This window comes from Apteryx rowi, unplaced genomic scaffold (assembly GCF_003343035.1).
Source record: "Apteryx rowi isolate R43461 unplaced genomic scaffold, aptRow1 scaffold_8, whole genome shotgun sequence".
In the NCBI taxonomy this organism is placed as follows: Eukaryota; Metazoa; Chordata; class Aves; order Apterygiformes; family Apterygidae; genus Apteryx; species Apteryx rowi.
Window position 1 is genome coordinate 7,479,818 of NW_020451093.1, and position 252,498 is coordinate 7,732,315.

The window sequence follows — 252,498 nt, forward strand, 5'->3', positions numbered from 1 at the left end:
TAGTTTCACCAGAATAAAAGCTCTGGTGTATCTGAGGACACTTGTTCAATGAGCTACTACTTGCAGCATTAATGGGTTAACGTTGGGATTTTTCAGTCATGAGCATTTTAAGCATTTGTTAAGTGAGTGGTAGGTATTCATTTGTCACCATTAGTATTGTATTTCTGAGGTGTGGTGTGGTTTGGGGTATGTTGCCTTTGGAAATACTGGTGTGCTTTCTCTACATCAGTGTGCCAGCACCTTAGGTAGAAACTGGATAAGGGAACTGATTTGGTTAAAAAACCAAAACATGGTGTATGAAGATGTGCATTACGTGCCCCTTTGTCATAACTGATGAGATGAATTAAAAGCTCATTGCTGCCAAAGGAGACTTTTATTTTTCCCCTGCTCTCCAATTCCTTCTGCCCCTTTCCTCCCCCTGCAGGCTCCCTGCCTGCTCCCTACCTCTTTGTTTTCTGCTGGAAAACACACGTTCAGGGGACGCGGCAGGAGACAGTTTCCCAGTTGTACACGGAGATCCCCATTAATACTGAAGCTCCGTGCACACAGGTTGTCCCTGTATTTCGTTAAGTAACACACGTAGGAGAGGCGATGCAGATGCTTTCTGCAACTGCTTGTACTTTCCAGTAAATTATTTGAGCAATGGCAGCTCTGCGGTGGTAGGGATTTCTGTGGCAAGCAGTTACTCCGAGTGCAGCAAATAGTGGCCAAGATGTCCCTTGCGCCCTTGCTGATTCAGTGGCCTGGTTTAACCCTTCCTCTGCCTGATGTCCCCAGCCACGGCAGCTGCTTGACAAGCGCATTGAGCCGGCACTGCTACAAAAAGGCAGCGCTGCTGCTGCTGCTGCAGTGTTGGCACAGGTGTTTGGGAGGCCGCGTGCAGAGCCAGAGCAGGGAACTGACCTGGGTTAAAACCTGCCTGGCCAAAAAACAAAAAAAAAAAAAAAGAAAAAGGTTCATTTGGAACAAGGCAGCTGAGGACTGAGGAAGGCCTCCATCTGCTTTCAGCACAGACCCTGCCTTGAAGCTCGTCAGGCTGTGGTGTTCGAGCTTTGTTATAATGCTTTGTAAAAATGGCGATTCCTACCGCTGCCTCTTCCCCTTCTGCCGGACTGCCGTGGCTGTGTGCTCATCTTAGAGGATATTTCATCAGCTTGAAAATACAACTCTCCCAGACAGTGTCACAACAACTGCAGTTGCAAGTAATTTCTAAGACTGGAAATGAATTAGGCCTGTCTTATTTTCAGTTGGCTTCACTGTTGTTTTAGAACATAGTGGATAATAAGTTCAGTATGTGTTCTATGCCTAACATTTTTGTTTTTGCAATTATAAATCAGAGCACACAGGACTATCGAGTTCTGAAGTCCTAACACTTTTTAAAAACCTATCTTAAAAACTATTAATTGACAGTATCCTGTAAGAAGTGTCCCATTAGAAGTCCTAGAAGATGCTGTGTTTTGCTGTAAAACTTTACAAGTCTTTTTTTTTTTATAAGTAGACAGGAGGGGTTTACAGAAGATAAGATGCTACCAAGCAGACTTTTTACTCATTTAGCAAAATATTTTGAACTACTACTTCCTTTCAGGGAAACCATGGCTAGTGAGCACTGAGTAAAGAAAATGATTTTAAATGATAAAAAGCTTCACTGGTGATGCCACCTGTCTTCAATGCCTTTTACTAAAACAGTACTGCCATTCGATGCACCAACTGAGGGAAGATTCTTGAGATGAGAACCAGGCTCTGATGGATAATTTAAGTTCAAATAGACTTGCAGCATGTTTCACTGGCAACTATTTATTTGCTCAGCATGTGTTTTTACTGAGTCCTATAATAGCTTCATCAGTCCTAATCTGTGCCCAGTGCCCTGATTCCCGCTCCGGTCACCTGGCTTAGCTGTTTGGATGGCGCAGCAGTTACATCTACATCCCCAGAACTGATCTGTGTTGCCTGTGAGCGCTCTCTTCAAATTCACTGGCAGGACTGTATCTGATGTGTCACGTTCCCCTAACAACTGCATACCTACGAGAGACCCGCAAGCAGCTGCTGGGCGAGGAGGGCCAGAAGTGAAAACACTGATTTCTGTGATGACACCCTGAAAAAGGAATCTCAGCTGTATTTCCATGCCCAGATGTTCATCTGTGCCATGGGGAACAGTTTCTGTTTTGTTGTTTCCTTGCTTGTTTCCCACTTTAATATCTTTGCAATATACTAGGCTGGTTAAATTCTTGAATTCTTGAAGTTCTTTAACAAGAGATGCAAACACTGTTGGAGGTCATAACCTAATCTTCAAGCTGGGCATTTAGGCCAGGAAATATATTCTGTTTCTTTACTACAAATTTATGGCCCATCCAGGAGATGGGAATTATTCAGTCAGTCTTGCTGCAATTCCGTGGCAGCCTAAGCCCAATTTAACTACTGACTTCTGTGGAGCTGTCGTCTTCCCTCCATCTTATGCCCTGCGTTCCCAACTCCCTCTCTTGCTTCAGGTCTGCAACTTACTGGATCCTGCGCTGAGCCATTTTGGTGTGCTTAACCTGGCAGAAAGCTGGTCTGCCAAAAAGTTCACTCAGTGTGCGGAACGTGGGGTTGGGTGGGTGCAGAGCCGGTGCCAAGGAGGGAATGAGGCTTCTCCCGTCCTTCTGTATTTTGTTCTGTCACCAGCTTAACCCAGGAAATTTATTACTTCATTTAACGCCAGAACTTGTCTACCTAATCCCTTCAGGTGAAGGTGATGGCTGTGGAAGGGGGGTCATAGCCCAGCACTAACACTGGTTTAGCTGTGAAACCAGCAAATCTTTGGGTCACTTTTATGTACTCCACTTATGAGTATACAACTGTTGCTTTATTTCTGGCTAATACACCTAGAAATGGACAAAATGAGCATGATGCTAGGTTAAATATTAAAATGCTTGCTCTCCCTGGTCAGTGACCTGATGGTATTTGGTAGCCAGGTAGGCATCAGTCAGGTTGCGAATGTCAGCCTCCCTCACTTACCCCTTGCAAGGGACTGGTCCTTGGTCTTACTGAATTACCTTCTGACTCACCGCTTCATCTCTCAAGGTTTTATGTCTTTTCATGTTGGTGTTTTTCCTCTGAATCTTTGAGTTACTAAATTGTTATTAAACTGGCAGCTGCATTTCTCCATTGTGTCCTTTCCTTGTGTTTACTTTCTTGTCTTACCTGGCTTAGTAACCTGTGTACCATCTTGCACATGGACTAATGGCAATAACCACCCTCAACAACGAATTCTACAGTATAATCAGGTCAAAATCACAAGACTGGGCCTCAAAAAACTGTTTATTTGGCCTAGTCACATAGCCTTCCATAAATCCGCAGCCATAACCTGTAGGCTTTTGTACAGTGCAGTTTGCATTCATCTGTGTCTTGTATTTATATCACCTGGGTGTCTAAATGCAGACATACCTGCTGAGTATTTATTGATCTATTACCAAAGCATGCGAGGAATGCAATCCAGCTACCCGAGAACCAGCTCCGAACAGCAGTGAAAGAACATAGTTTATTTTAAGACAGATTGCTTGGGGGGTGAAGTTCATAGGTAGCTTTTTGACAGCATGAAACAGTAACCACGTTGTCTGTTCCTGCTCGTTCCTGTGCTGTGTTTGCACAGGCCTTTGTAGAGCTGCAGAAGAGACTGAGCCAGGAAAAGTAATGTGACTGAAAAGCGATCTTCTCTGGGTTTGTTTTAACCTGGAGCAATTTCTGAGTTTGGTTTGTGGTGCGGCCGCACAAGGTCTTGCGGGAAGCAGCTGGGAGGTGGGCGCGAGCAGCTGGGGGTTGGCAGAGGGCAGCTGCTTTGCCTGGTGGAAGAAGTGGTGCTGCTGAGTATCTAACCTGCCCTCTCAAGACGGGGTTTCACACTGCTGCCGTGCTGAGCTAACCGCTGGCTGCAGTCGTCACCCGAAGGGCGGCTGGGTTTTCCCGCTTCCCTTCCTTTGCCTTCCAGCTGCCGTCAGGCTGTGAGCTCTGGCACGCGTCTGACATCAGGAGGAGCTACTTCAGGCAGAAAAAGGGGCTACAGTTTTGCTTAAATTCTTCAAGTGTGGTTAGTGCTAAATAAAATGTAATCCCCAATCCAGACACTTTTTAGTTTCAAGTTCATTTCATGATATTAACCTTTAGAGAGGTATATGCAGTTTGGTTCTCGCATTTTCTAGGAGGAAGACTTTTTCCTCTCCATTGTACAAATAGTGTTAAGAACATGGTGAAAGAATAGAGAATATAATTTTGAAATGTTTTGTTTCCTTTTTTTCTTCTGGCTTTATCTTTTACTGTGTTGAATTATGTAAAATTAGCTCCTTTTGATATTTATTAAAGCATACATTTGAAAAAACAGTAACAAAGTGTTGAATATATTTATGGGCTGGTTATAAGTGGAGGACCTATAAGAAATTTATATTGGAGACTGAAAAAAAGAAAAAACTGTCAGCAACATAATGGGAGATGTCACAGTTGTACAAGGTACGCAGCATAGAATATTAGTTTCTTAGCAGCTGTGACATTTATCATGATAGCTAAACCCTTGAAACTTCTGTTCAGCATTTTACAAGCCAGACAGCACACTTACAGTGGATAGCCCTGCCAACAGTCATACTCCTGTAAGTAAAGGGATTAGGAAACATGAGCATTTGCACACTGGTTTTATATTGCCTGTCAAACCTGAATAAGCTGAGACTGATCAGCTATACCAGTTTTTATACTTTTATATACAAGATTAAGTTTAGGATGACTTTCAGAATAGAAGATATGTGGGATATATTTCTAAAAAGAAAGTTTTAACAAACCCTCACAACAATGTGGTATTCAACAGCAGCTGCTAAGCAGAAATTTCTAGCTGCTGAAACTGGTCAGATGTTAGAGGAATTAGTTCCACAATGTCTCAGAAAAGTGAGAATACTATTTCCATGGTTTGTATAATATCATGATGATATAACATAACATAAAAGATTTCGCCTTAAAACGTGTAATTTGTGTGTTTTATCAGTGCAGAACACAAGTTCAGCACAGGCAAGGGTGGTATGGTATCTCCTGACCTTTCTGGAGATGCGGTTCAACTGTAAAATGCAGTTATTTCTGGTTTAGGAGCAAATATTTATTACTGTGTGATCTGCTGCAGCTTTGTAGGCTGAATGCAGAGTGCAAGTGGGTGCTCTGGTAGAGGTGAGCACCCCCACAGCGTTAGGGAGCATGGACGTGGTGACTGTGCAAAAGCCGGCACTTCCTGCTGGCCCCAGAGCTGTTCCCTCCGTGGTGTTTGTGCCCTGGAAGTAGGGAGAGAAGCACTGGGGGCCTAATGGTACCAGGATTATGAAAAATTCAAATGCTACCACCCATCACTACCTAATGTGCCTGTTTCATTTTTCAGCTTTTAGTGGGGTTGCATGTCATATTTGCTGTGTCTTTACAGAAGTTATAAAGATAACACAAAAAAGTTCATATGAAAAGTCATGTAATTTTTCAGTTTGCTCATGTTAATGCTCTGCAAATAATAAACTATTCTGAAACCCTAAGAACTTCTAGATCCGTTGTGGGTGGCACAGAGTTATTTCAGACATTTTTGCTATCCCTTATCACTTAAGTAGATGTGTTGTTTGATGTTGGTAGCAAGCCTCTATGGTGACAAGTGTTGAAAGGAAGGTGAAGAAGCAGAGTAAATAGTTTCCAAGACTTGTGATCTTTTTCTCATCCAATTTGTGAATTAGGCAGATCTCCAGTTGTCACACCCTCTATCTGTGATTCAGAAGCATCCAAATGCTTCCTGGAAGCTACCTTGTCTTGGCTCTCAAACAGCAGTTGCTTTTGATTCAAGATATTTTTTTTTCTAATAAAGCTTTCTCTTGGGTTCATTTGCTGTTAAATCATAGTTAATCTTTGGCTTTGTACTTGCAGAACTGTTCTTAGTGTAGTTTATAACAATTCTCGGTGTGAAATAAACCATAATGACAAAAACTGTTTGTTTTTTTTTCTGGTATATCAATGTCTGTACTGAGTCTATATTAACTATACTGATACTTAAGGAAATCATAATTTATACGTAATATAAATCTAAAACCTAGAGCTAAATGATTCTCAAAGCATAAAGCCTAGCCTATGTAGTTAGGTCTGTATAATAAATCACTTTTATTCATAGTGAAAGTCCACTGGCTGGTCTTTTGTTGGAAACAGCATTTTTGTCTGAAGAATGAGAAGCTTCAACTAATCTCCGATTTTGAGATATATATATATTTTTAAGATGAATGGAATAATACATTTTAAAAAATATTTTCTGTTTAATAAGTGGAGTGAGCTCTCAGAGTATGCACAGAGTCGTTCCAGCTGGATGAAACTTCTAAGGCTGCTGTGATTTGTACTTTCTGGAGCATCATCTCAAGTCTTCTTTCTCTTCCAGCTCTGACTGCTGCTTCTTCCTCTCACCCGTTCCCTAGAGTGGTTAAGAGGGCTGAACCTGAAAATAATAGCACCTGACTGTGAGAGAGGGTAAGGAGAACATGGGAAAGAGAGGAATGACACCAAGAAGCACAGGTGGCTTGATTTCAGAGTCGCATAAGAAGGGGAAAGCTTTTGGACATTGGGACAGCACAGTAGCAAAGTGCTTTATGTGTCATTTACTCCTCGTTTGCTAAGATTGCCAGTGGGATAGACCAGTATGTCAGTATGGACTGCAGCCCTCTGACGTGGAGCAAAATAACTAATGATTCTGCCTGTCTGGTGAAGGAGCACTTCCTAGGAAGCATTCCCTTGTCCTCTTCGCATGTACAGCCACTTAAGTGCCACTCACAAGAGAATTATTCTGAGTGTTTTCTGTTCAAGGCAACTTTCTGAGCCCTGGAGGTATTCATGGTATAAAGCAGGAGAGCTTTCACGTGGATGAGATTCTTGAGCTATATTTATAATTAAGTTGGGATTACTTTTTCTCTCTCCACCCCTCTTTTCCCCACCCCACACTTTCAAGCCTTTGAAGAGAGGCCAGCCTTCTGGCATGTCTGTCATAGCTCTCCTATTTCTGGAGAGCTTCCAGGGGCAGAGATTTCTGGAGGGTTATCGAACACATCAGGCGGGGACCACGAGATGCTCCTGTCAGCGGCATTGCCTGCGTCCCTGCTCTTCTCTGTGTGTCACCAGGGTAAAGCGCAGGTGAGAGACTAACTCGCCTAGTTTCTGAGCTGCGAGATGGAAGCCAGATTGCTAGTATGAGCAGTCTACCTTAAATCTATGTGTGAACATGGGTATATGTTTGAATGTGCATGAAAGTGTACAGTGAGCATTTCGGCCTCCTCTGACTCCGTTTGCTGAGGTTGTAGGATGCCCTCAGCATGTTACAGCTGAGGCAAGCCTGTGGAGGCCCCACTTAGGTTTTAAAGCCTTTTATATATTAGAGCAGCTCAGAAGGCGAATGGAGAAAGAGACTGATACCAGCTTTGATTCAGTTTTCTACCAGCACTGAACTCTGGCTATTAAAGGCAAGCAGCCATCACTAGATTGAAGGGCATATCTGCTTGTAAATCTGGGTCCCTGCGATCACCAGCTGGATACTTTTGCTTCTGTTCTGTAGGAAGACACCTTAGTACGTAATTTTTCTGTATGTAAACTGTGGACAGCTTAATCCTTTTTCCTTTTCTGCAGTATGCATCAGAGCTGGTCAGTTCTGTCCTTTAAGGAATAGAAATGATCGCACTAAGCTGTGTAGTAGATCTTGAAATAGGGCCTGATGTTTACTGTTTGGCTGTGGGTTTCAACAACCTTGCTTCCTTTGTGATTATTCAGAGTAAAATTGAAGTCGTGTCTATAAGTATGCAACAAGTCTGTCTGTAAAGGATTAGTATAAGATCAAATATTTTTAAGGTATGCAGTTATCATCCTTTTTTTAGGATGGAAAAAGGAAAAGGCTAGTAACTTGCCTTAGATGCTAGAAGTTTGTAGTGGACGGGAAATTAGGCCTGCATCTTCCAAGTCTTTGGCTAGTAATAATATGGTCATTCTTCCTTGCTTCATATACTGCTATAAGTCCAGTTAATTGATTTTTGAGGGTTCTTAGCTCTTATTATAAATAACTTTTAATAATAATTCCGGATCCAGATAATTTCAGATCTCTGTTTTTGGAATCAATTCTGGAGAGGATGGTACAGCAGTTCATTAATTTTCTTGTCTCTAGTTATTGATTACCCAGCTTTGAGTAAGCTTTTCTTGGTTCAGCTTAACCGGCCCTTTACATTACCTTGTCTCTTGACTTTGATCGATTGACTCTTACGTGCACAACATTTTTTTTTCTCCAAACGAATAGTAATATGGCTTCATTCTTAAGGGGCTTAAGCTATAAAAACCTCATGCATAAACTGGGTGAGTTAACTTTTGACCCCATTTTGGCTAACAGTAACAACCATCAGCTGATGGAGAACTTTATCTTTCCATGGCAGTTTATAGTGTTTACGCAGTGTCAGATAAGAGCTGGAGGAATTTTGCCCCTGTTATAGCATCGCTCCACTGTGTTCAATGAGAAATCCTTTTGTAGGAATAAAAGGATACTTAGAATGCTGTATAGGGCAGAATATGCATTACAAAATTTTTTTTTTCCTCACACTTTACCCCATGTGGAAAATTTAGAATCTTTTGTATTCTCTTTTAGACTAAAGAGTTTCTTTTTTGACTGAAAATGTTACCCACTATGGTTTATGACAGCTGTTTGGTGTCATGCAACTGGCTGACTGGGTTTTGAGTTCTTTGGAAAACTCAGTGGACTAATGAGTGTTCAAATTAGGATTTTTTTTTTTTTTTAAGGACTTTATTCTAGGTCTGATAGATGAGCAAAAAACCTTGAATAGGTTTCAAGTTTTACCTTTGCCTTTGACCTGGAAGACTGGGGGATGCATGTGGAGTTGTTACTTTGCTTACTAGGGGGAAATTATTGCTGCTTTCTTGTTTTTAAGGGAGTAGTTTATTTTGTGACTTGCTATTACACTTCTGCGTAAGACATGGTAGAAGCATGTAATTTCCATGATAAATAGGCAGTGTGAAGGTATTGCCACATCCTTGTACCTGTGATGAGAACAGCAGCTACCAGATGTCCCTTATAGCAGGAGTCAGAGACCTGTCTAGTGGAGGAAACGTGTTTAGTTCTGTCCCCAGGCAGGTGCGCTGAGGTGTGTATGTGTGTGTGTGGTTAGATCTGTTGCAAGTGTTTTCCTACCTACATGCTTGATGTCATCGAACTGTATTTCAAACCTTCAATCCACTCTTCAAGGCTGTAAAGAAATAGTACAAATTAAAGGTCAGGCACAGACATACACATTTCTTGTGGTAGAATTACAGGATGAAGGGCGTGGGGTGGTGCATTGCTAGAATTAAAACTATGAAACATCAAGGAGGTAATTCACAGTGGTGTGGCAAGTGCAGGAAGTGACATATAGATAATAGTTGCAAATTAGCATAATGCTCTTAGGCATTTGAGTTAGAGCCTCTTCTGCAGCCTTTTGTGTATCAGAAGATCGGGGTGGATCAGCAGTCTTCCCTGGGACTGGGAGGATTTGAAGGTCATTCATCATTTAAGTGTTTTCTGAATGAAAAGTTTTCTTTGCATTTAACCTTTAATCTTGTTTTGCATTTCAAATTTCAGTATACTTCTTGATATTTTGGTGGCGGGGGGGGTTGGAAAAAAAGTCACTGTAGAAATCCGGCTACAGGTATCCCCAAAGCTTAATACAACTGCTTGTTGTTTCTGGGTTGTAGGAATTGGATGATAGAGGAACTAGATCTCTCTTTTTCTGTACTATATTATCCTGCCGCAGACGAGGGAAGTGCTTGAGCTCTGCTGGGCAGCTTTGTGTGCTGGCAGGCTGATGATCCCACGAGCTGCATGCTGTGGCTGCTCTGTCCCCTTGAAAATAACCTTGGGGAGTCAAGCCCTCCGAACTTCAACAGACGTACACTTGTGATAAATATCTATTGACAGAAGGAATAGGTGGGGAGATCTCGTAACTAGATAGCATAATTATCCAAATGATTGCCCTGCTTGTTTCTTTGATTGGGTGGCCAGTGCTTAAGAAACCAAGGGTTTGGGGGAGAAAATGGAGGGAGGGAGACAAGGGAAGAGGAAAGTAGTATCTCCTTTTGTGGTGTGCTTTATCTTGGTCCATGTTCAAAGCTTTTACTCTTTCTTTCTCTCTTCTGCTAACCTGCGTTGTCTTTTATACAGTTTTTTTGCCTCTCAGCATCTTTCTGCTCAACAGTTTGTCAGCTGCTGATTTATTTTAACAAACACCTTTTATAGACTCTAATCAGTTGGTATGACCATATGGCCTATTTAAATTTTATTAAGATCATATTAGTTAAGTTACAGATTTATATCTGTTGTACAGGCATATCACGTGTGCTGTTGTGTATTAAGTTGCCTTCTGATACTTGTATAGGATGTATGACTGCATCTACCAATATAACATTAACTACTTTAAAAGAAGAAATTCTGTTCCGTCAGTCGTAGTGACCAGGTGCATGTTGTGACGTTTCCGTCCTTCAGGCAGTGACGGTTGTTAGAGACACGTCCCTGTGTTCCCTTCTCTTGGTGCAGCCAGTACTTTGCCTATGTTGTTAGGTTTCTCTGGTAACGTATAAAGATACTTCCCGAAAACAGTCATACGTCTGAGAACCTTTTGATGATGTGGCATCCCTTTTTGCTAATAATACACGGTTAAAGCGTCAGCTAAGAACCGATCAGGAATTAGAACATGTGGAAAGAAGAGAAATGAGATTGCGGGACCTGAATCTCTCTGCCAGCGTGGAAAACATATGCAAGCGTTGCTGTTTGTCTTCAGTCAGCATGCTTAAACTGCGCGATCTGGAGATTTATGCCAGCTCCCAGGTATAGGTGGCCAGTTTGGCCACCACCGGATCTCAGGCCCGGATGGCATCTGGCTGGAAAGCAGTTGGTGCGAGCGCTGTCGGGCAGAGAGAAGCCCGGGAGGTGCCACGGAGGCCTCCGCGGGGCAGCGGGCTGCACGGCACACCGCCCAGGTGGCTCCCTGGCACCGCTCCGAGAGCTGCTCTTAGGGGTGCTGCTCAGGCTGTCTCTCTCTTCCTTTCCCCTGCTGCGGCATTTCAGTCACTCAAGCCCATTCATGGCAGATAAGTGAGAACGGAAAATTGCAGCAGGAAAGTTCTCTTATTTCAAAAGACTGTTGAACTTCTTTTTTTCCTGTAATAAAGTTAATTGCTTCCTATGCATTTGCATGGTGGCATGGAAGGGATAGCTTGCCACTTGCTGTGTAATTTGGTTCCATACAATTCTTCAGCTTACATTTAAAGCTAAAATTTGCTGATTCAGCTCACTTAATATTTTCTCAGTAACTTAACTTGTCCTGGCTCTTCTGTCCATATTTTTCATTGTCTAATAACGTTTATTGCTTCAGCCCATCCTGCTTTTCCTATCTTTCTTTTCCCTCTTTCTGTCTGCATGTGTAAACATTTTCTGCTAACCTGTATTTTTCAGTGTAGTAATAGGATGTGAAAGGATATTCTTTTTGAACCTTTCTGTGCTTTGGGGATTTAGTGTTGTAGCTCAGCCATAAAACTTTTTGCTCCAGGCTGACACTTGGAATAGAAGATCTGAGTTTGAAAATGTTTCAATTATGTTCTTATTTTGTTTACAGACACCTGTAAAACCTTGAAGTAGGTAATTGATTTTCTGTTTGCATCAACTTCTACATAATCCATGCAAGCATCATGTTAGAAGTATCAGAAAAGAGTGAAAATCATAAACTGAGTTTCACTCTGAAACTCTTTATTCCCCTGCTGATGTTCAGAGGACACATTCTGAGGAATTGCTGGTTGAGCAAGTAGGACTTAATCAAGTACTGAGCAACTTGGGCAAGTCTCTCAAAGTCATTTAACCTCTAGAAGATATGTTTCTAAACTATGGATAACTGATGTGTTGTGTGGCCTATGTTATATAACACCGCAGGTGAAAATGCATGTAGAAAAAATGGAAATTTAGTATAAGCAGTAAAGAAAAAAAAAATTTTCAATTTAGATAAGTGTGATCTGGTTGGAGTGTAGAGCACAAAACGTGTGCATACTCATATATATCCCTATAATGTACCCAGGCTTTGTTTAGGGCAGATCTTGCTTCTCCCTTGATTTCAGAATATATACTATGAACCAAAAACTGCAGAGGATAATAAAGATAAACAGAGATCTTCAACTTCCTATGAAATAGGCTTATGCTTTTCAGCTAGGAGAAGGAGACAACTGAATCAGGGAATATGGCAGAGGTCCATGAAATCATGAAAAAGGTGGTTAAAGGAAGTAGGGAAAGTTATTCATGTTTCTCACAGTGCAAGGACTAGATGCCATAAAATGAAAGACAGACAGCTGGTCTAAAACAAACAAAAGGAAGTACTTTTTCAAAAGGTACAGAGATGTATTTTGCAATTTATTACCACAGGATGTTGTGGTGACCAAATTCTAGATGGGTTCATAAAGTAACTAGATTAATCCGTGGACAGTCCGTCAAGGCAATTGAACATCAAGAAATCTGTTACTGTCTCTGCCCTAGGAGGTCCCCGAGTTGCAGATTGTCTGAAAGGAGGAGTACGTACAGGAGGAATTACCACTGTAAGCTGATACGTTCTTTTGTTCTTTCCTAAAACATCTCATTATGGGGAAGTTCTGGAGAAAAGAGGAGAGCGTCATAACTCCTGCTTCAAAAAAAAAAGTTCACAACCGTTTCACAGTGGATATAGCTTTGTAAACATTTCCTTGTTTACAAAGAAGCCTGACAGGAAAAATGTTAAAAAACGTCTTATCTAGCAGGAGAAAATGAAGTGAAAAATCTCTTGCACTCATCCATTAGGAGAAAGTACTGAAAGACAAGTTGAAATACTTTTGCATTGTCAATCCAAAGAGACAATAATTAAACCAACCAAAATCCTATAAAATCCTACAAAATGAAATGGCCTAGTATCTATGTTTCTTTATGCTCCTTCTTTTTGTACTTTCCATATAATGATTGCAAGTGCTGAGGAAAATTTGTATAGCCTGGTGAAAGAGTGTAAAACTGAGGAGTTTAATAAAAGTATGGAATACTTTTTGTCACGACGGATTGCATTATTTTTCTTACTAGTGGGGTTTTTTCCTTACTAGTAATATTTTATCTTGTGTCTTTATGTCTAGTTTATTCTCTCACTAATTTGATGATGACATATGTGCCTGAAATACACCCAAGGTTATACAAATAATTTCTGCAAGACTCTGAGTATCCTTATAAAAAAGCACATGGTACTTTTGATTGTGAGTTAGAAAGCAAGCTTCCAGACACAAAAGGAATAAGATTTCTTCTTTCCCCTAGTGAATTGCCTTCTGTTTGGAGGGGAATAGTAGCGAGGTAAGTTTTCATCTGTGTTCATTTATAGGGATAGCTTACTCAAATGGCATCTGATAGTTTTTGGAACTGGTCTATAGTTTGTAAGAAGCATAATAAAGAGAAACGGCTACAATAAATTATTTATTTGCCCTTTATGTTGAATCGTGCGCCTGTTTTGAAACCCAGTGTGCATATGTTGCATGGTTTGCACATAGTATTTTATATGTGTTCTAGCTGGTAAACTTTATCTCTAGTCAAAGAAGTTAGTTTTCTCCAATGGATGCAGTGTTGGGTGTCTGCCCCTATCTGAAAGGGAGAGTTACCAGGTTGTGTGGGAATGCAGGGGAGGATCTGAAACAGGAAAAGGCAGACAGAGCATCTGGCTCTTGACTTTGTGATTAGTCCACCCCTATCGGTTCATAAATATCTGAAGGAATTGCGCTGCAAAGCCACAGGTGGGATTTGAGAACCAGAAACCTCGTTCACTTCTAAAATACAATACTTTTACATTTTTATTCAGGGTTGCCTTAGCTGTCAGGGATTTATTGTTTTTAGTAATCTAGGAATTTTTTTTTCTACTGGTAGTGCTTTCCTGTTTCATATTGCTCTTGGTTTGTAAACAGGAGATGAATGAAACGGTAAAAATTGCTGGTTTCAATTTGCTGAATTTAGTCCTGTGTGTTACAGGCAGTATATATAGTAAATAATTCTCACCACACAGAGGCATTGTTAATGTGCTTGTTACTGTACTTTCAGTTTATTAAATTCAAGAATATTTTGTCGTCTTTAGGGCAGATAGATGCAGAGCTAGAATGTGTACTCTATCTCTTCCTATTGCTCTTTTAATTGGATGAAAACTATCTTTTAGGTCAGATTATAAATTACTTCCCGTTTTTTGTTTTTATTGCATTGACTTGAAATAAAGGAATAAGCAGTGAGACTTTATCAAGCATTGGACTTTCAGAAGTACAAGCCTGTCCTTGCTCCATAGGAACATTCAGAAGCTAAAGATAATTTATTCTCAGCGAGCAGGACTTCAGAGATGTGAGGGTGGAAGCACAGCCGTACTGTGCTTGGAGAATACCAGGGAGAGCTGGCATGGTACTGCATAACTGTTCAGTCCCTTAAATTAATTATAAAACTTACCAAGGCTGGGGCTGCATTTTTTGGCAAGAATTTTGGTTGGTTTCATTTAAAAGTAAATGGCAGAAAGGATAATAAGTAATTGATGGATCATTCAGGCTGTTTTATTTGCCAAAACTCAAGGTGACTGGAATAGCAATTTATAAAACTCTATCTGTTAAGGTGATAAGTAATACATTCTGCCTTTCTGCACTTATTTATATTGTTTTCCTGTAGGCAGCTGTATTATACAATTTTGACTTAGGTGTTCACAAAAAAATGAAGTTCAGCTCAAAGCTAGGTCCAGAGTAAGTCCAAAGCCCATGTTATGAGGAGTAAAAATAGCATGATCTACAGTTTTGAATCTTTATTTGGAAAATAATTCATAAGGGAATTCAGTGAACTTGTAAATTATACCTGAAGAAAGGTCCTCACAATTTGAAGCTGCCAAGTTTTCAGAATATATAACCTGACTAAGGCTTAAATAGTCATAATGACTCTAAAAAAAAAAAACAAAACTTTAAACTTTTTTTCCTCTTAATGACTTGTAGTAGCTGCATTTGTTGTTGAGAAACTTGGAGATGGGAGACATGATCCTGCTTTTTTATGCCTCAGTTATGGGAGTCTCAATACCCTCCAAGAATCCAAAGTTAAGTGAAGTTGTAGATTTCTCAATTTTCTCTTCCTCTATGGCAGAGTTCTCATGACGCCTCAATCTTCAAAGAAGGAAAAGCTTTTTCCTCAAAGGTGGACAGTGAAAGCGAGTTATTAACATTCAAACAAATATTGCAAACGAAACAGTAATCTTACTCTGAGCACCCCTAGTAGGAAGGCTTTTCCATTAATACCAGAGCCACTTTTTGTAGGTCTCTAGACGAGGAACTGTCTAGTTTGGCTCAGTTGTTTCTAGTTTATGAGGGGGAAGCAGAGCAAGCTTGAATCCTTAGGTGCTTCCTCTAGGAAGTGAGAAAATTTCGCTGCCTTGAGAGCATCACGGTAAAGACAGAGGGAAAAAATGAAGCAGCTGAGAAATGGGGGATGTGTGTTGGGGAAAAGGAGAACTTGTCCTAGACAAAGCCAAGACGTCTGGTTAAATTCTTCAGAGCAAAGACCATGAATCACACGCACAGTTGCAGTGTCGTCTGCTGTGTGCACGGATCGTGCCCTTTTGGTAATAAAACAGGTGTTGATGTTGGATTTCTACAGGCAATAGACTTGTCACCTCTTTCCTTCCAGTAGTAATATGCTACCAAGCTAAGGATGCGACCGTTCCAAATGGTTCGTTTATATTTAGTGCTGTTATTGAATTCAGAAAGTGACAGGGAGCTAAGCAGGAGCTAAAGCTGCGAGGAGTGGAGGGACTAGCCTGACGCTCTCCCGACACGTGAGCCTGCCCGTGGAAGCACAGGGCTCCCTGTCCTCTGCACTGCTTCACTGCGAACTTTAAAAAGGGGTAGTGACTCTGTACTGAAAAATATTATGGAAAAATGTTATGAAAAAAAAGTCTATCCCTGACAATGATGAATAGGCCAGAGGTGGTGGCAAATAATAAGAGTGAATATTTGGGTAGAAGGAGTTGCAGAAACAAGAGTACTGCAAACAGAAAACCCCTTCTTGGAAATGGGATCATCATTATCTTTTCTGCATTCGTTCCTCAAACAGAAAAATCTTCATCTGTAATTTAAAAAGTGATATTTGAAGTATCCATTGCTTCAGGCCTGCAGTAATCTGAAACTTCAAAGAGAAAACCAGGGGGAAATGTATGATTTGAGCTGAGAACTACATCTGCAAGACTGTTTGCTTGAGATGCTTATAACCTTTGTAGGGCAAGGCAGAGTACTGGGAGTTATTCAGATACTTGGTCAGTTTTCAGTGACTGAAAGTATCTGCCTTAGAAATGTGGAAGAGTAATGTGGAAGAGGTTTTTGTGCAAAAAGAAAAAAAAAAAGAGAGAAGTGTAATCAGTGACACTATGATTAATGTTCCTTTACACTGCTAATCAGTAAACTGGGGTCCCGATAGTGCGTGTACAGAGCGGTGGGTTTGTTTGCCATCTATCTCACCATAGGTACTGAGGACTGACTAGTTAATAATGTTTGTGATACACTGAGGTATTTAACAAAATATTCTGTAAAGTTAGTATTTTAAACTGATTTTTACAGAAGTACTTTGAGGTAAGAAGTCATCAAAAAGCCTAAAATGTTAAGTCAGCTTTAGTATTTATTAATACTTTGGACTCCTGTAGTGCCAGTCTTATTAAAATGGATAAATGAGATAACTGAGAAAAGCATAATCTTGTTAATATTTTAAGTTTTGTCAATTTTAAGTTTGTCAAGTTATGGGAATGACATGCAGAAGTATATTGTTGTAGGTAGGAAATTATATATATATATAAAAAAGGTGGAAGCAGTTTTAAAAGAAGTGCAGATAAATCCTTTCATCTGATTTTTCAGCAAGGAAAGAAAAAAGGCTGCTTATTCCTATGCTCTCTTTTCTCATGAGTTCCTATTTCCAGTCTTGCAGAGATAGGGGGAGAGATTTAAACCATTACATATGTGATATATAGAAGTTGTTACAAACTTAAGTGTAAATCTTTTGTTCATCCATAGCTTTGACAGAGTGCAATTCTTGGAGGAAATTCTATACTTGCAGAAGGGAATAGGAAACTTATCTCTCATTAATAAATGACTCTTTCAGAATAAATTTTCAAAGATGATCAGGGATTTTGAAGGTAAAAATAAATTACAGTGCTCGAGACTGGTCTTTGTGATGCAGTTTTGACTATAAAAGGGATGAGATGTATCATCGTGTAATGCAATTTTCATTCCATGGATCTTCTTTTGTGCGAGCTTAAACAAATACATGCTTTATCCTTGCAAATAATTCACTTTAATGGGACTTTTCAGATTTATCACATTACTCATACATTAATTCTTTCAAAAATTGTTGCGGTTGTATGTATTGGATAGTCAGTATTCAGACACCTACGTGTCTCTTGCAGTCGGTTTGCTTCATGACTTCCCATGCCAGCATAATACCCCAAGCTAAATGGTGGTGTCATTACCAGATGTCTACGTGTTTTATTTTTATAAGACTTTCTTAGATAAAGAACCCTATAATTTCTTGCAATTACCACCAAATTTAATTCCAGGCATGGTTAAGTGTAACATGGGTGAAGATTAAGAAATCTGTTTAAAAATAATATTGATAGTTTAAATTTTATTAGTCAGTTTTACTACTTGCAGATGTGTCAGTGTAATGTAAAAACTGTTTTCCTATGTTACACTGTACTAATGCTAACCTGTCATTGGGGAAAAAATCAGAACAGAAACCAGAAATTGTAATTTAGTAGGTAAAAGATAGAGCTTGTATAAGAAATAGTTTTATTTTTTGGACAGATCTGTAATAGTGCTTGTTATTTTTAATCCTTCAAAACATTTCCTCTTCAATTATAAGTGTACTTTACCTATTTCCCAAGAAAAAGGAAGAGAAAAGGTTTTCTCTTACTCCTTTCTGTCCATTTATTCACTCTCTGAGTTTTGAAGTGGGATGAATTGTGACTTGCAGATCAAATTAAACAGTCTCTAGAGAAAAACATGAGAATGGCAACGTTTGTCTAGAAATGGGGAAATGGGGAAGCCAAAGGGCTGCTTCCCTTGTGTTAGGTATGTCAAAGCGCCTTTCTGATTTGTTGTAGGCAATACCTGAGGAGTGTCAGGTATTGGTTATAGCTTTTTCTGCCCTTAACATACATACTTTTCCCCTATGAATTTCTGACTCTTATGACCTGAAGAGGTATTTAATAAGCTTAATGTAAGCATTTGCAATTATCTAATAGCACCTGAAAATTGCTTACTAAATGACAGGAGGAAGTTTCATTTGCATTCCTTATCTGATGTTAAATCTGCTAATCCTCCACGGAATCTGTCAGGAAAAACAACGCAGACAGACTTGAATTTTATTAAAATCAGAAATCGAGCACACTGCTTCCCTCTCTCCACTTACACACTGCAAAAGAAACTTTAAAGCCTTCTGGAATATATTGTTTCAGTCGTTATCTTCCTCAAGACTTTCTCGCAACGTGTCTTTGCTCCGAGTTACTTACACAGCGTACCTAACAGTCCTTCCCTCTTGCGTCTTCCTCCCTCGCCCCGTGAAAGCTCTGACCCCAGGTTTTCTCTTGTTTGCGGGAAGGCAATCTACCGTATCGTGACAGGTTTTTCTTTCACTAATGAGAGTTCCTAATTGTTCGTAATTAGATGGTTTTTTCATGCTACTGGATAACTTTTTTATGAAAACACAACTGAGGTAAGAAACTATGAAGAAAATATGCATTTTAAAGATTTTGGGTAAGATATGAAAGCCAGTTTTTTGCTGTTTCAGCATTTTGCCATTCTATTTGAAAATGACTTCTGGTGCAGCTGTGCAAGTGAGACTGTGTCAAACAGCATTCATTATTTATCAGCCTTGTTAATAAACAAGGCCGCCTTTGACGACAGCAAACTGTGAGGTCGATTGACTGCTACACACCAGCTGAGGACTACCTTTCTGTATTTATATTCTCTAAAATTTTCCATTTGGCCTGAGCTGCTCTGGGGAGAGCAATAGGAACTTGGGGGAGGGGAGCAGGAGAGAGCTGGAGTTGGCAGAAAGCTGGCGCAAGTGTAACTGTGCTTTTATTTGCGCTCCAGGTGCATCAGATCAAGTTACAGACCAATCTCCCCATAAAGGCAAATTTTTCTCAACCTCTTGTACAAATTACAGCAAATATGTGTTAAGGAAATAAACTTTGCAACTATTGTGCATTGAAATGATTCAATATCGCATCTTCCTACAGAGTAAATATAAAAGAACTAACTGCCATTGACCTGCCTCAGATGCACTGAAATTTGCAACCATTTGATTGAAACTGGCTTGACAGGTTAAAAGTAACTTTCTTGTGGTATTCAAAGAACATAAATAGAGCTATTTTGCAAGGGAACCGTAAAGAAGGATGTTGGCATTAGAAGTACAAAAAAGACTTTTCTCATAGTGTGGCCAAAAGGCTCATAGCAGCCTGCGGGCATTAAGGGCCTAATACTCCTATTGGAGTGAATGGAAACTTTTATCCCTGATTTTCAAGAGAGACAAGAGCAAGCAAATTAGCAGCAAGAACGTGTGCCTCTGAAAACTGGTCCCACCTTCCATCAGAGGAATTACTTTTATTGTATAGGAGTTGCTATATTTTTAACTCCACATGGCATCAGCATCTGCAGATCCCTTTTTGTCTTGTTTTGTTTATAATAAGATCAAATATGTAGCTATTCTTATTTTTGAGCAAAATACTAATTCTGTATATACAGACATTTATTGCTGTCCTCGCAAAGGATGCAGAGAGTGAGATGGTAGCAGAAACTTTGTCACTCTCTCCCGGGGCTTGGTGGCCGGTTTATCCTGGCACAGGTAGCATTAGCTTTGGAGCAGGCTTATTTTAGTGCTGCGCTAATGGCTATGCCGGGCTCTGTCGGCTGTCTCCCTCTCAGTGAAATGGTTGGGCGGAGGGAGGTGGGAAAACAGGACTCTGTACAGTACAGTTCTTTATTAAATATAGCCTTAATCCCCTTCTGCAAACTAGTGGGAAAAATGGGCCGACTATAGGAATGGCTGTGCTGAGTCAGACCAAACATCTCGCTGTCCCATGTTTCGAGTCCAACAGAGGATGACGGGAGATACCTATGGGAAAGAATAGGAAAGGACAGCGTTTAAATAGAATGACAGGGAGGTTGCATCTTCTGCATATGAAAAAAGGGGGGATTATAAAGCGACTAAAGAGTTTTGGTGCCGTGTGGTGGTTCCTTTCCTTGAGCAGAGCATTGAAACCTGATCCAAAATGTCTTAAAGTAGAACTGTGAGCTGGGGTAATATGCAGGATTATAGTCCACAAAGAAAAGAAGAAACTTGTCACTTGGAAGTTCTCTCACCTCTTGACACTGGGATAAAAGGTTATTCTGTGAGCAAAAATTGATCTGAAGAATCTTAGATACAGAGGATAAAGGGTATAGCTTTAAGGCACTAGTTTAAAATAAACTTTGTGTAAATTAAACTTTGTGTAAAATAGAAGGAGCTTGAGGGAAGAGATGTTGTCTCTAACATAAACTGTTAAGCTAAGAAGGCTAAAGGAAGGAGAAATTCAGTTGAATAGTACTGGATCATTCATCATCTGCCTCTTCTTCCACTGCGTCTTCCTTTCTTTCCCTTCCTTTTTTCTATTGTGGATAGTGCCATATTCTGCTAATCCATCTCGGAAAATGTTAAAGGATCATGAGTAGACTTTGGGGGCCGTGCAACAGCTCTGTGATAGAGGATGGCATTGATCAGCTTGTCAGCAGCAAAGCATCCGGTCATGATACATGGGTTTGTGCGTCTCAACAAATTTAAAAAAAACACTAAAACTGAGAGCGCGTTTGAAATGCATCTTAGGTGTATGTGTTAGGCTGAGACAAGTCAAGTGATTTATAAACAGTCTGTATTTGATGCTGCAGAATATTACCATGTAAACACTCATGCTTAATTAGAACTGTAAGTACATTTTAGATTTACTATGGATTTTGTAAGGGTGTTAGGGACTAGACCAACATTTTTGTTTTCCAGTTTCAGTAAGGAATGAACTATGGGGAATCTGTTTAGCTCATACCTTGTATTAACCTCTAATCTGGAGGCTGATAATAGTCTTCACTCTTTTAGAATACCTTGCTGCTGATGAGTGCTTCTGTTTTCATCATAGCATGTGTTAATAGTTTTGATAAACATGTCCAGAGAGAGAAATACATGTTCATCTGGTATAATCTGGTCCCACCCAGGTCATTTCCTGAATAATGTTTTTGCCCTTACAAAAGAAGTAAATTTGTCCTTATGGGAGGACTGAGTAGTCTCACTGCTTTTGTTTTCATCTGTTATTTGTCTTTTATGAAATTGGGGTGTCACAGGAAGGGGGAAATCAGCACATCGATATTAGGACAGCACTCAAAAGGGCAGAGCCACACCGTATAGCTCTGGTACTTTTTTTGATCCTTTGTTAGAAAGCTAGAAGTGTGGTTGGTTTTATATCTTTATTTTCAATATAAATAAGAACATACATTGTTTGAGCTAATTATTTTCTTCAGGACAGAATTATAACGATTGGTTGCTGTTTGTTTTCCCCTTACTCTTTTTCTTAATCCTTCTTTAGATCCTGGACTATAGTCAGAAGAAATCTGGGACATCTATAGAAAATAGTCTTGCAGGTATGCTGTAAGTAGAGGTATGCTGTGGCATTCTCAATAGCTACTGAAATACATTCAAAAAAGCATGATTTAGAAAAGAAATCCCGATTAGGATTGCTGACCTTCCAATGCATGAAGTTAAATTTTCTGTTGACTGGTTTGTTGGCAAAAAAGTTTTTCAAATAATTTTTTTCTATCTTTATTGAAAAAGAGGAAAAAGAAGGAAATCCTCTGATTTCTCTACCCTTGTTTTGCGAAAACCATTTTCAGTTCAGTGTTTGGATGTATTCAGAACTTTCCAAGCACACACAGCGTTCATCTGCGTAGCCCTGTGCAGGTGGCTGCAGAGAGACTTCTGAATGCCAAGTGAATTCACGTGGCACCTCAAAGTAACGTGTCTGCTTGAACGTGGCTCTCCACTGGAGCTTGTTTCTGCTGCTGGGAATTTGCATGGGCGGAGTGTCATTTAATGAGATCCTACTTTTAAAATATCAGAGTTAGGTCCTGTATCACTGCATTTTTACTGCATATACATGTGTGTATGTGTGCACATCTAAATATCAGAACTGACCAGAAAGTTCATGGATTAGTTCTTCCCTATAAAGCTTTACTTCAAAGGGCACAGAGGGCCCCAAAGAAATGCAAAAAGTATGCCCCTAATATCTCTCTCAGCTCTCTGAATGTTTTATTTTGGAGTACTCCACAGTGTGTGCATCGTCACCAGGCATCTTCTCTGGCATTTCCTTAGTATGCACCTTTTTAAAAAAAGATCTAACTTATGATCTTTAAAGCCAAGCCACTGAAAAGTGCACTTATGGTTTAGATGACATAGTAGCTTATCTGAAGTCCATGACATACATTGTTCTATATCAGTTAAGGAATTGGTTTCAAGTTTCTTTAGGTTGTCAGTGTTAAAAATGACATTTGTCTGCATTTTTACTTAATGGTATTGTAATCCTGACTGTCTGTGTGTCAGGTAGGAAATAAAGGAGCTGTGTTTCAGTGTTGATTATCAGGAATGCTTATAAGAAATCTGTAAGATTGGCATTGCTTAGAAGGACAGATAGATTAAATAAATTATGTTAATTTTAGTATTTGTGGAAATTTAGCTACTTTGTACAGGATCTTGGCCAGCAGAAGGCAGTAACTGCTCAGCTTTGAATGGTTCTTCATCGTTAATGAGATAGGCTTGCTTGCAGTAGATCAGTGTAGATCTAGGGACTGAATTTTCCAGGTTTCAGAAGTTCATAGGAACTTTATTGTTCCACATGCTCAGTTCTCTGTGGTTCCCACTTAATAATGTATTCCCTTTCCTTCCTAGGCCGAAGAGTTTTGTTTCTGTACAGTAATATTCAGCATGCTGTTACTCTATCGCATGGTGGTTGGAGCCTTTCTTCAGTTCTTCATCCTTTCTGGGAATTGGGTTTCGTCTGAGAACATCAACTTTTATAACGTGAGACCTCCATTAGACCGTAAGTAGACAGTTAAGTTTTTCTTGTGTAAGCAATTGTAGCTTAACATTTTACTCAGTTGCCCTGTTGTTTCAATCCTTTGGTTTTAGGGGTTTGTAGTAGAGCTTTTTCAAACATAAAGGATACAAAATTTAAAACTTTTGCTTTTCAACCCTTGGAGGTTCATTTTATTTCTAAGATTTTATAAGTTGACTAAATGAAAACAAACAATTGCATGCATCGCTAAATTAAAGAGTGCATCAGTGCATTAGTTTTCACATTTTGAATGCTTTTATTGTACTTTTCTGTCTCTGAAATGACTTCCTACAGAGCAAATTATGCAGTGGATTTCTTATGAATAATACAGAACAGATGTTTTTGTCTTTTATCTTCCTGGGGTTTTTGTAGGGGAAAGAATAGGTGTGCTGTATGCAATTAATTCAAACTGAATGTAATTAAAAACCCTGTGAGACCTGTGAAGTCAGTTGTCACTAATAGCATCATATTTTTGCCTCTTATCTAGCATCTGAAGTATTTTCTTTCTTCATCGAAGTGGAGAAGGTTTTCTTGCTATATGATTAAAACAGTCAGGACAGCTCGGTATAATAGATATATAAGTGCATCTAGGGGACTGTGCATCTTAAAACCGTTTATATATGCATATAAAGTAAATAAGCTTTCACAATAGGCTTCTTGATCCCTTTGTCAGTAACTTCTTTTTTAAAGTTGGCAATCAAGATCTGAAGCTGTTTTTGAAGATGTAGTGGTTTCATCAAAGGAATCAAAAGCCATTTGAATGTAGATTGTGTTTGTGTACGGTACAGACATACATGCGGATGTATTATCATGTACATATGTATAAGATGTTCTCTCTTTCTTTTCTTTCCCACCACTACTTAAATAAATGTTTTGGGTTGTGAGAGAATGAAAAGAAGAGGAGATGTTTTGAAGTTCAGGTATAGCAAAAATAGTTTAAAATGTAAAAGCTTTCTACAAAACTTATGTCATAGCTTTTATTTATCTAACGGTGATGTATCATTGAAAATACGTACATGTATGTAATATGTTTTTGTAAGTATGTGTGTGTGTGCAAGCACTACAATATTATTTTGAATATTTGAACTTTTTATATTTGCAAACTTACTATATTTTAATACTTTTAAAGCCACTCCATTTCCAAACAGTTTTAAGTGCTTTACCTGTGATAATGCAGCGGACAATTACAACTGTAACAGATGGGCTGAAGATAGATGGTGTCCTGAAAGTAAGTATGTCTGTACTAAGGAGATTCTTTATGGTAGTTAATACTTGTTTGTCCCTGACTCAGTCATCTTGTACAACTCTAACTGAATAGGATTAACATACCAACACATTGATGCCCTTAGTTATATAATTAGCAATAGTGAGTCATATGATTTCTGCTGAGGGTGAATATTCTGATCATTTCAGTGTGCAAAGCAACAGTGCAATTTTTTTATGTTCATATAAATATATGCACAGATATAGGTATATATTTGTACGTATAAAACTTTAAAAGCCCTCTAGTGACATCCACACACTAACTAGAAAGTATAGAAGCTGAACTTAGGCACCGATCGAAACACAACTCCTTCTCACATTTAACTTCTACTCTTGTTGTCTCTTTATGTATCTGTAAGTGAAGTTATTCTAACAAGTATCATTACAGCTGTGTAAATATATACATTTTCCCTATCTTCTAGACATTTTACTTGCTTTTGTGAAGAAACATAATCTGTTTTTATGAGATTGTCTTCAGTTTCTAGTGTTCTTATGCTCACATTCCAGTGTTACACTGGTTTGTATTTCCCCTCAATGCCATAAATAACTTGTTTTGAGACTAGGACAGGACTGAAAATTTGCACTCTTGAGGAAGGGTTCCATGACTGAAATCTTTTGCTGATCTTGTGCTCTTTTGGAATATTTGATTCTTCAGTTTTGCATCAGATCATCATAAAGTTCAACTTAATGAAGTTTAATCTACCAAAAAGCCTGGTATCTCTTTCAGAGTTAACATAGGAACTGAGATAATTGTTGTTGATAGAGGTTTGCTTTGTGCTTTCTGGCAAGTAATTTTAAGGGAGATGTTAACAAACTGAAGAACCACCTTCTTGCCCTTATTCCCCTCCTCCTCCTGGATGCCATCCCAAGGGATCCATCCACAGTCCATCTAGGTTATAGTCTTGCTTATGAGCAGCAAGACTTAAAGTGACTATGGACCATACTTCTATGAGAGAAGGATGGGAACATAGAAAGCGGTAGAAATATGTTTGCTCATTTTTCTTTGCAGTGATATTCAAAGTAAGAACAGTGGGAAAGGGGAAGAAATGAACTAGAGGAATGAGGAAATATGTCTGAAATGAAGAAAATAAGAAGGTGGTGCCAAAAAGAAAGAAGGAGAGAGTGAAAGATGTGTAGATTATAGTGCTAATAAGTAGTTTAAATGTCAGCAGTCTTTCTGGTGGTTTGAAGGGGCAATTAAGCCTAAGATTTCACCCCTGCTTAATTACTTAATGAATGGGATTTTGATCAAGTTGGAAAATAGCATTATACAGCCTGGACAAATCATATTTTTATGAGAATATTTTGCTAAATTGTGTTAAATTTTTGAACTCAGTAAAAGAACTCATATTTTATGAAAATAAACCTTTTTTGATTTATTTCATAGGTACTCGGTACTGTTTGACCATTCATCTCTTCACAGACCATGGGAAGAGTATATCAGTCACCAAAAAATGTGCTACTGGAGATGAATGCCATTTTGTAGGCTGTCACCATCACAGGGAAAGTAGTCACAGAGTAAGCATTATTATTTTGCATTATTTGTATAAGAGAAACACATTAGTGTTGAGGTTTTCCATTTCAGTATTTGTTTTTCATATGGTTGGAACGCCTGCTGAGCTGAAGAGGATGTGCCAAGAGATACTGTCCAGTATTACCTACAGAAATCAAATTTCTCCAATGGAAGCATGGCTACCCCCTTCTTCCTGCTTTCCTATTTGTATTGCTGTGGTACAGTCAACGATATAATGGCAGCTTGCAAAGAAACATCTGAACGTTCAGGGACATTGCTAGTGTGTATCTATCTGATGCATGAGCTTTGGCTTCCGAGTGCTGCTGGCGCTTGTGGTGCTACAGCTGCATCAGTCAGCGCTTGGGCACGCAGTCGGGGAGTGAAGTACTCCAGTCATGTCTGGATAACACAGCTTGGATAACATTACCCGGTACATGAAGCAAGCCTGTAATTGTCCATGAAGGTCACACCGTTGAGCGACATTCAGTTGAGTGAGTTTGTTCCAAGACAGAAAGCTAGGACTCTTGCCCACTCAGGTGGGATTTGCACATACAGCCTTGGGTTGCCATGTAAAAGTTCTGGTTAATGAGCAAACATATCCCATCAAAGTATTGTCCACTGCAGTAAAGCTAATTCCTTAACAGTTGGGAAGATTAGTTAGTGCTCAAAACTTTAAAATAAATGTGCCCACTGTCTGATGGCCTACCTGCTGAAGTACTGGAATTCACACTGCAGATTGGTTGCCTCCATAATCAGGTAGCCTGCTTGTAGGAACAGTGGAGTTTCCTTTTGTGTGTCTGGCTCCAAAAAGGATTTGGTGGCTGTAGGCAGCCGTCCTTGGCTATCTTAATCGGAGAATTGATTTCCATAGTGGTAAGTCATGAAAAAAGAGTAAGACTGGCAAGAGGCTTGGAACATACTCAGTTTCATTCTGTAGCAGTGCCAAAAAAGAAGTGTTGTGCTAAAAGGAAAGTATACGATACAAAGAGCCATGCCAAATAAACTGTAAAAGATGGAAGCCAAATTCGTTGTGCCATTTATCAGAGGAGAATAATTTCCAAACAGAAAATCATAAAATACTAAAAGAAAACTATAGTTCACAAGAACTAGTTGACAAAAATCTAGAGCTAGGTAAAAAGTGGTTTTCTGGAGCATAAAACTTTCTGAAATTTTTTTTTTAAAGTCTCAATTTACAGACCTATGAAACCAATGTAATTGGAAAGTTTCTTGAAAAAAACAACAAGGCAGTGCTGCTAGCAGGCAGGCAGCACCCTGGTGCCATTTCTCTGGTCTGTGAGGAAGTCATGTAAATGTTGATCTCAATGAGTCTTTTTGGAGTGGTTCTGTATTGTTTGTCTGATGAACTCTGTGAGTAAGGACTGTAACCTGGCACTCTCATTTTGTAAGGGAGGTTCTGATCGCCAGTCTCCCAGGTACTACTGTCTTCCCATTCACTTTGCAAAACTCTTGAGCTTTTTCTAGAAGTTCTGTCCTTACCTTGAGAGAATTTCTGTGAAACTAATACGTTATGCAAAAAATTCTATTTTGATAAATGGATATATTTTGATCTTTCTCCTACAATTCTTCACAACTGTGGAAATACACATAAGTCACTTTTTCTATCCTAAGCCACTTAAGACTTTTTGTAGTTTTAAAATATACTGCTAAAATATTTTGGGGATTAATACAGTCTAAATTTGTTATGTTTTTGCAAAGAGATTGTATAGAGTGGTTCTGCAATGTTACATAGTACTGAGAGAGTTTTTAAATACCAATGTTTTCCTAAAATCTTTGGGTTGGAATTATTTTTAACATGAAAAATTTCAGATACCCAAGAAGAAGCAGACAACACACATGTTAAATATAAAAGGATCTGTATGTTATCTGAGCAGACTTTCATTGATTTCAACAGGTTTTGATAGATTAAGGGTAGGAAATGATGATGCAACATTTTTCTTCTGCTGCATTTTATCTTATAAGAACTTTTCTTCCATTGTTTAAGGTGAAAATTCGAATTTTCCTGGCTTTTCTAGTAAGGAATATTAAGTAAGGAAAACCACTTCTAGAGTCCCTCCAGAAAATCAGCTTTGTCGGTGGTTCTGTGGCACTAGAAAGCTGGAAAAAAAGGAGGTCTGAAGTTAAGCAGGCAAGGCTACACTGAATACAAAAGCTTGAGGGGAAAAATAAATGGGAATAGAGGTTTTACAGTCAGAATATTTTAGTTTAAAAAGCTGAAACTCAAAACATTAAAACATGTGTTTGTAGTTAATGTGTTAGAAGGGGAAAGTCATGGAAAGCTTTCTCTATTTTCTATTATGTGCTGCATCATGTCCCAGTTTTGAAGCCCAGTGACCACACTGGGTGATGAGCTACTGTCAGAACGCCGTGGTGCATGATTTTGGAAGAGGTGTTGTAACCGATACGCCCCATCTGCTGACTTGGGTCAGGGGCTGCCAGGTGGAAGTGATTAGTCTGTTTAGTTGTAACCTTTGCAATCAGTTGAAATAACATATAGCTCGAAAAGCCACTGCTGAATTAGTCTGTGTCCAATGATCTGTTTTTTCTCAACAGGAATGCGTTTCTTGCTGTGAAGGTATGATTTGCAATGTAGAAATACCGACCAATCACACAAATGCAGTGTTTGCCGTTTTGCACGCACGGAAAACGTCAGATGGCAGCAGGCGGACAGTCAGCACTGCATTGCTTGCGTCCGTCATGATGGTTATGTTGTCCTGATGCAGCATCCTCCCATTACGTCTGCTCGAGAGGGTTCGCCCTTCTGTGGGCCCATAAGAAGCTGCAAGAAGATTGCTTCAGGATGTGCAAGGTGAAATCACTGCTACTTCTCAAATTACATAAGAATTTAAGAAAACAGTGGGAAGACAAGTGTACATCATGAAGTCCCTGGATATGTTAGTGAAAATACTTCAAATGGCCTGCAGTATTTAAAAGAAACTACTAGTGACTAGGCAGCACAGTGAACTTTAAGTTACTATAGTTCACTGTTTTATGGTGAAAATTCACATATGCTTGGCATGTTTCTTGAACAGAGAAAAGAAGTATCTGTAGACAATCACTTTACCACATGAGATGAAAGGGGACTTTTGATGGACCATGTGCCAACAGGTTTCTTAATAAAAACTGGTTTTAAACTATTTTTCACTGTGCATGAATAACATGGAGTGTCTTGTCTTGATCAACAGGTATATTTGAGCTTATCTTTAGGTATGGTTTTCATAGAGTACATATATGAGAGGTGTTTTTTCTGTTTTGTTCAGAGCTGTCATATCTGTTGAAAATAATAGAAAATAATTTTTAAACTGTATCTTTCTTTTTTGTAAAACATTGTCTCACCCTCAGATTATAAAATAATGTAAAATTATGCAAAATTTCTGTCTAAAGATCATTACCTGTTTGGGTTCCTAGGTCAGAATTCTTATTTCCCCCTCCCTCAAGAGGATAGTTTGCTTGTAATAGGGTCCCACCTCAGCTGCTCATCTCTTCAGCTCCTGAATCTTCGTCCTTGTGATATTATTTAAGGTGTTGGTAATACCATGATGTTTAAATTGCAGCTACGGTCAAGCAACTACTGTATCATAAAAATTGTAAATGGGCATTTGGTGTAAATAAGGACAGGTCTACTCTTGGTTAGCAGAAGACTCTACCAGAAATGTTATTGTCCTTGAGGGATCTTTAAATTGTAAGCACTTAGCGCTTTTGGATATTCCAGAACTCTGGATATTGCTTTTGTCTAGTTTGAATACCCACATCTGAAAAGTTTGGGCCAAGATTCTGCTTTTCATAACAGTAGTGGGGGTTTAGTGTGGTTTATTTGCCTAGTTTGACTTTGGCTCTTCATCATTTAGATGACTGTTTGTCAACTAGATGAACAGCTGCAAATTTGACAAGTAGAGTTTAGTTACTGTAAGATGTACTAAAAACTCTTTTCTTTCCTTTGTCCATCCTGGCTGCAGACCAGCGTACGTAAGCTGCTCGTCTGAACTCTCACCCCTTGCAGTGCAGTGCAGTACATTTCAGGACTTTTCACAGATCGACCTAAATGCAGTTTGTAACAGGTCACATTTACGCTGTGTATGTTGGCTACTTTGTTAATAGTTTAGCTTATGTTGTTTGGAGTGCAAACCCCCTAATTCTGGAGGCCAGCAGGCACTGGTGTTATTTGATGTTTCTCAAGATGGTTTTAATATGGCTTTAAATCCTAACAAATTTCAGATGTTCCTATTTGCCTGACTGTGTTTTCTTCCGTCTCCCCACCTTTTTCACAGACTTGCTCTGGCAACCCTAATATATTGCAGCATAGCTAAAGATCTGACCTAGTAAGGTTGAAGAATTGCATTTCATTTTGTTTCTTTTTTTAAACAAAATGATGGCTTTTTCTCTTCTTAAATGAGTTGGTTAAAAATTATCATACATTGTCAACATATTTTTCAGAGAGGAGGGATCATTAGAACTTGCTCTTAAAAAGAGATTCAAAACTGATCTCTGAAAAATTCAAATAGCCCTAGAAATTGGGAAATTTTTTTTGTTGCATAAATACTGGCTTAAATATTAGCTATTTTAAGTCACTAAATATGTTTAAACTAGTGGTTGAAAATACTGATTTTGAAATGTTTGTAGTTTTGATCGCATTCTAAAATGGCAACATATTATTTTTAGAATATTTAACTATGCCTAAAAATCAGCCTGTGATTTGATGACAGGCAATTGCACAGTTCTAAAAGTTGGATGGAAATGCTTTTTTCTTGCCAATGCAAGACAGTTCTTGCTGTCTAAATCAAGATTTTTCAGGCTGTGGGTTCTGATGGCCACTGCTGCGCAGTCCTGCAGGCCAACTGCTTGAAGAGGTTCTGAAGAAATTTTTTCCTTTATTCAAAGATCATCCCTAGGTAACATCTGTAGCATTAATCTTGGTGTCATACATAGTAACAAACATAATTAAGATTGTTCAATAGTTTTCATCACTAAACATCATCTTTTTGTTATGTGATCTGTAGGATTTTGGGGTGTTTTTCCCTGTGCCAGGTTTGTCCTCTGCTCAAAGGGGAATTCCATAGCAAAGTGAAAGCAAGTAGTCTTCCATGTTTTGGACCAGGATATTTTTCCTATTTTTGCCTCCAGCACTAGGTGCTCCAGTAATTGTTTCTGGGAATAATTATTGCAGTCTTAACAAGGCCTTAAGATTGCTTATGGTCTTAAATGAGTTTACTGTAAATACTTGATAATAATTGAAGTGCTGATATGTGTTTACAGTACAAATGCCATTCCAAAGCATTCAGGAGTGCCAGGGAGACCCTGGAGTGCTGCCCAGGAAATGGGCTGAGGTTCTCTGCGACTTCCAGAAGAGCTGGGCTCTGTGGGTGTGCTGTTCTTGGCTGGACTGAAACAATTTTTTTGAGTTTGACACACTGAAAAGTTAAGAAACCTGTTCATAATTTAAATTTGGTGAAATTTCCAAGAATCGTTTTGAGGGTTAAAAAAAAAAAAAAAAAGCATTCTGCTGAAGTGCCAAAATAGTTTGTTTGATTTTAATTTTCTCCTTTTTAAAATAAACAATAAAGCAAGCAAGATGGGCTTATGAAAGGACTGGGTGTTGCCGAAGGTTTATTTTTTAACATAATAAAAAAAAAAAATCCAGTAGTGCAGGATGCTAAGGATCAATTCTGGTCAGCCTTGATGGATCGGTATCTTTGTTGATACAGAATTTAGGACTATTGTTTCTAAAATAAAATAAAAAATAATAATAAATAAAAATAAATAAATAAATACAAAAAGCTGTTGATGAATTGTAAATGCTTCACAAGTTGGCACTTGGATGAGGAAATAAGAATTTAAGAGTGACTGTGCCCTTTGCTGCTTTTTCTGTATGTAAAACCTTTATGTTTCTGATCACATTTTACTTTAGGCCAATGTTAAATAGTAACTTTGTAGGGAAAGTAAGATGTGCTGATATTAGAGAAAATAGTGCTAAAAATCAGCACACTGCATATTTTTGGATTTATAAATGACTGTCTGCATAGGCAATCATAATGTTAATTTATAGTAGAAATTTGTATGTTATTAAATAGATTCAAGTATCGACTATATTTTCTCTTCAGATAGCTGTCTGAAATACTCATTGGGGAACTTGTAAGAGAATTGTTTGACTTGAGAAATAATCTTCAGGAGCTCCATAATGTATGTATTTCATGCACATCAATTTGCTTCACATGTATGTTATAACTTAAAAATACATATTGCTAGTTAATACCTGCATTAGCTGTGTAACTGTGCAAATGAAAGTTGTATAAATGCACTTCTATCGTTTTATATGCAGAACAGGAACATGTTTGCTAATGCTTCTATGTCCATCCAGCTTCCAACAATAAGGCATTAAATATTGCATTCTCATTCAGTGTTGGGACCAGTTTTATCTCCAGAGACAGCAGGCACTGGATAACATCAGTGGGTGCCACACTCGAGTGCATTCACGGGCAGAATGATCCCTTTATATTGCTATTTCAACAAAAAAAACTGAAAAGAATTTTATTCTTGTGCTTGAGTAATGGAAAGTAAATTACTTTGTGCAATTGATGAAAGATGTATGTTGTTTTATGATCTGTGTGTATAATGATGCATTTTTTTTACATTGCACTGCACAGTCTATGGAAGATTTATTTTTAAAAGCTTTAATACAGAATACCTTTTTCTCTATTCACTGTTGGTTTGTATGATACTTTCTTACATCTGCATCACTGTTTTAAATCTTCTTCAGAAATGGCAATTTTAATTAAAGGTATTAAAATATTTACTGGTGGAAAATATTTGTGGTGAAAAAGCAAAAATGATAAAAATCCTTTTGCTCTTTAAATCAACAAAACCAATTATGGAGAAGCTTAGTCTATCTTTTATTGATTCTGGCCATTTAAGGAAAATCCATTTGTGAAATTTATTCAGTTTGATAAAGAAAGCTGGCAAATTAGGGAATATGTTGAACTGAAATTGCACTGAAGCCAGATTCTGCTACTCCCTCTCTTCTGACATGTGCTGGAAATTCACTGAGAAGGAGGTAAGGAGGTGTCCTGAGCACAGCAAGACAGGAGGGATAGGCAGCCCGGCAAAGCCACAGGGGTAGCAAGCCTAGGCAGGAGAACACTGCAGCCCTGGGGGGAAGAAGGGAATGGGATTTTGACTTTCCCAGCTCGTGATGTAATTGTTTCCAGGGACATAACATTTTTCATGGGGTGGAGATTCCTTTTTCCCCAGGCAGTGTAAGTGAGAACCCTTTTAAGGATGTGAAAGAGCTCTGCCACTTCAGAAAACTCAAGTAATGAGAAACTGTCTATGTGTACGTGAACCAGCTATTGAGAGGTGTGCAACGTGCCATAGGTCTCTCATGCATGTGCTAGACAGCACGAGTATGCTGAAAATCAGCACTTAAGGGTTTAATTTCAGTTTCTGGATGACAGTGTTGTCTTCTTCCTGGCCTCTAAGTTGCATGGTGTATGTGTGCCCCCGTGGAAGCAAAGATCACAGATATGCCTGTGTCCTTTCAAGTACCATTATGGATAAGGTATATGTGCATATATGTATATTGCGGAGTGTAATTGTTAAACACCTGCAAAACCTGAGAAAACATGGGCAAAATCTTAGTTTAGGTGATGTTAGTTGTGTCATGCATTCAGTATTGTTACGATTTCATCTGCTTTGGCTGTTACAGTTAATGGCTTCAGGAAACTTCATCGGTGCCTGTCCTTGCTTCTCGGAGGGCAACTTACCCTGAAAGACATGCTCTACCCCAAGGCATTTAAAGGCATGGAGAAAACTAGATGTTTTGTTTGTATTTCTGAAATCTTAATTGCTGCAATCATTAGTAAAGTAATTCCACAGTATAGTTTTACAGTGAAAATGTATTTTCACTATTGCATTTAATCAGAAAAGCATCAAAGCAAGAAATATGCTTCTATGGTGGCCTTTGATTTATCAGAAAAATTGAAGCCCTGGTACAGATTAAAATTCCAAGTTAAGAAAACTATCAGCGTACAGTCATCTACTAGTATTTCAAACAAAACTTGAACTTTTCTTATTTAAACAGGATAAAATGCTGTAGGGATTCTTTCTGATTTCTGATTTTTTTAAAGCAAATAACATCAAAAGAAAATTAAGATGCGGGGAAAAAATTGTAGCTCTTTCAGAGCACAGAGCCATTTCTGCAGAAGGTGTTTGTATGTTTGACACAGTATAACTCTGAAAGAAGCCCATCCCTGTAAGAAGTGGATGGATTTACAGGGCATGCTATTTGCAGGTGTGTTAAATTAAGAAAACAAGGACAGCAGGCCTCATCTTAAAGGAGAAGAGGGAGCATATTTCCTCCTCTGCACCTGAGTAACACTGTGCCTGTACTCTACCTGATGAATTAGGGCAGGTTAATCTGAAGTGGGAGCAGTTTATTGAGTGCTTGAGGATCTTTCTGGTCTTTATGTCTGTTTTTCATGGATACTGTTTTTACTTTTTCAGCTAAGGGAGAAATATTGTCAGCTGTGGAGCCAACTCTAAATTTAGATTAATGAAGAACAGCCTTGTTAATCTTTAGCGTAGGAGGACAGAAGAAGGAATAATCCTATAATCTCCCCGGGTAGGATATTGCACTTTCTTCCTGGAAAACTGTAAAAATAATGTTTTGATTTGAAATTCTTAACCTCTTTTTTTGAAACAAGTAGGAGGAGCCCCAATTTTGACTGATCCACAATTTTATTCATTTTGTTCATGGCCTGAATTTTTTCTACAGGCTGTCATGAAGTGATGTGTTACTATATTACCAAAGATTGCTAGGAATGTCCAGTCAAATCCAGTCCATCCCTTTTTGTTCTCCTTTCTGAATCTTGGGGAACTGCAAATTGTAATGTTTATTTCCTGGGATAATTGGGACACATGGGATTCCTCAAGCTTGTGGTCAATAAGATGATACATTCAATTAAGTAGGCAAGCTCAGAGGAAAATTTAGGGACAGTGATGCCCACTGAAGACTTATGAGTGATAAATACCTGTTTGGATTAAGGGAACAAACTGTATAAGCAGTGATAAAGATCAGTGCAACCTTAATGGGGAAACACTGTGTCAAATTTTCAGCTGGGGCAAATAACAGCCTGATTTAAAGGTCAGGACAGTTTAGCCTGGAGGAGTAAGGCAGGCACCAGGTAACTAATTAGTCCATATTATCTCTCTGCAGAAAGTACGTATCTGATGTTTTGTATGAACTTTTAATATCATCTGTTCTACTTCAGCTATTACCTTCAAGAAAGCAAGAAGATGCAGAAAACAGCTGTAAGTTTGGGGGAGAGGGTTGGAGAATATAAGAGAATGAATATATCTGGTATTCATAATTGATTATTTTAGACTGCTTAAATTTCATGGTGATTTGGCAAGGTCATTTTTAATGTCGCTGTCAGTACTGTATTAAGCTGGAGTTTTTAAAGGAAAGAAAACTAAAGATGTTCAGTGTTTGAATGATGGAATGTATTTATACAAGAATAAAGCCAGTGTTATTATAGAGAGGTTTAAAGGTCTCATTGCATAGTTCATTTGTGTTAATTCATTCCAGCCTTAGGATTTATTATGGGTCTTCTAATCTCTGCCCTTTGTGTTGTGCCACTATGAGCAGGGTGATACGGTGCTGTTCTGGAGTGGGAACGCTGTGGCAAAGTAGAATGAATTTACTTAGAAAATGTGGGCGAGTATGGAGTGGGATAAACAGAATACAGATTAATGTGAAAATTAAGTGAATGACAATTTAGATTAAATTCCCAGTTTCTTTTGTTGAATTTAATCAAAATGTTGGATGCCACTGGAAGAACGTATGCATCTGTTAGCTCTTAGAAATTGTCCTAGTGCTTTCTCATGGTTTCTAGTTTCATGCCTTCCATTGCCTGTTCCCCATCTCTGTTTGAAAAAGGAAAAACAAAAAAATGTCTTGCACACAGGTGCATCCCACAGACTTTTAAAAAAATTTACTTTCTCCTTCCTCTTAGGCTTTTCCATGCTTTTTCTGGGTTAGCGTTTAAAGAATTTGTTCAGAATGGTGTCCCCACAACACGTGCACACTAAATGAAAGATGGAGACAGTAGGCCCAAAACTATTCAATTCTAATTTGTGACCAGTCTGCAAAGGAATATTGAATCTGAAGGTTCAGGGACAGAGGGAAGAATAAGAACAAACTCCAGTTTGTGATACAACTCCATATTGTGATCATCATTAAGTATTTTCAAATCAATTAAACAAATTTACTTGTCTTTTATTCTAAAGGTACATCTTAAAAGCTGGTAATCTGTCTCTTGAGCTATAGCCAGAGTCTTAAGTAGCAGACTATCCATCTGTTTATTTGCAGTTTTGAGTTATGGTGCAGTTGTCAAATACTGTTCTAATATTTTGCAATATTTTGGCTTTTCTTTCTGTCTATATGTTAACGTTGTTATGTATAATGTCATTTGTGCACATCTAAATGGCTATGACACATCATAGCTGTTTTATTTTCATAAGGGGCAGAATAGATATTTCTGTGCGAATAGTGATCCTTTTGTTTTTTTCTCCCCCCTTGCTGAATGCAGACGCCATTCAGATCACTGGTAAATCTGTCGTCAAATGTATTTTTTTGGGCTCGCTTTGTTCTTTGAGGGACTAGTATTTCCAGTCCGATATGCTATTTGTTCTTTTCTGTTTAACTATAGAAAAAAGAAAATACTGCCAGAGAACCCAGTAATACATAAATGTTGTCATGAGATGTGTTTGGAAAAGCCTTGTTTTTCATGACCTGGGAAAGTCTTAAATACTGGGAATGAATGCCCATTGTATTAACCATGATGGGAATTTTATCACTGTTTCTAGTAGGATTGGCGTTTTAACCTTGTATGTCTGGTTATTGGTCATGTGTGGGTGTTGCTGTGCAATTAGTTAATTTATATTATCGCTTTGATTAAATAGTAGGGGTATATATGTATATATGTATATAAAAAACGTAATATAAATTATTTTGGCCTGAAACAACTTACTATGGAGATGAGTCATGGCAATGTGGTTATTAGGATGGACTTCTAAGAAGACTCAATGATTTTAAACAAAACTGCTATAGAGAAGTGTGCTCATTTAATTTTTCCTTGCAGCTGATAACATTTGTTTGAAAGATGGCCTAAGAGTTGACAGCCAAAATGGCAAAACAAAGTATTTTAAAGAAATAAAAGCCTAATTGTCGTTGCTGTTGAAGTGCTGCAGTCCTTCATGTGGATCTGACTAGACATAGATCTGAGAAATATTAAGAATAGATTACACTTAAAAAGATTAATGCTTTAGGAAATGCTTAGGAGTTTAAAAACTGGCTGAAATTCAGGAAACAAAATGAAGTAATCTGAAAGCAAAAAAAATTCTAGAAAGCGTGACCAGAATTACTTTATTCTTGGTGGTTAATTTCAAGGTGTTCCTCAACTCTTCTAGCTCGTAGTGGTCACGTTACAGGTTGTGATTCTTGCTTCAGAAAAAAGCTGTTCTCTCTTATGTATTGGTGGATCCTTCTTGGTTGTTTCTTGAATTCTTTTAATCTTGGACTCTGACACTGTGTAGGTCTTTCTCCAAACTGTGCTGTCTCGGTGTGTTCTGAGATTCCTTGGGCTGGTAAACTTTTCAGTGTAACGAGCGTTGAAATTTCTGTGGATTTTGGGGGGGGGGGGAATATGCACTTATCACCTCTCATTTTTTCCCCAAACCTGTCGGACACCTCCTCCACACCGCTTATGGGATTTCATTTATACGCTGGGAAAAGTGCTGCCCCCATCCCTTCCCTTCAGCGTGGTGCTCGCAGAGGAAAATCTAGTAGAGGAGTGCTCTGGGGCGGGGCTGGGCTTTTTGCCCCTTTTTTTTCCTGTTTTGACTTACTTTGCGGTAACAGCGGCCGTGAAAGCCAGTGGGGGGCTCCCCTTGTGTAGGTAGCGTAGGGAGATAGAGTATCAGCAGGAAACAGCTGGGGCGGTGGGGAGACCCGACAACCACCCTCTCCCTTGGGAAGGGCAGAGGCTGCCCCGTGGTCTGGGCTTGCACAGGTTTTCGTTAAGGTTTGAGCTGCAGCTGCGGGCTGCCGGACGCATCAGGTGAACTTACCGCATGGAGTGGCTAAGCTAATTTATTGGAAACTCATGAGCTCTCAAATAAAGAGCTGAAAGAGCAAATACTCGCAATTTTCTTTTGAAGATTATACTGAGATGCAAGATAAAGTGTAAAAGGCAAGTAGAAAGACCTTAAAAAAACAAACTCAAACTCTAAAAATGCTGATTTTTTTTTTGTGATTGTCTTGGTATTATCCTTCTTGTCTTGGAAAAACAGACTAAGACCTGGGCTTTCCATGGTGTTCCAAAATTTCCAAAAATGCTTTATTGCCATTCTCAGGGTCTCAGATTTTGGGAATTCATATATCTAACCATTTTGCAAGGAAGAGTTGTAATTTTGTACCAAGATCTGTCTAAAATGTGTACATTTTTTTTTCTTGGTCAGTATTTCTGACAGACTGTCTTATGGAGATAGCTGTACTCATGGATCTGTTGGAAAATAACTCTTTTCTGTAGTAGTGCCTTGTTACTGTTTAAAATGTTTTGAGAGAGGTTAAACTGAACAGAAGCAAGTTATTGTTTGGGAAGTTTTTACACATGTGAAATTACACTTGGGTGAGTTCTTTTTGAGTGGTCTATTGGCAAAGCATTTAAAATGTGCTGCTGAATCTTCCTGCCTTGGAGTTTGTATTGTGGCAGAATTAATTCAGACTCTCTAAGATGGTACTGAAAAAGTGAATTAGATCTTTTAAATGAAACTAAATGATCTCTGCTGCTCTCAAATAGATGTTCCATCCCTTGTTTAGCAAGGGTATGTCTTCATGTTAGCTGCCAAAGAGCCGTTACTCTTGCTCTTGCTATCAAATGAAGTTTTGCTTACCTTGGAACGATAGGACCTGATTTTGAACATTACAATGGAGAGACTTGTGTCAAATCACTTCTTAAAATTAGCTGTTGAGTGTGTTGATCTAGCTAAAAAAAAAATCATTACATGTGTAGTATCATCATTTTTACAGGATGTCCTGGACCTTTTAAACCACTTCTGTGTGTGTCACTCTTTAAACAAGGTGACAGGTCTCTATAAGAGAACTCAGTGCATCCTGCATGCTGTTAGACCTCGGTGATACCAACTGTTCTGAAGGACTCATTATAGCAAAGCTTCGCAAAATCAAGCCCATAGTTTTCTCTGCTTCTGCTTTTGTAATTCAAAAGAAGGCATTTGACCTTCCTATGTTTATTCCTTTCTTGACAATCTCCCTTCTTACTGTGCTTGGAAAAAAGGAGTTATTTCAACATTTGTAGGCGAGAATCTTATAATGACATTGTAAATAAATTAGGAGGCTTCAAGTAATTATAATAGTTTCCTGTAACTGCACCTATGTATAGAAGAGAAATACAGTACATTCCTCTAAATTTTATTTCAATTCATTTACTGTCTGGTTGCCTGGCCAGGCACTCATGCTGTACTTCCTGTGGGGACTCATCTCCATTTGAAAATTAATGCTCATAAAGGTAGGCTGTCAGGTTAAAGCACAGTCACACTACCTGAATAACCCCATTTTTGGACACATCTTGTCCTGGAATAAGCATTCGGTAATCTTGTTTAGTGTAGTTTCTTTTGCTAGATATATGTAAATTATATGGGAATAATGCAGTGTATCCACAGCTCATCTTAATCAGCAATGGCTGATCACACGCTCTGGTGTCGGCAAGTTGGCAGCCTCACTGGAAGTGATTCCCAGTTACTCAGTGAGGAATGTATTCTCCCATTGATGCATTTCTTAAAAGTACTTGTGAAAATGGGCCCATATACCCCATATACACATTGTGCTGTGAATAGGAGCTTTGCTATTCTTAGCACCATAAGTAAATGACTCTCTTTTTTTAAAGACATAGAATAGTTTTACATAAATGATTAGGAGAATATGGTTACTTTATCCTTTTGCTTTTTCTAATCTCCCCATAAACTGTACTTAAGCACTTTGTAAATGCTGTTCCTGGCAGAGTAGCATGTTCTGAAGGCCATGTGTATCCACTTCGGATGGTATGTACTATCCACATGCAGCACTGACTGTGGATCTATAACTTCTCAAAGTATCTCTGCTGTTTTCAAACTTCTTTACCGCTTCAGTTGTGTAAAATAAATTTTCAGTATAACACTTTGTGGTGCCTAGGTAATGGTGAGATGATTTGAAACCCAAGGATCCAAAGATGCACAGATGTTTAAAATCCAGAAATGAAAGCGGTAGTGTTATTTTCTCTATAAAGGGCAAGTATAAAATATTGGATCCAAGAATTTTTAAGCATCTGCTTCATTGCTTATATTGTTGAATCCACTTCAAGTCTCATATATTCAGCACTGAAACAACTAGAATAATGCCTATTCACTCGCTTTGCCTATTATCTCCCCTAATGAAGGGAGATCATATCCATAGTTACATTTTGCTTTGCTGAACTCGGCAGTGGTGATGCTGTGGAACTAGTCTCGCAATTGTGCATGTTTTCTTTGTTTCCTGAATGCCACTAAACAGGGAATGGGCCTTTCACGGAAGCTGGGAAGGTGTCGTCTGGTCAGCAGTAGAGTGCAGTCCTGGGTACTTGAAAATGGAAAATTTCTCACAGTAATTGGTTAAGAACTGTGCTGAGTGCAAATGCTTTAATTTGGTTTGAGAGGGCAGCGGTCACGGATAGTTAGTCTGCTCGTATTGGCACTAAATCAAGCTTTTTAGAAGTACGTCTCATGGACAACATTTTATTAATGAGTTTTCCCTGCAGAACCCCCCAAACTTGGACATTATTCCTCTGCTCTGGAAAGTGGCCCATGAAACTCGTAAATGAAAAGGAATTCTTGGAATTTATCTTTTTGTTCTTGGGTCAGAACAAGATTGATCCATTCTGTGGGTGGGTTTTTTGGAAAGAAAATCATTTTGCTTTACTGGAAAATGTGGAACCTGAATTGGGGGACATCAGAGAAATTGCTGCAATGCCTACTCCTGTCCTTAGTTCGCTTGTGCCTTGTTAAACGGTGTTGGGATTTGTCAGGGAGAACAAGTAGTGGGCAGAAGAAAACTGCTTTTTTGCCAAACGAATTATACATATGCAAAAGAATCTAAAATGTTTTTTACATAACATGCTAAAGTAAGAAATTAAAGTTATGCTGTTTTCTTCATAATTAATGTTATCGTCTTCATAAAGAAAGCCAGCTCTAGGCCTGTGAATCACTTTATTCCTTTTGAAGTTGTCAAGTAGGGATTTAGGGACAGCTTAATTGGTGCCTTAGGACTTGTACTGCCTGAATTACTGGGATAATACATATGCAAATACATAAAACCCAGTCATTTGAGGATCATCTTTTGGTTCAAGAGGGCAGTTGCTATGCCTAGTTAGGGTGTACATATTGGTGCTTACTCGAGTTTGTAAAAACAACACAAATAAAAAAAACGCACAAAAAAACTTCTCATGGAAACCGTATTTTACTAATGAGCTTTTTCTATTGTGTCATTGTTCACTGTTGTTTACCAACTTTTCATTGGTCTATGGAAAATAAATCACCTCTTGCTCACTAGTGCTTTGCACTAGAATAAATAAAAGAGTAGATTGAATTGGAAAAAAAAAACCCTGAAATTTCAGAAAACCACATCAGGATGTCAAGAGTTTTGATGACTGCCTGGTACTTTTTGAAAACCTGAGTATCCTTCTCTACTCACTGCATTTCAGCCCCTTCCAGGAATTCCGTATTATATTGCTTAGAACTACAAGCAATAATTGTTCAAAGGAAAGATGTTTGATATTTTATTCTTAGTCCCTTGGCTAAACTAATTTGTACATTTGCAAGGAAGTTTTGGATGGTAGACTTCAACTTAATTTTTATTTTCCTTCAGTGAACAGTAAGTTGACTGTAAGATAGTTTTCTTCAAACTGCCACCTCTGAAACTGTAAATGGATGTATTCATGCTGTTTAAAAAACAAACAAACAAAACCCCACCCACCAATAAAGCTTGTATAAATGAAATGCTGCTCCCTATTTTTCTTTTCCATTTGATTCAGAAGTTCTGTGATATGTTTGTCTTGGCTTTTGGTTAAATACAGTCTGCCAAAGTTAACATATCAGATCTGTAAGGTGAGTAGGGTATGGCTGCAGATCCTGATATTGGAGATCCTCTGAACTTGAAGCCATTGCCTGTCCACCTGTTTCACTTTCCATAACTGGTCATGCAGTCTGCTGATCTCATATACTGGGTTTGAACCACATCGAGAAACTGTCTTTGCAGGAAGAAAGGTTTGAGGAACATACCCTCCTCTTACACTCTGGAGCTGCTTTGAGCAGAAGGTAGGACTGGATGACTTCTGGAGGTCCCTTCCAACCTATGCGATTCTCTGAGTCTTAATGAAAGATTATTGGCTTTAGGAACATCTTGTCATTCTTGAATTGAAATCTTAAAGGAAGAAAATCTGGATGAATACTTATCTTGCTAGGGCAATTGAGAAGGACTATAGTGACTTATAATTACTTCTGCCAGGAAATTCATTGCTTAGCTACATCAGCCACAGTAAGATTTAGCTTTAAATCATTCCTGTCATAACATGTTAATTATAGGTGGAACTCTTAATATATATTATGACCTCGTATCTTTGTTTTTCACACATTGATGTTTCTGGCCCTTAAAGGTCTGTAGAACAACTCCTTAGACAATGGTCTTTCCAGGCACCTAGAGCCTGCTGTGCTGTTCTCTATAGGAAGTCCTGCCTATTCCCTCATAAAACAAGAGCTCATTGAATGTTTTTATTAATTTGATTCTCTATTTGAAAATGAGTTTCATCAAGTCTAGGTGATCAGGTAGAATATGTTAGTGCAGACAAAATTTTAATAGAAAAAACTCAAAACATTTGATTTTTTTCTTTATTCCACTTTGGATGTACAAATATTATGGTTAGGCTATGTTTTCTTTTTATACCACTTTACCTTTTCTATTTTACTACAGTATTCTATACCACACTCGTACTTATGTGTGTTAGATAAACATGCTTTGCTCTTTTATGCTATGTTGCAACGGCTAGATGTTACTTAAATGGAATTTAAGAATTTAAGGGGACTAACATTACTTTAACTCCATATTTGAAAGTTAGTATAATTACAAGTGACATAAGTAAAGATGCTACAGGATAACTGATCTTCAGACTTTCAGGGAGGTTCTGCAGCTGAAACTTAACATGAGTCCCAGCTGAAAATCTTTTTTACAATAACTACAACAGAATGCAAGTCTCGTTTTTGATTGTTTGCTTTTGTTGGTGATTGGGTTATATTTGTTTAATTTGTACATATACATGCATATAACCAGTCAGGGGATTATAGTGTCAAAACAGCGTTTGTGGCTGATACCTGTCTACAGCTGGGATTGCTGTTGGCATTGGCTTCTAAGATCCCTGAGTATCTTGTTTTCAGTGACACTGCCCTATAAGTGAACTCTGTCTATCACTGAGAGGATTCTCCATCCCTCTGAAATTTCTTTCTATTCAGTCAGAAAATGTTTTGACTAATCTACAATTATGATAAGTTTCTCTCTTAAACTAATATAAATCTAATATAGCTCTTACCCTAACTGTCAAAAATCATCGGTGCTAGGGGGTTTATTGAATGACATTTGACTCATAATTTATACTTTTCTGATTGTGAATTTCCAGAACCAGCTTTTTCTGTCATTGCAGCTATAAGTAAGTATTGCATTTACACACATAAGACATCTCAAAAATCCCAGACTTGGTCTTGACATGCAGTTGTTATTCTTTTCTTCACCTGTACTCTTAATAGTTTACTAATGAATGAGAGCTCTAAATCACGTTTGTACACCTCTGAAGCTGAAATTTCATACATACCCACACCCGTAGTTAAATTTATAAGAACATAAAGGCACTTCAGGAGTGGCCAAAGCTCTGTGTTGTTGCTCATTTCTTTCCTGGCATTCTTTACAAATACGTATGTACATATGCGCACCTTTAAACATTTGGCAACTTTATACCATTAATTAAGATTTACATTGTCTTAACATATGTTATATGGAACATGTTATTAACATGTTATAAGTATCCTTTATCTCTCTCTTAATTTTAATCCAATGCATGACATCAAGGGATTTTAAAGTTTTTTTTGTTTTGTTTTTGGGGTTTTTTACTAGTGTGGCTAGAGTAAAAGTCAGACCATCAGGTTTCTATCCCTGTGTCTGCCAGCAGCTGTGTATTTCAAGTTTTGTTATTTGAATTTATGAAGAATACTGAAGGCTCCTGGAATCACCGGTTAGAAAAGTTTCTTTTAAGCTTTATGAACATTTATGGAAAGTTTGAGTTCATCCGAAGTATCATGATCAGCAACCTTTCTAACTTCATTTCTTCTGCTTTATTTTTTAATTTAAAAGATGTCTTTTCCTGTAAGTTTTTCTAATTTCCTTCTATTAAACTGCTTTGAGGCTAGATAGGAAATGAAAATGATCTCCAGAAAGACCAGTGCTTTGGATCAGCAGTTGGTCTCAGCCTGTGGCTGTGCACTTTGAGAGGTCTGTGGATTCTTTCTAAAGGATCAACTGAAAGATAACTATGTTTTAAGGGGGGGGGGACAGGACTGGACTGGGCTATTTTTCATAGGCTCAGATTAGATCTAGAAGTGTTTATCTTTTTGGAAAATTTAAAATATACAAAGGTCAGAAGAGTTTAAAAAATGCACCTTCCCCTTCAGTAACCACCTTTTTCATGTGGTTTTGTGTTGTGTTTTGTGAGAGAGGAACTGCTGGTTGCAAGGTCCTGCCCTTGGGATGAGCTGCTAAACAAGGTCTGATCACTGGAGTTCATTAAAGATTCTTTGGCTATTTCACTTTTTGAAGGAGATCATTATATTATTCTTTTTTTGGCAAGTGAGAGATTCTTTGCCGAAGAAGTGGTCACTTCATTTATTTATCATCTTTATCTTTCTCATGTCCCCATTCTAGGGAGCTCCCCATTAATTCCAGGTGGAAATCTCCCCTTCTTTTTTCCCCTCCTTTTCATTGCCTTGTGAACATACTGTGCCTTTTTCATATCATCCTGTAGCGTTTCATGCTGTCATCTATTTTCAGAATGTTTAGCATGTTAATTTTTAAGTAACTGCTAGACTTGGGGGAAGTTGCTAAGAATGTTGTTGACTGTGAGCAAAGGAGAGCTGTTGAGAAACTGTTCTATTGAAAAGATTAATCTTTTTGCTCACGGAAGCCAAAGGCAAACTAAAGAAGATGCAATAATTTGTTGTGTTAGCCTTTTTATAGTAGATGCTTCCAAAAAGGCTCAATATAACCTTTGTAAGCTTGTAGCAAGCTGTTTTAAGTGATTTGGCTCCTTTGTGTGCAGATTGTAAATATAAGGAGGTTATGGGGTTCTATGGAAAATGTACTACTGAATAAAAAAAAAAAAAATCAACATTAAGCCCTTTCTGTCTGTCCTCCCCCTCTGTATGTATTGATACAAAATGGCAAAGGTCACTGCGAGGAGGCAGAGCAGGGTGATGGTGAATGTGATGTTTGGTGCAGTAGGTAGAGAATGTTGCAGCACAGAATAAGCAACAGATATCACCACCAGCCTAATCAGATCTTCGGATTATCACGAGAGCTGGCGAGATCTTTTGCTAGGGAGTTTATTTTTCTGTGTGTGTGTGTGGGGGGAAGCATAGAGAAAGAGGGGACTCCTGCTGAAGTATGTGGCAGAATTGGGAAAAATCTAGCAAGTGGTGAGAATGCAGTTGCTGAGATACTATTGCACAGCCAGTAATAGGGAGGGAGGATGGGACAGCCAGCTGTTCTTGAAAAGCAGATTAAAAAGAAATGAGAGAGCTAATGTGGGGAAGGAAAGGCAAGAAACCATAGCAGCATGAGGAAACTTGACTTATGGAAATCAGCTGTGTAGAGAAGGATGAAAGAGATATGATAGTGAACGATAGTGAAACTGTGGTAGCTCAGCAATTCATAACTGCAGGGTGTAAATTTGATCTGAAACCTAAAACCGTTTGGGCTAAGGCAGAGAGATAACACTTGTGTTAGAGTATGTATGTCACAGTTGCAGCAATGGTTACGCTGAAGCTGCCTGTTTAACTCACAGGAGTGGAAATTGCAGATGTTATAGTGATGCTTCCCGAGACCCCTTGATTCAAGATGGAAGGTTATCAAGAGGAAGATTATACCATATATAAGGACACTGGCATTGTGCATGTAACAGAACTTTTTTCCATCTGTCATCAGCACATTCAAAGTAGTTATTATGCCTGTGCTCTAGTGCAGCTTTGGAATTTGCTATCCTAAGGCAAGTAATTTCAGAGCCTTCTTAACTGACCTCCAACCCTTGCTGCCATTAAGTCCTGTAAATCTCTTTGGTATGAATCCAGCACAGGTAGATAATTTTGGTGATAGTAAAGGTGACTGAATTAGAAGCTTTCTGAAGAGGGTTGAAGGATTGGACCTTTGGAGAAAGATAACCATTACTGATACGGATTGAAGAATTATCTGATAGATTAAAGTGCTTGGTGGGTTCAGAAGCTAATATCCTATGTAAAATGATGAAGACAATAATTATTTCTTTCAGGCCTTAGTATAACTGAGATGAAAAGATTCTGGTAGGTTTAGACTAACTAAACTAATCACAAATCAGACCTAGAAAACAAACATTTATGTGGTCCCTATAGATTTGTGTGCTCTTGTGCTTTTTTGATGAGGTTATGAGAATGTGAAAGGCTTATGATCAGGTGCAGTACTGGGATGTAAGAAAAACCTGCGCCTATTCCTTATATGACTTCAGCTTCCTTTGTCTCTGCAAAATGGGGACAAAAGGTTCCTCTTCTCACCCCTGCTTCACTCTGCCTAGGTTTTGGGGGCAAAACCTGTTTAGTCTTAGTGATCGTACAGGACATTCTCCCTTTGGGTTTCAATCTTAGAGAAGCCATGTAGGTCCTACTTTAATGTAAATACTAATAATTTGAACAACACTTTGGGGCTTCTTAATCTTTATAAAATGATTATATTCTCAGACAGAAGACTCTGTGTGTGTTGAAAGTATTCATATAGCATTTTCCCCCAAATGTCCTGCTTTACATGAGCTCAGAACAGTCGTTTTACTTTATCACAAATTGCCTGAGGTGTTTTCAAGACACTCTGAGACATCAGTTTTCTTTCCTCAGAGAAGAAGCCTCTATTAATAGCAAGACTGCTGCTGACTGAAATGGGGACTAAATTCCCTTCACAATATCCCTTTTGTTCGTTTGGTTTGTCCGTACTGTCCTTTGCTTTATTCCAAAGTATATGGGTGCCCTTCTTCCCCGTATGCTGCTGGTTGGCCTGGGGCAGCAAAGGGTCTGCTGGTATCGAGTTGTGGTAACCTTTTGGGCAGCACCCTCTGCTTGGCTTGGTAACGTGGTTATAGGCACCCGGAGCTGGAAAAGGGAGCAAGAATCATTGCTCTTCATTTCTATACCTTGTTTATGTTTATTGGGTGGTTTTTCTTCTGATGAACCTTGAGGGAACCTGTGGACCCTGTCCATTTAATTTTTAATTGAGAGCTAACAAATCTTTGTAGGGTGTCATATTTAGGCTCTGTGGGCTTTATTTCCAAAGCCCGTATATCATGGCCCATATATGACAACAGGGAGCATGGGATACATGGACTTCACTCCTATTTCTTTTTTTTTTTTTTTTTCTTTTCTGTCCAAAAGCTGGAGGTAAATTCTGCCTTACATGATAGATGTTTATGTGGAGCCTTAGGCTAGAAATACTCAGGTTTCCCTGTCGATTGCAAAGTGAAGCAAAAGGATCCATCTGACAAAACCAAACCTTCTCCCTGAAAATAAACCATAGATAAGTGTTGTGCAGGAAAGTCCCTTTGCAGAAAAATGTCCTTTTTTTAGTTTTTTTCCCCACATAATTTGCTTTCATTTTTGACAAGCAAGTATCCCTACAGAAAGTAATAATGCGTCCCACTTGTTTCCCCAAACTGTAAGTCGCAGTATCATTTTCGTATCCCTGAATTTTATGAGACCTCATTAGTTATTTATTAGTCAGTTTGAGCCAGATTATACAATGTATGTGCACCAGAGCTGATTGCGTATGGCTGTATCTTGCATTGATATCTTCCAGAACCGTGCAGCTGTTTAAACCCCTTGATACTCCCTAGGATTAAGTAGTAATTAGACCTCTAGCCACTGCTAATAAAGTAGCACTGAAAAAAGGTTGCCGGTCATAAAGGATTGGAGAAAAAAAACAAACACAGAACTGAGTGTTTTGAATGCTTGGGTAATTCTAATTCTTTGTCTTACCCAATTGCACTGTATGATTTTTCCCTGTCTTTGCTCTTCTGTAAAGCACACAATTCATGTATGTCAGAGGTATTATGCCAGTATATTGGAAGAAACCTAGCGTGCTGAAGATTTTAATACTTAGTTGTATAAATATTTCTGACCCAAAGCAGTGTGGAGAGAATTGATTCCAGAGCATACGGTAAGGTGGAACGTCCCTGTCATCTCAGTCAGCTTTGTGTGAACGTGCAAGCAAGTATAGTCGTGGTGTAAAAGCTTTTGAAGTTCTGGGAGTACCAACGCGTCCTTTCTGAAAAAAACGGAAGGAAGATGATGGCTAAAGTTCTTTTAACTTTTCAGAGCCAGATTTTTAAAATTGCTACTTAGTAGCATTTTAAAAGATATCTGTATTCCAAAGGAATTTTACAATATCTTTAAAAACCTGGCCAAAAATACCTAGGCCAAATTTTTAGAGCAGGCAGAAGTCAGAAAGCACACTTCAAAATATTATCCATGGTCAATAATAGCAATAATTATTTCTGTTGTTTTGTGGTTGTATTGCTTTGCTAAAGCTGCTTAGAAATCTATTAAGGGAAAGATTTTTGGGTGTTTTAATGAGATGAGTAATTCTGAATGAATTCAAATGGGTAAACTAGCATGAACATGAATTTTTCGGTGTGAATAAAGACGGTGTAATTTTTCTCAAGTGAAATGTAGCTTCACTAGTTTTTGTACACCTCCCTCTACTGAGCTGGCTATCACCAGCTGTAATACATAACATCAGTTTTGTCTAAAGATCCATTAAAATGTGCTGGTAAGATTCTTTGTGGACTGTTTGGGTTTTTTTCTGGATATTATAACTGAAGATCAAATAATGCTGCATGATTAATATGGATGTATTGAAATTGTCCTGACTGCTAGATAAGATGACTGCAGGTGACTGTTAGCACACTATACATTTGTTTCATGCCTTGTAAAGTAACTAAACTTGAAATACAGTCTCCTCTGAAGCTCTTAAGTGCACAGCAATTACATAAAATTTGCTCAATTCATTCATGTATCCTTTGAAATCTAAGCGAAGAAGAATGTGGCATTAGACATTAAGATTGATAGAATCTGTGATAGGCCATAGCAGCTCAATAGCTCTGTGTTTCCTCTCTGGATTTCTTCAGTATTCCCATTGTTAGTTTGAACTTGATAAATGCAAGGAGATAATGCAAATGGAAGGCTGGGATGTTTTGTTTTATCTGGTGTTTTACCTTCTTGCTAGCTAATCAAAATTCATATTTTTGATTCTTGAATAAAAGCTAGAGTGCGATGCAACATTCATTCTGTAGTGTTTGTTTGATATGCTGTCATGTTTTTTAGAAAATTAAACATGATGCTTGGTAGGAGGAGCAATCCAAAGGCTACTGATTTCCAGAAGTAATGTAACTCTAGCAGAGGGCACTGATATGTATGTAACAATGGTGTTATTCATGCTGGTCTTCAAAGATTGAAAATGAGCAACTAAATAGTCTGCCCTTCAGGGTTTGAGAAAATCATGACTATTTCCCCCATTATATAGGAAAAGATATTGGAAAAAATACTATTTTTCATCCTCAGAACAGAGAAGCCAGGTCCATTGCTGGCTATTAAACAATTTCATATGCACTGGGAAACCTGAAAATTGGGTACAGAAACTGGAATTTGCAAATGCTACGTATCTAATAATATACTGGACCAAAATATTGGCTTTGCTAAACTGATCTAAGCAATCTACTGGTTTGAAGTCCTTTGTTCCTCTAAACAGTGGGGTTTTGTTGTTGTTGTTGGTGGTGGTGGTGGTTTTTTTTTTTTTTGCCTTACCATTTGAAATCTTATTTTCTGGGATGTCATAGGTAAAACTACTGACTTCACTTAGTATCAAGTCTGAGTGCTAAGATACCTTGTCTGACTTTCCTCACACTATGGGTATTTGAGATTCAGGCTGACCCCTGAATTTATGAAACAACCCATTTCTGTTTTCCAGAAATCAACAAATGATGATAACCTAATGAACCCAAGATATCTGAATTGTACTTCCTCAAAAAAAACCCCAAAACGTGTGTGTGTGTGAGAGACAGAGAGAAGAGAGAGAGAGAGAGATGGCCAAAGTGAGCTTACACAGCCTTCGGGTAGACTGTGGAGTAGCATTTCAGAAGCACCAACTGATATTGTAGAATGGATCTCATTGAAAATAATGAGATTTAGATTCCCATTTTATCACTTGCATCTGTGTTTCTGGGGCTAAAATCGAAATCTCTGATTCAGTGTGGCTTTGAGCCATCTCCAGCAGCATTCGGCATGTTCTGTTTAGTTTGGTCCTGTCCTATGTTGTGCTCATAATGCCTTCAGAGTCTGCTTTTTGTGCATAGTTTTCACATGTTCTTCATATAGTATATACCTGCCCAGGCCTATGTCTACACACCTGATGGTTTTAACCTTGCTTCCTTTGATTTTTCTCCTTTTCACATGTAAGTCCTCTGCTAATGCTACATCTTTGCATACAAGAAAGAGAAAAGTTGCCTTTCTGATGATCTGAGTCTTATAAGCGTTCCTCTTCAAAATACTTCACTGGGCTAAGAATGATTCCTTGTTTCACAGCAAGGATAGTGCAGGGCATTGCGCAGCCTCTCCATGGATCAGGACCTAAGTTTGGGACAGAAAGCAGTTTTTCCTCCCATGTTATGCCTCTTTTTTTTCCCCTCTTGTTCAAAAATATACTTTGGTTTTAAGAGATATGTTGTGCATTTTGTTGTATTTGTCATTGCTTAAGATGCCTTTAAAGAAAAACTTTGGCAATGGCCCAGGTAGGCTCTTTGGGTACTATAGCCAACAGCTTAGTCCAAGTGAGAGAAGCTTGCCAACACAAGAACACTCTCAAGAACGCTGAGAAACGTCAGAAGGGCAAAGGCGCTGGGGTGTTTTGAGTATATACGGCTTAGTGTGAATTAAACACATTAAGAGCAGTAAAACAAGCACTGCAGGAAAAAAACAAGAGAAATATAGGCTTGTGTTTTCAGGAGAGTGTTGAAAAAAGGATGCTATGAACAGCTGTGGAAATAATTACACTGAGTAGGGATATGAAGTCTGAAGGTTTTGGAAAAGATAGGTCTAATGTCTTCATGGCAAGTAACTAACTATTGAAAAAGACTTCCTCTAGGCACAGATTTTCTCTTCAGTTAAAGATTGGCAGGGTTTGAGTCAACAGAAATGTCAAAACACCAGCGGAAAGCACAGGGTTGTTACAAGGTTCTCAAAACTAGAGGAGCCAGCACAGCTGAAAACTGTGGCTTTTGCAGGCCTTGGGCCTCGAGGAGCAAAAGATCTGGTGATGTGGGGAGATGGGGTAGAAGACCAACTCTGAAAGGAGCTGAGATCCTAAATTAATGCTGTGATTTAAGTGTGGGGTGAAGCCCTGATGTCTTTCTTGCTGCTGCTGAGAAATCTTGCTGAACCTTCTCTTTTTTTTACCCCACTACATAAAAAACAGTATGTACATAGAGCCCACAGGATAGGACACTGCTCTGAACCTGTTAAAATGCCTTGGTTATTTTGCATTTGCACATATGGTTCACTGGCCTGTCTATAAGATCAGCACTGGGGAACTTCTACGTGTAAAGAGTTTGCTGATGATTTTGCATGTGACAGAGCAGAAGCTGCCCGAAAGCATTTCTGCTGCAGTCTAACGCACTGAAGAGAATAACGTCAGGAGAGCAGGTATGGACCTGAGGGGAGCAAGAGAAGGGAGTGCGGTTGGGGAAGGCTACAGGCTTTCTCAGCCACTGGAAATTCATGCTCCTGGCCAGTTCCTGGGCATGGAAAAGCACCCCCTCCTCTGCAGGCAGTGGGGGTATCTGGGCACGGGTGGGTGGATGGCAGGAGGTCAGTCTAGACTGAGTTCGGACACTGGAGGACTTATGTGCAAAAGCAGCCATCAGCACTGTGTATTCCATGACCGGGCCACTTTCTCGTGGCCAGCCTGCCGGCTGCCTTGCCCCAGGGTGCTGGGTAATGCACTAAGCAGCCAGCCGTGCTTGGACATGAGAAGTCTCGTGCTTTGCCTCGGGCTGTTTTCACAGACTTTATCTCTGTGTGATGAATGAGTCTGGGTTTCAGTGTGGCCTGGGATAGCTGTCAATGTGCAAGGTAGGGACCAGACATGATGGCCTGTGATGCGAGTTCACAGCTGTCTGTAGAGAAAACAAGAGCTTTTGCACAGAGACCATGATCCATAAAGAGGTGAGGGAGCAAAAAGAACCTGCTGATGGGATGAGATGAAATCATTTTTTCCAGGGAACAATGATTTCCCTCTATACATAGGTTTTGGGCTCAGACATTGGCAGAAAGGAAAGTCAACGGGGAAAAAAGGGAAGGATCTGAACATCTTCCCCATATAATACCTTGCCACATGAACCAATACATTTGTATTTTATTAAGACCAGATCTGCATGGGCTGTTGCTTTATAGAAATGTTTTTTTGGTTGTAACATAATTCATGTTAAAAAGAAGAACCACCTCTTTGATGCTTACAGTTCATTGGCAATAATCTTTCTCAGACAGATTTTTGGAACTTAGTCTTTCCAGTACTCATCAAAATCTTCAGCTATGAATCAGTACATGCAGGTTCAGACACCAGCAGACTGATGCAAAGATTTTTGTGATCTGCATATACAAATACATATACATTTATACAGTTGGCCTGTAAACTTGGGGTCAACACGACATTTCAGCAGCTTCAGTGGTGTATTTGATTATGGGACAGTCTTCCCTTGTCTTGTGGGATTTATACTCTGTTCTTGTTGAAGTCTGCAAAAATGTCCTGTAATTTGTATTCCAGGAAGATTGGCTTAATTGTGAAATCTTGAAAGTATACTTAAATAAATTTCTCTATTAATATAATTTCATCCTTGTCACTAATCATATTGCATTAGCAAAATATGCTCTTGACATGAAGGAATTTTGGGGGGGGAGGGTTTGTTTTTACGATTTCTGCTATTAATCTTAAAGACAGCCTTTTCCAGTTTTTCAGATTAACAAGATAAAGTATTCTTTCATGAGTTGGAAAAACAAGTTAGAGCTCTCAAATGTTATTTGGAGTGTCTTACACCTCTGAAAAGTGGCTGGAAAGACTGTCTTAAAGCTTAGTGCTGCCTGAGTGCCAAGAGGAGCAGAAGTTTCTCCTGACAGGCAGAGGCATGCTATTTGCAGGGGATTACTCCAGTGGTATCCCAGTATCCTCACGGCAGGGCACAGTTACAGTCATCTAGCTAGTAGGTGTCATGCTAACATAAGAAAACGGAATCATTTTTTGCAGCTTTTGTTCTGCATGAGCTTGATGAAAGGCATACCTGAAAGCGTTCAAATACCTGTCTGCCTAGGGGTACCCAGTGATGATTAGGGAGACAGGTGATTATTTCAGTCTTTTTTTCTTTAGATTATGCATTTTATGGATGTTTCCTATTGCTGCATACAGCTGATGAGTGTATTAGGGACCTCAAGAAGTCTCAACTAGGTAAGTATGAAGGGAACTATGCTTACCTCCTCAGAGGTACTTGTCTAACCTGGACTTAAGGACCTCCACTGATGGCAACCCCAAGGAGAGTTGTTCCTATGCTTCACTACCCTTATTGTTAGGTTTTCCTTCCTGTCTGGGCTGAGTAGTTTTTTTCTATAATGGAAGTGTTTTACTTCTCACCCTAGCTATCATGGACAGGCTGAATAGATTGTCCCTTGGCAGTCCTTAATGAACTTACTATTTAATTCTGTCGGAAAACTTCCACAGGTTGAATAGCTCCTTTTCATTAAATCTTTTTCTCTAGGTCGTGGTTTTTAGACCTCTCTTCTTTCTTGTTGCTCTCTTTTTGACACTTTTTGTCCTCTGCTGGCTAAGCAGAGGAGGAGAGTTGTTGCAGCCTGTTCTGTTTGTCTCCTGTGGTGCTGGTCTCTTCTGCAACACTACAACGTTGATTCACGTTTGCTCATCCTTAGGAGCTTTTGTGGAATGCAAGGCTCGAGACAGGCCGCAGGTTTCCCATGTGGTTCCCTGTGTGGTCAGGAACACTTGAGTGAAGCAGCCAGCTGTGCAGCCTGTCCCCTCTTCCTGTTCCCTTTCCTATCTCAGCTGTTGTGGGGCTTCCCACGAGCTCTCTGCAGGCTGCCAATGCCAGAGCAGCAGCAGCTCGGCAAGGTGCAAACTGGTTTGGTTTTGGAGTTCCTCGCCTCTAGGGGAACCAAGAGAGCCTGGAGCAAACCCTACCTTTCAAAATGTTATTGTAGTTTTTCTTACCTGGTTACCTTTGTTTTTACTAGAAATGGGGATACAAATGGTGTTATAGATGCTTGCTTTTACGAACACTTGTACTGCAACTTTACTAAGCCACCTTCTACATATGCTGCTGCTGCTGCTCCCATTATGTATTGATTCTTTAACAGTATATGGCTTTGCAGCATTTCTAGTGTTTTGCCCTTAGCTCAGTTCTCATCTATCTTTTATTAGCAGTGAAGGACTTCGTAGTTAACCTCCTAATGTCGAAGTGTTAACGGTGAGTGTTCTTTCTTTGTTCTTGCCTGGGGTGTGATGCTTGCCAGCCCTGTTTGTTATAGTTATAGATACTCAGCACCTTGTGGCCTTTCAGGATGAGTACACTAAGTCCTCAATGTCTTGTATAACCCACATCACCACAATGAGAATCTTTATCCCCCTCTAGCTGCTGATCCAGATAACCTACTAATGAGTCTGTTACAGTTGCCAGCTGGATTAGATCCCAATCTAAAACTATTTTAAGCACACATGTAACTTTAAGCATGTGAATAGCCCCAATGAATTTGATCGACTTTTTGAGACTTGATCTTGGAAGAAGAGATGGAGATCTTTGTGAATGTGAATGAGGCATTCACTTCTTCTTTAAGATACGTTCTGGATCAGTGTGCTCGGCTTTCCCAGCAGCATGAGTTAACTCTGAGCTATAGCTGCCACTGTTTGTTAGAGCATTAATTATTCTTGAGTGGAGGGTTTGTATTGGTTATTTTGTGTGAAACTAAGCAGTAGTCTCAGTGATGAAGATTTCTATGATGAAAATAGGCCAAAAATGATCATTGTCATTACGCTGTTTTGTGAACAGAGTGGTTCAAGTGATAGCCAAGGAACTTGAAGAATACACAGGAAGCAGAAAGAATGTAAAAAGGAGTATAACTTCCACTGGTTTCTCTTCCACTGAAGCAATATATCTTATTTAATATTTGATGTTCATAACAAAGACCTGGAGAGAAAACCTGAATTTTCTCTGGGAAGAAATACACAAGAACATTTCATATTTTAAAAAATATCTGTGTATTCCAATGATTTGGAAGTATTTGGAAAACAGCATTTAGCAACCTGTTTACAAACACTTTGCACAGCTGTAGGAAAAGGACTAGATTTAGTTGGCAGTTTTCTGATTTTTACAGTTTGGGGGAGTGTTCACGTGTTGCCCAGTTACTGTCATTGTGGCACTTTGAGGCAGATCTCATCTTGTGTTCTTTTCTGTTCTCTGTGGATCACTGTCTCTCTCAGGTGAGGGCATTTATCTTTACACCGATGCAGTTTTACAGCTCCTGATTTCTGGTGAGAACCAGACTGCTTGGCTCCATCACTGTTAGTGTAAACTGGTTACAGAAAAGTAAACAGATAGGAGAAGCTGTTTATTTTTCAGGTTCATTATAAATCCTTCAAAATATTGATTATTCATAGATAAGAAGATTCCAAAGTCTAGCTCTAATCCCACTAACTAATTTAAAGGATCCCTGGAAATTGTTGTTATTAAGCTAGTAAAAAAGGAAAAGCAAAGGTGTTTAATGACTGACAGGTGACATCTGGTAGTGTTTCTGGATGGTCTTACGTTTCCTGTGCTTGTGTTTATAAGCTAATGTATTGATAGTGTGTAGTGTTTTTCTCCTGTTGAAGTGAAAAAATAAATCATTGCAGACCTATTTGAGCTGTTTTTCATGGACTTTTGTGCATACTGGAAGCCAAAACTTGTGTGTTCAAGTAATTGATGTTAGGTTCTTCATTCTGTGTGAAAAATCTTTAAATCCAAATGTTTGCTTAGTAAAAGGAGTTCTGCAGTGAGTATTCATAAATGCTTTCAGACTATTATTCTCCAAAGGAAGTAGGTTGAGTTCTACCACTTTTAATTTTACCAATGAATTAATAGCTGAACTTTTGCCTCTAACTTACTTTTAGTGTTAGTTCCAGAAATGGAAGGAACTTGTAAAGAACAATCATGACTCTAACCAGAATTAAATTTTGAGCAGCAAAAAGAGGTATGTGGGGGGAAGAGACGTACTTACAGTAAGGCATGTGCTTCTCTGGGGCATGCTGCTGGGGAGTCCCTGGGAGCTGAGTGAAGAGATATGAATGAATAACGGGTTCAGGATGTAACAGCGCTGGTGAGGTTCACTGCAGTAATTCAGCTCCACTCCATCCTTGACTGCTTCCTGGCTCCCCCACCCCACTTCCAGGACCCCTTCCCTCACTGGTACGTGTCCTCCTGCTGTGTGAGCAGTCCTGAAACGGAGGGAGGAGACGAGCATAGACCAAGTCCCACGGGTTGGGAGCGCTCAGGGGAAGTAAGAGCTGCTCTGTTCAAGGACAATGTTGGCACAAGAACGAATGGGACCTATTGGAGTCATGCATAGACAAAGAAGTGCTGCCTTAGGCCTTCAAAAGAGGCACGGGAAATAACCTCAAGATGTTTTTTCTTGATCGCTTCCCTTTGCGCATGAGCTGAGCTAAAAAGAGGAGGCCTGGTTTGAAAAGCCTGCATTACTGACCTGCTTTTCTGTGAATCTTCGCAGCAGGGAGCAATCTAAACTGATGCAATACAGAATATGATCCAGCCATGGATACGCTGAATGTGGGAGAGTTTCTGATGGTGAGCAGGTCAGTGAGATTCTGGAAGAGCCATCCAGTTGGAGGAGCTGCATTTTTAACATGCAGGTCAATACCTTTGTGAAACATCTGGTGACCAAATTGTTTGCAATGGCTGAGGACTAGGTTGGCTGGCTAAGGAGGTTCTATCTAGTCCCAAACTTCTGCTTTTTGTTCTTTCCCAGGACTGTTTTCAAAGGAAGAAAATTTTATGAAAACATCACTTTGAGCCAAAATCTAGCACTACTGTGGGGCCAGGTATGGCCTCACACAGAGGGAGTCTTTGCTACCACACCATGTGCTGTGGAGCTACCGTGCAGTAAGGGGAGGTACAGCTTTCCTTCCATTCACCTCCTTGGTGAACGTGCCACCCACTAGAGTAGCTACTACTCTTTTTGTCTGCTTGAACAAAATCCCGGCATTCAACAAACAGTGCTATGGTTGAAGGAAACCAACAGTCCAGAGTCCAGACTGCTGTAATGCCCCTAAGAAGTGTGGGTTATAAGAGTAGGAGGCAGTACTCCTACGAAGCCACCGGAAGAACTGCTCCATAAATACCCAAAGTTATAGGCATTGGTAAATAGACACTTAGCACAAAGGTCTTAGAGCTAATGAATAACCACGGCAGTTGCTTCCTACTGTGTACCCCAACTCTTCATTTTGAGCATCTTCTTGATTTTCGTGTGGCTAGGTTTTCACTGTCATTTAGGAAATGGCTACTCTTCAAAGGATTTTACTTAATCAGATGAGAAAATTAATGAGCAGAAATAAACTGTTATTGGTGATGAAGTAGTTTTCAAACCATGTTAGCTCATTTCAGCCATCTGTTTAGAAAGAAGCAGCCTCACTCTGCGGGGCAGCTGTCCAAACAAACACCAGCCTTGACTAGCAGAGTCGGTGGGCACAAACTTGCAGCTACCCCACAGAACTACAATTGTTGCTCAGGATTGCCTAGTAAATAGTTTGGAAAAATTATTACAATTCTGGAAAAAAGAGAGCGCTCCTCAAACAGGCGAGAGGGCTAAATTTATAACAAATAATGTTCACAATATTTGTAGTAACGAGGCACTCTGTGCTCACCCCAAAAGGATGCCAACAGAGCGGGAGAAAGATGTAGCTGGGATTTTATAGCTCTGTCTACAGTTTCTTTTCTACAGTGACTGGCAGGCTTATTTCACTCCAGCTCACCACAACAGCAAAATAACTGGATCCGATCTGAACTGGCCATCTTTACGTTCAAATTGTTGAAGTTTATCTCATCCTCTCTTATAAAGATTCTTTTTAGCCAGCTTGGGAGGAGTTTAAAAGAAAATTAAGAAAACAAAGATGCAATCTTGGAGTGACATGCCATAATGAGACCTTTCAGTCTCTCCAAACTTTCTCATTAACTTGCACCAAATGCAGACTTCAAAATTACAAAAGGATTTTTCTCTCATAGCCCATAAATAGTCTGTGCTTAGAATATACCACATTGTCTCAATCTTTTTGGCTTATTCCCAAAGCAGCTTCTTTTGGCATGCTACAGTAGATGGGAATGATATTGTAGGAAGAACAAAGTACAATTTTTCCAAAGGAAATAATAAATCTGCTGTGGGCTTTCAAAGAATGTAAGAAGAACACAGATGTTATTTTGGACCATTTAGCATCTAAACTGTAAAAACCTTGCAAAGTATTTCCCAATGTTTTCCCTGTTTATTTTGTTTGTTTTATTATTTTATTAAACTTGGAGCTTTTTTCATCTATATTACATCACATCACAGTTTGGCCAAACTGCCAGTGTATTAGTATGAACAATTACTGTTTCTCTCTGCAGAATTATTTTCATCAACTTGCTGTTCCATTATTTCATGTTTTATCTGCATAAGGTACAAGCCCAAAGAAGACATCCAGCTGAAAAGCACCTTCATCTGCAAAACAAGGGAAACGGACAATATAATTAGGTTGCTGACGTTATATATCCAAGACCCATTACAGTAAGTTTGACCTAAAAGCAAGAGAGGTAAAAACCAAGATGTCTTAAACAAATCAAAGCAAACTATTAATCCATTGGCCAAGTTTATCTATGCAGTAAAAAGAAAAATTTGTGTTTGTTTTATAGCTTAATCAACCAACCACTGAAGTTGGTGGGAGACTTGCATTAATTCAGCTTCAGGGGGCACTAGATCAGGTGCTTAATAAAGTTAGGTATCTAACTTCAAACCAAACAAGGACTCTTTGCTTTGGGGCACTGAACAGATCAAATGGTCCTAATAAAGGCTGGAACTGTCTCAAAACTGAAAGAATGTACATGTGATGCTGGCAAAGGGTGGAGGTTTGGGGATATTTCTCCTGTTCCCAGAATCATGCAAAATCCTTTAGGGAAAAATTGCATATTAGTTTCTTCTTGGAATTTGAAAGGAAAAGTCAAGGCAAATGTGTGTACACGTACTCGTTTAACAGCTTTCTGAACTGGAATCAGTGAAATAATTTAACGATGTTCTTTGGTAACACAAAAGTGCAAAAGAAGATGGTAAAAGGGATGTAGCCCATGGCTGCGTGGCTCGCTGGGGAGAGGTGAAGCAGATCTGAGGCTAGAGCTAGGTTTCTACGTTCAACTTGAGTTTCATTTATGAAGTTACAGAACCGCTTTCTCTGCGCAGCTCATTTACGCAGTCTGAAACCACTTCCGCAAGAAGGAGATGTGATTGTATTTGAATATGATTTTTGCTATTTCTTCCTCTTTAATTTACCTGCAGAAGGGTGAAAAGAGAGTCTTAGGACACCAGTGCAGACTACTTACAATTAGCTCCTGAGTATGCTTCAACAGACAACTTGACTGCTGAACAACCGTGCGCAGCAACCCTCAGATACCCCTTGCTGCCAGACTTACCTCAGCCCTGCCCTCTGCGTGACAGACCACATCGCGTTTGCACCCTCTGCCTCCTGCTGCTTATCTCTGCACCTCCTTCAGACTTTTTTTCCTCGGTAAGAATATAAACCATGTTATTTTAGCACACTCTGGTATTTTTAAATCCATCTTTTTTGTTCTATGTTAAGCTCTCTGCCTTGTTATGTGAACACTTGAGGACTCGCATATGGGCATTTCTATTGTACTTAGCTAAGGATCCCACTGTTAGTCACTAGGGGTATCAGAAATTATTGGGAATCTTCTTTAAACCATTTTTCTCCTCCTAAGAAGCCAATAAGGCCATGTCCAGAAAGCCCAGTTGTTTTGCATCTGAATATTCTGGTGCACTGGCAAATGGACAGATACTCATCAGGTAATTTTTACCCAAAGAGATTGCACTAACATCGTTAGTGGGGATTACCTGTTTTTTGCTTGCTCCTCTAGAAGAAAGGGTGCAACTTTTATATACCTGTATTTTATTTATTTTTAAAAGTGCTAGGTTATTTATCACACAAATGCTCCATAGTGCATGGCGTATGTGTGTACATATACATTTACACATACATGTATATATGTGTATTTATGTCTCTTTTTATACACAAACATATATACACATTCATATGAATAGGATCTGTAATGAGCAAATATAGGCCCCCTCCCTTCTTGTTTTAGATTCAAGGGGGGAACACAAATGCATGGATTTGGGGGGTGGGACTGCTGGTTTTAACAATGATTTAAATAGGTGTTAATTCCTAAAACGGAAAGGTGTGCTTCTGTTATTTACCAAAACCCACCAGAAATGAAAATACCAAGCAGTCAGGAAAGCTGGCAGCAATAGCAGAGATAATATATGCATAGAGACATTGTATGCACATGGGCACATGGAAGAAGATAGATGACATGGCCATCTTTTGTAAATTTGTAGCTACTTGAGAAGCAAATCGCTTTAGAATATCTAACTGGCAAAACCACTTGTATTGTCACCCTAATCTCTGGAAAAGGTTCAGTACTTGACGGTTTGCTTCCTGTTTTTCTAATGTATCCAGAAAAAGTTTTCAAAAGTTGTTAATTTCTTTGTGGGGTGCTATTTTTGTATTCATCCAACTGGCGTTTCTAGGATATTCATGAAGCAAAAGCAATACGTTTGGTTTTCTTTCCCAGTTCCAACACATATTGCATTTTGCTATGTTCTCCTAGATGGTGTTTATCTGTACTGAACAGGTTACTGGAGGAATTGAAGTTTCCGTGCATGGTGAAACAGCCCAGCAGATTTGGCTGCCCACATGCTGGGGAGGTGAAGGGATTCCGCTATATCCCACTACCGACCTGAAGAGTAGCGGGAGGCTTAATTATTGTTAATTTTGTGACACGCTTTGACAGACCCTGATCAAAGGCAAAACAGGAATGTAAATTATTATGTTGATGGTAAACTAATTTTAATGTTGTAATACTACTATGTTAGACATAAAGAGGAAAAATAGCAAGAAACCTTCTGTTGTGAGGATTAAAGTTGTCAAAAAAATCATTAGGAGCTCTCCTGGTAAGTAGGACGGAGTACGGGCAAGTGTGTTTGCATTTTCACGCAGGTCCTTGAGAAAAAGAGTTAATCAAGTACAGAGCTATCGGGTTCATTTCCAATTTTCCACCAGACTGTAATGAAATGCCACAATGCCTCAAACCAAACCTCTCATTAGTCTCCTTATTAGTTCTCACTCTAGTAAATAAACTAATGGTGCTACCAGCAGTTAATAATAGGCAATCAAGGTCTCTTTCATGGCTGTCACTTTTCTCCCTGCTCTTTGCAAAAATAAATAAATAAATAAAAATTAACCCTCTTCTTATTCCACTAACTTTTTTTTCTTTTTAATCCTTTATTTCATGGTTCCAAGCTTTTTACGGCTGCCGTTGATCCAGAAGTGCACTTTCTCTGAGGCCTACTCCATCTGGCAGAAAGTCTCCTGAGTGTTGTTTTTATGGTTGATAGGTGCCTCTAGAATTTTCTTACTGAAGCAGAGGTGTCTAGTGACAAAGCTTGGCAGCGAAGAAAAACACGCTGTAAGTAGTTTGCGAAAATATTGTTCTTGGTGGGTATAACAAGCATGCCTAACCGTAGTTCATAAAATGTGCAGCATGTTGTTAAAACATGCCACACACCTTTAATAACTTCTGCTAGGAAATATAAAGTTACATAGTTGAGTATGAGTATTTTGGTGGTTAGAGTTTGGCTAGAACTTGTGTGTTGTATTCCTGAGTGACTTAGGCATTTTTTTTTTCTTTCTTTTTTTTTTTTTTTTTTTTTTTTTTTTTTTTTTTTTTTTTTTTTTTTTTTTTTTTACTCTAACACAGTTAATTTGCTCATGGTCCAAAACCTTAAAGACATTTTTTGGGTGTATATCTATGCTTTTGCATAGATATACATAGACCAGAACCATGCACTGGCTAATTAATCTAGTTTCTTGGCAAGTAGAGGACTGCAGTCCTTCGGGGATGTAGGGATTTTCCCAGTCACCTAACTGTGTCTTTTCTTAAGTCTTCTGTTCCCTTTCCCCACACACTTATTTCTCCGTGTTTCACTTCCCCCTTGTCCTTGAAGTGGTCCTGATTTCTTCTCTCCGATTTTTGTTTACACCCTCTTCTTTCTGAAAACCTTATCTCATTCTTTCTTATAATATTTTCTTGTTTAATTGAAGTGCTGTTTTGTTTTACATCAGACAGGTTAGTTATGTTTGGTTTCTATTAAGCCATGATGTCCCCAAGCAATGTGTGAAAGAAATCATATTTGCGAGTTACCATTGAAAATGAAGGGATGCTGAGTTGATATAAAATCCTTTTCTGAGATTCCTCTGCAGATTGGGGGGTGAGACTGGATGCACTTAAATAATTTACCCGTTTATCTCTCTTCAAGTGATATCTAAACCAAGAAAAGTATGAAGTCTAACGAATGACACAAGAATGCCTGCCCAGTGTGTCCTCTGTTCTTCATAAAATGCTGTGATCTCACAGTGTTTCTAGTTTTACGACTGGGAAAGTCATTTCAAAATGCTAGAGACCAGAATGCCGTAGATATTTACCTTAATTTCCTTCCTAGGACTGGAAAATTCAGTCTTTCTGAAGTCACAGAAAGGCACCGTTTAGACTACTCATTGAGTTTTCTGGCTCTGAAGATCTTTTAAACATTATTAAATGTTGTTAGTTATGTCACTAATTCCGTGTGAAATCAAGGACTGTTTGGGCATGCAAGAACCTAAGCCTTACATCTGTAATATGATTATAAAGTAGCGATAGCTTAGCATATGTCTCCAAGCTATTGTCCTTGAATCTTCTATCAAATAAGATAAATGCAATTAAGCTTGCATAAAGTTTTGAAATGTAATACTTTCAGTCTTGATTCTGTGGCATAAGGTTTAATATCCTTGTCGCTGATCTTTAATTTCCTCTTGCTGTGACTGCCCTTTTTAAGAGCAGGGCTTTCTGGGATCAGCACACACACTTGGGTTCTCTCAGGTTTGCAGGAAACGGGTAATAGCTGGAGATTATCTCCCTGTGTCCAAACCTGTTTTGTGATGCCAGGGTATCAACTTCTGCTACTCTTTTTGGAAATAGAGTAATGGAAAAAATGAACCTGTGTTACTCCATCAAGCATGTTATATATACACACCTTTCTCTACCGTATCTAAAACACGTGAGTTTGCTAAAGCAGAAAATTCAAGGTGAGAGCCTGACCTGGATGAGGTTAGTGGGACCAGGCATTCTTGTTTTCGGACTGAGAGTCTCGGACAGTGGTAGACCTATTTCTAACAGCATGAAAACTCCTTACACTGTCCAGACAGCGTCCGGCTTCCTCCTGTGCCCGCGCACGGGGCTAGGCGCTGCTCTCGCTGCAGATGGATGCTTTCTGGTCAAAGTGTGTTCAGGAACCTGTCATGCAGAATTTCATTCTCCTGCATCTCAGAGGATGTTGGGATTTGGTTCCCGTTAACAAGCAACATGATTATAGCATATACAGACTTGGAATACCTTGAAGCAGTGCATGTATTTCACCATCTTTTTATTGTCTTTTTGCCCCAAATCATGAACAGCCAGGAGAAGGACTGGAAGGGCTGCTCAGAGAGCAGTAGTGCAATTTGTGAAGTATGTTAGCATCTCTATCATGCCCTGGCTTTTTCATGAAAATCCAGCCCTATAACTCTATCAAGCCCAAAGATTAATGACAAAGATTAATGACTAATGATTAAAGACTTTGTCTTCTAAAATCTTGATCTCAATGCAGGCAGTTATAGAAAATATGCAGTGTACCTTCTGGAGGCTATCTGATATTGCAATAATCAAACTGTTCTTTCAGAAACACAAAATGCTTGGATGCTCTTGGCAAGGCTTCAGTAAAGATATAAAGCTGATTAAAACTGGCAGGAGAAGGCTTTTAAAAAGGATATAGCATAATTTTAGACAGACGTGTTGCATCTGATGCTGGTAGAAGAGAACTATAAATAGTAATAAACACACTTTATAGGGGAGTTAATGTTCTCTGAGACAAAGATGCAAAGTTCAGCCTTTTGCCTAAATTAGATTAGTTTATGATGGACACAGAAAATTACAAGATAATAATCCCAGTTTAGCTATTTTCCCAGTGTTTACAGGAAATTTGAGGAATCTGATCCAGCAGTGTTGAGAGCCACAGATGCATACTGCTGTTTGTATGAACTATTGCAGCTAAAGAAATGGCTTTCCTGTTCCCCAGCTATGAAATGAACATTCATAACCATTGCAAGCGAGTGGATGAACAAAACGCATTGAAAGTTAGCACCGAGTGAAGGGCTGCACTGATGATGCTGTTATGTGGTAATGTGTTTTCACGCCTAGCTGATTAGAACGGGTCTGAAGATGCATGAAAACTGTAATCTGTTTTTATATAGTGTGCCCAGGCAGTGTCACAGCATTTGCTAAGGCCCCCCCCCCCCAAAAAAAAACCCCACCAAACAAAAAAAAGAAAAGATAACCCATTTCTGAGGGAACAGATGTTACAGGTTCGTGCACCTTTAAGACAAAAGCAGGATTTAATATCAACAAAACTAATATTGCGAGCCAGTTTTGTCCGATTTGTTAATTCTTTCATTTAACCTTTTAAATTAATGAACTAAAGATAATAACTACAAATTGCTGGCCTACAATGCTTTAGGATTATCGAATTTAACTTGGAGTTAGCTGATGTAGCACTTAGTTGGAACAGCCTGGCTCATTGTTGGTAGGGAGCTTGCGTTAAAGTATCGTGTGTCAACATTCAAGCTCTCGACAACAGGCTACATTTGATGCCCTGGCTGTAGTGAGCAATTCTCCTCAGGAAAAGAAATACAGGCCCTTCATAATGAGTTACCTGGATTTTTTATTTTGTGTTGTTAGTCAGTTATTTGTTTAATCCTCTTTAATTGCTTTACAATTTATTTCATAACTTACATAACTTTACAAGTTATTTCAACAACAGTTTTATACATGAACTTGCCAGACTGTTTGAAATAACTCTGTATTTTATACATATGCCTACAGTCACGTAGGTATACCTTTTACTGATACTGATGGAGGAGTGAGTTGAAATACACTGATTCATACAAAACCCTTTTCGATTGCATGTTCTGACCTCATTATCTCACTTCAGAAACCCAAGGCTTTTATAACCTCCATGAGACGTATGGCCTTATTATCCCAGTACTGCTGTCGGATTTCTTGCCTGTCCTTTTAGACTTCTTTCATCTTCACCATGCTGCCTCCTAGCCTTGCTGCTTCTTCTGTCTTCTAGTCATTAAACTCTTTAGAATAGACAGTCTTTATTGCAATTGATTCACTGGGATGATTCATAAATACTAAAAGCTCCAGCCAGATGAGTCTATTTCTATTAATAGTGTTCATGGGAATAAACATGGGAATAACTACCTGTGTATTATTAAATCCTATGTACCAGGCTAGCGCTTTTTTTTGATCTCAAGAATGATCTTTGAGGTGAGTCAGGGACTCAGTCCTGGGGTGTAGGCCCTCTGTTAGTGATACTCAAGGTCTGTTCCACTCTTTTAACCTTGTTTTCTTGTTAACTCATCAGAAGAGAAGATTTCTCTCTTCACCCACTTATTTACAGTGGTAATGCTGGCTACCATCTGTGACTATTTAGATAGGACTACGTTTGGCATTGAATACTTTGTGTGCCACAGCTAGTGAGTTTTAGAACAACCATCTGATGAAATCTGTAAGTAGTAAAACCCAGTGGGTAAATCTAGTCCTATTTACTATCTTGATCAAAGTAATAGCCTGTATGTAACTGGGGATTCCACAGATTTCCGTCTCAGCTGGGCTTTCCTGCTTCTGTCCCACTCGATCAAAACGCCTGCCTGCTCAGTGCTCGCATCTGCCTGTTAGATCCCTTGCCACATCATCTGATCAGCTAAATCCTTTCCAGGTGAGTCTAGAAACTCACTGTCTCTGGGCCAGCTGCAAGACAAGGAAGGTGATTTTGCCCTGCCCATGCAAAGCTTTGGTCTTGGGTCCCTGAAGAGGTTTCCTAGACTGGTATTTATTACTGGTTCCACTAGCCTGTTTCTCTCTTTCCGGTCACCTCTTCAAGATCTTTTTTTAGCCTTTACCTGATTTCTGGGATACAATGATCTAAAGAGACCATTTGCATGATGCCATGCAGGTAAATAATAAGCAATTAATTCAAAGACTTGGTCTGACTTTGCAGCCTTTCCAGTGAATAAACAACGCTCAGAATCTAGAGATCAAAAAACCTTTCACTATGTCACAGAACTGTTTAAGGAGCTTATATTTGGTTGATTATATTCACATAAACCTTCAAACAGGAAATGGGAGCATCAAACAGGAAATACCAGTGTTGCCAAACTAGATTCTGGTTGGAGTCAATGGCCCTTGATGTGTGTAAAACTCATCCAAGATTGGAATCAGGGACAGGTTGTATAGCTTCTCGCATCAGCAAGAGCATTCCTGGGTTTCTTAACAGCTTTCAACTGGGAGCCAATGCTGACTTAATACTAATGCTTTTTTGATGAATTGTTCCATGTTCTGTTTTGAATACTTTCTGCATGACTAATTAACGTACCGAAATAAATTATGTCATTAAACTTTACACTAAGATGTACAAACAAATGGTTTGTAGTCAGAGCTATTATTCAGTGTTTTATCTAATCTTAGCATTCACAAGGACAAGGTATTGCTGTTATCTAAAAACCATGTAACAGCTAAAATGTGATGTCATGCTTTTCTAAATACACGCATTTATGCTCAGTCTATTGAGAAATGGAGTTAAACATAGTGAGGTGTATGTAATTACATTCTTCTAATGATAACAAAACCCACTTGAAACTGGCAAGAGATGAAAACCTCGAGCCTCGTATATGGAGTTTTGCTCGAGTAAAGCATTCTGTAATAGTATGCTGGAATAAAAGAGCGTGATTCATTTCTAGACGGACACTCCCCTTTGGAGCAGATGCAGAAATCACTTGCTATTGACCCTTTTGAACAGTGGCGTCAAGCCCCCGAGGAGCAGAACCGCTGGGATACAGTAACCAGTCATCCGCAAACACTGACACTTCATACTTTAATAACCCCAGTTAGGTGCACGGTTTGTTGCTTATGGAGGGTAGCAGCGGCTGCCTTAAGCATAAGGACACGATTCCTCTCTCGGCATTTGGGCAGACTCAAGCGTTTGGCAAACTGGAAGTGGAGATGGGTTGCTTGGCATGCGCAGCGCGGCTGTGATTCCCCCGGGGCCCCTAGCCTGGGCTTTACCTGCGTGTGCTGGAGGCTTTCTGCTGCCTCTTCTGGTACCATCAATGCTCTCTGCCCTCAGATGGGACTGTCATTCTAATTCTCCATGGTTCTGAATTTATCATATGGGGATTTTCTTCATGAAACAAGGAAGACTTGACTAAGAGAGTAGGATAATAGTTGATATAGGTATATATGCTTGAAATACTTCAGCATCTAATTTTAATGAACCATGAAAGAAAACTATGTAGAACTCAGCCCAGTTAAAATCCTAATCCTTACTTCCCAAATAGGCAGTGTTTAAAGCACTTGTTCCACGGAAAAGCCGTGTGGTGCTGGCCTGAAAAGTCTTTTACTTACTTCCAGTCTTGAGTTTCTCCAGCTCGGAGACGAGAGCGCGCTGTCACTAGAGGGCAGTACGCCGGCAGCCGGCAGTGCCGAGCAGGGCGCGGAGGAGCGCGGAGGACGCGACCTGCCGCGGGATCCCCCGGCCTGCCGCGCTGCCGAGGCTCTCCGGGAAAACCCCACGAAGGACAAAGCGGCAGATACATGCCACAAAGGTACACGCGCGCATAGATGTTTAGATATGTAAAATATAAAACCCTCCTCTTTTTAACCTTCTTTTCTACTGCAGTAAAAAAGTGATCTTATACGTGTAAAAGTCGGTTCAGCTGATGCGCTGTTAGAAAAACATGCCATTTCTGTTAACTGTGAAAAGTGCACGTACCGGCATTTTCGGTGATGTGCGTACAAGGCATATCAGATTGTTTAAATTCAATGCGTTTAGCTTTTAATCACTTTTGAAGCGATTAAAGGAGCCGTAGGGGTAAAGGAAAGCGCGTGCCGTACTTGCGCACAGGCCCTGCGCGCTCCCCCTCCGTGCGCGGGGGCGGCAGCCCGCAGCCGAAGCGAGCGCGGGGCTCCGGGGCTCCGGGGCCGCCCCGCCGCTCCGCGGTGCCTCCGCGCGGCGCTGGGCGGGCGGAGCGGGGCTCGCCGCGGCCGCTGTGCCGCCCTCTGCCCGCAGAGCGAGGTGCGGCTCCCGGGGCTCCCTTCGCGGCGCCGAAAATCAAACGCGCCTGCGATCGCACGGCTGATTTGCCTGGGCGCTTATTGCAATTAAGGGCCGGCTGGGTAATCGCGTGTGCAAATGTGCAGTTATGCATCTGACTCGTACTGGCGGCTATTTGAATTTTGCAAGCGTACGAGGCAGGCAGCCGCGTGTGTGATTTTGTGTGTCTGTTTACGCAAATGTAGTTTTTCCACAAATTGTTTTCAAAGGAAGAGCAAATGGAACCATTATATTAATAGTCTGCAAAAGAGAACTGCATCCTAGATGAAAAAAAACCTTCCTACTCTTTCGCTCTTAAAAAGGTATCACTATCTAAAAACATTGATTTCTTAGAGAAATATTTTTCTTCCCAATTGCAGCCACTGTATGTTCCCTTTTCTGCTCAAATATGCCTTTCTCAGAGAAAATATTGATAGTTTCTTAATGATAATTACGTAGTATAAGTAGTGGGATGGAAAGCGCTAAATGATGCAGCTTGCCACTACAATAGGCAAGCTGTAGGATTCATTCGTATGCCCACGTGATTTCTTTTATATCTTGCAGACATTTTCTTAGGAACAGATGTTGATAGGTATGAAAAGCTGCACTAATTTCGGGACTTTTTGCATGAATGCAGTTGTGCTTAATATAATGTATCGTTAGGTGCACGTTCACTGGTTTTACAGCATTAGAAGGGCAAGTCTGGCAGAAGCCCCGTGGTTAGGCTTTTTCGTCCATATGAGTTGCGTTATAAAGCCAAGCTAGAGCAGGGGTCACAGGCTACAAACTTCCAATGGGCAGAGTGGGCACAGTATTTTTATTCTCTTAAAAAACTGATTAAATCGTCTCAAAAACCTTGTTCTGTAGAAATTAATGGTAAATGACAAAGACCTGAGTGTGCACTGGGTGAAGGTCCCAAATGCTGATGTTAAAGTACCTTTGCAACTATCTTTGTTAAAATTTATTACATCCACTGCTGTGGAAATAGCATTTTGCACAGCGATAGGAATATCTAGACTGTAGGAGAGCTTGCAGCCGCTGTTACGTTGTGCTGTCAGGAGGCCAGACGCGCTCTGCTTGCTGCTCCGGTGTCGTGGCAGTGGAGCTGCAAGGATTTCAGACTCGCGTGTTTGGTTTTCTAGCGTGCAGACGTAACGGTGCTGGCCACTGTGTAGTGGGCACAAGCTTAAGGAAGGGTGACTGAATGAAAATGTAGGTATTTCTGCTTTAGTAAGCTATATACGTACGTACTCTCAACGTGTTGGTAGAGAGGTGTCACAGCTAGGTTGCTTCATTAGGTCTACGTTCACTTTGGTCTTGAACAAAGTAAAAATAAAGCAGTAGTAAGGTACTTATGGGTGGATGATCACAGCAATAATAACGGAGATTTAGCTCATTAGTACTGCTCAGATAAAATGATTCCAAACACTCAGCTGAGTAGTTATGCGAACACCATGGACATGCTTTTAATCGGGCTTGTCCTCTGGTCTAACCCCGCTGGCTCCTGTAGGGCTCTGTGAAGTGCCAGAGGAGAAGGAATTTGACCCTTTGGTTTCCACTGGATTTTTAGGGCAATGCTTACATAAAAACATTTGAAAAGTCATCTCTGTCTTATTAAAATAGAGGATGTGTTTGCTGTAAATATAAAACTTTATTTATGTGTTAGTGGTCCATGTGTTTACGTGGCATTCATGTCAGATCTTGAATCTGATTTCCTCAAACTCTCTGGCATAAAAGGCAAAGTATAAGTTACAATTTAGTTTGAAAATAGAATACATTCCTGCTTTGTGAGTGGGATTTGGGTTTTCAAATGGAAAACCAACTCTGAATTCCGGGATTTGTCCCAGCCTCCAAATATAGTTAGAAACTGGCTTGATCAGGAAGCGTAACGGACAGTTTAAGAATGTTAAAATAATTGCTGTACTTTCTTCAAGACTTTGCTGTATAGCCGTGTATGAGCCTGGCCACGAGTAAGCTATGATCCCCCCCGTCCCCCCGTCCTTTCCTGGCCCTCACATTGCATGTAGTTTCTGTCAAATTGATGTGATGGAAGAAGCAGAGCAACTTGCAGAGGTCAAACGATCCAAGAGCAGAGCTTGGACTGTGGTGAACTTTGTAGAAAAGATTGGAAGCAGGTATTGATAAGCCTTATAGTTGGTGCAATAAAACTTGGACCTAGCAAGGCGTGTTTAGTTAAAATGAGCTTTGTTTTCCTTTAAACCAAACTCTCTTTCAGTCCTAGGGTGGCTGACGTGGTCACTGGGTAGAATGTGGTGCATCATCTGAATTGCTGATAGGTATCTTCCTTCTGTAGGAAGGCACTTACTAAATGAGACTAGAGCAAGGTAAGTAGTAAGATAGTGCAAAAGCTGCATCAGCAGTTCTGGATGGATCGTTGCATTGGACAATACTTGTTATAACTAGAGAAGAGTGATATCAGTACAAATGTAGGTCATGTTTATTTCATCATTTTTTTTAATGTGGGTTCCATGAGTTTTTGGAAGGACAGGTTAGTTTGAATGACAAGACTGTCTGCTTGTTGGAAAGCCTTCTTTTTCTTATAAAACTAATAATTCTTCACAGTTTTCCGTTTTGTTGAGTATTGGAATAGTTGTAGTGGACCTTATGCCTATGGTGTTCCTTGTCGTGCGGGGTGACCTACTCACAGAAGAATGTAATTCTTATCCCTAAGTCACCATATGTTCGCAGCAATAAACGTGGTTTTTGGTAAGTACCCGTATTTGTTTTGTTACATGTACCCTGTACTCTGTTGTCTCTAATACAGTTTTTATATTGCTGATGTGGAAGTTGTGAGAGTTTCACAATAGAGATGTACGTGGAAAGGAGGGACTGTTTCATCAGGGACTGTATATCACTTTTAACCCCTTAAAATTTTCCACATTTGCAAAATAAAACAAATGCAGTGCATTTTCAGGTGTTTTTTCACTTGGCACGTGCCAAAAGTGAAAAGTGAAATGACATTGCCATTCGTACTTCATGCAGCTTTGTGCCTACGTGAGCCACAGCTGACGTTCCACCTCGCTGTCGTGGGCTGAGATTTGCTCTGGATCCCCAGTATTGCTGTTGGTTTGGATCGCAATAATGCCAAGCTACGCCATTAAGCCTGGGTCTCTCTTCGAAGAGCTCCTGCAGGCGCACACGGCAGGAGCTGCTCCTCTGCCAGGGTTCAGTTTGCTGTCATACTCGGAAAATTCTTCCTGGAAACCTTGAGATTAAATACCAGGATGTCCTTAGAATGAGTGTCTAAAGTATTTTCCATGGTTGTGTATTTCCAAGTAAGCTATCGCAGGCGCTTGCCTTGCTGCTTTTATCTTAAACGGGAGCTTGTATTAAATATGATAGGAAGGGATGGGAGGAATGGAGGAAGATATAAGCAAATGTTTTATTGTCTCCTTTTTCCCTGTACCTGTTTGTATAGTACATAAAATCCCTTGTGCGTCATATTTAAATTCTGGGAGTTTTATTTGACCTTTAGTTTTTTTTCTGTGCAACTGCATTTCTTTAATAGAATTACATAAATTTCTGTCATCAAATTCTGTCTGCAATTACTATGTATTAGTCAACCTGCTGCTTTTGTATGTACCTCCTTTCATCTCATTAGCTGTTGCACAGGTGAATTATGACTTGTACGTAGTTGACTGACTAGCTGTCAAATAACTCCTTTGTACACTGAATGAATCTGGCTGGCAAAAAGTTAGCGTAAATGTTTCAGCATTAGGCAGGCTATAAAATTACCTGGTTTTGTATTGACAGTGGTATATTTCTATACTAAGGCATATGCAGTGCGAAAGAAGAAAATATGTAAACAGGTTAGCAAACAAAAATATTGGGATTGGAATATTGGAAATTAGTTTATAGTGCAGTGAGGAAAATGATTCTGGAAGTCATGTAAATGTTGTATTTTCTTGGAATTTTATATTCAGAAATGCTGAAGGCTCCATTCCCATGGTCTTGCCTAATTTAGAGCATATTACAGATGGGTATTAAGTGCCCAAGGACACTTTTAAACATTCCTCAAAAAATTGAACTTAATTTGCATGCTTGAGTTTCATGACTAGCCTGTAAGTTATCACAGGACCTTACATAAACTGCCACTGTGTTAAAGTGTTTGATTCCCCCCCGCCCTTCAATAGTGGGAAATTGTTAATTCTAGTCCAGTTCCCTTTTGCTGTTATCATGCCTCTGCACGCTCCTGTGCAATCCCTGCCCGGTGTGATCCCGTGGCGTTTTCCAGCGCTCACACTGCGGCGCAGCGGGGCTAGTGACAGCTGGCTGGTCCTTCCTGCAAAGGCAGCCACGTTACTGTCACTGAAAGCGGTGTTTTCCACCCGTTTGGGCGACAGAGGGAGGGGCCCGAAAGCCTCGCGTCAGGACTGCAGGCAGCTGGGGGACGGCAGGACGTACGTCCTTCTGCAAATGCCGGGTGTCTGCGTTTGGGCCTTGGGAGCCAGGGCAAAGGTGCTCCATAAAAGACCGCAGTCATCTGAAAATAAGGTTGGAGCGAAGGAGAAGGGAAATCAAACCAAAATAATCTTCACTTAAACCACTGGATTTCTTAATGTTTGCTGATTCTGAGCTGTCTGGTTCAGGTTTTTGTTTGTTTGTTGTTTCATATGGGCATGCTAGATTTTTGAATTAAATAAAGTAGATTCAATTAGGTTATTTTGTAGATGTGATTTTTTTGAATAATGACATCCATCTTCTTTTTTAAGCTAATTTGGGTAATTGTGGGTTTCTTTGACATATCTAAAAAATAAGGATATATCTATAACCAGGTTCCCAAAATAGCGCTGATGTGAGTAGAAACAACGCTCTTGTCTCTAGAATAATGAAAGTAATTTATAAAATTTTAGAAGTCTTAAGGTATCAGTCTGTGCATCTGTTACTGAAGTCATACAGTCTTGCTGACTTCAAATGACCAACAATTTGATTTCAAAATCTCAAGGAGCTGCAGCTAATTTCAGAATCCCAAATAATTTAAACCTTTTCATCTGGCTTTCTTCCTTCTGGTGCATGCACGTGCTTTATTTGAATGCAATAAGCAGAAACAAAATCTATTCCAGTGGCCAGTGACAAGTTGTGGTAGGTTTAGGTATGCGACTCGCACATAGCGTTGAATGGTTAGGGATGACGTAGAGTTAAACTCGACATTTGTGTTTGTTTTGGGGAGCCTGACTTCCCTAAGCTACGGCAAAAACTGTTATTACAGTATGGTGTATGTCTAAATATTTAGTGGAGTTTAAGATATTTTTGCATGTTTTATTTTTGCTACATCTGTCAGATTGCTCATATTTGTGGAGGCTGATGAGGAAGACATGTCAAAAGCATTCTCAGGCTTTTTTGATCTTAAATATTTAGTCAGAGAAGTTTCTTTTCCTGGGATTCTTGCATTAGTGTAATGGTCTAAAGATAAACTAGTATGGGGCAACTCAAAAAAATTATATGCAAACCTACTGACAGTATTTAGAGTGATTTGTTACAGTTACTTATCTCTTTTTGTAGAAATCCCTATGGATTTTAGAGCAGCCTCCCCAGACAAACATTTGGGGTTAAACTGCCGAGGAACCAGATGCCAGTCTGCAGATGTTAGGAGTTAATATCGCTTTAGATGCGTTCATTCTCCTAAGGAGCTTCCAGCCCCCAGCGGGGCTTCTTGTGCTCGTCAGCGAAATAAGAAGGGCTCGCGCGAGCGGTGGTCAGCGTGTTTAATCAGGGGTGCAAGGGTGCCGAGAGCAAGCCATGCTGAGTAATGTTTGGGGGACAGGCGAGGAGGACAGGGGAAGCACAGGGTACGGAAAAAAATTTTTCTTGTGCGGAGCCAACTGTAAATATTCACCTTGAATCCCATATCATTGTAATAACGGTCGTTTCTTTGGGGTAGGTTTACATAGCTTCTAAGCAAGTTCATCTGGTGAATAATAATTGTGGTGTTTCATAGACAACGCATCTAAGGGAGTCAGACAGAAGAAGGATTGGGGGGCAGTGAGAAAACTGTTGATTTGCCCCACCCCGGGAAAAGCTTAAGTGACCTTGTCCTCCTCATTTGAGTTCCTGTCTCTGCTGAATGGTAAGTGTATATATATATTTTCTTAGTTGGTCTTTAAGGATTGAAAAGACTGAAATTTTTTTGTCAGCGTTAGGCAACCTGCTATGAAGCTATGAAAATTTCTTTGCTATTATGTTGTAAGATTCTGGTTCCTACAATACTTTAGCATATAATAGTGTGGAGTTTTGTGTTTTTAAAATGTTTTTAAAATGCTTATTTTAATTTCCTGACTCTTAACTCTTTCTCAGATAAAAAGAGGTTTCAAACACCTTCTACTTCAGTATATGTTTGTCCTAGATCTGATATTTGAGTGACAGAATTGCGAAATGCTTTTCCTGCTGTTTTGTGTTCCAGTGGGTGTTTTTCTGTGGAACTGCTTTGTTGCACAAATCTCAGCCAATGCAGCTGCGAACACTGTTGAATCAAAGACTTTATACCCTGCTTAACAAAAGTAAAAACGTATTGGTTGTAAAATAGCTGGGAATGATCCTGTGTTTAGTTTGGCGTTCAGACTTACAGAGACAACAATTTCTGGAAATGATGAAATAAAAATCTTTAAGTATGACCCATGTGTACTTTGAAAGCAAACTGGGCAGCCACGTGCATTGCTTCAAGTACTTCTGTGAGCCGTATGTCTAATGAAGCCTGATTTCTTATGGCTTTGTCTTACATGGTCATGGTCTGCAATTGAAGCTTTTCCATGGTCAGGACACGTAAATGGTTTCTTCCTCATTCTCTCTCTTTTTTTTTTTCTTCAGTGTTTGATAAGATACTAATAGAAGCTGCAGTTTTTCTTCGGTTGAGGCACTTGGAGGATGTCTTTGGTGTGTATCTGCTTTTGTTAGATTTCATGACCTCTACCTCTCCATCCAGTCTGGCTGGATTCAGCTAGTGAGCCTGAGAGTGGTTTCTGATTGAGGAGGAAGAGGAAAAGCACGTAAAGACACACACCCTGTTATGATGACAAAAGCTTCCTTTCCTTAGGAAATCATGCTGAAAATATGATCAAAAGGAGAAAGATTGAAAAAAGGACAGATGCGATAACATTGATTGCATGAGATTGGTTTTTTGCCTGTCTCCAGGGAAAGGCTACTGCAACACCCCACGTCTGCTGATGCCTACAGCTGCTCCGCTGGCAGGGTGGGAGCCGGGAGCCAGTCGTGGGTGGCTTCCCAGGTGTAGCATTGCTCTAGTGCAGTCGTGTGGGCTCTTGCTGGCAAGCGCCAAGGCTGTGTTACCAGCCTAGTTGGACTCAGCTGTATCTATGATAGAAGACTGGCAGCACAGGCTTGTGCCAGAGGCCCATGGTCCGTTTTTCATGTAGTAATTTGTAGTGAGGAACCAGCTCAACAGCGTGTGCTCCAAGGACAACGCGGGGTCTTTATCGGTTCAGTTACGAGCAAGATCCCAGCGGCTGAGTGAAGGGAAGAGAAAGAATAGTGATCTTGCAGTGGGGACGCGGGCCACATTTGTGGGTTGGAGGCTGACTTGCGCTTACCTACTGGAGATACATGGATGAGGGAAGGTAACAGCCTGGTGACTCAATGCAGTGACAGGCGGTGGGGTTTGAGATGGGAAGTCCTCACGTATCTCACGTATGGAGCTAGGTGTTCAAGTAAAGGCAAGTTAAACAACAGACTGGTTCCCCTCACCTTGAGGGGTCTGGTGTCATTAAAACTTTCTACCACCTCTAATAATATAAAATTGCTTATTTCCTAGCTGGCTTCTAAATGCCTCTTAGTGGATTAGTTTGGATTGCATCAACTAAGAGCTTGATCATCTGCCAGCCACTAAAGTTGGGCCAAAGCTTTGTAAATTAATGAGCTCAAGGTGATTAGCACAGGTTTTGGTGCTTTGGACTTCATGCACCAAATTGCTTGCCCTGCAAGGTGTGTAGTACTGTATGTCTGTCACTTTTTTCTTTTAATTCTTACACTGCAAAGGTTCTTGACTGGCTTGGCTATCAAAATAAACCCAAATATCAAAAGCAAGGCTCTGTCTGTGATACTAATGAATGAAAATTATATTGAGGTTCCAAAAAGTAGGATTGACATTATAACCATTTCTTTGTTACGGACACGCTTTTATTGCTGTGATAATTCTAGCTCCAATACTGATTCAAGTCTTGTGTATTTAGCAGGCTTGTATCTTATACCCATTCACAGGACGTGCTATTGGAAGAAGTTTTAAAACCTTACAGCGACGCTTCAGGCTCATCTGTGTTGGTATTATGAATGGAAAAATATCTTTCTTTGTACAAGTATGTTCGTACATTTAAGTCCTGTTGTGCAGAGGTGTGGAAAGCTATGCGGATGTTCTGTGGACACGAGCACCTCGTATTGAATAACTGTTGATTGATAATCAATGAATCAAGGTCAGGAATTGAGCTGTTGCTGTTACCCAACAGGGCAAATTCCAATGATGTCTTCAGAGGATCCATTATCTGTAGAACTTGTTTAAATATAGTAACTTGTGTTAAAATGTGGCTTTTCTCTAGACTGGAAAGACTATCAAATTTCATAAGCTCTGAGATGGCTCTGGATACTGGAAAACTGATGTGCACTGGGTATCCACATTCACTTTGGCATTTGTAGTTCAATGACATTTTGATGGATTTGGCAGTGGAAGCTCACATTTCAGAGACTCTTCCCATACCTGCTTGAGAGCTCGCGTACAGTATCTTCAGGAACAGAGAGCGCTTTCACAGTGAAAGCCATTTAGTTGATTTTTGTCATATTTGGGCTGGAATACTTGGTAACTGCATTCATTGATACCTACAATTGTCTTTTTAAGCCTCAGTATCGCCAGTGCACGAGTCCCAGTCGGTATGCCAGCACTTGTCTCTAGTCTGTTTTTCTCTTTGATCAGTGTCTGTACTGTGTAATTCTGGTTGCTTTTCTGAGATCCTTACAATCCTCTTCTTTCCATGGATGTCTGAAAATGGCTTACATTTGTTGGATACCATAAGCTTGCTTGAGAGAGGATTACTTTCAAGGTGATTTGCCTTGAAATGATTGCATGTGCTTTCAGTAGCTGTCAACAGCATCTGGCAGGACCGGCCCACCAGTTAACAGTCTTAGCAAGATCTGTCTGAGCAGCATTCATTTGTTGAATTTTTCACATTATTCTCAAGCATTTCAAGTAAGACTTTAAAATCTGCTTGTTCTTTTCAAATGCTAAGTACCTGCAGGTCTGTGTCAGCTAGCCTGGAACATCTCACAATAGTTTCATTGAAAATGGTTCGGTATTCAGGAGTGAGATGGTATGTACTGTAGTCTCCAGCTGAGAACTAAGTCCCCTTGTACCTCCAGGAGGTATAGGCATCTTTATTTTCATAGTCCTCAGCTGTCTCATCTGCTGGGGTTCAGGTCCATCTTGTCAGAGGTTCAGGGCACATGGGATATAATCACTGTCCGTACCTGATCGTGCGCACAGGAGCCACTTTGTGCTGCTGGGCAGCTGGAAGAGCAGCTGGATGCCTTTAAAATACTAGAAAAGCGACGTGCCATGGAGCGGCCGTGCAAGACATGAGATCTGACCGTGTGATACAGCACTTTGTATGTCACCTGAAGCATTTGTCAGTCCTCTGACACTTAAAACTCAGCACTGAAGCTTGCTTAAGGAGGGCATCACCTTCACCATGTCTGTGGCCGTTTTTTGAACTGAGGCTGCTGTTAGTGAGCCCGGCCCTGGCTGCGTGTACTAAACCTCCAGGGGTGCTGGGCAGGGGAAGGGCTCCGCCGCGGCTGCTGGGAAGCGTTCAGCCAGGAGGAGAGTGCCTTTGTACGCCTGAAATGCATTTAGAGTTGAGCGGCGAAGGGACTAGGGGCGAGCTGGAACGTCTGCTTTGCAGGTGCTCGCTGAATCTGACTGTTAATCAAGGTCTTGGCTTTTAAGCACGTGTTTAACCATGTTAGTGGTGTGGGGTTTTGGAGGTGTTTTTTTCCACAGGTGAAGGGGCGGCATTCTGCTCCAAGCGGGTTAGTGTGGGTGCTAGTGCAGCCCCCTCCCAATCTCCCGGCGCCCCCAGCGTTGTTCCAGTGGAAACCTCTGCGTGGCTCTTTGTTGACCTGCCAAACGTGGAGCATCCTTTTCCCCACCTGCGAACTACAACCTTGACCTAGTTTTGCATGTCCCGCGGAGGGTGGCAATGTCGTACATCCATTGGGGATCGGCTGATGGGCTGTAGGCTACCACAGTCCTCCCAGGACTAGTGCCGGAGTGTCCGTAGCTAGCGAGACTGGTTGGCACTGGCGTTAGATTATGGTCCAAACGATTTCTCCTAGTTCAAAGCGAATAATAGTTCTTCTGTCTACAGCTGGGGTTGTAGTTTACATCTTGTAAGCCTGTGCAACGCGTTCCAAATTTGGAAAACGAGCAGCTGGGCAGGAATGTCTTGCAGTGGGTAGATCTGAGTTGGTGGTTTGTTGCCTGCCGCTGTTTTGAAGTCTCAATGTCTGTCTGCATTGACTTAAATATAGTCATGTTATGTAATATCCCACATTGTGTTTCTGTTCCATGCATGTAGAAGCTGATAATATGATAAGATGGTAACTGTGTCTTGAATTGGACATATATATTTCTATTAACCCCTAGGGCAGCACTGCAGAAGTGCTCTTTTGTTTCCAGTTTAGTGCAGGAAGCTCATTTTGGCTTCATTTGATATTACTGCTCAAACTGGCAGAGAGTCAGAACTTCAGTTACATGACATCACATCTCTGGCACAGTAGCGTGGTTTGAAGCTTCACAGAAACCAAACCCTCCAACAATAAATCAAAAATTGAAATGTCTGTTTAATCCTGTCATAACAAAAGATGCCTATGTGTTACATTTTATTTCTTCTGCTTCTAGACGCCAAAATTTTCTGAACTGCTGGAATGATGTAGATACCTTAGTATAAGCAAGCTCTTAAGTGAAGAGGCAAAGTCAAACTGGAAAAAACATTTAAGCAAGTGTAAAAGCAGTTTGTGTGAAAGTGTTTATGGTGCAGCTTGTGCTGGCTCGTGGCGTAAGCTATATTTTGTTAAGCACTTTTAGGCTGCGAGTGGTGTATGTGCGATCGTGTCGGGCGCGATGATTCTGACCAAACTTGTGAATGGAGACGAAGCCTAAATCTGCATTTCGGAGGGCGCTGACAGCCCGCAAGAGAGCCTCGGGGCTCGGACCGCTGCGCCGGGGCTGGGTCCGGGTCTGGGTCCCCGGGGCTGTGCCAGCACCCGGCGCCTCGCCGTGCCGGGGGCCTCGGAGATGAGGCGCTTAAATCCCTTAGGCGACTTGCAACGTTTCTCTCTCCTTCTCCCTCGTGAATGAAAATTCACCTCTCTCCTAGGTGCGGTGCCTCGGCTTTGACCTGGCTCTGCAGACTTATCAGAGGATTTTAGTCATCGAGATTGCACGTGTTTCCACTTAGACTTTAAAAAAAGAAAAATCATAAATCTATACTGGCCGATAAGAACGTATGTCAGCTTAGCTTGCAAGAGTTACAGCCACTTCATTTCTGGTGTAAAGTTGGCTTTTTTAGGTGAAAGAATATAAAGAAAAGACGTAACCCTTTGAGTATTCTGTTTTCTCAGGTGAGTGGTTTTCACGGCTACAGTGTGTGCACAAAGTTTTGATTTTTATAGTGGTCGAGCCTGGAAGAAACGAGCCGTTTGCGGAGGGGGGAGACCCGCTTTGCTTTTGTGTTGGTTGTAGCGGATGGAGGAGGAAGCACGGAAGGTTTCAGCTTTGCACAGGGATTAAATGTGGGAGCAGGTTCTGCAAACTGGAATCATTTTTGTTCTCTAGTGTGTTTTTTTTCCCCCGTTCATTTTTCTAACATTTTTGTCCCGAGCAGCGCATCGCTCTGCCCCGGCGCGCAGCCGGGTTGACGGGCGCAGCCGGCTCCGGCAGAGCCCGCCGAGGTGCCGGGCTGTCTTGTGAACAGAGCTGCTGCAGAAAGAGCGGACACCTGATCAGACACTGGAACCCGTTTTCTAATTAATTCCTGGTGCTTCTAGCGCTGCCGTATAACTTTATAAGGAGTTCAGGGAGATAACGTTCCCCTCGTTCTCGAGGCTCGGTTACTGTGCGTCTTATCCTGCCGCATCTCGGCAGGCCTCGATTTCCTTGGTTACCTTCGCTTCTCTGCGGGAAGGCGTATTTTAAACAGCGCTTGTACTGGAGCTGGTTTTGCCTGCGGCAAACACGGGGCCTGATTCGGGGCGAGAGCGGGGAGATTTCGCAGACGCCGGGGCCCCTGCTCGGCCGGGCCGGCTCCTCCGCGCCCGGGCTCGGCCCCGCTCCCACGGGAAGCTGGGCACCCTGGAGGCTCCCCTGGCACTGGACCCGATGGCGCGGGAGCAGCGCTGCTGCCGCCCCAGAGCCGTTTGGACTCGGATGAGGGGGCATGAGGAAGCTGTTTTTACTGTGCGCTCGCCGTCGTGGTGCTCGCGGCAGTGGTGGCGGTGATGCGCTCCGGCGTGAAGCTGCCCCTGGGCAGTGCAAGAAGGGCTTTCTGGAGCAGTAACTTGAGGTCAACGGGAAGCTTTCTGCTGACTTAAAGTTGCTGCATCCAGCCCCAAAACGCCAGCGGAGAAACAGAGCTGGTGGAAGAGTAGCTTCAAAAGCATCTTCTCCTGGGTGCCCGTGTAGCTTTCACACGTTTTCGGAGTTAGCAGGCTTTATAAATAAATACCTGCAAAGAGCCAAACCCCATCAAACATCCTTGGAGGGAAGCATCGCACGCCTGATGCACCATCGCAGGTTGTTTAGCTGGTGTGGCGTTGCGAACGGCCCCCGCGGCAGCGTCTGTGCAAACACTCGCCTACAGCAGGAGCCCGAGCGTTGCACGCCGTGCCGGGGCGGCCGTGGCGGCGGCCGGAGAGCGGTTCTCGGCCCGCTTCATTTACTGGCGCGGGTGTCGCGCTGATGTATTGGGGAAGCCAGAATCCGCGTGCAGAGCTTTCTGTTGGCTTAACTATATGCACGCACACAAGCACATGTGTGTGTATATATGTGTTTAACAATAGGATTCAGATAAGCTTAAAGGGAGTTTACTTGCCGCACAGGCACTGCCCATTTATTGAAAGTGGGAGCAGTATGGAAGCATGTGAGAGAGACTGTCTGCTCTGTGTAAATCTCTGGATAAGCAATAACTTTTTTTTTTTTTTTTTTTTTTAAGCCCAGAACTCTTAATTCCACTGATTTTAGCTTTAGGAAGAATAATTATTTGAAATGGAATCAAACAGTGAAAGAGTCATGGATAATGGAATAGTTTTTATAGGAAAGGGGGGGGGCAGAAATGTCACTTCAGAAATTATTTGAAAAGATCCAAGATGCTCCCAGGCATATTCTCTGTTCATGTAGTTTTAAATTTAGAATAGCTCTGTAGAAACCAGTGAAGGCACTTAGAAATTACAATAATACAAACAAGGCAGAATTTGTTCCCTTAACATCAGTGAAATCCTCTTATTGTTATTTGCTGAATAGTTACTTAAAAAACACCAGAAAAACCTGTTGGAGCGCTCCTCGGCGAGTAATCCATAATTTATGAGCAAATTAAGGAAAAACGTTCCAGTAACTAAACTTTTAAGTCCTAACAAAGCACTGCATTTTGTCCAAGGCTTAGCGTTTGGATGCGCGATGCCGCGCGGGCAGCCAGGTGCGAGCAGCGCTGAGCAAACACAGTGCGGGAGTTTGGCCGCCGAGCGCAGTCCTTCCGCGGCGGTCGCTGGAGATGGCTGCAGCCCTGAGCGAGCGGCGCGGGAGCTGGCGCTGCCGGCCTCGGGCCGGGAGGCTGCCGCTTCGGAGCGCCGGCGCTCGCGGGAGACGATAAATGAGGATATAAAAATTTATGGGACGTGTTTTAAAAGGTGCTGAGTACTGACGGTTCTCTCTGGCTGTGCTGATGTTGTAAATGGCCTGCTGCCACCTCCCCACCTTCTCTGATTTTAGGAAGCACTTGTTCAGAAATATTTTCTTTTAAAATATTATTTTTAATGCAGCAGGGATAAACATGACAAGGTCTGCTCTGGATCTAATAAGGCCTCGCTTTGCTAAATACACAGATAGTTTCTCAAGGGTGCAACATTTTTGCACTGAAAGCCATATGTAGAACCCGTTTAGAAACTGGCAGCCGTGAGGATTAGCCGGCGGTGGATGGTGAGCCTCGCTGGCTCAGCGCTGTTTTTTTTCCCGCTCCGGGACCTTAGCATGTTGCATCTTCAACGCTTTGCATAGACGTGAGCGGCTTTTTGCAGTGTAAGCCTTGGGCAGGTAGTTGTTTGATCCCCATTTTTGCAGGTGGAGAATCTAGGGCGGAAAGTCAAAGCAATTAAACCCAAGGGCGGAAGCTGGGACTCCCCGCTGACGCGTGCAGCACCGCTGCCTTCAGCGTGGGGCGGTCACAGCGTTCGCTCCGGACACGGGCGCTCGGGTCTCCCACCGCCCACAGAGCAGCCAGCCGGCAGCTTCCCGGCTCTCTCCACCGCTCCTCCCAGAGCAACGCAACGGTGCAGGGGACGCAGGCGAGGACAGAGAAGGCACCGGGCTAGTGTGAGAGTCATTTGTAAGAGCGGTCACCTGGGCTCTAGCCCAGCTCCAAGTGTAAGTACACTTTATCCAGTGACCTGTTCTTAATAAGATACATAATCGGTGGAACCAGCAAAGGTAGGTTAGCATGCGTTGAGGTTGCACCTTCGTTTTGTTGTGTAGGTTACACCTATCCTGCCTGTCGTGCCCTACGCGCCTGCAACTTCTCTGCGCAAAGCCTGAGTCTTCTCTTATACTGATAAGACTGAAACTCCCTGAAATCGCAGCCTTGGGTACTTTAAAACCAAATACTTGTGATGACTTCTGATGAGACATGGGTTTGAGTCTCTTCTGGCGAGGGAAGGGATTACTAGCCAGGTTGCCTGTTCCCTGGCCTAGTGCTTTAAGCACCGGTGTGGGGGGTGAGAGGGGCAGGCAGCCTCCTCTTCCTCTGCTGCGCTTGGAGCTGCCCCTGCGGGGGTCGGCGTGGGAAGCGGGCGTCATGAGCGGTGCCGGCGAGGGGGCAGAAGGGGAAGCTCACCCCCAAGCGGGTGCAGAGTCGCCCCGTTCGCTAGGCAGGAGGGAAAACGCGCCGGGATGCGGCTCCTCCCAGCTCTGCGCTCCGGCGGACGGAGCCCCTGGGAGCCTGTACCCTGCCCTGCTGGGGACCTACCTCCGGTTCGTGCTGCTCTCCCGTGTCTGTCCACCGTGTCCCATGTCTGTCCTCCCCGAAGCAGTGCGCAGGTGGATAGGCAAAGGCACTCGGCTACGTAGAAGGTGGACAACTTGCTTTTACAGTCTTAGGCCCTTTTCCAAAGTGCAGAACAGGTCTTGGTCGAAACGAGACCGCCGGGTGAGAACCATGCAGGACCCAGGAAGAGCTCAAAGTGTCTGTGGACAGCATGATCTGGAGTCATTAAAAGAGTAATGAGAAGTGTTTCAGTGCTGGATGGACACTGACGGGAAAATGCTGCCTACTTCTTGATTTCAGCCTTAGAGGTGTCCTTACTTTCCAAATAAATCTCTTTACTGAGATACAGGGTTTCTCCATAAGCCCTGGGGCATTCTGTTTGAAACGCTCCTTAAATAGTTTTGCAGCCTTGCATTTTCTTCGGGATGGAAATGCTAAAGAGACTGTTCCGGGTGGCGACTCTTGATCTTTCTTTAACTTTATTGTCCGCACAGAATGGCTTTATTCTGGGTATCATCAAAGTTGTCAGCATTCCTGAGTCCAGTGGAAGCTGCCTGTGTGCAGAGCTTGCAGAGCGGCCCCCTGTGCTGGAATTTCCTTGAAGTACTGCAGAAACTGGGGCTTCTTATCTGGATATAATAGATTTCTGTTGCACTTTCCAGTGTGGAATTTTATCGGATACTCTTATTATCTATTTATAGTGTTGGTTTGCTCCATAATGTATTCTCACTTCAGGTTTTTTATAGTTCTTCCTTTAATGTCTTTCTTGCATTGTATGTTTGAGATATTAACAGTTAACGCGTGTTTCACCAAATGCTTATGAAAAAGAGAACAGAAATTCCTTCCAGCATTTTGTTGTAGTTAGAACCCAACATGGAGTTAAATGTATAGATGGTTTTATAGTCAGTGAATTGTGATATAATTGGACGTTAAGGAAATTAAATCAGTCAATGAATCATTTAAAATGCAGGAATGCGTAGCTTTCGGTGAGTATTTTGGGGGTGATCATAGATGTTGTAGAGTAATCTGTTTTATATAAAATGTTCTTGGAGATGCCATCATTCTCTATAAGTACTGGTTTCAGTGCCTGACATAATTGTTGGTGTAAGCCTGGTTTAATTGTTCATGAGGTCACAATTAAATATAAAAGAGCACTTAATTAGACTAGTGCTGTGGAAACCAATTCGAAATTCCTCTCGTTAAACATGCTCTAATGTATCCTTCCAAACCATTAGGATTTTTGAATTTTCAGTCCATTTGCTAATTAACTTCTCTGCTGATTTTCAGTGAGTAAACATTTATACTACTTTTTTCTAGGTCAATTTAAATAATTTTTCTTATAATTTTTAATGATCTGTGACAATTTTCAAATAACCAGTTCTTACTAGAGCTTGACGTACGGTCTGTTTCTGGATTTTTTTTCCCCTCTTTTCTAAGATAATTGTGTGGACCACCTCTGCTGTCCTGGCTGTGCTGTCAGCGGTAGTTCTGGTCCTGTAGCCCTGGCCGTGCTGACCCCTTTGCAGCAGCTTGTTAATGCAAGGGAGCCTGCAGCCTTGTGGAGGTGGTTTCTTGACGCCTTTGCCTGGAAAGAAACATGATGAAATCAGGGTGTCCTCAAACCGACCAGGACTGGTAACTGCTGACAGCCGCTACAGGTTAGTTGACGTGGCTTGTGCTAGAGGACTGGCTCCGTCCGTGGCGGCTCCGAGGAAGGAAGAACACGAGATGTGTTACCCGGTTTGCGCGGGTCGAGCTTTTCTCGCTCCACCAGCGCTATAGTCTTCAGTGCTCAGGAACGTTTGTGTTTACAGTTTGTCTCAATATAATTTGTGGATAAGAAAATTAGAAGAATGTTTTGTTTTCCAGCTCAGTGGTGGAAAAAGGTGCAATTGCCGGAACCGGGCAGTATTCTGGCAGGTGTAGTCAGCAGGCGATTTTTGCCACGTATTTGGGAAAATTGCTGCCGCATCATGGAATTGCCCGATTGTAAGTGTGTGTATTGAAGAAACTGGAGCGAGTTTAAAAGGTGAGGTCCTGCGTTCTGGACTTTGGGAGCCTTTCAGATGACTTAGAAATACCAGTCTTGACAAATAAAGCCTTTGTGGAAGCAGTAGTTCTTCTGGTAGTACGAGTCCCACTGCCTAATGCTGATATAACAAAAACTGAACCTGAAAACAAAACTGTACAAAATTTCGGTTCAAATATTTTAAAGAAAATGGTTTTCTTTGGTGTTAAATATTCTTCTGTATTGATTGTGATAAAAAATATAGCATAGCTGTGTCTATGCTTGTGGAGTGTCTTTCCTCGAAGCCCGTTTTCTCCGTAGGCTGGAGGAAGGGCGTATCCTGTCACACTCGCTATTTGTACGGGTTTCTGCTTATTGTCAGCATGGGAAGTAATTGTCGGCAAAGGTCAATTTAAAGAGAAATTCGCAGATGCAGAGTGGTGTATCTTCAAGTCAGACCAAGGTTTCACTGATCAGACATTTATTCTTCAACAAGTTGAAGGCAGGTGGGACTGATGGTGGAGATCAAGTCTAAGGAAAGCCAGTAAATCATGATGTTTCAGCAGTGAAAATGGCAGCTGTGACATACTGAAAGCTCTGTCTCGTGACTTGTGGAATGCCTGATGATTCCTATGTGAAAATTAAGCAAATGGTTAAATCAAGGGGGCAGAGTACGTTTTGAAAAATACTTCTGCTTTTCTTCAGGTGAGTGTTTAAGGCAGATGAGTTGGAGCACAATTTTGAGGTAAATTCTTCTCTTTTGTTGAAGATAACATCTCTTAATTGGCAGACATTTGCATTACTGATGATACACCATAAATACGCCAAACTGTGGGAAACTGGACTTTGTAATGTTAAGAAGCAGCATTGCTCTAGCAAAAGGCAGAGCAGAGGAAGAGAGAAAATGAAGCGGCAGGGAAGCCTGCAGTGAAGCTGGTTCTTGGGGAGATGGGAAGGTTGATGGAGTGGTCCGTACGGACCGAAGGTCAAGCAGGAGGAGGTCTGGCTTTTGGATCACAGAAAGGTGGAATGTGTTGACAAAGGCATTAGGGCGAATATATGAGAAATGAAGGTATGGGGCTGCCTACAACTGCGGGAGTACGATAGCAGGGACAGAAGGCAAAGTGGTGACAGGATGTTGAAACAGAGCTGCCTGACCGTGGTGCATGGGAACACGCCTGAGCTGGACTTATTGGAGGCACCAGCCCAGTTCAGGAACGAAGGGTAAATGATTCCTACGTTGCAGAGGTGTTCCAGGATGAAAGGAGAAATTATTTTTTGCAATTTAAGCTTAACTAATACAGGCTAGGCAATATGTTTTTGTTCGTGAACTTGCAATTGGTAAAGTTGCCAAACAGTACATACTGACCCAGTGTGACCAGCTGCAAAATGATCTATTTGGTCCCTGCTTGGATTTATCCCAGCTAACTAGATCAATGGAAACCCATACCTGTTTGAACAGGTGCACGTTTGTGTGCGAGCAAGGCCAGAGAGGCAGAAATGGATCCAAACAGCTACTTAATTTTCTTACAGAGCAAAGTGTGAAGAGACAGGGTAAAATGGTTCAACGAAAATTTGATTCCTAACACGTTTAATCAACTAAAGGGGCTATTTTTGCAGAGAAATGGGTTATTTTAACTTGGACTACCTTCCCATCCAAAAAAAAAAAAAAAAAAGTTTCCTTCCCACTTACTTTTCGTGCTCAGGAATGCCCTTCCGGCCTTGGCTTCCCTGCCTGTATGGAGGTACGTGCTTCCTACTTGAAATACTCTGCTCTGTTCACCCGCACCTACCTGGTGCCCCTGCTCTTGAGCAGCGGCCGGGCTGCCTGGTTGGGGTGCCGTTCCTCCCCTCTTTCATACTCGTTTCTGAGTCCCATCCTGCCGTCTCCCCTGGCACCGCTTGCTTTTTCTCTTCTCTTCTGTGCAGTGGAACAGCTTCAAAGAGAGGAGTTCTCTGCTCTCGCCTGTCTCCGTTTGGAAAATAGCCTGGTGATTAAGGCACATTCCGGGATTGGGAAGGTATAACTGCATCCATCCAGGCAGAGGAGGAAGTTGGATCTGTTTTCTCTCTCTCCTGGATAACCCGATCTTTTTGTGGAGGTAGAGCAGGGCAGCCCCGCCACGCTGCCCTCCCCGGGTCATGTTCCTTCTCTCCGCTGATGTAGGGCAACTTCCAACCCCGCATCCGGGCTATAAGGCTCTTGCTTTAGTGTGCTTCACTATCCCGATTATTGTTTGCTCTGTTTTTATTACTAAAACCAGGTCCTACATGCAGTGATGGGCACTGGGTGGGTGATGGGGTGGTGTTGACCTGCCTTTCAGGATCTAGCCCACGGGGTCTTTGAGGAAAGCCGCCAGTGGTCTTCCTGCCCTCTGTTCCCCCTGCCCTTTTTTGGGTAGCCTTTTTCTCGGATGAGTTATTTTTGTCAGGAGACACAATGAACATTGGAATAGAATTTTGTTATTTTGGGAAGATGTCAACCGGCAAGGCTGTAGTTTCTGGAGGATTCACTTTTTGTGTCCTTGCACAATATTATTATTTGAAACTAGTAGTGAATTAACACACTAAATAATAGGGAAACCCACTAGCTCCAGCTAATTATTTCTGGCATATTAAGGTAACAGTTGTAAGTAATGTCAGAAGAAGGGATGTTTTTCAAGTGAATAGGTCTGCTTCATTGAGAAATCCAGGAGGATGAGAACCTGCCTTTGTGTTTACAGTGGATCTAGTACAACAGCGTATACTCTGTGTGGTGTCTTGATTTACTATTATTAAAAAAAGAACAAATACTAATATATATGCATTAAATTTATGACATGTTTGCAGATAATTAATTAGCATGGGGATGTTTTTCCCCTTTAGCTGTATCACAAACCAAAGTATTTTTGATGAAAATGTTGCATTATGCCTGTATCCTTGCTTATGGTATTTGTACATCACAGTAAAATAGAGTAATGATTGATAGCAATTAGCTATAAGTGAAATGTAGTGAGGGTACAGAATTTATATAAAAAAATGCAAAACCAAACGTAAAAGGAAACTGGTGCAATGCAGAATGAATTGGAGTTTTCTGTCTACCAAATTGAACTCCGAACAATAAAGTGATTCAGATCACTGTAGCTTCAGGAAGATGAATTATAACTAGGATTAATTTGGCTATTCAACTTGTTTTATGAATAGTACACACCAAGGCTAAACAGATTGTACAGAATGTATTTAATACGTGATTACTCTATTAAGGGTGTTTATCCTCCTCCGCCTAAATATCTGGCAGCAGAGCGTCTGCCGCCTTGGACGACACTAGGGATTGCTTAAACTACGCTTGAGCAGCAGGTCTGCTACTGACGGCTGAAGGACAAGGAAGCAAATCACAGCCAAGTTCTCAAGCGGCTCGTCATCGGGTTTGGCCTCGCAAGCGGAGCGGGGAGAAGCCGGGCGTTCCCGCTGGGCGGCAGGAGGGGGGCTCGCGGCCCCGCACGCCGCGCTTGCCTGCGTCCGTCTGGGTCTCCGCCGTGGGGGAGAGCCGGCGAGCTCTTCGGGGCACGCCAGGATTTGCTCCGGCAGACGCGGCTTGACTCAGGCTGCAGGGTGAGTGTTTTGTCCTTCTGAAAATTGTGCTGGTGTTAACAAGGGAGGATGGCTGTTGCGGAGGGGTTTGGGGCAATAGGGCTGAAGAACCTCCTGCAGGGAAGCAGGTAGATATTGCTGCTCAGTTTTGCGGGCGGTCTGTATGCGGCCACGTACCGCCCAGAGTACTTGGGTCTCCAGCCCAGAGGAACGTCAGCTGAAACACATTGGTGGGGTACGAGCTTGAAATGCTCGCAGGAGTGGTGGCTAAACTGAAGATAACATCTCACAGCTTCCCATCACGGTGGAGATGATCATTTTCTTTCAATTGCCCCTTTTTGCCAACAAATTAGAAAAATGAAGGGATTAAATTGCTTTTCCTAGGAAGACAAGTGCCAGATAATTAATTGGCCCTTGAATTCAAATAATCCTTGCAATTCTTTAGAAGAAGAGAGGGGGTTGTTTGTTTTGGGTTGTGTTGGGTTTTGTTTTTCCAGAAAAGGTATTGAAAATCTAAATGAATTAATGATGCTAAATAGTAGAATTTGTTTACTCCATGGATGAACGGGACTGCTGAAACTACACTAATTGGTCAGTTCTAATTTGGGTGTCTTTTACTTAACTTTAATGGTATGTAGCTTTTCTAAAGTTTAAACCAAATAAAATCACAGAATCACAGAATCGCTGAGGTTGGAAGGGACCTCTGGAGATCATCTAGTCCAACCCCCCTGCTCAAGCAGGGTCACCTAGAGCACATTGCACAGGATTGCATCCAGGCGCGTTTTGAAAATGCACATTAAAATCAGAGGGCTGGCAGCTGAACAACTTTGTGCAAAGCTTTATGAGAAAAGTATTTGAATTTCAATAGCACATGGTAGAAAATATGAATTAATTTTGCCTTTTTAGTCAATTTTTTTTTTTTAGTCTATGGAAATTACTGCAAAGGAAGATTTCCTATGAGGTCTTTTAAAGTTCTTGTGGAGCAAAAAAAGGCAGCGCTAATAATAAAGCACTGCAAGAGAAAGGTCTTATTTATTTGCATGCACAGACCAGATTTCTGATGCCACCTCTGGCTTGTTGGCTAGACGTGGATGAACCCAAACGGGAGAAGCTTTTTCCACCATGAGAAAAATGAGAATGAGATATTTATTCTAGAGAATTGTTGTGCAAGGCTCAGTTCGTTGTTTAGAAAACTTCGTGCAGGTGCCTCAGGCGTACGGCGGGACACATGCTCAGCCTACTTGCAGTTGCCTTAAGAGTTATCTGCGTATATGCGTGTGCCATCTGCTGCCCCTGCGTGTCAGGTGTCCTCTCTGGGAATCGGCAGAAGCAGTCCCGGCCTCCCAATACGGGTGCCGGCGCTGTGTGTCCTGCCTGCGGTTTGGGTGTGCTGTGCCAACGGGAATTCTCCTGCGGGCTGGGAAGTAAAAGACCGGCATGAACTCTGAGTGAACTGCCAGAGCAGCAGAACGTTTCTATAGACTGATCTATATGCTGGACCGGAGTTGGGACAATACCACCTGGTGTTCATTAACTGCTGCATAAATATGTTAAATTGTTTTGGAAAAGCTCATGGCAGCATAGCGTGAATGGGCAAAGCAAGCGAGTTCATTAATATCTCTCCTGTCACAAGGACTATTAATGGCCTAATCCTGTTTACATTACATGCAGTGACAAAGCTCTCGTTTGTCCTCAGTGGGGCAAGGCCAAATTCTGTTTTAGCTAATATAATAAAATCTCATTTTCACAATATCATGTTTTCAGAACTTCTCTCTTTTAAAACCTCACTTTGGGTTGATGCTGAGCATTTGGTGATTTACTGTTTAATCTAGCATGTCAAATGTGCGGGGTGATGGACAATAAGAACTGTCACAAGTATCTCTGAAGCTCTGGGGGCGAAGGCCTGAGCAGACTGAAGACACAGTGATGTAGATTGGCGTATGGTTTTATTAAAGCACAGTTTGTTGTGTTATGGACAAGCATTTCAGCTCGCTCTTTAACAGTAACGTCTTTGGCATTGTTTAATGCTGCGCTAACGCCTGCGTTCTCTGCACGTTTTGCCAGCAAAAGAGGGTTATTATTGTCAATAATGTTGATTAAAAAAAAAAAATGTTGAACTGATCCTTGCAGGAGAGTAGAAAAAAACCTTAAAATACTGTCTTTGATTTAAAGATATGATTTTTGCCAACTAGATTTTGAGATGGCACTAAGCTATTTTTTCATTCTGCCAGAACATGCTTGGTTAATTGGGTAGAATTCATTTTTGTAATCAGAAGGTTTTGGCTGTCTGCTTTGGTCTCTCCCCAGTTATTCTCTGTAACAGTCGCCTTTCACAGCCAGAGCCGTAATGCTGCCCGTTCTAAAATGACACGTTTGTTTGGAGACCTGTTTTCTGCAAAATTGTACTAACCTCCCTGTTGCAATTTTTACAACTTGAAATTTTTGTTGATGTAGTACGAGTAAACTGTCCTGTGAGTTTATGCAGGAGTGACCCGAAGGCAGGCAGTCATTTGTTTGATCCTTTAAAAACAGTGAGTTTCTGCTGATGATCTTCCTGGTCTCTAGACTGTCCCCGTTTTCTAGACTTAATAAAAATGTAAACTTAATTGGTCAGAGGAGTAGGATAATTCTTTTAAAACTCTTGGTTAGATGCTAGCCTGGTTTGTAGACTAGAAAACTATTTTAGTGAAGAGTTGCACGTCTTCCTTGGTTACAGATAAAATAGCGCGTTTGCCAGCTGTGCTGTCCTGAGAACGGGATACGCTCTCCTGTTCTGTTTTGTTCCTCCTTTAAAATTTTATGACCTGCATTTTGCAGACCTGTGAGAGGCTTCGGAGTTTTATTGTTTCTCATATGTCTTATTAGACATATGTTTCTTAAAATGCATTAATATATTAAACTCTATTGGCCGTTGTTATTTCACTCATCTCTTTGGCATCTCTTAGCCTTTGGCAAGGGTTTTAGTGGGCAGCATGCCGTGGTTTGCTTTCCCCTTTTCCTCTCTGAAGCGTTTGGGCAGAGCTGTTGCTGATGCTTCCGCAGATCCTAACTGGAATGTTGCTGCTTCTGGGGATCAAATGCAGCCGGGGTGACCCCAACTGCTGTTGCTTTATAGACTCTCACAGGAATTTAGTTTGTTCCCTGGGCCGAGCACCTTGTCTTGCTTTGTGCTTGGACAGCCGTAGCACCCTGTCTGCTGCCACCGTTTGGAGGCAGAGCCACCAGCCCTGGGCTCCACAGGCTTTGCAGGGAACCGGGGCGTTCGCATGGAGCCTTCCAGCTGCCCCGGGCGTTCTCCTACACCGCTTTCCCAAGGAGCGGAAAGGGGCCACACAAATAACATCCCTGCCTCGGTGACGGGAGCCCTTGCAGTGAACCTCAACATTTATTTAGGAAAGGATTTAGCTTCCCCTCACCCCCCTTTGCAGCTAGAGGGGGGCCCAGGTGCTGCAACTGGCAGGACTTTTCTGCTTCTTATCAGGCAGGGAAATCCCAGGATTTCTGTGCTTGTGCACGGTTTCCCAATCCTCCGTCCGCGCGGAGCCGGGCCCCGGCGTACTGAGGTCCTGCGGGACGCGGAGGGCGAGCGCCCGGGTGCTGCAGCCGCCCGCCGGAGCGCCGGCCAAGCTCGGCCCATCCGGGCTCCCCCGGTCGCCATCTCCCGTTGGACTGAATCCCGTCCCGTTACGCGGCCCGCTGGGTTTCGGGCTCGCTGCCCCCTTTGCACGCGACTCCGAAGGCTGGAATATAGGTCTCCGCGTGATTTATTAGATCACCCACGTCTGTCTTTCTGCTCATTCAGAATTGTTCCTAGTCACAGGTATGAATACTATGTCTAATTAAAAACTAGCCGGGGCCCTGTGCCACTGCTCCCCAATTTGTTAGAGCTGTAGTGTGTTACAGGCAGCGGAGTGAAATGGGAATGAATTGTTATGTCTAACCTGGAATTTTAATTTAACTTCTTTTTTCTGTCCTTTGTGCCATTTCCCATAGAAACGCGAAGTATCTGAAACATGCAAGTGATAATGAAATACACCTCTTTCAGCTTTCTTCTGTGCTTGTCTAGAGCCGAACTATCATCTGGGGATTTATGTCTGTAAATGATATTTTAATAGAACTCATTAAAACAACTAGGCCTAGATCAGGTGTTTGTACAAGTCCTAAGAAAAAAAATTAGACTTTGGGGAGTCATACTGGAAATGGAAGTAATGCTTGATGTGGGACTTCTAATAAAAATAATCTTGAAAATGCATCTTGTTAAAGATTAAGTTGTCGCAGAGAAAAGACTGCGTGAGAGGGGAACATATTGTACTCCCCCCTTCGCCTCCCCGAGACCCAGGCTTTTAGCTCAATGAACTACAGGCTTTGTAATTAGCAGCAAGGAGATTAGACCGTCCGCATTTAGGAGAGTAATTTGTACGCTAATTGTGTTTGATTGTTTAATTACTCTTGCTTACTGTAATTGAGGAGTGGTGGTGAACCCCTTTGCGACAGCTCCTGCGGGTTCTTTAGATAAAAATTGCATGCGCTTCACTACATCGCGTATTATCAGGAGACTAACGTATTTTTAGCAGTTCCCAGGGCCGAACACCAAAGAAAATTCTCTCAAAGGCAGGTAGAAAGGGGCTAGATCTGAGGGGAATTCAAATGAATTCTAGTTTCTATTCAAAACCTTTCTGTCGCCTGTATGCGAGGAACGAAAGGACAAGAAAAAGCAGAGAAGACAGAGGAAAAGATTCGGCAGGACAGGGCGGAGGGAAAAAAGGGGACAAAAATCTAAGATTTTTTTCCCAAGACGGTTCAAACTTGCAAAAACTATCTGCTAATGAGCTGATGAGGCGACAAAAGGATCGAGGAGAAAAAAAGCGTAATGGCCTCCGTCTTGGTTTTCGTCTTGTTTTTAAATGCGTGGCGGCTGTAGCTTGGCTGTTTGTAACGAGGAGGAAACGTTGTGGAAACCTGCACAGCTCCGTGCGCGGCGGTGTCTGTGGCACCAGACGATCCAGCGCTGTAAAACCACACGCGTTGTCTTCCTCAGAGACCCTTGAATCCAAATAGATTTTAAAAAGTTTGTGAAATGAGGGAAAGCTAGATAAAAGCACTAAGAGCGCAGAGACTTGCCCTGTGCCGTATAGTTAGTCCGTGGGAAAATTACCTATAGAGCTGGCAAAATTGGAGACCGTCTCCTGGATTGCTGTCCGGGATGCTGCTGGTCACACCGCCGGCGCTGGTGTTTACCTCCAGCTGAAGATTTCATTTATTATCAAGCATTAACATGCAGCTGTCAGATGGGAAATCTTCCATCGCAATTCAGATTTGTTTTTGGACAGTGGTAACACTACAGATACAGGTTTGGGGGGTTGCTTCGGAAGCTGTAGGAAGGTGCAAATGAACACCTATTTTGTAGTTTCAGTAGTGGAAACTTCTATCTGTAGTTTCTGTGTGGGCTCTAAGAAAGGCAGGAGGAAGTATAAGGAACTAATTCTTGCAACAGCTGACGCCAATGTACATAAGGAAGAAGGACTGCTATGTAAACTCTGCGTCCCGGAACAGGTCGTCGAGCATTGTTCAACCAGTTGTAGCTCCTCTGACTTCATTTATCACTTGGGAATAATAATTAGAAAATAGCCTAGATAGCTGCAGCTGACCTTACAGGGTGTAATCTGCGAGAGCAAATTACATGTGCTGCGGCTGCTACGTTTGCTCGCAGACGCTGCTGGTTTGACATGCTGCGCTTGATATGTCAGGGCTGATATGTCTTAATACCGAGGGAGGTTTTATTTGCTTTTGCTTTTTTATTCATCTGAAAGGAGAAACGTTGCTTTAGGGCACTGTGAGAAGAAGGATCGTCCAAGTGAAAAGATATGAGAAAACGTGCTCAAGATGAAGTGAGGTAGTAAGCTATGAAATTTGGAGATGGGGCCTGGACAGTGAGAAGGGGGTGTAGGAGGAAACGAGTTGGGAGGTAGGCAGAAGTATAACATAAACACCTCGTATAGCACGGAAGTATAGCATAAACGTGTTGTGGAACGGGGTAACCTCCGTCTGCGTCTGACGTCCAAAGAGCAGAGCAACGTTTCAATTCCTGCAGGACAGAGGTGGAGAGTCACTGAACGCTACAGCGCGTGCGGGACTTGTATGTGGAAAGAGGAACCGCAGAAATGTCCGTAAACCAGGAATTCCTTCGTGGCTCGCTTTAGCTGAGTGTTTATGCGGGGAGACTTGAAGTCTGACGTTTTTTCTTCGGTTTAGAAGAAAAAGCTGCAGAGGTCAATCAGCAAAAATGGGGCCACTGCTGCCTTTCAGCTGGCGGTAGCCCAGCGCCTGAATCGTTGGTGGCGTCCAGACAGAGGCCAGCGAGGAGGTATCTCCTGAGCTTGGGAGAGGACCAGGAGGGCCAGGAGCAAGGGCTAGGTCGCAGCCCTCACGAATAATCTTTGTCTCTGACAGCTCGTCTTCCAGAGAACCAAACGTTTGATTTTGGCACAGCCTTTGCTTGAGAACCTCCCGGTCCTCTTTCCTCTGAGGACTTTGACATGCCATCGTCTCCGGAGCAGGTGACAACTAAGGCAACGCGTCGCCACCCTAACGAGATCTGACAAACGAGCAATTGTCCCGCTGCTCGGTGAATCTAAGGGTTCATTTCCATGGCGCAGCAGCAGGGCAGAGGGCAGGAAGAAGCAATCCTCCTCGGTAACGCGAACGAAGGTGCTTTTCCGTCTGAAAGGTGCTGCTGAAGCTGGAAAGATTGAGTTAACTAGGATTTCTGTGTCAGTGGCCACGACCTGTTATAAACAGACTGTATGATCTAAATACCGTGTGACTACTTCCCCTAACCGCGATCCAGTGTCCAATTCAGGTTATTCCATGCCACGTCCTATTACGCTGGTGCATGCATGCTGGTATGCACGAGAGGCTGCTAAAGTTTAGAAAGGAACGGAGTTAATTCAGAAGGAGAAATGTGTTACCACGCTCTGAAGAGTAGATCTGTTCTGCAGACACTGCTTTAGCGCTGTAGTGGCCGTTACATCAACAGTACCTGTTTGAAAAAATATTTTTGTACTTTTTTGGCTGAAAACCATAAACTAAGACGGTCTTGTTTGGGAAAGAAAGTCTTCAGATCCTTATTGAAGCTTTTTAGGGCTTACGTGGTTTATGAAGAGAAGCCATCTTTCTGGAAAAATACCATTTTGGAGAGGAAAAAGTGTAGCTGAAAACTTTTTTCTGTCAAAAGTCTGTAGCTTTTAAGTAAAAGTCGGTTACATCTATGATGATTCTTACACCTTTCCTTTAAACACAAAAAGTGATTACATTTTATTTTTATATGTTTGCATAAAAACAGAGAGAATGAGTGGATTGAACAGTAATTACTGAATAGGTTTGATTTTATTCAGAATGGTTGTTGATATCTCACTGGCTGTAATTTGAACATTACCTTGAATATTAGCAAATATTTTCGCAGTCAGAGGGAGTCTATTTGTACACGTATTTTGCTGTATGTGAAAGGCAGAACTTTTATCAATCTGCGTACCCATGTGCACATATTCAGAGTATTTGTAAAATATGGAGTATGCAGAATGCTGACGAAAGCTGCTTTCTGTGCACTTTATTAGGCTTAGTGCTGGACCGCGAAGAGCTGCTTTCCTTTGGGGTGGGGAAGGGGCTAATTTTATTGCACAGCGACGCGCTGTTGCTGCTGATACCACGGGAACCAGCAGGGTTTCAGCGTAGCTCACCGATCCCTTGAAAATAACGAGGTTTGTAAAGTCTGCCCCGTTTTGTTTGGGGTAAAAAACCTCCAGATCCAAAACAAAACGAAACTCGTGATCTTTGTTGTTCTACCAGCATGAACGGTGAGCGATTTCCGCGTGCAAAGAAGCGGTTGCCCCTGGGCGCCTCTGCCCGAGCAGTAGGGAGACGGGCCGGTGGTGCGCGGCGAGCGAGCGTGTGCTGGGGCGGACGGCGCCGCTGCTGCTGCTGCTGCTGCTCCCGCTGGCTTTGCCGGGGCTCCTCTTCCGGACCGCACAAAGCGCGGCTGGTTGCGTTTCTTTTTTGCCTCCGTGGGGCTGGGAGAGGCTTGTTTTATTTCCTTTCTGCTGCTAATCGTGATTTCGTTTTCCCCTGGCTTATGCACAGCTGTGGAGTAAAACCAACAGAAACGGGCATTTCCCTCTTTGTAAGGTTAAAACAACAAGGTTTAATGCACCACACTATGTGTTATCTGTTTCCCCTCGCTATTTTTATGGATTTCATGGTGTTTTAATAAAAGGGCTGTTCTCGGATGAGAGCCAACCGCAGCGACAGGCCCTCAGATAGCCCTCGCACCGTCAGCCCTGTGCGCGTCTCTGCTGAATGCCCGATTCTCCGTCGCGAGACAAACATTTAGAGGTAAAAATGGGAAGTTGCATCACAGCTCCTGAAACTTTTTATGCAAAAATGCTTAACTTACTAAATAATAGCTGTCACGCTTTTAAAGCTGCTTAGGGAATGTCTGGGTACTGCAGATGTCTTGGTCAGTCTGTATGTAAATCGTGGGGGAAGAAATCTGTGCAGTGGCTGTATTTAAGAAGTGCACGTATACACACATATACACATGGCGACCGATCTGGAGCAGCTTATTTTAAGGGTGATTTGTAGGTGATTTCTCGTAAGCAATATTTAAGCGTCTCATCTGCTAATGAACTTGGGGGCTGACAGCGGAGGGGGTTTCTGCCCAAGTTATGGCCACTGCTACGGGCAAAGAGTGGCGGTAACGAGAGCCGCGTACTGACGGGTGCTTCAGCTTTGGCTGGCAGGAGCAGCGCGGCGGCTCCCGGCAGCCGGGGGCTTGGCTTTCAGCGCTCCAGAAAGCCGCTGGCTGCGGGCGGCTTCGCGAATGGGATCCCAGCGGGTATTTGTTTCTGCTTAAATTAGTTTCCTTCCTTCAGTGACACGTACATGGGGGGGAAAAAAAAATTCCTGCATCATTTGCCCGTGGTGTCACAGACAGGAGGGCAGAGGGACGCCCCGGCACGGCGCCCGAGGGAGGGAGGGAGGGAGCGAAGGAGGCTCCCCGCGCGGGGTCTTGCCGGTCTCCGAGCACGCTGCCGTGGGTCACCGGGTGCTTCAGCGAGCCAGGGCAGGAGCTGCACTCCCTGCTGACGCGAAGGGGGCACCCGCTTCGGCGAATGCCTGAAGCACGCGTGGTTACCAGGTTTCCTCTTTTGCCTTGTCCAAGTCTCCAGTTTTCAGGTAGTCTCCAAAACAGAAATAGTTAAATTGCGCTATATATATATATATATGCTCTCATGACTTTAAGAGTGTCCTACTTGCGTTTGCAAAAAACACTCACAGACAGCACAACCGAATAAATTCTAAACAATTTCCTTGCCAGCAGCAAATCTGAGTACCTTTCCCCTCAGCGCAACCGAAACTTGCTTTTTGCAGCTTTATCTAGCTACGAAAAGGCCTGGCAGAGCGGCGGTCCCCAGCCCGCTGCCGGGGGCGTCGCTACCTCCAGCGGAGCCAAGGTACCCGCGCTGCTTCCCGGCGCCCCTTTGCTGGCCCTGCCTGGCCGCGGGGCGGCTCTGCGGGGCAGCCCAAGGGGGAGGGCGGCCGAGCGCTTTTTGGCCAGCGTGGTCGCTTGAGGCGTGCGCTGAGCTGGTCGCCGGCTAATCTGGCTGCGCTGCCAGATTAGCACCCGTCCTATGCTCACCTTCGTTTTCTTGTTGTTATATAGGTGAATTTTTCTTCCGGATTTGGAGATAACTCGTTCCCAGGGAAGCCGCATGAGTACGGCCCCGCTTGGCAATGGACTCCCAGCCGGCGCTGGCCTGGGTCCTGCTGCTTGGCCTCATTGCTGACTGCCTGAAAGCTGTTCACCCCAGGGACTTCACAGTGAAGGACATCATCTACCTTCATCCTTCGAGTAAGACACGTTTGCCTGCACTGTAAGAACACAGGACACCATGGCATGAGGCTTAGTGTGAGGGCAAACATAGTATTAAGACAGCAGAAAAGTCAGAGGGTTGAGTTGAATGCTGAACGTGGGCTTAAAAAATCCACAGTAGTCTTAAAATCAAATTGATATAAGGAGGAGCATTGCTTCCCAAAGGGATTAACGGACAGATGCTGTTACGGACAGGTGCTGACCATGTCGGAGGCTTTTTGTTTGCCCGCTTTCCCTTAAGGAGCTTTCCGACCCTACGGCCCAAGCGCCACAGCAGCACAGTTAACTCGAGCACATCGATATCTGTGAGCAAGGTCCAAATGCGATTCATTCCCAGCTGTGGCACCAACTGTTTGTGACTATTTCAGTAACTCGCTGAAGTAATAATACAGTAATGTTACACGTCTTCAGAGCTTCCATGGACTCTACTTTTGTTTTTTTTTCCCCACTTTATCAGATACGAAGTCATATAATTTTACAAGAAAAGAGTACTTGCAAAGCTGTGCCTACCATCTGTTCCCAGAGAAAGCTTACAGTCTTTCAGAATTTGGCTGAAAAATGTATATTCTATGCAAGCAAGCCAAAATTTGTGTTTTATGTCATAACAAATGATTTTGCATGTACATGCTTTGCAGGCTGTAGAACAAGGGAGAAGAATCACTAAAGAGGGTTTTGGAGTACCTTGCTCTAATCTGTGTGGTCTGAATTGATGGAATTATTAATTCCACTGTCCTGTGGTATTAGACAGACTTAAATTGTATAAGTAAAACCGTGTGCTGTGGAAAAAAACTCTATTGAAAGAAACTGGAAAACTTTCTATTTTAAAGTCAGATCTAGTCAATTGATAGCTGGTCCCCAAACATTAGTGTTTAGCCCAATATTTTCCTGGGTAATCTATTTGGGGAAAGCCTTGCTGAAAATCTCCTTAAATTTGCTTCTCAAACCAATACCTTTTTCCAGCATGTCTACAGTTGAGCTTTTCCATGTTGACATGAGTACTTCCCCATCTATTACTGACCTCCGATAGGAGGTTGGGAACCAAAAAAGTCAGGGAGTGCAATACGAATCAGACATAGAATTTATGTATGGTGCTGATATGGGATGTGTGATGTTTAAGGTTATGTAGTTAATGCAAAAGAAAAACAATACACGGCTAGATTCAAAGTTCTGCTTTAGAGAACGCTGTGGAGTGGCCAGGCTGTTAGGTAATTTGTTTAAAATTTCTTTCCTAAAATGAGAAGCTGTTTCAAAGATAATTTCGGAACATCTGGAGATAGAGACTTCAGAAAAAATACAGGTTTGGTGCCTGCAGAAGAGCACTGTCTCAGAGCAGAACACCTTTTATCCCTGTTACTAAATTATTTTAAAGTATGAAATTTAGTACTATTAGGAGCCAGTTATCTTAGTTCACTCCATATAAAATACCTAGATATTTTTAATGATACTATAACATTACCTTATGATATATAAGGCAATAAATATATGCTAATTTTTTTTTAATCAAGCTGGCTTTCTGACCTCTGTCCCTAGAAAACCTGAATTTTCTCATCTCCAGGGTTTTTCTGATCTTTCCTCTTAGCATAACTAGAGCTAAGCTAAGTTTATACTATGATCTGTTCTTGTGTTTAACTACTTACGTTATTCACATTGTCATGCTGTTGCTAATGTTACTGGTATTTAGTATGCTATAGCTTACTAGATGACTGGTCTGTAGCATATGCACAGTCTACTTAGTTGCTCTCCAGATGCTATACGAAGTTTAATGAAAAAGCAAATATGAATTGTGAAGACTTGCCCCTTAAAAAAGGAAGGAGTTACACAAGCAAGCCAAGTGTAAATTCTGGCAGGCTAGCGTGGCTGGTTTAAAAAAAAAAAAAGGCAAAGCACAATCTAGTACAGTGTCTCTTATATCACACGCTTGCGTCTTATACTGTTTAGAGGAACATTGTCTGCTTCTCCTATCTCTGAGGTGGGGCGATTGCTGTCACGAGTGATAGTGAACGCCATGACCTGCTAGTTGTCTGGTGCGCGATGGGTGAATTTAATTAGTGCCGTTCCTGTCGCGTTGTGCACCCCAAGGCCTTCCACTAGGGCAGCATCAAACCCACCAGAGATGCTTCCGTCTGACTCGCTAGGTTTTACCCGAGGAGACTGGGAGAATAGGGAAAGTTCACAAGCAGCAAAACCCACCTCTGGTACCTGAGCCTGGTCTAGCACAGAGCCGACGGGGCAACTGCTGTGCTCTGGGGGTGGGAAAGAGGAGGAGGCTGAGAGGGAGAGAAGCGAGCTGTGGCTCACACAGCCGCTGAGGTTCAATTTACTGCACCTTGGGAAGACAAATGTGATCCAGTCACTGGCTGGCTTCTGAGAAGGTGGCAGCATCTTGACAAATCTATTAAACGTGTTACAGAAGTCCTGCCAAGAGACCACTTAAAATGTTAAGTTCTTCATTTGGCTAGATAAATTAGACCTGAGGCTCCTGCTAGTAAGTGGAGGTTCAGCAAATTGATTTTTCTTTCCTTTAGGGACATGAGGCTGCATTCAAAAGTGCTAGTTCATTTCTTCAGTGGGACAGGCTCCAGAAGTACTTAATTCATCTGATATTTTGTTATCAGCACTGATAAAGTAACAGTATTGGATGTGAGCTGTGATGCTAAGAAAGAAATGGGCTTACTTTTGTTCACATTAACTCCCTTTGAAGTCAGGAGCAGGCACTTTTACTTGGTAAACGCAGTTGAATTGAGTCCGTATTGTATATTTACCTATATCTTCCCTGCATTGCTGTTGGTGATAGGATGTTTAAAAATCAAGACTAAGTTTTGATGAAATTGGCAGGTATATTTCTAGTAAGATATATGTAAAAAGAAAAAATATTGCTACGTACATTCGAAAAGCATAGTGGAAGCTGATTAAGGGGGTCATTTTAACTGAATGTCGTTTATTCCTTTCAGCCACACCATATCCTCATGGATTTAAATGTTTTACCTGTGAAAAGGCAGCAGATAATTACGAATGCAACCGATGGGCTCCGGATGTCTACTGTCCAAGAGGTAACAAGCTACGTGTTCGCGTTTCAGTTAAACCTACCGTGGGACAACTTTTCAATAGCTCCACTGAGCGGACAGCACTGAGCTCCCATTATTCCTCAGGAATACTTGAATGTTGGTGATTGCTGTTCACGTTTGTAAGCCTCTTCAACAAGAAAGATGTGTAAGTGATACGAATAATCCCTTAAGCTTTGGTATCTCTTTGCAGTGGATGTAGTTAGAATGTCCATCTCCTCCATGTACTCCTCTTGCTCAGTCAGAAATTAAATCAGTCTGATACTTACTTAAAAGTTTATATTTCTTATTGGTGAGCACTGGATCAGTTCTTGCATCCCTCCAGTTACGGCACAAGGCCATACTTTGGGAACCCATGTCAGTGCTACTGAAACTACTTCTTTTCAGCCAGCATCTATATCTTTTCAGCCGTTTAGGTTCGTAACTCCAGAACCTGAAGGTGGGGGTAACTTTACAAGGGATTTAGGTGCCTATATCCAACACCTAGATATTAGTGAGATCCTCAAATCTCCTGCTCCTTTGCCACCTATGTTTTTGAGAAACACAAAAGGCATTAAGATTGTCCTACCTCTGAGTGCTTACTTAAACATCTAAAAAGCCAAATCCCAACTAGAGACATAACTGAGTTTTGTTGCATTTGAACTCTTTGCAAGGATCCACTCTCCATGGCTTCCTGCCTGGGCCTGTCTGGGTGTTCATTTCTTTTCATTCGCTTCCTCATGTTGCTCTGTGTGCATCTCCTAATCATCAAATGAGACCAGTATTCATAGACCCTCCCTCTTTTGACAGGAATAAAAGATATTTTAAATGATGAATGACAATGTTACTGACTAACAACAGTCTGTAGGTTGCTATTTAAGGAGACAAGAGTAACTCCAAGGTCTGCGTTTAGTAAAAACCAACAAAACTGACTCGACAAGAAAATGCTAATCTGGAAAGAGAAGTTGGTACTTAATGGCTGTCTAGGGAAGGGGAAAATCACATTTTGGTGAGTCTCTAATTCATTAGCTGTGTTCATACAGACCATACTGTCACTAGCTCTACTACCTATAGATACAAATAAGAACAAATGCTTACATTTGTTATATATTGTTGGTATATATTGTTATATAGATTCAGAAAATACAGGGTTTTAGAGATGAGAATGGGCTAGTTGGAAATCTGAATCTATCTTTAATCTTTATAAGAAAGGACTTCTTATCTCCTTAAACTGGTGGTGTCAGGTAACCTTTTACTCAAGGCACAGTGTGTTCATAGTGCTGGGAGTGTCCAGACACGCTGTACCCTGGAGCTGGACTGCAGCCGTGTCCGAAGCACAAATCCCTTGCGTGCCCCTGCTTTCTGGCTGTCAGGTTGGACCAAAGCCACGTGTCCAGGCTCTGCCGCACAGCCGCTAACTTGGCCGCAGGCACTGGGCCACAGCGAGCGGCAGCAGAGCACGTCACGCGCTGCTTCCCAGCTCCCACCTGAAAGCGGGAAGGCTTTACGGGGCACCAGCTGAATAACCCCAGCTTCGTGTCGGGTCAGGCACGCTCCTCGTGTTGAGCAAATCTAATTGCAAAGGCCAGGGCATATTGTTCTTTCCCTTGGAGCAATTTGTGTTCAGACTGTCTTCAGATATAGCTAGTGGCTGACCTAAAACCAGAGGTTTTGGAACAGATAAGAAGGAAGATGCAGACCATAAAAGCATTCAGAGCACGCCTGCCATATGATTTTACTTAACAGAGGAGAATTATGTTTGTTGTTACTTAAAAATGGTTTTAAATGGATGGAAATTTGTTGGTCCTAATGATCTACACTTTTTTAATTAATGAGTAGCTGCTGAGACAGTGTTACTGTTTTAAATGAATAGGGAACTGGGGAAAGGGAACAGGCACCTATGGCTTAAATGCTCTGCCCCATTCTTCTATTGCAATGGAAGTAAAACCAGAAGCAGGCTGATAATTTCCTCTGCTCATACTCCATAGAAGTCATTCCTTCTGGATGCCAAATCACTGAGAGCTTTTGGTTTTATGTCTTAGTTTTACAAGCTAATATAATTGAACATGAGAAAGTTGTTTATTAAGCCAACTTTTTCTTTGTTGGCTTAATTTTCAAAAGTAATTTCAAGTTCTAGTGAGGAAGCCTCATAAATATAACCTCAGGTTTGAAGTATGACTCCAGGAGTGTTCTGGAGGCCTGAGGTTATCTACTCAGGTAATTACCTTATCTCTGCAAGTCAGGTGGGTACATTTATGGTGTTGCCTCCCTTGCTGCAGTGATCTGAAGCCTTGTTGATTTGCTTGTGTTAGATGGTGGTAGAAGACAAGAAAATTTCATTCTGACATTTGCTATAATTTTTTTTAACCAGAATGCTATTAAAAAGAAACAAAACATTTCCAGTAAACTATAAAGTAGGACTTACTAAAAGGAACCACATTTTGTTGTATAAGAAAATTTATTAAATTGGATAGTTAAAACATTAATCCCTGTGTTGAACAGACATGAGAAAAGGCATGTCCTAGAAGGCAGGCTTCCTGCTGGGCATTAAGCTTATTTTCTTTTATTTATTATGTTCCTCTCAAGCAGAGACTGTTAGTGATCTAATTTGTATGGAAATACTGCACTTAAAATACTCCCAATACTCTATTTTTGGACGGCTTGTAGGCGGACTGACAACTCGTGAAATGGATGACTGCTGCTCAAGTAGTGGCAACGTTCCAGCTACTGTACGCTGCGTCTGAAAAAAGCTGTTAGAGACTTCAGTTTGGGAAATCAGCTCTCAAAAGTCAATGTGTGACTTTGAGCCATTCCAAATACCAGATTTGGAGTTTCAGTACCCAGTTTAAGGCAGAGAGATCAAATTTCTCCTGCCGGATGCTTACCAGGCCTGCTGTGTCTCAGCATTTGGGTCTGGTTTAGTTAAATTTAGCCCGGGTTTCTGCCTGTGACACGGCTCCTAGTTTCTGTAGCCCTTTTCTCCAGTCACGCTCCCTTTTAATGCTCTAGGAGGATGCCCATGAGGTGGACCGCTGGGAGCAGCTGTGTTGAAGCTGTTGGGTTTTGCTGTAGGTCAGCACTACTCCTGGCAGCCTAGGCTGGGACGGTCTGGTCTGTATAGTTTTTTGGAGCTACCCCACAGCTGAAGCACATCATTGAGTGTCTTTGCAAAAGACTGCACCGCCACCTCTCTCGCTATAGATGGCACGAGTAGTTTACACAGCTGGAAGAGAAACGCAAAAGATGACTTACGTTGTCACGGTTATGCAGGGGTAGTGGCCTCTCTGGTTGCTGGGCATCCGACTCAGGGAGCTGTTTCAAGCCATCATTCCTGGTGCGGACCTGCAGGCGCTGGTGTCTCGGGCACTCCCCGTGCGTCAGGGAAACTCACTGCCTGCGCAGGTAAAGCACTTCTCCGGCCAGGTGACGAGTGCCCGAAGCTCTAGCTAGGAAAGCCAGTTTTCCTCCTGGCCAGTGCAGACTGACAACCCTGAAAACTTAACATCTGTCTGTCAGCAGCCTGTTGGCATTTCGGTCCGGCGTGAAAGGAGTGGGGCAAGCAGACCAGACGAGATGGGTATAACAGCAAATTTATAGTCTCAAACAGCAGTCTATAAATTATATCTGCATCCCCCAAATAATCACATAGAGCTATAATCTCATTTTCAAATACTCAGCTAATGGAAAGTGTTGGACAGCCTTAAGTATAACAGCACGCTCAGCCTGCCTCTGAAGGGCTGTTAAAGAAACACTGGAAGAAAAAAATAAATCCCTGCATTTTTGGTATGATACAACAGAGGCCAGGTTTAAGCTGACAGTTCCCTTCCTCCATACTGCATAGAAAGCCTTTTAAAGAGGGAATTGCAATTGAGCAGAGAAAAAGGAGAGTACTAGTCTATCCTTAACGCCGTGGCAGAATTCCTGCCTGGCTTGGACACCACAAAGCTCAGAAGGATCGAATTTCATGCTACAGTGTCTTATTTGAATTGCTCTAAATTTCTGTATTATTTTAGTTAAAAGTTTTACAGTCGATGGGCCTAGCTGCTTCTTAGGCTCAGCTTGGAGCCCCCTTCCATGCCTCCCCCAGGCCTCGCCAGCTCCAGAGCAGTAATTACAGGTTAGAGTTGCCTCTTTACCTCACCTCTGCTTTGCCCCGGGCTGTCTCGGGGGCTCTGTGGACCATCCCTTTCCATATCACCTGTCATCACTGTGCTCAGACTGTTCGGAGAAACAGGCAGGCTGGAAGGACCAGGCTGCAGTGCGCAAGGTGATAGCCTTGATGGCAGCCTTTTCCGCCAGGGTAGCAGAAGTCTGCTTCAGTTTTATCTGGGCTTATATCTTCACCGGTACACGTGACTGCTGGTAGGCAATGGAGCATGTCTGTCGTCTCTGTAGGATTAACGTGTTTCCCCAATGGCATTCGGGAAGCCACTGGCAGCTTGTTATCCATTAAACGAGTGGGTTTTGTTGCTTGCTGTGGAGTCCTGCAGTTACTGCTGGTCTCCCAGGAGACGGTCATCAACTCTGTATGAAGAGCAGCATGCCTGTTTGTTTGCGTATGAGGGGAAAAAATACGTATCTCCAAGATGACTGCACAGTATTTTCTAAAATAGATGTTATTTTTTAGCCTAAACAACCTTGGGAACCACTTTAAAGAGCTGCGGGGTGCTAGATGCTTTGTTTGTTTTGGCTGGGACCCGTCAAGGGTGAGCTCCACTCTACCAGCACGCAGTCCAGAGTCTGCAGAGCAATTACAGGAAAAAAAAACAAGGTTTTGGTGATGCAACCACAGATACGGCTGTACTGCTAGTAAATGCTACTTAGAGTCAAAAATCCCAGGGGAGGCTCAACGTTGCCAGCCCTATCTGTGCCCCCAGCAGGCGTAGAGAGCGCTCCCCTTCGGGTAAAACCGTGAGCGTAACCTCTCAGCGGAAAGCCTGGAACAGACGCGAAGTGCTTTGTGGTGGAGCCATCGCACAGCTGAGAGAAGGCAGTACACCGGGCGTTTCAGCCCTCTGATGATAAGTTAAGTCTGATTGCTGTGGTTATCGCACTCGAGTTAAGAGCCGGTCAGAGATATGACAGATGTCTGAGGGTTTTTATTGCCTAGTGAATAACACGTTCATTCAGTAATCTCCCTCTGCTATTGCCGAATGCCAAAAACATGACAAGCATGCAGGGCTATGCCTGTGAGAGACAACGGCTGAACGGGAATGTTCACTTTGAATTAATTACGGTCCTTTTTTTTTTGCCCCGTGAAAGCAACAATTGCATCAATAATAATGTTGATTAATATGAAACAAGGTAGAAAATTAAGAAGAAACATAGAATGGAACATTTCCTGTGTTGAAAATACAGCGTTTTCCCCTTACGGTGCTGGGAGGGTGGTAGGGGAACAGCACCTTCAAGTTCCCTCTGGAAACTAAAGAATGAAATAAAACCCAATTCCTTTCAGCCTGAGGACAACCACAGTATTTGTTGCTGATCCTGGTTTGAGCCTTCTGTGAGCTTTACAGGTGTCGCTGGAGCAGGGATTTCAAGGGGAGCCGGAGGGGCTCCCGCGGGGCCCAGGGAGGCTGCGGGAGATGTAGAAATTAAGATGCGGTGGAAGTAACAGGGGCGCAGTCAAGCAGAAGGGCTCATTTGCAGAAAGCTGTGAAACTGAGCACTACATAAATCATCCCAACTGTTTCGCTAGTCTTTTACCACTATTTTAAAAATGATAAATTGAGGGATAGAGAGGCCAACTGATCAACTCAGGACTATGCAGGAAGCTCTCGGAGAGCCAGGGTTAGAGTGCAGACATTGAGGACAACTTGCACAGTCCTTTAAAATAAAGGGAAAGGGGATCTTCAGTTTACAGGGTGTTAGGTATTTCTAAAGACTTAATGGTTGTACATGAAGCTAGGAAAAAATTAAACTCTCATAAATGCGAGAAGCCTGAAAGCTTCAGATGTAAACAGATACTGCAAGCTTTCGTTTTTGAAGGTAATTCTTATAAAACTAATGGCATACAAGGTTTTAGAGGTCATCTGCACCTTGCTCCATAATTTGATTGTCTAGTGCATGTGTGTGCACATTTAATTCATCTGTAACATACAAACCCACATTAGTATTAAAGCAAAACTTCTTCCCGGTTCCAGGTAGGGGTGTGTGCATGCGTGTGCACAAGTATGTATTTAGTTATAGTTACTTACTCTAACAAGCACGCACATCAAAATTCTTCCTGTTTTTTGAAATCCTAAGGTTTCAAAAGCCTAAGATATCTTTCCTATTTCTTCACTATTTGTAGAATATCACCAAGTTTGAATTTGCTGGGAGAACAAATTTTTTTCTCTTTCTAGGTACAAGATACTGCTTTAGCCAACACATGATGAAAGTTACTGGCGAAAGTGTCTCCGTCACCAAACGCTGTGTACCATTAGAGGACTGTCTGTCTACTGGATGCACATATGTAAAACATGAAGAATACAAGGTTAGAACAGAAATTACCTTTTTCTCTAGTATAGACCTCTAAGTAGCGCTTCCGGACTGATACAAGAATTGTTTATTAGCCTGGTGCCTAGATACCAGGTGATGGGCAACAAAAAAGTCTATATAAATAAATACGGATTTCTTTGACTTCTGGCCTGTGAGCTCTACTTCAACCAAACAGATTTTTTTCATCCATTTACTTTTTCTGGGTAAAAAGATAACAGCTTCAAAATGGATGTCCTCCTTGTACTAGACAAAATCTGACCTAAAAAAAAGCTTCTGACAGAGCAGCTTCTTCCCTCCTGCCCCAGTTTTCCTTGGTTACTCTTGACACCCATGGCGGTGAACATATTCAGAGTCTTCAGCCTGACCAGAACGAGGCAAGAGGATTGGGAGATATTGTGGGATAACTCCACACAGTCGTTATTCTAGCACAGTGATCTCTAGCACTACAGGCAGGAGTGGGACACCAGTGATCAGCTCCTGTATAGGCGGATGTGCTTGTTAAATTGTTGTCTAAATTGATTAATTAAGTCCAAAAAGTGGCCACTGCTGATTTGCAAGTATCATATTATTTCCACTACATCTTTATTCAATAGCATTGGTGTTTTTTCAAATAATAACTGAGTTAACACCTTATTTCTTTTAGATTTGTACTTCCTGCTGTGAAGGAAGCATCTGCAATTTGCCACTGCCAAGAAATACAACAGATGCGGTATTTACAACACTGTCCCCCATAAACAAAACAAAAAGACTTTCACACCACGTAATACTAACAACAGTGTGTCTCTTGTTGGTATTTATGTCATAGCACTGGGTTACGCTGCCACATGTTGTAGAGTAAAGAAAGCTTAACTGGAGGAAAACATTTGCATGAACATTCAACCTTTTCATACATTCTCAGGACTTACAATTTGGAAATGTCTTTGAAAAACTGATTTTCCTTTATTTTGTCAATGATGACCTAGTGACTCTGGTATGTAGCTGTATCTGAAGGGACAAAACCTAAGTTTCTTCACTGTTTTCTGTAGCAACTCATGCAAAATGTTCTCACAATCTGTGGCTTAGACTAATGCATACGCTTTTCTTAATGTCTGTCTTTCCTCCGTGAAAAAAGTTTTATTTAAAAGTACTTCTTTATCCCTGCCACTTACTATTATCATCTGTTCTCGTGACACTTTCTTCTTGCAATGATTTGTTATAGCAATAACTCTGGTGTCTTGTTAACCTGGTTTGAGAACATACAGTAAATACAGACATTATGCCTTTGTAGTCTCCCAAATCTCCCCTTATCACCTTCTCTCAGAAAAAAACCCAGGGATTTATAGCAACGTAGAAGTATGCTGGAAGGAGAGGCAAGTTCAAAAGGAGCTACTGGCAATAACAGCTCGAAACAGGCCGCGGTCGCACACAGATGCTTTCCCTGAGGTGGGCCACGAACCACAGGAGGAATCTCTGCCCCCGTAACCACTCACCAGAACAGCACGCATCTGCGTCATCAGATGTGCACAAGATCTGTTTCGTTTAGAAAGGAAACCAGAAAAAGTCTGAGAGCTCTGCTCCTGAAGCGTAATCCGGAGAGGGAGATGGACAGACAGTCTCTTAACCTTCTGCTAACTGGAGGAATGTATATTAAAAGCTGCCCGAGTGTCGGGTTTGGAATAGCGGTGCATGCCAAGCAGCGCGGTTCTTAGTGTTTCAGAGTTTTATGTTTTCACATTTTGGCATCCAGTCATGCAAGATGGCACCTTGGCCCCAATCCAGCAAAGCATTTAAATTTCAAGTATAATTATAAGCCTGAATAATCCTGCCAAAGTCTTCAATTATGGAAGCATGCACACCACCCTGAGTCCGTATGTGCACTTCCTAGGAACGTCTTTGTGTCAAATATAGGGAATTAATGGAAGGACAGTGACCAGCTCAGCTCTTACAACAGTGGTTTTAAAATGGACTAATACTACTCAGATTTGTTTCCAAGCTAGGAAGCAAAACTAACACGGCGTTCATATATTCCGTATTCCTGTTGACTGCAGTCAGATATACACATGCAGAATAAGTGAGGGTATTAGGAATTTTAAAATGAAAAGGTTAAATTAAAAGATATGAAAGGTGATGACAGTCTGGCTGAGGAGACCGATGGCTGCAGTATGCAGAACAGAGTAGATTCTGAACAGCTTCTGTTACTTTCTTTAACACACTCCCATTATGTAGTATGGGATATTACTAGCTATGCCTAGTTTGATGACTGGTATTTCTTATTTTGCTTGGAAATAATTTCTGCAATATTTATTTTTGTATGTTGAGTAGAATCCAAAGTGTTTTAAAAAATTCTTAATACTGATATTGCCAGACAAAGTGGTTGTTTTGCAAGTGCGTAAGCCTGTAATATATAATCACAAATATATATAATATTTTACTATTGAAAAAGAATCAACTTTGTTTTGCAAGGTCAGTAATAAAATCAGGGACTTGTTTTAAAGTTAAACCAAACTTTTTTTTTTTTTTTTAAGGGATTTTTTGAAACACTGTAGTTGTAAATTGTTCTTTTATGAGCTAGGCTTTGGTTAGTGGTTTTCCAAGGTAACTTGCACTTTATCAAGTTACAGTATGCTTATGCTCTGCAGTTACACATTAAGACACAGAAAAAGGAAGTAAATGCTGGAATCTAAATGTTTTGTAAAAATCTATGTCTATGACCTCTCTGTTATGCTTTGCTGTGCTGGAGACTTAGCCCGTATTGCACATGGCCAGTTGTAAGCGGAGCTCCATGAGTTCCTAAAAGCTTATGTGGTGGTTACAGCAGCCGAGTTGGACATTTTAAGGATTTACATTTTGGATTTTGAGCCCTACTGTTAAACGTGTGCATTTAAGGGTCAGGCAATAAGGTACATAACCAGCAACAAGCAGCAGAAATTACCTCCTGATCACACCAAATACCCTAGTCAGTAGTTTACGGTCAGGTTTCTGCTTGCTTGTTCTGTTTCCCACCAGACTTCTCTGCATAGGGTCTGCCTATATTTCTCCATGTACCTGACAGTTTAGTTATTTAACAGAAGGATACTTTAATATAACTAACTCACCAACTATAACCTGTGGTATAACTTTGAGCTAGATATGTATAACCACGTGGATTAAGCTACAGAAATGGCTAGTTTTCCTAATAAGGAAAGATTAGACTTCCGGTACTGCTAACACCACCGAAAGGCTTGGTCCCTACAGCTGGATGACACGTGGTCAAACGCCATCTCACAGTTTGTGTGTGCACTAACAGACAAGAAAGCCTAGTGGAGAGCTGTCCTCACACCGTGTTTAGATCAGCCTCAGGCAGACCAGGGACCTCTCTTGGGCGCCCGTAGTGCCCTCTACCCACAGAGCCTGGGACTCAACTGATCAAATTTAGTTATCTATCTGCATTGTAGAGGTATGAAACCAAGCTAGTTATTTAAACTTCCTTTGTAGTCAACAGAGAAAAATAGGTACTTCAGAGCAGTGGTTCACTGTATGCCAAGGTAGATGGCTAAATGCTGTCAGCTCAGGCATACGATAGAAGTGCCTAGAAAAACTAGCTTGGCTGTAAATGCCACATCCCACCTAAGGTGTTCACCAGCTCCTGGTCTGGGCACAACTACGCCTTTGCAAAGCAGCCGAGCAGGAGCCGTTCATAAGCATGTCGCAAGCATCGCTCTGAACTAACATGATATTGCTGCAGATAGATAGAGAGTGTCACGGTATTTCTGCTTTGCAGGTCCATCTCCCCTGAGCGAGCCCACTGGCGTGCCAGAGTTACGCCCTGCAAAAAGCCACTAGCACTGTCAAACAAGGCTGCGCCTCCAGCTCCAGCCCTGTCGCAGAAACAGCCTGGCCTGCGTGTCCAGCGAGGCAAGCAGCTGTCCAAGCGATCTGCTCCGTCATAGGTGGAGTATGAACAACTTAACAGAACAGCCTAAGTTAACTGAAAACAAGTAGGGAACCTGTACGCGATTCTTTGTGTGTGCCAGGGCGCTGGTGGCCCCAGTCCGCCTGCAGATTTACTTATTATTTTCTAAATATATAAATGCTGAGCTGCGCCATATTTATTTGTAGGCTCTCTGTAATGTTATATTTCTTTTAAATGTCTAATTTTTTAAAACTATTGTAAATGCTGTACATTTGTATAAATAAATGTTTTAAATATTCAGATGAGGCGTGATGTGTCTGATAACAGTGCAGATTTACAACTGCCTTCATCAGTCCTGCTCTTCTGTGCGCTGTCATCCTCTCCTCCTACTCTGGAGAACAACCGTCTCCTTGCCTTCATCCATTTTTAGTTTCTGTGATGTTCCATTAGCAAAAGAAGAAAAGAGCTATATTTAGAGACCCATGGATTTTTCTTTCCCTCACCTTTTCTTAACAAGCTTTAAGTTTTCCATAACTCTGCTGTCACACTAATTTAATCCCAACGCAGTCTGGTTATTTTCATGCAGTTATTTCTAATTCACACTCTTAAGACCAAGACTTTTTTGGATGTAAACAACTTAATGTAACTAATGGAAGGATTCTGACAAAGTTATTGTGGATAATGTGAAGAGGATATATCTCAGAGTTCAAAACAGAAGTTAAAGTTCTAAAAAGATACATAAGTTAAGACATAAAAGACTATATGTGTAGTATGATGCAATACTGAAAAATCCTCTGTTCTTCTCTCACACTCAGCGTGTATAGAAGTGAAATTACTAGTTTTTCCAATTTCTTCTTTCCTTAAGTATAGCAGTTTGTTCTGGGAAACTTGAAGTACAAGGCTTATCAAAAGGTTTTGAGACAGCTAGAAACCAGTCAGTGATAACTAGATAATATTTAAGATCCTAAAATACTATGAGAGCACTTATCTTTCATATGAACAAATACAAAATCCTCAAGCTTTTACATCAGATGTCCAGCTGCTGCCAAGAGCCAAAGTGTCCCATGGAGGCCAGTAAGGGGGGGGGGGGGGGAACATAGGTTTAGCTAAGCTAAACTTAACCATCAGAATAGTTGATGAGCATCTTGTTTACAGCACACCGGAGACCAATGAGAGATAAAACTCCCTCAGAAGGGGCTTGTCAACAGGAAAATCACATATTCGGTGGAAGGTTTCCAGAAATTCCTAAAGCAGAATCTTGCTAAGAATATAAAGTGTTTTTTTTAAGGTCCCCTTCCTGTAGGCCTTTCTAATGGAGATACAGAGGGCGGTTCCTCCTCTTTTCTGCTGTAGTTTACAGTAAGAACAGACCTCAAGGAGTGCAAGTTTGCTGTTGGCATGGTTTCCAAATACTATGCATTTCCCTGCTCATTATTCATTATCCTTACAGGACTAGCGGGCAACTGGAGAACCTGCCAAAAGGGGGAAAGACGCTGAATAAGTAGGTTGTAAAAAGTTCTAATAAAGGTCATTACAGGTCACCAACCGCTTCAGCAGAGGGAAAGGCTGATATTAGGTCTCCTGGCAGCACAAGGTGAAGCTACAGCAAAGAGGGGCCCCAACGTTTACAAGGATATGCCAGCAAGAAAACAGCAAGGCGGGCGAGTGCACTGCAGAGCCTAACTTAAAGCATCAGGAAGCATGCTTAAGTGTCATGATGTCAACAAGTTCGCTCCTAGTAATGAAAAAAAACCCGATGGTAGCTTAAACTGGAAGTTCCTTAACAATTTGCAAGCCAATAACGCAAACTCTTCAGTAGGGTCGTTCCCCCCCCCCCAGCTAAAGAATAAGGGTATTGGTCAAGCCCAAGGCAGCACTTCACAACAAAAGGCACCAAAAAAAAGTTCTTTTAGTGCCACAGCTGCCATAGGGCACAGTCAAAGACAACAGGATTTACTGTCACCGCTGACAGATCAACCTGGAAGCAGCTGAGCACGAGCAGGGTCACATGAAATCAGCCCTTTTGGAGTTTCTGCATAGCCCCAATTAGCACAGCTTTGGCCAAATAATGCGGTTTCCACTATTGCTGTTAGCTAACTGGAATACATGAACGTACCGCTCCTTAATTTCACCCAACCCCATTTCTCCTGCTGAATCTTCAGAAATCTCTGTACCTTCTACTTATAAACTTGCCTTGAGGTAAGAAAGAGCTTTATTTCTCCCATTTCAGCAGGTGCCTCTAGGGCCACCACTCCCTCCTCAAGGACAGGTTAAGCCTCGGTGCACCCCAGCCTTACAGCACTTACTTACTTACTCTAGCTCATGTCTTAAATCAAAACTTTCCTGTATTATAGCCCAGGGATCTGAAGGCAGCTGTTAGCTCACAAATGCTTTGCTTCCATTTCTGCAGAGCATTTGAGTTCGTTGACACTAAAGACAATTCAGCTTCCTTGCATAGCTCCCGTGTCCTCGTCTTGCACATCGCTACACAAAGTCCTTGTGGGCTTCCCGAGGCAAACCATCAAGCGGCCCAGCCCACCCCGCCACACACCGCCTCCTGCAAAACCTGCCCTGCTCCTTTGACCTGCACTGCCAAATTGATGATTTGAGGGGTTTTTTTTGTTTTGTTTTTCGTCAGTAGTTGTAATTCTTGCCACTTGTAACCTTGCCTTTTACAGTTTCAGTTCTTGCTAGTCCTGGGGTTTATCATCTATTAATTTATGACAGCCAAAAGACCCCAGCGATCCTGATACTAACCACCAGACTTGGTGAATACGAGCATGAACGTACCAGGTTTATGTTAGCCCATTTTTGCCCTGAAGTATTGATGCTGTGCAAGCACACATCTGGCCGATGAGTCTGGGCAGCAAGATGCCAGACTTCAGATAGATAGATAGAGGAGAAACCTGAGCTCAGGTCTCCCCCCCTCTCGGCTGAGTACTCGCACTGCCACCTTCCAGGCTTTTCTTCACGTACCTCATCACTGCCGTGATTCCAAGCACTCGCTCTGAAACGGCATCTTTTCAGAAACCCCTTTTTTGTCCTGGGTTTGACCTGAAGCACAGGTTTTGTTGTTGTTTGTTTGTTTTAAAAGTATGGCGACTAACCCTCTAACTCAGCACCTCTATCACCAGTCGCCTCAGGGGCGGCTGGGTCAGGCTTACACGTTCGTGAGCTTTCCCGCAGGTATGAATTCCCCAGCGGAGGACACCACCTTCCTCCCTGACCCAGCTCGCTCCTCCTCCCTGCCTCCTCCTCGTACACCCACGCTGGTGTCCTCCGTGTCAAAACGCCCGTCCAGTTTTTGCTCTGCCTGGCTAATAGGCTCTCCACGACGTGAACCTCATCAGGTCATTGGGTTGGTTCTTGTGCCAACTATTCTTTGCTCTTTTCTGGGTGAACAGAACAAGTTTATTTTCCTTAAATTAATCCCTAAATCCACTTAGATCCTCCTTAAGAGCCAACCATTTCACAGACTGATCTAATGAAATCATTCTATTAAGCATTCACTTTATATGTTTGAAAGCATTTTAAATAAATATATCCATTTCAACTTGCGTCTATTTATGGGGTTTAAGGCTTCTATCCATTATGAAGATTTCGTCGGGTGTTAAACAAACATGTAACATCATTTACACACTTCATTGCAGGGAGCTCCAACCTACAAGGTTTAGACTAAAATAGCAGGAGGTCTTCAACATGGTAGAGCCTATCCAGCATAAATGCAACGAAATCTAACGTACATCCGATACTGGAAAAACAGAGAAAGCCACACCATGCCATCAAAAAAACGTCCGCAATGCACTTTCCAGAGACCGACAAGAAACCTGGAAGAGCCAGTTTTACTGAAGTCTACCACATACAAGTATTTCGCTACTCTCCAACATAAGATTAAGACGACGTGGAGTGAAGGGTAAGAGCCGCCCTCCTCCGCGCTAGGGCTGCCGCCGGCCGCCCCAGGTATTTTTCAGAAGTATTTTCCCCTTCCCCCACCCCCCCCATCATCTAAACTCGCACCTAAAACCATTTAATGTGCACACGCAACGGTACCCGTCCTCAGGCGGCAGCAAGAGCTGTCCCACATAACCTGCCCCCCTGCTTTAGGTGGGCAACTTGCTAGGGTTTTGCCTGTAAAAATTTAACTAACCCTCCTGCTGCGAGGCTGTGTGCCAGGTAACACTGTACCTGTACGGCCAAGATACGCACCTAGAGCCCGTGTCAAGTTGTACTCGGGTACAGAAAAGAAGAAGAAGAAAAAAAAGGTGGATTTGATTTTTTCTAAACCAGGCAACAAACCAACCGAAATTGGTATTTCTTACTGTTCCTACTCAATTAATGTTAATGAAAGAGTTTGATGAAGGCAGGGTACACATTAGGAAAACCAACATCGTGACTGAGCGAGCATTTTTGTAAAAACATCTGCTGGGGGAGCAGAGGGGGGGCTCTGCCCCCAGGGCAGGGGGAAAAGGGAGTCCATTACCCCTCCCCCCCTTAATCCCCTCTCAAGCTGCTGAGAGCCAGGTTATCTAGGCATCAGCAGAAAGGGACCTGGATTGGGAAACGGGGTGGGAAGTGACACACATGACCCTACCTGTTGAGAGGAAAAAAAAGCCTTTTCTGTCAAGCGATTAGCGAATGCTTATGTATCGGTGTCGCATCCGGCGCAGCACGAGGTGGGGTACAACACCTGCACGCACACGCGGCGTTTCGCAGCCGCAACGACTGGCTGTCACCCGAAAGCGCTCTACTGAACGAAATCCCGGGTCTTTCCTCCAGGGAAAATATATTCCGACAAGTTCCAACTCAGCTACTTCTCAACAGCTGACGTTTTCTAGCAGTCATCCCACAGTCTGCATTCAGGATTTCAATGGGCTGTGAATCAGGGATGTACCTAGCATTCCCCTCTATCAAAATATACCAGAAATAATCCTAAAACACCTTTTGCATGAGGAAAACGGGCTCATGATTAGAGATCCGTCCTTGCTCTGCTGTAGACTCACATCATGAATTGGGGAAATGATTTCAGAGAACAGCAATGTTTGCCTGCCAAAACAGCTGTGAAATTTAATTTCAGTTTTTCCTGAGCTGAGCAAGCTTCTGGGGTGAAACAATAATATGGGTGATTTAAAATAGCTGACACTCAGCCAAATCCCTGAGCAACATGTCACTCTCCTCATTTCTAAGACGACTTTTACAACAAGATTAGATAACATTACAGCACTCAAAAGTTAAATCACAAGGAACAAGGTCCACCTCAGTTAATTAGTTTTCTGACAAAATAGCATCATTCACAAGCTAAACATGGAGTTTGCTATTATCATTCAAACTAATACTTCCCCGTAGGATTACATCTTCCATTTCTTCTAAAGGGTGATCTTTGATTCTGTACATTCTCCCCTTTCATGTAACGTAGTCAGGTTTTCAATCAAGATGCTAACAAAGCACAGATCATATTCATACTTCCTATCCTGATGCAGTAGCTTAATTTTGATCAACAGCTGAAGTCAAAGCAATGTGCTTAAAGCTAAGGACATGCTCATATACCTCCTTCAGCTGAGGCCCGACTGAAACGCATACCTTCCCAAAGCCCAACGAAAGACCAGTCCTGTCCTTTGAGAGGTTATGTCACTTTTCTTAAACAACCAACCAACCACCTCTCTTTGTAGCTTGGTATAAATATCCTTGTTTTAAAGCAATATGGCATTAATTACAGCATGAATAACTTCATTGAAACAATATAGCATTAATTAACAGACAGACCCCTCCCCAAAGCTGAGGCCTCAGAATATATTTGCTTTCCTTAAAGCTTTTCCTATCTGTTGGGCTCGGCAGTTTCAGTGGCAGAGATTACTTTCTCAGTGAAGCATAACACCCAGCTGCATGAAATTTCAGTCTCATAATCCTGTTAGTTTTCCCTTGTAAGGATCCACAGTGATTAGACCTTTGTATTTGTGCAACTCCTGAAATAGTATTCTTATTAAAAAAAAGAGAGAAGAATTGCCATTGCCAAGGTGAAACATCATTACTTTAAAGGCATTGCGGCATTTCACGGAAGCTATAAGCCATAACCAGTTGGCAACTGTTACTCAGCCCAGGGTCTTAGGCGGATTGCGGGCTCGTGTGTCAGTCCGAGACCTGCCACCAGCCCTTGGCTTTCGCCCAGGGGAGGCCACGGCTCTTCCGTTAACGGGAGATGGCGGAGCAAATTCCACAGAGGGACAGTTATCGCGAGCATAAAACTGAGATATTTCTTATCCTTGCCGTGGGTGCTGGTGGGCGGGAGAAGACTTCACTTGCTACACTAGAACTTCGGTGATCATGGAGCTGGTGAACGGTTAAATCTATTTTCATTGGGATGCGACAGGTTTTCAGAACCATCTTTTTTTCAAGGGGTAGGTAGGAGGAAGGATGGGAGGGGTTGATTTTTATTACTGGCGTTTTGCTCATTGACATTTCATTGAACTGACATTTCTAGCTGACCCTGCAATGAGCAGGGGGTTTGGACCAGATGATGTCCAGAGGTCCCTTCCCAACCCAGCTCCTCAGTGAGCTTGCAAACAGCTCTTCAGTGCCTGACACAGCAAAAAACCTGAACGATAGAAGAGGCTGACATAGAGAGGAAACATTCCAAAATTGTGAACCATATCAGTTAACCTGCTCAATTATTTTCATTTGTGAAAATATCCGTATTTTGACTTCTTGTTCTGAAGTGTTCTTGACAGAACGCCAACTCTCCTAAATGAGGTAACATTACACACAATCCAGTTCACACAAGAAGTGACTGGGGAAATAACTCGCATTACGAAGCGAAAGTGTACATCGAAAAAATCTGCCTTTATAAAGGAGAAAACATTTCTGTGCTCAAAAACAGATTTTCAGTCTTTGACTCACGTGCATGCACATAAATCCTCAAATTGTATATGAACCAGACAGGCTTACTACTACTCATCTATCTGTAAATACCATACATATTTATACACACCATGTGCCACATACTACATATATACCACTTCAGAAAAAAAAAACAAAACCCAAAACCAACAACACCACCACCACAACAGGACAGGACACCCATACAGAGAAGAACAAGTTGATCACAGATAGTTGCTGGATATGCACAGTCTTTAGTGAAAAGCTGCTGTCCAAGAAGCCTAGGAACCATGCATTTAATGCCAAATAAATAGAATAACTACATTAGAACTACTACCAAGTAGAACAACTACATAGGTGGCGATTTTTTATTTTTTTAAATCTGTTATTTACCATTAAACAATAGACTGAATGGATGAGCTTAATTGGATGAGTCATTAAAAAGAAAAAAAAGACATAAAATCTGATTAGATCGACAAAGTAGCCTGATCTAAAAATGACTATATCTGCTGCACACAGACTGTGCTATTCACTTCCCTGTTGTTTCTGGCAGACAGACTACATAAGCTTTCCACTCAATCTCCCCCCTCTTTTTTTCCCCCTAAGGGTATTAAATTTCTGTCAGAATCAGCCCATGATAATTGTGGTTTTGTTAAAATGGGAAATCCATGAAAGAGATTACGTGGGCTAGTCGCCTTAGACTAGTATACTGTATTTGTTATTAAGATTTCTGTTTTACAAAAAAAAAAAAAAAAAAAAAGGAAAAAAAATTGGCAAAGGCAACATGAGCTCTGTGGCTGGGCTGGAGAACACAAATATGTTTGGATTCCTAATCTCATCCTGCCACAGGCATTGCACATTCTTTAACAAGATTAACTGGAAGAACAGTGGCCTTGGAGGACTGCTAAAAATCAAAACTCATGCCCTGGTGGGCCAACCAATATGTTTGTTCAAGTTTCTACAGAATACATGGGTCATCAAATGGGACACTCCCAAAATGGTAACTCTCTTTGTGAGGGAAGAAAACACTGGAAAAGAATCAAGTCTGTATAATCAGTACTTTTCTTCATCGAGCTATTTTAGGAATCCCATTTTCACATTTCATGTTGATGATTATTATGAGAACGAGCACCGGTATGAAAACGGCATGAAGGGCAGGTCTTGTTCATCTGACTTTTATAGGGCAGAACCAGGAAGGATGTCACACTGTAGGTAAACTCCACTGAAGCGAAAATCATGCATTGCTCCGAAACTTTCATAAATAACAGGATGGAGTTAACTAATTGGGATTGATTTGATTCTTGCTCTAGAGGATTGCTGTCTGCAAGAATTACTAATATAATAATACAATGATAATAATGTTTATTCCTTTCTATGTCTCAAAATCCCAAACTTTTCTGGTCTCTTCTTCCTCTCCTCCCTCCCCGACTCCTCATGCTTTAGTGGGCCAACCAAATACGCAGGAGTACCAAGTTAGCAAGGGTGCTGCTCTGCCCCTCATACACTAACACCAAACTTCCTTTTTCACACCTCTTTACAAAGGTACCTCTCTTGCATTTCTAAGTCTTCCCATTTTACTGTTCATCATCACCTTTGCTCTCTTGCTATCCTCTATTTTTTGATATTCCTGAAACTTTATGCACTTCTGGTTTTAATACACATTAGTTGCACAAACACTCCTGCTTAGTTAGAGAGAGCAAAGACCACTGGACAAAATTAAAGAGGGGGGGGAAGCAAACAAAAAGCCCCACAGACCTACGTAACTCCTGGAAGTAATCAAAGCAGTCTTGACAATTATTAAATAACTATGTGTATTTGAACCTGTCGGCTCCACTCTGAGGTTGAAGTTCTGTTCAAATTAGTAAAGAATTTGGTCTAAGATTTTCCAATTTCAGGCTGTCTGAAGCAAAGACAACATTATAGTTTATAAGCTGCATGGTATCTGGCTGATCAGCAGCCACATGGCTTATGCAGCAAAATCAGCCCTGAGGAAATTCCAGCTGGTACAAAACCACCCAAGTACTTCAGCAACACAGAACTTCACTGACTGTCTTCAGGCTTTTTCTCCTCTTGCCATATCAGCTGCTCAGCAAATACTGCATCAGATTTCATGCTTGAGTCTCCTTCCTCAAACTGCTGCTCAGGCAGAGACAAATGAGGCTTGCAACCATTTGCAGCCCAAGCAGGAATTTGTGCTAAAAGCCTGGACTGCCCCTCTTCTAAGTCCCATCCTCCCCTCCAGCACAGCATGTAAAGACAAGCACAGACGAACTCACCCCCCAGGGGCTGTTCAGTACTGCTGCAGCTACCTAAAGCCCCTCAAAAAGCTTTAGGACGTTCATGCAGTCTTCACTTCCTTGAGAACCAAGTGTTCATACAGCAATTTAAGGTATCTTTCGGACTTCACAGGATTCAGAACTGAACAAAACTTATCTAAATTGAGGCAATACCATCATACCAATCATATAATCTCCATAGAGAGAGGATTAGTTTACCAGCTCAGATGGAAAGGTCCCACAGCAGATCCATGCCCCAGGAACACACGCAGAGCAGGACTTCAGTGTGGAGCAGCTACCAAATGGCTCAGAGGAACCAGCTGCAGTGCTGTGCTTGATTGAAAAACCCCTGATTACCCACCTGAAATACTGCTGGTAACGAGCAGGAGAAGGAAGGGGTTTTGTTTAACTAGAAAACAGGTTTTGTTCAGTGTCTTTCAGCAAATCCAGCTTTGCTGTGCTGCTGCTAGAATTTGTTATTTTAAGAGTTTTTGTGTTCCAGTATGTAATATTTAGGATGTGATCAAGAGCAAACAATTCAGTCGTAGTCACCTGATTAAGGCACATGTTAGCACACACACACTGAGGTTAGACCCTGTGTATTAACAGGGCACAGCAAACCCTCGCATGCCCAATGTAAACGCTGCAACTCCGAAATAGATCTAAGCGGTATATATAATCAGTGCTGCACACGTCCCCTTGCAAGGATTTGCTTCTGACAAGGAATGCTGTCAGATGCCATTATTCTCCTGGAAACAAAGAGAATTATAATAGAGGAGATCCTATGAAAAAGCCAGTACATAACTTACTCTTGCAGCTGATACAAGATGTTATTGTTGTCATGAAGCAGCTGCTGCAAGCTTTGAGAGCATGGATGTGTGTGTGTGCATATGTGCATGTAGCTCCTGGACAACTTCCAGATTTAGGGAAAATTTCCCCTATGCAAGTGTCAGCCTGCACGAAAACTTAGGAGCACAAAAGGCTTCAACTAACTGACTTGGAAGAGCAAGCAGAAAGCACTCATGCATGGAAACACTTAACTTTCCTTATGCGTTTAAGTATGACGTATCTTTATTTGGTGGGCATTGAAATAGGTCTGCTGGCTTCAACAAAATGATTTAAAGCAGCTGATGACCTGCCACCAAAAGATAAAAAAAAAAAAAAGTTCATACTAATGGCAATAATTAGTGCTTAAGTGTAGTAGATGTCTTTGAATGCGGATGGAAGTTCTTTGGCAGTGGTTTATATAACAGGGTCAAAAATTCACTACTTCACCATTGCTATTAATATTAGATAGTTAGCCCTGCTTAAGTTATGCTTGAAAAGCTAAGGAAAGGTAATTATTTAAAATAAACTGCAGGAATTTTACTGTATATTAATATCTTTTCCATAATTATGTTTCTCTGCTGGAAAATACTGAAAAACCTTACTGCTCGTTCCTGATACGACAATTGAATAGTTGATACATTTTTTTGGAGCGACCATCTTTGTTTTTACAGCACACCTATCTATAAACAGTATCTGCCCATCTGATGCTTTTTCAAGCTAAAAGAAACAAGAAATAAATCACAGCCTCTTAGAACACAAAATGACATAAAATGAAATATTTACATTAAAAGGCAAAACAACATAGCCACCAGTGCTGAAGTTCTAGGATTTTGAAAAGTCCAAAGTGAAATGATATGTTTATGTGTTTAATATAGCCTCAAGTTCAAGGCTGTTTTCAAGTGCTTTCATCTTCAATTGTACAACAGTAGCACTATTTGATCTGTGTTCTTGTCTACATAGCTGGTTCTTTCATTTCTCAGCCTACTTTCTACATTTCATTCCAATTATTTCCCCTGAAAAAGTATCAGAAGGCAACAGAATGCTGAATTCCAACTGAACTACAGATTAGTTTCTTTTTGATCTTAAGCTAAGTATTTTACCACTTTAGGATTAAATGAGATGATAAAGAATGGGCTATTCAGTGGAGCTATCAGAGATTACCAAGAGTTGCTAGTGCTGCAAATGAACATACTGGGTTTACTGTATTACCATCATGTCCTGAAAACATTTATTCAGAAGGCTGAGGGACTGCAAATCTTGCTGTATCGATGATGCCTCTCCTCAAAAGACTAATAGGAAAACTTGGCAAAACGTACACAGTAATTTGTGCAGGAAACACTCAGAATATCCAGCTACATTTGAGCATATCTTTTTTTCCCCTGGAGGGACACTGGAGTAAAAGCGTTAATGCATTCTGCCTTGTCTTCATTACGAAATGATTCAGACACATTAACTTGAATTAAAGTCTTAGTGTTAGCCTGAGTTAAAAACCAGTTGAAGTTCTGTGATAACCAGAATATACCTGGTTGTTGACATGAGTTAGCTAACTCAGGTTAAGAATACTGATACTGTTTGAGCTCTTAATCTAATCTACTCAGCAAGACATCATCAAGAGCCATGGATATGGACATGTAAGCTATGGAAATGCAACTTTTCAAGCTTTGGGTTATCTCTATGGATTTCCTAGTGGATCCTAACAAAACAGCATAAAATCCACCTGTTTAAAAGGGAAGCTTACAGTCCAGCATGACTTTTAGGTACATAGGGACAGTTCAAGCAGGAAAAAAAAAAATCTGATGCATGTGCACCAAAAAAAGCTACCTCAGAGAGAACATCAGTAATTGTATATGCATTTTGACTTTGTGTAAGAGAAAAAAGTATATTCATTTTGAAATAATTTTTTTGTGTGAAAATGTCCTACTTTGATAGAAAATGAATACGTAAAAATATCTGTATATGAGATGTTTCATTCTGAATCAAGTGAAATGTTTCAGCCCTCTATTATCCACTCACCAGGACTTCCAGTTATTCACATAGGTATGCTTCATTCTCCTTCATCAGTCAGTCTTTGATATCTCTGTCATTCATTTGGTATCAAATGCAAGAATTATCAGTGTCCACTAAGAACTCGCCTGAGAGCAAGAGAAGGAATTCGCTTAATGCACACGGTCACTTGAGCAGTTTTGTGAAGTGCTAACACTGTAGTTTAAGAAGTTACCTAGCTGCTGAAGGAGATGATTTCAGAAGCATGCATGCTGTGTATCTTGCAGTACAATGTCATGATAATGCAACCTCCTTACTACATCCATCAGACATTTTAGAAGCTTTTAGAAGCATCCAATGCTGCCTTTACAAACACTTAGAATGTGATTTTACTGACTCAGAAATAATACTAAGGCAATTCCCCACACATGTTTTGAACCATCAGAGCTTCTGCATTTCTTTCAGTCCAGCAGGCAAACTGCATGGAGAGCTGCTCTGTTGCTAAGGCAGAGCTGACAAAAAAAGAGCTTGGAAAGAGTGCTCTAGTCTTGAATTATACTTATCACCGAGTGTATAAAAATTGTATTGCCATCCCATACTTATTTCAGATTGTTTGAATAGTATCAACACACACAGCATACGTATTCAGAGCTCTTCCAAATTCACACAAGTTTTTCAGCACACAAGATTTCAGCAGTTAGTTCAGCCTGACTGCACAGAAGCCTTCAGAGTAAGACAAGCTCATAGACCAAACGTTCTGTATGTTACCTTGGCAAAGTGGTTTCATTCGGAGGCCTTACCTTTCTGGATCCGGTACTTGGAGCTGTCTAAAGTTACAACGTTCCTTTCCTGAAGGTTTATTAATCAGAATAGCTCTTGCTGAATGACACCTCAATTAACAAGAAAAGGCAGCAGGCCTGCAGTCAAGACGGCAGTCAGAGGAAAGGGGCCTTCTCCCTGAAGAGGTATCATCTTTGACATTGTGGATTATTTCGATAGCTTTTCCTCATCCGGGTGGCTGTCGGTGGAAAGAGAATAGGATTCTTTACTGTTTATGCTTTTATAAAGGAGCGCTGTTTGGTTACTTGGCTTATTTTTCCTGTGCTCTGTAAATGTATGCACAGAGAACGCTAGTTTGATAGACAGTTTTGAGGATCCAGCATAAAAACAGAAGGTGTGAAAGTGACCCTTAATAAAAGGAAGCTTTGAAAGGACGGGGCACGTGAGGCAGGTGACACAGTTATTTTGCTGTTGCAGTTCTACATCACTGCTAATAGTATTTTTACTTACTCCTTCCACATGATATGCTGTGTAAAAAACATTTTTAACTTAGTCATTTGGAGAAAGACTAGTTTAAAATGTGTTTGTTCTCTCACAAGTTAAGCATAGTTTAGTATGAAGCTAAGTACTAAAATCTGCACTGTTACATGAGGATGTATCATGAATGCATCAGCCCAAACCACTGAACTGAGCAAAAGTGGCTGAGGAAAAGATCTGAATTCAACTCTGCCGTACACAGTCCTCAATCTATTAAAATACTAGGTTTTTGTCTAACCCACCACAAAATCATCTAGTGCTACTTAGCTAGCGGCATGAATCTTACAATTAGCTCTTACTGTAGCACAGCTTAAATGTGAATATTCATGGCATTGAGAACTGCTCAAGCTTTCTGCTTACTGAAGTCTTTGGCACGTTAACTCTTCCCTCAGGGAGCAGACGCTTCTTTGGCACGTGCTACTTCTTCAGGTCTACTAGAGCCTGCGTAAAAGCTACCACTGAGCCTAGACTTTAGGAGCTGAGTCTTCAGAGGGAAAGAGAAAGATCCTAACCCCTGTAGGAAGAGGATGGTCAGGGCTTATATGAGAACCCCAAAGTGTTGAAGACCTCAAGATAATTAAATATTTCCCTCTACTGATTTAACTAATCAAGCAACATCTTCCTATCTTGGTCTCAGCTCAAACAGGTAGTGAGGGCTTTTGTCTTCCACCAGAGAAGCACACACCTCTTTCCAATTATGAACTGACCATTTCTCTCAAAGTCTTGTTCTTGGTATTTAATCACTATTCAACTTTTAAGCCTGGTTACAAATTTATTTTCATAAATTAAAATTAAAATCCTGTCAACATAACTGTCATCAGCAGCAATGCCATCAGCTCTTTTGGACTATGTTGCTGGAGAATTTAATCAAGTCAATGGCTCACATCAGACTTGGTATTAAGTTATTTTAGGAAAGAAAAGCAAAAAAACCCTAAAACCAAAAGAAGTTCTAACAGACTCCAGTTAAGCATTTACTCACCCTAAGCATAAGCTTTGTAATAGCAGTGGCACCAAGCAAGAAACAGTAACTGATGCCAAATCAGTAGCTAAGCTGTTTTCCAGTATTTTTCTCTCACCTCTAACAAATTCTGTGTAACTCACGCTCAGTTATTTCTTCATTATCTTAAAGCACCTAAGAAACAAACATTTCATCTATAAAAGTTCTTTGGCCTTCTGATTAATACAAGCAACTTACAGACTAGCATCATTTAAAGCATATTCACTATGTATATTAATGTGTTTATAAGTGTAACTACAACATCACAATTGTGATGGTCAGCATCATCACTTTAAGTAACTTTTTATGGACTTTATTGCGAAAAAAATTTCTGGCATATTTAGTAATGAATGAATAACTTTTACAAGTTATCAGCATCTTCAAATTAAGAGAAACAGTATTTCCCATAAAACAGTAATCCTTGCTAAGAGAGATGTGGCCTTATATATAATAGCTCTTTTCATGTGTTTATTTTTCTTTACCACAGAAAGAAAATCACTTTGTAACAGTAAAAAAAAGTTTTGGCTTTTATTATCAGAAGTTAATTACACTGTATTCAAGAACTTTTATTTCATAGTAGCAAGTTAACATACAATAATTCTTTTGATATAAGGGAAGTAGAACTGGAACAGTACTAGCCTCTTTTGAGAATTTCAGTAAATATGTATGTATCAAAAAAAGTTATTTAGAAAAATATCAGGAAATCTTACCTCCCCTCAAATTCTGGCATAAAACATTAGGGTCAGTGACATCAAGACAAAACTTCCACTATCTTCAGTGAGGACAAGATTCTGCATCAGGTTGAAACCATTTTAAAAGCCACCGTATACCTTTCCAGCATGAAACTTTGAAGGATATGAATTCAAAACCTAACGTCCATAGTTTAATTTGGATAGCTGCCTGATGACTTTTTTTCTGCATTATAAAACATATAAAAGCAAGCACAGCAAAGTCACTTGAAAAAGAGATAATATTAAGAGTCTCCAAGGCAGTTAAAATACATATACGAACCATTTCACAGAATTAATTTTTCTAATATTTATCCAATGAAGTCTTCTACAGTGTATTTCTACCATAAACCCTCTTTTGTCAAATGAGGTAATCTGCATTCTGCAAAATGACTGTGTTTCAATTGGTTTTGCAAACAGGCAAGACACTTTGCAGCTTTTTTTTTTTTTTTTTTGGACCTCATCCTCATGAAAAACCTGCTCGAGTATTTTTTGGATCTTCCTCTTGAGGATGAAATCCAAAAAAGAATCCATCCCAAACTTCTTGGGCAGAAGAGAATGCCAAGAACTGTGACTCTGGTAAAAACACAGCCCCAGTTCCAGGACAAAGCAATAAACAAATCCTGCCTCAGCACCATATACTTCAACCTTGGAACACGTGCAGGCTGGAACCAACAGCGATGACAGTGACGCAGGCAAGCAAGATAAACTCTGAACTGGAGGCTTTGTGACAATGAATTCAAAGTAGACAGCACTCAGTTCTCCAGGGGAGAGAGTCTTCATCACTGCTGTCTCCACAACAGAGGGAAGGTGTGGGCTTGCAGCAATCACCGACAGGGACACATACAGGCACTTAGTAAGGGATCTGGCTCTAAATCCATTAAAGCCAAAAGACTTTGGCGATAACAGGGTTAGACCCTGAGTAGGGAACAGAAATAGTATACAAATCCAGGAGAAAAATTTAATATGTAATTGTCAATATTGGAAAAAAGACATGATGAATAAAGCCCCTAGCTTCTTGAAAGGAAGCTAAATCTCTCCAAGCATCATCTTATGCAGTCATTATCCAGACAAGAGTTGCATTAAATTTTGACTGAATCAAGACTGAAGGATCCCCATTGTTGCATAAACTGGCACAGTTACAGCAGTCAGGTATCAACAAATGGCCCGATAATTGACTGCGAGATTAAAATCTAGTTTGTTACTTAGTTTCTGTAGCAAGGCAGCTGACAAAGAGTTTTGGAATTTCAGACATCTTGAATTTTCTCCTTGTTCTTTCTCCAATAACTTGAATTGACCTGATGGTTTTTATAATGCCTAGAGACTGACTTGTTTACTGAAACCTTCCTATTGAAATACTTTTATAATTGATCATAATTGCCATTTGCTCAGGCATTTCAAAATTACAGAGACAAACCCCAATTAGATCCAAGTACAGGAAAAAACATGGATTATATCTAACTATTGCCGTTACAATTATCTTTTTTGAAAACAATGTATTTAATGACCTAAGAAAGTTACGAAAGTATCTTTAAATTGCATTTGAATATATAAACTAAATATATTTAGTTCTAACACTGAGAAAATAAAATTCCAAGCACCATGAAGACAAAAACTTTGAGATGACTAATTCTAGCATAATTTAAGACTTTTTATCAAGAGTCTCTGGATGTAGCAATCAAGTGAACATTTCCCTACTTAAGTATTGCTCATAGTCACAGATCACTGAGAGCTTATCTCATTCTCTTTTCAGAGCAGTGAATGAGTGATTAGCCTAACACTCGCTGCTCCAATTTTTATTAAGTTTTATATTTTGGGACAACATTCAAAATCCTAGGCTTATTACAGTAAATGGCAAAATTCCTAGAAACGTCAATGGCATCAGGATTTTTAATGCAAAGAACACGGATTCGTCAGAGACACTGAAAGATACAACAGTCACTTAAGAAGGGTGGTTTGTGATATAATTTTTAAAAAGGATACACGGATAACTATGTACATGTTTTCAAACTTATTCAAGATGAAGGAAACTCACAGCTTAAAATTCATGTGACAGATGTAGGTAGCTGTTAAAACATTGTCAATATTTTAAATCACATGTGGTAAATACATATTTCACAAAGACTAAAATAAATAACAGACACTTTATTATCTAAGTAAGAATATTCCAAAGTGTGGCATTTCCTGACAATGCTTACAGAGAATCACCAAGTAAAAGAATGCAGAGGTCATACATGAACTTGTGAAACTCTGGTGGCTGCTAGTTTCCACTCAGTTTTCTCATGATTGGGCTGTCAGGTTCAGCATTAGTAAAAATACTTCCTACAAGCACGTGAGTACCCCAGATGTTATGACGAATAACTTTGCAGCAGCCAAGATCATCAATGCAGAATCCCAGGTGGCGGTAGCGTTCATCTGTTTCAAACAGAGTGTTGTTTGTATACGGTCCAAAAAACTACGTGGAAAAGAAGAGAAGTTTTCACATTTCCAAGAACATTTAGACTAAAGGCTAACAGCTTAGTAACAAAGCATTTTAGAATGTGTTTAAAACAATTAAACAATTTAAAACAGAGCATTTATGTTTCAAAAGCATCAGAATTATCTCTTTTTAAAACAAAAGCCCAGAAGTACTAGTTACATCTTTTGGAATAAGTATAGTTTTGTTCAGGAAAATTTAAGCAGAGGACCTCTGTTATATTGATAATGAAGTGAATAGCCCATACTTAAATATTCCCCATTATTGCTGACAGACAGCTGAAGGCATATCAGTGGGTTTGAATGTCTAATCAACTAAATATACAAAAAACCCTTAAGTAGTTTTGAAAAATTCTACTAGGCATTATGGATGGAACAGATGTTATGTAGCAAAATGAAAACACGCATGTTTTCAGTGAGTCCACCCCATAAAGAAAGATGTTTTGAAGAGTAGAGCATATGCAAATTGGAATCAGTTATTTCAGTTGCTTCACCTCAAAACAAGAGGAAGCTTAATACTGACACAAAAGTCTACTCCTGATGAACAGCTCATGGATAAGGATGTTACTACTGGATTGGAGCCCACAGAATCCTGTTTTTATTAATCCATAGCTATTCCTTATATGCATGGAATATTCAGGGAAGGTTTTAAGTACCACACACATCTTCAATTGCGTCCAGACTATAAACAATCCCTGTTAAAGCTGTGTCTTTGATGCCACAATAAATAATTGCCTTTCATAGTGATTTTAATAAAGTAACACCACTAAATTGAGCTCTACCATGATTACATTCAACTGTGATGAGGTTTTAAAGATTAGTTCTCTGACAAAAAAAAAAAAACATATGCATACATGCCTTGAGAGAAATTCTCTCAGTTCTCTTACAGAGATCTTACAGATTTTAAGACTATGTTGCATTTCACAGACGTCTTGGTAAAAAAAACCTTTCAGCTCCTGCAGAGAATTGGTTTAATCTGACAATGAGAGCTAACCTTGTTTAGGAGGAACAATATATTCCCTTTTTCTACATAAGAGATCTTACTGACTAGTGCAAAGAAATTTTAAAAATTTCTATCCCCACAAATAGATGTCAGGACTACCAAGTTATCTTTGGAGGTCACACTGGTGCAGTGAACAAGAGTTTTTTGGTATACAACTCCTACAGTTATCTGAAATTCAGCTTCATTGCTGAACAATGTTCTTCGAAGTGCCAACTGCAATGATACATGACACAGTATGGGACCTTGATCGGGGGCACTACTGTATCTCCTTAATTTTTGAGAGGAATCATGCTGTGGTAACAGCTTTTGGTCAATATGAAAAGTTGGATTTGACCCATATGAAAGAATACAGATACAACTGCCAGTTAGTACGTAACAGTGTCCACTGCATATTCCATGCAGCACAGTAACTTACTGCCAGTCCTGAGGACGGATCAATGAAGTCAGCCCAATAGCCTTCAGAACAAATTGCGTAACAGATTTCCTTGGCACCATTAATGAACTTAAAAAAAAAAGGAAGGAAGTTAAATGAAAATTTTGATAAGTATGTACACATCAGAAAGCATATAAAACATTCTGAAAAATGAACTAGCACACTTTTTTTTAGCCTCTACTAAAAATGGGAAATTCAACATACTTTAAATAAAAATACTAAGAGGACTAAAATCAATGGTATATATTGGGCTACTCAATGAGATTTAAAAATGCTTCTTGTGCCAGTCAGTAATGGATTAACAGTATGTACAAGGAGTAATGCAATTGCTTTGATTATTCAAGCAGACTGCAGCCATACCTGTTATCCTTTTTAAGAAGTCAACCATTACTTCAGGTATTTCCTCAGTATTATCTCCACAAGTTTACAGATCTAATCTAAACTCAATAAATTTGACGCTAAATGTGGCATTAAATATATTGGAAACAAAAAATACAGTTTTGCTATAAGCTCTTATCATGGCAAACAGGACAGTATCATGAAGTTGTTCTTACACTACGAGCGTCTAACTGCAAATGATTTTAAGAACATTTTAGTTTAGCATCATGATATCAAACAGTTCTGCAAGCATTTGACTTCAGTGATCTACATCAATTTTCATGTTATCATTTGACTGATGGCCAGGATGGATGATGATTTCAAACTCTCCCACTAGACAAAGTTGTAGGTCATGTTTCAGTTACACTGGAGGACACTGGCTGATGATGCCTAAAATACTTTTTTAAATTACCCAACACGCCAAAAAGTTTCCTGTTCTCTAATGCTTTATCTGAAACCTCTTTTCTCTGAAGAGACAGTTTATAGAATCTATATTTTTGTAGCAACTTCTTCACATTTGCTTAATACCACAGATTAGCTAAAGTTTTCACTCTTTGGCATTGAGTAGCAGTTATCTGTTTGTCAGATACAGAAGAAAAATCAACCACAAAATTCAGGTACATTTAAAGCTGTGACACACTGAGCAGACAAGACATTGTATTAATTCCAATGACAGTACTATGCTCTTGTATTCTGATATCACAACATGGGACAAAAAACTAGATGATCTATAGATTATAAAACACATTTTTCCACAAATAAATCGGCAAGAACAGGGGACCTCAGTTTTTTTTGCTTTCCATCACCTAGATCAGCAGGTTTCAACCCATGTCATGTGGACCAGCAAGGGTCCAGGGAAAACTGCTAAGGAAGTCTGCAAAGGTATGTGAGAAAAACAAATACAAAAATCTAGATGACATGATGTTCCTAAGACCATTCATGCATTCTGAGGAAAATACATCCAGGTGCAAAAATCTGAACAGCTGAATATACTGATTTGGAGTAAAGCACTCATGCAATTCACTTAGTTATTTCTGAACATAAAGGAAATTCCTTAGGCACTTAAAGATACACTGCTGTCTAACTTGAAAGTAAATAATTCATTTGTTTATTTTGAAGTATAAAAACTGCACTGTTCTCTAGAATTAGTGCCCTGAGCAGCTCATGGTTTTGAATTTATAGAAAGATTAGTTATTCAGCCTCAGTTCATTCATGGTCCAAACTAAAAAATTTACCCTTAACACTAACCTGTTCCTTCAGTGCTCTATTTTGATGTTCAATGGATCTGAAGATTACCTATGTTTCAACCTTAAGTTAAGTCACAAATGCAAGCAAGCCATGTGAAGACAGCTTTTAAGGTACACACTTCTATATCTTTTCATCTTTTTGATATTTTTGATCTTTTGATCCAGTGTTGTAACAAACCTGCACCAAGTCCTTAGAGTGATGTAAATAAACACCTGAGACTTACTGTAAACACTTAGGTCTGGCTGTAAATAACTCATTACTAGAGCACAAGCCTCTCACATTAAATTAGTTTTTCTAAGATTACTTCTAACCATCTATGAAGCAAATAAACAGTCCATTTTATTGTGAATTTGCTGTTAGTAACCTTTAGGCCAGGGGGTTACATCTAACATCCTAACACCCCTGCAGTTACTATATTAGAGTTGACAGGGAGGTGCACAAGGAAGAAAGATGCCAATTAACATATAATTAGACCAGATTACAATGCCAAAGACCAACAGACCATAAATAATTCAAAGAGAAGAACCCACTAAAATGAAGGGAATTTTAATTTGTTTGTAATCTTCACGTTGATCCTTCAGATTGCTTCTTTTTCTGCAGTAATCCTCACTTTGCCTTTACTTGTATTGACCATACTTGCAGTTTACTGGATTGAAAAGCATATTACCAGACTATTTTCAAGCATAAATTTGACTCTGACTACAGAGATTAAATTCCCACAGGGCAATTTTTACTAGTTTTAGAAAAAATGTAATAAAATTATGTAAAATTTTTATATTTTAAGAGGCTAAGAAAAAAAATGCCAGCAGCGGTAAGCAGCGACACCTGCTGGAGCAGATACTAAAAAGCCTGAAGAACGGGAAAGAAGGCTATTTCCAAAGAGACCTCTAGTGGACAAGAGCACTTCCAGAGCTCTGGAAGAAGATGAACGCGTAGTAAGTATCACTGCTATGCAGGCTAAAAGCCTTAACCAAATCAATTGGCAGAATGAAGAAAAACAGAGCAACCACTTCTTACAAGTAAGAATGCACACATTAACAGACATCGTAGTGGAATCTCAATTACATTACAGAAAAAACAGGGAGCAGTGAAATCTTACAAAACGCATTATTACTACAGCTGAAATAAGAGAAAATAGTTGCTGTTCCTTAAGAACTGCAACAGGATAACAATCGAGTATCTTTAAAAATTTACTGTACCATTTTAAAATCTTTCTGACATGTTCCTGACTCACTCTGCTATAAAGAATTCAATGGTTCTGTGAGACATTCCAAGTAGAATAATAAAAGTTCCAAAGATGGGAAAAAACATCTCCATTTTATCAGAAAGAGAACATAGGTATGGATTAGCTCAGAAATGCTCTTAAGAACACCACAGCAAATTAGTAACAGAACTTGAAATGGATCAAAGATATAAGCAGTTCACAGAAGTTTCATCTGCAAACAAAAATAAATTGACACTATTGACAGCTACTTACATTTTCTAACAGCATTTCTCTCTCATCCTCCACTTCTTGACTCCATACAGTCATATCATTTTTAGTTTTCTGGGTAACAGTCAATACTGTTAAACGACTGGCAGTCACTTCTGGAAACATTGACTCAAAGTCTAAAGAAAGTGAAACCAGCATTTTAATGGATTCGTTTTACATTTTCCTTGATATTTTTCTGCTTTAGACAAATTATTTGCCCTGCTTCAGAGCCTTCAATTTCATTTAGGTGTGTGTGTGAAATCTGGCAAATAGCATGCTGGCTTGGAGCACTGATGTTGCTTTTGTAAAAAGTAATGTACCTTGGTCAGGTCCTCTCAAAAGTCACTTATGGACTGGAAGATGACAAAAGCCCCCCTATTCTGCACATTTTAGATGTTCACAAACAAGTAGGTATCTTTCTTTGCAAAGATATACTATCAAGTACAGTAATATTTTAGTATTTCAAAATGAACAACAACAATTTTTGTGCACAGATGAGGAGACCCATACTTTCTGATTAAGCCATATTATTTATGCACACTTATTTTACATTAATGTTTTCAGCACAAATTTCTCAGATCTTCTTCAAAGAGAATGTTCCTAGGATGTGACAGCAGACCCAGAATATTGGTACTGTACTGCAGACACTACTTGTGACAGTGTTTCCCCTGGGGCAGAGAAGGCCCAAAACCAGAATTATCATGCTTCTATCTCTATATTGTCTTTTGGACTAAAAACACAAATGCATATGAAGCAGCAAAATTGCAATTAGGCTTTATTAGCATAAGGACCCTTGTTTTCAGTTTGGGAGGAAGCAACACTTTCCAGAACTGAAAGTCCAAGAGCTCTTTCTTGCTCTCTGAACAGTCTCTTCTCTTCAGCTCCTAAACTAAGATTTCAGCCAGATTTCAGGTTTTTTTGGAAATTAACAGTGAGACAAGATTTTATTCAATAAAGTCAGAAGTTTTTATCCCAATTTAATTTGAAGCATTCCCTTCTGGCACAAATTAAAGAAAGATACAATACCAACTCGTTCAATGGTTTTGTACTTTCAATCTGCTATTTTCCTAAGAAGCAGGGCAAAAGGCTGGATTTTCCTCAGAGTGGTCTTTGGATAGCAAGTCCCAGAATCTACTTGGTACCAAAGAAGCAGCCAAAAGTTACTTTCTCCCACTCTCTACAGATACGTTGATGTCAAATTTAAGTGACACTAAATTTTATAATAAATAGTGTATTGTCAACAGCAAAATATTTATATTTCACTTTACAATATATGTTTTCTTTTGAAAAATATTAACTCTTTTCTAGTACATATTCTGTGACATCAGTTATATCAGAGCCTTTACTTGTATGTTTTTACTTTTTAAAAAGTTTATTTTTTCCACTGTCAAAAAAGTGAAAATGTACCTTTTCGTAGCAGTTCGGGACAAGCTTGTACTGCACATTCTACCTTTGCATTTTCGAAGTAAGTTTCAGCATTATTTATTTGCTGTTTATGTGGAACATCAGTACCCTGAGAAAAATAAAATTGGTAACTTTCACATTTGTTAATACATAACAGGAATAACTTTGTACACCACATTTGACTGTCTACAGACAGACCCAAGCAGTTTCACAAAAGATGACTTGCACTAAGATTTAAAACTCACTTCTAAAATAGTAAAATTGGAACAGATATAGGTATAATCTATTACTTAAACCTATGTAGAAATGTCAAACTTCCTTATATTGCGTTGCAACTCTATTATCCTATAACCTTCATACAGAAATTTCTGAAAATATTTTTTTGAAATAATAGTTTAAGTATTCAACACCATAGCAATTGATAGATTTTGTACGTACACGCATTACCTGAGCCAGAACAGTTTCAGGAAGTTGCACAACGGTTCTAAGCACCGTATTTTCAGTATTTTCTACATTAGCTGTTGTAGCTTCAAAACCAGAACTTTTTCAATAATACCATTTTTGTTCTTTACAGTTTTTTTGCTCTAGAGTTTCTAAAAAACATATTGCGAGCACCTTACAAATAGAAAGTCTGCAGGTTAGATATATAGCATTTAAGCTTAAAATGCCCCTAGGAAGATAACAAAAGCTGTCGTCTTTGAGATAGCAACTGTTATGTAACACATGTAACACAGGGACAGAATCTCTAAAGGTAACTTTTCTAGCTCTAGTTATGTCAATTTAGAACGAATTTCAGTAAATTTCAAAGAGTGAAATTACAGCAATGAGTATTCAGTCCTACCTACTATTTGTACACTGTATTTGTGTAAAAAAAAAAGTTGCATGTTTTCTCTCATATTATAAGCCTTGTATACTCCCCTTCTTAATTATAGGATGCTTCTCTTATTAAGAATGGTACTTCACTGTGATTTCTCTTACTTTTCTCACCTGCTGCTCCTATTCTATCTGGCTAAACATACACTTACATAATATATAAGCAAACCAGGCATCTATTCATCAAGAGACTACAGCCACTTTCCATGGATCAAAACCACTTTTTTGTATTGATAGGCTGGTGAGTCCTTTTACCCTGCTCAGATAAAACCAATACATCAGTCTCAAGTATACAGAGGTCAGACAGGTCTGACATTGCTCTGACTGGTTCAAGGGCAGGTGCCTGAGCTTCAGCTGCCCCAGACTTTTCACTTGCCTGGTGCTGCAATGCCTAGGGGATTCTGCATTCAGCTGATCCCATCATCCAAATATGGATCCTTTCCTAAGGCAAGTAGTTGAGTATTCTCATTAGCTGTATCTTGTTCAGGGCTTCCTAACAGCAGTGGTGGGAAAATGAGCTGACTCTCGTTGGCTACATTTTGAACACCAGCAGAAAAACTTAGCACTGCTCTTGCCAGTTTCTCCCTTCCACTTGGAAGGGCAGCAGATGCACTGGGCATTTTATTATATAAGTAATCTTGCTGGAAAACAGACATGCATTAAGCACACCTGGTTTACATTAAATACACAAGAGACTAGAAAACTCTGTTGGGCTTTTAATGGAGGGTTAGGTTTGCAGAAGTTGTAATCTTATGGTGAACTTCCTAAATTCTGTTTTCATGATCTGAGCAAAGGAAAACATTATATGGCATTTTTACAAAGGAGATTTGTTAGTTAATTTCCAAAGTCCGAGCATGTCACAAATTCAGACTGGCTGGAAAGTCAAGTTAGCAGCTGGTGGCAATAAATGTTTCTTGAAACATTATGATTACGCAAGCTGAGCTAGCAATTATCAAGCTGACTATTGTTAATAAGGAATCTTACTCACTGCAAGTTTTGTCATTCCCAAAATGCAGTCTCAAACACTGCGCTTGAGCTACGCTGGTCTGTTTTGCATGTATTAATTCAACGGTTGTCAGAACTAAACAGTCAGATCTAAAGGTCATTGTCCAACCCACTTAAGAACAGATCCATTAAATGAAATATTTAGGTAAGAAACTATCAGTACTATTTGATAAAAGCTGGTAAGTGAGAGCTGGTCAACAGTAGGTTTTAAAACTGAAGTTTTCTTTTCACATATCCATATAAGCAAGTCACTATTAAAATGCTACTTCACTATGCTTAGATGTACAGTCAAAAAAAAAAAAAGAAAATTTTTTTTCCTCCTGAAAGAAAAAAAACCATCTCACTTAAAACACATCTTTCAAACCCATCTAGAACATCATCAATATCTCTTTTCAGGAGGAAGGGAGATCAATTATGTTTGTTTAGCCCAGACAAGAAATATCAGCTTTATATAGAAAATGACTGTTCTTACCTGAAATTCATTGATGTATTGTGCCATTACAAATTCATGCCTTTCACTTGGTGAAGGCTCTGCTAATACATCAGGCAGACTTTTATGAACTCGGATTTTCTTCTGAGAAGCTGTACCATTTAGGTGACAGTCAAAACCAATATTACCAGGCAACTGGAATCTCTGGTCCTGAGGGCCAAATGGACCCATTACTTCATCTGGCCATACAGTTCTTGGACCTGTAAAAGTCAAGGCCTTACATTAGTCAGTCAGACAGACACACAGAAAGTCTCTGCGCTCAAATAGAGATACTTATTTTTTATATGATTGTGACTAAAATAACCACAACATACAAGTAAAATTAAGGGTCCTGCCATAAAAAGCACACTTCAGAACCCTCAAATTTATACGGGATGCAAAGTTCTGACAGCACATGAATGCAAAGAAAATGAATTTGCTTTTTCTTACATAAATCAGGAGGTGTAGCAGCAACATGAGGCTCATCTGAGCCAGAGGAACCTGCTGTAGAAAAAGCCTTGGGATTTACAACTCTTTTGACTAAGGAATAAAACCCTGGTAGGTAGGTGACCAGTCTTGCTCTATTACAGAGCACCTGAGAAGGAAAAAAAAAAACAAAAACAAAAGCAAGTATTACATACTTTTATATATATATATATATATATAAAATAATAAAAATATATACATTTTACTAAGGAAGAGCCTTAAAAACACACACTGAAAGGCTCTTCACTTGAGAAAGAAAGCAGAAAAGTTTAAATAGCATCACTGAAACACCAAAGTCTAAACTAAGTTATGGATGGGGAAAAATAATGCACCCAGTATTATTTCCATGATTGTCATAATTCAATAAATCCATGAAGTTCATTATAAGAAATACTTAGAAATATTGCTAGGTCAATATACACTGATATGCAAGATCTGTAACCTAAAGACTAGCACAAATTTTAGCCCATACTCCCACTTCTCAGAATCACAAGTTTTAAAAAAAAAAGTAACATTACAGACACATCTTGTAGCTTTCATCTAGAAGCAAACATACATGTATCCACACCTATTTCTTTGCCAGCAAAGTAAACATACCAACAGCTCTGAACTATAGAGGGGATATACATATCAAAACAGGTGGGTATGGCAATTTCAGCTGCTCCATTTTGCACTTGAAATACTATAAATATTTATCATGTGCAAAACTTAATAAGTTAGTGCAAGCAGTGCTATTTAGATTTGCAAACTTGATATATTTACATATTTATAAATGAATATTGCTGCAAACAAATCAGTACCATGGGCAAACTGCCAACAAGCCACGGAACCTTTATGAATTCTACAGTCTTGAAATGCACCAGAAAATCTGCTTCACGCCACAGAATTGTGCTGTTAACAGAACTTTCAACTGCTAAGGATCATTCTTTCAGAAGCTGATTCAGCCATTCAGTAAATAGAAAATGATGCAATACTATCTTCCTGAGCGTGCAAATGCTCTCAACATTAGTGCTCCAAAGGGCTAGTAGGTTCTGATCATGAGGATTAATTCTGAAGCCCAATGATGATACCTTAAACAGTAATATAATTATTACTGATTGTTTTTCGCAAAAAAATACTCAGTTGATATAACTGAAAGTCCAATCTATTTTTTGTAATTCAGAAACAGGTTGGCAACTTCCATGATGCAGCTACATACACAAAATAGACAAAAATAACCTATCATACACTCAAAATGTAGAAAATGTAATTAAAAAATGAAAGGCTACCTAAATCTAGCCCAGAACTTTCAATACTATTGATTACAGTGTTGCAAAGCCACACACTGCTGCAAAATATAAATCCCACCTGCCATAACGTGTGCTTTTGCAAGACTCCATTTCCCAGGTGGGGGGGGGGGGGAATCCTTTGAGAAACTAACATGAAGGGTTTTTCTTAAATGCCATATTCTTGATCCTACACAAGTTTATGCACGTGGTTGCCATTAGATAGGTAAGAAACAAGGTTACTTAAAAAAAGTGAGAAAATGGTACTATTCAAATGCTTAAGGGTAAAGACTCTGACATATCAGAACCTAGGCCAGTAAGCATCAGCTACTTACATACCATCTGTGCACCAACACAGAATGTCTAATAAGTTATGCTAACATCGTGAAGACTCAAATACATATCCACACATTTGATTTACTGACTTATACCAAGTATTTAACAGTTGAGGCCTTAAGCTGCCTAGTCCTCAAACAACACTAGGTTTAAAAGGCTTTTGAAACAGTAAACACAATCTGCTGATCCCACTTTAATGTTTTTTCCTTACTACATAAAAGCGCTACTGAAACAAAGTTTAACATAGTCATTATACACAATAGACATAAAATGGATGTAAACTGAGTTATAGCTGACATATAAATACAAAATAAAAAAAATTTTTTTTATACTCGGGGTCACTTAACATGCAAATGTTAAAAGCTAAGTATAGAGTCTAACCGTGTTCATGTTGATAAAGCTCACTTCTGCAAATATTTACACACCTAACATTACATAAGTCAAAAATACTACTGAAAACAACAAGTTTTCCATGTCTGTGTGGCTAGATTAAATCAATAAAGCATGTTTTATTCTTCAGTCTGAATTACCCCGGGTTGACTACATGGTGGTAAGCTTTAATATTTCATCTTAACTAATGATATTAAAAAAATTAGATCCTATTTAATCCATAACTAGATCATCTATATTATACCCACAGAATTTGCCTTCTGGAATTGAAATGGAAAAAGGAAAGTGATCCTCTCCCAGATGTCTTACTTGCTGCTAAAAGTGTTTTTGGTATAACAGAGGTTTTTATGAACTATTCCCCCCATAAGCATTAAGATTCAAAAGCTGCACAACAGGAAAAAGAAGGAACATTGAGCAACACCCTCCCCCAACAGCGCAGTTTCGCCTTCTCACGGAGACGCGGCGCAGGGGCGGTTTTTCAGGCACCGCGGCTCCGCCGGCCGCCGCGGCGCCGAGCCCCGGGCATCGCCGTTACTCACGGTGGCCATGGCAGGCGGCGGGCTCCCTCTCGCTTAAACGCCCGGCTCCCCCTGGAAGAGAAGCGAGCGCACCGCTGAGGCACCGCCGCCCTCTCCCCGCCAGGGCCGGGCCCTCCCGCCCCCGTTCCCACGACGACGGCCTCACAGGGCACCGCGGCGATGCCCGCCCACCCGCCGCCGAAGCGGGCAGCACAGGGAGCGGAAGGGGAGACGTGACGGAGGGCCGGGAACGGGAGCGGACTGTGGCCTCTCCCGAGGAAGAGCCCGGGGCGGCGCGGCGCAGCCCCTACCTGTCTCAGCTCTTCCTGCAAAATGGCGGCGACAGCCGTCCCGCCCCGCATCCGTGCGGGAGGTGTCCCGCCCGCTCCTAGGCCTAAGCAGTCGATGCACTGACACCTCGATTAGCGGGGCCAGGCAGCAGACAGAGACAATCCATCGCCGCCAGCCGGCGATTGATTGCTTGGGGCTGAGAGCGAGGGCGGAGGGCAGGGGAGCGCCTCTGCCGAGGGGGCGGGGCGGCGGCGGCGGGGGGCCGCGACCGTTAAAGCTGTTGGAGGCGGCCGCGCGCGGGAGAGGCGCCTCAGAGTGGGCTGGTGGGGGTGTCTGGCAGGAGGTGCCGCGCTGCCAGTAAATGTACTTGTCGCCTCAGAGATCATTAATTTGGTAGTAATATTGGCGTAACTGAGCTAGGGAACGCCCTTTTGTGTCAGTAGTAAGAGAAGGTTGCTGCTCTTAGGCGCCTTCTCTGGTGTTGATGTTCTCATGTGCCCCAGAATCTTTGAAACTCAGTCCCTCAAGTTTTTTAGGGAAGGTCTGTTCTCTAGTTAGTTGCCTGTTTATACTTTTTAAAATAAAGCTGAGTTTTGAGTCAAAGCTATATTGTCTTCTTTCAAGTTTGTCATTATTCTAATGGTGACTGTCACAAATTTAATAAATTCCACTTCAGTCGTACATGAATTCTCCAGGCCTCATATGCATTGTTTTACTAGTTTAAGTTAGTAAATACAAGTAGCTTCATCTGTTACTGTGAGAGCCTAGTTTGTCTGAACCTTTTTTCTGGAAATCTTGTTTCCCAGCTCAGGTCTGATGGTAAACAGGCCTTCTGTGTCAGATGGGGACTCCCGCAGTGCACTCTGCACACCTAAATGTGCTTGCTCCAAGAAAGGAGGCTTCCCTTCCCTCTTTAAGATGGTAAGTCTCTCTTTTTTGTAACTGTTATGCAGATAGGAATGATAAAATACCTCAATGCAATTCCTGTTGTTATAGTTAAAGGACACTTATGTTTCAGTCACAGCTTATTTTCTTGGCAGAGCTAAGGGTGCTCACTACTACAAACTACAGAGTTTGCTGTTGGAGTTACTTGGGATTTGGGTACAAAAGCATTAACGTACGTTTATCCGTGTTTATTATTGAGTGGTGCAGTACTCTTTAGAAGCACCAGATGTCAGTAACTTAACACGAAATGTGAGTTTGTGTGTGTGTACAAATACACACACATACATAAACCAAAACCCTTAGTTATGGCATTTCTAGGATTCAGAAATAGAACGAAGAAGAAAATGAATAAAAGTAGGCATTATTGTTGAAGAGAATAAAGGAGGAGATTTTCAGAGACCCAGAAGGCCGCTGGATGCGGAGCTTTCCTTGAAAGTCAATGAGAACTAGGAGTATAAATGCTATTTCTGCTAATGAAAATAGTCCTCAAAGTGTGGTATGTAATTTCTTCAAGTAACTGCTTTACAGAATAGAACAAAACCATTGTTCGGTGGACCAAAGGCTTTCTTCTTTCACTTTGGTAATCTGCCTTTCCTCCCTGATTCTGCTTATTGGAGTCTGGAGTGAGCTTGGCTTGGAAAGCAAACTTTTAAAATCAGCTTTTCCATTCTGAGCTAGATTTGTACTGAGGTAATTCCATGGGCTGTGTTTTTAAAGTTTTGTTAATTTATTTACTTGCTGCTAAATAAAATTATTTACCTGCAGAAGTTATTAATGCAAATGCATACGTACATGTTTAACACATTTGTCCCGGTGTTCTGACTGAGCGGCTTGGCACTACAAGTCCACTGGAAGCCCTGCTACAGGAGGAGTTGCTCTGCAGCGCCCCATGACAAAGAGAAGGAGCGGTGGTTTTAATCCCTGGTACTCACAGTCTGCGTTGAAGGTGCTCTGAGCTGTGTTTATGGGTGGGTCCTCTTTGCCCCAAGAAAAAGGGGAGCTACAATGATAGTTTATGATTACTATTGACTATGTATATATTCTACTGATCTCCTATCTACAGAATATATATCAAATATATATTCTATGTCAGTCAGGCTCAATTAGAATACAGATTCCAATGCTCCATCCGTGTGCACTTTTTTCAAAGAATTCTACTGCTGTTCCTTTAATATTGCCAAAATCTTTCATATCTTCAGTTTCATAATCTCTCTTCAGATTTCCATCCTTTTTTTTAATCTGCCGCCTGGAATATGGCGCATTTGTCCTCTTTGGCATCAAGTGTATTTCTAATAAGGATCTTTTTAGCGCCTTCTTTTTCATCTTTGTATTTGCTTTTTCCACATCCCGTTCAAGCACTTTGCCTTCTCTGTCATGCCATATGTGCCAACTCCATGACTTCTCATGTGCTACGTCTTTCCCGTCTTTCTAATAAAGCTATCAAATTTCTAATTTGAGAGAGCTTTTTTTGGCCTGTCCTGATTCTGAAATATCCTTTCACAGGCACTGTACTGAACAACCTCATTATCTTTGTCTTCAAGTTTACTCTTTTTTTGTTTGCCTAGCATAGGTAAACCTTCTCATAATCTATCATTCAGCTTGTTTTACAATACCAGTCTACTTGGCAGCAATGGAAAGGGGAAGGAAGAAATCTTTGTAGGTGGCTAAAGACTCAGTATTTTGTTCTCAGGTAGCTTTTTCTGCCTTTTTTCAATACTGTGATTTAATTTAGATTATGAGGTCTTTGAGGCAAAAACCTCCCTACTTGTATATGTTAAAAGTGCTGTGCATACTAATGAAACTGCCTAACGCTGAATTAAAATTGCCAAAGGAGAGGTGCCCCAAACTAAATCTTCTTTAAAGCTAGTATAAAGAGCTGTATTGATGTTTCCTTCTGCGGTAGAGGGGAAAAATACATGGACCGTATTAGAATACTAGGATTAAGATACTTCTTTCTTGTTATTTTTTGCTATTTCCTTGCTGTCCGTTCAGAGCAGTGATGCTGGTTAAGGAAAGGCAACTTTAATCTCCTGCCTTCAAAATAAAAGATTGGTTATTCAGATTCCTCAGTGAATGTGCATATGGCCTTCAATTTACTTCAGTTATAAAACAGATATTTCTGGACAATTTTTTTGCTTTGCTGCTGGGTTGTTAGCATAAACCAATTCTAAAGGTTTAAATTCATAATTCAATAGCTAAAAATCAGAACACGAAATTGTTCAGTTTTGTTGTTCATAGCAATAATATTCAGTCCTACAATGTTCCTATTGAATTTAATAGAATGATTTATTTTATTAGGTGCAGGAGAAAATTCTTATATTCAATTCTAAACAATAAAATATAATAGATATTTATAATGTTGGTATTTTCATTTTCAGATTTTTTTAATGAGACCATTTGCTCACTATTGCATGTTACACTTAACTACTTTATTAATTCCATGTTAGTATACCTAGTTCTCATTTGCTTCTAAATTAAATATTCATGTTGAATCTCTGAACTTCAGCAAAAAGGCTAGAGAAATGCAACTTTAACTCTTTACAGAATGTAATTTATTTTCCTCTAATAGGAGTGCACTCTAGATTACATTCAGTCTATATTAACTTGTCCTTAGGCAATCTCAATTTATCTTCGCTCCAGGGTTAGCACTTCAAGATATTTAAATCAATCAATGAGTTATCATCCCCTGAAGTTTATGGCCTGAATTCATAAACATTAATTTCAACAAAGTTACTACCTCTATTCAAAAGAGACTGCAAAATCAAACGATCCAATTACAGATTTATCAAATATTAATCATGAAAATCTTCCAGATCTTTCTGATGCCAACATTCTTCTCCCCTGGTGTCAGGAAAGTAATTAGCAGCTGGCTTTGATTAAATTCTTCCCTCAGAGAGTACTTTCCTCAGTTTGAGAGAGAAAAAGGAATGCATACAAGATGATACCAAATTCATCACTTTAAAATCTTTTTAAAAAAATACATATAGGTTCAGTTAATTGATTGTTTTGAAAGTAAGACTATGTCAGAGCACTGGTGAGGTGCAGAAATGTTCCTGATGAGCCTGTGTTGAGCAGGTCAAGGGAGGCGATCCTTCCCCTCTCCTGGCACTTGTGAGAGCACACCTGGAGTGATGTGTCCAGTTTTGGGCTCCCCAGTGCAAGACACACTGAAGTGCTGGAGCGAGTCCAGTGGAGGCCACCAGCCTGGCCAGGGGCTGGAGCACAGGGAGTACAAGGAGAAGCTGAGAGGGCTGGGACTGTCCATCTGGGAGCAGCGAAGGCCAAGGGGAGATCTTACATCTATGTGCAACTACCTGCTAGGAGGGCGTAGAAAGGAAGGACCCAGATTCTCCTTGGAGGTGCACAGTGGCAGCACAAAAGCAAGAGGGACAAGTTGGAACAAGGGAAATTCTGATCAGATGTTAGGAAAATAGTTTTTACCATAAGGGTGGTCAGACACTGGAAGAAGGACTCAGAGAAGCTGTGGAAACTCCATCCTTGGAGATACTCAGAGCTCAGTGGGATGAGGCCCTGAGCACCTGATCTGATTTTGAATTAGCCCTACTTGGAGCAGGAGGCTAGACCAGAGATCTCCAGAGGTTTCTTCCCCCTTGAATTAGTCCGTGAGTTTGTGGTTGAAACAGTCACATGAACTGGCAGAAGTTCGCAAGGGCTGTCTCGCCTCTCTCATGTCATAGTATTCCTCTTTCTGAGGCACCACATGGAAACGTAGCTTTTCCTGTGGTCAGGTGCTTCTGTTTTCATGAAAATCTATGGATTCTTCTGACACATGCACATAGAATGCTTCCTGACACTTGAAAACGGGTCACAAATAGACTTAAAGATTTACCAGCTGAGCAGTTCAGACAGAGAAAACATCTAGTTGAGTGTTACACCTTGTTTTTTTTCTGGTCATCTCTATTTATCTGTAATTAGTACCACTTAATGCAGTGTTGCAAATCACTGTCTGGTTTGCAACTGTTCATCTCATCCAGTGCCAGTGAAGGGATTTGGCTCTTGCTACTGGCAAATGAGAAGCTGGTATTGAACTGAACACCCTGGGGATAAGGAGCTGGGGAAGGAAGTGGACCACATAAAGGCGAGTGTGTTTATGACTAGAAAATACCCCCTTTCTGAGTGTTAGCCAGCATCTGTACTCGTTCAGGTAGATGTGGTGTTCTTCAGTATCTTCTCAGCTCCATGGCACCGCTGTCCTAATCTTGTTTATGTGGATCATAAATGACGGATCTGTCTTGCTCTGTGTAAGGGGAGACTTGCCTTTCTGAGAAACGTGCTGTGTTCTGAAATGTGTAGACTGCTACATGAGCCCTGACCCAAGGATGCTTTACTGTTCTCTTCACTTTTTGCAGGAATGAGACCTTAAACAAAAGCTCTTTGGCTTCATTTTTATTTGCTAGCTGAAAAGTAAAATATTTTTAAGCCTGCTGAAATAGAGGCTTTTGTGAAATTTTCAATGAGCATTAGAGGTACAACTCTCGCCTGTTTTTCCAAAGGCAGGGTTTCATCCTTATTGTGGGTCTTTGTTGCTTGTATCATCTGTAAATGGCCAAATTCACCTTGCAGATAACCAGATGTAAATCTTCTGAAGACAGTGGAATTGTACCTGATTGTGTGAGAGGTGCGTTTTGGCTTGTCGGTGCTTAGCTTAATATTGCAGGGACTTGTCAAGTGGTCATAAAAATAATGAGATATTCTTTATTTTGATCATACTTGCATAAGAAGTTTTAAAACATTTTTTGAGATATCTCCATTTCTGTGCAATGGTGATTAGTGCTGGTGTTTGCAATTTACCTAACAGCATCCACTGAACTTCATTAGGACTTGGTTAAACTGAAATTAAGATCATTGACATTGATTTTTGGTCTGTAAAACCTGTTCACAGCAAATCACTAACTGAGTATACTAAAGAACATCTGGATCTTATAGCATGCCAGCTGCATTCCCTGTAGTCCAAATGTGCTTAGTAAGCAAAGGAAGAGGGAGAAGGGTCTCAGCCTGTGGCCCCCCCTGATATTTAGAAGCGCCAAGAATCTGACTTGCAGAGCTCAGCCCTGTACTAGTGCTTTTTGAACTGACAAACTTCGGGTGTCCTTTTGCTTTGCCTGTGTGTGTCACTGCCCCGGTCGGGGAACTTCTAAACTTTAAGCTCTGACTTGGCCTTGTTTATTCATTTCATTCTCCGCTTTATTTTTTTTCTTGAATATACAACTGCTGCTCTGCCTTCGCTTGAACTGCTAAACCTTGTGTTTGAAATGAGGAAAGTCTATGTCTAAGTGCTAGTGAAATGGTGATGAAGTAGAAGGGAAGAAAGGTTTTAACATACTCTTTCTCTAGAAACATAAACATCCTCTGGCTATAGGAAGAGCAAACTTCCCCTGGAAATGTATGTGTTTATATGAACAATCTTTTTTTCTTCTGGCATTTCCAGATACTAGGCTGCAAGTAGATTTATTCACTACCGCTGGGAAAATAGGGGTTTTGTTAAGTGGTGCAAATGAACAAGATAAGTCTTATCACATTATGTTTTCTTTTTGGAAAGACCTCCCAAGATTTATTTCCATGAATTTGAAAGGGATTTCCTCCTTTATTTCTGGGACATTGGTCTGTCTCTCATTCAGCTCTTCTGCCTGTTAGAATGCACCTCCAAAACGAAGAGGAGGCAGAAGTGAACATTTCCTGGGACAAAGGACTGGGGTCTAACTCTGCTGGAGGTGAGGGAGTTTTGCTCAAGATCTCTCAGCAGACCTTCCCCTGGATCTGTAAACTACCAGTGTACTTTAACTAAGGGGAGAAATGTATCAACCATATTAACCTGGGATATGTAGTTTCCAAATATGGAGATCTCCTTCAAATAGCAAACCTGATGTGTGGTTATCCAAATGTAAAGAACTTTGTAGTCTAAGACAAAGACATATCATAAAATCCACTGTTTCAGAGTGTCTCTAGAAAATTCCAGAACAGCAGTAGAGAGACATTCTTTGTACTGAGGATAATTAACTGTTAGAAAAATTCTAGCTAAGGATATGGGTAGTCTACCAGGTGCTATGTTTAAATCAATGATATCAGCAGAAAGGGTCAAACAGGGTTATAGTCTTGCCTGCCTGAAGTTTTGCAGGGCCTCAGTTTGGATTCCTTCTGCCTGTTAAAATGGATTTGAGGGTGTAAGGTAGACATTAATTCATCTCAATTCTTATTGGAGTTGAACTCTGAAAGCTTTATAATTTGCTTGGTAGGGATTAAACAGACGTGTTTTTATATGAGGTGCCTCGGGATGGCGGCCTGAGGTTCCTGGTGTAGTGCTAATGCTGCTCCTGGCTTCAAACCTCCCTGCTCATGTGTGGGCAGTGGAGGGATTCCCTTTCCCTTTTTCTCCAGGTATCATGTCCTGCAGCCACGGGAACCTCTAGGACACTATTGCATGCAACATGGCTGGGATGCCTGGGAAGTGGAACTCGGGTGTGTTCTCAGGGTTGATGTTTTGGGAGGTAATCACATTTACAGCTGAGGGATGTTGCTGCCCCTTTGAATCTGCCTCTTTGTGGAGGCTGAATAGGGAATTTAGGTGTTAAACTATCAATGCTCAGAATAGCACTGAAGTTGGATGCCAGAAGCAGCTTTTGTGTAACCTGAATTTGTTGCATACTGAACTAGAACTTGAAAAGGGAGTATTTCAGATCAGGACTCCTCCGATGTACTGCCATTCTGCCTGACCAAAGTCCACTTGTCCCAGGAGTGCCTTGTGCCTTTCTTGGATGGAGAGATCTGAAAGGAGGAGGAGGAGGTGGAGCTCTTCCCCTCTTTCTCGTGGTGGGAAATACAGAGGTCTGGGCAGCCTGGAAGCAGTCCGAGTCCCAGCTCTTGGGTCTTCAGCCATATATCTGCTCTAGGGTGTGGTCTTCAAAGCTCCCAGGCTCTTTGCTTGGGGTTCGCGTGCCAGATGTGGTAGGTGGTGAACTGGCAGGTAACAAGACAGCTTCCTATCAGAATTGTATCAGAATCAGTGTTTTCATTGGACACTTCTGTTTTGGTAAATCTTTATTTCTCCATCTGGAAAGTATTCTCTCAGAAAATGGGAGAAGTCAAAATTCATGCTTAAACACTGTGCCATCAGTGATGGACTACTCACTGCACAAGATTCCTCATTTATTGTTTTTTAAATATGTGGATTCATACTTTTTAACCCTCATTGTTATGAAGTGTCTCACAAAAATGTTTATGCTGTTGCGTATTGCTTATGAGTTATTAGACTCTGTTCCTGTCTGGCAGTGAATGAAAAAGCCCAGCATCTGGCAGTATGTAAAATCAGGTATCACAAAACTTCCCACTTTGAGGAGATGGGAAATATGATGAATGTTGTGATAAAGTGCCTCTTGACACATAAGACAGGACAGTTGGAGGCCCCTTCTATAAAAATTTACTGAGCTTAACCAAACCTCCTGGCTGGAAGCTTGAGGAAATCAGTCACTGTGAAGCACACTTTGTGCTATGCCATGCAATAGCAGGAATATTTAAAAGGCTGGCCTCTTTTGTTCTGCTGCTGTGTGAGTATATCTATGACTGAGTTTTGCAGAGAGGAAGATAAGAAGTGCCCAGAATTTCAGGGACTGATCCATAAAATGTTCATAGAAAGTCTCACCTATATTTTTGCTGCTTAGATTCAGAGCCTGTTAAAGTCAATAGAAGACCTTTCAATGACTTCAGTGAAAATTAGAATAAAATACAGACATTAAAGTGTGTCACATACTAATAATTCTCAAAATATTTCATATTGTGGGTGGGTGAGAATCCGCCTGTGCCCAGGGGCCACGGTTTCAGTCTTGTACTTAAAGGGTAAAATTGGCATTATAGAACAGTGTTGGGTAGAAACAATGAAATTAATTAATAATAATGCTAATTACATGACTGCTTGAGTACATTCTGCCTTGTAACATATCTGGAGCTAAACCTGTTAACTTGGAGAGCATCTTTTTTGTTAAGAACATACTTCTGCTGACAAATCTGCTTAGTAGCTATTACATATTTCTGTCACCAAACTCTCATTCCTACTTTGCTATTTTGCTATGGTATTTCTGGCCTAGTTCCATGACACAACATCTATTTATGCTTCAGAAAGAAAAAGAAATTGTATAATTTTCATAACATGTTCTTGGTAGGTCTAACATTCTCTTTTACCAGTTTAGGAATAACAAACACCACCTAATTTGCTGCTGACAGATTCCTTTTTTCTTGTTGTAATGACTAGAACAAATGCCTGAAAACTGCATGTGTCAACCTCCTCCTTTTTAAAGGTAACCTAAAATAAAGACTCTTCACTTCCTTACATGAATTTCAGAAGAGAACATCAGACATCCCTTTTAAAAGTTACATTATGAAAAGATAAGATCAAAGAAAGACTAAAGTTATGCTCGTATGATGAAAACCTTAAAATGTTGTGGATTCACATGCTGCATTTCAAATTTAAACCTGCAAAGAACAGCTTGAAGCTTTCTTAATACAGATCTTGTTGTATTTTTATTTGTCAGCATATTTAAAGCTACTGAAAAAAGAAGATCAGTGGTGTAAGTGTTCAGTTGATCTTATTTTCCTCTTGGAGAAATACTGAACAGAAGAAATGAGTCTAGCGGGGACAAAATTGCAAGGTTACTTTGGAAGTAATCATTCCTAGCACATATTACTGATTCCCTGTTGAACCTTTAATTGCATCTCCAATTACTTCACAAATAGGCTGAAGATATTGTAGATAGACAACTTGGACAGCCACAGCTTTTGCTGGTGTAGGTGTAGAATCTGTGGCTGAAGTATCATTTGAGCACAACTGGAGTTGAATGAATATTTGTTCAAAACTTATGGATGTGAACTAGAGACACATCAGCATGCATACAATATTCTTGAACAACAGACCCAACATTTTATACTGTCTTCAAAATGCTATCTTTAACTTCATTTTGACAGAGCGTATGAATCAGTGACTGGGTTGTCTAACAAAAGGCATCATCAAACATATCTATGTATATTTGAATATTCAAACTTGCATCTTTATTCATCTGCCTAGAACAGTTCCAGTGTTGTTCATCACCAACTATGGTGATAAACTATATGAGCTATGAGCTCATTATCGGGTTCTCCATAGACGGACAAAGAACTCCCATAGTAAAATCATAGTTTCATGATGCTGAAACTAATCTGCAGCGTCCCCTGGGAGCAAACCCAGCTCAGCTACTCACAGCCTGTTCTGATCAACCTATATAACAATGTATAGCTTGAGAAAAAGGGGATGGAGACTTGTGCTCCCACTTCTGTTCTCCAGCTTCCCAGTGTTAGCCCATCCTTTCTGCCCTAAGTAAACACGTTTTAGAGTGAATTAATTTGAGGGGAAACTCCTCTGAGGCAAAATGTTAAGCTGGGTAAATCAGCTTGGTGTGGATACAGTGGAAAACCAGCAGAAGAGCTGAATCTAATCTGCCTTTTGGAAAGGGCTTATAAAGTTTTGTCCCTTTCTGTTGCATTCATGTAAAGTGTTTTTTAGGCTTATGGCAAACTACATTGAGCTATTTGATTGTGCTGTTCTTTGTCACTGGAATGTATGGCATTGGTTGCACCTATTTCACATGACTTTGATGTTCCTTTGAAAGCCTTTCAGGAGTGAAATAAGTTGTGGATAAATTGAAGTTTCTTATAAGTATGGGCACAACTGACTGACATTATAGAACTCCGATAAAATGAATGTATTTTGAAAAGTCATGGAGATTGGGCAGCCACACTTGCACATCTCTTTTGTAGTGCATTATCACCTGGCAGACTCCTTTGGAGCTTGCCTGTCCCTATGGTCTTCCCGATGATGTACAGAAAGTCTCCAGAGCTTGTGCAGGGCAGTACTGAGTGGCCAGAACTGTCATTCTTTTAGCGAGAGGGCAAAGGAAATGAAAGATCTGTTCCCTGGAGCTCCTCCTGAATATTTATCATGGAAGTGCTAAGCATTTCTATCAAGCTGCTCAGCCTTCAAGGGTCTGGAATTGATTTTAGTGCTGATGTTTACTGTAGAAAATGCATGAGAGGAAATATCCAAAAATGCAGATGAAACGTTTCAGTACACAGTTGTGACAGGGTGCCACTGCAGACATCAGCAAAGATCCCATGTCCGTTGTTACATTTGTGAACAGATTTTGCCCCTAATGAACCTGGTCAACAGCTCTGGGGATAGAGAATGCGCAGCAGAGCTGATGACAGATAGACTAACTGCCCTCAAGGAGCCTCCAACGTACATGTAGGGAGCAGGAGCGATTTACGCTGGCTGAGGAGCTAGTTTGCAAAGTGTAAGCTCTTGGGGGAAGGATTTGTCTCTGTGCAGTCTGCCATCAGTGCTACTACTGTCCCTCCCTTACAGCTGAGCAGGTATGCCCTTCTCTTCAGTTTGACTGTGTATAGATGTCGACTAGTTTAAATAATTGCTGGAATACAGATCTGAGCACACCCGCCTGTACCAGTAATAAACGTCCTTCTGATGTGAATGAGAAGCAGAGAGGGGCAGGTGTAACTCCGAGCACTGTTCATTGCCTGCCTGCAGGTGGGAAGGAGTTTGGTTTTGCAGCAGTGCTTGTTTTGGCTAGATTTGACTGAGGGTGTCGTCCTGGGAGATTTGACTTCTTTCTCACTGCAGCGCTGCGGCTCACAGCTCGCATCTGTGAGCTGGCAAAGCTGCTCATGTCCTGGTGGGCTGCGTCCCCTGCACCAGGGATCGGCACCAGCCTTGCACCACTGAGCTCTGCCTGCCTCTGCGCTGCTCTGTGAATTGAGAGCAATGCTAGTTGTTTGCATCCAAGCATATTTGTGTGTGATGAAGCTAGCATGTGCCTGAGCTAGGAAAAAGTGTCCCAGGAGATGCTGAAAAGGAAGGGGCAGATTTTCAGTGTGGCTGAATGTTATGTGTCTCCAATGAAATCTGTACACCTGAACTAATTTTCCTCATAAAACTGTCCTTCAGTATAAGGATCTTGCCCGGGATTTTTTATGAATAACATAACAACCTATGACCAACCTCAAATTCATAAGGTTTTCAGAATTGTTTCAAACCCATGTAAGAGAAAAACAAGTTCTACAGTAGGTTCCAGTAAATTAAATTCAGTTTTATTTGAATTTTCAGTATTATTTGAAACCACTATTTTGCATTCTTTGTAGAGTTACAGTGATCTGCAGTAGCTCAGAATCTTGCATGGGATATTCAAAATGGGTCTTACAATTCAAAGAATGGAGACTTGCCAGTGATAAGTTTTGTGAGCCGACTGCAGATAGCACGGATAAAAGCAGCGTGGGTTAGATTCAGACTATTGCCTTGTCTGCATTATTGACCTTTGCCTCTCATACTGCATGGCCTGCGGGTAAAGGAATGAGGATTAAAGGTTAAGAAACCTCTCTTGAAAGAGTTAGGATGCCTAAATGTTTAAGTTGTTTCCTTTCCCCAGTAATTCCAATATATATTAAAGCTAAAACCCTTCTGAGAGGTAATAAAACAGAGCAGTAGAGAAGATCATCAGGAAGATTAGGAAGAAGAGAGTTAAGAGCTTACTCTTGATGCTTTCAGTTTTATACTTTGTTCCTATTTTACTCTGTCAATCTCTTCTAATGGTTTTCACTGTGATTTTTATTGTATTTTTATGGAACAGAGATGGTGTTGCAAACTACTAGAGAAAAGTTTGTTGTCATTGAGTGGAGAGGAAAAGAACATTCCTTTGCACATTTTTCAGTGTTCCTGTTATATATCAAATTTAAAAAGTAACAAGAAGTAGCATCCAGTTTTCATTAATGCTTCAGGGATTTCTTGGTGCATATGTTTCTACTTCCAAGTGTTCATGTAAGAGTCAAAGGAGAATATGAAATTCCTCATTCCTCGCCATCAATGAAGTATATATTTCCTGTCAAAACCATGGGAATTCCAGGATCTTGCTGTCAAATAGCAGACTGATAGCTTACTTTTTCAGTTTGCTTTATCTCCAAAACCAGGAGCAATGGGAAATACTACCATGGTATATTAGGATAAAGGGCCACAATGTGATTGCTCTCCTTATGTGAATATTCCTGTTGACACTGTTTGGCTCGTGGCCTATATTAATTTGCTCAAAAAAAGATGGTATTCAGATTCTTGGAAGAGTTGTGTATTCCATCTGGATACTGTGAACCTGCTAAGCCTGCCCAAATAATTCACGTTAATGAGTGATTTTTATGTGTCTTGTCAGTTAAATATATACGTAGTCTTCTAATGCAGGAACCGAGAGTGAGAGCGTCTCATGCCTGCCACTACTTTCTTGTAGTCTGAGGAGTATCCTTGAGAAATGGTAACATGAAGTGTTTACTCAGTGATTAAATCACAGCAATGTAGAACTCTGTTCAGAATGGGTCTCAAATCAGTATTGTGATTAAGTTTGTAAAATTATCATGGGATTAGTCTACAGCTATTTGTACATGTACATTTTAATCTTTTTTAAATCCTCGTCTTTCACTTTAAAAGGATGAAACACAGTGATTGACATAAGATCACATTATCTTCCCCTTCTCAGTCTGGTTGTGATCACCAGGGCAAACCAGGCATGAAAAGGGCTGGGACTCTCAAGGGATGGTATTTTCAGTAGGGACAGGAATGGTTTTAGTACTTGTTTATGAAGTACTGGTAGCATTTAATTAGGATATTACATACTATAATCACCAATGTTAAGAAGATACACTTAAGCAGTGACACAGAAGGGCTAAAAGGATGATATAAGGAATGCAGAAAGAAGATTAAGAGGTCTTGGCTTATTTAGTCTAATAAAACAAATCAGAGGGAGAGATGGTGTGCTGATGAGGGTGGCCTGGTGCTCCCAGAGGTACGAAGAAACCTCCGGTGCCTGGCCAGTATGTTTTGTGAGCTTGGGTGTAAACAGGTCTCCAGATCTGGGATCAGGCAGAAGTTCTTCCCAGATCATAGAGGCAAATATCTTGGACATATTTTCCTTTTTTTTTTTTGCGTTCCTTCGCAGTGTGGGGCATGGCCCAGTGTCCTAGGATCCTTCAGCCTAGCCAACTTGAGACTATCGCTGGAGCCTTTGATGTTGATAGTGCCCTCTCCCACTTTCCTGTCCTTTCCTGGTGTATTTATAGTTTTGCCCTGCTACCACTGGGGACAGAAGAGTAGTCTTTGCTCTCCCAGCTGGCCATTACACTGCACTACTGGAATAGACAGTAGAAGCTAATGTGGACTCTACATAAATCTCTTCAGTTTCTAGAATAGTCACTTTTTTTAGTTTAAAGACTTCTGTACAAGATGTGCTGACGATAAAATACCAAGAAATATTAAAAGTGCATTACTGCACTTCTAACTTGTTTCCTTAGAAGAGGAGGTGTGGGAACCATGTGAAGCATTTAATTTGGCCCTTTTTGCATGCAAACCCAAATTCTTCAGTGTCAAAAGCTGTGTTTTAACTCACAGAAATAAATGACTAACTTCTTTGGCTATGAGAGAAAGCAGAGCAGTGGCCTTCTGGGCTTTGGAAAGGCAGCTAAATATAAACCTTAATGGAAAAGAGGTACTGAATAAAACTCCAGGACTGTTGCTGACTGCTGGGCGAGCAGGTGTAGGGACTGGATGTTGTTAAAAGTCCTTTGTATCTCTTAATTTCTGTGTTTCTATGGAAACAGTTACTGAATGGGAATTGTTCTTTCCTGCCTTGTTCTCTTTCTCATCGTGGTTTCATTAGTGGTAAAAAGTGAAACTTCAGATGAAAGCCAGAGCATTGTAGTATTGTATGATTTGATTGCAAACGGTCTTTAATAAGAGAGGTGCTGCTCTGGACCTGTCCTCGGCACCCAGGAGTACGTGGGTGCCAGGAGTGATTCAGGTTGTTTTAATGAGAACAGGACTGCTTCCTTACTGCGTCACTCCTGTCTTCGTTTTCGAATCTGGGAACGTGTAAATAGAAACTCACAAAGCTTTGGTTCATCTTTGGGAAATTATTTCTGACCTTAAAGCAAACGTGGCCTGTGTGACCATAGTTTCAGTCGGAGCACAGCCACCTGCTTGAAGTGACACGTACTACAGCTAGGACTTCTAGTTTGCCCAGACTTCTCATAACAAATCTGACCTAAAGCACCTCGTTCTACCTCTGGTTTGGGTTTCAGGTAGAATAAAAACACAGGCAGATAGGCTCTGAGCATTGTACCGTTATAGAAATAAAATGGCTACTCAAATAAAAGGGAGTTTTGCATGAAAACAGCATAGGGAATTATGGACTGGCCTGTATGTGCTGGTGAGAGGAAAGTAAGCTGCTTTCTACAGTCTGGGGACATTTGGGTCTCGTCTGCATGACGATCCTCCTGAGTAAGAAGTGTTCTAGGGTGACCTGGGGGCAAGGAGGTGGCTATTAGGGGGTCAAAGCTGCCAGAAAAATGCCTTTAGAAGTTGCCAATGAAGTAGCTTCTTGGGAATAAGACTTTCAGGAAGTTTATTCCTTTGGTGACACACTTATATGTCTGGAAAGCTAATCTTTTTCTAATTCCATTCTGGATCCCTTCATTCGAAGAGGGGAAATGTCATACACGGTTCTTTATTTTTATTGCAGAGACAAGGAGGTAACTTCATATAACAAAATAAAAAATCTGGTCCTGTGAAAGGAACATCCCTATTATTGATATGAGTTCATTTGTTACTTGTGTCTGGCTTTCTCCAGCAATTCTGCAGCATTGATTGTGCAAGGGAAATCCAATTTTCTTGTCAGTGATCTTAACTCAATGGACTTGGCACTTCTAAGGCATTTCTAATACTCTTAAATGCTGTCACTCAGCACCACAGCAGGGTGACAAGTTCCATGGTGGTCTTAGTGTCCTTATCTTTATTCCAAAGTGTTTCCACTAATGGACAGCACACTTATTTCATACCACTCTGTTGCTGCAAAAGGTGGCAATTGCTTCAAGACTAACTTTTACAGCACCTGTTGGAAATGCCCAGTGGAATAAAAAAAAGATCATTTAGGATGTTACTAAACAAACTATCGGACTCCCTGGCTACAGATTTATAGAGGAGAGTGAGGAAAAAGGAAAGCATCATGGTGAGCAGATGAAGGATGGGTTCTGCTGTTAATCCTGAAAACAAAATAGAGGCAGGTCACACTGGAAAGTCTGTCAGAGGTTCAGCTGTGAACAAATCACTTTTTAGAAGATTACTCGTTGCTGTGGCATTCAGAGGCAAAGAACAGATCTCGGGAATACCATCTGGTACTGATATCTGTGATGAGAGGAAAAACTCTCCTTTGCCCTCTTAGCCACCTTATGAGGGGAAAGCTGAATTGTCCAATACTTCTGAGGTTTTTCCCCAAAGTTCCCGATACAGAGGCAAGTGCCTGAGCTGGGCTAGAGACCCTGATCTGATCTAAGGTGCCGTAACTCTCTCCACTTCAGACACCTGTATCATTGATTTCTACTTTTTTAGCAGGCTACAGTCTCCAAAAAGAGAGATTTTCCTGTCTTACTAGTGCTTTACCTATTTCTGCCCTAAGTACTGTGTGCCATACAAGTGCGTGATATAATTTCTTAAAAGCTAATAACATTTGTAATGGTAAGAATAGAAAAGGTGTGTTAGAAATAGGCTGTCCGGTTGGCACTGGGGAGGGAGTTCAGAAGGAAAAGTTCTTTTCTATGTAATGAGTTTCCTGCAAAAGTACTGCTATATTTGAGAAAGCATCACTGCACTCCGAATGGAGAGGATGGGGTGGACTGTGATTTGCAACAGCACAGCTAGATACACCATTTTTTTCACAGCAGCGCAAAATATCAATATTAAGAGTTTGCTGCTGTGTGAGTGTGTTGTTGTACTTCTTCCATCAGAGACAAAGCCAAAGTCCTGTCTCTTTCCCTTACGAAGACGGTTCTGAAGTGGCTAACCTCTCTGGCTGTTAGATTTGCAAATTAAGAGATGTTAACAGATGTAGAGGCTGCTGGTACCAGTTAATAAATTCTTCTGACATTTTGTTAAGTGCAAGATGTCAAGATTCCATCTTCCTAACATGTTTGCTTCTTCCAAGGAGGAAAGGGTAGAGCAGTGAAGGGCAACGGAGATGCGGCTGTGCTGCTAGCAGAGAGGATGAAATGGAGAACAGGATGAGGAGAGGCTTTGTCCTGTAGCTGGCGCAGTGTGGTTTGTACACGCTTATCCATGCTCCTGAGACTTAGGACTCCAGACCTCTGTGATCCTTAATAGCCTCATTGAACTAGCTTGTTCGTTAATCAAAGGAGTCTTATTAAGGACTGCAGGATCTGATCATCCCAGGTGAGGTTGTCCATAGGCTTGCAGTCCTGCTTTGGCTCTCTTCGCAGAAACACGCCTGTTTTCTCAGCCTTACGAAGTCTGGAGTCTCCTATGGCTCACAGAGACAGGGGATCATATCTTCTCATTTTTATCCTTCGTGTCATTTTCAGCAACATTGGATCCATCTGTGAAAGCCATATAAGGGATTGAAATGACTGATAAGTTCCCTCTCCCCACCTGGAGTCATTAAGAGGTTGGAAATTGCTTTCTAGTTATGCCTACATACAGGCATATGCCTTAGTGTTTGTCAGAGGGGACCTCCCTTCTTATGTACTTCAAATGCCCCTGAAAAACCCAAGAAAAGCCTTTTCTCTTTTTTCCTGTTTGCAGTTTAGGGCTATCTTAAAACTGAGGCAGTTAGGAAAATGAAAAAGTTGTTGAACTGAAACAATTGAGATGAGCATCTAACTGCAAGCCCAGGGCCAGCATTCTGACAAGGAAAACAACTAAAGCTGCTCACAAGCTATTCAAAACACTCCCAGCCCCAAATAAGTGCAATAAAAACTACAAAACTAATCTTTAACTTTAGCTCACAGTATTTGCATTATTAAATTTATTAAAAGCCAGTCATTGGAAAGCTAGGGGACTCTGTTAAGATATCTACAGCTCATCGAATCTCATGCAGGAATTTTGCCCAGGGGATTTTCTTGTTAATGCTTATGTTGACTGGCAAATTGCTTTCTGTCTGCAAATCTGGCTGGGTGACTAGATGGGACGTTTCCATATGGAGGTACTACTGCTGCTGATTAGGGTGAAGAGGACGGAATGGGGAAAATGAGAAAGTAATTCAGAACCCTTGTGTGATTTAGCCTTCTGATGCTCTAACCTAGCTATAAATATTAAACACGGGCTTTGAATGGAATTGCATATTGGCCCACTGGTTCCTCCTCCAAGCAAGCAGCAACCTCATCAATCTCAAAGCTGCTGGAGTGGCAGGCTGCTGGCAAGAGAGCAGCAGTTCAGAAGAGCAGGAATCCCCTGCCCTCTCCTTATCCAGTTTTTCGTTCCTCCTGTTGGTCACATTAATAGGAGACTGGGGAAAAAAGAGTTTAAAAATCTCTATTTGCAAGAATACCTCAGAACTGGAGCCGTTTCTCCCTTTGCTTGGGGGCATCTCTTAGCTTGCAAAGCAGAGCAAGGAAACACAGAGGTGCAGGGGGAGGGAAAGCTCCAAGGTAGAAACACACACTTCAAGGTCTGATGGATGGGGCATCCCCTGCTGCTGCGTGTCTGCAGGGAGGTACGACCATCTGAGGGTTGTATAGAGCCACAGTGCGCTGGACGTAGTCCTTCTGAGGGCTGTAAAACACCCATGCAAGTAGTGCTTTTGGATTATTAGTTGCAATTCAATGCAGAACTGTATTTCCCATAAGTACCAATGACTATATACAAATATTTCCCCTGTTCATTGTAACTGTAGGCATATTTGCATTAAATAGGATTTAATTAATAGGAAAAAGCTCAGAGAGCCAGGTCTTTTTGCGATTAGAAGGGCTAGAGCAGAGGAAGAGGGCCCTGCTACGCTCAAGAAAGCTGACACAGACTGCACGGGATGCACAGGCAGTGAGAGCACAGCACGGTCAGGATCACAGTGCAGGCTATTGGGGAACGACGCACTCAAAGGGCAACGCCAAGAGGTCAGCATAAGGTTGTCATAACGTAGACCCATCCTCCAGCCGCTTTATTATGGGGGGCTGGGCATGACACAGCTGGAGATCACGTAGCTCTACAGTGGCTGGCTTAAAGCCTTGGAGGGTCTCCCGTCTGCATGTCCTTTGGGAGGGGCAATACAGGCCTGTCTGTCTAATGCCTAAAGAGCTACCATTTTCAATGGGTTCAAATATCAGGCATTCACATCTGAGAGGGAAAATCTTGATTAAGATCTTTTCAGTGATGGAGAATGCGCCCCAATCCTGTGTAAATTGTTCCCCTTATTAAGTGTACTTATGGTTGGAAATGAATCAGTTTAAAGTAAGGGATACTAGACTAAATTTCAACCTCCAGCAATAGTATCTTTTATAACTTTGCCTGTTAGATTGAAGAGCGTCTCTTATTAGATTTCTGAGCAACACATATGTACTTACGGATTATGAGCAAGTTAATCTTTTCCTTGATGAGAAGATTAATCTGTTTAGCGTAAGTCTTTCACTATTTAAATGTATTTTACACTATCCTCTGAGTGAATCCCCTGAACTTTTTGAGTGTACCAACCAGCATGCTTTTATCCTTGGCTCCAGAAGTGGGGCATAATTTATCCTGTAGCAATTTTGCAAAGTTTAAATGCCAAGGTAATACATTTTCATACCTCCCACACATTAATGCTGTTTACGCAGTCAAGAATTGTGCTAATCCTTTTAGCCACAAACATGCACTGGGCTCTTGTGTTCACCCAGTTTTCTGATGTGGTGCAAAAGTCTTTCAGAGTCACTGCTAATTGGTGTAGATTGTACCACCTTATCCCGTCCTTATACATATCTTATGTGGCCTGATTTCCAGATGTCTGCGTCCGAGTTGCCTGTATTGAAGTGACTGCTGTTAACTTGCACGAAGCTTGCTGAGTGAAATACTTCTGAATGGGTGAGTCATCCTCTTTATATATCAGCTCTCCAGTTTCTCTTGTTGTCTGCAAGTTTGATGAGAAACAAACTAAATAGCTGTGGTAACTCTTGAAGAATGTGTTTTCTAGGTTATCCCAAGAAATCTTTGTGCTTGGCATCGGCACGATAATCTTTGTAACATACAATCATGTTTTTTTCTTCACCAATACGCCATACCCCAAATGAGATGAAACCCATCTAATTCCTGCCATCCAGTTTGGAGAACTGCAAGTAGAAATTCAAATTAGGCAGTGCAGTGCGGATCCCTTAATTCTTTACAGCATATCAATGTCTAACATCACAGAAGAAGCAGATCTTTTCTCTGGGCCTAGTAAGTACTAAGTGGGAGGGGAGGAAGGATAATTATACCACAAATTAGCAATATAGGCTGAGCCTTCAGTTTGTGTGGAGGTCAGATGCTCTTCCTTGCTCACCAAAAAATTCACCTTGGAATGGAGACATATTTCTGTGTGTGCATGTGAGGTGCTGGCAGAAAGTTTTGGGTTTGAGACTTCCTGCTGATAGGGCCACTGTACAGCTTGGAAACCTGCTGGGGAGGATTGGGCTCCCATGTGCCTCCCCAAGGGCGGTGAACCACGTGCAGGATAAGGTATTGTTGGACAAGGCTGTAAGGAGCGAGCGTTTCAATAATAAACTGATTATTGTCTGTGACAATTTACCTTTTCTTCTCTTTTAAGAGGCCCTACTGCAACAGCAGTGGCTGCCTTCTGCTTGAAACGTGAGAGTAGAGCGAAATCTCTGTCAGGTTGAGCAAAAGGCTTTGGCAAGTGGCGCGTTTTGGGAAGTTTCCACCCACAGCTCTGTTTGCTCCCCTCTGTTCTGGAGGCTTCAGCTTTGCCCAGTTTTGCCAAATGCGCAGTCAGCTGTGCCCGCAGATACGCAGCGCCTGGGAGAGGTGGGAGCCTCCAATGCGTTGCGGTTTTTATTTTCAAATCCGTTAGTGGTAACGCTCGCAAGCAAAATCAGCAACCCGGTTACTGCCTGGGAACGTGACGCTCCATGGATCTCATCCATCTTGTCCATCACGTCTGCATAAGGAAAAGACAATTTTAAGGCTTGCGTCAGAGGAGCCCCAGGAGCCGGGTGCTCCTCGCCTGGCTGAGCCAGACTCCTTGCAGGTCCCGTTTGAAGAGCGCTGTGAGCGCGGGGGAGCTGGGCAGAGCCCGGAGGGAGAGCGAGCAGCGCGCCACGCCGTGCAGCCCCGGCTCCTTCGGCCTCGTCCCCGGAGCGAGCCCGCCGCTGCCTGGCTCCTTGCAGTTCTTCCACAGCCTCTGCAGCTAGCACGGGATCTCGAAACCCCATCCCAGCTGTCAGAATTGTTTTGAATAGGAAAATTTGACTTTTGATTAAATGCTGCTTTGGAAAGAGAAGCATGTGCTTTTAACAAAAAGTACTGTATTTTGTCAAAACATTTTTCCAGCCTCTCAGTTTTTGATTACTTGCATTGTTTGGTCAGAGGACTTGGCATTTTCACTGAAAAATGCAAATATGTTCAGACAATTTTATAAAACCTAAATTTATTTAACTTTCTTGGGAGACTTTTTCAGGAAAAAAAAATAGTTTGGAACAGCTTTACTGGCTAAGCATAAGAAAAACTGTAATAGTCTGTGTTACTTATTCCCTTGTACAAACTGTGTTTAGTTCTGCAAATGCAAGTTCCAGTTCTGCAGGTGTGTTACTAAGTGATAAGTGCTGTTCATATACATAGTACAATGTGAAAATAAAGGCACACATTTTAGCTTATTTTAAAATTATACTCCTGACAGGTACCATATGGAAAGGAAACAGCCAATACAAAAGATTAAGCACAGAATCTATGTTTAATGTATCCAACAGAATCTATGTTTAATGCTTCCAACTCTCCTAAGATTTCTAGTGTTAAGAAGTACTGCATGAGAATGCAAAATCTCATGTCTTTGAACGGAATCATTACAACTTTGAGGATTTTGCAGACAGAAATACTAACATTATTGCACTGCAACGTTCTCCTTTTCTTTCCCGTACTCACAAAGCCTCTGTGATGGATGCGCGTCATTCCCATATAGAGAACGTCTCTAATGGTAATGAAAGCATGCCATAAAGCTGTATTTTTTGGTAGAGCTTAATCATTAAGATGATTTTTGAAGCATAATGAGATGTTGCAGAGTACAGATCCATTCAAAGCAGTTTCAATAATGTTAACATTGAATATAGTAATCTTACAGAGAAATAAAATCCCTCTCAGGGTCTGTTTCTGTCTCTGAAAGGAAATCAATTTCCTTTGCCTGATAGCTTTCCCCCAGCACTTAACATAGATGGGGGAAATAAGTTATTGTTAGTGTTTCCCGTGAATTACCTTCTGAAGGTCAAATCTTGAGCAAAAAACCCCCCCAAACCCCCAAGAGGTCATATGACCTCTTCGTAAAGGGAGCTCTGAATGCATGGGGCTATTTTCCTATGTAATTATCCCCCCCTTCTTGGAGAGCCCGTAGAAAAGACCCGCTCCCTCCCTGATGTTAGATATGATGTGCTCTCTGGCTTTAATGGCTGCAGACTGTGCTAGCTAATTTGAACTTTTGTTTGCAGCCTTCTAGCTGAGATGGGGGGAATTGGATGGTTTCGTGTCAGTTTGTTTTTGCGTTTTTGCTCTCCCCTGTTTTTTATGAAGGGGCAACAGTGTGTTGTGAGCATGGGCATGTCGGAGCAGGTGGGAGAGGTGCCTCAGTGCTTCCGATAACATCAAACAGAAATTCCGTAAAAATTATTCCGATTTGTTCGGCTTCCGTTTATCGTGTGGAGCGTAGCAGCGTGCAGGAGAGCAGGCAGCGTGGCCGCGAGCAGTGTGGTGCGGGGTGAGCCCGGGGTAACAAGCCTCCTCAACTTTTAATAATACACAGTGTTATCTCTTCAGGAGGGAGACAGTCTGAAGTGCCAATAAAAACTGTAATTACGTTCACAACGGGAAGCTGCCTTTAGAGTGACAGCAAGGCTCTTTCTTAAACCCTGTTATGGTAGGTTAAGATTGCAGGTCTTAATTATATGTATGTGGAGTTTGTGTTTGTCTCTCTTAAAATAAGAAGGAACCTAATTATATCCTGGACCAGAGTAAATTGGGCCCTATTTAGATAGTGACTATTTGGGTATCTTTCCGTTTTAGCTGTGGTATCCTTGACTTACGCAGTTCAAGGCAGCTAGTACACCCAAGCACATTGTTTCTATTGCTTTTGAGACAAAGCAGCATAAAGAATAAATATTAAAATTATATATTCTTTGCTTGTAAACCTTCTGAGCTGTCTGCTCTGTAATAAGAGCTTTCCTGAAGTAAGAATTACAACCTGTCCACTCTTTAGGTCATTTAGATGGAACAGTTTCTGATCACATTCCTAGAGAATTTGCATGGCTTTTTCTATTTATAAGCATACAGGAACAGATACCCAGGTGTGGAGAGGTGTAATTCCAGCCAGCCTTTTAAATGAGTGTTTAAATGAATGTTGAAGGTATGTAGCCGGTATGCCCACAGAGCGAGAACTGTATCCTGCATCACCCGCCTGCCTCAACCCTACCTGCATTACTGCCGCTAGGAGCATCTTACGGTGGTGGTATCAGGGCAGTATGTGCTCTCAGGCTGGGTGGGAGGCAGGCTGTAACCCCTGACGGTAATAACCACGGACGTGAGTTTGTCCTGGCAGGTTGTGGCCATGCTGCTGCACAGTCCCCGTTTGTTTCCTCGTTGTACCGGCTGCTGCGGGAGGGAGAAAGGGACGGTCCCAGTTTGGGCAGCTTCATGGTCCCATGGCAGCACACACCCCGAGGGATGCAGATACGTCATGAAGAGGTGAATTAGTACGACCGTGTAAGTCCCCTGACACCCGAAGGCGAGGTTCTGCAAGGAGAGAAAACGGTGGGAAAGCGATGGGCAAGGCAGGCAGCTTTATCCACCTAGTCGCGATCCCTGGGCAGAGCGATCCCTGCAGAAGTCACCTATCCCAGGCGGAGACTAATCTGCTATGCAGATGTCCCATGAGAGGAAAATTAACAGCACCGAGGCACAAACTGATAGAACAAGCTGCTGTTTGTCCACTGTGACTTTTGAGGCCATGCTAAGAAAGCGTGAGAAAGGAAAGGTATTTGGTTTTCCTTGGCTGCTCTCTGTGATTGGAAAAACTGTGAGTTAACATTTTGAGGTGAAACCATGACTATTCAGGCCAATTCCTACCCTTAGTTACCTTACCGTAACCCCAGTGAAGTCAAGATTAATAGTCTTTAATGTGCTTTGCAGGGTTAAAAAAAGGCAGGATTTGGCCAACAGTGTATATTTTACAAAATGTAAAGACTAGGGGATGTATATGTTAAGTAATGAAATGCCTACAGTTGTCAAAGTGGGAGTTCAAATAATATAGGAGGAGCATTTAACATAAAAATACAACTCGGAAGTAATTTTCCCCATAAAATTCCGACTGCAGAGTGTCACTATAATGCACTGTAATGACTGGGAGGGGGTGTAATTTTAGAAAGTGGTTTTAAAATGCTGTTCTGGAATACATCTGGATTCTCTTAGGAACAAGCAAAATCTCATCAGGGACCACTTCAAAGACCATTTCCTCATGGTTAAATTATCTTGTGTGAGCCTGCTGTTGCATGTACATTGTTACATTATGTATGATTTTTGACTGCTCCTAATATGAACAAACTGCACAATATTCCATTAGCGATTTTCAATTTGTATTGAGCCTTAAGTCATGCAGACAGCATGCTTTGCTGCGTTTACTTTGTAGATATACATTTGAGAATATTTCACAGCCCTCCAAGCTGATGTCCTGCCTAGAGATTTTGGAAATAGGAATTCATTTTGTTTCTATTACGCACGCTGGTGTTATGTTTATGGTGATGTTTAAGTGACTTTCTAATTTAGCATTTTTCTAAAAATGAATGATAGTGACGCTGCTGTATGATATGGATAACTTGCAGAAAGACCGATGGCCAGGCTTTGGATCCTCTGCCTGGGATTTAGTTACGGTATGCCAGTGCCGTGCTAGCTAATGACTGCTAGGTTTTGATTTTCTCATTTCCCCCTTTCGGCTGGCACGCCTGTGGCTTTTGTCTCTAAGTAAGGAAGGTGATTCTGGGGCAAAGCATGCTTTCCCGCAGCGAAGCGAGAACCGTGTTGTCTGCTACCTGGTGAGATCCTCCTGAGCGGTGCAGGCATCTCTTTTATGCCAGCACCATGACTGCACAACAGTGCGTCAGATTAAAACCGTGTAGCTGAATAAAGCATACGATCCTCTCATAGTGCTCAGTATTCTTGTGGAACAACTTTCCTGTCATTTTGGGAGATTAAGGGAGTGCAACTGCTGCCCAATATCTCTTGATGCAGAACTACCCAGAAATTGCTGCATGCTATATAGTAGGATTTGAAAATGAAATATAAATGTAAGATCTAAGGCTAGATTTTCAGTGGGAATAAAGCAGGATAACTGCATCCTATTATTTGCACCACCAGTTAATGTCACTGGCTTCCTCTTTAAATTAAATCCAAATCTTTTTGTGGGCCAAAATCATTGGGAAGTTTAAAAAATTTACAAGGTAATTTTTAGCTTCATTTTCTTCCATTTTTATGGGTATGCTATTTCATTTTAAATTCCACCGTGTAATGTACGGCTTGCACATCTTGGGTCCATCTTCATTCATAAATTGCTAGTGCAAACATGTCCTTGGGTGACTGAAAATTCCCTGTGAATGGATCTGAGTTCAGCATCTGGCTCACTGTGTGGTTTGGCCCCCTGCATCTGTCCGAACATGGAGAGTATGAGGAGCTCTATAACGTAGGGTAACTTGCACTTCAACAGGCCTGAAGAGAGATTTTCAGCAAAGAAAAAAAAAAAAAAGCAAAAAAAAAAAAAGCAGGATGTAAAGAGTATACATTAAAACAGATCACCACTTCTTCATTTTACAGGGGATTTCTATGGTCTTTGGGGTCACGTGGAATTGCTAATACAAATCATCTGGTCATCCGTTGTTGACTTCTCTCACTTGAGCCAAACTTTTGCAATGCTACGTTAAAAATAGTTAAACTACATCAATGCTTTCCTAATATTACTCCTCCATGGAAGCAATTGCTACAGCTGCTAGAGGGATATTATTCACCTGTCAGAAGGACTGGAGGACAGAATGTAAAATAGGCTTTTTCTGAAGATGTAGCCTGTGTTACAAAAAAGCTTAAAAATCTTGACTTACATCTTCTTCTGTCTTTTTGGCATATAATCTGCACTGCTTTATATCCTCCTTTTTATCCTCCTCATGTATCATTCAGCCGGGGCAGCGCGTCTGAGAGTGTCTCTGCACCACTCACTTCGTCTTCTTGGGTCTGGCCACAATTTTAATTCTAACGTACAAAATCTCCCTGCTCTTGCCTGACTCAGAAAGGTACCTGCAATGTTGGGACAGAGCAGTTATTTTAAATAACTCACATGGTAGATAGTAGTGATTTGTGCTAAGCTAGAAATGAGAAAATCCTCACTATTGTCTGGGCCCAGTCGAATTAAATCTGGCGCCTTGCACAGCTGGTGCCAAACGCAGCGATGTTATTTTTCTTTGTGTTCATGCACAAGCTCAATCAGTCTGACATCCCAGAGGAACATTTACATGTGCGCCCAATTTATAAAGAATTTTATAGAAAAAAAAGAGGAAGAAAAATGATTCCTCTCATTTTTCATCTTTTCAGCTCACCTGTTATTGAAGACACAAAGCAAGTGTAGAATAGAGGGGGGGGTTGAATGACATTTTTCATGCAGATGGATTGAGGAAGAGCTGCACAGACCGTGTGCTTAATTCGTTATTAGTTTTGCCTTGTCAGGTTTTTTCAGTCTTGCTATTGAAAAATGGCTCTTTGAGACTGCCGTGGTCACTGGCGGAGGAGCTGGCCTGTCCCCGGCGATGCCCCGTGCGGGCTTTCCTGGCTGCCCTGGGGTTTTGGGGGCATTCCTGCAGCGGTGCCGTGACGGCGGCCAGACCCCTCTGCCCCAGCTCGGCTCCTTCCGCACCCGATGTATTTAGGTGCTAAGGTACCTCTCAGGTCAGTTCTGCGCTAAGGGTGCATAAATGCCTGCTCCTGCGGCCTGCTTTCGCGCCCCGCCAAGGTGGGCCCGCGGAGGGCTGCTCGCTCCGCTCCTCGCGTGTGCGCACAGAAAGTCTTCGACCGCACGAGTTACAAATACGGTGTTGAAAAGCTGAGGTTAGAAATAACAGTCTAGGAAGGGGAATAACAATATTGAGTAATTGAAGTAATAAAAGTCAAACTGATCTCTTACTACCTTGAAGAGGTTTCGGTTGTAACCAGAAGGATTCTTGAAAATGGCTCTGAGACAGAAAGAAAAATAATTTGCAACCAAATGCAGCCGCCTCCCCTCCCCAAACATCTTCTTCCCCGAGCAATCTCCTTGAAGCCTCCTGCAAGGGAAGGTTAATGGAAACTTGAGAAAAGCCTGATATTTGCTTTGAATCGTTCTTATCACTGTTCTTCATTACTCTCTTTGAATAGCGTGTCTCCGTAGAAAAGAAAACTCCTATACACTTTTAATCATGCGGAGTTAGAGCAAAATACGAACAACCAGGACATCGAATAGGAGAGGAACGGCTCTGAATGCTGCTGCAAACATTTTCAGCTGGTGTTTAATAAGTTTCTAGTCCTGCAAGATTCTTTGACATCACGATGAGTATGAGCCTGGAGCAAGAGAGGTGAGAGTAGTTCAGTGGTCAGAGCAGTGGGGTGAGACACAGGACGCCCGTTCCCAGGGCTGCTCCGCTGCTGCTCTCCCGTGCCCTGGGGGGCTGCCCTGGGCCGTGTCCCTGCTTTCGCCGCCTGCCGCTGGCTGTGATTTGTTTTGGGACAGTATTGCCAAAGAAATGGTCAAAACTGGAACGTTCCTGAAAGAAGTTTTGGGTTCAACAGCAATATTTTCTTCTAAGAACTTCCTGTTTGCAGTATGAACAGAGAATAACCTAGTTGCAAGGGAGACGGTGGAGGTGGAATTACCCGCCTGCGATGCAAATTGCTATGAAGCTGCAGAAAGAAAATGACCCTCTTGCTGACGACCTCTCTTCCCATGTAAACCCCTCATTTTCCTTCTAGTCACCGAGGTCTCATGCAGATTTGATGCCCCCTTCTTCTCTGCTGATGAAAATAGTCTATTTGATAGTAAAGAATCATGATCTCGTAGTTGCATGAAAAATGGCTTATTTATGTTTATGCATTCCATTGTGTTTAATAAGCCAAGATTTCTGAGGTTTTTCTTTGGGTCCCTGTATAAGAAAAAGGGACATTCTCAATGTTGGAACAGGATGCAGTGAAATAATATTTACTCATTATTCAAGGCAGCTACAAGATAGCAGGCTTTAACATGTATTTATTATCTCCAGTAAAGCCGCAGTTGATCATTTTTTCTTTCTTTAAGCATATACAGATGCCTTTGATAAATATTTACACATCAAAAAACCCCACTAGTCTCCTAACATTCGCAAAAAGAGGTATTGTGAGGCATGCTATTAATGCTGATAGATGAAGGCTATTTCACGCGAGGTGAGGAGGGAGGAGAGCCTCGGAGGGGGCCACAGGCTCTGGCCTGGCAGAGGAGCCCCCCACGTAGCCGCGGCCCTCGTCTCCAGCCGAGCAACGAGCCTGGCAGAGTTTCAGAGTTTATTATTTATGGCAGTCTACAGAAAAGGCCTGGTGCAACTGGGGGTGTTGGAGGGCTTTGCTCAAAATGAAGCACTTTTGCTGCACAGGAACCGGTGATAGCAACTGGGGGTTTGAGTTGGCTGCACTCGGAGCCTGTAACGTCAGTCTTTGAGAAGTATTTCACTAGCTGCAGAGTATAACTTCTGTTAATATTTAGCTTGTGTTAATCCTTACTAAGAGCAGACTCTCTGATGAGAATCAAAAAAAACCTTGCGATATAATTTTAATTACAGAGGATATATTCTCTTTTTATGAGTTAATAATTTTGTGTGCAATCTGAGTCAGTTTTGCAGGAATCAAATATAACCATTATAATAACACAAAGTAATTAATTAAATTGTAAAGCGATGGCAATTACCTTCTTTATCTTTGGGAAGGTCTTATCCGGGCTTTAACATACCTGTGTCACCTAACTTGCGAGAGGCTCTTGATTCTGAAGACGACCGTTTTGTGTGCAGCGCTGCTAACAGGTTAGGAGATGTTACAAGGCAGAGGATGGATCGGAAGGGCTCTCCACATTGGGATGTTCTTCAGTTTGGGTGCTGTCTTTAAAAATGAGAAAATGGACATAGAACAGTAGAGGAAATCTGTAATTATTTGTCGGGTCTTTCAGCCCCTGTGCAGGCGATTCACCTCGTGGTCAGTGCTGTGGGGGGGAGGGATGTGCTTAATGACATTAACCAGTGACAAAAAATAGTAACATTCACTAGTAACAACAGTGGGCTGGACTGGGGACTAATAGCCAGATTCTCCAAAAGTGTAAAGCTACTTTAAATACCTAATGGAGGAGTACTCAGTGTCAGAGAAACCTCTGGCAGCCTTAGATTCCTGGAACAGGGCGAAGCCAAGATGCACCAGGATTTTGGCAGTGACCAGAAGAGTTCTCCGAGGTTGTGGGTTGTCTGCCCACTTCAGGCTCTTGTGTTTTAAACTAGGTAGTAATGCAGTGTGCTGGCAGGGTAAAAAGAGCCCTAACATCCACTGTTCATCATCCCAGACGCTAATCTGACCCATTCAGGGAGCGGGTCGAAAATAGCTGATGCTGCATCCCTTGCTGCTGGGCGTAAAACTCTGGTGCTACAGGAGCAACTAATGTTGCTTCTGAGGGTGGTAAGCTACAGTCTGAAGTCTAAGTCTGAAGGGTCAGGACTAAATGGGCTACGTAGAAAGAGAAAAAGAGAAAAATAGCCATTACTTTATTTTATACATATTAAAGAAGGTACTTTTATAGCACATGAATACACAAAGCTGCTTTGTTCAATGTACTTAACATGTGCGGTGTATGTATCCAGCACAAGTTCGGCTATGACATTTCTCAGGAATCTAATAAACCCAGAGTAGATTTTTTTCTTTGACTCAAATATAGCTTGAGGTACACATTTGATATCCTGACATTACTTCTGATTTGATTTTGTATGCTATTTTCTAAAAGCTATTTGACTTCCAAATCAGCACTCTAGGCTATGCTTTGTTTTTCTATCATTGGTGGTTTTGAGGGGAGTTTATACCCCCCAAAAATTTGCTACACCATAAAAATTCATGACTTCCAAGCATTTAAAAGCATTAGATTTCCAGGTAACTTGGATTTACTCAAACTGAAAGCTGAGAGTATAATTAAAGCAGGGTGGATAATGTTTTTTTTTTAAATGTACTAGCCAAACCAAAAGAAAGTTGATTCAAGTAGAGACAATTTTTTTTCTTTTTGTTAAAGAGAAAGCATTGCTTAGGGTCAACCCAAAATATCTCCTTATATCCCAGATGATATGCTTTACGCAGTTTGGGGGTTATTTAATCTCATTGTTTAATCTCTGTTCTTTTTAATGTGAGACAGTTTTCCCATTTTGAAGTGGAAAGTCAGAAGGAAACATTCTGTCATTTCTGAAGGATTTTGACATTTTCCTCTTTTTAAAGCCAAAACACTTTGCTGAATTCAGCCAGAATTCACGGATCATTTTGTTCCTCCCAAAACTCTGTGCTGCTGGTAGTTTTTCCTCAGTCTCTGAATTTATGCTCCACATAAGGAAACAAGTGGAAAGAACAGGGTTTCGGGTAACTTTTAGCAAGACCTAGGAGATAAAGCAGTGGGGAGAAGCTGCAAAGTGCTGGGTTTGATTCTCCTGTGGCACCGTTCAGCTAGCAAACGCCATCCTCAAGCTGGGAACAGCACTGGCACCCTGGGAAATCAGAAAGAAATATTGGTGTGAGCTGCACGAGCACAGATTGGAGGTCTTGGCGAGGTCTGGACAAGATGTACTCCCATTCCAGACAGGAATCAGAGGTCACCCATTGATTAACCTTGCCCCGAATAGTCTGCAAATGCTTTATTGCGTGGTGCTTTTCCCAGGAAGGTTAGTGAGCGCGGCGCAGCAGCTGTTTGTCTGCTGAGAGCTGACTTTGGTATCCCCTTACCCCCAATCATTTCATGGCAAAAGGAGAAGAAAATATAGCAGTACTTGTGCCTTGTCCTAGGCTCGGTGTCGTCTCGTGACTTTTGCCACGCGGTTGCATTAATGGGCTCGCAGGCAGGTTGAATACCATTAAAGCTACAGCAAAACATATGTACATCAATCCATATGTTATTAGTTTAGGACTGTTTTTACTGCAGGAGTGCTGAGGAGCCCTTGCTGTGGAAGGAGTCTCCAGTTATGCTGTTCTGTCAGCCCTGGTGTAACAGAGCGAAAAGCAAAAAACAGCAAGTGTAAACCTGCAAATGGGGAGTGCAGAAAACACTGAGACTGTTATTTACATGATTTTATTCTGCGTTTGTGCAGCATGTAACACAACCTCGCAGGGCAGAAATCTCCTCCTTAGTTCGAGGGGTGGAATGGCAGAAATCGCAAGTAATCACTGATTGAGTCTTCACAAATATTTAGTGCAAGTCAAAAAAATTAAACCATAAAAGCCTAAATACATGTACAGCGCAACGGCTGTTCCCATTTTATGGCGTGTACAATGCTAGTGTTTTCAACAGGGCCAGGGTAAATAGATTCTTTCTCTGGCACAAGCCACCAACAGCTTGATTTTGTTTTCCAAGACATTATCTCAGTTCAATGTATTCATTTGCAATTCCTTCCCTCTCAGGTCATTGCTGGGGTTTGCCCTGCGGTTTTTGGAGAGAGGAGGGGAGCCTGTCGGTGTCTGTATGCCGAGCGTGTGCTCCAGTTATTGCTACTCCGAAAGGGAGCTCCATCCGTCGTCGGTGGGAGCGCCGTCTTTTCTCCCCGTCTGGTGCGAGACCTTTCCCCGTCGCCCCTCGAGCACGCGAGAAATCTAGCTGACAGCCCGTCCCGGGGAGCTGATGCAGCCACCCGCCCAAAGAGAGGCGGAGTGACATTTTGCAGGCTGACGTGTGAGGCCTACCCTCCATCTTCGTCTGGCAGGGATTTCTGCTTCTCGTGGGCCTCCCCGTCAGGCAGGAGAGGGCCGGCGGTGACAAAGGCATGGACCTGCGCGGTAATTGGGGCTGACAGAGTGTTTGGATGGTGCACAGACTTATATGTGACAGGAAGCCAAATTTAATGCGTCCCTCGGGAGTCTGGACACACAAACATAATGCTTATATTTTCCACGTTGTAATTCTCAGGCAGATTTTGGCATGAGCTTCTCATTTCCCCCTGTCACTGGTGACAGATTTTATGGCATTCAAATAAGGTTTTCTTCTTTATCATGCGTAATGGCCCATCATTAGGAGACGCTCTTCTCATGATAGCAAACAACTGCTGTGGTCTCAGCTGAAGAATCCTTGAAGCCAGTTTGCTGCAAATCAGTGAAATATCTCTGCCTAAAGTAGGAAATGATTCACAGCATCCTCAAAATATTGCCCTCAGTCAGTAGATTTACTTACCCCGACCTACACATCCATCACCTGAATAGCGACTTGCCATGTACCGTGCGTTCGTTGCTTGCCTTTCGGTCACCTCTCCTATCCCTCCCCCTGTGAAAAAAGGGTTCAGAATTAATTACAGGGCAGCAAAATCTGACTGCCGTGTTCATGCGCGCCTAAAAAAAACTCTGTTGAATTTTAAAAAGAGTACAGCTAGGTCATATTCCCTATAGATAATTGTGCAAACAATTGCACCAGCATGTTGAATGAGCGGTGGTTTACCTCTGCATGTCCAGAAGCCCTGGCTTGCTAAAACTTAAGTCTTAAACCCCACCAGACCAGTGCTGACCGCTTTGCACAACACTATCCTTCTGCTGAGTGTGGGGAATATTTCATCCAACCTTGTTTCAACAAGATTGCCAGATCTTTTTGCAGCCCTGGGAGGTATGAAGACATGCTCCTTGTGTATCTAAATAGAGCTCAAGCACTGAGGTGCCGCCTGATTTCTGCCTACCGCCGTGCTGCACTCCTGGTGGTCCTGTAACGTGAGCATTTGACACCCGGCTGTAGTCTAACCCTCGGTATTTTAGGATAGTTGTGATAGGTCCGTTTCTGTATGATGATCTTAAAACAGCTCTCCAAGTCAGTACATCTGAGTGCCTGGAGTGACATCTGCTCCTGTGCTGGCTGCAGGAGGGAGATGAGACTGGGGTTGTGCACCGGGACGGGCTGGCACTGGGCGCTCAAACCGGCTGAGGACGTGGTCCTTCAGCAGCGCTGCGGGCTGGGTAATCCCCAGGGATCTGCCTCATTCCACTTCTGCTCCTCACGTTCGTCTCTATTAACTCACAACTCCATGGAGGTGAGCGTGGGTCCTGGTGTGGGGCCAGACTGTGGAGCAGGCGATGGAGAAGTGGTGGGGCTGCAGACGCGTTTCTCCATGCCGCTCGCTCTCCCTGCCTCCCTGTGCGGGTGCCCGGCGCTGTCGCCAGCAGTTGTCTTTCTGTGAGGAGCAGGATATTCCCCGTTTTCCTCGGAGGCCTTGCTTCTGTCCACTCCTACTGCATGACGGTCTTGGAGAGGAGCCCCTAGGCATTGTGGTTGTAATTAACGGAAAAAGGAAGAAGAAAAAATGTTCCAAATTCCAACTGTTAAGGCTCGAAACCAGAAGCCACATTACTGGAAAACATTCTTTTCATTTCTGAATCTTTTGGCAGTGGCAGTGTTGATGGGGTCCCCATCCTCGGTCCCCTCGGCAGTCAGAGGAGCGGTTGTGCGATGGCTCCTGGCACAAGGATTGCCTAGGGATTTGGCACACTTTCCCCCCTTTCCATATCCACGCAGATAAACTCTCTCTTTATCAGAGTCCCATTTAGAAAAGCAAACAAACGAGAAACCTAACAACATAAACTCTGCCTTGAAATATGAGCTTTGATGGGACCATCCACTGAAATAACCTGATAAAATTCACATATTTTTGATAATGTATTTCAGACATTATTTCTGACCTGGATATTCATTAGATACTGCATCACTAACCACATTGAGAAAAAAAACAAGGTAGCAATGAAATTTATCACAGCTCTTTTTGCTCAGTAAAGAAAAATGAAGAATATGAAATATCTGTGATCTGTGGCAAATCAGTATGAATTTGGAAAATCTTTGACACGTTTCTATTTTTTATGAAAGCATATGAGAGGATGGAGAATACTGAAAAAATAATATTAAAGAGCACTGACACATTTGTTTGTGATATGATACGATGTGACTGATCTAATGTCAGTTGAGAAGCCTAGAAAATGGAAATGGAAAACAATATATAGAGAGCCAAGATGAAACCAGCTCTCTGGTGGATTTCCTTTTATTGAAACAAATGATATTCATGTTTTATGAAGTGCATAGTGATTCCGTAGTATAAGAAACAGTAAGATGATTTTTATTCTCTGGCCTGAGAAAACTTAATTCTATTTCACTGAGGTAGCTCAAATTTTGCAAAAGAGGTAATTGGACCTCTAGTGAAAATGCACTGTAATGCTTTGAAAATCTGCCTTCCTCAGTAGAGTGAGCTGCACGTACAGCTGGATGCAGAGTGCATTGAGCACGGTTTCCGAAACTGGTGCTGGCTGAGCATTTTTAACGAAACAGCTTCAACTTGGAAAATACTGATTCGTTAAAATCCAAATCTGGCAGAGTTTGAAAAGCATCCTTTGTAAACATTTTTCTATTCAAGCTTGGAAAGAAACCTTGTCAACTGAGAATAATCAATCCGTGGTGAATAAGGCAAACATCTGGGCCGGGGACCATGGCAGAAGAATACAATGTGTTCTTTAAGAGCCAGTTGAAATTGTGGTGACACCACACTGTTGTGGAGGTTTGTTGTAAAAACGTGTACCTCAGAACAGTTTTAAACATTTTGCATAATTTAAGATCATTTTGTAATTTAACATTTTGCACTAAAATCAGCCAACATTTTGACAAGGTTTGGGAAGATTTTTTGACAAAATGTTGGTAAAGTTTGACAAGGCTTTGACAAAGAACCAAATAAAATCAGCGGTTTTGGCTGAGTTTTACTCTGAGCTTTGGTTTTTCATTCAGAGCAAGGACGTATAAACAAGAGCAAAATAACTGCTCTTTTGGACCACTGCAAATCAGAAAGGAGAAACGGCTGTTTGTGGACCACCGTCCTTGAAAAGAAGGAGAGGAAGGAGCAGTTACAGCTTTGCTTTTTGGAAAAACACAGTGAAGGGGACGCTTGACTACGGAGTTCAGTAGGTCGCCTTGGGCTCGGAGTCAGGTGAGGAAAGCTTATGCCAAACTTAGTGCAAGCTCCCCGAGGGAAGGAAGGGCGACACTGGGGTCCAAGTCGCTGAGAAGATGCTACTGCTAAATACTGTATGTGGCAGATTCTCAAGTACTCCTCAGTGGCATACGAATTCTGTTTATTATTGATGCAAATCAAAGGGTTTGAGCAATGCCTGGTGCTTATCCACTGCCCCACACCTGCTTTTTATTTGCGATTTTAATTTAGGCAGTTCCAACTCTTACAAAGCTCTCGTTGCTTTGTTGCCAGTGTTTTAAGAGACTGAGTGTTCATATGGTTTTGGTGCGTATCAGGACTTTCGACATGCCTTCTCTGGGGTGTGATGTGAATGATGTATTCATTGCAGTATAGCAGTGATGAAAAACTTTGTTCTTCTGAGGCATTGAAGGAAAGTAGAATACAGTGCGGACTGCATTTAAAGTTCATCTGATTTACGTAATACGTATTACGTACGAAAAATGCAGTATGAAGAGACCATGAGAAAATTAAGGTACGCTTCCCCCTAGTGCAGCTTGTGTTTTTGTCCTGTATCATTCTGAAAAACTTAAGACTGCTTAAAAATATCCTGCAATTGCCAATGTCTTTGTTTTCTGTCAAAGAGTTCTATGGCTTGTTACACTCTGTACTCTTGGCTTCCTTCAATCTTTTGGGTGTTTAGCACTGAAATAATGTAATCCAATTTTCTTTGTTGCCATAAAGGCCTTAATTATGGCTTCACAGGATATTGTAATCAGAATCTGTTGGATTTTCTCATATGTCAAAGTGACGTCTGCTTCAAATTCATCAGCGTCCTTGTGTTGTTACAAGCGCTTGGATAGTCTGGAGGTCATGCCTCACTTCATATGCCGTTGTGGAAGATGAATTTATTCAGCATCGGGTTCTCCTACGGCAAAATAAAATATATGCTTGCTTTGGATTTTTACTTTTATCTTTAGGTTATTGCAGCAGCAATGTGATAATCTCTCATTTGCGCCAGTGCTGATAACGTCTTGCCTGCTTTGATTTTTCTGTTGACATTTGCTGGAACAGTTTTAATTTTGTTCTAACATATTCAGTGGGTTGACCTTTCACGGTGCGGTGCTCGACATGCCCCTCACCGCCCCCCGCGCAAGGTGCGCTGCCGGGGAACGCCGGGAACGCTGAGCCACTCCAAGGAAGCAGTGCGGGAAAGGTCAAAGTACGGCACAACATGGTAATTTGCAGCCTTGCTTAATTAACACAGGCGCTTTATTTCAGAAATAAAAAAAAGGGTTTTTGTAAAGAGCATTATTAACCCATTCTTTCCCCCCTGTGGTGCTACGTGATGGTTTTTCCACCGAAGCCTCGTTCTGTGGCTTTTGGGCCCCGCTGAGGAGCCCCGGGAGCCTCGTCCTGTGTTTGCCACAGGCTCCACGTGGGCAGCGCGGGCGAGTTTCCAGCGCAGACCTTGCGGCGATATGGAGCGAGCACGTGTCACGCTGATGGGAACTGTCACTGTGTGCGCACACAGCTCCATCTGTGGCCCCGCCGTAAGAAACCCTAATTCTGCCCGAGTAGCCTGTTTGCAGCTGTCTAGCTCTCAACCTGTGCGCGCATCTCGCCAGGAAAAACCAAAGGGGTAAGTGGGCCTTTGAAGGAAATCCTGCCTCCTCCTCCTCCTCCTCCTCCTCCTCCCTGGCCTTCATCCCAGATTCCTGGCCGGCCGGTGCAGACCCTGCAGAGGGACAGGACGGAGGGGCCGGGGAAGGGCGGCAGAGGTCTGGTGGGTGCAGTGGCGAGAGCGGCAGGTAATTCTGCGCTCCCGGGTGCGCGAGAGCTGCGGGCCCGTACGGGGTCTCTCGCTTCCACCCCTCATGGGCCCCGAATTCAGCCACCACAGCTCCACGTGGGAGGTGTTTCGCTCTTTGCAATTCAGCACTTCAGCTCTCCTGGCTGGAGATACTTGGCTGTAATTAGTAGGAATGGATGTGCTAGTTTCTGTAGAAAGCAATCTAACCGTCAAACCAGGTGAAATTAAACTGAAATTTCTCTTAAATTAAAAAATTACAGTTTCCAGTGCATCCTGCCCATCCTGATTCCTGCTTTGTCGCTGCTCAGAGCAGAATGACCAAAAGCTGCAAAGGAGAAGTAGGATCCCGACCTGCTCTAAGCCAAGCGACAATTCTTCTCCTGCCTGTTTCCGTGGTCCCCGCCGAACCCGCCAGCGCAGCTGCTCGGGGGCGAGCGCTCTGCCGCCCGCCTTCGTGCGGAAGGGAAGCGGCCTTTGCCAGGGCCGGGCACCGCTCCCCCGGGAGCGACGGGGAATCGAGGGGAGCGAACGCTGCCCCAGCCCCCAGCTAACCAATTCCTGATATGCTTTAGGTTAGCTTGGTGCTCTGGGCGGTCAGGTCAGGCTGTGCTCGGGCAGCAGGCTGCAGAGGGACCCAGCCTGCGCCATCGTGCTAATATACTTTTTGGCTAGTCTCCAGCATGTGCATTTGCAAGCCGCCTCCCCAAATTTCTGTTGAGCACACTAGGCAAAAACGAAAAAGAAAAAAAGGGAAAATCCTATTTCTGATAATCGTGCCCCATGTCGCAGATCGTTTTTCAGAAGGAAGTTAAAGCCCTACGTTTGCTCCTGTGCCGTCTCCCTCCGGAGCAGCCCGCGGAGCCGTTGCGCTGCAGCCTGTGCTGCAGAGCCCGCGCACCGGGACATGTCCCCTGCGGACTCGAGGCCCGGCGCGGCGCCGGGAAAGGTGCCCTCGCGCAACGCCGCTGCTGCCCTGCGCTGCCGTCTGGCCCAGGCGCTGCTGGCAGCGTTTTGCGTGATTTGGCCTGGATGGAAAAGGCTGTGCAGGGCGCAAGGCAGCGGAGAGCTGGGCTCTGTGAAAGGCTGGAGCAGAGGTGCTCTGCCGAAGAAGAGAAAAGCTTTTCCAAGAGCAGAGTTTTCGGCGGCGAGAGTTGCTGGTGTAGAGAAAGCAGCCTGGGTTTGGTGCTGAGCGTGCGTCCTGCCGGTGAGGCAGCAGATGCTGGGGCAGGAATGATGCGCCTGGATGAGGAAACTTTCCTTAGGGCAGTGCATTCTTTGAAATATAAAACAGTGCTTTTCAAGCCTGACCGAGGACAAAAGACAATAAAAATGTACAACCAGCAAGCCTGCGACTGCCAAATAGGGCTCCAGGGGCTGGGCTGCCAGAGATACTTATTCACTCTACCCAAAGTATGCTAACCATTTTCCTCCTGGACATTAGCTGGCAAGTTCTGGGCTAATTTCTTTCCTAAGCAAAATTAAATCACTTCTTTTATTTGATCGTTTCGAAAGTATCTTGACCGTCATGGCTCACATTGACAAAGAAACTGATCTGTAATTCTCTGAGCATATATGAATAGACATCTAGTTTATTCACGATTGGGAGGGTGGGAGTTATTGTTCCATTAAAATATTACAATAAGATTATCCAATAGGATTTCCAAAACTATTGAAACCCTTTTTTTAAAGAAAAGCCAAAGATAGGTTATAGCTATTTTACAGGTTTAATGACTAAATATATTGCGAATTATTTTGTTTTCCAGAAATAAAGTCGGAGTGGTGCGTGTCTAACCCTAGGGAGCCCATTAGGAATGTTCTCCTCCTGGCAAACCCAGCTGGGCATAAAACGAGCCCTTTTGTCTGAAGGAGTCACTGGAGGGGCTGCATAACGGGAGAATCGCTATAGCTGTGCCGCTGAGAAAGCCCAGACAGAGACCTTGTGACAACAGGAAATATGTTTTAGAAGCTCAGCAATGAATGCAGCTGATTGCAAATAACAGACTATTTCAGCAAGAACTAGGGGCAGTTCAGCCAAAGCCCTAAGCCTGGAGTGGTGCCCTGGGATGTTGCTAGTTTTATCCTAACTTAAGTGTGATAATAAGATCACAGCACTATGCAAATTCATAACCTTTAGTATGTTTGTAAACAAGTCACTCTTTACCTTCAAACAGACTTGCTCTTATTACTCAAAATAGTGCTACTCCGTCCTGCTGAACAATCATCCCTATTTAGTTAATAGCGTCGTACCGCATCCATATTTTTGTTCCGTGTTTAAAATTAAGCAATCAACATTTCTCATAAGTCCTAATGACTAATTATTTGATAGCATGTTCTATGAAAGATTGCTGCACATATGATGTACACTTTCTTTTAGCTTCCGCTGTTTATAAATATTTATCGCTGAACATTGTAAATACAAAAGCGGCTGGTACTTCCAGCAGTGAAAATACCGATTGTTGTTTGCATATATGCAAAATGAATGTCTCTGCAGGCATTTTTTTAAAGGAGGAGAAAACCTCCAGAATAGACAATATGAAGTATTTCTCTCCCAAGGGAAAATTCTCCTTCTTGCAAAAGCCCCTCTTCCAGCCCCGTCTCCCATGGGTGCCGTGCTGCCCGGCCCTGCTGGAATTGCAGCTGCTGCTGAGGCGGTTCAGCTCCGAGGGAGAGTGTGCGTAGGGGGAAATTCAGGCTGGGACCTCCTGTGGTCTACAGGGATAGTTTTCAATGCATTTGCAAGCCAAAGATCAGTTTACTTTTTTGAAAAGAATCCATGCACCATCACAGGTAGTGCTGCTGTAAGCGTGCCTTCGGGGGCATCTGCCCTACCGCTGACGCCTGTGCTAATACGAAGAAGGATTAAGGACACGCCGGCGTTCATTTGCTTAACACAGATTTCAGTGTACTCAGTGGAAAATCGAAAAGATTGATTTTAATACACACAGGGTGTCTGGATTGACTGAAAGGGAGGTATCTGTGTATCATCGCCTTCAGCTGTCCTTCATATTTGCAGGAGGTGGCCTGCTAAGGGATGTAATGTGTCTTCACTGAGCTTTGAACCATGATGTTCCCAAGTCGAGCTGCATGAAATATGTTGGTCAAATACTTCATTCTCAGAGAAAATATAAAATCAGATCTGCCAACATTATTTGCAAATTCTTCTCTAACTCACCAAGATTTTTTTGGCTGAAAAGAACCCTATAAAATTCCTTTCAGCATTTCCCAAATGCATCATTTTGGATTTTGTTTTAAGACAGCATTTTGTTTGTCTGTTTTAATCCTAAAACGGTAAAAGGAACTATGATGAACCCTCCCCCTCTTTTGTTTTGATACTTCATGTTCATGAAAAGAAAATTAGCAAAGAATTAATTAGTTTGTTGGAAATGATTGTCCACTCCCAGTTTTTCAGATTGGCAGCGAGCAGAAAGCCCAGCCGTACCTGTAGCTCCCCCGTAGGGCGCCAGCCCGTCCCGCTGGGCAGGCTCAGGGAGCAGAAGTTTTAGCTGGCCGTGCATTTTCATGAAACGGCACCAAAAGAGAGCTTTGGGAACACCGTGATTCAACAAATCCTGGGGTGGAAATAATGTGAGGAAAGTTCAGGATGTTGCTTGAAGCCCGGTTTCTTTTGGAGCTCTTGGGGGGCCTTAGTGGATATAAAAGGGGCCTCGGGTCACCCCATTCCCGCTTTATACCTTTCGCCTCTGTCCCCCACCGTCTCGCGGGGAGATGGGGGTCCTCTCCCTTCTTGCTATGCCTGCGTGCTCCCGCGGGGAGTCCCATCTCCAAGGGCTCGCTGGGGGGGCTCGAAAGCCTTCCGCGTTGGGGCGTCGCGCCCGAGCCCTGCCTCTGGGCAGAGCGTCGGCAGCCGCCGGCCGCAGACCTGCTCCTCTCCCAGAGATTTACTGGTTGGACAGATGGGAATTCAACGCAAGAGCGTCATAAATAAAAGCGCCAGCTGGGGGTTACTGGAATTGCCACCTCTCCAGAGATTTATTCTATTTGTGGTGTCACTTTGTGGGAATTGACTGCTTCGGTCGCACATGAGGGGTTACCCTCATTCTGCTTTATAGCAGGTATAATTTAAGCCTTCACGGAATGTGAATCTTACTCACCAATTCAAGCGCGTTTGCCTTGCCTCTCTCTTTAGTTACTACTCGTTGGAAAAACTGACCACACTTTAGGTTTAAAACATCCCTGCCTTGGCTGGCTCTCCAGGAGGAGTCGTCAGCCGGGATGCGGATCTTTGGTTCTGCTCGGCTTGCCAAGTACCTTATAGCTCAGACACTTCCCCACCGTAAAACCTTGAAGGATTATTTTATTTTCTAATTGACCTTTGATTTGGAAGTTGTCAGATGGCAGTTTTGCCTTTAAGTAAGAACTTAGTATTTAGTTTATTTTATTTGAAAAAAGTTCCCATCTTTTTCAACTATCATCACTATCACAAACAATCAAAATATCACATATTTATTCTGAGTTGTTTCTCGTGAAAGATTCCAGGTGTGTTTACTCATCTCCTTTTTGCCTTTAGTTTGATGACTGTGCCCTTTTCTTTCGTCTTCTACATGTTGCACTCTTTCATTAAATCTTAAGATTATTAAATAAAATCATTTCTACTTAATGTTTTTTCCTCTCAGTTTACAGTGGTTTCCTCTGGGAGATGGGAATCTTTCTGTGGATAGCCTGTCTCTTGGATAACACTTATAATAATGCTCAGAGAACATGATATACAGTAATTGCTGTCATTAGTGCTCTAATACAACTCACAAATGCGATTGTAAGAGCTTTGTCGTTCTCTTACGCTTGTGTTGCAACATCTTCTGGTGGAGTTGCAGGCCAGGCTGCTGGAGCACTGTCCTCCAGTTCATTAGCTCCGTTTCCTGCGCGACAAATGCATTACTGGATTTAGACCGTATTAGAAATACATTAACAAGGAGAGTAATACAAATTTAATAAAATTCTCGTGAAGTTACGGAAGCTCTTTTGAGAGACTCTGCGGCCGTTCAGGGAGAGGCACACCCAGTGCACGCGGGGGTTCACTCCTTCGGGAGAGGAGGGCTTTCCCTGCTGCCCTCCCCGCAGCTTCCCCGGGCCGCGGGGCAGCGCAAGACCAATCCATCCCACCGGCCGCAGAGCTCGGTCCGTGCAGGAAACCTCCCTCCGCCTTCGCTCCCGCTTCCGCCGGGCGGAGGAGAAGCCGTACGGGGCCCGGTGCATTCGTGTGTCATTCACTGCTTGCCTTTTGCCTGCTTCCCCCCTTCCTGCCAGCTCCACTAAAAGCTTTCCAAGATTCCAAATTCCGCTGTTTTTCACAGGGGGCTGACTGCGCTGTGAGTTTTCATTGTCGAGTGGCTGTGAAAGAAATCGGCCTGTAAAAGATTAATAGCTCTATTGATCCAGTCAGCGTGCTTTACCAGTTCTGCGTGCAAAGCTGTCGTGCACATCTGAAGGCTATCATAGTGCATGAAAGTCAGATCAGACATGTACATTTGTCTGAATGACATTGTTCCTTGTGTTTTTTTCCCCTTTATATTTTCATTTATGTTCTGCATATGTAAAATGAGGCTCTGCAGAAGGAATTGCAGAATAATGAGTGTCAGATGGCAGACTTCTTATTTATGAAGAGCTCCCTTATAACCTTCAAAATAATTTCCAGTGTTATTGGGTAATCAAAGCCAAGGATAAACATCATAAGATCAAAAAAAAAAAAATAGAACGAACAAAGTTCTATATACATGCCAGAAAATGTCAAGAAAAAAGGCTCCAGCATGTGAATGCTGCTCGATTTTGCTACCCAGGAAATGTTCAGAGAGACTAAAGGTCATCTTAGACATTGTAGATAGGTATAAAGTGATATAGGCAACAGGACTCTTTCTATTCTTTGCAGGATTTGGCGCCAAAAGGACCTTTAAATCTGAAATGGCCTAGGGCATAAATTCAGCTGCAAGATGTAAACTAAAAGATGGCCATATCCATTGGTGGTGGGTCGGTGAGATAGAGGGTACCTTTCATTCTGGAGGCTAGAAACTAATCTGATAGCAGTAAGTGTGAGGGAAGGGAGAAATTATTCTGGCTTCTGAACATCCCAAAACAGGCTCCGTGATGTCTTTGCATGCAGCCTCAATTAACAGAATTACTTAATGGTACACTGGAGGAAGCACTCGAAAATATAAGGAGCAATGCTGCACTGACAGCAGGGATGAATTAGATGACCTAATTCTCTAAAGTATGAGATTTCAGTTTGCTTTATCAGCTCCATGTTCTGGAGTAGTTATTTCATACTGTTATTTCATATTTCATATTCATATTATTTCATATTTCATACAAACTCTTTTTCCCTGAATTGTCCAGGAAGATATTGGCTGCCAACATGTACCTTTTTCTGTCCAAGTTCCATGGGAGGCTTTGGAAATGTACCTGTATACTTCCTAGGTGCTAAGACTTTTTTTAAATACATCTGAGAAGATATCTTGGTATCTCAGATGAGCACCCTGAGTGGCAGATGTAAGGACCTTTTAGTTCTCCCGTTTATAAACAGCCTAAAACGCTCTTCAGAGTGACCTGAACTCAGTGGATATACTGCTGATATCCACTGGTGAAAACAAGACCATACAATAAAAGTAAATCAATACCTTATTTAATACATGCTAAATACATACGGGAGAAAGCTGAAACATAACTCGGGTCTAGAGGAAGCCTCTTTTTTAATCTGATTTGGGTACAGGCGAGTTCCTGTGGAACGCCACTCTGGAGAACAAGGCAGACTCACTCGGCTCAGGTGGCGCTGAAGGCATCCATATCCTCCCAGCCCTTCCCGAAATGCTGCTGTTTCTTCGGATGCTAAGAGCGGCCAGTTGGACTTGCAGCACGCTGTCACGTCGGCATGCTGAATTAGCTGTCCTGAAGAGCTGCAGAAGAAAACACTGTAATTGAATAACTCTGAAAGTAATGATAATCCCACAGCATCCTTGGGAGCTCTGTGTGCTTCTTCTCAGCGACCTAACGAGCCAGGACGGGGGCAGCTTTACCCTTGGTAGGAGCTGTAACGGCTCAGAGGCAGGGATTAAACGGAAAGGCTGTCCAGCAGTCATCCAGGATAGGGCTTGAGCCATACAGCGGCATCTTCATAAAAAAGTCAAGTTGCAGAGTCCAAGTCATGGGCTCTCTCTTAGCAGAGGTTCTTGTTGAAAGCCACTGGGATGCTGAGACCTGGAGCAGTTCCTGCTGCGTGTGAAGCAAGGCCCACAAGCAGGCTAACGGCAACAGCGGCACAAACAAGCTGTGCCATGACAAAAGGCTTAAAAGCTTGAAATCCCTGGAGTAGGCAAATGTCGGTGGCTGAAGCTGATAAAAAGTGGTTCAAGCATAAGAACAAAGCCACAGCATCGTCAGGAGGGAACGAGGGATGCCTCCTGGAGGCAGAAGCATTGCCTGTGGCTTCCAAAGCAGGAGATGACCTGCGCGCAGGGAGCCCTGACGTAGCCATTTGCTCCATGCTTTGTCTAAGCTAACAAGCATGAAGAAGAGAATTAAGAACAGTGAAGTATAAAAGTGATGGGTGACGTGGCCCCAGTTCCCAAGGTGCGAACAGTGGGCGACTGGTTAAACTGTGCATATTGCCGTGGTAAGTAACTGCTGGAACAGTGTTTCTGCACAAAGATAATACATAAATTCTTTTGTCGAAAACATACGAACCTCTGTGTATTGGAAGGAAATGTGGATTGCAGAAGTGTCAAAGCCTATTGAAAAGCTGACATTGGCTGTGACCGTTATTTGTGTGGCAGCTGATAACGTTTGTGAGAAACAGCTCTCCTTCCTCAGACACGCACACAGGAAAATTGATGTAAAAGATCAAGAGACAACGTATTAGAACAGCAATTTCAAATTGAATAGATTTCAGATACCCTGTGGTGCAGGTCATAGAAATCAATACTGGGTGCAGGAGGGTATGTGGAACTGTGTGAGAAACTGAGAATTGAGTCAATTTGCATTGCTTGGCCGTGGCGCACAATCCCATGGCACAAGAAATAACACTGTGAATTGGCAAAAGGGCAATTGCATTTACCAGCTTGAAGAAGGTTCGTTAATAGATCCTCTGCGTCTTGAGGACCAAACGATGAATCTTAACTTTCAGTCCTCCTTCTTATTTCTATCTTTATATGTGAAATCTAAAGCTGGAAAGGCACCACAAACCCAACACACGTCTGCATGCCTTCAGAAGCAGATACCTTGGAAACCTGTGATGTGTTAGATGGAGGGGATTTGTAAGAAGTGCCAAGATGCGTTGGGGTTCAGCAGTCACTTTGTCTCTGGTGCTGCCTGGAAAAGGAAATGGAGGTATGTAGGACACCCTGTTAGGAATGAAGTCAGGGCTGCGCTCAGGCAGCCACGCTTCTGCCTGCAGGTGAAGGAGTCGCCCAGAAAGGCGACCAGGGAGAATCCCTCTGTTAAACAGGGAAAACACAGGGAATATGCAAGGACTGGCCAAAGCTAGATGCAGATTGCATGTGCCTTAATCACTGCCTGGTGGTTTAGAAAGGTTTTGGACTTGGCGTCAGGATCGTATTAGGGTAAACACACTTCAGAATTGATGACGACAGCTCGTAACTGCAGGACCCCTGATGGATGTTGGGTGTGCTTTGCAGTAGAGGCTAAAGGATTATTGATTTATATTTTTCTTTTCTCTGAAATGGCCGGCACAACTCTTGGTGGAGCTACAGAAGAGTAGCTAAAAGTAGTGGCAGCAGCGCCATGATCTGGTCTGGGAATATGCCATTCTCAAAAAGCATTCAGCTTTGCCCCACGACCTAAACATTTGACCAAGTCCAGTTCAGGGGATGTGTATAAAAAGGTGGGCGAGCCCTTCCTCTTACTCCCCGTCATCCACTTGGTGACCTGAGGAGCAGTTGTCACCCTATGCCGATCAGTGACAAACCTTTAAAGCTGCAGGGCTCCCCGAGAGCTCCGTCCTTGCCCCTGCTGCTGTTCAGAGCTGCGTTAGCAAAGGCACAAAGGTAAACAGGAGCAAAAAAACTCCAGCGAAATTTTTCTTTGCATACTACAAGTTAATTATTCCCTTGCACATACCTCCGGAAAGGCAGTTAGCTGAGCGTCCCTGTACTAAGACCTGCTCCGCGTGCAGCAGGCAGCCAGCGGTGCCAGGAGCGGGGCCGCCTGCCAGCCCTGCCCTGCGTCCCGTCCAGGAGGCTTGCCGGGATGTGCCTCGTGCCCAGCACGAGCAACGGTGCCAAATGCTGCCCGCACCGTGCCAAGGTGCCGCACCGGGGGTTTCGGTGCTCCCCGGGGCGCAGGGGAGCTGGCGCAGCTGCTCTGCGCCGTGCGATGGAGGCAGAGGGTAGGTGAGCTCGCAGATTGCTTCCAAGGCTCGCCATCTCCCCCAAGACCTCGGCGCGATGGCGGCGTCTGTCATCCCCCGCTCCCCGTCACCCTGCGGCCCCGGAGGAACACATAACGCTTCCCAGCCTCACAGCGGTTTGATCGATTCCCTTCATTATGCAACGCGTTGAAAATTTTGTTTTTCGAAGCTGTTATACTTCAGGGTGCCGTTCTGACAGCCCGGGAGCCGTAATGGAAACCTATGTAAATTCTGCGTCAGCATGGATTATGGTGCCAGTCATAAGCGGAGTCTGATCTGCCTGGCTGGGGAGGTGGTCGGCAGGATGCGTCAACTGCTTGTTAAGGGTTTCCCTTGGAGCCTCTCATCTTACCGTCTTGCCGAATTCAGTCTGAAGCAAAAATGCTCTGTGAGAAGCGAGAGACCAGCAAGCTTGCTCCATTTCTGAAGGTATTGCCAGCATCTTCATCCTCTTCCTTAGAGGAGACGACGCGGTTGTGAAGGTGACCTAACTTAGTTCTCAGTGCAGTCAGATTTCACCACCTTCAGTGAGGGAAAGATCTGCTGATCATAAACTCCTCTGGGGAAAAAATAATCAGCCCCCAAACCTGTATTTCATTTCCACCTGCCTAGGCAGGGCGTTCTCGAGGAGCACAGCCATCCCGTGGCAGCCGCCCCTGCCGTACGCCCTTGTTCGCCTCATTACGTGCCTCTGTTTGGAGGACGGTGGCCTCTCCTAAAGCGCTTGCTGCGCTGCTTTATTATGCCCTGCATCCGCTAGCTGAGCGTGCTCGGTGCCAAGAGCGTGGGTTGCTTGGACATCCGTGGCAGGTATTCGCCGCAGGGGAGAGACGGCCAGCCGGTTTTGAGCGTTCGAGCAGCAGAGCTCGTTGCCCCGCCGGCTCTCGCGTATGGGCTGGAGCACCAGCGTGTAAACCCCTGGGCAGCTCTGCGAGGAAGGCATAATATTTCAGCGTGTATTTGTTACCGGCGTTAAGCTACCTCTTGGCTGCTCTCCAAAATGTAAACATACTTCAGTGCTGGGACTTGGGAAGTAATTTAAAATGTGTTAGCTCTAACGTTGGGAATTTGGGACTCCTGAAGCCCAAGGCCTAAAAGGAACATTGTTTGCCATCTCATTAGCCCTTTTGCTGAACTCGGGTAATAGCCTCCCTGAATTTTCCCACCAGTATCTCTTTATCTAATGGAGCTGAGAAGGAAAACCTGTTGCAAGCATTAAATATTTTCTGATCAGTCATATGCTTAATTATGGCTCTGTAGGATCATATTTATGGTCTATGGAGCGATTACGACTGTTTCTTATATTACAGCTTGAAACTCCAAGGACACTGCCATCTGCGGAGACTAGCAGCCATTTTCCTTTAAGGCCGTTGCAGGCTCTGCCCAGGGCGTACGAGCAGGGTTTTTCCTCGGGAAAGATTTCCTTCTGCTAGTCCTGGTGGGCAAGTCTCCTGGTGGCTGGAAGGTCGTGCATGGAAAAGCAGGGCTCCCACAGTGCAGCCGCCTTCCCGGAGGTGGCTGCCTGCCCTTCAGAGCACAGCTACAGAGGAGAAAAAAGGGAGCTTTGAAAAATGCTCAGAAGTGAAGGTCCCGTTAAACCACTGCAGCTTAAAGGCAGCAGTAATTCAGCACGAGCTTATTTAGCAATACCGTACAAGTTGTGGGAGCACCGCTTGCTGACCTGATGTCCGTGCAGGCTATAGGACCGAACAGATTACTGCAACATCCTTCATTCAAGCTTCTCCTAAGAGCAGAGAAGCAGAAGGAAATAGATCATTTAAAGTTTTTAGCCTTTCGCAATGATTTAGGAGTCTGCACAAGGCTCTTGGCAGCACAGATGCCCCATCCTGTGCTGTGATCCATTACAGCTCGCAGCGCCCCATCCCATTGCATTAAATGGGAACGCTGCAGGAGCTCTGCGCTTTGTTTGAAGGATCGGCAGCTGTCTGAGGACACTGCGCTTACCTGCGCGCAATACCTCGGTGACCTTGAGAGTCCGAGTGGTCTTTCGGTTTTGTACGCTATGTCGCCTGCTTGCTGTTTGGCTCAGCTGTGCCCTCACAGGAGGAAAAGGACTCTGGCTCAGGGAGTCCGGAGACAGAATCAGCACATGGACAAGCGGCCGCATTTCTCCTTAGTCCGGGTGTGACACACGCCGTGGTCACCTGCGCCCTGCCCCGACTGCCAGAGGCACTGCGCGGGGCGGCTTTTCTTGCCGTGGCCCTGGGCCGAAGCCGAGGGGTAATAAGTGTTCAAGACATAAATACAGATACAGATAATTTGGTGGGCTTCCGGACCTCTGCGATAGCAGCTCCGTGAGTAAAAGACAAATCCGGAGGTGCCATGCTGCCCTGCTGCGACGAGCGCTAAAGATCAGGACTGGCAGGACGAGGAAGTGTCCGTTGTGTGGGGCTGTTGGTGGTGGGACGCCGTGCCAGAGACCCTCCTCCGTCCAGCCAGCGTATCCCTGGCCGGGGTATTCCTGTTTATTCTGTGCTGCACTGCCCGCCCGATAAAGAGCTTTTTCCGCTCTCTTGCTCCTTCCTTTCTCCTGGTATACTTGAGCCCCAGCTCTGTTTTCTCTCGGGCTTTGTTTATCTGCATTGACCTGGGCAAGCTCTTGTAGGATCTTGATGGATATCTGTTGAAATCTGTGAAACCGGTGCAAATCCACAGCTCTTGAATACAGCGACTAAAGGAGGTCTCATGCGTGCCCCATAAAACGCCAGCGTCCCCGGGGACGGGCCGTGGGGTATCAAAACACCCCTGCTATGGACGCTGCCCCGTCTGTGCTCATGGGAGAGCTGCAGGCAGGAAAATGGTAGAGAAGCAGGAAAAAAGGCGTCTGTGCGGCGCGCGCCGGAGGAGCCGGGCGAAGGGCAGGATTCGGGTGCCTCCGCGCTCGCCCAGGAGCGCAAGGTGCCCGCGGGACTGCCGGGGGTGCGACGGCGCAGCAGGGCCCGGCAGCGCTGCCCCGCTCCGCGGCCCGGCCGTGTCCGCGCGGGGAGCAAGCGCTCGCCCCGGCGAGGTGGCTCGGTGCACCGCCATGCGTTTTCCTTGCAAAACCCCTCGCTCACCGCGCGGCGCTGCAGCTGGCACGCGTGCCGCGCGCCACCTCGGAGACGGCGCTGGTGTCTCCGAGGAGGCACAAAACACGGGTGGCTCGACGGTTCCTATGATACGGTAACTTGGTAACTCCTTCTCGTTTCTCGGTTGAGCGGCAGGGTGAGGAGTCACGCGTGACCTCCGCACGTCTCTGAGGACGGCTCCCGGCTGCGGACGTACGTAGCCCTCCCTGCGCTCCAGCCGCTCCCGTGGCCGCGGAGGGACGGGACGACTGGGCTTTGAACCGCTGACACGGCTGCGTTGCCCTGTTCCTCTCCCCTGCGCTGCGTTATTCACCCCTCGCCGCTCCTCACCTCTGACGCTCGGTTAGCAAGGAAAGGCCGCGCCGGCCCCGGTCCCCGCTGCCCGGCGCCGGGCACGTGCGGAGCAAACGACGGCCTTTGGGGCAAATTGCTCGCCATCTGAAAGAGGTGGAATAACGGGGCTGAGACAAGGCTGGGTGTATTTGGGGTGATGGGGCGCTCTGGGGAAGAGGCCCCTCCGGCAGCGCGAGGCTCCTTGCTATAATCTGCAGGCGGGAGGCAGCCGACGGGCGCGCGGCGCTGCACGCCGTAACGCGGCGCCCCGTGCGCCGTCGCTCTCGGCCGGGCGGGAGGAAGGCGCAGCGGCGGCGGCGTGTGGGGCCGTTTCGTTTCGGGGAAGCCAGCTTTGCAATTTTCTGCAATTTTCTGGAGCTATCTTAAGGTGGCAGGGTTGCAGTCTGCCGGAGCCCGAGCCCTGGCGTTTGCTCTTGTGCAATCCGACGGGAACAAGCGTGTTTAATAACAGCGATAATTTGTCTTGTAAAGCAGGCTGAGCCTTATAGGGAGGAAAAAAAAAAGAAAGCAAATTGGCCTGTACTAATTAGAAATATGCTGGCATTGAAATACTCAAGTCATTACAGATTTTTGGCTCCCTTTGAATTACTCAAAGCTGGCAAATGGCTGGACTGTGCCTCACGTCCCGGCCGTGCAGGCCTGACGTTTGGCACGTGCCGCACTCGGATCGGAGCTCCCGCTTGCCCTGCGGTCCGACGGATATTGCGGAATTGGAAAGAGTCGCCTGGCGGCTCTTTGATACCTCCGTAGCAGAGCGTCCCCCGCGGGACTCCCCGTGCTTCCCGCTGCTTGTGGGAAACGCGCGTGCCGGTCGCTCGTAGCAGGCTGTGCAGCCAGATCCTAGCAAAGTCAGTCGTGCCGCGCTGTGGAGATCGGGGACCTGACGCCATTAGCCGTGACCGATTTCCCAATAATCGTCTTGCAATCTTATTTGCTGAAAAATTGAATTAAATTGCATCATTTCAATGCAACACTGGAAAATTACTTTAAAATTACAGCCGAGCTGTTTTAATGTATGTCAGGCCGACTGGATGCACTTGAGGGCACTTGCTTTCCCTTCATCCCCTCTCATGTTCTCGCCAGAGCAGAACAGATGTCCGAATCCTGAAACATTCTATTTTCTAAAGAAAAAATGAGATTGAATCACATTACTCTGTGTTGCATTATTGTAACTGCTTGCTCCATATTATTTCCAATAGTAGTAAATTCTGCACAAGTTAGCTGAAGTCGTTCGTGTTCATTATCTAGCTCTCAGCAAGCTCAAAATCAGGATTCGTTCAGGGTTGACTGCTCCTCACTTGTTTATGCAATGCATGAAAAGAGAACATAATCTGAACGTGTCTAACCTACACACGGCAGTCAGAATGTAAAGCAGAAGTGAGAATATTTGTGAACAAAAGTTTTACGTTGTAAAGAGCAAAAATAAGCAATACTCCTCTTTCAGTTATGATTCCTTCCCTCCAGCCTCTGGGAAGTAACATGGATACGTCCATCATACATACCACTAATGCAGCAATATTAAGTGCTACCTTAAAGAAACCGTGGGCCAAATCCCTGCCTTTGTAAAGGGGAAAAAAAAAGAAAAAGAGTAGGCAGGCAGGCCTACAAATGTTAGGGACATATGCATATATCTTTTGAAATTTAAGGTGAGGAAACCTTCAGGAGTTGTGGGCTGACTCAGCTGTACTGCAGTGCTGGTTCGTGGGCGCGGGAAGCCTTGGCGTTTAAAGGCAGCACAGAGCACTGAGCGAGCTGTGTTTCGTGGAAGAGAGAAACGCGTATGGGTTTGTAGACTGTTGAGCAATTTGAATTTCTGAATGCATCGCAATTAAAAAATGTATTAAATAATTTTGTGCTGTGTCTTATCTGCTGTGACTGTGTGCAGTGTTCAATAAACCGTGAAATTTCTCATTTCTTAGCACCAGTGCGGAGGGCGATCGCAGCATGACGCACTGCGGGGACGTCTCCCAGTGGGCCTCCTCTGTCGAGGAACCTCCGTGAGCGTTTACATGCCACTGTCGTTGTGCAGAGACTGCACGTATGCGTCCTGCTTCCCAGAACTGAGCAAAATTGTCTTGCACGCGCTGTGCCTTTGCAAGAATGCAGAAAAGCCTATAAAAAATGAGACTAGCTTCAAATGAAGGGAACAAAATACAAGTCTGGCCCTGAGTCAGGGATTGCTTCTTCCTGTGAGCAACTCTTGCTGTGCCAGCGTACCGCCGCGCTCTGCCAGCTCCGGGCCAGGCGGTGGGCAAGACCGCTTGGGACCATGAGCACCAGCCCCGTAAAGCGTAAGAGTAGAGGTGGTAGGTGGTGACATTTCAAAACTCCCTCTCCTGCTTCCCAGGGAGGGTTTGAATTCTCCGATAAAAAAATAGTGGAGGTGGTCAGTTGTTTACGGAGTTAATTCTGGTTACTTGGCTGTGGCAGGTAGCTGCTGCAAACGTAGTGAGGTGCCAAGTTCCTCTGGAGAGCTGTTCAGGCTTCCAGGTTCTGTGGGTCCGTCTCCGGTTCATACGGACAGTCGTTACTAAGATACGTAAGTATCATAAATTTCATCTTGCAGGTTTCTGGACGGCGTCTGCTCTCCCATGAACGCAGATCTTCTCCTGCTTCTAATTTCATTAGCAATGCCCTCTTGAGATACCATCCAAATACCACACGTAGCGGTGGGTGAGGTACAAACATCCCAATGACTTGAGCACAATTGATTGTGTATTCTCGTTCTGATCACTGGCTTTTCTCATGATTATGCACTTCCACTGGCTTGAAGCAATCAAGCGTACAACTATCAAGGACATTGACGGATTAGCCTCATCAGTCCCCTGCTGTGACCGCCAACTTTCCGTATATTAATCAGAAAAAATAGCTCCCTGATTGCCATTTAAATTGTACAAAAGATATATTTGTCTTGTGGTAGTCCGTGACATTTCGATGTGGTGTAAGATTGCAACTTCTTAAAGGAGCTTCGCTGCTATATTTCCCAAGAGCTTAGAAAAGCAGAAAGCTCATCAAAAGTAACATTTTGCCTAGTTCTGTTGTTCTCATTCTGAACGTGCGTCAATATAACAAATGCAATACCTCTCTGAGGCTGCAGCGTTGGCAAGTAGATGCTAATGAGTAATATTAAATATATTTACCAGTTACTATGACTCAGATTCTGACTTGGGTCCTCCATGTCCTCCTGTTCTGTAGACATGGTATTGGTACTACCTCAGTTATATTTTAGAGTTGGTGAGAAAAAAAGCCTTCCCTCAAAACTGCAACTGGGGTGTATAGCTGCAACCGCATTTCTTCTTCCTTCTTCCCTCTGGGGCTAAGACTTAGTCATATCGTACTTGTTTCTCGACACTTTAGGAGTTCACGATCCCCTCCTACTGTAGCCACGACTGCTATTGTATATCACAGACTTAAAACGCTGATCGAAATAGAATTTAATGTTTTCCCATATGTCAGAAATTCAGGTTTTTTGAACAACCGTAGGAATGACTGGAGGCTGAGAAAATAGAATTAACTGTGCAGAATAAGCCTGATTTAATAGGTGCGGGAGCACTCTTGATATAGTCAAAGAAAGGCAGGAGGGGGACCTTGGGTAAATGTAAAATGGGCTCCAGATTAATGCTTTTCATTGAAAAAGGGCCTAAGTTGTGGGGAAAAATAACGTGGCGCCTGTAATGAGTCTTTGAGTAATCTGTGTAAGAAGAGAAGAGACAAGAACAGAGCAATCTGGTTTTTTATTATGCCACGTATCCCCGTGTTGCAGAGTTGCTAGGGAAGAGGAAGGGGATGGCAGAGGAGGAGAAGGTCAAGTACGCCCGTGGTGACGACCCACTAGCGACTCAAGGCTCCCCTGCCCGGGAGCGGCGTTGCCGATGCTGCCGGCCGGCGCGTGGGCTCCCCGAGCTGCCGGCTCTCGACCTGCTCCCCACCTTGCGCCAAGGAAAGGGAAACGGCCTCTTTCCAGTGGCTGGAGACTCGGGGAAGACAGGACACTTTTCCGTAGGCGCCAGTTCCTTACCCAGAGGAACAGTGGAGGGGAAGATAAAGCGACGTGACTGACGATGAAAACATCTGGCTGTGGGCTAAAGGAGGACATGATGTACTGTCCTAAGATAAGTCAAACTGAATTAACCCTTGGTTGAATAAACAAAGTGCATGAGCTTTCCAAGATGAAAGGGTGCATGGGGAGTGTCAAGCTGCCTTCCTCTAGCAAAAAGTGCCAGAACGGCTCTGTTTCCACAAAAGGACATCGGTATTTGCAGGCACGAGGCTGTGGCCTCCTCCAGGTGGTCTGAACATCCCTCAGTGGATGTCAGCCGGAAATTAGGGCCCGTCTCCTGCCCGTCGTCTGCGTGCTTCGCTGTGCCGCTGGGCGACGCTTGCAGGGTGCTCTGCGCTTCCACAAGAATCGGGCAAAGTTTGGGAAAATGTAGCAGCTGGGCTCCTGGAGCTGCTGGCGAGGTGGTTGTTCAGAAAAATAACGATTCCTGGAAGTTGTCTCGTGCCCATTTTGTCTCATGGCTTAGACTTAACCGTATGTCCTCTGCCTAAATAGGAACCAGGTGATTAAGCCGATGGGAGTTTCCGCTTTAATGGGGCCAAAAGTTGGCTTGCGGTTACAGGCAGATCCCCAAACGGACCTGATAGCCTCGTGCCGCTCCGAGGGGGCACAAGCCCCGCTCCCCGCATGCAGGTGACAAATGCCGCGGGACCGCGCGCCGACTGCCGGCGATGCCGCGTGGGGGTCGCCAACGGGGACTTGCCCGGGCCTCTGCGCTGGGAACCTTTGCATAAGGGTTAGCAGGGTTTATCCTTCATTCCCGTGTTCCCTGCAGCTACGGAAGAGCTGACTGCTGTCGCCTGCAGCCTGGCCTTTGCGCATGGATTGACTGGGCTTTTCCTTCAACATTTAAGTTGTCTGAGGTTTTACTTCTCCTCTAGTTTACTTTCCTTGCTGCAGTAGTACAGATGACTGCAGGATTTCTGAGATCATGCAAAGTAGTCCTCAACTTCTTATCCAAACAGAATATGGGACTAAAAAGCATCTTTAAAACCTGTGGACTTGTCCGACAAAGTTAATAACATTTATGCAAACATCTTCAGAATTATGTACGGAAATTAAATTAATGAAAAAAGCATTAAGCTGCCAGAGGAACAATCCAGCTTCCAACCAGTTGTGATTACATTTCTGTGGATATTAACATTCGTAGAAATTCCTCAGCTTTAACAATAAAGCTGTATTTACTGAAAGTGTTTTCAAAATACTGTGAGTTTTGAAAAGGTATTTGCAGTTTTCTGTAAAAAGAGTAGTATGCGCATTATAAGATCATTAAAGGTTGCATGTGCTCACCATCTCAAAACACTGTCACTTGAGAACAAGACAACAGTGTTTTCTCTTGTTTTTGCTTATAGACTAATTCCTCTGTGGCCTAAGACAGTGAGGGCAGTGGCATCAAATGACATCAGATACAGCTTCACGTGATGCACTTTAGATTTCTGGGTACTTCTTACTGTAATGCCGTTTATAATTACATTAAAAATAAAACATCAGCATTATAAATATCTTTCTTCAGGCTAAGGCTTGCATTCATAGAGATCAAGTGACACTTTGCGTGTGCTCCAGAAAATCCTAGTGCAATGTCTTGTAAGCACCTAATAAAACATGCAAAATTTTGCAAATCTGGTTTGAACAGCACCATCTGTCAAACATCTCTTATGACTTCTGTATGTGGCATGAAGGTGCGATACAAAAGGGGATTTCATTTTGTGTGGGTATTTTCACTGCTGCCTTGTAGAAGTATTTAACAACTGAAAACCTGAAAATTCTGCTATTAATAATCCATCTGGGGGTATCTAGCATTTTCTTGTAAACCAGGTTAATGCACTCTCTTCAGATGGTAGTAGGTGAGAAATTACAAGCAATATACCTCAACCTACCCGTATAAATGACTCATTTGAAGAATGACTGCACCTACAAGAACACAACATCCTTGCCCTGCATTAATTACTGTGGAAAGTAATGGCTCTGTAACACGAGCTGCTCACTTCCATTAATATCACGTTGTCTCAGACAACGCGGTATTTCTCCAGCTATTTATTCTGCGATCGGGTCCTGCCCTGGGTAAATCCAGGGGAGCCACGCTAATTTGCACAAGCTGAGGAGCTGCCTTCTGCCAATTTTTCAGCGTATAAAGCGAAATTGCTCTGAAGGCGTGCAGAAAACGCTGGGAAGCATCTAATGGGACTTTTTGAGGATCCCCCAAAAGACAGGCATGTCCCAAGGGTGCATGGTGCCAGCCGTAGCTTCAGGGAGCTTCGCTCCACAGCGGAGCCCCGGGCAAGCGGAGCCGCAGAGCTGCCGGCTTTCATTCATTTGGGGATTCGCCCATTTATTTTCTTCCGTTTCTGGCTCATATTTGATTGCTTCATTAGTTGCTTATATGCTCTCATCTCATTTACTCACTGTCCTTCCAGACTCCCACAATTTCCAGAAGATTACATTGCAACCTTATTTCAGATGATCTTTCAAAGATCCCAGTCGTAATGTGAAAATTATACACTAGACCCAGCTATGATAATGAGAACACTTTTTTCCAGTGGAAAACAGCTTTCAACAAACTGGGAAGTTATGTGAGAGAAAAGATCAGTTTTCATCAAGTTTTCTTTATTTTGCATAAAATCTGAAATTAACTACCATAGGTTTTTGCTTTCTTGGACTTTGCTTTCTTTTTCCTTTCGCATCTCAAAATTTTGTTTATGAAGATTTTGAGGCTTTTCCACATTTTTCCGAGATCCTCCAGATGTATTATAGCCCAGATGGAGCTAGATGTCTTGGACATGTCTGCAGCCTTTACGCAGATCCACTGCAAAACCCAAGTGCTGGGAGCAGTGGTGTCCACCTCACCGCGTGTGTGCTTCCTGGCAGTCTGGCCGAGATATCCCAGACACAGACATAGCCCTCTTGTCCGAAAATCCGTAATGTGAACTGCAAATGCCAGTCAGCTTTTTAACCATTTTTATGGGAATCCAGGATTTCCTGATTTCCCCAAACGCACTCATGCACAACACTGTGCGCAGCTGCAGACTCTGATGAAACATGTGACAAAATCTTTGCGTTTTCTTCTGGCAGCCAGAAAGTCTGTTTAAAAATTTTCTGAGTGCATTGGCTGTGTTAGTAAATGCTTTCCCCACAACCTCCAGATAAAAAGCAAAGATAAGAAGCATTCGGTGCTTAGCACCTTGGAAACCAGCGGAGTATATTTGGAGCACAAGCTAAAATATCGTGGCTTTTGTTTTGCCGTTTGCTGTTTGAAAGCCACGGGACCGTCCCTTGCTGCCCTCCGATGCGCTGCCCATTATCTGTGTGCTTCCCGCGTGATTGATGGCTTTCCTGGATGCAGAAAGGATTTGCCATTTTCAGCGGCGTAGCTCCCATCAGGCCACTTAAATTGTTGGTAATGCGGTGAGCGGTGATGTATGATACACGGGGAATGCATGAAGATATTTTAAGTGGATGGTCTGCAGTCCAAGCACACTGTGAATGTTTGGTGCTTAAGTGATCCATGCGCAGACAGACCCTGGCAAGAGCAGACACGTGAAGCACTCGTGGAAGCCCTGCAGCTGGTCCAATAAAATGTGTCCTCTGTTTGTGGAGAAAACTACGGAAAATAGAGGAAAAAGGAGGTGAGATTTAAGGCCATTGCAAGGTCCCTGGCCGTTGGTGGCAGTTTCCAGTGGGTTGCGGGGGACTTTGGCCAGATCCGAAGTGGGAGGGGAACCGGTCTGATACCGCTTTGGACACGACCCGCTCCCCGGGCCCGGGGAAGCGTGTGTCGACGTTCGGGGCTCATGAATGCCCGGCAGCACCGAATGGCGTACCCACGACCTGGTTAATGCTTCTTCCTTAGGTGTATTTGCAGCCAAATTTGCTGAATCCCGTTGCTTTTACAAAGCTGGCCATGTGCATGTGTCTTCTGCTGTAGAGCCTGGCTAACCTTTGCTATTGTTTGTCGAGGATATTAAATACATGGGGACTGTTCCCTTCCGTTCTTCAAGATTGAAATGTCTCCCCCCACACCTTCTTTTAATAGACTAAGTAAAATGAACTGTGAGCAAACCAGCAGGAAAGACCTGAATCCTAAAAGAGAATCCTGAAAAGTGAGTGCCTGATGGGTTGTCTATAAATACAAATATTTATGTCCTAGGAAAATGTATTTGGAAATCTGAAAAGCTCGGGATCATCCCAGAGCATCACACTGTCCCCAAGTATTTTAAAATTTGTTTTTATTTTACAGGAAAAATATCCTTTCTTTTACTGACTAATTTTTCCCAAGCTGTAGGCTCAGCCATTTATATTTTAAAGAAGAAAACATGTTAAAAAATAAATAGATCTCACAGCTGAGATCAGCTTGATTCAGCTTAGATGAGCTTGATTCTCGTTTTTAAAGGGGACATGGTGTTTTATATGAGACCTCATCTGTGTCCGCCCTTGCAGACACCTGATCACTGCAGGCCCTGGTCTAGGTGGTGTTGCATCCTAGGAAGTCTTTCAACAGAGGATCAGGACGGCTTACGACAAGTTAGTCCTTGTAAGGTCTGTGTAACTCTCGTTTTACAGCCAGCACTTTGGATTTGTAGATTTGCCACTTTCGAATTGCCACTTTTAGACTTTTTTTCCATTCAGGAACCCCATGGCTGTCCATTTTATAAAAAAAAAAACATCTTGACTCCCTTTTTTTTTTGTGGATTAACTTCTTCTAAGTGTAGCTGTCAGAAATTTATGTTATTTGGAGAGTCACTGAGATTCCAGAGGGTACCAGATGTGGAGTGTTCCCGGGAATTAACTTTCCTTGCTTAATACTGTCTACATTGGATTGGTTAGATGCAGAAGTCACTTAGGAGTTGTACTGCAGGTTGCCATGAAGGCACGCTGGGCCTTTATTCTGCATGGTGGCAACCATGGCTAACGCAGGAGCAGTATAGGCATTATATTATATTATATTATATTATTTAATACATATTATGGGCATTAATTGCTGCCTGAGTCCTCCAGGCATGGAGAAGCTCCTGGCAGCGGAAGTGAGTTGGTTTCGTTGCCTGGATGGCGGGTGGACAGCAGCCCCTTCCCGCTGCAGGCTCCCGTGCTGTGACACCCCGTTCTTCAGCTCCGCAAGCTCTTTGCTGCAATCAGCAATTCGGCGTCCCCCTCTTCTGTGCCCCCCCTCCACTTCGTGTCCCCGCGAGTGTCCGTTTTGGAGCTCCGTTCCGTCATCGAGGCCGTTGCGATTCGCAGCTGCGGTGTGCCCGGTGCGTTTCTGAGCCAGCGCTGCCCTTCTGCTAAGCGGCACGTTGCCCCGGCGCTTCAGCCGCTGATACGGTTACTGGGAATAACCTAGTCCTTGCTCCGCTTGGGCAGGCGCGCTGCGACGTTTTAGCTTTGACTCACAAAATACGCCCGCCTCCTGGTGCTGCAATATCCTACTCGCCCCTTTCTGCGTTTGTCTCTCTTTGTATTGGTTTTCCGCGGGCACGTTCATGCGTCATTGCTTCCGACAGGGAAAGACGCGGGGTGTCTGTGCTCTTCTAGTGTGCTGGTGTCCTTGGCGCTCACCTCTGTTTCGCATTCGTGACGTTTTGTTTCCCTGTGTTTGCTTCCGTTCATCATCCCACCTTTACCGTCCCGTCAGCGCTGCCTTCGTGAAAGCCAGGACAGAATACTTGCTCTCTTTTGGGAAACTTCTGGGTTCTTCTTGATTTCTACCCAATTTCACTTCACAGTGAAACTCTCCTTTTATTTATTTTTTATTTCCTTCCTTATCTGTGTGACTAAACTAGCTTTTGCTATTTGTTTTACTGTTCAGTGCAAAGTCTAAGGGAGTTTGACTTTAGTTAATTCTCTGCTTATCCCAACACTTTCTAACTGCGAGTCTTATTTACAAATCCTCATTCCCTGTTGATTATCTTTCTGCTTCTAATATGTTACTTGAAATGGTAAATCCAGTTAGCTAACGCTTGTGTCTTTTCCTACAACGTTTTCCACCTTGTTTGAGGAAAAAATGTCTAAGTTATTCTTCCATCCGGCTGTTGTCTTCATGATATTCCAATTTCAGAATTAAAATGATTTAATTTGCTACAAGTTTCCTTGCAATCGTTCCATTATCAGTAAAGATTTCAGCTGCATGAGCTTACATGTAGCTATTTCAATCTGTGTTTTATCATTCTTCCTCTTATATTTTTTTTTATGCTTGAATGAATATGCCAATATTGGGATAGACAGAGAAGCACAGACGCATGGACAGGTAAACATTGTTATACTAGTCATAAGTAAAGCTTTTAAGCACTTCACTCCAAGGTCAAGAATGCATCTGTGTATGCTGGAATTGCAACAATATGTTCAAAGTAGCTCTAAAATATAAATGCGATGAAAATCTATTGCCATCTATCTCTGTTCTGTTTGTTAGTGAACTAGTCCTCTAATTTGATTAAAGGTTTTAACAACAATAACAAAAAAGTAAGTCTGATTTTCATTAAGGTTTTTTGTCTTGTTGAGTATCATTTGCATCTGTTTATTTTTGCCTTTATGGGTTCAATTAAGGCAGTAAAAATGCCTTAGAATAAATATTTGTATTTTTAAAGCTCTGAGCTCTGCTGGCTGAACTTAATAGATGCTTCATCACGTGTAGCTGGGAAAATGCAAGCAAGTCGAGAGGTGGGCTCCCCGGCTTTCGTGTTAGCGATGAGCAAGCCTTGGGGGACGCAGCAACCAGCCCCCGGTGCTTTGAGCCTCCAGACCAGAGCAGCCCTGCTCCAGTTCTCCCTCTCAGGCTCCTGCCGCCCGGCAGGGATCCTGGCATCCCCGTTTCTCCTGGGGCTGCAGAGCGGTTTCCTTCTACGTTCGTTTGTGTGGGAAGGGAGCATATGGGCTTCTCCTGTTTACCTGTTTTTTAGTTTAATACAAAATCCTAAACAATCCCCTTTGATGTGTCTGGCCCTGAGTGTGAGCTGGTGCTATACCGAGGTTGCCACCGACATAAATCTCCGTCAGACCCAGTTTTCTCTCTGGTAACACCTTCCAGTGGCAGCTCCTCATTAGCAACACTAAAAAGCTATAGCATCTTCTTTGCCCTTGCAAACTGTTATGCAAATAGCTTTCGCTGACAGCATAAATACATTCATTTTAGTGTCGCACTAATTGATTTTAGCTCATTAGGAGTGATTTTGCCCTAATTTGATAAGGAAGTGTGAAACTATTTTTCCCAACAGCAGGTTTGTTATTTGTTGAGGTATTAGGAAAGTGCTAATTAGACACAGTTCTTCTGTCATGTTGATGGTTTTAGGAGTGTTCACCGTACAGAGTGAATAGGCTCTCAGACAACTGTGCCTGTTGCTTGATGCAGTTAGTCAAGTGAAGTTAATTATGCAAATGCAAGAGGCATGTGGCACATATGGATGTGTGTCAAAGACAGCAGCACACCCCTTTGTTTCTGTTTTATATGAATTTCTTGAAGAGGAGGGACAGAAGCCCTTAGTACCTCTTTTAGATAGATGAGTACCTTGTGTGCTTCCTAGCAAGGTCTTTTTCCTTAGAAATTGTTCCGTGTCCCATCGTACACATGGAGACTGAAGTTTCTCTGCAGAAATGACTCTTCAGTAAAACCGAGCTAAAATCTGATTCTCCAAGTTACATGCTCATTTTGCTTAGCTTGGGACAGACTTTCCCCCTCCTTTACTGTATTTCCCGGTGGCATAGGTCCGTTAGTGTTGCCTTCATCTATCTCCAAGAGATATGGAGAGGGCTCTAGGGAGAGAGGTACCGAGAGAGGTATACAGAGGACTCTGTATTCGATGGAGCTGTTGTTTGCACTGGCATAGCAAACCCTGTGGCTCTGGGGGCAAAGAGGTGCCCAAGGAAAGTCCTTGTTTTGCCACAGTAATAGTGTAGTCCACCTGGCTTAGTGCCACTAAAGTGGATTCCCCCGAGTGTTTCTAAGGACCTTTTGGATCCAGAGCTGTATGAAGGCTGGAATGTCTATTTTACTGGAAATCTTGATATTTCAAAAATGGTTTTCATTTTACTGGAAATAAAGCCAAGTATTTTCAAACTTCTATGTGAAAGTCAAAAAAGAAAAGTTTTGAAAGCATTGCTTTTTTCCAAAAAGAGAGTTTCCAAAAGAAAATTATTCCAAATTTTTTCTATGCCATCAATCACCGACATTCTATTTCATGAAAAACAGTGACCATCATGGGCAAGAAAAAAACAGTGAAAATTTGTGTAGATGAAAATTGCCAGATCAGCTTGTATAGTACCATGGGATGTAAAGGAGGGAGGGATATGTTGTGGTCGGGTTCTGTAGGTTTACGTCTGTTACGAGTTTTGCACTATGTCCCTCAGACCAAACCTTGAAGCGGGAGGAGCAACCACGTCCAGCCCAGCACGTCAGCAATGTCCCGCTCCCCTGCTCCGCTTTCTGGCTCTTTTTCATAGAAGTTTGTGTAAAGAAGAAAGGGACAGGCAGCCGGGTGGCACTCACGTGTGTGTGCACACCAACGCAGGTGCACACACGTGGAGGCTTTTCAAGCGCTCCTGAATCTGAGTGAAGGATTTGCCGCTAATATTAGATTGCACGGATTTCAAGAAATGACACAAATTAATGATGAGGCTGAGAATATAGATTGCTCACAGATGGTAACTGGAGACAGGAACAGTAATGGGACATAGACTAATCGAGATGAGAAAGTAACAGAAAAAAAGTAATAGCTTCAAAAAGCTGAGTAAAAAGTAATTGAAGTGAGAGCACCGGAGAAACGAGATGTGTTTCTGCTCTCCTTTCCACCACTAACTCCATGGAGTTCGGTCCTGACTTGTGTGAGTGCTAACTCAGGGTGAGACCAGGTCTTGAGGTCTCCTCCACGGAGATTGCTGTCAATACATGTCAGGAGGATGCTTTCTGCTCAGCCGTACCGGAGACAAGGCTACGGGGTAGGGGGTCGGTACGGGGTACTGCGCCGGGGGAGCCTGGCCGTCTGTGTGAGCCCCGCGGTGGGCTCCTGACAAAGGCCAGCTCCAGACGAGAAAGGCTGAAATGAAAAATGGCTGGAGCGATCAACGCCGTAACACCGTTGCTGGCATCAGCCATCGTTGGGCCTTAACGTGATAACCCGAGGCCGGCTTAGACTTTGGGCGGACAATGGTCTGTAACAGTGGTGGGCTAAAATATCTATTTCCCTCTGTTATATGCTCTTTAAAAACTCAGTTTCAACTGTAAGTGTTTCCTGTATCAATTTCTTCCTTCATTAGCTGTGTTTTTTTAAGTTCTAATGAACTTAGTTTGTTTTGAGGTGCAAGAAGAAATTTAAGCATCCATCACTGCTTGCAAGGCACCTTGTCCCAGCCTCTAGATTGATTCAAGCTAGACTACAAATACGCCTTACAATAACATGTCTGAGCTAACTGACTGTGACAGCCTTGTGCAGTGACCCCAAACATCTCTCTTAACAAGTTTATTTGTTCTTTTTTCAAATAATTTTTGTTAAAGCAAACATGAAAGGGCTGAAGCCACAGACTTCAAATCTAGGTTGAGATTCAAATCTTAGTTTGGGGCAGGTCAGGAATGCCTGGGTTGGGTTTCCTGTCTTGATCACTTGCAGGCCTGGGCTCCAATTTCAAAAATCTAAAGTTTCACTAATTTTCTGCATAGAGGCCGAATCCCGTGCGGCTTCTGGCCTTCCACAGTGTGACAATATTGCCAAACAGGCACAAATAACAGTGTTATAACAAGTGTGCAGAAACCGTATGTTCAGATGAACTCCATTTCATCCATTCTGTAGCAAACTAGAAACATAAGGCTAGGAAGGACTTTGAGAGGTCGCCCAGTCCTTTCTTTGCCGTAAAGGAAAGCTGGCAATGCCCAAGTCATTTCTGACACATCCTTTTAGCCGGTCCCTAAAACCCAACATCTCTTGCTAGATTGGAGTTATGGAGAGGACAGTCCAGCAGGCACTCATTAGAGGCTGGACGTGCAGTAACACAGCCAATAGGTGGGACAGGATACCCAGGAAAGAAAAGATGTGAAGCACTAAGCAGGAATATATTGTAAGAAGAGAGAGTTTTTTATGATAAATGAGCCATTTTTACCACTAATCCACATACAGACAGTGTTCCAAACAGGGCAGTAATACAATATCTAAAACTACATTTAAATACTTCATGATGTTAGCAGATCAGTGGCTTTTCACTATTTTTTTCCAAGTTTTGATCGCTAGAAAATCCTGCTGTCCGGGCCTGCATGAGCGTTTCGGTAAAATGTGAGATTTGCGTTAGGATAACCCTTTGGTCCACCATGGCAGCGCTCCCTCGCAGCACTGCTGGGTGATTTCCTATCATATGCTCTTTTCAGCCTTATTCAGAATGGTTTCAAAGCATGAGACATCCGCAGTTACATGGCGTATCACTTGTATTATTAGCAGAGAATTCATGATTTTTGGACCTAGCTGTTAACACTCTCTATTTTTTAATCTCCTTTACTGTTCAGGTTATATTTGGTTGACAATGAAATGACAGGTATATTTTTATGACTACTACTTTTAGCTTGACAGAATGCTTTCATTGCCAAAATGAATACGATTGGTCAAATTATCATATCTCAACATTAAAGCTACTATTATTAGAGTAAATTGTATTTTTTTCCCCAGGATTTCCGGCTCTAGACTTTCTAACGTGCTTTATAAGTCGTAGTATTCTCTTGTGAGGACAATTATTTCTACTAGGTCAAAAGCGCTGAGAAAGAGGCTCAGGAGGTGACACAGGCAACGGGCTTATGGAGAAGGCAGAGGCATCGCTGTGGCTGGGGCTGCTGGGGGAACTCTGCTGAGCTGCCTGAACCCTATTCGCCAGGTTAAAAATCTCTTTTTCACAATCCATGCCATAAGTACCAAAAATACTAATGAGTATACACCACCAGATATGGCTTCCTTCAGTCCTGTCTTCTACCGGACTCTAAAAATGGTGGCTTCTTAGTTCAAGTTCATGCAAATTACCTTCTGTAGTATATCAAAAATTATTTGAATGAAATGCATTTGAAAAAAAACATTTCAAGGAATAGCTAATAATGTCTCCATCTTCACTGTGAGCATATGGATCAGGTGAGCACAAAGTCACCTTAAAACACTACCCAACACCGATTTAGACTTAGCACTAGCAAAGTCTGAGTCAGTCTATACGGCAAAACAATAATAAAGGGATAAATTTACCCTTTTGTGAAATAGGATGGAGTTGTTAAAAAATATTTAAAAGTAAATATTTTGGAAAGTATGTTCCAAATATATATGTTCAATAAAGTGCATTGCTAATAATCCAGAAACAATGTTGCTCATTTGAGTTGAATTCATCTTTCGATTGTTCTGATAGTGGCAGAGCAGCTTGAGTGCTAAAATTTCTCCTAGCCGTTTGTGGAGAACAGCATTTCTTGTGTTTAATCTTTCTAACGTACGCTGGATATTGATCCACTGAGGACGTAGCGATGATTCAAACTGAAGGTGCCTGATCCTGCCCCTGCGCGCAGCAGCGCCCTGGCCGGCGGGAGGAGGACCGGGGCAGCATGCCCTCTTAAGTCCTCTGCACAAAACCCACGACAGGGAGAAAACTGCCTTTAGAAAAAGCAAATGCTGTATCAGAGAGAGAGAGAGAGCATCGCAAGTTTGTTATCCCATCAAGGATTTGAAATTCCTCAAGTGTGCCCAGTTTTCCTCAGCTGAGAGCCTAAGCTTGCAGTCCTGTTTCAGCCCCATTTTTTGGAGTGTAAATGTTTTCTAGTTCTGCAGCGGTAATCTCCAGGCAAGAAAAGCCTGCAGCTGTCCTTGTCCCACTTTTCCTCTCCGAATACTTGTTCCAGGCAAGGCCAGAGAATTTTCTATCAACATATTGATCTGTCTAAACCTTATTAAGAGGGGCAGCAGGTTCAGGCACGTCTCAGACACATGTTTGCACACTTCCCCTCATTTTTTGTTTGTGTTCCTGTTTCTCTATTAAGCTTAAATCTGAAAATAAACAGTATGGGAATACCTACGGGTTTTTTCAGCGGTGTTTGAACTGCATCAAAGTGAAAGCCTGGGTTAAATGTGGTTACCCAAGATAACTCCACCTGTGAAAAGAGGCTGGTATTTTCTTTTTCCCCGAAGGTAAATTTAGCGCCTCGTCTGACTGCCGTGAGGGCGCAATCCTCTTTTCTCCACGGGGCGGGAAGCAGCTGAAATCATTCTGATAGCGTATGAGCACCGCGAAAAGGTGTTTCCTGGATGTCGGATGTGCACCGGGCGGTGAGCGCAGCCGCCCAGCGCCGGGAGGGGAAGGCTGCGCGTGGGGACCGGCTGCGGGGCTGGCTTCGTCTCTCTGTGCGCTGCCTTGCCCTCCGCAGCCGCCGCAGCCACCGCAGCACCAGCCATGGGCTGCCCCCGGCTCCGGGAAATGTTGTGGCAGGGGACGTGGAAACCAGGGCGATGCGATGGCCAAGCCGGCTGGTCTGCTCTACCCTGGTTTTGCAGGTTTGCATGGGAAACATATCCCTTAAGCTCTGCTCCAAGGAAGGAGTAATCTAAATCATAGGAAGACTTTGTAGCATATTAATGGATGGAGGTGTGTTATCATGCCAACACAAACTTCCTCCCTGGGCTCGAGGAATTCCATTAATCTCAAAATGTCTCAACTTTCTAACCTGCAAGAATGAGGCAGTTATACGCTGCTTCTCTGCCAGACACCTAATGCATAAAGACAATTGCACCGTGCTTTGAGATCCATGCCCAGAAAACGCTGTACAAATGCAATACTGTCATGTTTACACGATGGTGCTTTCCACACACAGTATGATATAATATAATGGAAACGTCCCCATCAACACAGAAATGCAGATACCAGTAATTACAGATGTAACCTTCCGGGGGTATTTCAGCACATTTCACTTTGTAAAGTAGATGCCAAGACCAGCAGCAGATAATAGCAATAACCAGGAGAGCACGAGACAGAGCCTCAAATTGCATGATGTGTCTACGCTCCCTTACAAGCTGCGACCAGGCATTAAACACCTCTTCCATAGCTCGGAGAATTAATAACAGGTTGGGGAACCTTCTCCCTTCATGTGACAATCTTCCATCCAGCTCAGGGCAACGGTGACAGCAATGTGTTTCCCTCTGCTGATTATTTTGTGGCAGTAATTAGCAGCTTCGCTGGCGGGCTCTAGCAGAGGGGCCGGTGCCGGAGCGGCGGTGGGAGCTCACTACGCTGTACTTGCCCGGCAGCGCTGTGCATGGCCCACCTGGAGCTAGCGCCTTGCGGCATTTTGGTGCACGTGTTTTCAGGTTGGAGGTGGGACCGAGAAAGGGTTGGGAGGAGAGTGATGTTTTAAAACGTTTGCGTCTTCTTTTTCAGTGTTCTGTCTTAAAAATGTATTTCTTCATGTTTTTGGATCTACTTCTTTCATCAAAACCCAATCATCATGCTTGACCCCTTTCTAAACACTTTACTAGACTACAATTCCAGCTAATAAGCCATCCAGCCTGAACTTAATTTCGTCATGCAGTGACACAGGAATGTGGTTTAAACTCGATGGTTGCCCCAGTTCACTCTCTTCTTGCTACAGCCCTAAATCATTCCAACTAGGTAGAACAATCACCATCTTCAATGCAGATCTGAATCTGGAGAAATAAATTCAGTTATCCCCACCAGCTGGAGGAACCTATTTTATGTTGTGTTCCAGCTGAGCCGTTGCTTCCTGTACCAAAACCGTATCTGAGACCCATACTCATCCTTTTCAGGAAACACAACCCAGAAAAATACGTGTAAAAGTAACTGAAGTAACATCCTTCCCTCTACCTGAGCACCGTGTCGGGACGTACAGCCATGACTAAGAAAGTCTAATATATGGAAACTGCTCAGTCTCATGTCTGCTAAAACAACCAAAACCCAGCACCTGCGAGAGGAAACAAAGGTGACCTGAACTGTCTCGGATTAAGATATAGCAAAGAAGGGCGGATTTTAAGTATTCTTGAAGACGTACTGGTTGGCAAATTTGGTATTCAATGCTTTCAAAAGCCTCACCAGGTGCCTGCAACCTTTGGCCTATAAAACTGTTCTGAAGAAAAATTGCTTTTTTAGTTAATTAAATGTCTAACTTAGGTATTCACAGAACATCACCCACTTAAAATACGACAGTGAGTAAACCAGAAGTGATAACTGTCCTCACAAAACACAAAATAAATCTGTATCAGGTTTTACCCTCAGATAGACAGTAATAGCATGACTTCGAGGGGACATGCGTAACTTTGAGTAGAGCATAGATCCTAAAAACTTATTGCCTATGGTCTGTTCTTTTAAACCTGTCCAATCAGTTTAAGCAGCACATCAAGGATATAGGGAATACGTGGTCATCAGTAAATATGCATCACTAATTTGATCACATAAATCCTGGAAAATGGTCATCTTACCCCACCATAAGAGCTACCAAAAAACTGACTTAGAAAAGGCAAGCATTAAAAAAATTATCGTCAAAGTCTCTAAACATTGACCCTGTCTGTCCATATCTCTCCACTGCTCTTCCATCTGTATGTTTTCCATAGAAAGTAGCTTGGTATGAAAAAATATAGATTAAAACGTGATAAAATCACCAGATGACCTATTACAAATGACAAGGTTAATACTCTCTTAGTCAATCACCATGCATTTCACAACATGACGGTTCAGATAGCTGCAAAATGGATTTGTGCGTTCATCATAAGGAATGCAGAGGCTATTTCCAGATCTGTGCAGGCCATCTGGGTCTAATCTAGTGAAAGGGGCCCCATCACCTTCCCGTTCACAATTACTGCAGCCTTTCACAAAACACACTGCAGTGTGGTTTTTTAATGTCACAGGGGAGCTGGACCAGGATTCTCGAAATTCTGAATCTTTCCTCTGATGTCTAGTGAAGATCAAATTTTTGCCAGCCTGTGAAATAGTTGTAACGGGACAAGTCCACGTATATTGAACAAGTCCATTTTATAGCCATAAAACGTTCAGGCTTCAAGGGCAGTACTCGTGCATGGTAGTTCCACCACCACATCAAAAGTAGCTCGATCATTAGCTACCAAGCTGTGAGGAAAGGACCTCTGATTTTTTTCAAGATTTGTTTCTCTGGGAGGGCTCGAATCAGCAAGTGAAAAGAAAATATTGGGAAAAAAAGCAACAACTCTGTAATGCTACTTGATCAGATCAAAGCCAGGAGGCATCAGACCTGGGGGTTCGGGTCCCATCTCCCATTTCCCTGCTGAGCAGCAACTTGTCCCAGTGCTCTGAACCCCACCAGTGGAGACCCCTTCGGTTGAGGCTGCTGAAGGGTTTGCCCAGCTAAGAGGACTCTCGCATCACTGGAACACTGATACTGCTACAGCTTATTGCCATTACTGTTGTTATTATTATTATTAATAATGTTTTATTTCATTTAACTGTTGACAGTACAATCACAACAGCTAAACAGCCATCACTTGTTCTGTCTAGGTGCGTGGTAAAAGACAGACTTTATGCACAGAGGTAGTCTCTTTTATTGCTACTTGATAGGCCAATACGTGGGTAAATAAGAGAGCTTTGCTAACCTCACTGAGCCCATAAGCATTGCCTGGGAAGAATCAGTTCCCACCGCTCAGTGCATGCAGCAAGGTGTTAAACCGGGATAATATCATTTTGCCTTGGCATCCCAAAAAAAACAGAGTTTGCACTGAGCATACTTGGTTCGTGCTGAAGCTCCTCGCATTGGGCCGCAGGGAGCGACGAGCTGGTGCGGCAGGTCCGGCTCCGGTGCAGCCCCTGCTCCCAGCAGCCTGTCGGCGGGAGGTTGAGAGGGGATGGTGTCCACCACCACCAGGATGCTCTGAAGAAGCCGGGACAGTTTGGCAACCCTTAACAAAGTACCCAGCTGCTGAAGCAGGATTTGGAAACGCAGGGGGAAGAAACTGAGATGCAGCCTGAACTTGTAAAATTCGATCTCGCAAGATTTGGCTTCCAGGCCCGTGCGCCACTGATAATATTTGCAAACACAGCAACTGCAGTAAGCGTTGCAGTTTTAGATCGTAATGCAATCAGACACGTAGTTACTTCCATGTGTGTCTGCCAGCCAAGTGAAGGGGAAAACAGAAAGAGACACTTTGAGCAGCTTTGAAAGCTAAACTGGTGCAAGATGTACGATCAATAATTAGAATTGGCAGAGTTCGCTGGAGACAGAGGCAGGAGTCCATTGGTAATCAGTCAGCATCCCCGCGGCAGGAGACAGAGTATCGCAGTGAAAAGTTAATCACTGTTCTGTGCATTATGCATGAGATTTGATTTTTGCATGCTGTAGTCTTTTATCAATGAAAACATGGCAAATAGGGTAAGAGAATACGTATTGTCTAACAGGAGAAACAATAGTTTTCCTCCCAAGGTGCCCAGACTGCTACAACCGGACACGTCAATGACAAATGACTCACGTTTCTTAACGGCTGCGGGAGTGAAATACTTCCTCTCTATGGTGCTGTTTTCCTGTTCATAGAGGGCAGTAGGTGAGAGCAAGAATCTTAAATAAAGAAAACGGGGCTATATCCTCCCCGGAAATTTGGCTACTAATAATACCAGTGGAATGATGCTGAATTACACCAGGCAAGAACCTGAGCAATTTTGTACAGAGAAAAAGAGGGCAATCCTCTGCTGTAGCATGAGGTTGAAAATAAAATATCATTTCTTTTAATTTGTGGGTCTTGCTAATATTTATTCGTGTGTATTTGGGAAGAGATGGTGGCAGGTGGCAGTTTGCCGTTGTTTTCCTTTATTTAATCCTTATTGTGGGTTGAATTCTGCCCACAAGCACCAAAGTTCTGCAAAATCTCTCTCTGGCAGCGCTGGAACCTGCGTGGGAGATTAAAGCTTTGGAAATCGTATTGCAGCCAGACCATAATTTGGAGACACCGTTACAGTTGGAAAAGCATTAAATTAGTTAAGAGTGGTCGATTAGATGTAACTAGTGAGTGTCTGTCTTTTCGCTCTCTCCGGGTATGGCACCCCCCCAGACGAATAAATCAATCATAACTACAGAAGTGATCTAAAACGCTTTGCAGCAATCAGCTGCTGAAATGGCAGGCTAATTCCAGTTGCTCGAGCGCTCTGCCTGCAAAACCCGTGCGGCAGCAATGCCGTATGAGCTGCAGCTGCTCATCAGCGTGAGGGACGTCTGCTTCTCATCTCGGCAATTAACACAACCTGGGACGTGTGCCTGGGTTTTCTGGTCAGCGTTTGAACTTCAGCAATGAACTTAAATCAGCCCTGCAGGGCAAATGAAACCTGTGCAAACTCCTGGGACTCGCGTTATGAGCCCAGTTTAATTTGATGGCAAACTGGCCTCCAGAACAGCTGGTGCAGCCTTGTGCTGCGTATTTAATGCGGGCCCCATTTGCAGAGGCAGAACGGGCTGCTCAGTCTCCTGCCAGCACCACCGAGGAGCTGCGTTACCTGCTCTCCGGAGCAGGCATATGTCCCAGCCGGAGCCGGTTTCACCACCGTTGGCGTGGTGCCCCTCCGAGTCTGCTGCACTAACTCTTCCAGGCAAAGTTTATGTTCATTCACTGGCTTTTTTGCTTTTTTTTTTCCCCACTTGCCTGGCTCAGGATCTGTCTCCTCTAATGAGTCCGTTCAAAGAGAGACGCGGTGCTGTTCCCTTTGCGCTGCTGCCCGCCGGGCGGGCGAGGGGCCGGCCAGCCGCCGCGCTTGCCAGCAAGGTCCGGCGCCGCTTGTGGGCTTCGTTTGCATGGTAAGGCTAACGAAGGCACTGCGTGGGGAGCACATTTACCAGGCAAACAGTTCCTGGCACTTCTCAGATCATGTCGCTGTATTAAAAATACTTAGAGTATTGAAAAAAGATAGATTTACAATTTAGGTAAAATATGTAAGCAGGAAACTGGCTCACAATATTGATCTGGTTAATGTAGAAAGATTTTAGAGCAAGGAAAAACCAATTACTGCAGTTAGGCTATGGTCTGTCTGCAAGACTTATGCACGGCTTATATGTCATGGGTGCTCAGACGCAGACCTCGCAAGGTTTATTGCCCGGCTCGTTCTGCCAAGACTTTGCATTAAATGAATGAAAAGCAAGAAATTACTCATCTGTAAATGACAGTACATGTCAGAGCCACTGCACTGACCCAGATGAGTATTAGCACAAGGGCAAAGGGTGGGAGATAAGTGATTAAGGCATTTGTGTACAAATCAGTTCTCGATTCTGGTGTGTGTCTAATAGATGTATTATCCTTTTTTCTGAACTACTGCAAAACTCTCCTTGAATAACTGGCTGGTCCCTGGTTCTTGTATTATCTGGAAGGTGAATAACAACCGATCTGTCTTTTCTTAGATGATTCCGTCTTTCTTGCTGCCCATGTGGTTTCTAGCCTGTGATTGGAAAAAAAACCCAGGACTTCATTTAATTGGGTTCAAACAAAAGCTTTCCCTGAACTGGAAGGGTCCTAGGCAGGGTGGCCCCGCAGGAGGGGAGATGGGGGGCTCGCGCGTAGCCACTTTCCCGAGTCGCCGATCGCCCCTCGGTGGCGGCGGTGGCCATTCCTCAGCTCGCCCCGGGGGTGCGAGGAACCCCCGGCGCGACACCCTCCCCTGCTCCCAAAAGCTCCCCCGGGGCCAGGATGTCTTGGCGGAGCCGTGCGGAGGGAGCGGGAGGCGGTTCCCGCGGCCGGCGGCGGCCGGGGCTCAGGTGGCGAGCTGCCGCGGCGGCGGTGCGCCAGCAGCCTCGCGTCTCGCCGGGCTCTTGGCACGGCGCCGGGCGGCTGGTGCCCCGTCCCCCCTCCCCTCGACGCCCTCTCCTTTCGGCTTGCATCCGATTAGGGGACGTATTGTGTCCCCGGGAGGAACGGGAGCCTCCAACAAAAGGCTGCCGGCGGGGTTTCCCGCGCGGCGCGGCGCCGGAGCAGAGCGCTGCAAAGCCTGGCGGTTGAGAACATCCCAAAAACGTGGAGGTGGGAGACGCTTTCAATCAGCTCGTTTGATGCGACTCGGATAGAAAACAGGAAAGTTGAGCAGTTTTCCATCAAAACCCTGCTGAGCTGTAGCTGATGCATCTGGGAAGGCAGGAGGCCTGCTCTCGGCAATGGCTCGGTGCCAGCTGAGCTGGCTTTTCCCCCAAAGAGGAGCACTTTTTTATTAAAAAGGAAAATTGTGCTAAGGTTAAGGAGAGAAGCGGAGCAGTCTCCCGACGTCTAAGGGTCTGCTCGCCTGCTAAGCCGAGCAGCAGCCCGGGGCGGGGAGGCGTTCCGGCAGGCGCGCACAGCTCAGACTCATGCTTCATGTCAGCGCTAGAGGGAGGTGAACAGATTCCGCCGCCGGCATCTCTGCAAGCGGCGGAGCCCCTTCCCACTGCCGCGTTTTGTAACCGTTTACGTGTGTGCGGAACGGAGGGAATCTGCCCCGTTGTGCTGCGCCCTCGAGCTCGCTCAGACGCGCAGGGGGAGCACGGGAAGAGCGGGCACGAGCTCCGAGGTGGATCTGCCCTGCCCCTCTCCAAACGTGAGCTCCGCCAAGGCTGACAAGGGTTTAAATGGGAACAAGTGAGGTTTTCCTGAAATGAGAACTAGGCTCTTGATCATTATCTGATGTTCTCATTACGTGTGACATGTTTTAAATGAAAAGTTAATGGTTGCCAGGCGCTCTACCACGTAGCCTTCGTTCTGCTAATGATAGCACCAGTGATCTAATTAAAATAATGTGTGCATGCATAAATATACATACCTCAGAGGTAAGTGCTGCAGAATATTTTGGGACTTGAAGTAGAAGTTACTTAACGTGTGCTGATTTTTGCAACGAAATGGCCTGTAATACCTTTAATACCTAATTTTCCGTGCAGAAGTACGAGCTGCTAATACATACTTGATTGCACTGCAGGAATATCCAGTAATCGCTGCTTCAGATCAGATAGGCACAGTACCAAGACAGGTACAAAGGCATTCTCTTCTTCAAAGCATTTACAATAATAGACGAAGAAATGGTGAAACAGAGCGAAGAGGAGCGTGAGAGGAGCGGAGTGCCAAGCAGCAGCGCGGAGCCGCTCCGTGGGAGCCCGGGATCTCACACCCCCGGAAGCGCAGCCGGTTCCCATCCACAGCCCTACCCAGCTCGGCATATCTGATGTTTGCTCTTCCCAGCTGTGCATGTGGGCAAACAAAATTTGAATAACTGCTGGTGGTTAATCAGAAAAATATCTCTGGACACACGCTGTAAACAGCTCGAAGAGTGCGTATGTTAATAGACCGCAGGAATGAAAGCCGCGCAGGCTGCCTGCGCCAAGGCGGCCTCGTTAGACCCATTAAAACGGAGACGAGATTCCCCGTGTTTGGAAGGCAACCTGTACTGTGAGCGACGTGCAAGCGGCTCGAACAAATGGAAATAGGATGAAAACGATCCCTCTCCTGCTACTGTCCTTGTGCTTTGTCTCTCCGAGCGAAACGCAAGGCGGGTGAGAGAAATGAGCTCGGCCATAAACACGCTGTCGACGCATCAAATGCGAAAAGGAGCGGTGGGGAGACGTTGCCCTCGGCCGCTAACGCGTCGTTATCTCCAGGGGCCTAGCAGAGTTAGACCACGGAGCACCAGGATTAAGGGCCGAAAGCGTTTCGCATTCGAGCGTGCGATGTAATGAAAGGACGCCTTGGTTTTGAGCCTAGCTGCACGAGCAGGGTGATGGTAAAAAAGGCTCCGTCTTCTGTAGGCTTCTGGTACCTGGCTGTCTTATTACAAGAAACTGGAAACCACTTGGCAAAATGGAACAGGTTTATGTGCAAGACATCATTTCAAAGCAAAATTTCTCTGAAACCTTGATTTAATAAAAAATAAAAAATCTGGAAATCTTCCTTTTAACTGCTTTTTCCAAGTCCTTGCTGTGCCAAATTTCCTGAATGTTTTGATTCTGAATCTATTATGGCTCGTGATTGTCAAGATCAAAAAGCAATAAATGCACCGTTGGCTTTGTGCAGGTTTAACGTCCAATTTCTTTTAACTAAGCGCAGAAGACAATATGAATGAAAGGAGAGACCCCGGCATTATTCCTAGGGGAGGATATTCAGGGAAGCGAGAGACATTGTAGCATAAAAGTAAAACAATTTGGGGCATTTGAAATGGCAATGAAAGGTGGAGGGGATTCAGGCCCAGGGGGATGCGACAAATGAGGGAGAACAGGGGACGGTGCGACAACAGAGGAGGCATGAAAGAAGAAACGGGCAGAGACGAGAGAAAGGGAACAAGCCAATTAAATGCAGATACCGTCTCACAGCAGCGCTGCCTACGTCTGTGTCTGCAGAAATCAATGAGCGTGCGTGTCGGCCTCAAAGGAAACGGGGCCGATCCCCGTCCCCGCAGAGCCGGCCGCGCGCTGCTTCCAGCCTGGCCTTGTTAAGGGTTTCGCGAGCTCTCTGTACCCGCAAGGAGTAGTAGGGATCAAGGCTCCTGAAAAATTCCAGAGAGACGTCTGATACTTGCGTAATTCAGCTCTCGGTTTGAAAATTTGGGCTAAGTTTTCGGTTTCTAATTTCACTTGATTTCCTAGCTCAGCAGAATAAGACGAACCAGCTGTGGTTCCAAGGCAGAACCACTTGCAGCGTGGGGCAGACTAACTCCTCTGCCACAAAATATTGTGAGTGCATGTAGCTGTGCCGAGACCGGACACTTGCTCTTTTGTATGGCAGCTTGGGTGTTTTCCGTTTGATGGGCACTGCTACTGCTTTCTGAATGAAATTTTCCAGTGATCCATGGTAAAATCCAGTGGCAAGCAATTTGCAAGAATGTCTGAAATACATGCAGGAGACGGTGGGTTAATGCCCTCGGAATTTCTGCAATGAAAGCGAATTAAAGCTAATGGGAGGATTTATTAAAGATGAGGGGGAGATTTTTTTTTTTTTTTTTTTTTGGGCTACCATCATGAAGTGCTTATGAGGAAAGAATGGGAAAAAGCTGTTTTAGGAGCTAAATTCTAAGCTAAGCACAGAAAAGAAAGAATTGCGACACTGAATCAGATGGGTTGTTCATCTAGTCCGAGCATCCTCTCTCTCCAACAGCGGTGGTTTCAGGTCCTTCAAAGGAAGCAGAAAAGCCTGGGTGTTCAGACGTCGGAAGCAGGCCTTCTGTTGCTGTACAGATTGGTAGGTGGAGCATGCAACTTCTGGTTTTTTGCCTTTTTTTGAGTTGTACGCACAGCCCATGCAACTCTTGACGCCCTTTCTCGCCTGTGCCCTTGCCCAGCCCAGGCCAGTCCAAGCGCAGAACCCGTTTGGGCTGGGACTAACTGGGCTGGGGCTAGCAGCACTGCTGGGGCAATGAGTGTGGGGTGGCTAGAAGGCCTCCAGATCCCAAATTGGGGATATTATGACCTTGGCATGGCTATTTCGCGCCTCTTGCTCCCTTAATCTTGTGGCGGTTAAGAAACAGGCGGAATGAAAGGATGTGTGTTGCCTCCTTCCCTGTGTCTACAAGGCCCACAGCATTTCCGGCAGGCGCCAGGTCCTCCCGCGGGAGGGGAAGGGTGGCTGGGCAGAGACGGCGTTCGAGGTGAAGCTTCGTCGCTCGTTGGAGCTACAGGGCAGCCACGAACCTCTCTTGTAGCAGTTTGCTGTGTGCACTGGCTTAGGAAAGCACGGGAGTTACCCATGCATCTGGGAGCTTTGCGCGTGCAGGGATAGAGCGCTAAGCCCAGAGGGTTCAGATCCAGGCTTCCAGACAACTGTTTATAATCAGAGAACAAAAATGAGGACCAGCAGGTCTCTGAGGACATATGCTGGTGAAGTCCCCGGTGGTTACCGGAGAGAAAAGCAGTGGCTGATATCCAGCAAAGTGCTGCCAAGGCCTGTGGGACCGGCGGGAGAGCAGAATGGGGAGCCGGTGGGACAAAGGAGGTCCGGACAAAGAGGCGCTGATTCCGAGTGCTACACGCACTCCCGCTTCCCTGAGTGCTGGCAGGCTCTAGCGCGTGTACATGCAACGGACAGTTTTTACAGCTGCAACCAGTTGACTGCCTCCATGGTCAAGTGTGATACTTAGCAGACAAAATATATAAAATAAAACAGCTTAGTAAAAGCTCTGGAAGATATTTATATGCATTCTTGTAAAACACTGATTAACTGCGTGGCAATATTTCAGTCTGTCGCTTAATGTTTACATAATTTTATCTTCATTTTCCATTCGCGAGCAAACCGCAGCGGCTCCCGCTCAGCATGTTGCTGGGGCCTTTTCTTGCTCAACCAGGAGAAAAATACGGCTGAGAAGGAGCGGGGAAGCGGCAACGTCTGTTCCACCAGGTGGGGGGAGAGTGGCCCTGCTCCCTGGGCGCCTACGCGGATGCGTGCCAGCCCCGGGCGCTGAGCTCCGGCCCCGTGCCCAAGGCAGTCCTTTTTTACGCAAGAGAGGAGAACTCGGACGCGGGTCCAAGTGCCGCAGAACATAGAAACGCTGCAGCGACCGTGCTCCGCTCCTCCCTGTAAAGCTTGGCCGCCAAATTTAGTTTGTCCTCTTTGAAGACTAGCGTGTAAAAAGCCCCGAAATTCCCTCGCTGGTTAAAGACATGGAGATAAAAGACAGAAAATTATGACTAGACAATATGAATGGTCTGGTTAGGTGATTTATGACCTTTTTTCCAGATCTATTCCCTGAATGTTAACATTTCCCTCAGGGATGATGCAACCCTTTAGCTCTCAACGGCAGAAGCAGACAGGCGGGCCCACGCCTCACCGCACGGATGTGACGATGGCAACGTGAAGACCTCCCACAAGGGAGGAAGGATGTTGGTGTCTGTTTGATTTACACCCCGCCTGGACCACAGCAAAAACGTAAATGACGTTCGTGGAAGCGTCTCCTGCCAAACGCCGGTCTCGTCGCTGCGGCGGCGCCGAGGGCGCATGCTCGTCCCTAGCGGTCCGGGAGGAGCGGGGAGATGGCACGTGGGCCAACTGCTCCGCTGCGCGAGACCAGTAGCAGGGAGGCGCCCCGGGTGACAGTTCTGGATAACAAAAGTTAGCAAATCCGATGTCACGGTTTCCGTGGAGACCGAACCTTGGCCCCGAGTCACACATTTGCGCGTGGTTCATTGCCCTCGCTGGCTTTAACGTAAGGAGCCGCATCCCCTGGGTGCCGCCCCAGCGGCGGAGGTTTCCGCCGCGGCGCGCGGGGCGCCGGCCTCGTCCTTGCGGGAGCTGCGGGGCAGGAAGGGATCCTCCCGCGCTCCCCGTCTCCGCGGCACGCCGGGGCCCCCGGCGAACGCCGGAGGTTTTTGCTTATTGATGGCTGGCTGTCCGCTTTCTGCATAAATAAGAGGTATTTATTGCTTCCTCTCCGTTTTCCAGCAGGGAAAGCCTTGTTCAACAGGTCACGTAGACGCCGTTGTTTGTGTTATACCATCCATGCCACGTACGGGTTTTTTTAAGCTGGCTGCATTATTAATTACCCATAGAATGAACAACATTAAACAGGGTTTAATGAGTGTCTCCTGATTAGGATTATCTGCTCAGATTTCTGCACGGATGACCGCGCCTTTACAGCACCATTTATTGCTCCAAGCTGGAATACATCAAGTACAAAAATCTGGAGCGAGGCCACTGTTGCCGCAGAATCCCTTCTGAAATCGTTCTTGCCTCATTCGTTTTATAAAAGACCCCCAGGAAATCTAGCCCAACTGAAAAGTTCTCGCTATTCAAACTTATTTTATGTAAGTATAAAAGTGTAATAAAAGCTAAACCAGGGGCTGGAGCAGCGCTGCGCTTAACGTCCCGGGCGCCCGGCGAGCCCCGGCCGCTGCGGTGGCTCTGCCCGCTGCCCTGGGGCGCTGCCTGGTGCAGGGGGGTTCGTGCGCGGACCGAACCTGCCGCCTCCTCCGGGTGCCCTGTGCAGTCCGAGCCCCGGGGCGGATCGTGCAAAATAGCCGTTTATCGCCGTTTTACCGCGGCGGGGAAACAGAGAGGCGGAGAAAGGGATTTCCAAAGGAGGCGGCTGGCTAAAACCGCAGAGGGCACCTGCTACTATTCCCCGAGACAATTAAGCGAGGGGAATTTAGCGCTCAGAAAAAAGCGGCTGCTCATTTAAAAAAACAAAAAACAAAACAGTCTCTAAACGAATTCCCCCAGGTCACCTAGGAAACCCGGCAGGCCCAGGACTGCTGGTGGCACCTAAGCGTAGGCTCATTCTTCCTCAGCAAAACCAAGGCAAGCGCCTAAAAACCAGAAGTGAGGCAAATCCCCGGTCGCTTTCTTTGTTAGAGAAAAAACAGTTTTATGCAGAAAGTTTCAAATGTGTTAAAACAGCATTAAGATGCATTAAAAGTAGCATTTAAAATTTTGAGGCAGTATCTCACCACAGAATTGGAATTGCCAGTCTGCTTCGACTTAGTATTTTTTATAGTTTAAAAAACCCTTGAAACATATCACAAAGTCATTTTTTGGCTGATGTTTCAACTTCTTCAAGTTGCTTGAGCCGAAAGCCGAGAGACAGCGTTTTAAAGTGAGGCAACCATTTCCCTTGCAAAGCTTCCCATGCAATAAAGCAATCGTATTTTCAAAATCAGAATTGACGTTTTCCCATGAAAAAAATTAATCAGACGAGTGTTTTTTCCATAAAAGCAAATTTTTTGAGTGGAAAATCACAAGCGAGTCCGGAAATAGCTAGTGCCAGCGCGGGTCTCCCCGGAGCGCTCCTGCGGCGAACCCGACCCTGGCTGGGGCACGGTGCTGCGGCGGCAGCCCCCAAAGTCCAAACCACCACCACTCTCTTGCTTTCCATCTTCCGCGGATTCCTCGACTAGTCTCAGCCCTCACCTTTATATTTTTCTCCTTTCATATGCATATATGCAACTCATGGCAATGGTAATTGTATCGATAGAGTTCACCTTACTTGTTCAAAAAGACTGATTTGAGTATCCCCAGCTGCTGCCGATCGGCTTGCTAACCTTTGCTGTCAACAGCTTGGAGGTGACCTTCGCTCTATGTCCTGCTGAGTTTCCAGCTCCAATTTTTTGTGTGTTTTATACTATATACAGTCTATGCTCTAGGTTATTATTTCATATTAATGTAAGGTTCTGTCCATTCTGGCATTTGAAGCAATGAACCTGTTTTACTGAAGCTTCAGACTTCTTGAGAGATTCTTCATGCTTTAAAGTAAATATATTTATTTACTTTTTCCCTTATTTAGTTTTGGAAAAAATAGTAGCATGAAGGAAAGCACGAAGAAAAAGTATTCACTGTGCAATGATCAGATGCAATGACTCTTCCAGTAAAGTTGTCATAGGGGATTTCGCAGTTCTGGGGTGGCTGGTGGGACATGTCCTGAAGAACATCCTTCACGAGATTCACTTTTTCCACTTTTTGGTATGTGAGCGATGGTCTTATATTGGCGGGGAAACACAGTGAATAACAGGATCATCCAAAAAACACAGTTTGTACCTGGGGATGCGGGGAACTGGGGGGCCAGGAGGGGTCTGGGTATCATTTAACAGCAGTGTTTCCCCGTCTCCTGCTCTTAGGGAGCACTACTCCCACACTTGCCCAAACCTTCAAATGCTAAAATGCTGCTGGACTATTTACAGCATTGTGAGTTATTGAAACCATTGGGTTAAATTTTGGTTCCTCTTTATTTGAAATTAGCTTTGGAAGCTGGGGCTCCATACGTCACTTTACACAACAAAGAACTGGATAAAAAAAAAAAAAGGATGATCTTCTTTCAAATTGTGGCCACTTCCTTGGCCTTTTCTCTTTTACAAACACTCTTAAGCAGTTATTTCCTGCGGCATTTTGCAGTGTGGGCCAAGATTTGACAAGTGACTCATCACTTTGAGTGCCAAGGGTGAGAAATGTTATTTTAGAAATTAAATGCTCAACACATTTGGAAAACAAATCCCCTTTAAGATGTCTCATGAAGTGGATCCCCAAAGGAAAGTATTTGCAATTAAGTCATTTCAAAAATATCTTGGCTTCTATGGTTAGTGACTGAACTTCTTTCATCTTGTCTTGGTAAATATTGGTAGTGGAATCTGTAAATTCTAACGAATTTACCATTTCACCTCATAAATGAACTGACAATGAAACAATGTGCTTTAAAATATAGGCTATATTTTCTCAGTTAATTATGTGGCTTGTGATGGTTGGAGTAGCCTATAAAATCAGAACAGACCAAAGAGCTCTGATCAAATATGGTCTTCATTTTTAGACACATATGGCCAGTGTCTCTGCACAATTAGGGATAATCCTAGAGTACACAGTTTATTATTCAGTCTGGTTCTTTTATATTTCCCATATGTATTTAATTTTGTAAGCATTACATTTCTGCTTTTCCTGATTTTGTACATTTTTCTCATAAAACCAGTAAAATATTTAAGCATTAAAAGGACACTCGTGTGATGGCTTCATTTTAGTATAATGTCATACGGACAAAGTTCAGTGCAACCCTCACCTGCTCTTAATTTATTGTAAATATGATTAAAATTTTATCTAAGATTTTTTTCCCTATACTTAGCTCTTTATTCCCTGGGTTATTTCTGCAGAAGTCCTTCCTCACCTTCAGGCTAACGTCAATGGGCTCATTTATAAGCACACAAAGTTGTGTGAAGCGTGTCAAGATCACTGAAGAAACCTGACTGATGCAGCACGTTCGTAAGCCTTCCAAACGCAGGTAATCCATCACTTTATTTGAACCTTTCTGCAAGGGAAAAAAAGCTATCCTATTTCCACCGGCGAGCGAAGCTTTGAAAGAGAAGCAAGAGCAAGTGCAAGTGCAGCATCTGCTATAATGGTCATGAAACCATGCAGCAGGTAGGCGGCAAGACTTCTAAAATGACGGTGAAACGACAGTGCGTACTTTGACATTTGAACGCAAAGGTTAAGTCTGACAGACGAAGAGGTCCAGATATGCAGGATGCTTGGAGGGTCTCAGTATTTTCCCACGTTTTGTGGTGCTTATTCTAATTACTTCAATCAATCCATCAAAGGAATGACTGACTTCTGTTGCTGGAAATCTTTCTCAAATATATCTAACCAGATTATTTCTTCCTTGTGGTAGCTGAAGGCATCAGTCTTCTTTCACAGTGCTAAATGCTGCTTTCTGAGACAGGCACATCGGTACTTGTTGAATGCAGTAGTGGGTGATTTTCTTTCCTTTTGTTTCCCATCCGTAAGGAGAATGACTTTGTCCCATTGTCTGAGAAAAACTCATCTGTAGCTTTAGACTGGTGAGAGCTATTTCAGAAAGTGAAGGCTAATACTATAAATTTCTTTAAGTTATAATTGGATGTGCCACAATGCTCCCTGGATATCAGAGAGTTGAATAACCTGGAGCAAAATACACTGAGTAGAGCTTGCACCGACGAACTCTCACAGCAAGTAATCCCTTGGTTTAGGAGGTAACTTGAAGTGCTCCCGTAGTTTCTCCTGTCGTTTTGTTTAACCTGCACCCAGAGGGGTGGACAGTCCAAATGAGTCTGCAAGTTATGAGCTGCCTTAAAATATCAGATGAGATATTAAATAGGCAATACTTGGAGCTTGGAGCATTCCTCTCCTCCTCTTAGGTCCAAAAGTAATTTTCTAATCCCCTTTTTTATAAATCTTCAGACCTCATGTTGCAAGTGTGTGCACGTATGTTCTAGGTTCTCTTTTTTAATCACCGGTGCTGAATACATTGGCTGCTTTTTCAGCCGCCTATCTCCAGAATTATTATATGGAGTTTGGAAAATGTGAAAAGTCATTCTAAGGAGTAAGCTGATTTCATGTACCCACCAACAGCTGGACCACAGTCTGGCCTTTTGTCCTCTCACTTAGCTTCTGAGAAACGCGTGTGCTCCATTGGCCCTGAGTCAGGAGAAACCACACTTGTAAGCCCAGTGCCTTTGGAGCTGTGCTCCCATCCAGCAATCTGCTCCTTCCCTTTAGCTGCCGCAGCCTTTCCAGCTGCAAGTGGTATTTGCTTTTGAAGACGTGTCTCCAGGGCTTGTGTCCCAGGCTGCCACTTCTGGCCTGATTCTGTCTTTCTCCCTGCGATGTGCTTATTCCTTTTCTTCCCCTTCTCCGACAGACTCAGACATGCTTTTGCCTGGAGTGTATCTGCTCCCATAAAAGCATGCGTTCAGCTTTTAACCTCTCAGACTCTCTCCTGAGCATATTAAACCTGAATTGTCAAAGTGCAGCTATTACCAGTCTACAGAGAGTATTTTTATAGCTCAGAAGAACAACTGGGATCAAAGGAGGACCTGGAGGTGCAGCAGAGGACACAGCACTGGCAGGGAGAGGCTGGCCAGGATTAAAGCGGTCAGGGCTTTAAATGGCCCTTAGCTAAATGGTTTATAATGCTGCCACAGCGCAAACAGCATTGCTTAGCTCTGGCAACATCCTTGGTGCTGCAATGATGTCCTGGGCGAGCGACGGGCAGCGTGTCCCGGTAGCACAGCACCTACCTGGCCCATGAGAAAAGCCTCTGGAGAGCGTGGTCTGCTAAAAATCTCAACAGCCTTGGCCCCTGGAAAGGCAGCTTTGCTCTTGTTTAGGTGAAAAAATATTTCAATAACAAAAGCAGACTGAGGGAGCTGGTGGATGTCATTGCTAGGCCACTGTCGATCATCTTTGAAAGGTCATGGAGATCGGGAAAGGTGGCTGAGGACTGAAAGAAAACCAATGTCACCCCAGTCTTCAAAAGGGCAAGAAGGAGGACCCAGGGAACTACAGGCCAGTCAGCCTCACCTCCGTCCCTGGAAAGGTGATGGAGCAGCTCATCCTGGATGCCATCTCCAAGCATGGGGAGGAAAAGAAGGTGATCAGGAGTAGTCAGCATGTATTCATCAAGGGGAAATCATGCCTAACCAATCTGATAGCCTTCTATGATGGAATGACTGCCTGGGTAGATGAGGGGAGAGCAGTGGATGTTGTCTACCTTGACTTCAGCAAGGCTTTTGATACTGTCTCCCATAACATCCTCATAGACAAGCTCAGGAAGTGTGGGTTAGATGAGCGGACAGTGAGGTGGATTGAGAACTGGCTGAAAGGCAGAGCTCAGAGGGTTGTGATCAGTGGCACAAAGTCTAGTTGGAGGCCTGTAGATAGTGGTGTCCCTCAGGGGGTCAGTACTGGGTCCAGTCTTGTTCAACTTCTTCATCAGTGACCTGGATGAAGGGACAGAGTGCACCCTCAGCAAGTCTGCTGATGATCCCAAACTGGGAGGAGTGGCAGATACACCAGAGGGCTGTGCTGCCACTCAGAGGGACCTCCACAGGCTGGAGAGATGGGCAGAGAGGAACCTCATGGAGCTCAGGAAAGGGAAGTGCAGGGTCCTGCACCTAGGGAGGAATAACCCCATGCAGCAGTACAGACTGGGGGCTGACCTGCTGGAAAGCAGCTCTGTGGAGAAGGACCTGGGGGTCCTGGTGGACACCAAGTTGACCATGAGCCAGCAATGTGCCCTTGTGGCCAAGAAGACCAAAGGTATCCTGGGGTGCATTAGGAAGAGTTGCCAGCAGGTTGAGGGAGGTGATCCTCCCCCTCTCCTCAGCCCTGGTGAGGCCACATCTGGAGTACTGTGTCCAGTTCTGGGCTCCCCAGTACAAGAGAGACATGGAGCTACTGGAGCGAGTCCAGCAAAGAGCTACTAAGCTGATTAGGGGACTGGAGCATCTCTCATATGAGGAGAGGCTGAGCGAGCTGGGCCTGTTGAGCCTGGCGAAGAGAAGGCTGAGGGGGGATCTTATCAACGTGTACAAGTATCTGGAGGGAGGATGTAAAAGAGGATGGGGCCAGACTCTCTTCAGTGGTGCCGAGCGACAGGACGCGAGGCAACGGGCACAAACTGAAACACAGACACTTCCATCTGAACATGAGGAAAAACTTCTTCACTGTGAGGGTGACTGAGCACAGGAACAGGTTGCCCAGAGAGGCTGGGGAGTCTCCTTCCTTGGAGATATTCAAAAGCCATCTGGACACAGTCCTGTGCAATGTGCCCTAGGTGACCCTGCTTGAGCAGGGGGCTTGGACTAGATGATCTCCAGAGGTCCCTGCCAACCTCAACCGTTCTGGGATTCTGTGTTCTGGTTAGCTGGGTGAGTGGCTCTGCACCAGAGACGTGAGGGCTGCCTCAGGAACAGGCAACCTTTGTAAATAAAAATTAGCCACCTCCAACATTCCTGTTTCGGTGTGCAAGTGAAATACTATTGAATTCCGTTTGAATTCGCTGGTTTTTTTCAAATGCATAGAAGATGAATTCTGGGCTTTTTTTACCAAGGTTTATAAGAGTTTAGCAGTAAAAATGCACTCAGGCAAGAATTCGCTTTCAGCAGTGGGATTCTTTTGAAAGCTTTCAGTCAGTTCATCACAATTTTCCCATCTTAGAAGTAAAGCAAAAAACCTGACGGGTAGTAAAAAGCCAGAGCTCCTAAGTGCAGCACATCTGAAACCGCTGTCCTGTAAAATCTGAGTGAAGCGTAGCCAGTTCCTCCCTACCGGGGTGCTGTGTTTCTTTTCAGCCGCAGGTATGCGGGCAGCCCGAGTGAAACGTGTGACGGGTCTCCCCGGGGTTTCATCACCGCCGTGCGGACGAGGTTTCTCCAGCCACCCAGACGCGCGCCGTCCGCACCGCGGGAGGCAGCCGTGCCATGCTAGATGACCCCAGTAACACCGACCTTCGCTGCAGGCAGGAAAGAAAGAAGAAAGATCTGGGGATATAAATAGCTTGACAAGCTGGTAAGTGCTGAAGGGGGTTGTCCAGTAAAACATTTGGTGGTGCTTTGCCCTAGATATCAACTGAGGTGGGCATGAAGATTAATGACTTTCACAGCTTTTGCCACAGGAGTGCTGCTCTGGCCAGCCTGGACGCGTGGAAGGGAAGGCCACCGACAAATCTGCTGTAAAGCTGCTCTCATTCGCGTGAGTTATTTTTTGCCTCAGTTTCTTTTAAATGGGCAGCACTGATTTTTTTTTTTTTCTGTTACATTTGAGGCTCTGTGGTTCTTTCCTGCCAAGGTTAGATGACATTTACTTTTATTTATATGGTTTTTCACTAAGTTTTGCAAACTTTTTAATAAGATGAGCTTTGTCACTCTCAGGTTCTCTTTTAAACCCAGAACTTAATTTGGTTACACGTGAAATGACGTTATGCTACTGAGAGAGAGGCAACTCGCTGGCCTTAACCTCCAACTCGCAAAAGTCAGCAGCTTAGACTTGGTTTATTTTGATTTTTCTCTTTTAACTCATTCAAATTTCTGTGCTTCAGAGTTGAGCTCTTTTCACTTACCTTTTCATTTGTCCTGAGAGCAGCCAAGCTCTCTTTCTTTAGTTTCTTCATTTGCACATCATCACCGTTATTAAAAATGTTAGCTTGGCTCTAAAAAGAAGGCTTATAAACTGACTTGCCGTGTCTGTTCTTTTGGCCTGAAAGACACTAAAAACCCTATGTAAACAGTAGGTAAAAATTAACAAATAAAGTGGCAACAATTTAAAGAATCATTCTGCAACTTTTGACTGCTGCTATTATGAATTTCAAGTTTGTTTAAATGAAACTTGCAACAAGATGCATTTTATTGTGCTAACATTTCAAACATCTCTGCCTGTTATTCTTGCTGTAGATTCTTCCTAGGTGCACAGATATGTGATATTTAAAACCTTGGCATGGAGATTCACTAATATACAAGTAGCCTTTGTCTTTGATGGGTAATTTCAGGTCAGCACCTCCTGCTTCCTTATCAGGCTTTTCTGTGTTACAGACAAGCAAGTCTGTCTGGACCAGGCTTAGGCAATTTGATAGAAAGCCTACCTGATGTTCGATTTTGGGATAGTGGTTTCTAACGCATTGCGTTTCAACACAGGGCTATATTTCACGTCATGTCAGCACCCACAGGAGCCAGTGCAATGCTCATTGCGCTGGGGCAGGTGCTCTAATAATAATGAAAAATTGTGTAATACCACACTTTCTAACCGAGCATCCCTGACAAATTGGGTTCTCGCCGTGGGAGTTGCATACGGAGCAGAGCGACAGCAGCGGCTGGAGCAGCAGCTCCCAGCCCACAGGAGCTGGCAGCGCTGCTCCGGAGGGTTCCCAGGGAATGAGCACGCCCACGGAAAACACCGCTGCCTTTACACACCTCTGCGCTGTCATAAGGGAAATGCATTCAGTCTTTTGATTTTGCTTCCTTACTCCCACTGAGAATAGGGAAACCGCATTTTATTGCTCCCAGGTAGCATCGCTTTGGATTGCTGATGTTACGAGCTAAACTGACTGGAGTTACATTAAATTAGTGATAAAGTCTGGAACAGGATTTGTGCAGGGGCAATTATAGTTCAGTACATCCGCAGAGAAGCTTATTTTGCCTTGCTATAAAGCAGCAATAATTGGTCCAAGCAAGGAAACGCAAGTGCCTTTGGTGTGGACAGTCGAGCTCCAGGACGCTGGCAGCTCTTGGGAGAGGCAAGGCCACACAGGCTTAACTTCACCTAAAAGTTTCGTGTTCTCATGGTGGTAGAAGAAAGCTTGAAAACATGAACAAAAGGAAAATAAACACAGTGCTGAAGGAAAATAAAAAACTCAACATTTTTTGTATTTTTGCTCTTTAATCATAACCTCCTAAAGCCAGTAGTATCATTCTCATCCCAGAAGTCATGAGTATGCTGATGCTGATGCCACGTTTCTGCTTCCGTTCCTTTTCCCGTGCGTCAGGGCTCTCACCAGCCCTGCAGGCCCCAGAAAGCACCTTAATTGTGCATCCAAAGTTTTCCGATCTTGCAGAATTCCAAGGCTGCTCGGGGAGGGGGAACCGCGAGGCCGCGCTGAACTCCCTGCGACCGTGGGTGCAAGTGTCAGAGCCCTTGGCAGCCCTGCAGAGCTTTCTACAGCGACGCCGGTGCCAAACTGCTGTTTATCGTGGGATAAAGCAGGAAGTCGCTCAGCCCGCAATAAACTTGCTATTGTTTGCAAGGAAAGGGATTGACTGACTATTTATGGAATGAGCCAGATAAATCAAGCATGACAGGCAGCATTCAGATCAAGTGCATACTTCAAAGAATATTTTTAAATGGCTGCAGCGGGTCGGAGTTGCAGCCCGGAGTTTGCACGTAACCCCAGGATCTCACCTCTATGGCCTTGCATTGAGCAGGCACGTACCGAGGTCCAGCAATGGACTAGCTGGAGGTCGAAGAGGGTCCAGGGACCCCCGGGGCTCGGCCAGGGAGCCCAGAGCGCTGCGCCTCTCCCGGTGCACGGGGCTCTGCGCGTGCACCATCCGAAGGTCTCGAGGCATTTAACGAGCCTCCCTTGACGAAGCCTTGCGGCAAGCCCGTGAGCCGACTGCTGTGCCTCTGGGTCTGCCGGGCTCCCAGCCTCACGGCCGCTTTCCCGCGCCTGGAGGATGTGAGGTGGCGCGTGGAGCGAAGCTGCTGCGTTAGCCGGCCGTGGAGGAGGTCTCTGCAGATGCACCGTGGGAGGCAGCTCAGGGGCTGTATTCATGCGCGCCTTCCACGTTAAGTAAAAAACTGGGAAGGAGTGTGTCTGGTACGAAGAATCGCGGTGAATGGGCTGTGACTCACGAGGCCTGGAAGAGAGGCTTGCCGCCATCTGTCTTCATTTTACCAGCCCGCTCGACTCAGCACCGCGGGGGTGTAGGACCAGCCCCGCGGTAACAAGCTGTTGGGGATTCAGCGGCACGCTGCACGCTAGCTGCGGCGCAGGGGCCTATTGCCACCCGGCCCGGCCCGTCCCTAGCAGGGGACCCCTGTCCAAGCCTCTCCTTTCGCCCGCAGAGCGTGCACGGATGGGGCAGGCTGCTGTTTCCTTTCGCTGCCTCGGACAAGCGCAGTCGCCTCTGGAAAGCAGCGGTGCCTCGTGCAAGGAGCGACTGCAGCGTCCCCGGGGAACGCCGCCGCGTCCTCCCTCTCCGCCGCTCCGGATCTGGCTGGGAGCCCGGCAGGGCGGGGGAAGCCTCCCCGCCGCATTTCCTCCGCGGGTTTCGGCCCGACCCCCTCGGAGCTCGCCCTCTGCGAGGCTTCGGGTTGCCGCCGGGAAAACAGAAGCAGCAGCTCGAACCCTGCGCGTGACGCGGAGCCTTGCACGCGGCGTGCGCGCTGCTTGGGGCTGGAGGCGCGCGCCATGCCGGCTGACATCCCGGGCCGTTCCTCGTGTCGGCTATCGTCTTTCTGTTGAAGCAACGGGCTGGTGTAGACCTTTGCTTCCAGTTAACCACAAAAATAAACAGGGAAAATGCATTATGCATGTACGAAAAGAGTCTGAGTTAATGAAACATAACTGTGGTCTTCCAGACTAATGTAACATTTGCATTTTTCTAACTTTAGTAATTTGCCAGACTTTGACTCTGGCTTCAATGAAAGAATAATTACTTGTTTTCATAAAGACGAGTGTTGATTTAAAAATGCGAGCTTCACTTTGTGAATTCAAGGGGAAATGCTTTACTTCATATCAATCAAGCTCTTTTAAGCAATGCAACTTCATTTCACGCTCTTCTCCTTGATTTCCGTACCCTGTGTTCAATAGTAATAGCAAAGCATAGAAATGGAATGATGCCTGTTACTGCAAAAATACCTTCTGCAGAAAAACCTTGAAGAAATTCAAGGTTTAAAGCTTTAGCTTTGTTTTGTCCTGCCTTGTTTGTGAGAAACGCACAGCATAGTCCAGATATTCACCAGAAATGGTGAATATCTTAGCTTTAGGCGCTATGAGGCCTAGTCCAGGCACCTAACAGAAATGCCACTCCAGCCTTTCTATAGTCTGTGGGGAGAATGGAGGTACCTGCAGAGGACGAAGCCCACCCAAGGTCTTTGCCGTCAGCTGGAAACGCACTTTGAGCTGGGGTCAGGGAGCAGAGCAGGTAGCTCCTGCCAGGGCCTGGGCTATGCAGACACGGCCTAAATGAAAGGTAAGGACCATGGGACAACATGAACATGAATCATCTCACTGGCTTGCGTTCTTCAACCTTGGATAAAGGAAAGGTCGCTGCTTCCACCTGCAGTAAGAGTGGCAGGAGTTGCTTCCCTCATTAAAAGGTCTTTGAGTTTATTTACTCCTTCAAAGCCTCATTCGGCCTTGAAGAGAATTCTAAAAATAACTGCAGGCTTCAGAAACGTAATCAACAAAACTGATCTCTTTGGTTCCGCAAAGCGTGCATTTAGAGATGAATTGGGAATGGTTCAGGATGGTACCAAATGGAAGAGATTTCTGAAGTCCAGTGGGAAATGGCATGAGATCCAGTGATTGGAAAGACAAATTCAGGCTAAGAACAAGGGGCAAAATTTTAACAGAAAAGGTAAAAAATTGGCCTAAATAGGAAAAAAGAAACTTTTTTCTAAATAATTTCTTTTTAATCCAGATTTATCCAGAAAAACCCTATTAGATCAGCAAGGGTCAGCTGGCAATGTGCAGACTCCAAGGTGACCTTCAGGCATCCTCTGGGACCCTCTGATGTGTTAAGAATGAACCCCAGCTGCAGGGCTGGAAGGTATACGGGCTTCGAGGCTGAATAGTGACTATTGCGAATTGCGAATACACATTTCAGAGAAGCAAGGTAAGCGTCTCAATTCTTTTGAATAAAAAGCTTGCCTCTGCTTTAGCTTATCCGTACATTAGATGACAGTTCCTTTTTTCTGGGTAATGCTCACTTTGTGCACTGGGATATAGGATGCATTTTCCCTTTTCTTATCCTTATTTATCTTGGTGAGATCCTAATTGCTCATATAAACCTTTATTCCCATAGGGCATGCTGCTAAAATGAAAGGACTCTTCCTGCTTCCAAACCCAATGGCTACAATGTTTTATTGTGCTCTTAAATCTCTTTTTTAGCTATTGTTTTGGAAACTTGCAGTTCTTTGAAGGGACTTCAGTTTTGATATTCCTGCTTATTGCTCATGAAAGGAAAAAAAAAAAGAAAAAGAAAAGGCTGCTCATCTTCATTGTCTCCTTTTCCAAGGCACGAAACGAGCAGCCTCCTTACTCGCTTTTGTAAATGATTACCGACTGACATTTCATATCAATGCAGTTCCAGGAGTGACATAGCGTAAAAAATAAGAAAGGACCATGAGAACAGCAACCCATTCAGTGTGTCTCAGCAGCAGCCAGCCAGGGAGCACTCAGGACCCACAGATCGATCGCCGGCGGAGAGGTAGCTTCCCTTACGGGGGGAAAAAAAACCCAAACAAAGAAATTCGCTGCATTCAGTGCGCTGTTCATTTTAGCAGCTATGGAACAATAACTACCTTTATTCCCAATAGTCACTGGGATGATAGTTGTACTAGATAAGGGCCAGAGAATGCAATTGCAGAGCAATTTCTCTGTGTCCTTAATGGACTCGTATTGCATTTGCGGGTAATAGGTTAGGACACTCTTAGGAGCTGAGTCTTGTCTCACAGTCGGGTCGTTGCAGGGACCCTCGCAGCTTTGGCTTGTAGAGCAGGTTCCTTATGGGCCAGATGCTGCCGGCTTTATCCCTGCTAAGTGGTCCCTACCCTGGGGCCCCCGTGAAATGGGAGGGAAATGGGCAGCGTAACGGAAAGCAGGGATTCACGGAGCAAAGCGGGATGCTGGCGGGGGGCTTTCTGAGCAGCGCCGTCTCAGCCACAGGTTTTAATGGTGATTTGTCTGCGAGCTGAACAAACCAAGGAAGTTCTGCTCTTCCTTTAAAGTGAAGAGCTCTCCAGTTTTTTTAAAAAACCCAATACTATACCAGCTAAAGAATACTTGCTTCCTAACCCCTGTCTGCCTTCATGGATGTTTTCCTGCACTCTGCAGAATTGTCTGCTAATTATGTTACGAAAGACTGGGTGCTTATCTCCAAAACCTTTCTGTGGCTTTCCCCAGATATTCTTTAAAAAAATCAGTGATGTTTTACCCTTATGCCTGGAATAAATTCTGCAAAGAGACTAAACCAACAGGAGGACAGTAAACCAACTAGCCTTTTTATTATTGCCCTGCATTTTTACTGTAAAGTGAAAATTTATGGAAAATAATCAGATTCAGAAAGAATTGTTTTTAACTCCCCACCAACTCATGGAGAACATGATGCATCACAGCTGTTTGCAGGCACTTAGCACCATTCAGTGCCTTTTTATGGGGAGCAAAGTCCTTCCTTCAGCTTCGGGCTAGCTGTTGCAGAGGAAGAAACAAGGTCAACAGGGAGGCCTCGTCGGTGCGGTCACAGCAGCAAAACCTCGAGTTTTTGAGCAACAAAAATAGCTATGCATTCCTGGAGCGATACTGCTCAGAAAGCCAACGGAGAGAAGCCGTGGCTTTTGAAGAGCGCTTCGTCTCCTTCCTTTGCACTTATTTACGTGTTTGGGCTCTGTCAGTCTCATCCAATGTTCAGTTTGGAAGTAAACAGCTGAGATATTCAGGGGATTTCAAGAGCTGAGCTGCTGAACACTCTGAAATCTGTAAGGTCCATCCCATTAGGTTGATTATCAATTACAGTTTGTGCAAACTGTGAAGGAAAGATAGGACCTGAAAATCATATGAAAACCACTGACTGAATGGCTGTCTTTTCTTTTTCTTTTTTAAATTATTTATATGACCCTAAGAATTAATAGTGGAATCAAAAAGAGAAGAAATAGGATGAAATTCTAAAATCAACCAATTCATGGAAAAGCCAAGAAAGAAAAAGCTGGTAAACATGTCACCCTTGTCTTTTGTCATATGATGAGATGTTAACTAATATGATTTCCAATTCAGGGAAACATTTAAGGAGAGCTCATTTTATACAGCATTTTCTTCCTATTTTTTTAAATGAACATTTGGCAACACTTTGAATATTAACCCTGCAGTGTAGCTATAGTTCCACTGGTATTTTTGCTGTTCCCCTGGTATTGGACGAGAGACATGAAGTCAGAGTTGGATTTGATTTGTAAAGTTTTGAAAAGTTAAAGGGAGTTTGTATTTTTAAAATAGATGTTGCATTAGCTCAGTGGTTGTTTGTTAAAACTATTCCAACTCAACTGGAAAGAAAACACATGTTTTCTGTGAAGCGTGACATCGTGTGGCTTAGTATTTGCCACATCAAATGTTTAAAGCCCTGATATGTTTTTCTTAAAACATCGTGATGGAGCATTGGGATGATAGTAAATGTGTCTTGCAGCATTATGGGTAAGGAAAAATGGAGCTGACCTGTCTTTTCAGTCATTTATGTCACATTTGTGATTGCTATTCAATTTGCTGATGAAATTCCCCTTTTTCAAGTCTCTCAAAGCACATGGAGGTATTTATTGTTTGCGTATCTGCCCAAGTGCGCGGGATGACATCTCATGTGTTATGTTCCACTGTTGCAATTAGATCCTCCCATGTAAGTGAACGTTTTTTATGTCTGTCACGGGCCTCCTCTCACGTAGATTGCCTTCAGGCTGAACTTTTGTGTAATATATTTTGACACCCCATATGGTCCACACGGTTCTCTCAGGCACAAGCAGAAATCTTGCTTGCGTTTTTGGCAACTACCAGTATCTGGAAGCAGTCTGTCTTTTTTTCTTCCATGGCGATATTCACATTTGGGAAGATTAATGTGATGATCAGGCATTGGCAAGGAGACGGAGTAGATGACCTAATAGGTCTTTTCCATCTCTAATTCCTATGTTTTATAACGAGGAATTCTTTGTTGCAGTGGCACTAATTTGTCTGAGCTGTCACTGCAGAGGGAATGCAGAAGAGGTGGCACTAACAGTGTCATCTAAATCCATCTTTTTTTTTGGCACCTCTGCCCTTGTGAATCAAGCGTACCATCTGGTGAGCGGGCAAATTGCCATCTCAGCAGATGGGCATGAGTGTATCTAGCTATGGGACCATGTACGATTATCAAATGTGTTGTTGAGTGAGGATTTCCAGCAGGAATATCAAAACAACTTTTCATAATGAGCTTCTGGTTCCATGGGTAAAGAGACAGGCCATTTAGCTCCCCAGGAACGGTCCCTGAGAAACTGGCCAAAATTCAGTAGTGTTTGTGCCGAAGGGGGCGGAAAGGCCAGGAACGCTGTTCTGGAGGCTTCTCGCAGCGCCATTTGGTATCGGTGGTTTGCAGAGCACCAGCGGGATGCTAGCGGTTGGAGTAACTTGTGGCACCACGTTGCGAGCCCTGCCTGCAAGCAGGTTGGAGCAGTGAGGTACCCAGCCTCTTTCCTCTGAGCTGAAACCCATACTCAGAGACTTTTATGATGAAAAATGCACGTTTTGTCAAAAGGTTCTTCTAAGAGTGACTCAGAGCTCTAGGAATTAAAAACATAGCTGCTATGTGCAAGTCTTCCTTACGCCGATGATATGCATTTGCCTTCAGGTCGTGTTCGTGTCACTGTGACATAAACAAAGACGAGGCGCTCTTCTGTGCTGCAGAATATTTTTAGCAGAGCAGCTATTCTTGTAAAATCGTTACTTGACCATGAGATGCGGGAAGCTATTTTTCTCTTAACAACTCATTTATTTCTTTTGATTTCAAAATCCCTCCAAAGCCGAACTGCTCTTGATGCGGGGGACAGCTCCTGCGTGGGGACCATCACCGTAGGTTACTTCGCTGGATAAGCCGTGCTGGGCATTGCTCGCGACGCGGCCTGAGACACTGACGTTAATGTTCAACTTCTCCTTACGTTAGTGCCCTTAGATTTCCCCAAGCTGTGTTGCACTAGGGGCAAATGCACAAGCGCCCAAACGACGCTCACCACTGGTCAGCTCTCCATGTCCAGGGTTGTGGGGACTCCCTTACATGGGTTACAGAAAAGACTGGAAAAACCAAGCAATGCCAAAACAAGAAGCCCTCCCTGGCACGGGAGTGCTCTGACCGGCTCCGCAGGAATTCACCCCGATCGGCAAGGTTTATTCGCCCAGCGCCCCGCCGGGTGTGATGGACCAGCCCAGCCTGGTGCCGCTTCTCATTTCTCATCATGGTGCTGGCGTTGCAGGCAACCTGCACTCATCCAAGAGAATTTATAAGAGTATGGGCTCTCTGCTACCCAAAAATGGTTAAATTTCTTCTGGATCCAAGCTGGTGTGAGGTGTGGCCCAGCTGTGCGCGACGCCGTGCCTGGGTAACGAGCCTGGCCACCCCCTCACAGCTAGCTCAGCGCAAAGGCGCTTCCGGTCCTCAAAATGTGGCGCAATTCATCCGAAACTGGGCAAACTACATGTGAATCATTTCCAAATGGAAATTCACTGAATGGCTTTTTTAATATGCAACTGTGGAGCTCAAAGCAGTTAGTCAGATAGTTTAGACAGATACTGATTAAATAGAAACTGCAGCAGGAAAATCCACAGTCCCTTCATTCCTATCAGCCTGTACCGTACTCCATGAGTGCTCCTGTGAGGAAGACTGGCATGAAATTTTGACCAACTTTTTAGTTAAAAACAACCCCCTGCTGGTTTCAACAGACGCAGGATTTCATGTTGGGCCTTCAAACAAAAACGGGGTGTAAGTTCGGTAGGACATCGAGAAAAATAGTTGAAAAGGCACGTGGAAGTATATGGTTGATATGTTTGTCTACGAAGGAAAACGTAGAGGAAGCAACCTCTCTAACGGTGCTCGTGTCATTAGCCAACTGGCTGTGCTGCGAAAGTGCTTGCTTTTGTTTTGCAACACCCAAGCAGAGATGTTTTTGATAATGAGGGAACGGTATTTCTTGCCTCGCCATAGTCAGAAAGACATATGTGGAACAAGATCGTGTGATGTAAATCTTTTCTAATGCTCTCCAGATTGTTTTTACAGTGGTTTCTTAAGGTCTTTTTTTCAAATCCCCTTCCTCCGAATTGCAAGTCCGGGTGCCCTAGCATCACCCCCCGTGCCCCAAGGCTAGGGGAGGCTGTGCCAGGCGCTGTGCACTCCCCTCCCCTACCTACCATAGGAGCACGAGACATATCATGTTTGGGAGTAGACCTTTCCTTCATGCAGGCTCCGCAGGGAGGGAAGATCACTAGAAATAAGATCAAATACAGCTAACAGATCAGTTGTGGTGACATCCAAAAATAATATACGCTGTTACCGCACGTTACAGAAAATGGACATGCTCCCAAGTCAAAATGTACCAAAAGGGTAGCTGGCTTGCAGGGTTCCCATGAACACAAGATTGTCGGAAGCGCTGGGCCAGACTGCGGCTTGTGGGAAAACCAGACGGATGGTGTGGTCTGCAGTGTCACCGCGAGCCTTGCAGGGAAGGGTGGAAGCAAGCCCAAAGCCGTGGCAGTACAGCGAGGTTTTGCTGATCTGTGGGTGGTAATATCAAATCCACTACTCAGGGTGGAAAATAGTTGAGTTCTTTCCTTTTTCTCATGGACTGCGTGCACTCTAGGCTTGAACAACCCTTTTATTCCACTTCACGCCGTATGTCTCCTGAATCTATGAGAGGAAGGTGGCCGCTCGCATGGATGGCAGGCTCAAAACATGGTATTTCTTACATGGCATAGATTGATGCGTTTCCCCAAGCAGAGGACCTCTGCACTTGGAGAAGGAAGGACCAGACTCCTAGGTCTGAAGGTACGAGATGTGAATTTAACGGCAGGGGACAGCCAAGGTGTTTGACCCCCTACCATTATGGCTTGCTGGTGTGACACAGTGCAACATCAGCATTATAGTATTTCATATCCCGTTGAGGCTAGAAAGTCCAGGGCAGCGTGGCAGGAGGAGTCTACTCATGCACTATGCCGTTTGAAAGGAGGACCGAGTACAGTTTTTGGAAAATAAAGTAGAAAGGAAAAGAAGACTGTGTCAAATGGTTTCCATTAGCACCACAAAGTTGCCCAGCCAGGTCTGATTTGTAACCAATACGGATTTCCCAGTGGCAGTGCAAAGAGTCTAATTATGGACGAAAAGAAGGGCAAGTTCTAGAAATAAGTCTGTCATGCAGCATATAAATCTGCTGAAGGAATATCTTTTCCAGAAGGAAAGCCAGATCAATTTATTTTTTTTCCTCAGACCAATGGAAAGCATGGTCCTATGTGTGGGATTAAAGTATAGAAAATATTTTTTGGTAAGAAATTATTCACTTTGGAGAAGCAAATAATAAAAAATGCTATAAAAGGATCTAAAACAGCTTTTGGATGAAACAAAAAGGTAAACAGCATGACCAAATCTTCACAAATGAAGCTCCTCCATACTGTTTGGTTTTAATTTCAGATCTCAATTAGAGGTTAGCCAAAGGTAATTGAAAAATAGCTGAGATGTAGAATTAAACGCCAACTGCCCACACATCTACAGACTTCAGTCGACCAGCTTCTCAGAGTGGGTATGTTTTCTTACCACAAGCTGGGCAGATTTGTTCTTCCTGCCTTAATAGGAATAATTCTCCCAGAGCGTCTGATCCCGTTGCTACAAGCAAAGAGTGTAATTATAGTAAAAAACCCCTTGAACATCACTACCCTGAGTAAACTGGAAAGAAGAAGTTGTGTTTGGAATTAGGGATCATTCTTAGCCAAGCAAGTAGCTTCACATCGATCAGAGGATGAAGCTGTGAGTGGACTTTGTGCTCCCGTTTGGTTTTTGAGTCCGTACGTAATGTAAGCTCTTCAGGCAGGGGCTTGTGCTTTATGTACTTTCTGTGAAATGACCGTGCTTATGTGTGATATAATACATTATTACTTAGGTTTATACATAACAACAAATGGCCTGGATGAAGAAAGCCAGATAAACCCATGCAAAGTCATTTATTAACAGAAGTCCTTCCTCTAGTTTTTTTTTTCAAACTCTGTCTGCTATTTTGTTTTTGGATTTTTTTTTTGTTTTCTCTGCTGCCAAATTCACTTTGTGATGTTGAAAACTAGAGTTTTTTTCCCTTGTCAAGATAGTCATTTTCCACTTGGCAAACACTGAGTTTTATTAGTTATTCCTAATGGAGCCTGAAATGATTATGACTTTTTTCTGTATATTATTTCCCTTGTACGTTTGTCATGACTGAAATCAGCTGAATTCTTGGAACTGGATGATTTCGGTGAGTATTACCATGGGGCCGACTGTCTGGGACTGGGGAACGAAATCTGGGAAGAGTTGCCTTCTTTTATTTGGCGTGCTGCAGTAATTCTGAACAGACTAACTCGTGCTTGTGTACATGTGAGCACACCGGCAGCCAAAGATGTCGCAGGGTCTTACATCAGCCTTGGTGCACGTCCCAGCTGCGTGACGCAGCCCTGCCCCTGCAAAGCGGGCTAGGAGAAGGCTTGTTCGCGAGGGCGGTGGGCTCTGCGCGTGCCAGCTTCCCGCCCTGTCCTCCCTTTTCCCTGGCACATGGACACACCAGGGGCTGCATCTGGCTGGCTCATGCACGGGGTGGAAAAGGCAGGCTTTCGGGAGGGTGTCTTGGGCTCCAGCGCGGCTGGGTTAGCTATGTGGAAAGAACGGGACCCGATTAATTCAGGAGCCACAAATAACAGTGTGCAAAGACAGGGCAATAGGGCTGGGCTTCCCTGACCAGGTTAAGTCTTACGTTTTGATCTGTAGCCTGAACAGAGAAAACAGCACAGCATGCTGCTGGACATCCACTAGAGGCATCCTCTGACAAACAGAAAAAATGCCGATAATGGATTTTCTGAAAGCAGGATCTGAGCTTTAAATCCTGGTGCCATTCCTCCATCTGTACATCATCACAGCACTTTTATATACATTATCACTTTTAATGGACTTTGTTCCAGGGCTGAGAGAATACTGCAAGGTATTTATCATGAGTAATCAGTTAAATCTTTGCTTTGTGAACTCGCTTGGCTGTTCCTCATGCTCCTTTTGTGTTCACCTTTTATAAAGGACAGAGAGACTATGCTCTCTGTGCATGAAAAGCAAGTCTACATGTTGAATTCTGAATTTGATATAGGCCTACAGGAATACTTGTAGCAGAAGTGGTTCCTAGCTCGTTTAAACAGGGAAGGAAACAGCAGCGTGTGTAGCTCTGCCAGGTGACCACCTTGGTTTAGACCAAAAGGCTTTTGGGGAGCGTCACGTGCTCCTGTACCGCCTTGTCTGGCAGAGCCTGCTTTGGCAGTCCGGCATGCCCGTGGCTGAGTACACCTTCTCAAATCCAAGCAGGTCTCGACAGTCTGTTCGTTGCTGTCGTAAGGCATATGGGTCCTTTGAGGAGCTGGAAGAGCAACTGGCCATGGTCTGGATGAAGATCCGGTGCTGGTGCCGAATCAGCACTCGGCTGCTTCCCAGCTGGCACGTCCCCAACGGCGTCCAGCCCAGGAAGAAGGGCAATGAGGTTTGGGTTTGTGTGGATCCTTGCAAAACTCCCGCCCCGAGGTGTGAGCAACAGCGGTTGCCCTTCCAGGCGGCAAGCCGGCGTAAGGCTGCTGCGGCAGCATCTGGGCTTGCTTGCCTGCGCGACACGGCCATGCCTTAAACCGCTCTCCAGTGAATTCCCAGAATAAAGCTCATTTCCTTGGGTGGAGAAAGATGAATTCATCCATAGCAAACATGCAACTCTGTTTAGGCCTTTAAAGAATGAGTCATCTCGCTACAAATTGCAGGGCTTTGAGGCTGAGCCTTTCATCCGTGCAGTGGCCTATCGAATGGCGCGCTGCCTCACCTTGCCGCCGTAATCAAGAGCCATTGTTTATAAAATAAAGAACCCCAAAGCTAGAGTCAAGTTTCTTGAATTCTCTTTGATGCAAACAGTCCTTGCAAAAACTGGATCAGATTCATGCTATTTTGGCCCTTTCCTGCCCCCCACCCCGACAATTCTTCCTAATGTAAATTTTTCGCTGCTTGTAAAGTGTCCCATTATATTGCTCCAGGGCAGGAGGAGATTAATGTCAGGTCATATTTATGCATCAGTTTGGATCAGAAGAGCTTGGCTGGCACTTTGTAATGCTTCATTCTTCTGCGGGGGAATTAAAAGTTCACTATTTCAAAAAGTACTACATTGTCACTGCCTGAGATACTGTTTTTAGAGAAATTCCCTTTGTCATAATAACTGATTTATTTTGGTTGGCTGGATACAAAGTAGTTGAAGTGGGTGATCTTTGCCAGACTCATTAAATGATTCCTAATGTTGACGGAGGACTTTATACTGTGGTTATAAAAGCATAAGTTTCGGTATTTGCTGTAACAGACTCTTTCCCAAGAGTAAATGTGAAACATGGGAGGAAACTGTCCAATGGTATCAATGTGTAACCAATAAGTAGAGGAATGTTTTTTTGAAAGCTGCAGCTTGAAGTATTTATTTTGGCCTCAATTTTGGTTGACTGAAAAGTGAGAGAAACTTTCAGGGAAGTGATGGAGTGCTAGAAGCGGGGTTTCTATTTTATGTCTGGGGTTAGAAAATGAAAGCTTAAGGCCACCAATTTTTAAAGCCTGGAGGACCCCAGCGGTGTAACCAGACTCTAGTCAAAGGAAAATCTATAAATTGAGCAGCTCAAAGGTAAAAATCCAAAGCCAGTGTAACACCTAATACAGAGATGATGGATGGCTGGTAAAAGCCTAGGTGCGCTGCAGCGAGGTCCACCAGCACGTGCGTAACGCTAAGCACGAGAGCGGTTTAGCAGACTTTGCCGTGCAGAAGTTAGACGTGACATATTCTGCGCTGCTCCAGCAGCCAGCACATTTGTGTAAACACCACCGTTGGCTGTAGCCCTTTTACCAGGTCCTCCTGGGGAATGGACTCCCTCGGGGGAGACTAAAGGAAATCTCAAGCACTAAACCCTGGAAGCTCTCTTGTCGATGGATACGCGAGAGATTTATTCTTTCAGCGTTAATACGGTTCTGGACCTGGAAGCAGCATGTAGTACAAATGCAATACTGATCCATCCTCATCATGCTAACTGCTGCCAGATGGATCTTGGAGGAAAGCAGAAAAATATTAAAAGGACCTCATTTCTATCTGAGACAGGTCTTTGCAGATGAAATATATGAAATATAAATGTAGTCATGCCACAGAATGTCATTTCTGAACACAAAGGATTTTGTGTAGCTGCGTATAAAGCCCAATGCCTCTACAAAACCCATCGTATTATCTCTGCTTTGGTGCCAGATGGTCAGGAATACCCCGGCTAGCGAATTTTTCCCGTTACCTCGTGTTTTCTCTGTGACACATTTCATGCTTTGCTAATACACCATGCTTTCAGCAAACAGCATCGACTCCGGGCAGAAGCCCCAGATTTGGTGTAGCTTCCTACGCCAGGAGCAGGATCCCAAAGGGCTCCTTTCCCCAGCAGCTAGGCAGTCACCCTACGGCTAGGCAATCCTTGGGGATGGGAAGCTGCCACAAGGAGCTACGGGAAGCTCTGAAAAACCAGAGGTTTGAGTAGAAACAGCCTGATCGACGTTAGCCAGGTCCGTGCCAGAGCATCACTGACAGAGTGGGAGAAAGCCTGAAGGTGGAGTGTGGTGAAGGCAAAGGCAACCAGGCTCCTGTCTGTGCTCAGCAGCGCCCGGTGTCCGGAGAGCGCTCCGCAGGCGTACGGGGTGAGTCTTCCCAAAAGCCGGAATTATAATGCCGTGCTCCATTCTGCTGAGGCAAAACGGGAAGAAAGCAGCCAATAACTTAGCCACCGCGACCACAGCAACGTGCTGTAAGTTGTCTTGATTTGTTTGATCGACCCTCAGAAAGAGCAGAAATAATAGCAGAAACACCGCTGAAGGATCATGCAGGAAACTGTCACGCGATGCTGAGCAGCGGGTGCTGAAAACCCGGTAAAACGCACACACGTAGCATTTGTTCTTGGGAAACAAGTGACCTACGTAAGACCCCGGCTCTCATTGCAAGGCGCTGCGTGTGCCAGGACTGCGGGCTGCGGGAGCAGCCGGCAGGCGGGAGCCGGGAATCGGCGCGGATACGGGACTGCACCGCACTAAATCCCGGCTAGAGCCGCCCCAAGTAGCGTGCCTGCTTGCCTCACGCGCTGCCTGTAGCCTTGGTCTTGTGCGGCAAGGAAGCGAAAGGATTTAACCCATTTTCGGCTGGCGGCGTACGTACGCTTTTGATGAGCGTAGCCGGTACGTGAGCTTCTTCAAGCCGTGAAGATTTAGGTTATAATGATAGAGCACAACCTTCACGGGTAGATAAGGGCTCTTAGGAAATGTTGTTGAGTGATATTAATAACCAGAACGAACAAATTTCATGAGACGCTGAAGCGTGAGCTGCTGCGGCTCCCACCGCGCCGCAGTGTCCGAGGAGGAGAGAGCAGGGATGGGGCCGAGCCGGTGCTTCCCGCGGCAGCCTGGGCGCCGAGCTAAGCTAGTTTTAGCCGAATTCCCAGAAAGTTGTGTCCAAATTGTTGTAAGCAGGACGCATGTGCTGGGAGCAATTGCCGGGTGCCGGTTTGCCCACGTTTCGCGTCGGGCGAGTCCCCGGCAGCACGAGGAGCGGGCAGGGAACGGTCGCAGGCTGGCAGCGCGCAGCCGGCACGCACCGCCCGAAGGGGCCTTCGCGGGAAAGACTCAGACAACGAAAAGCAGAAGAGGCCCCAAAAAGGAAGGCTGACTTGGTTAAACTCTCGGTTAAAATAACAAGAAGGTAACTCTCTGCTTTTGCTGCTCTGAAATATGTTTTCTTCTCTCTTCCCCTTGATCCGGGATTTCCGCATCTCTGAGGTTAATGTCATTTCTCTTGCCCTTATTCTGTTTGCAGAACGTCCTTTCTTTACTGACAGGGACGATGATATTTGGCTGGCTCACCGGCGGATTTGAGCTTTAATATCCCACGAGCGGGCAGGTACATTTGCAAGCAGAAGGCAAGGCGCTGGGTGTTAGTAGGGCGTAAAAAAGAACCGGACTTTTAGAGCGGAGACAACTCAGAATGGAGCAGAACAGAAATCGGACACATTTCCGTGGGCGCCGCATCCCTGCTGGGTGGGCGCTTCCAGCCTTTCGCCTCCTGGGCCGGCTCCGTGGCCGCCTGCACGGCTCCTCCTTCTGCAAGCACATAATTTCTTTCGGAAAAAATCTTTTCTGTGAAAAACCATTTTTTTTTCCAACGGAAGGTGGGTTGACAGAAAATTTTCGGTCGGCTCTAGCTTGAATTTATTGCAAACGCACCTGTGAAGCTGACGTGAATATGCTGGAGTGAAAGGTGGTGCAGCGGCCCCGGATTTGCACCGGTGTAAACACGGCCAGGGCCTGGCACCCGGCGCCGCGTGCGCTCCGCCGCGTTGTCGATGCCTCACCTCTGCCCCTTCTCCTGTTAAATGCACGGAAAATAAAAAACACCAGCAGTCTGGAAGACTCCGTGTTCGACAGAGGATGTTAAGTCTTCCCCCCCCCCCCCGAATCCTCTGAGGCATAATTAGCCGTTTGAACGAGGATAAAGTCAGGATTTAACAAACTGCCTTCTCTCTTTCACACACACGTGCATGTACAAATGCATTTATACAAAAAAAAGCGCTGAGATTTTAATCTGTCTAGAGGATTTCCAGCCTTAATCAGCCTCTCTTCTGCTTGCTGAAAAAACTTTGGTAATTGCCGTGGTTGCCGAGCGCTGAGTAATGATCACAACCTATCAGCGTCTCTCCAACAGGTGCTCGGGCAACTGGGATGCGCTGGGAGAAATTAATGCTCCTTGTTCTTCCTAACGATGCTTCCGCCGGGGGACGGCGGCAGGATTGCAGGAAGACTACCAGCTCGGGACCGTTAGCTTTGCCAGCGCTCTTTGTACCTGCGTTCGCCAGCCAGAAGACGAGGGGACCTGGGCGGCCTGCCCGCCCTTGCTGTCTCTCACGTGTTTCCACAGCCAAGCACTCGTCCCGGCTTTCGCACTGCTGCAATCGGTTCGTTTTTTGGATTTTTTTCTATACTCATTAAAAAAATCCCTAGGTTGCCCAATCTGACCACCTGGGTGAGTGGCCGGCGGCGCCTCGGAGCCTCCCACCGCTCTCCGCTTCTCTCCGGAGCTTGCAGCTGCCCCGACCGCTTCACGTTGCTGCCGTGAATTTGTTTGGCTGTGTCGGCCAGCCGCTGGTTCTTCCAACGTCTTCCTTGGCGGGATGAAAGATGCCGTAACAGCCGGCTCCTTCCTGCGAGCGGCCTTGCACGCAAGGATCAGCTCCTGTCTCCGTCGCCTTGCTTCTCTGGAGACGCAGAAGCTGAAGCTCCTTCGTTATCTCCGGCGCAGTTGCTTTTGTGCTCCGTCTTCCTGCAGCGTTTCTGGCTTTTCCAGCGCTGTCTGAGGATGCGGCGAGGCGGGCTGCCTTTACCGGCGACGCGGCGGAAGGGGAATTCGCCTCCCCGCACCGCTGCTTAAGCAGCCGGACGCGCGGACCTCCTCGGCGACTCACGACACCTTTCGCCGACTCACTGCGACCTGCCTTCTGCCCGTGTCTGCGCGTGTCAAAACTGATTTTGTGCGAAGGGGATCGTCGTGCCAGGATGCTCTTCCTGTAGTGCACAGACGTAGCCCGCTCTCACGTTGCGTTTATCTGCATATTTTTAATAAAAGGCAACTAGCGTCGGGTCTGGAATGCCTCCCGGCAGCAGCCGCTGAAACCAGTCGCTCGAGGTTGTTTTCCTTTCGCTCACTAAGTTTTAGCATCCTTTGGCCCAAATAAAACATGCCTTAAAAATCTTCATTTTTAGGTCAAGAATGTGTTATACTGCGGCCAGCCAGGCTTTTTCTTTTCTTTTTTTCCCCCCGGTAATGGTGGTCTGCATGAGCACTGTCAGCAAGAAGGCAAAAAAATCAGGACCTTTAGGGTACCTTCAGCGTACTCGGCCGGGGTCCGGCGGCGCCTGGGCTCCGCTGGCTCGCCTCCTTGCTGCTAATGCCCGCTCCCCTCGGACAGCATACCGCGGGCTAAAAAATACATAAAAGAGCGAAAATAAGCTTTCGGGGATTAGCCAGAAACTGGGAGTCTCCCGAAACTATGAGAAGCTAATGCAGTGCAGGTGTGTGCCATATGACGGAGCGAGCAGGAGCGCGCAGCCCGTGCTCCGAGCGCGCCAGCCCCGGCGCACGGATCCCCCGGGACGCCCGAGCATCTGCTGCCCTGCGCGAAGTGGGGGGCTTCCCGCTTGTTCGGGAGCTTCGGCAGAGAAACCCGAACTCAAAATGAAAGTGTAGGTTTGCGAGCAGCGATCATCAAAAAATGGAGGGAAACAGTAAAGTTTTATGGACCTCGAAGGAATCCCCATTCATATTTTAGCAGAATATTGAATTTATTAGAGAGCATTTTTGAAACTGAAACTTTTGTTTATCAAGAGTAATCCATTTTCCAACTGTTTTCTGTTTCCTTTCCTCCTCTCGCTTCCTTTCCCATTTTGTAAAAGGAAGGGGAAAAAAGCTTGCTGTGTCAACCCACATTTCGTTGAAAATAAAAAGCTGAAATTTTGAAAACGCTCGCCTTTTTCATCCCCAAAATTGTGGCCGTCAAGGGGTCGAACAGCAAGGGGATGCTAAAACAAGCGTTCGTGTGTATCTATCTCCTTCCGCAAAGAGGAGGAATAAGGAGATGCTCCGTGCCGGCTCGCAGGCGAGCTCTCGGTGGCTGCAGTCACTTTCCCTAACACCCGGTAGCTTGTCGCATGCGAATCGGTTTGGGCGGTTTTTCTATATTTTATATTTTGCGTGCTGGCGAGGAGAGCGCCGGCTGCAACTGATGGCCGGAGCGCGCGGGTGCGTCCTCGGCGCGTCCCGCTCCTGCGTCCGCCAGGCGCCCGGCTCCGAAGGGTGTCTGGCGCTTCAGCTAGCGGGACCGGCAGTTCCCTGCTTAGGCTGCGCTCGGACGTGGGCTGCAAGCAACCGAATTGCTGCTTGTTTCTTATTGATTTAAAAATGGGTGTTTTATTTCATTTCCGAGCAGCGAGCGCCCCCGGCCCCTGCGTCCCGGCCGGTCTCTCGTCTCGTCGGAGGCAAGTCCTTTCTGGCCGTTTCTCCTTTTATCGCAGTAAAAGGCAGGCGAGCGTGCAATAGGCTGGGAAAAGGGAGTCTCCTGGGGAGTCCCTGCGGAGAGCCTGGCTCGGGAAAGGGTCGGGGGTCATCGCCACAAAAAGCGACAGTTTACTGTATCTCCGTGGATGTTATTTGACAGCTTTGGAAGTGTTTTCAGTTTTGTCAGTGACACTGAGGAATTTATTTTTTTCTGTTATTGTCTAACTTTACTTAACACTTCAGGAAAAGCCGCGGTGGATAACACATTTCATGCTGGAAGCGTGCGTGGAGGTGGTGTGAGGTTTTGCTGCCTACAAGTCTGCAGCAGAGCGTCTTCAGCAACTGAAACGGAAAACAGACTTCGCCTCTCCCGGCTCCTTCCCGATGCGAACCAATCCGTCCGTTGGAAGTGCGCGAGTGGGAACCTTCCCGCCCAGCGGTCGCCCAGCTGCGGTGGCTTGTTTTATGTGCTGCTTCTGGGACGAACACAGTAACGCTCCGCAAGGACGTCTCACTTCTTCACAAACCTATCGGCCTCCCGGTGCCGGAGGTCTGAAGGTCGGAATAAACATGCGAGCGTGGAAGAGGGAGGAAATTTCAGCGCCAGCGGCGGCCGCGGCCGCGAGGGAAGCGCGGCCAGGGCGACTCGTCTGTGCTTCCGTTCCCGGGGCTGTTGGTGCCTGCTCCTTAATGCCGCGTCGGTGTTGAGGGGTTTTGCTCCCGATTTCGGGGACGCTACGCGGCAGTGACTGGCAGTCCGAAGGGCGGGCGAGAAAGCCACGGAGCGGAGAGGACGTTTCCTAATGAAACTCGCCCAGGAAATAGGTCTGAATTGACGCTTTGGTGGACAAGTGGTGAAAGAAAGAGAGAGAAGGACAAAGACAAAGACAAAGACAAAGACAAAGACAAAGACAAAGGAGAGGAGAGGAGAACAAGGAAAGGGAAAGGGAAAGGAATGGCTCCAAGTATTTTCGGGAGCCGGGGTGGATACCGAAGCCTGCAGGGACGTTTTTGCTGTACCACCCCCACCCGTGCGTGTTTCCCCGCGTACGATCCAGCGCAGGATCCCCCAAGCCGCGGCCCGTGCGCGCTGTGCCCGGAGCTGCGTGGGACGCGTTACGGAAGCAGCTCCGGCCTGGCCCTGCGCTTCCCTTCGGAGACGCAGCGGTCCCGGTGCACGGGAATGGGGCGCCCACGAGGTGAGGACGGAAAGGAGCTCTCGAGCGCCGCCTCCCCAGGTGCCCCCGACGGCACCGGCGGAGTTTTGTGCCTCGGGTCTTCGGAAGTCACTCGAAAGCCTGGATTTAGGGTAGCGTAGCTGGGAGAAGGGCTGAGACAGCCGGAGCTGCCTGCCGCCGGGACATCCGCGCAGGGGAGCGAGGCGTCGCCGGCTGGTGGGACCGTGCCACCGCCTGTGCTGGGGTTTGCAAGGGCGTTTTGTGACCGGAGTGTCGGTGGCGCGTGGGGTTCGAGAAGCCTTTGCGGCTCCGAGCCCCGGAGCCCTTGCGAAGCCCTCCGTCCCCTCCTTCCGGTGCGATGACCTCTCTGACCGGGCTCCTTGGCCCGAGCTCGGAGCGATGGACCACGGAGCGAGCCCCTGGGAACTGCATCCTTCTCCTGCCGGGGAGCGGTGACCCCAAGGATGAGCCCCGGTGAGGAGGGGAGTCCGGGGAGACCCGGCTCCGCCTGTGCTTCCCGGGAATCCCCCGTGCATCTCCCAGCACCCCTCACCGGGGCCCGGCTCCGGCTTGGGGAGACATCTGGGGGATTTCGTTACATCGTCCCAATCTCTGAAGATATTTACTTGGAAAACCGTGCTGTGAAGTGGGAGGTGCATTTAAAAACCCCAGGGGTGGCAGTAGCCTGGCTCCGCAGCTCCGGCGCTCACCGGCTATCGGCCTGTGGTTTTCTCTTCAGACCTGTTCCTTTCTTCTGTCTACAGGGGTTATTCGTTTGTAGAGCCGGAGCTAAGAGCAAAACTTAAACACGTACTTACATACGGAGTCACTCCTTAACTAGTGGATAACTAAAACCAAGCTGTAGTCTGCTTGCAGAATGTGTTTGTTGGCTTTTTCCTTTTTCTTCCTTTTTTTATTGCAAATCTCTTTAGTCCTGAGCTCTCACTTAATTCTGCATCTTCTTCCATATTCTTACTTAAACATCCTGTAATCTAGCACTGACTTTCTGCCCAGAGCTGGTGGTTTTGTGTTGCCTGGGGAAAGTGTCCGTCTGTCCCCTGAGGTGCGAGAGGAGACTCCGCTCACCCGAGGCGATGACAGGTTTTGTATATACGAACCAGCGAAAAAAAGGAAAAATGTTTATAACTCCGCTACCAACCCTCTTTCCGGTCTGAAGTAGATTCCTCGGTTATGGTCTTCCTACATTTCCACTGGGAGAATTTCTTGCAGCTGAAGCCTGTATTTGAATTCCACATAATAACATTTTAGAACAGGCTCTTCTTAAAGAAGAACTGGAAAAGATATAGAAAGGAATAATCTAAACAAATTGTTCTCCCAAGCTATTTTCCAAATGGCCGTACTGCTGCTATTTCAGATCTCATTTCTTTTCATGGCATTAGGTACACTTACTGCTCACTTGAAAACTACAGAAGGAATTGCAGATGTTAATAGTCATCTCAGGAAATATATTTCAAATTATTCCAAATTATTGCAGTGGAAGAGAAATATGAGCCCATTACCTTTAATATTAGAGCTGCAGGAACATCAGAGAGTCCAATTTCCATTTTCTAGCCCCAACTGAAAGCATTAGAGAAACCCATATTGCGCCCACCTTTATTAAAATCATTTTCCTTCCCTATCTCTGCGTGTGGATCTTGTATCTCACCTGCACCTATCTCGTATTTATTGGCGCTTGGGAACTTGCCGTCCGGGAAGACTGACCGCCGTGCTCGGGGCGGACCGTAATGGGCGTTGCGTTGCGTTGCGTTGCGTTGCGTCGCGTCACATTGCGTTGCGTTGCGCCTCGAGGGATCGGCGTGCGGGAAGGCTCGCGTCTCAGAGCGCCCGCGTCGGAAGGAGCTTTCCGGGGAGCCGGAGGAGAGGAGCAGCTGCAGCGATCCTTAACGGAGGCTCAAGACATCAGTGTTTGACTCAGGGCACCTTGTTGTGCATCTAGCGAAGCACGTTTTTTCCTCATCTGTGTCCCAATTTTTATTCTGATCCTGAACCGATGGCTCCCAAGGCTGAGCCCTGCACTCGTTTATCCGCGCGGCTGTCTCCGCTTGCGCCGGGGCGCTGCCTCACGCCGCGGAAGCCAACGGGATGCAACGGTGCCCGCGAAAGAGCGGAAAGGGCCGTGCGTTACCCAGCTGGAGGCTCCCAGCGCTGCCGTGCCAGGACGTTTTATGCCCTCGGAGAGATTCGGTAAAAGCTCCCCACTTTTTGCCTCGAGCAGCGGTGCAGCGGCCGCGGTGGGGCCGGGTGCTGGGGCCCCTCTCGGCCTGCAGCACCGGAGCAGCGACCTTTCGGACGGATGGATGTGAAGTAACATTCTGTTTTAATTTGGGAGAAAAACATTAAAAAAAATCCACCGGCCAAAAAAACCCGCCGTGTGTGTTAAATGCATAATGGCTCATTATCCGAGCATTGTAAAATCATTATTTTAAATAACTATTTCATTTCAGCAGCTGGGATGGGAAGCGGTATGTGTTTTATGTAAAACAGATTTGCATTATTATTTATTCATGAGCTTTAAAAGGATCATTATTTTTGATGGACAGCCTCTGTCAAAAGATTTATACACGGAAGCTCATGTTTTCCCATAATAATGATTAATCAATAAACATTTGAAAACGGTGCTTAAAATTCAGTGTTACCGGGACGCGTGTTTACCTCTGATTAAAAGCCGGTTTTCGCTTTGGAAACCAGATTGCTTCCAAATTAGTCTTAATCATGCCCAAGGAAGCGCAGTGCCCACCGGCTAGTGGAAAGCGGCCTGGGAGGTGTCCGGGAAGGGCGACCCCGGCGGCAGCACAGTGGCAGAGAATAAGCGGCTTTTCGCCCCGATTCCGCCTGCTCTCCCTTAGGGAACGGTTCTCGATGGAAGATGGGGTTACGGGCGCGCGGAGCCCGCAGAGGGCTGCAGCAGCGCCGATCCGGGCATTGCCAGAAGCCGGGTGAATCCGCCCGCAGAAACCTGCAGTTTTCTTCCTGTGACCTGCCCAGCTTTGCCGGGGCTCGGCAAGGCGAGATCAGGGGACGCTGCGCGCAAAGAGGGACGGTCGCCGCCAGGCGCGGGAGGCGTGTGTGTTCCTAAAGGGTGCCCAGCTCTGGCCGTCAAAGCCTTTTTTTGTTGAAATACATAAAAATCCAGAAAGGCATTTCGAACCAGCTGGCCTGACCTAACCACTGTAGAGCCAGACAGACTGCTGAAAGGCAGGGAGAGAATTGACCCGAAATGCTCGTTAAAATTGCAAGGAAACGAAGCTTTAAGGAGAGACGTTCTTTTCTGTGCTCCCAGGCACGATGCAAAACTGTGGCAACTTGAGCGCTTTCGATGTGACCATTGCAAACGGAGCGATGTGACCATTGCAAACAGAGTGATGTGACCATTGCAAACGGAGCAATGTGACCATTGCAAACAGGGTGATGTGACCATTGCAAACGG

At 43.3% G+C, this 252,498-nt stretch overlaps 3 protein-coding genes and 1 long non-coding RNA gene across 15 annotated transcripts; 3 read left to right on the forward strand and 1 right to left on the reverse strand.

Annotated features, from left to right (window-relative positions):
- Positions 1–9,470: 9,470 nt before the first annotated feature.
- LYPD6B (LY6/PLAUR domain containing 6B) lies at positions 9,471–29,020 on the forward strand. Of its 2 annotated transcripts, XM_026089068.1 has the most exons (6): positions 9,471–9,545; positions 21,699–21,753; positions 23,054–23,204; positions 24,349–24,447; positions 25,870–26,000; positions 28,567–29,020. In XM_026089068.1, exons 3-6 carry the CDS (start codon positions 23,090–23,092, stop codon positions 28,729–28,731), a joined length of 510 nt encoding a protein of 169 aa, XP_025944853.1. In that variant the 5' UTR covers positions 9,471–9,545; positions 21,699–21,753; positions 23,054–23,089; the 3' UTR covers positions 28,732–29,020. The 2 variants fall into 2 exon arrangements, with proteins under 2 accessions (XP_025944853.1, XP_025944854.1); XM_026089069.1 differs by lacking the exon at positions 21,699–21,753 and having other exon boundaries at positions 9,518–9,545.
- A 66,001-nt stretch (positions 29,021–95,021) lies between these two features.
- On the forward strand, positions 95,022–112,164 carry LYPD6 (LY6/PLAUR domain containing 6). The gene is made up of 4 exons (XM_026088961.1): positions 95,022–99,766; positions 102,739–102,837; positions 109,173–109,303; positions 109,952–112,164. The coding sequence occupies exons 1-4, from the start codon at positions 99,649–99,651 to the stop codon at positions 110,111–110,113; spliced, it is 510 nt and encodes a 169-aa protein (XP_025944746.1). The 5' UTR covers positions 95,022–99,648; the 3' UTR covers positions 110,114–112,164.
- Positions 112,165–128,615: 16,451 nt separating this feature from the next.
- Positions 128,616–142,285, reverse strand: MMADHC (metabolism of cobalamin associated D). Of its 2 annotated transcripts, XM_026088959.1 has the most exons (8): positions 142,244–142,285; positions 141,954–142,004; positions 139,388–139,532; positions 138,941–139,158; positions 136,594–136,699; positions 135,193–135,323; positions 132,072–132,158; positions 128,616–130,633 (listed from the first exon to the last, which is right to left on the reverse strand). In XM_026088959.1, exons 2-8 carry the CDS (start codon positions 141,960–141,962, stop codon positions 130,439–130,441), a joined length of 891 nt encoding a protein of 296 aa, XP_025944744.1. In that variant the 5' UTR covers positions 141,963–142,004; positions 142,244–142,285; the 3' UTR covers positions 128,616–130,438. The 2 variants fall into 2 exon arrangements, with proteins under 2 accessions (XP_025944744.1, XP_025944745.1); XM_026088960.1 differs by lacking the exons at positions 141,954–142,004; positions 142,244–142,285 and adding an exon at positions 140,224–140,752.
- A 204-nt stretch (positions 142,286–142,489) lies between these two features.
- LOC112977098 lies at positions 142,490–240,264 on the forward strand. 10 transcript variants are annotated; one of them, XR_003257321.1, is made up of 8 exons: positions 142,490–142,586; positions 143,030–143,144; positions 162,016–162,096; positions 223,641–223,768; positions 227,598–227,814; positions 227,909–227,997; positions 232,443–232,637; positions 239,989–240,264. It is a non-coding gene; the product is annotated as an uncharacterized LOC112977098 (long non-coding RNA). The 10 variants fall into 10 exon arrangements; XR_003257322.1 differs by lacking the exons at positions 232,443–232,637; positions 239,989–240,264 and adding an exon at positions 229,837–230,718; XR_003257323.1 differs by lacking the exons at positions 223,641–223,768; positions 227,598–227,814; positions 227,909–227,997; positions 232,443–232,637; positions 239,989–240,264 and adding an exon at positions 216,014–217,054.
- The last annotated feature ends 12,234 nt before the right edge of the window (positions 240,265–252,498 follow it).

What these genes read in the sequence shown, in the direction of transcription:
- LYPD6B (XM_026089068.1), top strand. Translation starts at nt 23,090, where the DNA reads ATGCTGTTACTCTATCGCATGGTGGTTGGAGCCTTTCTTCAGTTCTTC. An exon ending in CGTGAGACCTCCATTAGACC is followed by an intron (nt 23,205 to 24,348) that starts GTAAGTAGACAG and finishes ATACTTTTAAAG; the next exon opens with CCACTCCATTTCCAAACAGT. An exon ending in ACAGGGAAAGTAGTCACAGA is followed by an intron (nt 26,001 to 28,566) that starts GTAAGCATTATT and finishes TTTTCTCAACAG; the next exon opens with GAATGCGTTTCTTGCTGTGA.
- LYPD6 (XM_026088961.1), top strand. Translation starts at nt 99,649, where the DNA reads ATGGACTCCCAGCCGGCGCTGGCCTGGGTCCTGCTGCTTGGCCTCATT. An exon ending in GGATGTCTACTGTCCAAGAG is followed by an intron (nt 102,838 to 109,172) that starts GTAACAAGCTAC and finishes TTCTCTTTCTAG; the next exon opens with GTACAAGATACTGCTTTAGC. An exon ending in TAAAACATGAAGAATACAAG is followed by an intron (nt 109,304 to 109,951) that starts GTTAGAACAGAA and finishes TATTTCTTTTAG; the next exon opens with ATTTGTACTTCCTGCTGTGA.
- MMADHC (XM_026088959.1), bottom strand. An exon ending in TGCTACACCTCCTGATTTAT is followed by an intron (nt 139,159 to 139,387) that starts GTAAGAAAAAGC and finishes TGACTTTTACAG; the next exon opens with GTCCAAGAACTGTATGGCCA. An exon ending in TCCCGAACTGCTACGAAAAG is followed by an intron (nt 135,324 to 136,593) that starts GTACATTTTCAC and finishes CACTTTCTTTAG; the next exon opens with ACTTTGAGTCAATGTTTCCA.